Below are 240,767 nucleotides of genomic sequence, written 5' to 3'. Positions count from 1 at the left end.
GAATGCCACGAGTCCACAGTAATTAAATATTAACCAGCAAGTCAAACACCGTATTGATCTGTCATGGCTGTCAGGCAGTAGAATAAACTGCATCAAAGAGGGTATGCTGTGATAGCTCAAGGTGTTTCATTGAGCCTCATCATTCACTTTGCCAAATGGCCTCTCATTTCTGCTGATTTATTGATCCTCGTGCTGAATGTATTACACATTATGCACTCAGACGCAGACTTTATTTTGCAAGCACATGATGGGTCTACAAACATGTCTAGTACATGAATGGAGTAATACTACCTTTTAATATTTAATCCACAGTGTACATTAGGCTCAGATGGACGTAATGGGACATACTGTCACATGGTTTGCTGAAAAGTACGTGGAATAGCCCTTTTTAACCAAAGTGTCCTAATGCTAAATGATAATTATTTTCTTAATTTATCATGGCAACAACAAAGCATTCAAGTATGTAGTCAGTAAGAACAAACTCAAACACACTGTTAATATCTCAAGATTGCGAGTCAACAACACAGTATGACGCAGGTTTGCGAGTCCCGAGTGGCGAGAAAAGGGCGTGCAATCCTGAGGGGTGTATCAATACTGTCTTTTTGTTGAACATGAGCCGTTACCATCAGGATGGAGGTCGGAGGTACGGCTTGTGTTTACTTCCCTTTCACTTATTTCTTTTTATGGTTGGTGATGTTGTTTTGGAGCAATTTGTTGTTAAAAGCACGTCTCTTATTATCTTTTCTGTTGAATTTATCGGACGATTGCCAAAGACACAAAGGACATTTCAAGAAGGACATAAAATGAAAACAAAGGAAAAATGCAGCTAGAGAACTCAGGGCAAAGGAACAGAAATCTGTAAATGTATTTTTTTGTTTTTAACCTCCAACAATTGATCTCTCTGACATCTTGTGGTCAATAAACTGTGATCACCGATCAGGTATAACATCATGACCTAATATTGTGTAGGTCTCTCTTGTGCCTCCAAAACAATTATGACTCATCAGAGAATGGACATGGGTCTTCTGAGGGTGTCCTGGCAACAGGATGTTGTTAGAGGGGGCCATTCGCTACTGTGGGTTCAGGGGAGGGGCCTCTGTGGATCAGACTTGTTCCAGTGCGTCTCACAGATACTTGATCAGTTTGGGATCTAGTGAATTTGGAGGCCAGGTCAACACCTTATGCTGCTCTTCATGTTTTTTTCAGTTGTTCCTAAACCGTTTTTATGTGTGTATCTTTGTCAGGCTGCATCCTGCTGGGGATGGCTGCCGTCATTACTATGGGGTGGGGGTGACTGGTCTGGTCTAGGTGGGTGCTACATGTCTGAGTAACATTCACATGAATGCCAGGTCCAAAAGTTTCCCAGCAGAACATTGCATTGCCACAAGATGGTCAATGTTATTAGCTTCTTCTGCCAGTGGTTTTAATGTTGTGGCTGATCAGTGTATATATTTGATAAATTTTCAGGTGATACAGCTGCTTATTTACACATCCAGCAGCAACAAAGCCACATTATCATCATTTGGAGCTGTGCTGGACTTTGCATCTTGTCCCTGTACCAGTTTGGCTCTTTCTGCAAAGATGTGCATGTTAGATGAATTGATTGTGATACTAAGCTGAATTGACTGTAGGTTTAAATTTGAGGACGAATGCTCGCCTGTCTCTCAGCTGCGATCGGCTACGAACCCCCTTGATCCTCTGCAAGATAAAGCTGGTACAGCTAATGGTGAGATGGACGGATGATCTGTGTTTCTGCCCACCTGATGAAGTTAAGTCCAATAATCGCTCTCTTTCAGCTCCTGAGGGAAATATGTGGGTCTTATCTGTGAAATACCTGGCCTGCTGCGTAAAGTGTTTTTATTTTTCAGGTAATAATTCCTTACAGCTTTGCCGATATAAACACCACCATTTATTTCATTCACTGCTATTACAAAATCAGTCACAGCTGCTTGAAATAATGCTACCGTGGAGTCCAGCAGCGTGAGTGGTGGGCCGCATGATTCCTTCTTGTGCATGTGAGAGGGATTAACATGCACAGATGAACAGCTGGTGAGTGGACTTTAGCAAGATTTATTTCTGTTTCTTATGGAAAAATGTCCACATGCCCTGACTTTGCAATGCACACGCCGTGTTCTTCATTTGTGTTCGGCAACATTTCCTTACGCATCAGATAAAGTATGCTGAAAGCAGTGTTTTAAAAGTATCTGTCAATGACCAGGCAGCCTAAGAAGCTTGAACCAACTGCAAGCTGTAAAATACAAAGTGTAATGATATAAATATGGATTCAGCGGCTATTTGTAATTCAGAATAATGAAAACATCTGAAGGGCAGAGTGTTTGTGTGGGGTGAAATCATGAGAAACAGGCTAGAGTATACCTGCGAAAGATCAGGTGGCTGGAGGGTTCGTTAAATAATGCAGTTACCAGCTGAATCCTCATATTCCAGATGTCTCACAGGATAAAAAAGTTCAAACGTTCTCCTTTAGAGAAACTTGTAATAGATGCAGAGAGCTGTAATTTCATTTTAATGAGCACAATCTTCCTGTTTCTTTGTAAGGACGCCGTGCAATTTGCAAACAGCCATTTCCCACGTATAATGTTAGCGTAGCAAAACTGTATGATGGAAGAAGTCCAGAATAATATAACTGTGATTGTCCTGTCTAAATGTCTGCTTCTTAAAGGAGAGAGTGGGGGTGGGGGCGAGAGAGATAGAAAGCGGATGGCAGATACGGAAAAACAGAGTGACGGAAAATAAAATAGCAAAGCGGAGAACTGTCTGTGACGAGAACGTGGCCTGCTCATTAAAAATTAGAGCATTAGCGAGGTCGTACAACGCAGTAAGTGAGAGCGGAGGTGGGGAAGACACATGATGACAGAGCGACATCAGTTTTCATGTAGTGGATGTCGTACTCTGGCCATCCAGCCCCATCCCTTACGTAAGACACACGCTTGGCTGCGGGCGTAGCAAACAAGTTCCCCTGTCCCCATGCATTGAGCCTTCCACTTCGCTGGCTCTTAACCATGCAGCACACAACAGAAGCAGACAGTGAGCAATATTGAATTATTCAGGCACAGAGAACATTGCAGCAGCAGCGGTAACAGCAGCAGCAGCGGGAACAGGCCTGTGTGTTGTCTTTATTCTGGGAGAAAAGAGCAAAGAGATTTTCAGAAAGGGCGAAGGTGGTTATTCGTGCAAATTCGCTCGCTGTTGTTTGGTGTAAATGTTTGGTATGCATGTGCCAGTTACAGCTACTTTATATAAACCTGAAAATAATCCTTTTTTATATATTAAAAATCAATCAAATGACTTTGTTGTACGTGAAAGGAGTTGCTCATAGGGAATAGGCAGTGGACTGAGTCTTCAATGGTATTTAGTTCTCTGAAATATGTCTCCACTGTGTCTTGAATGATAAACTGTAAACCTCAGGGCAAAACAAATGTTTAAATTCAATATTTCCCCACTCTGCTCATCTTCTTTCTCTGGAAAGTACATTAAGTCCACCGAGCAGAGTGCAACCGTCAGTGAAATTATTAGATTAACACATGACAGTTTCAGCAAAACATTTGATTTTTCGGGAAAACGGCAGACATCTGTGTGACCAGGGTCAAATATACTATAAGGTAAAGCCTATTGCAAGCTGGAGTGCCAAAAATATGTGTTCAAAGGATATGTTTCTACTGCTCTTCTAATGTTTGCATAGTGAAAACCGTATAGCCATTTACAGATAGCATACGGAGAACTGAGGTCGCTGGTGGAGAACAAAATGGAGCAAAGAGATTTACATTAATAGGCGATCTGAAACATGACTTAAAATGAATTACAATGTTACACCATAACTTCTGCTTGCTAACATTTTACGTTTATCATATCAAATAATGCTGGGCTCAAGAGTTTCAGGCTGAATTACCCCAGAATTCAATCGCTAGAGAAATCCAGTCTGGACTTGGCTTGGTAACCAGGTTCATCATCATCATCATCATTCTAGCCTTTAAGGCTAATGTTAGCAAGCATGCTACTTTTGATATATATAGATATATATTAAAACTCACAGTTAAAATCTGACCTCCAGTTATTGTTGTTGTTGTTGTTGTTGTTGACATCCTATGCTGACCAACAATTTTCTCTTCCACACTTCTTCTTCTTCTTCTTCTTCTTCCTATTAATTGATTGACAGTTGAAAAACCAGTCTGCAGCTGTGTTACCGCCCCCTACAGCACTGGAGTCTAGATCAGTCGATTTCCAACTCCCTGATCTGGCCTATACTCTAAATAATACGCTGATCAGGCATAACATTATGACCACCTGCCTGATAATGTGAAGGTCTCCCTTGTGCCTCCAAAACAGTTCTGACTCATCAGAGAATGGACATGGGCCTTCTGAGGGTCTCAGTGTTATTTACTTCTCCTCTCAGTCAGTGGTTATAATGTTGTGGCTGATCGGTGCATACTGTAGTTTGCGATTAGCGAGTTTGGGTTTGCATATTCTTGCATATATTTGTTTCTGCTGTATGCAGGGGTTCAAGAAAGTGTATTCCACATTATACAACCAGTGTGTAGTATTCAGTGGTGTCGAGTGGTGAGACTGAATATTGCAAGCTACCGAATATTCAACATTCATTCATTCATTCATTCATTCATTCATCTTCTGTAACCGCTTGTCCTGTAAAAGGTTGCGGGCGGGCTGGAGCCTAACTCAGCTGTCATCGGGCGAGAGGCGGGGTACACCCTGGACAGGTCGCCAGTCTTTCGTACTCTGTTCAACATAAAAATGTAAAAGAACCTATGTAGCGTCAGAGCTTTGTACCCCTTAATTCCTACACAGGAATGCGTTATTGCATAAGTTTTTAAAATGTGATCTACTTTTTGCTTTATTTTTAAAGATTTCTTAAATGTGTGTGTGTGTGCGTGCACACACACACACATTTCCTGCTTCCACACTAACGCGCAAGAGCAAATCTCAGTCCGATGCACTTTATTAGCAGCCACGAGATTCACATCACCCACAGATCTCATGCTCGGGTCAAAAATATTTCCCCAAACGAGATAATGTGTCTTTCTTCCACCTCTGCTCAAAAATAGGAGACGGACAACGAGCTGTGAATTTCCTCACATGTTTGTATTCAGCAGTTCACAGTTGAACACAAGTATTTACTGTCTGCATTTAATTCTGGTCTTTAACCTCTACTATTTGTGCCGTGGATTTCTCAGTGTCTCCTGCCGTGGATAGGTTTGTGGGTTTCTAAGGACACGTTCAGATCTCCTTTGAAATCTGACAGGGTGTGAATTATAAAAAAGGGACATTTCTGCCTTTGAGGAATCTTGAATCTTCAAACCATCTAATGAGGACTGACAGTTTAGGTGGAGTTGTATTGTAAAGGGGACAAGCATGTACAGTATGTGATGGTTTTTATATCCGGAGAACACAGCAACAACTAGAATCTTCAATACAATCAATACAAGATAGCAAGATAGCATACAATCCCTAAACAGACACTACAAGACCTCAAAATGCTATGTTGTATTAAATTAAGAAGCAATGTGAATGGCCAGTTCACGGGGAAATATCACAACTATCCACAAAAGTCAAACAGCAATAAACAAAAAGGTCTTTGAGCTAAAGGTAGGGGGAGCGCCAGCGTGTATTTTAAAAGATGAAGCGTTCATAGACGTGACAAACTGGTCTGATATGAATTATTTCCTCTTCAGCTGATTTGACTCTCGGCTGCAGTGAGTGTCTTCATCATAATCATGTAACAGTAAACTGAGCGCCAGGTTTTTAGGTTGTTCTTTTTATGAACGTTTACTCAGCCCGAATGTTTGGTTTGCCTGATAACAATGTTTATAATGTACAAGCATTTCGGGGAAGATGTGTATTCACTTCTTTGCCAAATAAAGTCTTAAATAAATATGATGCTAAGCAACCGTCAGATGAGCTTAGCACCAAAGACTGTAAATGGGATAACTACTAATGTTCTGTGTGAAAAGAACATATTGTTTTATGACAGAAATGTGCTGCCTCATTAAAATCATTTCTATTGCCTGTTGGTGTCTTTATGGGAATTGTTTTGGCTACTTCTGTTTTACCAGATTAGTTAGGTTTTATTCTGTTTCAGTTCTGTGATCTTCATTTATAAGTTGTCCTATACAACATTTTGTCTATTCAACTACTGAATCCATCTATACATGGATAAATAGAAATAAATAAATAAATGAGTCACAGGTCAGTAGCATACCAACTAACATGACAGTTTAGAGATACATGCAGATTGACATGTATCTGTAAATCTGTAAAACCACTTTTGTCCCCACAAAAAAGCAATATAATATGTTTATTTATGAGTTTCATGAGAGCTACAAGCCAAATTTTGTTATGTTAGAACAAAGTCTCTTTTTCTTGCAGTTATGCTAAGCTAAGCTAACTGCCAGATAGCTGTGACTTTAAAGGCATCAGACACATTCAAGGAAGGTACTGCTCTCCTCATCTTAAAGCAAATAAAGAAGAAGAATAGGAGAAATAAAAAATAGTGCGTACATAATTAATGTGTGAAGTAATAGTTCAAATGTTTCAGACATGCTAACTGAGGGAAGAACAGCATGCTAACATGAGCACGTTAGCTCAGGCCAAAGAATCAACAAACAAAGATTGCAATGAGGTTGAGCCAAGTGTTAGATGTCAGGACCTTTCCTGGTGTTATTTTTTTCCCCCAACAAGCATTAATAATAGAAAAATAAACTTGTCCTTCTGTTTGATCCACTCAGCACTGTTGTTTTCTGATGACTATCACGGCAGCATGTGACTCTTGACATGTAGTTCATCACGGACTGCCGGGAAACGCCGTGCCAAGCAACTATGTGCTTGCTACCAAAGTGAAGCAAAAACAAGGCGTTGAAGACAACAGAGATGGCCACAATAGAACAATAAGGGATTTCCACTGTCCTCCTTCTAAGATGAGTCAGCCTTACAGCAAACACAACGCAGAGGATGTTTGTTGGCGGCGAGGATATGGACACTTGTTGTCCAGGAAGTCTCAAAGCTGAGCAATTAGAGGAGGATGTCTTTTTTTTTTTTTTTTTTTTTTTTTTTTAATGAGGATATCCTGTGCATACAATCCTGTCATGTGACCAATGTAACCACAACAACTTTGAAATCCTGTTCTTTAAAGATTAAATGGGGGAGATACTGGTCTTGTCATTCATCGCCCCACAAATGATTGATTGAATGAATCCAGCTCGGTGTTTGTCACTGTTCTCAGACTTTCACCTGGGACTTTCCCTTGAGGCTTTCACACGTGTGCTACAATTTCATTGGCCTATGAAGTCTTTAAAGCAATGTGCTTCATTATTTTTGTGTTCATCAGTGACACACAGTAATGGGACACAAAGTTTGCAAAACTACAGTGTAAAATAAACCCATTATAAGAAAAAACAAAAATCCTGCAAACCCAAGTTAGGTGTGGTTACAGAATTCTTATAATTAAAATGTACTTAAAGTATTACATGTAAAAGTATATAATTAAATATATATTATAATACTAGATTAGGATTGATTTTAATATTGATATTAATATGATATGGTTAATAATATGACTTTCTGCTCTTGCATAGAATTAGAATCCCTGCTGCAAAATCATTTTTTAATATAGCAGCTTGCAATGAATACCTTAAGTCTTTAATGAGCATTTATTGATTACAATCACTGGCCTAACTACACAAAATTAGTTCAATCATTCATTCATTCATCTTCTGTAACCGCTTGTTCCTGTTAAGGGTCGCAGGGTCTGCTGGAGCCTATCTCAGTTGTCATCAGGCGAGAGGCGGGGTACACCCTGGGCAGGTCGCCAGTCCATTACAGGGCTAACACAGAGAGACAGACAACCATTCACACTCACACTCACACCTACGGCCAATTTAGAATCACCAATTAACCTAATGAGCATGTCTTTGGATGGGGGGAGGAAGCCGGAGTACCCGGAGAGAACCCACGCTGACACAGGGAGAACATGCAAACTCCACACAGAAAGGCCCAGTCGGCCCAGCTCTAATATAAGAGATTTGAAAATTTGCTGCACATTCAGGTTAAAGTTGCCAGTAAATGTTACACATATTAGACACGATGCCTGCATTTCAACAGAGCAACACATTTTTTAAATTGCTGGGTCTTTCTTTAAGCCGTGGATTGTGCTCTGACTGCCTGTTTTTGATATTAGCCACACTTTGAAGGATAAAAAAGCTTCACAAGGCTTTGTGCTGCGGCTTTCCTCTCTCGGTTATTGAATCATTTTGGCTACACCGCTGCCCCTCCTGTCGACTGTCTTTTTGGTTCTGCTGCCTGCAGTTTGTATCTTCATCTTTGTAAGAGTCTTAAAGACCCATACTTGCAGAACACACGCAAGATGGTGAGTTGAGATTTTGCTTCTCACCTGAAGCAAAATAAGCATCACACACATCATCTGTTTATGGTTATACATCATTATCACTGCAGTAGTAGAGTGTGTAGATACAGTACTTACTGTATAAATGAATAGAAATGAAGTAGCGTGTCAACGAGATGTATGAGACTAACAAGTACCAATCAGAGCTACTCATAAGTAATAAGGTGCTCCATGCTCACTATGTGACTGTAGGCCTGCTGTTATTAAATATTCATTGGTCCAGGCTATGGATTGGCACACTTTGTTGTGTCACAAACACTGAGCAGGAAAACAAGCGCGGTTGCAGTTGGTTTCTCTTGTGTTCACCAGATGTTTTCTGTCTTTGTAGAGCACCTGTTTCTTAATAGAGCTCCCTGGGAATTCGCAATGCATCTTCACAGGACGCAAACCAGACTCGTTCACGTGCTGTCTCTGCAGATAAGCCATGTATTGCACATATATACTCACTGTGATGTGTAATGTGAGGGGAGAAGTTTATTTTCCGAAAATTCACTCGATCCCCCCCCTTTTTAACATTATCTGATACTACATTATTGTTTTTCATGTATTTTTTTGAATTTAACTTGTCTTGTCTTGTAAACTGAATATATTGTGACTTCATATTTATGTACCTTCTTTAAACACAGAATTATTTATTCTATTATTTTGGATTTCATTTGTATTTGCTGTTTGTATTCAGGATATTTTGCTATTGTTTTTGTATTTATTTTTGACACGACAACAGTTGACCTCACACCTTTTCTTTGTATTTGTTCAGTTATTAGACCTGACTCGACTTTTATACTGCAACAAGATCATTTTACATGTTTAGGTGGGAAAAGCACAGGTGTAAATAAAATAATGATGGCTGAATTCCATATATCTGTTCCAGTTTAAAGACCCACTATAGTGTTTGGAGTATCACTGTCACGCTACAGTGACTTAAGCTTGGCTCAGACTACAGGTGTTTTGGGCCGATTTAGCTCTAAACCTGAAAATCATCCAGATTAAAAAAGGTACTTTTGTACTTTAACAATATCCTGACCATTGACATGTATTAAAACATGGCATGTAGGGTTGACTCCTTCTCCAAAAAACTGTTCCTCATCCACACTTTATTCACTCATAAAATAGTTATTTTTTCTTTCAGGAAGTTCCATGAAGTTTTTCATCTTCTTTGCCAACTGCCGATCAAACCAGCAGACTGACATCAAGCTGTTGCACCACAGTCTTTTCTGTGCGAAAACAGTGCAGTGAGAGCTCCCTGATCTGGCACAATAACTTAAATAAAATCTAGAAGTGTGTTGCACTATTATTTTCAAAGATCAAGTAAGCTTTTACAACTCCTGACTGACCTCTGGCCTCTGACCTCTGCTAAAACTCTGGCCTGTGTCCTGGGTGAAAAAAATAGAAGGGAATAAATGAGTAAAGGAGATGTGAACCAAACCTATTTTTAAATGAATACTTTTCTTCCCCCATTTTTTTTTTTTGGTCAGTTTCTTTCATAATGTAGTCTTTGTTGTAACAGGGTTTTGCACGTCTGAGACATGTGTATCACTCCGCCTTGTATTTGGTCCACTATACTTATGTGCATTTAAAAGACGTCTGACTGTGACAGTCACAGAGCCTGCATTACAAAAGAAAGTAGACACAGTGTGACATTTAAATGCACTGCAACTTTAAAACTCTTCACAATGGCGATGTGCAATGGAATTGACTTCCATTAAAACAGCATAGATGTTCAGTAATCTGGTTTATTTATGGACTTGAGTGACACACTGGTAATTCTGAAAAGATATAGTTTGGTTTTTAAGATACAGTCGTTTGGTTTTACGTTTCATGTTTTTGTTCACGATTGTTTTTTTTTTTCTTAAGGTCCATAAATAAATCAGAACAAGACTTAAAAATCCTCTCTCTTTAGATAAAGTTAGGTTGAATTCACTCTGATCAATAAGTAATGCTTCGTGACCAGGGTCTATGTGTTTTTAGGTCTGTTGCTGCTCTCTGGTGGCCAAGGGAAGGAAAACACATATGTGCCTCCAAAACAAACAAAAAATGAAGCTTTTTAGAGAGCCAACCATTTCATTATGATTAATTATCATGGATGGAAAAAGCCCAGTACTCACAGTGCTCCTGGGGATCATACTGTTGCACATAAAATGGGTTTTTACTACTTCTTTTGGTCTTCATTTCTACATTTTTTACCTCCTGTTGTGAAGACTGCCCCACACATTTTCATCCATATTGTCTCCAGATGGAATCAGGGTCTCGTCATTTCTAATTTCGAGTCTGCTGGCTGCAAATTCAAGAACATAAAATCAGTGAAAACAAATTCTTCCTTGCTGGGTTTTGTCTTCTTAATTGTATGAAACAACTGCTTAGAAATAGATCGCAAACTTGCAAACATTCTGCGTTTAATGCAAGTACCGGCTGGTCAGAATTTACTGTGGTGGGGTTTTCTTCTCTTTGTGAGTCTTGTTTGTTTGACTGATAACTTCCCTTGAGTCTCATTTCCTGCTAACAACCACTGCTCTGCTTCATATCTTTGTTATCATGAGAGATAGCTCCGCCAAAGATCCCCTTACGTGAATTCTACCTCTGATGTGCTGTGTTTGTGTTTGTCAGCAGAAACTCATTTCAGTTTTACGATGGCCGCTATAACTTCAAGTCTGAGTTCTGACTTAACAGGCAGACCTCCGAGGGAATATTAATGACATTAAAATATACATATATAAAAAACTTCAAAGTTAATCATCTTCCAGGAGACAGTTTCACATTTCCCATGCCCACCAGAGGAGAGGACTTACTGGAGAGGTGGGAGGCCATGCGGGAGTGACGCATGGGTCTCTCCAGGCAGGGTGGGAAAGAAACTTGTGGGTATCCATTTAACCAGGCAGGTCAAGAGTCAGATGTCTGTGAGATTGTCCCCAAAATGTGCTATCAAGACTGGCCTAATTGTATGACGGATAAGCCAGACAGTTAAATAGCTGCACTAACCAGTATGTTCAAGTTAGCATACACTCATGTAGCTAAATGTAATGTTGCAGGATGTGTTCATAAAGTCAAATACTCAGAAAATTATGAGGAAGGGTTTTTTTCATCAGCTCAGTTTTTTTGGCGCAAAATCTATGTAAGTCAAGTAACAAAGCTGTGATGAAACTGGTACATAATTGTTGTGAGTGTCTTAGCTATAACAGTTTTACAAGGTGACAACGATGTGTTTATGACACGCCCTGCCATTGCGGCTTTTTTAACAGTTACACAAGCTGTAAAGGCAATATTCTCACCTAAACGTGTAAGCAGTACTTAAAAAAAAAAAAAAAGCATTACAAGTCCAGTATTCGCTCTTACTCAGCTCTGTTTTTGTTTTCTGCATCTGATAAATAATCAGTCAGTGTCTAAGTGCATCTGTCTGTCTGCTTTCTGGTGGTCTGGATGTGATGTGCAGGGTTTTTAGAGGTTTTTTGATGCAGAAAACAGCTGCCTGCTGTGGCTGAAACCAGTGAAAGTGAACTGTAACTCTAAAGCTGTGAAGGACCTCTAAACTGTTAATTAGAACTCAATGTATTTTTAATTATATAGTGCTTTTTTTACCTGTTGGTACCCGAAGTGCTTTACACACGTCTCACACATATCTACCCATTCGTTTGCAGACTTGTATCAAGCTCTTGTTCATGCAGCCGCCGCCGCAAAGTCGAGGGAAGCTTTTTCTGAGGGTGACATTTCCCTTATCATTTTAAACAAAGATATGATCATAGCTCCTTAAAAATAGATTTTAAAAAGTCAAAATATATGTTTGCTGCACACAAGTAAACACTCGCCACCGCTCACACATTATCAGTCAAGCTCGCTGCAGGACATCCCTGCCTCTATAATCGTTTTCTGAAAGCCCCGTCCACAGGGAGTATCTCAGCCGCTGACCCCTGACCTCCGCTATGGCTGTCTGAGCTTGTGTCTGACATGGGACCCCCACATATCTCCTGCTTTGACTGGGTGGTCGGTACAGTACTGACACGCCACCCTGTCCTGACAGGCCAGATACCGTGGGAATCCTCCCTGTGGTTGTTGCCAGTGAGAAACTAGCGCAGAACCACTGGGTGTTGAGCCCCGTCAGGTCTGAGCATAGCAGCAACTGAAACAGTACGAAAACACGTCCCCCTGCCAATCCCCCGTACTGAATAATACACTCAACATGGGCTCTGTTTCCTGCCAGTGATTTTTGTCTAAGACCTTGAACTAAACTTACCGTATTATCCTTAGCCCATTGTCTTTATGTGAAAAGCAGCACTTCATTGTGAAAGCCGCAGGAAAGTTCACATCAGGACAAATGTAGAGGTGTAAGAAATGTCTGCTTCACAGATAAGAAATTGATGGGTGTTGGAAAAGGACAAGACAAACTAAATATTACCATCAACTGTTCATATTACTTTTAGCTGTGTTTAATACAAACCAACAGAGTCAATCCTAACAGCTCACAGCATCTTCCAGTTCCTCTAAACCCTCTCACAGCCCTGGAGACAAGGTGTCCAGCTCTCCAACGTCAGCAATCTCTGGAGCTCTGCACCCCTGCTTTCTGTCTTCAGTGTTTTTTAAGAGGTCAAAGTTCAAATCTCTCGCTGGGACCGGTTTATCACTCAAGGGGTTGTGTGACCAGGGAAGAAGGGGAGGATGGAGGTTGGGGGGAGGGAAGCAGAGCTTGTTTCCAAGTGGTCACCACCAGAAGAGCTCCTAGCCAGAGCCAGTGGCCCTTGGGTGAGAGCACGGTGGAGAGGACATTGTATAAAAAGAGCCGAAGGACACGGCAGCTCTCACAGTTTTTCCAAACTCGGATTCGATACACGTGGATATTCACGAAAACCCGGAATAGTCTGCACCACTGACCTGCCACCAGAGAAGCCACCATGCCACTGCTAATGAATTACTGGATGTGCGTGGTTGCTCTAGCGCTGACGGTGACCACAGGCCACGCTCTGAGAAGGTAAAAACTATTTTCCTTTATCTAGACTTTGCTCAGTGAAACTGCAGCAGTAACTGGGTTTGCAGTAAAATTAGTAACACTAAACAACAAAATAAATAAGGACAGGAAAACAAACATGCTTTTTGGTTCATTATGAAAGCTAATGATTTCAGCATTGACTTAGCATGTGTTTCTGTTCATTTTTCTGGCTTGGGAATGAGAGAAAAGCAGCCTGCACTTTATTAAAGTCTCATTGTTAAACTGGGATGATGACCAGGCACGTATCAGACGTATAGCATGGAAGACACACTTCACAGACCTTTCTTCCGTCATCACGCCGTCTGTTCCTCTCGTCTGTTCTGTTTCCAGAATCGCCCTGAAGAAGATGCCGTCTATCAGAGAGACACTGCAGGAGATGGGGGTTTCTGCAGAGCAGGTGTTGACTGAGTTGACCCAGAAGAGTACAGACGACACCAACAACGGGACCGTTCCCACACCTCTAACCAACTATTTGGATGTGAGACACTTTTCCATATTTAAAAGACGATTTGTTTAACTTGAATGTGATTCATTGGGAAAGACTCTGGGAAAGACGTACAGGTTATAGGAATACTTCGGTATATTAAATTGGAAGCACCTGGTGATTTGCTGTTTCAGTTTGGCTGCGTAAAAAGACATTAGTCTTGAGGGTTAAAAGAGGCTTTCATGCAGTCATTTCTCTTGTGTTGAAACATCTTCTAGAGTGAAACAGCAAAATCAGTTGCATTTGAATAAAACCTTTTTATTCTTTGTGTGTGAGTCATACTCTCAAAGTCATATTTCATGGAGTCAAATTAGATTTGTGGACTATGGCTCACTGGAAAGGGTTTAAAACAACATCTGACATGTCTCATTGTTTATTCCCAACAGACTCAGTACTTTGGCGAAATCAGTGTCGGCTCTCCGGCTCAGATGTTCAACGTTGTGTTCGACACAGGCTCAGCCAACCTGTGGGTACCGTCCCAGAGCTGCTCACCTTTCTCCACCGCCTGCTGTAAGTAAAACGCGATGACAATGTATATTTTCACAACAGAAATGTATCACGTAACCATGTGAGAACAATGCGATAGTCATATGCTCGTGGTGACCACAACTTTGTTGTGATTTTCAGCTCGATGTGTAACTTGACTGACTCGCAGCATTACTCTTTTGTTTTCCTGCCTGTCACCAAACAGCTGGCAGACACAGTAGACCACTTTCATCATAGTATTTGAGGGCCAGAGAGTCGGCAGAGACCAAGAATGGAGCTAAAAGAAAGCATGTACTAAATCACCACAAAACAACTCCAAAAATAATAATAATAATAAATAAATAACATATGTGAATAAATAACAGTTTCCTCACAGGTTCACATTATTTTAAAAGAGAATAAATGTCTGAAATTCTGCTATTAGATTCTGCTGTTTTTTTACAGTTTGTTCATGGGCTTTTTTTAAGACTCAAATCCATTTTGAACTTTTAGTTACTCACAACAGGTATGACGCCTCCAAATCCCGGACCTACGTTGAAAATGGAACCGGATTTTCCATCCAATATGCATCTGGAAATGTCAGGGGATTTCTGAGCGAGGATGTGGTCGTGGTGAGTTCCAAGTCAGTGACCTTTAAACGCTCGACCTTAGTCTTCAGTGTCACTCTTTAAACTTTTGGCCTTGCTTTACTGCCGCAGGTCGGCGGTATTCCTGTGGTGCAAGTGTTTGCTGAAGCCACCTCTCTGTCCGCCATGCCCTTCATCTTCGCCAAGTTTGACGGGGTCCTGGGGATGGGTTACCCCAACGTGGCCATCGATGGCATCACTCCGGTGTTTGACCGCATCATGTCCCAGCATGTCCTCAGGGAAAAGGTGTTCTCTATCTACTACAGCAGGTGGGTGGAGGCGAATCAGCTCGCCTGCTCTGGCTTCAGTGCTGATTTGTGTGAAAACACCTACAAAAGAAAATGTGTAATTTAGATTCTTAAGATCAAAAATATAGATGACAGCAGTCATTAAAAAATAAAATCTCTTTAAAACGGTTACTGTTCGCTTAGATAGGTTAGTTTTTCTTTGTTTCTGGTCGACCTGAAGAAAAAAAAACACATTAGTGAGGAAAATCAAACATTAAAAAATATACAGAATTTGGATCTGGGTGACATAAGACCAGTGTTTCGTTAGGATACAGATCAAAAGTCTTTGAAATTTAATACGGTGAGTTGTAGCCAGAATAAACCACTTGAAAAAATATTTTCATGCTTTCCTTTCCTGTTTTCTTTTGAGAATTATGTATGAGAGGTCACAGAATCACACTTCAGGTGAAGGAAAATGCAATTCAGCAACAAATCAGAATCATCCTTTCACAGTTTCAGCAGCGAGAAGGAGAATAAACACAGCAGAAGTGGCTTTAGATGTGTTTTATTTTCTTCTCTGCAGGGACCCTAAACACTCCCCAGGAGGAGAGCTGGTCCTCGGGGGCACGGACCCCAACTACTACACCGGAAACTTTAATTATGTGGAGACCAAAGAGATGGGCAAATGGGAAGTCACAATGAAAGGGTAAGGTTTCTGCTTATATACAGTGTGTGTGGGTGTGTGTGCGTGTGTGTGTGCACTCACTCAGAAAAATGCATTTTCTTTTGTTTTCTACCTCTCCTTTCACACGTTCAGTGTCTCTGTGGGGACAGAGATGATGTTTTGTGCGGAGGGCTGCACAGCTGTGATCGACACAGGCTCCTCCTACATCACAGGCCCGGCCTCCTCTGTGTCTGAGCTGATGAGAACCATCGGAGCACAGCAGGATGAAAGTGGAGTAAGGTTTAACACACGCAACACTGTTTCCCACGAGCAAAGCATCCGCCTGTAAATACCCATTAACTGTCAACACCTATTACTTTGTGTTGTTCATCAGTACAAAGTCAACTGTGACACGGTGAAGACGTTGCCCAGTGTCACTTTCCACCTGGGTGGCCACGAGTACTCACTCACAGAGGAGGATTACATTTTATGGGTAAGAAGGATGCTGAACACTGAATCGTTTTGATATAAAAACTCCTGGCTAAATGCATTTATGCAGGTATTTCCATTTCATATTACCTTTAGATCCTTCTCTACTATATTTCGAATGGCAATGAGGTAACGTTTACCACACTAGACAGACAGATAGACAGACAGACAGATAGACAGATAGATAGATAGATAGATAGATAGGTATTTTATTTATCCTGAGGGAAATTCAGTGTCCAGTAGCTTCATCCCACACACACACAAAAAAGATATGGAATAATAATAAGTTATTGTAAATTAAAGGTCTTGAATACCAGCACACCATTAATCCTGTCTCGGGTAAAAGCTATGCATCCTGGGATTTACAGTACACAACCTCCCTATTTAAAAATAAAAATAAGAGAGATAAAGTCATAAGCTGTGGCACACTGATTTTACAAGACGATAACATCTTTACGCAAAATTAAGTTGAGAATATAAGTCATGAAGTTAAAAAAAAGGCAACACTGAAAGGGGACAGTATACATAAATAATAATTTTACTTGTGATAAATTCATTTTACTTACTTAAAGGGGAACTACAGTTTTTTACAACCTGGAACTTATTTCTGGCATGAAATACGATCGTTTACTCACCCACATAACTTTGGTGTAATTTGCAGTTGTTCTGGAGAGATTTAGATCTACATATATCCATATAGTGGGAGTGACTGGGGCACCGAAACGCAGCCTCTAAATAACACATGATCTGCCGTGAAACTCGTTCATTTCACCAATATTTTGTTATGGTACGCTAGTGCTAATTGCTGTTGAGTACGGAGTTACCTGTTATCATCATCCGGGTTCTGTAGATTGACCTACTAACCTCTGACCGGGTTGATGTCATCTTTGAGCGCTGCGCACACCCCGCGTGCACCCCACCCGATTTGTTTACCTGTAATTTGCTACGGCTAGTTTTTTGCAACATGGCTGATTATTTTTCCAATTCTGAGGTTGTGGAAGAACCATAGCAGTAGCAAATTACGGGTAAACAAGCTGACCGTCGCGTGTGCGTGCGGCGCTCAGAGATGACATTATTCAGGTCAGATAACAGGTAACTCAACGGGGAATAGCACTACCGTACGATAACAAAATATTGGTGAAATGAATTTCAGTTTTGCGGCAAATAATGTGTTATTTAGGGGCTGCGTTTCGGTGTCCCAGTCGCTCCCACTATATGTATATACGCAGATCTAATTATCTCCCGAATGACTACAAATTACACAAAAGTTATATGGGTGAGTAAACAATCGTGCTAGAAATAAGGTCCAGGTTGTAAAAAACAGTAATAATAACAGTAACAATTTTAATGGAGGACCTAAGAACTATTAGTTTAACATTCTGATGGTCCTAGATTTACATATTTGTTTTTTTCTCTATTATAGCAGCTTATGAAAATTATCAAATTGCTCTTTGTGGTTCCAGCAATCTCAGATCGAAGGGGATGTCTGCACCGTCACCTTCAGGGGCTTGGATGTGCCGCCCCCTGCAGGTCCCATCTGGATTCTGGGAGCCAACTTCATTGCCCGCTACTACACTGAGTTTGACCGTCAAAATAATCGGATAGGGTTTGCTACTGCGGTCTGACGGAAAGTTAATCACCAGCCACGTCGCTCTCTCTTTTTTTTTTCTCTCTCTCCTTTGCTGCTATCTCCCAATATTCCCATACCACATTTTAGTCCATTTCTCCCTTCAGTTAGAATCACTCACGATTAAAAGAAGAACCTTAAGCACAAAAGGGTGAAGGGGAATACGTATCAGTTGAGGACATTTCTTGCATTTCCGCTTTTCTGTCATATGATATTAGGCAGCAGTTGCACTGAACACTTTCTGAACATGTTTTTATTTATAAATTAGTTTCTGTGTGTGTGTGTGTGTGGCTCTGTTTATCACAGCAACAATGGAAACCCATGTCTGCACTGTTCTGACTTAACTAGAATAAAGTTGTTTACTGAGGTTTCAATTTGGTTCCGTCCTGTTTCCATTAATGACTGCATTGTTTCCTTCCAAGTCTGACGAATAATATTTGTGACTATGTGAGAGTCGACGCTGAGACTGAAACTGTGGCGGATTTAATCGGCCACACAAGACCAGCTTTTAGAGAGAAGAAAAAAAAAAAACTACGTCATTGTTCATTTTCTCACTGTGAACTAACTGTGTACATGTGCGTATAGGCGTCTCTGTTTTGGGGTAACAAGGTAAGACAACCGAATACACTTACCGAATGTGTGGAAGCCAAATGTGCTGCACAGTCTGATGGGAAAGCTTGTTTTCTTTAACTCAAGCTGTCTCTTACAGTAGGAGCTAGTGTCACGTAACTTACAGTTACAACACCAGTAGTTTTCCCCACAAAAATTCAAATTGTCTTGTGCAGCATGTGATACTTGCGAGGCTCATCAAAAAAAAAATTATACAAAACTCTTAACAGCAAACATGAGCCTTCGGTGCGATTTCAAGACTGACTCGACAAATTAGTCATTTCTGCTTACTTAGCATGCGGAGGACACATCAAGACAATAGGACAATAGGTGTGCACATTTATCAGATGCTCTTGTCAGATATTTTTGTTTCATTTTCTCTGCATTGGTCAGGAAGTCCTGTCACGCTGCTCCGAAAGTGACAGCGGGGGATGTCATGCTTCCTTGCTTTCATATCCATGAATTGTCCCCTCTGCATGTTTATCAGTCAACAGTGAGCAAAGAGGTGAGGGTGGATTTCTCTGTCCTGGAATTTGATCAACAGTTGAGCCGCTGCGAAAACATGTCTCTCAGTATGAGTCAACACAACTATTCAGGCTGGAAACTTGCCCTTACAACCACACACGCAAAACCCAAACAAACACAGACATTCCGTAACATATAAACGTATTCCTCAGAGTATTTCCCCTCTATAGCTTGAAGTGCATGCACACGATAGCTCTACAAGACCTCATTCTATCGTTGCAATGCTTGACGCTTTGCAGCAACAACTGGGCTTTATGGGGTTAAATTTATCTATATAGCTTTCATTGCACATTTGTAACACAACCGAAGACTCGTCTTTCTCATCTGTTAAGTGTGAAGAGTAGGTTTCCTCTCTGTGCTACTGCTGGCACATCTCTTAGTCAGCGGTTGAAGGTAGCTAGCCTGGTTTTGTTGAAAGACGACCTAGCGCTTCTGAGAAAACTGACACACCATAATGTGTTGCTGAAAAGTTAAAATTTGTAAAGTGCCACAGAGGGGTCTGTGCAGCGCCAGGTACCAGCTGCTTCACATTTAACTACCCCATGCAGGGAAAACGTATCCCATTTCATCTGTGATTAAGCAGCGGTGGAGTCACTCATGGTTAACTTCGTGGCAAAACATGGGATGGTCTGCTTCGTTTAAGACAACGAAGCTTTCCCTCATTTCAGATTTCAGCCATGGGAGCTTTTGTTTCAAAAGGGAGTAGCAGGAGAGAGCCTCTTAAATTCCAGAAATGTCAGCAGCCTGTTTAGCATTGTTGAGGGAGACACTATTTTTATTTTTTTTGCAATTACCCAACATCCCCTGTTGATTTATTCTGGACCTATTTGTGCTATGTAAAACTAAAGCTTTAAAGTTCTGTTCTAATACTGCAGATTTGTCAGTATGCTAATAACTAATTATACAGCACTGGGATAGAGCCTTTTTTTCTAACAGTGGTGCTTTTCATATCTCAAGGATAATAACTCTTAAGATAGGCAGCAAAAGCACATCATGTCGTTTATTCTATAATTATGCATTTTAGTGGTCTTGGAGAAACAGTGTTTACCGTAAGCCCACGCTGTGGAGTTGGAGAAATTACACCGAGAATGTTGGCGGGACAGAAATGAGCCTTGGTGAGGTACATGGACATGAAGAAAAGCAGTAAAGATGATGAGTGCCTGCACAGTAGTTACAATAAAACTCAACAGAGGACATTATGGTTGAAAAGGTTAACTACATGTTGAAGACAGTTCAAGTGACACTGATGTCGACTGTCAAAGGTTAAATGAAGTTGTACATGAAAGGACATGGCATTGTCAGTATAGTCTGATCTTTACATAGAGTTTCATGTAATATTTTTCAGTTTAAGTACCTACATTATTACACAAGCTTCCCCCTTTAAGTGTTTTATTGTCAGATTTTTTCTTAAAGGGGAATTGCTGTTTTTTACAACCTGGACCTTATTTCTGGCATAAAATACGATCGTTTACTCACCCATATAATTTTGGTGTCATTTGGAGTCGTTCGGACGATATTTAGATCCGCGTATATCCATATAGTGGGAGTGACTGGGGCACCGAAACACAGCCTCTAAATAACGCATTATCTGCCACGAAACTCGTTCATTTCACCAATATTTTGTTACGATACGCTAGTGCTATTCCCCGTTGAGTCCAGAGTTACCTGTTATCTATTCGCGGACGTGCAGTGGTTTGTTGTCCTTGGCCAGCTGTTCCTCTCTCTGCCTCCGCATCCTCCTTTCAACGAGCTCCTCAACCGTATACTCTGGCTCAAAACGGTAAGGACGTCCATCATAAACAAAGTCGTCGTCCACAACATCAGAATCGGAAAAATATTCAGCCATGTTGCAAAAAACTAGCAGTAGCAAATTACAGGTGAGTGCAGCATCCAAGTCAGAGGTTAGTGGGTCAGTCTACAGACCCCGGATGATGATAACAGGTAACTCTGTACTCAACGGGGAATAGCACTAGCGTATCATAACAAAATAACCCTAACCCTAACCCCCAGTCACTCCCACTATATGGATATACGCGGATCTAAATATCGTCCGAACGACTCCAAATGACACCAAAGTTATATGGGTGAGTAAACGATCGTATTTTATGCCAGAAATAAGGTCCAGGTTGTAAAAAACAGCAATTCTTCTTCAACTAACTGTGTCTATCTCACCTTTCTCAGTTCTTATTAGTTTTTAGCTACGTGCCTCTCCTGCACAAGGTTTTGTTCAGCTGCTTTATTTTCCTTTCATTCTTAAACGTAGGTGGTTGCACATAAACCATGAAAGGTGACAACGAAGACAATCATTTGATCGACTACTGTATATTTGCTTTCACAAGAACATCAGTCACTACACGTTTTGTATTCCTTGTGATCCTTGCGGTTGGTGTGTTGGCCCACTTATAATACACTGCCAGTTAAAGCAGGGAAGGAGAAATGATACTTCACACGATGGATTTTGTGTGCATTACTCCTTCTGAAACTCTGGTCCGTGATGGTATCCCTCTGCTGGTTGTGAGCACAGCTGCAGCTGCTCTGTCTGGCCATGTCAGGAGAGATCATTTTTGGAAATATGGTTATTGTTGGGACCATATCTTCGGCTGGTGCTTCAGTTCCACCTATAAACCCTTTTCAAAGAATTTGAACATTTTATCCTCTCAGCGGGGAGTGCACAGGTGCCTCAACTACAACTATTTTCCAGAGAGGGTTCTAGTTTGCTGTCATGGTTTGCTAGGATACTGAGGTGCTTCTATAACAGGTGTATACTATTACAGTAGCTGCAGTATGGTGCTTGAAAAGCACTCCCATCACTGCTCACACACAACCACTGCATGGTGTAAAAAATAGTAAAACAGGTTCAAATAGTAACATCTGGACATGCACTGAACCTCAGCGGTAGCCAATGTCCGTACAATAACAGTACACCCAGTCACAGGTTTGCAGCTTGACAAAGCGGCTACAGCTGTGCTCTCTCCAAGCAGCTGAACACTGCTGGAGATTAACCTTGTAAAATGAGTAATGAGCGATAGTTGCATGACATAAGGTGTCACATGATACTTCCTCTCATTACAGTAGTGTCTGCAAAGCATTTCCCTTAATTGGCAGTGTACTACTATGGTACTTAAGACACGGTCTGGGCTCATGGCAAATACCTCCCTTTGTGAATCTGAGAAACAACCTAAAGTTTTCCACTAAAACTTGCATCTTTGCTGCGGAAAAGCAACACAAGATCATTGTGAAATGAAATACATATTGTGCCCTTATTCTTATGGCTACAATGAATCACTAGGACTGTGAAGCATAGTGTGATATAATGCAAAAGATGTGGTTTGCAGTGACCTTTTGGGTGCTCTGTATAAAAATCAATCATGTGTTTAAACATCCCTAAATCTTTTAGAATATCTATAATACACTCCTCGACCAAAAAAAAGTCACTGGATTTAACTAAGCAAATAGGTACGAGCCTCCTATTGGATAATTACTGTATGGGCGATTATCTTTCAGCTGGCAACAAGTTATTTAACCCCAACTGATGCAATGAGCAGCTTCTCATTTCTTAAACAACCATGTTGAAAGACACATCTTGTAGTCGTGGAAAAGATGTTAGTCTGTTTGAGAAAGGTCAAATCATTGGCATGCCTCAAGTGGAGAAAACATCTAAGGAGATTGTAGAAACTACTGTGGTCGGAAAAAAAACCTGGTTGATCGTGATTGGCGATCACTTAAACGTTTGGTGAAATCAAATTGAAGAAAAACAACAGTAGAGCTCAGGGCTATGTTTAATAGTGAAAGGGAACTCAAGGGATTGGGACTGAACAGCTGTGTAGCCTTAAGAAAACCACTAGTCATTAAGGCTAACTGGAAAAAAAGGCTTCAGTTTGCCAGAGAGCATAAAGATTGGACTCTGGAGCAATGGAAGAAGGTCATGTGGCCTGATCAGTCCAGATTTATCCTGTTCCAGAGTGATAAGCCCATCAGGGTAAGAAGAGAGGCAGATGAAGTGGTGCACCCATCATGCCTAGTGTCTACTGTACAAGCCTGTGGGACAGTGCTATGATCTGGGGTTGCTGCAGTTGCTCAGGTCTAGGTTCAGCAACATTATGTGCCCAAAGAATGAGGTCAGCTGACTACCTGAATATACTGAATGACCAGGTTATTCCATCAATGGATTTTTTTCTTCCCTGGTGGGATGGGCATATTCCAAGATGACAATGCCATGATTCATGGGGCTCAAATTGTGAAAGAGTGGTTCAGGGAGCTTGAGACATCATTTTCACACATGGATTGGCCACCACAGAGTCCAGACCTTAACCCCATTAAGGATCTTTGGGATGTGCTGGAGAAGGCTTTGTGCAGTGGTCAGACTCTCCCATCATCAATACAAGATCTTGGTGAAAAATGAATGCAACACTGGATGGAAATAAATCTTGTGATATTGCAGAAGCTTATTGAAACAATGCAATCAAAGTAATCAACGTTTTTCTTTTGGTGGCGACTTTTTTTTTGGCCAGGCAGTGCATATAACTTGAATAGAAATTTACATGAATTTTTAATGCAGAATGTAAAAGTGCAGAAAGCAATTTAAATTCACTGTACATTAGCTCTGATTTTGTATATTATTTCTCATTCTGCAACATGTAGACAACACTGTAACGTTGTGAGCAGATGCACACATGAACTAGCTGATTGTTGATTCAAGAACAGGAGTTTATGATGTTAAGTGTTGAAATGTGTGAAGTGTGTGAGCACATCAATAACAGCTCATAAAAGCCGTTTATGTGAATGTGTGTCTCAGTCCCTTGGGTTAGGTTAGGTTCTTTCATAATGTGACGTCATTTGAAGAAAAAACAAAACAAAACAAAAAAAGTCCTCTAGGATCCCTCTAGCTGCATGCAACATACCTGAGTCTGACAACCTCCACAAAGCCCTTGATCATCCGTAGGATCTTCTCCACATGTTTTGATGAAACCTTATTTTCCTTGCTCAGATGGGTCCACTCAATCTGAGCCTTTCCGCTGATCAAATCTGTTGGTCTGCAGTGAGCGTTAAGTCAAGCTACTTTCATGATATAAAGTTTCAAAAACAGATGTTAGCATCAACTTCAGTCTAACAAAAACTGTTAGGTCCATTTATATACATATATATATATATAAATGGACCTAACAGTTTATATAACAATATATATGACAAATCATTCCACATGATAGCTTTCTCAGAGGCATTAGCTTAAATGTACAATCCCAGAGTGTCAATCAATCTACAACTGTGAAATCGAATGTGTCATTTTACATCGGCCGAGACGAAGAAGGTGTATCTTGTCAAACACAGAGAGGTGGGAGGTCTTTAAAAGGGCCGTCTGTCAGCTGAAACAGTTAGTCTCAGTTTGAACTCACTCTGCGGAGGAGGAGCACATCAGGCAGTGCTTTGAAGAACAGCGCCACATGACGAAGTGTCAAATTTACTTAACAGCAAATTCCTTTCTGTGGAGTGGAAGTGACTATATGAAAAGGATCTCTTTGCTTCAATGTGTGTGACAGAGGAGTCTGGTGTTTTCCATTGTCAAACACGTACCAGATGACCATCCTTGTGTCAACCCTGATTCAGAGCAAAGCTAAGGTAGGTGAGAACTTTTCTATATTTCGTGGATTAAAACCAATCCACCTCTTATACACTCAGGATAATGTAAGAATAGACGACAGGAGGCTCGTGATAGTCTGTATTTAAAGTTGGATGCTTGATTGTGAAGTTTGTTGACCCACATACAGATATCATGCAAAGCATGGAGAAATCATGTGATAGGTGACATTTGCATCATGTGCTCCTGGATCTGCCACATACCACTTACATCAATAGTTTTATTAGATTACATTTTATTAGATTATCTATGATCATCAGTCAATAAGTGAGTTTTCAATAAGTCATGCCTGAAAGTCTTTCTGCTCAGACGTAGCATCTTCCCTGCCTTTGAGAAGAACTCAAAGAAGAACTTCTGTGTTTCAAATTATTCCGATTAAGCTTTTAAATTTGCTTTAAAAGTAAAAGCTTTGATGGCAAAATTATTTTGGAGTTCATGTTATATATTCAGACATAAACAAGCGTTTAACTGCACAGTTTGGCGTTACACGAGTAACAAACGGCAAAATATGAAAAGAATACTTCTCATCTCTGCGGCTTTCAAAGAATTGTCTTTTGTGTCTTAATACATCTCAGAAGCCAACGGGGAATAAATAAATCATGTTTTATGGTTTCAAGACGGAGCTTCGCTTGCATCTCTCTGCACTGTTTACAGCGAAAGCTCCAACAAACTCAGGTCAAGTCAAGGGAATGATTAGCAAAAGAAATACCTTCCAGTGCAGACATTTTGCCCACAGTGTGAAGAACATATGCTGGTCACCATGTTTTATTCCTGAGTAAAAGGATGAAGCCCATCTGGAGCCAATTTTACTGTTACGATTGCCAAAAGGTGCTTGGTAGCAGGCATCATCAGCTACAGGAGGAGTCTATGCGCACATTGCTCTCACAGGCCAGGCTTCTGTGGTAGATGGCACTATTTGACCATAAACTTATCTAATATCAGGCCGAGTTCTTCTGAGGTCACACTTAGTAAAACATTCGTCACTGGTGGAGCCACAGCAATGAAGCGTTTTTGCCTGTTGCCCAAACTCTGCTCGAAGCTTGACACTGTCAAGATCCAAGCTGGGCTGTTAAATGCAGATAATCTGCGGGGGTGGGGGTTGGGGGGGGCGGTGGGGGGTTGCTACTTCAACACTCACGATCTTCTGCTCGACTTCCCATGCTCTAGTAGATTTTGGACGGAAAGGCAAGAATTGCTCAGACTCCTACTGTTAAAATGTTATGGCACTATTAAGTGGAAATTCCATTAAAGTTTGCTTTGAACTTGTTTTTTCTTGTAAAATAATTTATAAGAGTGCTCTTTTTTTTTTTTTTTAAAGAAAAGATTATCACGATTTGGGCGGGAGAACTCAGTCTGAGAGGCATTGCTATGAGGAGTGCATTAAATGCTGAAATGCTAAGGTCAAGGTGTCACAGTAGACCTGAATGTTGCCACGGCTGAGTTGGCTTTGGAGCGTACTCTTCATTTGACTGTTTTTGAGAGAAAGCTATGTGTATCTGAGTAATGTTTGAGTCAAGGAGCAGCTTTTTTGTTGGACTGGCACACTTTTCAGGTTGGCGTGATGATAATATATGGTTGTATCAGTTGCAGGTAAAGTGTCTGTGTGTGCTTATGTTCCTGAGCTTCCCTCTGACTATGGCGGAGGTCCCTGGTCCATGCAGACACTCCATCACTAGGGAGCACCTGCTAACTGTCAGGCAACTGGTATGTGTTGACGCAACGTTAGTTTAATCATCTTATGAGGCACGGACTGAAAGCTTCCTTGTTGGTTTCTGCAGATGGATAACCAGTTGAGAAGTGGCTGTTCAATAACGTACACATTCATAGAACGGAGAAGTTTGGTAAGGTAACCCTTGTTTTATGGGATTGTTTTCATCTGAAAATCTTCTAGTTATACTTTCCATTACCTTGTGTGTGCGTTTCAACTTTATTACCCTGTGATCTGATTTCCCACAGAGCAAATGTTGCTTTGTGAAAGCCGCTTTACCCTGGATCCTGGAGCTCCTCACCACCCACTTCAAATATAATCGGGGTTCAGTCAATGATGGCTATGTTCAGTCCTTGAGAGCGCTCATCCTCAACATCTATTCTCAGAAATGTGTGCCTCAGCTAAATGAAGAGATCGAGGTGAGTGTGTGTGTCTTCCAGGGGTGAACTTGCCGCTTCTTTCTCCGGGCTGACGGATTAAATACTCCATAATGTAAAATGGAATCAAAAAATGTGATGTGAGGAGTTGTCCAGCAGGAGGGGATAAATCTGCAGCAAAAAAGAATTTAAGGTATGTCTCCTGCTGCAGGATAAGCCAGAGAGTTTTGAGATGCTCTACAGAGGGTCTCCTTCGGAAGCACTACAGAGAGCTTCAGAGGTGTTGTCTGTTTACTGGGAGCTTGTGACCACGAGTGACACACCAGTTGACTGGAGGTGCCAGAATGAATACACAGAAAGCTTTAGCTCTACCACAGAGCTCTCCACAGAGTCACCCACAGAATATTTTACAGGTGGGAATCTCAATTTTTTGGAACGTTCTGTGATGAATTGTGCAGATGTCTGGAGCCACTGAGATCACGGATCATGTGTCCTTTTCTACAGACAGTTATGATAGGAACTCAGCGAAGGCCTCTCAAACAAGACCAGTTAGAGACCTGTACAAGCTTGGGTTCATCATTGCATCCATCAGCGGAGGACTGCTGCTCATACTGACTCTCTACTGTCTCATCACACACAAGGTACCAGGGCTTTTATTTTGTCAATTCCAAAATCACATGTGCCCTAATAAAGTTTGCTATGCATTCCAGTCATATTGCAATAAAGCAGGCTTTGGCAGCTTGGCTGGCAATGCTCACTGGAACACTCCCTCTTGCAGAAGTATCAGGCCTCCTTGCTGGTAAACAATGAGCACAACAAAACAAGATGGAGGCGCGCCTTACTGGCGCGTGCACCACGTCTATTTTGCAGCAGCGCATGCACAAATGTCTCCACAAGTAAATGAATGCATGCATGCCGTGCCCCCTGTTTGAGACTATTTGGCGCCAATGGTCATTATTTTAGATGATGCATTGTGTGATTTAAAACAGTGGTTTTCAGATGGATCATAATCCGCACAATCCACATAATTTAATATTTAAACTGTTCTCATTTATTCCACTGATTGGATACTGCAGCAACAGCCTTTTACGCCCCATTAAACTCACAAAACAGACAAACAGGTGTGAAATTAGCTTGAAAAAAACCAATAAAGTAGAGGCTCAGAAACGGGACCAGCTGCAGTTTATTCCTTTAAAAAAAAAAAAAAAAAAAAAAAACAACAAAAAAAAACAACAGGTCTCGAGAAAGCAATAATCTGCTAATAGGCATCCTAGCAACAGGACATCTGCTGGAAAGTAGAAGAAGGAGAAAGCATGTTCTTGAATTGCTTATCTTGTCATGATGTGGTTTTATTATGTCCCTCTAAAGTCTGGGATGACAGTAGACACACTGTTCTATGCTTGTGCTTATAGTGGCAAGTTTAATAAACTACATTTTGTTAACCCTTTAGGAGACATTTGTTTCGCATCTGACCTGGATATATGTTTTGAAGCATTGGGCTGTCACGGTCGGAGTCTGAGGCCAAGACCTTTGGCCGAGCATTGCATATATCTTTACATATGTCTGTGCAGTACTGCTGAGGCAGGAAATGCTTGTTCTGCATGTGTTTTGTTCCGGGACGGCACTACAGTGCCTGCAGAAACATGTGTGCTAAACATAGAAAGGCCGTTTAGTCATGAGGTAAATGTCAGAATCACATGAGAGGCAGAATATAGATTTGCAGTTGTCACACCACATCAGCACTGAAAGAGGCTTACATCAGCCTACAGTCACACTATAGCTGTAGAAATAATGACATACAAACGCCTCTATGCGTGTGCTTCAGTGGGATGCATCGTAGTATTGTGCAATGATTAGTTTACGGCTTGTTTTTCTTCCACTCACTGTTGCAATTAGCTATGTAAATGCACTCCCAGGACTGTGCGGTTCAGAAGCTGGCTTCTTAAAGGACTTCTGATTATCACCCAGGCAGATAGACATCAAAGTTTAAATATCACTATTGGGAAAATCTGAAACATATCCTGATTTGCTCGTCTTATTCACTGCAGAGAGCGCCACCTGGCTGTGCTTTAAACATCCGTTAGGAAGGATTTAGTAGGCTTCTGAATACTCCTCCCTCAACTGTGCCTTTTCCAAGCGTGTTGAAGAACTTATAATTGCTGTAACTTCAACGTAGAAGCGCAAAAGAACCTCTCTAGAGCCATTGTTTGGTGTGTCTGCCCTGTGTAGTCATTTTAGGCAAATGAAAACACAATGATTCACAGTTCATGGGTGATTATACATGAACGAAAACATCATCAGGGGTACCATATTCAATTTCCTCTAATAGATCCTGCTAAATTCTACACAGGCCTTTTAAATTCCCCAAGTACGGAGACCAGACAGCATCTGGGGCTGCCTTAACTTTTAGGAGGTAATAATTGTTTATAAACTTCTTTAGCTGATTTCATGCAGTGACAAAAAAGTAGTTTTTTTTTTTGTTAGTGCAGAGATCTTGACTTGTCAGAGAAGGGAAAGCACAGGTGTATTAATACAGTCTGCATTCTGTTTAGCGGGGGTCCTGGATTTGGGAATACTGGTTCAGTTTTACAGCTTACTGGGACACTTGACATTAGAACTGAGCCACAATAAAACACCTGCAAGACGAGTAAAATTTCTGTAAAAATTGCCACACAGAAGACTAGATGAGATGCTACATAGTTGGCAGTGAGTGCTCGTCAGCCTACCAGCCATGCTTGCGCCTGCAGCTTTTAATTGACCCTGCTCAATTTCCTTCCTGTCCTGTTGTTTTTGTGTCTCCAGTGTGTACAGATGATTGATGCTGTCATACCAACTGCCCCTAAAGCTCTAAACGCTGAACCCTCTCAGATTTTAATTACCTTCATCTGTGTGCTCACTGAGAATGCACGATCACAGATGGGCGACACTGGGAAACTCATGTTTCTGTGACTATTCTGTTTGAAGAGTGCACTCAGCAGTTGCCCTGTTTGCTTTTTTTGCCGCGACGCCCGGCTTAGCCGACATGATTAATTGCCATGCCACAATTCATTATATTTAAAGGTGTTTATGTATGTGTAATCATTTTTTAATGGCTGACTGAGCTGTGTAATTACAATATGTGCAAGAAGAAACCAAAGAAAGTCAAACATAGTGGCTCGTTTAGTGGAACTCAGCTTAAAGGCCGATGGTCAAATGATTTATATGTACTAGGTTGTAACAAGTTCAACCTTGTGAGAAAGCTCTCAACTTTTCTGCATGCTCTTTTGGGCTTCGTAAATAATACAGTGCTTTTCTACATTCAAACATGTAACTGACTGAAGCATGCCAAAGCCGAACAAATGATTTATTAAAAGACCATAAACCATCATGCTTTGTGTATTTTACATACGGTAGGTCAGAGTGCACTTAAACCAGGTTTAACTTCAAAAGGTCGTTTTATTTGCACTGGGGTACGCTTGAAAATGATTTGTGGCCCACCTTGGGCTACCATCCACCACTTGAGAATAGGATCCAGCGCAGCTTTGTCTATAAGGGTGAGAAAGAATAACGTAAACATCACATTCCCAAAGACTGTAAAGTGAGTCCGAAAATGTATCTTTTGTCAGAAGTGATCACCTGCTGTAAATTTGATAGATGGCTAGAAAAACTCTGCGGCCTACTCAGTCGAGGAGCATGAAGTTAGCTTGGATTCGCAGAAGTTAGAATGGACTCCAATAATGATAATAATAAAAGTGTTCTCGGCGGGGAACAAGAGAAATATTGAATCCCACATTTATTTATTTATTTATTTTTTGCATATAACCTTTGCAATCGTCCAATTATTCAGAACTCTGGCCTAGTTTTCTTATGTGATTTAGCTTCTTCATCATTGAAGAAAAATGATATGATATGTGTCCATCGGCCTTATTTCATAAAAACCCTCTCTTTCCAAAACAGAAAACTCACAACCCTCATGGCTCAAGATTACACACAAACTCACGGTGAGCACATTTCAGATAATGAAAACTTTAAGTGATGGACATTCCTGTCGTTTACTGAAGTTGTTCTAATGCATGCTTCTGTCATCTGGATTAAAGCAGAGACCCACAGGACATAGAGATGGAGCCACAGTAATGTGAGTATCCTTGTCTCAGAGTGCTACGGACGGTTGAACATCTGGAGCTGGCACAGATTCAGATGACCTTAGTCTCTAACAAACAGAAAAGAATAATTGCAGTGCTCATATATTTTTATATTCTCTCCTCAGGCAGTGAAGAGCGCATCACTGCAGCAGCAGACAGAGCACTTGTGAAGCTGTACATTTTACCCCACACAAACAAGTTTCCAGTATTAAGTGTGTATTGTATCATGCTCAGCTATTTAATCGGAAGCTTCGCCTTGACTGAGAACAGAGATGGACGTTATTTTGATGCTATGTATATTATGTTAATGCGTTATCTATTGCAGATACCTTTTCAAGTTCACTAAAAAAGTTTTATTTTTTATGTTGAATAATGTGTCTCCATTTGCTACCACTTAACCAACAGTTTGTAATGTTTTTTTTTCTTTGCCAAACATCTCCACAAGTTATTTATTATCTTCACTTTATTCAATCACTGTATTGATAATAAAAGTTAACCATCAATACCAAACGTAAATGCATAATGCTCTCCAGCTGTCCTGCTACCAGTGCATTCATAAAAACATTAAAAACACATCTGAAGAGCAGATAATGATCTCATTAAAGGATTTACACCGCTTAAAAGCCCACATCCCGTACGACACTTTATGTGAATTTCAAAATGGTCCAATCCTTGCCAAAATTGCCCTTCAAACTACTCTGGAAAGTTCCCTTCATTATGAGCCTACGCTGCTGATCAATACGGCCAATTTTTGAGAGTTATGACCAGAGATTTGTAAATCCAGTTTTATTGCAACACGAACTTTGGACAATGTTCTGTTGTGGGTCAAACACCCGGAGGTGTTGTTACTGGCAGAGGGGTGGAAAAACGATTCTGATAGATGCACACCAGCCGCCTCAGCAGCTTCAAAAGAAATATATTTGCTGCACAGGGCGTGACAGGATTCGGTGGGAATAACGTGCTACAGTTTAGTCATGTGCCTGCATGACAGTTATTCATTACTGCACGGTAGTGGCAAAGAAATAGGTTAACATGGTGAGAGAGGCTCTAGTGTGTTTTAGTCTAGTGTTTTTTGATAACAAATTGCCTAATGTCTGAGTCTGGGAAGGACTGAACCGTTCCCCATAAAGTGAAACATTTGTCTCAGAGAGGGCTGCATCAGTAAATCCTGTCAAAAGTTTCCCACATGTGATCTGTGTGCTGGCCCCTGTTTTTGAAGATCCAGTAGAGGAAGCACGGGAGGGAAAGTTGCAGCCCTACCCTCAGCCTCTGCAGAGCCATTTGCAAACTGCAATATAACATGATCTATAATACACTTAATTTCACAGGCTACCGCTTATCAATGTGCAAACCACTGTTGCACTGGCTCTAGTCCATTCTTTATCCCAAGACATTGCTCCATTACAAAACAAGGAAAGTATTTCCCTAATTCAATTTAGGGCCTTTCTGCAGAGGATTAAAGGCAGCTGTGGAAGATGAAAAGGCAAGTTGTCTTCAACAATAAATATATGGGAACTGCCTAAGACCAGTTAGAATTGTCAAAAGAGCTACCGCCCTGTTTCTCTTTCCCAACCTTTTTTTTTTTTTTTTTTAAACCTTCAAATTAGAGGAAACAGAACATGTTATTGTTCCTAAAATACATCACTGTCATCAATTATGGGGACAAATAACTCCGGAAACTGTGTTTTTTTCTCAAATGTAATAATGAGAACAAATTGGTGGATTCCTAGAAAAAAGATTTGGATTACACAGTGTGAAATGATCTGGTGCCTACCCTCGGACGTGCGGCACCACAGACACTAGCTTTGGAATTCTTAAAAAGCAGCGAAGTGGACAGTTTCAAAATGTTTATTTGATAAGAGTCGTTGCGGCCGTAGCTTTAAATAAGGAGGAAGCCTATTGGAAAAAATACACGTTTCATTAGTTGTAGACACAAACACTTAACATCATGCAACTTTAAATGCTGAATGCAGATTGAAAACATCATAAACTAGCAAAATCAGACTTTAAATGCACTGGTGAATGTTCACCATTGGTAAAACATTAAGAAGCGAAATTTCTTAAAAAGCACTAATTGCTGCTTGCAACTTGCTGTTTTATCACCTTGAGCCACAAGGTGGAAGCAAAGATCCAAACTGAGTCTCATACCAGTGATTGGCGATTTAACACAGACAATACTAGCCAGACACGACACAAGCCTTAATCATCGTCATCAGCTATAGTATTTTGCCAGAACACTGGAACTAATGTAAGTTTGTTAAAAGGACGTCCATCATCTGGTTATTCCTCATCGCTCTCTGTCATCCATATGCCGATCTGGATATGTGATTATACAACTGTGGTACTTCCCATTGACGAATACTGGAACTGTTTAATCACCGGAAGACTAATAGTAGATCTCATAACACTTAACAGTCTAAGCCGTGTGTTAATGTCGAGGGCAGTGAGCAATTTAGCGTAAACATAGTTAAACATGACAAAAACTGTTACAGATGGGGACACGTCAGGTGAGAGGGAACAAGAAGTTCTACACATCAATGAAGGCAACGCGCCGCAAACAGTAGGCGGCTTCGGCAGGAATGTCTTTGGCGCTGATCTTATTGGCATCCAAACGCAGCATTCTCAGTCTGGAGAAGTTTGTCATGTCGATTGTGCTGCAGAAACTGCTCAGGGAGAACTCTGAAAGAGGAGAGGGGAATAAGAAAACAAGTCCCACACTTTTATCTCACACTTTTATTTGACTGGACTTAGTCACAGCTTGTTTTTCTCAAATTTTTGGGGGCCGAAAAAAAATTCCATTGTGATGTTTCAGAAAGCTCACATGGTTAATGAGAAAGTGTTTCAAGATCATTTCAAAAACCTACACAGAGCCTTAATATCCTGTCTTAGCTGACATCTTGTGGTTGGAATTTTAATTTTGCTGCGAGAACAAAGCCCACCCCGAAGGTGTTCCTCTTTCACGTCAGCGTGAGCATTAAGTTTTAAGACGTTGATAGAGCAAATACAGCCACTCAACTGCAATAACAATGTAGTTATAAACAATATGGGTGAATAAGAACAAGGAATAATCACACACGCAACCGGAGTGGATTAAATCAATGGTGGACAGACATGTTGACCTCGCTCAAGTCCAAAAATCGAAGGAGAACATAAGGAAAATAAGGAAAATAAGTATCACTCCTTTGACAACCATATTTGTTCCTTCTTCATTTAAGCCCATGGATTAACTGAACTGCATGAAAAGGGCAGTTTAAAGGATCTATATTTGTGCCACAAAAGATTTGTGTGCGAGTTCATAACTGAGTGAGTTGTATAACAACACCAAAATTAAAACTACTTCTGAAATCCTACAACCTTCAGGAAAGATTGGAGATCGTATCTGCATGCCAGTGCCACACAGGTTTTATGCTTTGACTCTGAATACTCTACACACTGTTTTATCTTTTATGTTTCTTAAAAATGAAAATAAAAAAATGACTATAGTCACATTACTCTTCCCGATTTATTATAATTTTTTGTGTGATCCAAAACCTGTAGGAATGTTGATAAGTAACATGAGTAAAGACGAGTGTTCATACCTTTGATCTTGTTGGCCTGTAGGTAAAGGTTCTCCAGGTTCCTACTGACGACAGGGATCCTCTCCAGTTTATTGAAGGACAGGTCAAGCTCGACCAGGGTGCTGATATTGAAGACACTGGATGGAAGTCCTTTATCAGTCAGCTTGTTATGAGCCAACCGAACAAACTGCAGTTTGGGATACATGGTGAGAAAGCCTGCGGGCACACTCTCGATGTTATTAAACTCCAGGTAGAGCTGCTGAAGTCTTTCAGGGAGGTTTTCAGGGATTTTCCTCAGCTTGTTTTTCCTCATATCCAGCATGGTCAGAGACTTCAACCCCTTGAACACACCTCCAACGCCCTCTATGACATTTTCTTGGAGGTGAAGCGTAGCGAGGTCTGACATCCCCTCAAATGAGTTGGCGGGGATTTTTGAGACCTTGTTGTGACTAAGTCGCAAGTCTGTGAGAGATTTGGGCAAGTTAGGAGGCACTCGGGTAAGCTCATTGTGATCCAAGAAGAGCCGGTCCAGGTTCTTGAGCTTGCTGAAGACATTCTTGCCAATTTTGTCTGAGTTGAGCTGGTTGTGAAACAAGACGACCCACACCAAGTTGGTAGCATTGTCAAACACCCCATCCTGGATGCCTGTGATCTGGTTACGCTGCAGGTAGACATACTTTATATGTGAAGGGACGTAGGGAACATGCTGAAGGTTGCGGCTGTGACAGTACATAGCTGTGGGGTAGGCTGAGGGGCAGTCGCACTCCAGGGGACAGTCCATATCCTGAGCCTGCCAGCCAGCATGCTGCCGCCGTCCTCGCAGTTGGGACAACCACTGGAACTGGCTGTAGCGCTGACCAATGCTCAAATCCACAATTCCCAGTGTGAGGAGGAGCACCACTGTCTGCATGATCACTGTTGGAAGAGCTGAGAAAAAGATTGGTCAAAATTATGTTATTTAAACATGATATGAATTCAAATTTTATTCAACTCCCTTATTAGATTATCAGAAACTGATCATAGCTGAGGAAATGCATCTAACACTGAATGGCGCTGGCGTAGTAATTCAAGGCAGATCTCACTCTCTCTGCTCCACTTTTCAAATGTACTGTAGGTGTAGTATACCTACCGGTTGGTTGATCAGAGATGATGCCTCCTCCTTTGCTCACGTCGCCTGTGCGTATCTCAGACTGAGTGAAAGAAGTTGTTGGTATAGAGTAAATACCCCTTGCTCTCGGCAGCTGGAGCCCCAGCCACCCACTCTCATTAGAGCACATACATTTTTCCACTTGCACGTAAAACTTACACTACTACATACGTATCACCTCCAGCCATGTCAATATCAATCCCATCTGGGAGGCAGTATGGACATCTGCTTTTTAACAACCTTGTTTTCCCTCACTGTGTCATGCCTTATCATTAGCACAGCCACTTCAAGACCGGCTTGCTGTTTATTGTTGTGGTATGCCGGTTATGGGGAGGGGAAAGGGCTTATGCTATAGAAAATTTAATGAACCAGGCTAGACGCTGTAATTAGCACTTTTATTTGGGAGATTAAACAAGGCAACGTATTTATAATTATAATTATAAATTATTATTTACAGTGTGTCTCAACAAAGTATATAGCAAACCCTGTTATTTCTCCACAATCATTCGTCCTTGAACATTTTCTTTCTGTGCCTGCTTCAAGTACTACTTTTGTCAATTACAGTCTTCAGGCAGCGGAGAAAGTTAACATATGTTTGTGCTGGCGCCTGCAGACAGAAAAGCCCCATTATCATCCTGCAGATAGTTCTCAGAAAAAAGGCCTAGCCATTCATGTCCTCCTCTGGGGTGGAAAAATTGGACACAGAGTCTCAGGGATTACACTCCCCATTCCCCTGATCTTGAAAGTCAAAGAAAACGTGCGGATTTGCAACGGACTTTGTTCAGCGAGTAATAGACCTTAATCATCACACAATTACATCCCATGAGTGGTGAGAGAACCTGAGGATATACAGATGGGACTCTTTTGCACAAAAGACGTGGTACTTTTATCTGCAGTACAAACAAACTACTTAGAGTCTAATCCTAAAACCTTATATTTAACTATGTAAATACTAATGTCTTCCAAGTAATGTTACATTATGTTATGTCTAGCTACAGTATTTCTGTCATTCTGTTATTAATCCGCTGTCAACACTAATTATACATGAAAATGCTTCCTCACAAGCAGTAATTGCTGTCGGAAATTAAAATGGTCCAACCAAAACTTTGATGTTGTTTGTATCATTCAGTCATCATTACAAAATATCCAAAGCTCACTATGACCCACTTTATGTAACAGAGATTACTATCTTTGTATTTGCCAGGCCGCTTGTTTTTTTTCTACTCTTTATACTGCACATAGAACATTTAAATTAAAACAGGATGCAAAAACTGGGGACCTTATTTTGCAATTAGAGGATAATTCTTTATCCAAAACACTCTATGGGCATTGTTTATTCATGTACGCAACTTCAGCCAACAGTCCTTAATAAGTGACAGCACATACTGTAATAACACTGAGCTGTCCTTTGATGTTGCAAGCTGTACCATGAAGTAAAGCCGAAACTATTTTATTTGTCATGAATGGATTTCACTACTGACTACAAATGGGAGATGTTGTAATGAAAAGAGCATGCTAACTTAAAACAGATCTGCATATTTTCTGGATGGGGATTCTTCAACGAACGACATCGACTATACCTGCTCAGTGTTGTAGACCAAGTTAGCGTTACCACCATGGATTTCTGACGAGCTATTAAATGAAAACATTCATGTTTCCTGGATCACAGTGTCCTCTTGACACTTCCCTTTATGACAAGATAAATCAAAATGATTTAGCTATTAGCTCTTGAGTTTAAAACTAGCGAAGAATGCTGCGATATTAATGTGAGTACACTTTCATTTCTGACAGATTTAAGATGAGCCTTTAGTTAAAGTAAGTAAGATTTAAATAAATTCAAGTCTGCCTGCCAAGTCGCTGGGCTGACTTAGACGCCTACAGTCCCAGCACATCAAGACAAAGTTGTTTTTTTAATTCTATTTTTATTGGAACGCAAAACTTAAAAAAGAAAACTTCCAGTCTGAGGGAGAAAATCAACTTCTCCATCTCATTTACACCATATCTTTCATTGCTTTAACCAGGTCCTTGACATTAAGTACTTCTGTCTTTGGCCAGCGTCTAGTAATAGTGTTTTTACAGCCACATGACATTAATCTTAACATATTCAAGTCTTTGGCTCTCTACAGCTTGTGAGTTCAATGTTTATTTTCACAAAGTATAACACCTCAATCGGAAATGGACTTCCACCACACTTCCATTGTTCTCAATGTATTTTTATTTATTTATTTCCTACCAACAAGACTTTTTAGAGTTCTCAGTTATATCTCTTTAATTTTGTATACTAGTCAAGGGCTTTCTCTCCACATATGATTGAAGTATTCAGGTGAAGAAATACAAGAAATATGCCCTGATTACTCTTAAAGTACCACAACTAGAGCCTGTTACGTTCACTCCATTACTCTAATCTACTGAATCAGGTGTTTTCCTGAAACTTCACTACAGATGATGCTCCATAACACAACCGATAAGCGAAAGGAGACATCTCTGACAAAAAGGAAGTTGTTCGAACCCTGCAGTTCATAATCTAAAGGGAGCACCAAGAATTCAAAACATCTGTCCGACTTTTTTCATTGAGCCATTCATGTGGTTTCTATAAAGCAACTAATTTAATGTAAATCTCATCTGACGTTATAACATAACAAGGCTCTCTATGTGCTAGAAATACTTAGGAGCGACTCACTGAGCAGGTCAAGCAACACACAAAATGCGCAGAGACCATTAAGAGGTTTAATACAGAATAAAAGACATTGTCCACTGTACTTCTCGACACTGTTCTCTTGAGTTTTACTGCCACCTGCTTTTCTTTCCATGTCGTTCAGACAGCATGAGGAGTTCAGTAAGCTCCACAGTTTTGTACATCCAAGCAGTTATCACCCCTCCCGTAGGCACAGCAAGCACGATTATTGCTACACATGGCAAGAAAATTTTTTAAATGCTGCACTACCACAGTGTGGTAAGAAACTTCCTACTTTGTGGTAAGGAGAAATTCCTCTGTTACTGGATCAGGAAACATAACAAAAGCTGCGGCTTCTGGTAATGATCACTCAATAGATAAATATGAACGATGCTGGGAAAAAAAAAAAAAAACTCACAAAGCCCCCTGAGGCCAAAATATCTGTCTAGATGGATTTCAACACTGAGAGCAGGCTAGCAGTCAGACAGGCCGGCTCAATCTGTGACTTGACAATAAAGCAACTCCCTAAATACAACTATGTACATCAAAAATAATGAAAGCCTAGGTCTTTATGCTTAGAACACACACTACATGTTTGTTCTCTGTAGTGTGAGGGTGTATGAATAAGGCTTAAGAAACAAATAAATGCACTTTTACTATAAATGGGGGTTTGAAAAATAATTTGTAATGAAAGGGGATAAAAATAGCTGCAAACATGATGTAGCCACATGACAAAGTCCACCTGTCCCTGAAAGGCTCCTCTTTTACTAGATTTTATGAATGTGATTGTGTGTGTTATTGTATAAGATCGAATTATATGTAATGTCTTTATTTCACGAGCCTGGATGCTGTGCGGCCATGTGTTTAGTTTTCTTCCTCCTCTTCAAGAGCAGAGGATTAGTGGAGTCTTCAATAGTTTTGATTTTTATTTGATCATAGTCCACTCTCATCGTTTGCAGGGCATTTGTCATTTCCTCCTGACATAAACAACAACAAAAAAAACATTTACAAACTTATTGAAAAAAAACAATAAAGGTGAAAGCAGTCTACAAATTCAATTTTTAGTAAAAATACAAAGGAAACGTCTGGTTTCCTTCTTTTAAAGATATAAATAAGAGCTAGAAATCCATTCGTCCAACATCAAAACCGTTCCTGTTACTCACCTTTACCTTCTCCCAGACATCTTGTTCCTCGTGCAGCACGCGGCTGGTGTGAAGAGGCGTCAGCGGGACCTCCACTGACTGCTGCATTGGACGGAGAATGTGGGTAAGCGTTCACCAAATGTCATCTTTTCAAACCAGCAGGTGCTTGAACAAATTGAAACCCTGCAGGGGCACACTTACATTAATCCACGGATGGTTTATGAACTCATTGATGCTCATTCTCTGGGTGGGCTCGGTTTTGAGTAATTGACAGATCAGCTGTTTTGCTGCAACAGAAAACCTTCATCATTACAGGGGAACTTCCGTTTTTTACAACCTGGACCTTATTTCTGGCATAAAATACGATTACTCACCCATATAACTTGTGTCATTTGGAGTCCTTCGGAAGATATTTAGCTCCAGTGGAGCGCCGCGTATATCCATATAGTGGGAGTGACTGGGGCACCCAAACGCAGCCTCTAAACAACGCATTATCTGCCATTTCACCAATATTTTGTTATGATATGCTAGTGCTATTCGTTGAGTATATGTTGAGTCCGGAGTTACCTGTTATCATCATCCGGGGTCTGTAAATTGACCTACTAACCTCTGACCTGGATGATGTCATCTCTGAGCACCGCGTGCACCCCGTGTGGCTTGTTTACTTGTAATTTGCTACTGTTAGTTTTTTCTAACTTGGCTGAATATTTCACTGATTCTGAGGTTGTGGACGACGACTTCGTTTATGATGGACGTCCTCACCGTTTTGAGCCAGAGTATACAGATGAGGAGCTCGTTGAAAGGAGGATACGGAGGCAGAGAGAGGAACAGCTGGCCAAAGAACAACAAACCGCTGCACGTCCGCGAATAGATAACAGGTAACTCCGGACTCAACGGGGAATAGCACTAGCATATCATAACAAAATATTGGTGAAATGAACGAGTTTCGCGGCAGATAATGCGTAATTTAGAGGCTGTGTTTCGGTGCCCCACTCACTCCCATTATATTGATATACGCGGTGCTCCACTGGAGCTAAATATCTTCCGAAGGACTCCAAATAACACCAAAGTTATATCAGTGAGTAAATGATCGTACTTTATGCCAGAAATAAGGTCCAGGTTGTGAAAAACAGTAGTCCCCCTTTAAGCCATAGAGCAACAGAAATATTGTCAGTCTGATTTTAATTCCAATCCCAATCAAGTTGTAATATTAGACTATTATTACACATTTATTACAGATTACTATAATATTCTATACAATTGTTGGTATTATTATAATTACAATAACCGTATTACAGTTATAATATATAATTCATAGTATGTACATAATGACAGAATAGAAAGTACACTAAACAGCTGATTAGTTAGGTATGAGCAGTTTTCTTTCTTTCTTTCTTTCTTTCTTTCTTTCTTTCAGATACCCTCACACATATCATCACACATCCAGTATGTCTGCTTGTGTGATAGATAAACGAAAAAGTGATAGAAAACGTTTTAGAAGAATACAATTACTAGATTACTGTTTCTGTATATTACGTTGAAACTAAATGTTACCTATTCAGAATAAATCAGAATTGTGCACCGCTTAGGAACATGACCAGAGACGTATGGTGTGCATTTAAAACAAAGCGAAAACACCACTTACCTTCCTCAGACACGTCAGACCACTCTGGGTTGGGGAAATCATATTGTCCATTACAGATCCGCCTTTTCATTCCGGGAGATATGGCCAAGCCGTGATGGGAGAAAAAAGGAGGATATCCACAAAGTCTGGATGTGAGGAGAAGAGGGGGAAAAAACAACCCTGATGACGGATCCTGTCAACCGACAGAATCTTTAAGAGACGTGAAATCACTTAAAAAACAAAGACCGACTTACAGTATGTACATAATGACACCCAGAGACCACATGTCACAGGATCTGTCATACTTCTCTGGGCCGAGAACTTCTGGGGCTATCAGGTGGAGAAACATTGTTTTAAGATAAATAACTGAAAGTAAAAAAAGGTTATTAAAGTAGCACATTTTTCGGTTCCAGCGGGATGTAACCTCTTGCAACTGCGTCAATACACTTTCCACATGAAGAAAACCATCAAACCTTTTAAGAGAACTCCCCTCTAGACAAACACGCTGAGAATGACTTAAAATTGTGTTATTAACAAGGAATGTATTGACACTGTCAAACTGCAAACAAAGACTATGTCCTGTAAGAGACATTACTCTGTTAACAGTTTCTTCTGAAGTATGGCTAAATTCATGAAATTCATTTGCGACATTCTTCAGAACAATAATACATGTTCACAGCTGTGATGACACCACAGAGCCAGAGGATGTTTGGTTTAGAAATATGGGACCAGCCTGCAAACACTTAACACTGTATCCACTAATGCACTTCAACCCTGTGAGACAAAGCACTCGACAAAAAGAGCTAACCTAATTATTTTCAAGAGCACGTGTCCTGTGGTCTTACCAACATAATAGGGTGTAAAACATGGCGTAGCCAAAGAGTTTAAAGTGGTGACTTCTTTAGCAAAACCAAAATCAGTCAGCTTGAGGAGGGCGTCTGGTCTTTTAGAAGTGTACAGAAGATTCTCTGGCTGAAAGAGAAGGAAACACTAATCAACAAGCATCTGGAGAAGAATTCATATAGCTGTCGAGTACTTTGAAGATACTAATTTTCTAGTAGAGTTTTGCAAAAGTACTCTCAGCTGCTAAGGACAGAGAAAATATAGAGTGCTCAGTGACAAAGACAAAAAATAAATAAAAAAGCTTTTAAGGAAAAACTTCCACTCCACTCATCGAAACTATTTTTTGTTTGCCATTAGGGGCTATCCAATCGGTCTACGTCCGCAACCATTCACTGTTTGCTTACTCTACATATGTGAACAATTTAATGTCCATTACATACAGATGCCTGGAGGGCTTTATTTTCATAACTCTCTTATCTCTTGTTTTTTTCCTGACTGTACTACTTGACCTGAAGTACTGGCATTGTCAGTAAAACCAAAGAATAAGGGAATTACACGACTCCTACTTTTTATTGATTAATGATTTAATGTTTCTTTCCGCAATGTTTTCCACTGATGTAGGTTTTACTGAAAAACTGCAGCTTTCCATTTGCATTTTTTTTTCCCTCAGATACATAAGAAGAGGCATTCACCTTGATGTCTCTGTGGGCTATGTTGATGGAATGCAAGAAAAGTATGGCCTCTCCTATACTTTTCATGATGTCCGAGGCCTCTGAGGAACAAGGAAATGAAGTGAAAGAACATGGGTGTAATAGACTAGTACAGAAATATGCAGATGGAACAATAAATTCAGCAGCCCATTTTCAGATGGGTTTCCAAAATGTGTTTCTGACTGTGCTTACAGCCTGCTTTTTCCATTGACACTCCATAACCATTATGTGTTATTATATATAATTTGTTTACATCATCTGGGGTATTATCAGTCAGTGTTAAATATTCCAGGGTGTAATGAATGACGGAGACGTCATAGTTTGCTGTTCATAGACTGTATAAATATGGACAGGGGAACTGCTCCTCAAAAGTGAAGCCAAAGCAAGTAGAGCTCCCCCTGGTGACTGGCGGCAGTATAGGTCATAAGCTCCACCCCCTTCATGTTAGTGGGTGGGACATGCGCCAAACTAAAACACTAAAAAACACGTCAAATAATAGTTAATTAAATAATAATTTACAGTGTATTGTCCAACATCTCCTTGTAACTGGTGGAGACACAGCAGAGCATATTATTCATTAAACGAAAACGCTAGTGAGTCTGGCGGAAGTCACTGCTCCGCATGGTGGCTCCACTCTCGGACCGTACTGAGCGGACTCTGGCTCCAAAGTCGCAAGATGGCGTTGCACATATCCCCGGGAAAATAGCATCAGGTTGGCCAATGCAAGGGAGTGGCATTGTCCATATTTATACAGTCTATGGTGCTGTTAGAAGACATGTTGGCTAGCAGGGTCAAAGTACCCACTTTACTATCCTTCACGATAGTGTGAAAAAACTCAAACTGTGAGCATGGCATGGTGGAAAAAGCCCAATTATTGACTGGCTTCTTTATCCAAATAACATATGTTTGCTTGGCTGCACTGGAAGTTCCCAAATAGTGCCTTGTACTAAATCCACCAGTAACAGTAATATTAGAATCAAATAAAAAAATAAGAAATCTGAATGCTAACTGTAATTTTCTGCTTACCTCTTTCTGTAAAAGCGTGATTCCCTCTGTCTTGGATATGACTGAACAATTCACCTCCATCCATGCTGAAAACAAAAATGAACCTCAGTTCACAAAAGCTACAGGCCATTGTCAAAGCAAACATTTTGACGTGTAACAGGAGGGAATGCTCAGGTCTACCGCTATCAGTTATCCTTTCACTTAATGGCGTTCTGATTCACTGTCATGGCCTGCTGGCTCGCCGAATGGACCTGGGCCATTATTGATTCCAACCGTGACAAATCAAAATTTTGTGAAATCAGCTCTGTTAATCAATATCTACTACAGCTGGATAACCTTCTACACATGTCTGTTTAGTTGGCCGTCAGGGTAACTCAATCATGACATCTCATCGATAAGATCATAATCCAGCTTTGTAGCATATGAGGTGGTTGTAGATATTAGAGGTAGACGCCTGCATTATTATAATCCAGACAAAGCACTCTCCCTCTCTCTCTCTCTCTCTCTCACTCTCTGTCTGCTTTTTATTACTTTGTTCCCTGAAGTGTTCTGGAAACCACTATACTCACCTCAGTTGGTGTGCATTATCAGGCTCCATCAGCACAGAGAGCAATCAATTTAAGCCACAACTTCCATGAGCCATTCAAAGATGGCCGATATCCAGGGAAGGAAATCAGCTTTTGACAACATGCGCTATCTTTTTATTTTTTTATTTTTTAAGACCGCACATTCAGTATTGGCTAGAACTGTGTGTCCGTGCGTGTATCCAGAATGCAGAGCAACACACCACTCCATCACGATGAGGAGGCACTTCTTGCCCTGGTAGAGATTCTCATAAACATCTATAATGGGGACAATGTGGAGACAAGGTGACACCCTCCAGTGGAGCTCCACTTCCCGTCTGGCCTCGGGGCAGTCTTGCAGCATCTGAAACACGCACACAGCAGAGGAATGAACGGATAAGAAAGTACAACAGCATAGTTGCGGAAAGTTGCTGTGGATTCATATTCTGTTTGAATTTAGCTAAGTTCAGTACAAAGGGTAGACAATAAATGAAGAGAAGGATACTTGTAATATTGTAATATTTGATATAAAAGAGTTTGGACTCGTGCATTTTCCCAGAATTCCAAGTTTTGCCTCAGTTACAAAAAGGATGTAATTAGCTGACTTATGAAAAATAATCTGCAACTATTGTGATCATCGTATTTTTTGCAAAAATGCAAATCATTTGTTGGAGAATTTCTCCTCTGCCATACATGACAGTACACTTGGGTTTTGAGCAGCTGTTGGTTGGACAATAGTCAACATTTAAAGACATGTTAACTATTTTCTCATGTTTTATAGACAAAACTAATTAAGTAAGTTATCTGTAATTAGCTGCAACACTATTTGCTTGACAGCTCTGAGCATGTCTCTAACCCTGCAGGAGGTAATTAGGCTTGTCTGTTTTTTCTCTATTTGTGTCATGCAGCATCTAAACAAATGTCTTTACCTTTTAGGTGAATGTGAAATCTTGATATTGAGTTTATATACACATTTAATAGCCACAGTAATTTATTTTGAAATATTTGACACTCCGGTAATGCACAGCAAACGGTGACTCTATGGATGCATGCGTTATGTTAACATACTGCATTAAAGCTGCATTGCTGCACAGTTTAGCTTTTATTACATAAATCTCTCACTGCATCAAGGATGACAACTTAAAGCACTCCTTTTTTTCCCCAGAGTGTTGAAGTGTACTGTCTTTTCCCAAGACTGTACATATGTCAAGACGGTGCTTATTTATAGTCAAGTGGGGTTCAAGAGAGAGATTATCTGTGAGCTATTGCCGATCAAGGAGATCAAACACAGAAGGCAAGCTTTCACTGTCTCTAACTGTTCAACTGAAAGCACAACATTTGTCAACTTTAACTCCCTGTAAATTTGTCCAAATCTCTCTAGCAATGAATCGTACGTGCCGTGTGCATTTCCAAACTTTTAAATTCAGAAAAAATGTCTCTGCAAAATAAGCTTGAAGAAATGCATTGATCTACGAGTTTCCCCAATTTGTTTACCAATCCAAAGCACCTTCCCTAACTAAGGAAAGCTTAGAGTGACACCCTGTCCTGCTGTTCCCATTCAGATTTCATAATCCCTCAGTCATCTATGGCCTCTCGTATGAGGCTACTTTTAGACACAGGCATGTTCCCCTCTCGCTTTCAGGCTGGCAGCATTTGGATAGGACAAGTCAACACTCCTCTTTCAAAACAGACCTAAACACGGAGGCCCTCGACAATATATAATGAACAAACCGTGGCACTGAAATTAGACTCTGAGAAAGCCGAGTAAGAACGCAGCAATTACACGTTTCAAGAAGAAAACAAATCTATAACTCACTTCTGATACCAGCAGTGACCCCAGCTAGAACTCTGGCCTTGCTGAGCTCTTGCTCTAAATACTGCCTGTCACCACATATGCACCACTCAGTTCAGGTACTCTGTAGTTGGGTACATATCACACATGCCTTATGAGTGACTAATCAATCCCAAAGGAACCCAGTGAGGTAATGTATGCATTGAACTCTCCCTACTGACTTCGGAAGGGGCATGCGATATCCTGGGGAGTGGAAAGATACAGCAGTGTATGAGAAACAGATTTTCTGAAATAATAGATAGGATACAAGCGTCCCTCCTCAGAGCTCAGCTTGTTTGTTTGTTTCCAAACGGATGGATTTTAGTTGCTAAACTAGGCTGGACTAACACAAAATTTTTCTTGAGGCTTCGTCTCCTCACCCTGGAAAAGGTCATCTGTCAGTGTCAGGTGCTGCCTTTACGTCACGCTCTCACAGAACCCAGAAACAATTAGACCTATACCTTTCAAACAATGTCCCACAGAACTGTCCCAATCTGTCACAACAAGGATGTTCAAAAAGGTAAACATCAATCCACATTATTATTTTTAACTATACTATACAACGAGTGCAGAAATTGGAGACTAACGCAGTAATCACATACAGCTATCGCAGAACCATCAAATGCAGTTTTCTTCCACACTGAAACTGGTACATTGCGTTCAAGTGTCAAGAGTACACACACAAAAAACGAACTGACTGAATTTATTCATAAAGGGAACTGTTTCAAAATGTCTTTAAAAAAACATTTCTTTCATAAAAAATCCCTTCTCCTGGACCACTTGTCATAGTTATTTAATGTTAACTAATAAACAGGCTACAATAGGTGTTGTGTTGTCACAAACAAATACAAAATGGGACAGTTGTATTAATTTCTTCTTTTCTTTCTCTCTTTTTTTACTTTTAAAGTTATAAACAATCCAATCTGATAGTTACACATCAGGCTTTTGCTGTTCTTTGTAGCAGCTGGTGATAAATGTACAATGGTCATCACAATCAGCATGTTTACCTTCAGTGCATACTTTTCTCCACTCTCTCTGTGGAATATTTCCAGCACTCTGCCATTTATCCCCATGCCGAGCACCTGACTCGTTACACTGTAATCGTCTGTTATGACATTCCTTCTGATTTGAAGAGGCTTGTTTGGAGGTTTAACGAAAAGCTGTGGGAAACTAGCAGAGTTCAGATTAGACTGCTGCTGCTGCTGCTGCTGCTGTTGGGTCGGGAAAGCCGGCTGGTGCTGATTCGACATGTTTACTACCGGCAACAATTGAGAGATAACTGTCCACTGTTGCCGGAGACGTCTTCTCGCTGCAAGTAAACTATCTTAGCAAGTTAGCTCATGTTGTCCTTGAGTGATATTAGCCCACCGCTAGCCAGGAGACAGCCACAGCGCTCAGTCATGCAGCCCGACAAGCAGCTGTAGCAGACGTGTGACCGTCCACTGTCAACAGACAGCCAGGTAGTTGGACAACTTGGCCAACCGAGTCCAAACCGTGAAATGTCACGTAATGATTACAGGATTATCAGTCAGTGGATAAACAAATGACAAAAAACAAAACAAAAAAAAAACTTCAGGGCTGAAATGGTGGGCATTAGATCTGCATCTCCCATGGTCCCACAGAGGCGTAGCCTAGGGTAGGGATGGTAGAGGGGTCCACCACTGCCACCCTCACTGCCTCATGATCCTGAGTTCTTATTGGCTGATTACCACGGAAGAGGCGGGGCTGTCTATCAGCCCTCTCCGTGTGTCACTCATTTTGGTTTCACAAAGTTTATACACCCATCAGGCATAACATTATGACCACCTTCCTAATAGTTTGTAGGTCTCCCTTGTGCCTCCAAAACAGTTGTGACTCATCAGAGAATGGACATGGGCCTTCTGAGGGTGTCCTGTGGTGTCCGGCAACCCAATGTTAGCTCTGGCCTTTGGGTCCTATGGGTTGAGGGGAGGGGCCTCTGTGGATCAGGCTTGTTCCAGTGCATCCCACAGATACTTGATTAGTTTGGGATCTAGTGAATCTGGAGGCCAGGTGAAGAACCCTGTGCTGTTTTTTTCTGCCATCAAGGAGTGTCATTGCTATGGGGTGGGGGTGCCTGGGCTGGTCCAGGTGGGTGGTACATGTCTAAGAAACATCCACATGAATGCCAGGTTCAAAAGTTTCCCAGCAGAACATTGAATTGTCACAAGATATTTACTTCTCCTGTCAGTGGTTTTTAAGTTGTGGCTGATTAGTGAACTTCTGCAGTGGATCATTGCTAGCCTCACATGTCCAGATTCATTTTTTTTTATCAGAGTCTGAGTCTGGTAACTCACCATTAGAATTTCATTATGGGGCATGTTTCAACAGATATGCAGAAAAATGCACGCTTTGGAATAGACCTACAACCAATCAGAGTAACAATTAAGTGATGTATGCTTCCTGACAAATACGTAATCGCAACAGACACAATAGACAGTAGCCATTTTGTTGTAGTCTAATACAGCTTAATAGTGCTCAGATGATGCGTATCACTATGCCGCTGTTAGTGTGCTGTCCATCACTGCATAAAGCCGACCCATACGTTTTGATTTGCCCGACAGATCATCACCAGGCATAATGAATTCTGCTCACTGGCTTTCAGGCTGCATCTATACAGAGTCTGCTTTTGAAAGCATGCATGCTTGTGGGTTGGTGTGTCCGGATTGCTCTGTAATTATGCTGCAAAAACAGCTACTCAACTTGGAGTTGGAGCCAATAAATGCAACACTTTTCTTTTACTAAATCACTGAAACGTGTCTCAGTAGATGGCCTTTTCAACCATAATAACAACTGCCTGTTCATTGCCATGGCCGCTAATGTAAGCACTGTTGATTTGCCATACTTACACTAATCTATATTTACTCCTATTATGCTGTTTGATAAAGGTTGAGTTTTCTATGAGCTTCCCGGACAATGCATTGAGTATAATGTTAAAGACAAACAGGACCTGCAGCAATAACATGAGACACGACCTGAACCCAGCTGACTGCATGAAACATGGATCTAAACCCATGGGTCAGGTCTCAGGTGGACAGTAAGTAATACAGGAACACAAGACTCAGAGGCACCTCTGCTCAGCTCTCTTCAATAGCACCACTCATCATTGTATTCGACAGGGGATTATAAAAATATTAGTTTTTCAGTTTTTAATGGAGTGCAGGAAAACAGAGCAGCCTTAGGTCACCACTTGCTTGTTAGAAGTTGAAGGACCTACTTACGCATTTATTGGGTCAGTTCCCCTGGTGCAGAAAGTACACCTATTTCTACAGACAGGAACTTTTTCCGGTAAAACTGAAAGAGGGTAGCGACCCAATACGCCTAGTGAACCAGCCGCCATTGGTTGGGAGAAGATCTATAATGTATTAGAGGAAATAAACCTCTTACATTATAGAATTTTTGATGTGAAGTTTAGAGGGAAATCACAAATTTGTGAATATGCATGAAACTAGAAACTCTTCTATTATCATCCTAACTAACAAGTCAAATACTTCACACTTGCATTTAAGTACAATGGTTGAGTAAATGAACTTTCCACCACTGCTGAAAAATGAGGAACCAAATTATTGGGTCTAACTAACCAATCTCAAAGAATAGAGACAAACAGAAATCCAGCATGATCCTGAGGAAAATCAAGAGCTTCCCTTTTGTGCAACACACACAAGCTGCACTCTTTGTCAAAAAAGAAGATATATTACATTACCCATTTTAATATTTTCTCAAATGAGTGAAACAGCGCCTCTTCCTTCCGGCTGTCTCTTCTGCTTCCTGGACAAAAGACCTCAGTGACAGACGTAGTGGGAAATGTGGATGGGGGTAGGTGATTGCGGGTGGGGAGCGGGAGAGAGCCGGGTCTGTGAAATCAAGGACCTCTACAGTAGACCATGATTCTTTTAAAATGACACTACAGATTAATTAATCCACTATACTGTTAATATTGGCCCGTCCTTTGACTAGCAAAAAAATGCATTACAGCTAGTTAACTGGTTTAGTTTGAAGCTGTTTTATTAAACACTTGGTAATTGTTGTGGATTTTTAGGATGTTGACCTATAATTCTTATTCTGGATGATATGTTAAAAAAAAAAGAAAGAAAGAAAAGAAAAGAACAAAACATTTAAAGCATGTTTCTCATTCTTTATGCGGAACTAATGTTCTGTCGCTCTGCTGCGGTTCAGTTTCACGGGGGGCAAAAATATGTGACGGACCATTTTATCCAGCGAGGGACAGCTGATACATGTTCAACAACATTACACACATATAAGGCTACATACCTGGTTCCAGATTATTTGTATTAAGAAATGCCTTGTTGATGTGTTGAAGACAGAGGCTTTATCTGAGAGGCGGTTATGTTGAGTTGATCGCAGTAACGTCCGAGAAGATGTTTGCTAAACCGTTTCGTGTCAAATCTAACACCGCAATCAAAGGATCCGACAGGTGACTCACTGCTGCTGACACCTTAGCACAGAGTTTTACTTAATTTATTCGCTTCTGTGGCTGTTTTTTTATTTATTTAATTTTTAAATTAACAGAGCCTGGCGTAAACATATCAAGAGGCTGTCCAAATATTAGACCCCATCTGATATTGCTGGGACAAGTCAAAACTAGAGTAGTTCTTCTGTTCAAATAGCTTCAAGATACCAGCTGGCAATGTCAGTCAATGTTAAGCTAGGTTACTGTATTATGTTTCAGTCCGACTATTTGTTATTTAGATGAATGGCAACTGGTTATTGTTTTGCTGTGCCTGTTTAACTAATGTCAGCTGGAATGGCAGCTATCTCTAAAAAAAAATTCGCCTGTGTAAGATAATTTGTGCAAAGAATATCTGAAATCAAAGCTAAAACAACAAAGCAACTAGACTTGTTTGGGTTTAAGCCTTGATTTCAGATACACCATGGCCTGGATAACAGATTGCTGGTAAAACAAAATCCTGTTTTAGAATGCCACAAATATAAGTAAATAAAACGTACATTAAAAGGTGACTATATACACACACACGCAATTAAGAGATATATATATCTATATATATATATATGTCTATATATATTCATAATTAAACATTTTTAAAATCAATATTCTACATATGGTGCTGTACAATGTGTAATTTGTGTGTTGTTTTTGTCATTGTCTCCAGGAGAAAGCTCAAAGCTGACATCACTGCAGCCTTCCCTTCACTGTCTGCTGATGAGCTGTCGGAGCTGGTCCCCAACAAAGAGGAAATAAATGTGGTGAAGATTTATGCGCACAAGGGAGATGCTGTGACGGCTTACATTCTTCACAAAAATCCATTGTTCTTTGAACTGGAGAAACGCCTTTATCCTACAGGTAGTGAACCATGCAATGAAGTGAACTGACCGGGTGTCGGAGTTGCTCTTAAGTAACTTGTGCGTTGTCATATTTCTCAGTGTATGCACTTTGGCGTTACCCTGCTCTCTTACCAACATTCAGGACATGGTCTCCTGTGCTTCAGAAGTTGATGGGAGGGGCAGGTATGTTTTTATTTTTTTAAGATAAATCAGTCCTGTGCAGATTTATTAGTCTGTTTTAATTGAGATCGCACATGTTTAATGTCTTTCTCCACTCTGCGAAGATCTCATGTTGCCAGGTGTGGTGGTGCCTTCATGTGGCCTTCCTGATGTGAAACAAGGGGACTGCTGTGCTGTTACAGTTGTGAACAATAGGTATGTTATCATAAAAGAATTGGAAACATGTCCGCCACATTCTTCACAGACACTTGGTTGTTTGCAGAGCTCCTGTTGCAGTCGGCACAGCTGCGGTGTCCACTGCAGAGATGCGCGGTTTGGGTATGAAAGGGAGAGGAGTGTGTGTCCTCCACACATACATGGACTATCTCTGGTTAGTAAGTCTGCATTACTGGATTATTCTGGGAAAAGGATGCTTATGTTTATTTGCAATGGAGTATTTGCAGTCTTGACTAGTTAGATTAGAAGGTCTGAATTTGTTGAGAGTGCAGCTACAGCTGGCAGCTGATTAGCTTAACATTAGAAATAGGCTGACTTGGTTACCTTTTGAGCCAGGCTAGCTGTGTCCGCCAATTCCAGTTTCTGTGCTGACAATCACATGGTTACCAGGCAGATATGTTTTTGTTTGTTGTTGTTTATGAGTTGTGGTCTTGACAACTACTTTGCCTGTCAGTATTCAAACTCAGCCATCTAGTCAAGTTAATTTTTTTGTTTTTCATATCCTGTTTAGGGCATCTGGAGATAAGTCAAGCCCCCCTTCTTTACCCGAAGCAGAAGGTGAAGGACAAGGGCTGAATGAAGAGGAACATGGGGTCAATGAGAAAGAAGAAGAGGAGGAGGCTGAGATGTGTGCGGAGGAGCAACATAGTCCTAGCAAAACAGTCGCAGATCAAGCCTGTTCGGGTATTGAAGATATGAGTCTAGCTGAGCAGGAGGAGGAGAAGGGTGAAAAGGGTAATGAGAAAGAGGAGGAGAACCAGGATGACCAGAAAACACCACAAGGTATCAGGCTTAGTCACGTCTCCTGTCATATTTGTCTACATGTGTAAAAGGTTGTTGGAAAGTGGAAGAGTTAAGTCTACTACAGCTTCATAAGAACCATTATCTGTAAGTGATTTAGGCATTCATTAATAAATGGTTGCAGGGCAGGCTTGAGTGTGACCATATGGTTGGATTATGTTGACTCAGTTAGACATTTTATGATGTGATCAATTGGGATAAGAGGAAAGGAAGTGACCCAGGTCATATGCTGATTTCACAGAGATAATGGACGCTCTGCTGTTGCAGTGCTTTCTGCATGCGCTTAAGTGCAAGGTGAAGAAGTCAGAGCTCCCTCTGCTGACAAGTACATTTCTCCGCAACCACATGTTCTCATGCTGGTAAAGTATATTAATCGTTTTGGAAGTGCTAAGAGGGAATTGAATGTAGCACTGAATGCAGATTCTTGTATATTTCAGCCCAAGCGGAATGCAACTCGACATTAAGAAATCCAGCTATAAAAAGGTATATGTGTGTTTTAAAAACGAATAACATTATGCCCATATTAATAGAAAATATATAGCTTCTTCTGTATGCATGTTTTGTTTTCCTCAACAGCTGTCCAAGTTTCTGCAGACGATGCAGCAGCAGCATAATCTCGTGCGAGTGAAAGAACTCACCAAAGGTGTTGAGAGCATTGTGGAGGTGGACTGGAAAAATCCAGAGTGAGTGTCTCAATTTAAAGAAATTCTTGGTTGGGATTCAAACTCACAACCCGCCCACGTTCTGACTGACTATCCATGTGCTTTTCATTCGTGATAAACTTTATAGATTGCGCTACTTCAGAGCTCCACAAGAGACGGATCTTGAAGCAGCGCCATTGCAAGATGGAGGGGAAGGAGAAATTCCATTCCATCCTCCGGAAATCACAACCCTGTACTCTGTGACCGCTCGGCTCGAGCCTCTCTTTCTGGATGCAAACAAGAGGTGTGTGTGTGTGTGTGTGTGTGTGTGTATTTGTGCGTGTGTGTTTTCTTAACCCTGCCTTCTCAATCAGCCTCATGTTTGCATGGTTCAGACAGCAGGGGAACATAGCAGGGACGGTTGGAGCTTGTATTTACTTAGAGGAGACACTGAATCCCCAACAGCGCCATGAGAGCTGCACTATAACCAACCTCAACCTCTGACCTCCCAGTGAAGAGATAAAACAATATTCCCATGACACAAGTCAAACAGTTCGTAGTCTACAGCTGCGTCTGAAATCACTGCCTTTTCGCTGCACATGTAACGGACACTTGCTCATTTCCTCCATATTGAGCAGGAAAGTGAGATTTCTGACACTTGAGAGTTTTCAACAGCTTTGGTTTTGCATCCTCGTCATGTCCGGGTCACAAGTTTTATGACGGCAGATAATTGGTACAGATGATACTAATGGTGTCAGTGACGACTGTGATTCATTATAATGTTCTAGTAAGCCATGACAGAGCGTTAGTGTGCGTGTTACTTGATGATTTTCCTCTTGTGACATCAACATGACTTCTGTGGAAAAAAAAAAATACTTGTGGCAGGAATCTTGGGAATAAGTAACCTATAAATTTAACACTGGCATCGTACAGTGTCAAGACATGTTTTTCTGTTTTTTGTTTTGTACAAAAAGAGTGGATTTACACATTTCAAGTTGGAGTTAGACGTGTTTGTGGAAAACTCACACCAGACGTGTTATTATTCTGTCAAGCAGTGTTTGTTTAAATGTCGTAAAAATGTCATGTTCATGGTTTGGGCTGTTTTACATATATTTTCTGGCCTGGAACCAGTCTCGGGGTCTTGTGTATTTGGCCTGTCTAGGGACGGGCAGTGCAAACTGGCTCAGGTTATAAATTCTGTGGTATGTGGCATTAGTCCATGCTACTTTATAAACACTCAGTGGCCAGTTTATTAGCCACATCTTACCGGTATCACAGTCTAAAACAATTATGGAATATATCCATGAAAGGAAACTACAAACTACATCTTCCAAAAATCCTGAAGTTGATTCTACACATTCCTAAATCCATGTCAGGAAAAAACTGTACATTATATTTTTCATGAAGGTGTGAGTTTATTCCATTATTTAAAAAAATATATATCATAAATGATATTTCCACATTTTACCTTAATAATTTTCTCACGTGTGATTTCCTCTACAGGAAAGGAGCCACAATGCATCCTACTGAAGTAAGAAGTATTGTCACAGACTATGTCAAGAAGAATGAACTAGTGGATGAAAATAATAAGAAGTAAGATGCTTAGATTCTTTAGGGGTGTTATGTAGACCTACATAATTTAAGAATCTAAAGTACTGTCATTTCCTAATCAAATTCTGTTTGCATGCCAGCAGACATAAAGGATGTAAAACATCTGAAAGGCTCACAGAGGGGGTTTTGAGCTTCGTGCAGTGGTTAAAGGGCAGCCTTAATGGCAATTAAACCAACACAGAGCTGACACTAGGCCACGTAATGTCATTATAATGAGCTAAACGGTTTAAATGTGACTCTGAAACCGTGTTTATTTTTAGGTCATGAAAGTTGGTGCATCTTCTGATGTGACACAACTTGATAACTGGCAATGAGGCAAATTAAATAAACCCTGTGATTTAGCTGGTTCAGGCAAACGAGGCAGCATGTCCCCTGTTATTGACAGCTTCAGTGCTTTTCTCCCCTTCACCAGCTACGTGACCATTGACCCCACTCTATGTGACTGCTTACTGGAGAAATCCGAGTACCAGGAAGTAGAGTCTCTCAAGTGGGACGACCTCTTTAGCAGGTATTTATTTATTTTTCTTAAGGGACCATGTAGAATATTGAACATATCCATCATACCCTCGCCATATGTGAGGATAGTTTACAGTTGTACTAGATTTGTAAAATGTTATGCTAGTCTCCTCAGGCCTGCAAAGGACATTGTGTAAAGAACTGTAGGGACCATTAAGAGAAATTTCATTATTAAAATACTCCGTATCCAGTATACCACCGTTACAATTATTTTTAGTTCCTTTTACCCCACATAAAGGCCTCTTGCTCTTTGGATAGTTCATGGTTGATGTTTGGATGTTCTGGTGTTGCTTTTATTGCAAATATTAGTATATAGATATAAATCATTTGTCTTGTTTAAGACAATGTTTGCAGTAGTATTGGAAGTAGTTGTAAGTCCACCTAGCACAGTTAGGCCATTTATTTTTGTTAATTGAAACGTATTGTCCACTTTCAAGAAGATGTATAGTTATGCATTAAGGTAATACACTGCTTGTGCAAATAAACTACAGAGGTCGACTACAGAGGTCCCACATGGATACCACAAATTACTTAGCCAGTCTAGTTTAAAGAGACCCTTTTCTTCTCAGTATTGTAGTATTGACAGATTTATATTATAGAAATCGTTTTATTGTGCAGTTCCTCAGTCTTTTGACAAAAATGGGTTTGATGACACAATAATAAGTATTTAATTATTTGGTTTTTGTGATAGTTGAGTAAACAACTCGTTTTTCACAGGACATTGTCAAGAATGCAGGAGTGTTATCAAGTTGTGTTCCCTGGACAAGCACCTATAATGAAAAAGGGCCATATTGAGCCCATAGACATTACGGTGGCTTCTCGTGGCTCCAATAAGAAGGTGGGACTTTTTTCTACAATTCTTAATATCACCAGCTGTAGATAGGTTTGGCTATTTTAAAACTATAATTGGGATGGACAGGATGTTAAGCAGTTAAATGATCAGCAATGCTAGCAGGATAATATTTGCTGATTAGTTAAAGTGGATCGGAATGTCACTTCTGTAAGTATTTGATCTGAAATGACAAATAGCAATTGACCTTGTGATGACACAAGAGGAAAATGTAATCTTGGAGATTGTTTGTGACAGATTTCAGAGGACTGACAAAGTTTAATGATTCGTCCACTGGGATCCACAAATAGCTATACAGATTTTGGACAGCTGAATCACAGGCCAACATTGCCATCCCTGGAGTCCTGTCTCTTCATGGCTAAACTAACTGGAGTGGGGCATTTTACAGTTGAAGGTTAACCTTGGCAGTTCTCTCCATTTGTACAAGCTATGTAATGGAGACATTGTTTACATGTGATCTCAGACGTACCTTTGACATTTCTGTAGTTCAGTTCCTTGTCGTGTTTGCTTGTCTGACATTAAGCTAATATCTGCTTATGTGTCTCACTGGCTCATTTAGGGTTCTTACTTCTTAATTGCTTCCATGTTTTACTTGTAGGTGACTCTAATAAAGAACCTGGAAGTGTATGGTTTGGATCCCACAGTCGTGGCCACTGCTTTACAGCGTAGAGTCCAGGCCAGCTCTGTCTTACAGCCTATTCCTGGAGCCAAGGACAAAGTCCTTGTCCAGATCCAAGGCAACCAGATTCATCAAGTCAGCAATTTGCTTCTCGGTATAGAACTTAATAATGCCAGACACACCTTAAACATTTTCTCAACAGTTGATCTGCACTGCTTCTGCATAACTGAAGTCACATTGTCTTTTATTTATATTTCAGAACGTTACCAAATTCCTCATAAGTACATCCAAGGACTAGACAAACCGCCAAAAACTGGGAAGAAGAAGTAAAATTTCAGTCTGCTATACCGTCTGTTCATTGTATGTATAGAACTGGAAACGGATAACCATTCATGTAATAAAATGGAATCACTGTCTTATTCTGAAGGTTGATGAATGCTGTTATTACTGCCTTTGTTATTCTGCACTAGCTCCCAGAGGTATAGTAGGATAAAGTTTCAGAGCTGAACCAGACCTGTAGTTTTTAGCTGCAAGGTAATTGGTTTCCAGAAGCGCAAGAGAAAACAGTTCCCTTAGCTTCTGGCCATTAAAACATTTCAGTGAATGGTCTGGTCTTTAATGTGACTGAACAACTTCAATAAATGTTCCAACTGATTACAAAAAATAAAAAACAAAAGAAATCAGATTGACATACATCTAATTGAATGTTATACATTATATACATGTATACACACACACACACACACACTTATATAAATATCTGGGTCTATGCAGTATCTTAGCTGTTCCCAATTCTGCACTCTTCTGGACAGAGATCTCAGATGTTGTTCCTGGAATCATCTGGAAGTCCAACAGGATCATTGCTCGGCCATTCTCTGCTACCTTTGGAAGTGTCTCCTATTTTGACCTTGGCTCTTCCAGTCAATACTCTGCACAGATGTTCCTGTACACTATTCCAGCAACTTGGTTATGGTGTTCCAGTTATGCCTTGCCAGCTAGCATCTTACACCCTGGTGTTATGAGCTGCTTTTTTGTCAGGGGCATCTTTGCACAGCCTTCACCTTGGGTCACTCCTGGTGTGGTAGACCGTGGCTTCTATTGATCTTGGTCTTAGAGCCTGTTCCTGTGCTGCCATGATTAGTGCCTCTGTGCTGTCTTTCAGTCCAGCCTTTGATAGCCACTGGCAGGACTTCTGGACGTCAGCCACTTCTGTTATCTGCCAGTGGTGCATACTATGGAGAGGTTTGTCCTCCCCTGATAGTTCCTGATCTTTTGTCTCTTTCTCCTCTGGTTTCTGCTGCCCAGGGTAGTTGCTAAGCATTTCATGAGAGGGGGCGCATCTTTCTGATGAACTCCTAGAGATGTTTCATCCTGGATAATGCCTGGATGATGATGCTCACTAGGCCTCGTATAACCTCAGGGTGCTGGCTTTGTAATGAAACCTGCAGTGCATTATGAGGACCCGCCTTACTTTCTGTAGTTATTTGGTTATGGCTGCTTTCCTTTTGGCCTCTTCATGGTGTCCTTTTGCTTGCATAAATCCAAGGTACTTGTGTACTTGTTGTACATCTGGTATGTTGCCTTCTGGTAGAACAATCCTCTCTGTTCTGACAACCTTTCCTCTTCTTGTTACCATCGACAGGTTATTTAAGGCCTTTGTCATGCATTCATAGACAGCTGATGGTGGATTGATATTGACAATTTTTAGTGACGAGTGAGATGAGGAAAAATGTCGGGGCCTTTGTGGTCTGTGCTTTAACTGGTTGACTGGTGGGGTTACTGGCATACGGCAGTTTTTCACCTGAATTTGCACACGGAAGCTGCCATTTAAAAACACAGTGATAGCTTATGACGGAGAGGCATCAGTTAAGGATGAGGATTTGACCAACGACCCCACAGCATTTGAAATAAAGTCAGGGTGTTATACTATAAGTGTTGCCCCTCGTGCTGTTCTTAAAGCAGCCACTTTCAGGTTGTTAGTCATTGTTGTGAAATACTTGAAAGCCCAAATAAATGATTGTAAGAGAGTGCTTGAACCAGCACAAATGAGGTCATATGGTTTTTCTTACACTGGTGTTACAACCGTACTTCACAGCATAAAAAGGCCAGATATAAGAGTTTGAGTAAGAAAATAAATGAATTAAAAGTGAAGACTTATATATAAATAACACAAATAAGGAAAACAGGCCTGGGTGATAAAGATAATCAAATCAATGCACCACCCAAAGACAATTGCACTGCCGCTATTTTGTGCAGTGTTCCTCAGAATTCATATTCTGCTTTGGTGAAGGCACCACAACAAAGGAGTTTTTAGACTTTCTTCCAGCTCCTCGCCAGAATTACCATAAAACCTTGACTTAATTTGATTTTGGTTGTTTTTGTCTGTTTTTTCTTTCTGAAGTTATGAACTAAATTTTAACCAAGGCTGTGTGTAATTACACAGCATCAGTTTTGTTGAGGTAAGGCCTCTGCGGCGGCCAATCTCACGAGCCATCTCCAAATATGGCTTTTGAGTCATCATCATGTTTTTTTGTTTTTTTTTTTTGAGCATGCCATATTGGTAAAAGATGGAATTTGTGCCAGTCTGTTGAAGGCGGTCCACATTTATTCATAGTCCTTTACACCCGAGGGTGTAAATTCCACTGGGGAAACAGGATCAAGTCTCTGTCATTTATTCTAAATCATTTTAGTAGTAACCTACTCCCAACTGGATTTTCAGTTTCCATTTTTTTTTTGCCACAGTGAATATAGTAAGGATGCCAGTGGAATGTTAGCTGTCAGAAAGTATTTATAATCTGAATTGGTAACTATAAATGAGCTTGATTGGGGTTATTACATTGACAAATTGATCTTGTCGAGAAAAGCTACTTTTTGACTTGACTTTTGGAGCAAATACTAGCTGTGGATTTCCTTTCCATAGTACTACACAGCCCTCAACTCTATTTTTGTCTCTTGCTGCTGCTGCCGCCACCACATCTGGTACAGCTGCCACGAATCAACTTATTTAGAGGCATCACTCGCCACTACTTGTTGTTTTTTCCTCATAGTTTTTCCTTAACAGCTTTTTCTTTATTTTTTCAGATGCCAAGAAAAAAAAAACAGATTCCTTCTCACTGCCAGTAGTCAACTTAACAAAAATTATGTTCACTAAATCATTCACCTTCTTAAGTTCTGCCCCACGTAGAATATCCATGCACTTGTCTCGGTAAGCAAAGCACAGGTGTATTAGTGATGGCTAATGCCATAGTGTGAAATGTGAAATACTGCCATAATTAAGACACTTAATTATGGCAGTATTTCACTTCGCTTTCCCTACTGACGATGTAAAATGTGTGAATAGGGACCACTGTCCAAAGAACAAAATGTCGGAACGTTCTGTCAATTCACCAGCGGAACGACGTCTCGGAAATCCATATGAGCTACAGTATCGGACTCATGAATGAAAAAATTAGCTGAAAAGCTTGTTACCACTCAGACATTCACTGATGATGTACGCAGTGTTTTGGCCAGCAGCTGTTGTGTCTGTCAAAGGCGCCCGCCTCAGTTCAGCATGTCTGACGACATCTCTGACTGCCCACAGTTCTCCGGCTGTTCTTGAATTGACTGAATGTCCAGTTTTTCCGTCTTTCAAGCAGAGCAAAGAGTCTTCTCTTGATAAAAGCGTCAGTTCTCAAATAACGTTCTCATCACATTAGCTTCTGGTTCAATACATTAAAATGACTTTCAGTATTTAGAGAAAGTTGCTACTGGTAAACTAGATGTGCCACAATTAGACTACTATTATTTCATTCGGAAAAACTTTTTACACTACACAGGCTGAACATCAACACAGAGACGTTTATTTTTTTTCTTTCTTTCATATCCCATTTTCAGGTGGTAATTATAAGTGAACTTGTGACTCAGATTAAAAAAAGAAATCATTCATCACTTGTTTTTCAGTTCAGGCAATTTTCCTCCGTCTTGTACAATACACTAAAAGACGCCTTAAAAGGTTCATTCACGTTTTTGCCAATTTTACAGGGTTTTCATTAAAGTGCACCAGTGCTGCTAAAAATAAAAGTAAGCACTGAGCCTTTAATTTTGACTTGTAGGAGATATCTTTGTGTATTCACAGAGGTGCAGCTGGTCAACAGGCAAGGCAGACAACTGTTTTGCATCCCGGGCCAGTAGAGGCCCCATTAAAGGGCTGAAAACTATAAACCTCATCAGTTTGTTTTTAATGAGCATAGGAGACTTCCTTGAGTGTCCATCACCTGACACCGCTCTTGTGAGGGAAATTCTTAAATGTCCCTTATTATTTTAATATCGTATATGAAACCTAACATTCGCCTGATGACAGCTGGGATAGGCTCCAGCAGACCCCCGCGACCCTTAACAGGACTAAGCGGGTACAGAAGATGAATGAATGAATGAATGAATGAAACCTAACGTATGTGGATGCAACATTAGATTGTATGTAGGGTGGAAGCTTGTGGTATGGTCAGAAGCTCTGCCTTATGATAATCATGTGGTTGCAAGGTATGAATGGATATGTTGTGGTATGCTCCATTGTATAATATGTTGTGAAAATTAACATAAGGAACTCACTTTAAGGAGTTCATCCTGATGTGCATGACTCTTTAAAGTATTTAAGTGTGACAGAGGCGCCCATTTGAAGAAAAAAAAAAAAAGGATATCTCTGGGGGAGTGGAAAAAAAAGAATGAGGAGAAAATGAAAAAAAAAAAAAAAGACTGGAAAGAGGAGCAGATAATAGTGGGCACGCTGCTCTGCTAGCTAATTAACTTAAGTGATTCGCTTAGCTATGAGGTACATGACCACATCTGTTGCGGACTTTTTTTGCCTGGAGCTCTAATAGACTCTAACAATAGCCTGTGTGTATTAATACACTGCCTGGCCAAAAAAAAACAAAAAACGTCACACACTCTACTATTTCGTTGAACCGCCTTCAGCTTTGATTACAGCACACATTCACTGTGGCATTGTTTGATAAGCTTCTGCAATGTCACAAGATTTATTTCCATCCAGTGTTGCATTCATTTTTCACCAAGATCTTGTATTGATGATGGGAGAGTCTGACCACTGCGCAAAGCCTTCTCCAGCACATCCCAAAGACTCTCAATGGGGTTAAGGTCTGGACTCTGTGGTGGCCAATCCATGTGTGAAAATGATGTCTCAAGCTCCCTGAACCACTCTTTCACAGTCTGAGCCCCATGAATCCTGGCATTGTCATCTTATAATATGCCCGTGCCATCAGGGAAGAAAAAATCCATTGATGGAATAACCTGGTCATTCAGGATATTCAGGTAGTCAGCTGACCTCATTCTTTGGGCAACATAATGTTGCTGAACCTAGACCTGAAGCTACCCATTGCATCAGTTGGGGTTAAATAACTTGTTGCCAGCTGAGAGATAATCACCCATGTAGTAATTATCCAATAGGAGGCTTGTAAGTATTTGCTTAGTTAAATCCAGGTGCACCTTTTTGTTTGTTTTTTGGCCAGGCAGTGTATGTGTGATGGCAGCCAGATGGTTCCTTAATAAGAAACTTTTCCCTCATTGGCTTGAAGAGCTCATTTGGAATGCAGCTAGCTAGGGTTTGGTGATATATACAAGGCACAGATAATGAAATAATACCAAATAAAGATGGCCATTGTTAATTGCAATGTTGCAAAGTTGGTAAAAAAAAAAAAAGTTACATTTTATAATAACTGCACTGAAGCATTAGTAAACCATTAATAAATACTTAATTCATCATTTATAAACTAACACTCCTACATATTATACACATTAGTAAGCAGCTTATAAATGCATTCATAAATGCTTTATTCCTAACCATATCTATAACTGTTTAATAGTGGTGTTTTCATACTTTACTAAAGATCAGTTTTTCATTTATAAATTACATATTAAACTGGTTATTAAGGACTTAACAGGGCTTTATAAGATGATTTATAAAGTGTAAGTAAATGATTAATAAACTATTTAAATGTACATGTATATATCTTATTATTTACACATGTAGTAATTAGTTACTAAGTGTGTTAATAATACATTTTGTTTAACAAATAATTCACATTGTCTTTTTGTTATTGTTGATACTGTTTTTGTTCTGCCATATGCAGTTTATGGAAGAAAACCATCTTTGACTCATATTTTGAGTTCATGTAGACAGAAAAGGAAAATCACTAAACATACCGAAAAGAGGTACAGTGCAGTGTATTATATTTCACACACTTAGTAATTCAGAATATAATAAATATTCACCTGTACAAATTGTGGGTTAGAAAGATATGTGGTATATTGTCTATCTGTGGTACAAAATCAAACGGTAACAAAGCCTTATATATTAAAATCCCATTGTTTTATTTGTGTAAAACATTGTTATCTGATTATGTGTGTATCCAGATAAAACAGCTTTGTCATGATGGTCACCTGATCCATTTCAATCATACTTGCCGGGAGTGATAATGTCTTTCAGGACAGGGCTTCATGTTTGTTTGCTCTGGGTCTTGTAACCAAATGCAGGAAATTAATATTCTGACTTTTAAAGTCCAACGTCAAACACTGCAGATATGCGTCAGGATTGTTTACAAAGAGCCATTTATTTTCTGTGATAGAGAGCCAGAATGTGTAAAACATAGTAATAAAGTAAATTAAATAGTGTTTTATGGAGTCTTAGCGTAGTCTGCTGACAAAAACAAAGTCGTTAACTGGCTGCGTCTGCCATGAGAACATTTCCTCGTCTCTGACACCGGCGAGGCACACCTGTGCTAATTTTCTTGTAGACAACGAGAAAGACACAGCAGATTTTTTTCTTTCTATGGCTTTGTTTTCCAGTAGAATGTAACTTGTCTGACACAAGCCAAGAACTCCTGGCGAAACTTGGACTGCGTGCACACGTACAGGTACATGTTCGCTGCAGCGTTGCTCAGGTTCAGCATGGTGCCGGTGTCTGCTGCTATATTTACCCCGAGGTTATAATCGTTGCGGTCCAAAGTGTACATGTGAGTTGTGCGGACGACAATCTGAGTTATAGCACGGGTGACGGAGAGCAGCACGAAACTCATGGATACAGTCACCAAAAGAACCACCGACTTTCTCGTCCGGGAGCGAAGCAGGGGCCTGACTTTTTGAACCCTGGGAGTAAACTTTGTACCGATGTGAACCCGGTTGCTGAGAGAGATCAGGCGCAGGGTCAGCCCGTTAAGTGTGAGGATGATGAGGAAGGGGAGTATGTAAGCTTGCAGTGTTTGAAACCAAACCAAGGTGTGAATGAAATGACTCGGGGCCTCCTGTGTGTATATGCACATGGTTTGGTTGTTCTCATAGACTGAGACGTTAGACCAGTAGTACGGAATGGCAAACACATGACTGAAGATGAAGATGGCTATTATGGTGCATGCTGCGCATCTCGGGGTGCAGATTTTAGTTTTAATCTTCCAGGTGTGGATGGCGACAAAACGTTCCACTGTGAAGAGAACCACCAGCCACGTTGAGGCATTGTAGGCGCCGTAGTTAAAGACGTCTCTCAGCCTGCACCACGGCTCATGACTCCAAAATGGCTCCTGCTGGTGGTACTTAAAGGAAAGCTCAAGAACCACAATGAAGATCAGAACAAGGTTGTCAGCCACAGAGATGGCCATCAGATAGAAGGCGCTGGACCTGGAGAGCATGCAGTTCCTTCTCCAGATAATCAGGAAGGTGACAGTGTTGGCTGAGGAAAAGACTAGTGTCAGTGCTACACATTAGCCTCAAGGATAACACCACTTATCCAGCAAATCAACTTTTCTAGATGGAATTAAATCAGTATGATATCAGCCAAGAGCTCTAACTCTCATGTACTTACATGGGATACCCACAGCTGCAAGGGCAGGGTAGAAAACCTCTTGTAGTGTGACCATCCAATGTTTCGTTTGAGAGTTCATGTCCTCTCACGCCAAATATTGTCCCGGGAACTGCACTGCCTGAGCACATATTGCTCAGGCACGATACGGTCACTCCCACTTCATGTCGCTATCCAAATCATGACTGTGTGTCAACAGCCTGGCGTTATACTGGGTGTTGCTGATTAGAGGGAATTCACGATGGTGTGACAGCGTGGAAAAGCAGGAAAGCAGAGGCACAAATCAGCATGTGTTTTTATCTGAGCAGCACAGTTTTGAATTGAGCGAAATGGCATTGTCTTTAAAGGTGGAAGTAATTTTTTTCCAAGGATTGAGCTTATTTAAGTAAATCAAATGGATAGCACACGTGTGAATAAATCACATTTAATCACCAAGAGATAGATCTTTTTGACGTTTGGTGTCACCAGGTGCACAGCTCTTGGATAATTTGTGAAACTTGGTACTATGTTTTGCTCAGAATGAATCATAACCACTTTTCATCTGTCCTCTAATCTGGTCCAAGTCTGTCCAGTTCCTTATAAATACCTGGAAGCGTAATGAATTCCCTTCAGCTTCTGTTGTTTTTAATACTTATGAACAAATTGTACCATGCTAACCTGCTTTTTTTTTTTTTTTTTTTTCGATTTATTGGAATAAAGACATATCCAAGGGATAGATCATGACAAAGTGCAAGCACTTATTTCCATCATGGTCCCTAATGTTACAAGACAGGACATATATCCACATAAAACAAAACAATTAATTTTGCTTATCCAAGGTTGGTGAACATGGCAAGCATTTTATCCATTGCACTGTTGCCATACATAACATAACTGACATAGTGACCATTCACTTATATTCTGCTGGACACTGCTGGATTTTCCACAGCAACCCAAAGTTTCCCAAAGTACGAGCATTTATCTGTTGAGATTTAAAAATTTTTTTTTACCTCTTTACCCGTGCACAATGGCTTGACATAACTAACAAGTAAGAAATGAAAAATGACACAGAGACACAGAGCTTGCTTCCTTCGTGTTTGCACACATTGATCTGACATCTGATAAAAAAAACTGTTTGCAAATTTCACGGCCTAATCCCTTATTGGCAGGACAGTTAAAGAAAGAAGAAGAACTTAATCTATGATTACCCAAGGAAATGAAAGGCGGTGGAGGCCTGCTAGTTCCTGATGTTCACACAGAAAAAGCTAATTCCTAAAACTCAAGGATTTTAAGGAGAACAAATAATGAAGACAGTCATGCACATCCACTTGTTTGCTCAAACAGGGTTTGGCATCCCCCACCTAGACAGACTCTCTCTGTGAGCCATAATAACAGAAGTGGAATTAATATTAATAAAGGCTGATGTGAGCCTTTTTCTGTTCAGAGTTAGCCCATTCGTCACAGCAAAGCGTGGTTAAATTGCCAGATGACTCTTCTTTACCATGACAAGTCCCCCGAGGTCTTTCCCATTGCATTTCCACTAAGTTTCCATGGTCAAAGGTCTTGAGTACATATACTTGCATGACTCTCCCTGGCCTCTGACCAGACCTAGTATCTCAGTCTCTCCATAAAACACAATAAAGCCAACCAGGACTACTGCACTGTCAGTTCAAAAGGTAAAGATGACCTTGCTTCAAGTCCCAGGAGGGTCATTACCAAGGTCTATGGTTCACCCTGGAATGGTGCAGAATACAGCCATTTACTGACTTATGACACGCGTACAGTGTCGCTTACAAATACCCCTTTGAATGTTTGACATTTCTGCATAAAAATGACTCAAAACTTCAGCGGATTTTTACACAAATCCTGACAGTAGACAGAGAGAACCCAATCAAACAAAGACAACAAATATATCATGCTTTGGTATTTGTTTATCCAGGAAAATTACCCAATAATACATATCTGTGAGGTGAAAAATGAAGTGCACCTCTGGGAAGCAGCTAAAGGCCTCTCTCACTTTGACTAATGTTAATGATCATGAATCCACCATCAGGAGAACACTGAACAGTTTTCTGAACATCATGTGGACAAGCCAGAAGACTACTGGGACCAAAGTTGAATCATTTGCCTTAAATGAGAGGTCACATGTCTTAAAAGTGTTTAAGCGGCACAGTATTTATAACAGTATACTATTTATATGTATAATTTGATGTGCTAAATGCCCATTTAAAAATTTTCAAATACCCCAAACCTATTTTTATAGTGAAAATTGTGTGGTTCAGGCATTTGGTCATTCATACATGCCAGGATTATAACATACTGTATACTGTGACTTTTCAGAGAACATTAACTTATATTTTTTTTAACATCCTGGACAAACCTCAGTGGACCAACCTTCTTGTGGTTTGTTTCCTGGACAGAGGCAGCGAGCTATGCAAACATGAGACATTCCTTGTCTTCCAGCTTCCTCTTTCTCCCTCTCTGATCATTGTGCATGTAAATAAAGCACGCAGTGTTTAACTCATGTGTATGATTATTGTGTTAGACCACGCTGCGGTTATTAAACCAGGCGCAGCGGCTTGGAAATGTCTGGGAACCTACTGTTATTTTAAACGTCTTAACAGGGCACAATTCAATCACCACCCCAGCGTGGTGTCAAACAGCAGAAACAGAACAGATCTGTAATTGTGTACAGCTTCATTAAAAGGCAGTATGTGTGCGCCGAATGAGTAAGAGAAAAGCCGAAATATTTACAGCAGTGCAGCAAAGGGCTGACTCCGGGCAAAATGAAAATATAGCAAACTGTATAGCGCGCCGTGCAAAATTAAAAGGGCAATTCACTGCCAGCTTAAGTAACATGTGGGTAACCCTTTGGTTATGTTCATCATTTCAGATGACATCCACATAATATAGTAACTCAGTTCTGCACACCATTTGACCTAGACACTGATTAATGGAACCCTTAAGACTGAATTTGATTGAGGAACTTTAAATGCGTTTGTTCACGCATGATTGGATCTCATGATTTAACGCCTCCAAGTAATTTTCTCAATGACTGTTTATTTGTTTGTTTTTTATTCGTTTTATTTATTTATTTTATTTTTTTGTCTCACTCCCAAATAACTAATTTGACCTTTTGTGCTTTAAAATCATGGCGAGTATGTCTATGCAAGACAGTTCATAGCCTGGATGAGCCTATAACACTGGATTTAAATGGCAGTTGTGAGACTCCATCTGTGTTTGTGTCAAGTCTAGAGGCCAAGAGCCATGCTGTTATTAATGGATGTGGATGAGGGGCCCAATCTGGAAAGTTTTGTCCACATGTTCATAATTCCCAGTGGCTGGCCTGGAGTTAATCAAGCAGGTTCAACAAAGTAATAAGCATCTTCAATAAAGTAAATCTAGCATCTTTACAGCTTAAGTTATGGTAAACCCTCTTAAGCTTTTTCCACTCATTTTCCTGCTTATCTCTCACACAACCTCCGTGGTCGGGCCAAACGCCAAAAGGACGCTATTGGACAGTTAATACCTGAGAGATAGAAGAATGAAATAACCCGAGATATGTGGTCAGAATGAAAATGCGAATGAGGCAGAGTGATTACCATGGCCCAAGTCCATGTGTAAGCGTAAACTGTGTTGTTTGTTGCTTCGGTGTCTGTTTCAACCCAAAAAGGATTTACCATGTCTTTCACAATCTGACTATAGCTCAGTGTATAAACCAAAAAACTGCATATTTACAAAGACAAACAGTAACGCCAAGTCCAAGTGACATAGCCTAGCTGTAAGACTTTCTGAATCCGGTGTCCCATGATGAAAAACCCAAACAGATATTTTGATCTTTAAAGATCTGCAACAGCTCTGGAATACTAGCTGACACTGGGAAATAACCTCCAATACTTTTCCATTCAGTGAACTGATGCCTTTGCCATCTGGAGCCAGAAAACCTTTTCAGAGTCTGACTGGGCAGAAAAGTCACAAGATGTGTAGAGCTGCATACAGTAATTCAGCATACAGCGGTTAAGGGCAGTACAAGGAATGCAGACACTATTGAGGAAAAGGAACCCTTTGTTCAAGCTCCAGATGCCCCATCTGCTGTGATGCTGAAGAGACTCTGACTGAGATAAAAATGAAATGTGTTCAGATGTCTTGTGACTAATGGAATGCAGGAAGCATTAATGCATTGTCTTTTAAGCGAAATGAGACCAATACATCATGTGCACCGTATTAATTTTGTTCCCAACAAGTTCCGGCGCTGGGATGATAGTGCTAAATCAAAAACAACTTGTCAGGAGCAAGTCAAAATTGCACAGTTTTACCACTGCTCATGTCTGTTAACATGGAGCTGCCACACCGCAGACAGTGCAGGTTAAACCCAGTGAAAAAAACAAAGCCACAATTTATCCTTTTTACACCCCTGGTTTTGCACAAATTGAGCACAAACTTGTGACGGTGGTATTTAGTAAGGTTTAGAAGTGTCAGGAAAGAATTTCCTCTGCTTTTAAATGCTATCCCTGGCGCATTCAACAAACTGCCCTCCAAACTAAGTGATGTATTGAAGCTTTCCGTTGGTGTGCATTGTTTCACAGCGGAGGCATGTGTTTGACTGAATAGGAAAAAATTTATGAAATAAAAGGATGAAAGAATAGAAAGAAAGAAAAACACCTTCAGACACGTGTGCTGGTTGCTGTGTCAGACATGACACCGTGTTGCCATGGAAACCGGGGCTCTGTGAGCTGCTCTCCACACATTAATAGGACTCATCTGGAGAGGATTTCATGTCTCTGGTTGCATGGAGGGTCATCTAATGATTCACACGTAGTGTCTTCTTCCCATAGCAATCTGGCTCTACTTAACTCAGCGTGCAGCAGGGGTCCCTGCTCCTCCCTGCAGCCACCCACTGAGAAGGTATCTGAGTTTACTGATGCAGCGCCAACAACACTGCACAAAAATATGATTGTGATTACTGCGTGGTGCCGAGGTTACATAAGGCCGTAAGCCAGTTGTTAGGAAAGATGTTTTTAAATATTTATGAAATCTGTATTTGGCACTCGCCGGCCTGTTGAGTAAATGTTGGTGTTTGTGGTGTAATTTTGCTGTGGTGTTTTATCTGTGTTTCACCTTTCATGTAACAATATAGCCCAGCATCGACTAGCAGTTCTCAAGGCACACAGACCTCCCCTAGTTACATATAAATCAAGAGACTTTAAAATGATCTGCACTGTGTCACATATAAACCCTTTGGTTGTGTTCTAGTCCCACTGTTTTGCCAAAAACTATAAATAAAACCAGTAGAGTTGTATTTTAAGTTTTCATTTGCAACAATGGAATATTTTAATGTTTTTTTAGTCGTTTTGTTTTTAAATAGTGTTATGTGATTCCACTTGGATCAGTTTCAGTTTAGATAACGGACTTGCAGATTGCATAACAAATGTGTTGCGATGCTTTTTTTTGTGTGCTTACGTCAGGATCACTGGGCTTGTCATGGCTGGACCAACTTACAGCTGAGAGGATGAGAAGACTGAAGTGATTTGGATGCAGTTATAGAAAATATTAATCTGGCAACATGTTTTTCTTTACAGCATTATAATGACAATGCGCTGTGTGTCCACAAAAACAAAAACATAATACCAGTAAAGCTTTGTTCTTAACATCTGTATTATTTCACCTCCATGCTAATGAAATTGTGCCCTCCAGTCATCAACGGCCACATCCATGCGACTTGGAATTCAAATGTGGACCCCCAGATGGGGGATGTCTTGAGGGAAATACAGTAAAGAACCCCAAGGCAGATGTCAAAGAAGACAGAAAAGAAGCTAATCCCCGCTTTGAAAATAACACGAGAACTACGAGGTAGCGTATAGTGCAACACTGAAGACACAAAACTGATGTAAATGTTGACAGGCTGACATAAATTATCTCGTCAACTAATCAGACAGGGAACTAGTTGACACACAGTCTGTGTCGCCATCTGTTGGTCTTCAGTCTTCACAGCAACCACTATTCAAATCACGAAATCAGCAATAAAACCTATTACGTTACATCTAACGAGGCCTGCAGAGTGCAATGGAATCTGGGGGTCTAAGATTGCCTCTTAAAACAATAATGTGTTGGATTCAGTCAGAGGAATTACTGCTGGAAACATTTGAGGCCGTGTTGTTTATTGCAGAGTTTAGGGTGATTTACTCCTACTTCTAACTGAAATGCATAAATAAAACCAGATTTGCCTAAGTCCAGTTGGATTTGGGATGAGAGCAGCCTCATGAATATATGTGTGCAGTTCAATAATGGGAATGTAGAGGAAAATAATCTAAACAAAGTTAAGATGTATGCAACAAAAGACAAGTGAAAGAAGCAGTCGTATTTGCTTTATTCTGGTCTTTTAATATGTCTCTAAGCAAGAAAGATTATTTTTTATATTTTTTATTATTCCTTTGAGGTGGTATCTGTTCCTGTACAAACATCTAAAAGGAAGCCGTATGTCATGCCTTTCAAAGTGTGAACAGACAAGACACATGACATGAGGTCATGTGGACGAAGCCAGTGGATTTCTGCTTTCTCGCCAAGAGTTAAATGGTTGTTTCAGTGTGTGTTCGTGTGTTCTTTTCTCTGTAAATGTCTGTATGTTCAGCGTCACGCCGTATCTTCTTAGTTTTGAGTGAACTCATGAGTTTGCGGCTGCCAGCCCCTGATCCCTCAGACAAGCGACAACACGTCATCAATCTGAGAGGATTTCAGAAAGGATTACAACATTTGACTTTTTTTTCCCCCCTGGCCAAAACTGCTTAACCACTTTGATTTGAGAAAAAAAATAAATGAATAAATAAATAGTGACGAAAGCAGATCAATTCGGGATATATTTGGGGTCTGATTATGTTCTTGTGGGATTGATGCGGCTGAATCGCGGACAGATGAAAGATTACTTTAGGACAGAGATGCATCACAGAGACACGCTGTGCAAAGAACACAATGTTAGCGCTCTGCACTTATGGAAGGGTTAAAATAAAAACATACAGACAAATCAAATGTGCACTGCATTTACTGCGTCACAGTTGAACATTTATTATTAAGAGATCTATTCTGAACAACATGACATTGTGCAGTGATGTGATTTTATGGAGAACGTGGATAACACATCTTTTTTTGTTTTGCACTACACAGGAAATCCACACACAAAACAAAGTGTATTGCATTTAAAACCTTCTGTGTTTTAAATTTGTGAGACTGTGGACCAAAGGAAATATTTCTTTGTATTCTTTTACCTCTAAGGTATAAGGTAGAGGCCTGGAAGTGTTTGAATTTAACTGATTTTAAAGGTAATTCCAACTCAGAAATTTCGACTGCCTTATGATGAGCAAGACAAAAAAAAATGTCATGTAACATGTCTGCACCCATGTGGTGCTTCCCAACATGTGAGTGGACTTATAGATCTCTTCCAGATGTTGCCTGTTGACCGTCTTGTAGCAGCTGCTCCTTGCCATGCAACTCCCACTTTGAAGAGCTTATGCTGAATCTCGACAGGCTTATCTTGTCTCAGTATCCGTGTTTGTTTTTAAGTAAAACGTTTTTGGACAAGGGATGATGTCCAGCTAATTTGCAGACCCGGGCCTTTGTCCACATTCAGTAATAAATCGTAACTAGGCAATGTGTTCACATTCTTTTGGAGACAAACGAGATTAAATTTGTTATGCGCAGATCGTCTCATTGGTTCTTTTTTTAAGGCCACAAAACACAATACTGTGTGTCGCCTTATTAGAGTTCTCTCATCATTTTTGATAAAGTAATATACTCAGATATTTACACCATATTCTTCTCAAGCTCAGTATCTGCAAATACATTTTATCCGCATACACGCATTTCAGTGGCCTGCTGTGTTTCATCTGGGTTTACTAAAAGTCTTTTAAAGGGACCGTGTGTTTTATCTGTTTTTTTTACAACCCATTTTGTCCTTATATGTGAAATCCATACTGTTCAATGCAGTTTTTATTGAACCCCTTCAACCAAATCAAGTAGAATCCCAAAGGCAAAGATCAAACTGAGGTCATTCAGTGGTAATACATAAAGCCTGAAGCCGCAGAGAATGGAATAAGACATCCAGTGGCTGACCAGTCCATTTATCATGTCGGAAAATGTCTACAGTTGGACGATTCAGTTCACCTGTTCACGATAAATTTGCCCGGAGTTTTTCTTCCTCGCGTTAAACTGACACACCAGGTGAGATGGGAGACATTCAGTGTCTGCCTGATAATCTCCTCCCCTCCTGTAAACAATTCATCAACTGGGACTCTGTGATTCCTCTCCGTCCCTCGGCCATTCTTCTGCTTAGATGTCTTCTCAAAAGCTGTCTTCACTTATTAACTTTTATTGAAGAGTCTCGAGGCAGAGGAGAAGAATGTGTGGCAGTCGTAGAGGGAGGCAGCGTGTTCACTGCATTTGGTAAAATGAGTACATCATGAAAATGTCAACACTTTGCAATTGTAGAACAATTTGTAGTCAGTATTTCTAGGAGTTTTATTCGTTTATTTCAAACATGGAGAAAATTTGATTGACTGACAATGAAACTTAAAGTTTGTAGGTAAAAAGAGTCCGTCATACTGTGGCTCAACTGATCTTTGCGTCTTTAATCTTTCTGGCATAGCCAGGTTCCTGTAAGGCTAAGGTTAGGCCAAGGGTAAGCACACAAGAAAACAACTGGTTATAATGTGTCAGGGGTCAGCATCAGGGCAGACACAAGTCCACAAGGAAATGTCAACAAAACCCCATCCCGCAGCTTTCACCATTCCCATAGTGTTATGTTAAGGCACAGCAGGGATCCGGGTCGTATTGCAGACTCACTCCCGAAAGGCCTGGAAAGGCAGCGCAGCCAAAAGAGATAGCCGACTCCTTCTCTAAGGATCTTCTTGTAGCTGTGTCGATGCAGGGTCGGGGGCGGGTGGTTGAATTGATAGTGATGTCAAACAGATGTTTCGGAAGGAAGGCCCAGAGAACATTTCTGCCTTTAAGTGCATCTTAACATGTATCTTATAAAACAGGAAATCTAAAATACAAGGAAGGGGTGTTTTTCAAATTTCCTGTCCGCTGGGGACTGGATTTAGCTCCCACCTTACGGTCAGTTTGAAAGTGAGAATAAAGTAATTCAAGTCATGGCACACCAGCTAGCATTCAGTTAATGGTCTAATTGACCAAAAGGGTAATATCAGGAGTTAAAACTCACATATTATAAAGCTGGAGACCAAAGACTGTCCTCTGACTTATTTTCAAACAGCAAAAAATTAAAATCTTCGACCGCATAATTACTATATTTTGCCTTTTTGTGGCTGAGTAAAGTAAAGTAGCCTTTATTTACAGTGTTCAGGGCGACACGGCTGCATCTTTTTTTTTTAAAAAAACATGAAGCGTAAAGGATGTGTTGAGCTTCTGTTCGGCAAAACCTTTTCTGTCTCTCTTTAGTCGGCTGCACTTATTGGTTTACCTCAAACCAGCAAAACATGTAAATGAGCTTCATTGGCCGTGGGCTGCCTTACAAGGTGTCCAGTGAGCAGTTCAGGAATATGGTGCTTCGCTCAAGGGGCACTTCAGGCATTGATGTAGAGGTGATTTGAATCAGTGACCCTGCAGTGCCAAGTCCATTTGTCCAACCGGTAGTCCACAGCTGTCCCTACCTATTAAAAAAAGGTGGCAGAGAGCTGACCTTGCATACAACACAATGATCTTCCACCTGAACCCTGGACCCTCGGGTTAAAAGTCTAATTCTCCATCCATCCAGGCACTTCCTCTGCTAGCTATTGTTGGAGGTGTGAAAAAGGTTGATCGTCATCTCGGTGTTCAGCAGGAGTCGAGCACAATACTAAGAGCAGCAGGCACTGTGCTTGATCAGGACAAAAAGTGGATTTCTGCCCAGCACTACATGGCCTTAATCTGCAGGATTAGGACATCATAAAGTTCACTCCGGTGTGTTTGTGTCTGTGTAAATGCCCGTGTGGTTGTGTGTTTTCTTTGTTGAAAACTTGCGTGAGCATTACGTGTGCTTGCATCATTTTGTATACCAACATACAGTAGGTGTGGGTGAGTTTGTGAACTCTAGTATCTAAAGCCACAAGTGCAGCAGCAGCAGTAGTCAGGGAGCGAGAGAGGTAGGGAGGGAGGGAGGGAGGGAGGTGCCCATGGGTTAAGAGCTAAAGCCGCTTGGCCCAGATGAAGATGGCTCTCAGGCTCTCTGCCAATCAAAGCAGAGCCAACAGCCCACTCTCGCTGACAGGGTGCAGGAACGGCGAGTTAGGCTACATGCACACTTGATGTATGGGCTCTCCACACTGCAATGCAATGCAGGGAAATGCATGGAGCGTGAAATATTATAAAGTGAGATCAGCACTCAAAACTGCATTTACTTAAACCTTCTATAACCAATGAACAATGGATTCAATAACAAAGTGAGAATGAAAGCGGCCAAACCCTTAAAAATTATCACTCTGCAGTCTGACCTCTGCTCCGTGGAGTCTTTTCTTCTCATTGTTCATTCTCACAACTCTCGTCAGATCAATTTCAGCCACAGCGGGCAGCTCTTAAAACACAGCGTAGACCACAGAAAGACAGACAGACAGACACAGCTGAAGAGCCTGATGTACCGAAAACAGAACAGAACAGAATATCTATGTTGGTCCACCGGGCTCAATAGGAGTGTTTCATTGCCAACTCTGGTTGACAGCTCCTCTATTCAGTGCACTAGTGCTGGGAGCAGTTGGGTCAGAAGTGTGCTTTGTTGTACCAGTAATCACACCCAGGAGTGATGTCTTGAGTACACCTATACATCAAAGCGGCCATATTTCATCCAGAGCAGGCTCTCATCACCATGCCCTTTCTCAGAGAAACAATCTTCCCTGCTGCATAAATAGCAGGAGTGTAAACACTTAAAACAAACCAGTTTGACACCAAAGAGTTGCTGTCCAACAATAAATCAAAAAGAAGCATCCCAGCTGTGTCTTTGGCTGGGGTGGGACTGTGTTTTTGCACTAATCAGACGTCTCCTTGCCTCAAGATTATGATGGTGAACAACTAAAAAGGACACACATTACTCACTTTTCAATGCTTTCTACTTTTGAATTCGATTCCAATCATCTCTCTACATTCCTGATAACCCTCTGACAGAAGCTCTTAGCTCTGCTGGGATTTCTCCAATTATAGAGTTGTTGATCATGGTTCCCAGTATTGACATACACTCACTTGACACAGGTACACTAGTGAAAACAAATGCATTCTAATATAATAGTCCTGCACTAAATCTTAGCTTCTTGAAGGTTATAATGTTGACCTTATGTTGAAACAGCATCAGTAGGCGGCGCTGCTCTCCGTTGTTGTATAGCATCTTTTTATGAGTATATTCTCTCCCAAGTGTTCACCTTTGCACTGTCTCTCATTTTTGCACCGTTTGCACTGTTCGTACAGTTTGCACTGCTTTGTATTGTCTGCATAAGCTTGCACACATGCACTTTATGCTCAGTCCCTTGTATTGTACATAGTTCTATGTCTTCATGTAGCTCCATGGTCTTGGAGGAACGTCCTATCAGCTCACTGTGATCGGAATGTAGTTTGTGGAGCTGTAAAATGGCACTGAATTAAACACCAGCCTGTCCCACTGACCAGAACGGGGCAGTCACAACAATAGAGACATAAATTAACAGCTCTCAGTTATTTTAAGCAAATTCTGAAAACCATAACCTTCATGAAGCTCTGATTTAGTGCAGAATGCTTTCATTTTTACTGGTGTACTTAATGAATTGGCAAGTGAGTGTATATGATATATCTGTGTCAATGACCGCGGTTGCGTGGAATCATCTCTGATGATTGAATCTGATACTCAGGTGGCTTAGACAAGCTAAACCTATACCATATTAGCTTCACCAGGTTGAAGCAACTTCACAAGTTGATCTTGGCTCTTTTCAGCACAAATGTAGAAAGGGCCCCTGTAATTCAACAAAAGGACTTCAGAAGAATCGAACAGTTTACACCGATCAGGCATAACATTATGCTAATATTGTGTAGGTCTCCCTTGTGCCTCCAAAACAGTTCTGACTTATCAGAGAATGGACATGGGTCTTCTGAGGGTGTCATGTGGTATCTGGCAACAGCATGTTGTTAGTGGGGGCCTTTGGGTCCTATGGGTTGAGGGGAGGGGACCTCTGTGGATCATCCCACTGACACTTGATCAGTTTGGGATCTAGTGAATTTGGAGGCCAGGTCAACACCTTGTGCTGTTCTTCATGTTTTTTGAGTTGTTCCTAAACTGTTTTTGTGTGTGTGTCTGTGTCAGGCTGCATCCTGTTGGGGATGGCTGCTGCCATCAAGGAGTGTCATTACTATGGGGTGGGGTTGCCTGGTCCGGTCTAGGTGGGTGATACATGTCTAAGTAACATCCGTGCAAATTCACACAACATTATATAACTGGTTGACTGCTCTTACAAGATATGTTATGTCATGTAATGTTTCAAATAACAGAATAACAAATAAGGTAGCTACTCAATTAATGCAGTGACTGTCAGGTATATAAAGGTTTCCTCCTCTTCTTCTTCTTTTTTTGTAGGTAAATACATTTGTCATACCGTAAACCCAGATGTCACAAAGCTTCCTTTAAAGACACACGCAACATGTTTCCTCATTATTTTTATAAACGCTCTCCCTCACATTTGTTAATCTTTCCCTGCATCAGGATTCATTTCTCTGCATTTACCTTCATGTCACGACAAATATTGTTTTCTTTTGTGGCATTTACAGTGGAGTTGATTGTTTAAAATACCAGAAAAAGGCCTGAGTGAGCATGAGGATAATGTCCGTCTGAACATCTGTCAAAACACAGAGATCCTCTAACAAGAGATGGGCACACAGTTCAGTGTGACATAATGTCAAGCATACAAATACTAAGGGTTTTGGGGGAAGAATCCATTAAATGTCAGTTGTGTTTTTGGGCATTGTGTCTTTATCACCAGCCAGGTGGTGGGGATTAGTGGTAAAACACAAACCAGCAGTTTGTTAATTATGTCTTGCCAGTCCTCTCCCTTTTTCGTCCCATCGACAAGCTCCCATTTTTCTTTATTCTGTCTTCTTTTTTTCCTCAGTCTAAATCTAAGCTATGTGATGCTGTGTCCTTCACAAACTGCAATTTGGAGCTGGTGCTCGGAGCCCTTTCAGTGACCTCCAGCGGGCGATAATTGCTAATCATTAAAGCCTCATTCGGGGTAAGACAGGTTAGTAAAACACTAAGATTTGTAAAGCTGACATGAACATTGCCATAGAGGAATGCAAGTTACTTAGTGCAATGTTTTTCATTTAGACAGCTTTAAGCGTAACGTAGAGAATAGTGCCCTCCTCTCAGGGGCACCAGGAGAGGTCAGCTAGTGCGTATGGTAACAGTGAAAGGCTCACATTTTAGGTTTATACAGAGTTACACAAGTGCAGCCTGCAGCTCTCCCACAGATAATGGGCCATGACCACGCAGGCGAATATAAAAGAGAGATGCAGCGCAGGGGGAATATAACAAAAGAAGGATGAATACACGGTAATGAAATGGAGTCTCATCTTAGGGTCTGAAAAGAACATCAAAGGAGATGCTTAATCTCAGGAGGCAGTACTTTGTCATCTGACGTGCATCCCCTCTGTCTCTCAATCCCTCTCCATCCATCCCTCTCTCATGATGAGATGGATGATGATGATGACCAATGCGTGAGGGAGAGAAAGAGGGAGGGAGGGAGGGAGGGAGGAAGAGAGGGATAATACCTTCTGAATACATGATGAATGTAGTCATCAGGCTTAAACTGACTGGGGGGCGAGTGGCGCGCAGAGTGGCGCGCAGAGACCGAGAGCGTGCATGTGAGTGACACCGAGCTCCATCACTGACTCTCCCCTGCAGCCGCTCTCAGTCTCTCTATCCTCCTTCCCGAAGAGAGACGGAGGGAATCACGCAACAGACAAGTGAATAAAAGACTACTGCTTTTTTTTTTTTTTTTTTTTACAAACTGAGAAACCAGGGGAAAGAGGCAGTGAGACACAGGAGGAAAGGGCATCTTCTCTGAGCCAACTCAGAGCACTCTTTTTTTTAATTTATTTTATTGTCAGCATCAAGATCAAGAGCCTCAGTGCTCGGTGCGCACAGCCGGAGGAGGAGAGGGGATGCTGAACAACATGACGGATTGCGAGGAGGGAGAGGGGGGACCCAACAGCCAGGGTGAGTGATTAAACCTGCGACAGGCTGATGAGAGAGGAGTGTGTGTCAGAGCGTGGGCAGCATGTGGACCAGGGGGCGTCAGTTTGTGCCTGTGTGCCGGCGTCAGCGTGGGTGCTGAAAGGGAGCGCACACGTGTCTGTGGGGGAAAGTTAGAGGAACAAGATTATGTCGGTTTAGGGACGTGGAGATGAGAATCAGAGGGCCGACTCGCTTTCTTGTTTTTGATGTATGTTGCACAAAGACTGATGGGATGCAGATATGTTTAGAAAAAGAAAAAGTGCTGTTCTTGAGTCAAGGATCCTCCTACTCTCTAACACCTTCACTCACACATTGCACCTCCCGGGGTTACATATGTAGACCTCCATCTGTTCAACCGGTTCAGACAGTCTCCTCATTTGCTGTTATCAGAAGATAAGCATTAAACATTTCGGTATGGACCTGACCATTGCAGGTCCGTCTGTGCCTGTAGGTTCATGCAAAAAGGTTGTACAAAAAGGTTTCCCGCAGACTGAGTGCATCCCCTGGCGCAGCGTCTGTGAAAACCCACTTTTCATTCTCAAAGTCTTTCATGTCTCTCCCATCAAGAACATCTAGCCAAGGGGAGATATCTGCCTTTCATAACGGTATGAGTGTACAGCTGAGGGTTTGCGTGTCTGAGCGCCATCAGACATGCAAGCAAACATGTCCTGATGGCACCTTTCCATAGACACTTGTGTGATGTTCAGAGCAACTCTTTTCAAGCAGGGGAAATCTGCCACTGATGAATTCATTCCCACTAACATAAACTAACAAGAAAATAAACAATAAGTTGCTGATGGTGTTTTAGGAGTTTGGACTACAGTGTATGTCACCGTGTGTCTATTCCCGTCCATCACTACTGCACAGCTTAATTCCCTGTGAATGTGTGCGTTCTGTCGTCAGTAGTTTTATATGTGTAAGAGAGAAGGACTCCCACTGGACTGGATCAGTTAGAGAATCAACAGGTGCAGAAAAGTCGAAAAGAAACGCTTCTCTGCCGCTGAAGGACTTTATTCACTTTGTCTGATCAGCTGGCTCGACATTCCCCTCGAGGCCTGTTGTTTGAAAGGACTGCAGCAGAAAATTAAATTACAAGGACAGAAAATTCAGTCTACACCAAGCCTTCTCCGTGTTCTCGGAGCTGTTAATCTGCTTGAATAACTGCTTAGAGACTTACACCTCTATGAATCCTGTACGTAATTACTATTATGTGTGTGTATACATATTAGCGTATATACCAGTGGGAGGGTTTAGTCGTGATGACATTCTGGTCTTTGTGTTTCCATGAGTAAAATCTCAGTACAGGGCTGTAATAACAGTACAGAGCTACATCTTCTCAAGCACTGGAGATATGGAGCAACGCTGTGAGGAAAATCAGCTTCTCCAGTCATTTATTCATCAAAAATATATGTTCTGTGGAAAAAAGTGGCTTCAGAAGCGAGTACTGCATCCTTCGATGGAAATGCAACTGTCTCTATCGGCTTATTGAAAGCCAAATGCTCTGCACTTACTCGCTCTTCTACCTTAGCAATAGTCAAAGCAGTGGTTCTCATTTACCAATTCACGTGGATTGGTAGAGACTCACACAGAGGGCGACTTCGGGTTCAGTGCCTTACCCATGGACACGTCGGCCGACCTTCAGTTTCAGACCACTTTTCTTCTGTGTAAAATTTCTTGCACACGCTGCCAGTTTCAGTTCCTTCCATAATTTTCGACAGCACGTTAAGGCACTTTCTTTCTCGACATGTCATCCCATCACCTGACATTTCATCTTTTTTTAGCCACGCGTTATGTGCTTTTTATTATTCTTGTCCTGTTGTTAGCTTCAGCATTTGGCCAAATGCACTCAAATTATGTTCAAGCGCTCTTTGATACGGTGCAGACTTCATGGTTTATTGGCTTGATGTTTGCTTTGTTTTTTCCTGACATGCCTCCCGTACAGGTCGGATTTGTGGAGTCTCTTTCTGATTATAGATGGATGCACTTTTACACACTTTAACAGTTTTCTGATTTACCTTGAAAAACTCTTGCTCTTGGGCTGAAGCTACTCAGCGGTCAGTCCTGAAGGCTTGAAATCTAAACCACTTGATTTCTGATGATTTTCCGTAAATGTTTTACTTTGAATGGAGATTGCTTTAAATCCCTTCACTCCCTCAAGAGCCTCTAATGGCTGGCACCTTGTAATTTTATAGATTTGATAAATGAAGGGGTGTTCTTACTGTTTCCATTAGTTTGATTATTCATTCATCTTCATTCATCTCCTGTAACTGCTTGTCCTGTGAAGGGCCGTCGGGGGGCTGGAGCCTATCTCAGCCGTCATCGGGCGAGAGGTGGGGTACACCCTGGACAGGTCCCCAGTCTAGTTTATTTAAATTATAGAAATGATGGGGAAAAAAGTCAAATTTATGTGTCATTAGTTTGTCACCATTATTTGATTTAATTAAAGGGGAATTACCGTTTTTTACAACCTGGACCTTATTTCTGGCATAAAATATGATCGTTTACTCACCCATATAACTTTGGTGTCATTTGTAGTCGTTCGGAAGATATTTAGAGCCGCGTATATCCATATAGTGGGAGTGACTGGGGCATCGCAACGCAGCTTCTAAATTACGCATTATCTGCCACGAAACTCATTCATTTCACAATCTACAGACCCCGGATGATGATAACAGGTAACTCCGGACTCAACGGGGAATAGCACTAGCGTATCATAACAAAATATTGGTGGAATTAATGAGTTTCGCGGCAGATAATGCATAATTTAGAGGCTGCATGGCGGTGCCCCAGTCACTCCCACTATATGGATATACGCGGCGCTCCACTGGATCTAAATATCGTCCGAACGACTCCAAATGACACCAAAGTTATATGGGTGAGTAAACGATCATATTTTATGCCAGAAATAAGGTCCAGGTTGTAAAAAACGGTAATTCCCCTTTAATAAGAAACAAAATGAGGTACAAATTTTTCGATAAACTCCATAACATCTCTACCTAAGACCTGACTTACTCACATAATTCCACGAGACAGATACTCTGTGTGTGCTATGAACTTTACCTCTGTTGCATGCATTTGACCCTGCAACAGAGGGCCACTGACCTTTTGCTTTGTAAAGGTCATTCTGTAAGCAGCACCGTCACGCCACAGGGGTGCATAATGAGGTGGCATTTTGGGTGCAAGTGCGGGCACGCTGCAGTGGAGATCAGAACAAGAGCGCATTAACGACCGTCCAAGCCGTGATCACACCTGGACAGAAATACCATCTCATTACAGCTCTGCCGGTTTTAACAAGATGAAGACAAGATGACGGATTGGTGAGATCCCCCGGAGGCTACGCGCTCACCACTGGCAATCAGAATGGAAGAGGTTCAATCAATAAGAGGAAATGTGATCTGAATGGGGGCATTTGTCATAGATGGTGTAATCCTGGTTCAGCTTTGCTTTTAAGACGTTAAAGTACATGTTGTATTCAATGAGCCTATACAACATGTCTACATCCTTTTACCTCTGTCTGTAAATAATATAAACATACTTGATTATAATATAGAATTGTATTTGAAAGAATTCCTACTGGCTGTATTAGGGCTAGGGTTACTGATGTTTTAACGTGCATGCAGCGTTTTAGTGCTTGAAGTGGAGTTTATCTTAACTGAAAGATCAAATGTGACATTATGACAATAACCATTAATCGGAAATTTAAAACAGTTCAGGCCACTAATATCTGATCATTTTATTTATAACGTACGGTTACAGGGCAACGGCAAGCCGTCAAACCAATGAAACCTGCAGTGAAGTACTGCAAGTGTCCAAAACAACTGTCATCGTTCAGCGGTGTTTTCGTCTGCCACCAAACTGCTGCCACCAAAAAAATGTTCATAACCTCTGGAGCAGCTGGTGCAGGAGATAAACAAAGGTCACTCCAATGTCAAAAACTTTGTCTGCAAATTTTTTAAAAGAGTGTTATGACACTGCGTATGAGTATTGCGGAGTCAGAGGCTAGGATTTTACAATAAAACCGGAGCTGGAGCTAGCAAAACAAGTAGCTATTTTGTTCTCCTTATTGTTACATTTGTTTTGAGACAAACACTGTTTTATCTTTTATTAAAACGAAGTGACATGAGACCTTTTGTAGATCACACAGCTGAATATTCAGATCTTGACATGTGCGTGTTTTAGACGTGTGGATACACTCATATCTGTTTTAAAGGTGTGTCTAAACAGGTGATAGCAGGACTACAGATGCTGCTAGTAGTCAGTGTCCTTGTTGTTTTGGTCGGTCGATACGAGCTCTGGGGGCAGATGGTCCAGAATCACCCTCTTGGGGCTTTTTAGACTGAGAGATTAAACCTTGGTTAAAGGTACATGCACACAGACACACCGTACAGTTACAGTATGTACACACATCACTTTACATGAAGGGAACATACTTTTGGCCGTGCTAATTATCTGGAGACAGCCCGCGCCTGGAGAAATGTTTCAGTTTATAAGGAGCGTTTGGTTCATTTATCTAACCCTATCCCTGTTCACATGTGTTCAATAAACAAGTCTCTACAGACATAACGGTTCATCTACGAACCAGGAGAATGTCTTTGGCATTGGAGTTCAGTGTAGCGCTCTATACCAAAATTCACATCTACACATTGAGTAACAACCAAACAAACTGACCCAAATTGGTGGCACGACACGTGAAATCAAAATAATGTCAAGTCTTTTTTGCTTGTGTGGCTTTAAAAAGCCTCAATAAATTCAGACATAAAAAGTCACGTCATCAACAAAGTGTGTGACGTTCGTCGCATGTGAAACACGAATGTCTGCACAAAACCTGGTTGTTGCAATGACTTTTAAGCACATGAACAAAAATCAAGATCAGTGCAAATTAAAAATGTGAGTCTTTATGATTTTCTTTCAAGTGAATTATCTGAGAACCCTTAAAGGGGAACTACTGTTTTGTACAACATGGACCTTATTTCTAACATAAAATACGATCGTTGACTCACCAATATAACTTTTGTGTCATTATGAGCAAATCACATAAAAGTTATATGTGTGAGTCAACGATCGTATTTTATGCTAGAAATAAGGTCCATGTTGTAAAAAACAGTAGTTTCCCTTTAATATTTCTCGCCCTCTGCTTTTGAAACAATAGCCTCACAGTAAAGGGGTTGCTTTGAACGGTTACTCACATTAATCACGTCTAGCAGGACTGATTTAACTTAATTGCTTCTCTGTCAACAAATTCCCTCCTCCTGTCGCTCAGGTGAATGATTAACACCAAATACAACAAAGCTCTCAACTCTGATTTTGGTCCTGTATCTGCACTAAGACTGGCTTTGACGACATCAAATGACATTTGCATTTAAACCTTCATTCGCATACAGACGGATGTTTTTGAAGTCTGTCGAGCTCAGCGGAGGCTCACGGCTGCATGACGTGTGATGTGTGCCTACTGTCTGCAATCCCTTCACTTCTTTCAGTGCTCTCTTACTGTATGAGGAAAAGCCACACCAGTGTCAATCCGTGTTTGCCCTCGCTGTCGATCGTTTCTTTTCTTATGCTGTAATTCTTCATCCAAATGTCTTTTTTGTCTGGAGTCCAGATAGAAAAGACATTTGGCATTCAGATTCTGGGAGTATCAGAAACTTTCATCTAGTGTGCATCCATTGCTACAGTCGCTCACCTCTTCAGCTCTCACCAACCAATCGCTGCAGGCATAAAATGTAAAATGCATTGCTGGCAGTACGCTGGCACAGAAATGCTATCATGGACAACACATGTGAAACTCCAGTATGGTGCAAAATTCAGATATTTAGCCTGATTACCTTAATTAGCAATGTGCAGCTTTAATTGTACTTGTACTTGTATTTTCTCTCTTACAATAAATTAGACAACGTGACATGTTTTTAAAGCTCAGCTACTGACTGAGCTTTAAAGACTGGAAAAAGCACAAACCGTTGGCCAGGTTCTGCCCTAATTAACAAAATCCCCCTCACCCATCTCCAGTCCTAACCATCTGCCACGTTATGTTGTTTGTTTTATCCATACAAAAAGCAAAACATATATAGGTATGTAGGTTTAATACCAGATAAAATGTTTTAGCTATCAATCTTTAAAGATGAGCAACTAAGCACGATTCCCCCAAATGTTGAACGATTCCATCAAAGTTAGTCTTACACACACACACTCTGCACCCTTCGCCCTCGCTGACAGAACCGCAGCCCACTGAGAAGGACTTAATCTGCTTGCCAGCTGTTGTCAGCTCATCCACTGGTGTTTGAATCTGAATCAATTTGTCTGATTGCCCATAGGTTAATGCAGAGCGCTATAATTTAAATGGATGCACAGCCAATGCAGATAACACCTCACAGTCTGTGACAAGGTCATAGCTGCAAATTATTGAAGGACAGAAAAATAGACAAATGCATTTGCTTTACTCTATTGATGCATTTTTATTACTTCTGCTTTAACATCAGAAGTAGTAACTTCATTATTATTATTGCAAAAAATAACATGAAATAACCAGGAATCAAGCAAACTGTAGTTATGTAAAACTTGGACACGTCAAGGGCCGAGGTTCAAGGTTCAACTTCTTCATTTGTAGCTAGGTTGTTGTGGACATGAGCAGCCATGTAATTGTACATGAGGTATTATCTCATTGCAGAGTAGCACTGCGTTATGTAAAGCTGCCCTCTTAATGCCATGTAAAAGGATTTTAATGTTGCCGCTTCCCTGTAATTTCACTGATGTGTTCTCAGCTGATTTACAGCTTTAATAAACGGCCTAAGAGCAGAAAACACACCAACTGTTGGACTGTTGTGTCTGACAGCACTGTTGAAACCGATGGAAGCGTAGTTGAGGCGCCTCTGAAGAGTGAGAAAGGGGAATAAAACATGCCAACGGTTTATGACATTTAATATACATAAAGACTGAGAAGGTCAGAATGGTGAAGTTGGGTTTAAGTCTTGATACCTTCTGCATGATTATATAGACTGATCAAGATCAGTGTCGCTTAATGTACGTATGTAGTCAACTTTGGTTCCGAATAAAATCATCTACATCACATTTACTGGACAAATCTCTTGCAAAGACCTACTATGGGTGATGAAACATCTATAGTAGGTTGTTGCGCGTTGTAACATCGATGTATAATTTCATACTGAATGGAAACCTTACATAACGTACCTTTGTGTTTTCACTTTATGCAATTTTCATCATTTCTGAAAGGTAAGGGTTAGAGAGAATCAAACTGTCGTGTATAGCTGGCCTCTCCTGAATCATCCTGATCAGCTCTACACTTCATTCATTTCAGATTACCATGTTGTTTCGAAAATATTTGTGAATTTTAACGCACAAATGAGATCAAGATAAAAAACGAGAAGTTCCTTCTGTTGTCATTGCACTTTACGCTTTGGAATTTGGATTCTGGCATTGTTAAGCTTGGACACGCCCTGGTTAACATGTGGTCTTATGTTTCATACTTGGAAGAGGAACAGAAACATATGTAACAGGGAACAGTTTTGTTGGTTAATGGACTGTTTTAGAATATGATGTATGTGAGGACAGATGCAACCAGATGTGATTGGCCAACACCAGCTGACACTGAGCTACTCCTGCCTCTTCCACCACTCTCAGCCGCTTTCCTACTTTTCTGAGTCAGGGGTGAAGTCAGGTTTTAAAGAGTTCATAAGAAAGGTGAATGAACGGACAGAAAACTTGACAACCTGCATTACTGATTTTATGGGCACGTGGAGACTATAGTTAATTATGCTATATTAATAAATGTACATAGCCGCTAGTCAATATCGACTGCTTGTGGATGATATGAGTTTTGCCTCTGATGCTGAATGTTTGAATCCTCAGTCTAGATGAATATTGTCTGGCCCAGATGTATTAGTCAAACTAATTATTAGCTTAACTATTCTGGAAAACTCATGCAGCTACTCTTATGCTCGTCTGTTCTGTCACACCTACAGTAAGGCAGTCTGACGTGACTCACTGAAGTTTTGATTGCTGCGCTAACACCATGATTGCACAGCAGGGGCTGACGCTGTGAAGCAGAGCAGCTGATCTGGAGAAGGAGCAGAGGGAATAGTGACAGAGCTACGCTCTAATCCTCCCACTGAGCTACAACATCTCTCCCACCAAGTCATCTTAGATTGGAGATTATGAAATACAGCGTGGCCTAATCCTTTCTCCATCATCACTTTCCGTCCTGTGGTTGCTCACAGCATTCCAATCACAAGTTTTTTGTCACATAAACTTTCTCAGTACACGCGATTAATTGATAAAAAATAAGTGTGGTAGTCATAATTTTCGAGTTTAAGAAAAAGGTACCTGCTTTTATGTCTGACATGCGTCTAGGTGGCATCAACAATTGTTAAAAACAATAACTATTGTGATTACTACTGTGATTTAGCAATAAAATAAAACTAAAAAGGTTTATTGAGTATAATTTAAAAAACAAGAAAATATAATAAGGTGCAACTTTACACTGATGACCTTTCACTGTATACATCTAACCCAACAGAATCTATATCGAAGCAAATGGCAGTTCTAGATAATTTCGGGCTATAAAATAAATTACTCAAGGAGTTTGCTGTTAAATGGTACAATTTCATCATTCATTTGGAAAAACTCAAATCCGAGGATGAAAGAAGTCTATTTAGAGGTTCCTAAAGAGGCGGCTGGGCTTGCCTAATCTTATTTATTACTATTGAGCTGCTTATATTGAGAGAACCCGGTGGTTAAAGCCTCCCTTAGAATATGGTCACAGTTTAGGAGACATTTTGGACTGAAACAGATTAGTGTTTTAGTGTTTAGTATTTTTCCAGTAGTCTATAATCTTTTCTTTTCAGCATCTGTCTCAAATAACGCATTGCCAACTCTGGCACTGAAACAGACAGGTATTCTTCAGTGACCTCTTCGTGAATGGCACGTTTCCACGGTTTGAGACATTTTCAGCTGACCATGATATACCCAGATCCCATCTCTTCAGATACTTTCAGATACGTAGCTTCGCAAGGAAAACAACAAAGGTCAGCTGGATAATATCTGAGGGTAGAGCTTTCAGAAGAGGCCTGGCAAGACGGTTTAAGTGTCCGAGATGGTTGTCCCGAGTACTATTGCTTGTGTTCTGTATTGGTTTGTGTCTTCTGTTCCCTGGACAATAAGCTGAAAACACAAAAATTGTACAAATAAAACAAATAACTTAATAAAGAACATGAGAAAGAATCAGCAATAACAAAGCGCGGAAACATGACCCCCTCCCCTCTTTTAATGTGGTAAAAATCCTTCTCATTACCCTTCGTACACCCTGGAGTGCTGTTGGCTGTGGATGAATCACTTGATGTTACCTTGTTGAGGAGAATAAAGTGAAGCTGCATGTACGGATGAGTCATCAGAAAGACTTTTTTCTGATTCAGACTTTGCTTTCTGCAGCAAGTAAGCAGAGGGAACATTTATAATTGGAGCTTTAGAGAGAGATGTGCGGGGGTTGTTTTTCTACCTGCCCGTACATCATGTTCTCATCTTTCACTTCTCAGGGCTGCTGTGTAAAAGTTGCACGTTGGCTTTCTGTGCGTTCATCTCATAAGTAGAGTGATATCCAGCAAATTAAGCATCCAGTTTTTTTCCAGTTTTTTTTACCATTACAAACTTGCTGAGACCTGAAAAGCATTTGAACCAAGAACAAAATTAACATTATAATTTACATTGTCCATTTAAAGAACTAAACAACACAAAGTAAACATCATTAAATCCCGCCTTTGACAGTAACCTGTTTTGACAAAACACTTCTCATAAACAGTGAAAGTCAATGCAAGACAAGAATAGTTTTTAGCCAGCTTCTGGGCACGCAGTTCAGAGACCAGGTGAAAACTACAGCTGTTGTCTTCCTATCCTGAGTCTGTGCCTCAGCTTTGTCACCAGCTAAAGCCCAGAGGTAGAAGCATTAATCTGCCAAGAGGCCTAAATTGGAAGCAAAAAAACCCAAAACAAACCAAAGTTATAAACAAACCATAAAACTGTGAGACTGACAGACAGTGGTGGTTTTGTGTAAATGTCTGGGAACGAGCTATGTTTATATGCTGCAGCAATTGGCGTGACATTCCCATTCCACGGTGGGAAAGTGGTGGTCAAAGTGATGGACGTGTGTACAAACAATTTGTGCCCAAAGCGCACAATTATTTCTTTTTTTTCCAAACATCAAGATTCCCATAACCAGAACTGAGTAGTTTTTGTTTCCTGAACTTTAAATCTGTATAAAGGAGGAATAACGCAAGGATTTGTTTTCCGGTCAATTCAGACTGCATTATCCTGAAATCTTGCAGCGTTTGAGGCTTCACCTCTGGTTACAACATTCGACATTTTGAGAAATCTGAACACTGGATTTCTTGATTTGAGATAATGAGAAGATTTATGCCCACTGTCTTATGAAGCTTAGGCGAAAGTTCAACAAGGAAGATCTGTCCCCTCACGATCTGTTTCCCTCTGGTGAATGTGGGCTGTCACTCTGTTTCCTTATTCTTTCCATTCTCTCACGCTGTCAAGACCAGTCCATCCTCGACTGGCGAGTCACTACTTCCATCCAATAAACTATTTTCCTGTCCTCTCCCAGCCACTAATTTCCTTTAAAGTCACTGTCATTCTGGTCACTCCATTAGCAGGCTGTCCATTGCTCCTCCTCCTCCTCCCCATCTCCATGGTCATCCTATGGGTCTTCATCAGAGGTCTCCTTCAGACACTTGCCAACTTCTTCATTTCCTCCACCACCACCACCAGCGTCTATACTCTATTCTACGGACTATCCTGTCCGTCTCAGATTAAGTTCTCTGATACCATCACTCTTGTAGTCTAACTGCCAAACTATTACCCTGCACATTCATGTTTCCTCACCTCTCCTTATTGAACTATGGATAGGTTCAACAGGAAGCTAATGCCAGCCACAGCTACGAAACAGCTGCAGCCAGGAGACGTTTAGTTCTTCAACCAGATTAAAGACATGAGATGTCATTCAGTGACCTTTATTCAGAGGAGCTGGTGGTTAATTTTGTTCTCTTTGGAACAAGCCAGGCCAGACGTCCCCCCCCACCCCCCCTTTCCTACTCTTCGTGGTAAGCTACACACCAAGCTGATGGTCGACTTCTTGCTAGGTTTGGTGTGCTCAGGCGCCTGTGGCTCTCCAGCGGTTTGCAGCTCCTTCCTAGCCTCCCAGCTAATAGCAGCTCTTCCATATGAAGAGGTATTTCTTTTCAACGTATTTATACTGAACGCATAAATTCATTTCCCAAATCCTATGTGTCTGAAACTCAGCACCGAATCAAGCGTGTGGAGCAATCCGGTTATGAAAGGGTTAAAATGACATCATCTAAGACATATAATGATATTACCTGCACATACACAGTATATGTGGGTACATGCATCATATTAAACTCAAGAGCATGCTCTCATTAGCTGTTCAGTTATACAGGGAGCACTCATTTACACCAGTAGCCAAGTGCTCTTGGGAAAACACTGTTGTATGTGTGGGAGCAGCAGATGTGTAAATTGATTTCAGATGTAACAATTTTTGTTTTATTGATCTGGAAAGGCTCCATCTGGTTTTCAATTATCACCTTTTTTAGTGAAATCATGAAAAGATCTGTTGACAAGTTGGCAGAAGTTAAAGCGCGTATGTTTATATGCCTAGGGACTGGTGAAGTGTTGTTAGTGGAGTTATGTTCAGCTGTGTGCATCTACAGTCTTAAAGCACACAACACGGTGTTGTCTTTGCCATCCATCCTGATTCAACAATGCTGTTCCTATGTTTGAACCTGGGATGTTACCAGCATGTCACTGCCCCTTTCCTTTCACTCTCTCTCTAAGCCGAAAGTATGTAGGTTTTTTTTGGTGGTGGTGACACCAGAAAAAAAACAATACTGTCAATGGCCTGTTGTCTACATTTATGCAGCACAATAAGTTCATAGTTTACATTTCACAATGACAATAACTACAGGCGTTCATTTTCACATGTGCAGGTGCATTTCAAACTCCAAAATAGCAAAATGGGAAAAGATGCCACACATGAGGCGCAGACAGATTCCTGGTTCGCGCCGTTTGTGGTTTCCTCTCCTCAGTCTACTGTCACGACGGTCTTTGTAGGATATTTATTAGGACTGAGTGAGATTTGGTGTTGGGTCAGTCTGACTGTTTGTTTGTCTTTCACTGGGGGATTTTTAACTGTTGGTTTAAGACACTTTAAGCACGCATTAATCCTGCACATAGAAGCCAGTCTGTGAAGACGTACTGACTAACAAAAAGCCACAGCGAAAACCCCAGGAGAAGGCGGAGCTGCTGGAACCTCCCAGACACAGAAAGGGAACTAGACGGCAGCTAGCCAGTGGCTGCCCAGGGCACACAGTTCTAGGTTGCTTCCTATGCACAACTACAAATCTGCACCTTATGGTGCCGGTAGAAGTAAGGTCAACGGATCACCAAAGTTACTGAGGTTCATCCTCTGGTAACCATTAATATCTGTATAAATACAGTTATTGCTATTTTTCAGACCAAAGTAGACCGATAGCTGACACTCCTACGAACTAATGACCCCTAGAGGAGGTGTTGTCTGGAAGCTGTGTTTAATAAAGTAATGCTTTTACAGAGAGATAGGACAAAAACAAGCTAACCACTTATCTTATCACTGATGACTTGGTTAAACAGTTTCCCAGAGGTTTTCTCACTTCAGTGAATTTTAACCTCCTAAGAAGAGGAATAGTTATTTTTCTTTTAACACATAGTTAAAGTTTAGGAATGAGGTATCTCTCTGTCCTGGCTGTGTGAAGGTCACTATAAAACACCATGCAGACATTAATATTAGACAATAAACCGCTGGAAAAAACTAACAGATATCTGATACAAAATATAAATTCAAGTTGTAATTTTCTGATCAGACTTAAGTACAGTAACAGTTTTAGTCTGGGCTTAAGTACAGAGCCGATGTTGCATAATTCAGTCTCTAAATATTCTGTCTTCATTCGTGGTTTGATGTGAAGTTTTAGATTTGATCCATTATTGGTCAGAAAGCGTCATATTTCAGCGTTACCTCTGCTGACTAGTTTCCATGAGCGAAAGACAGCCAGGCAGTGACGGTGAAAGAGAGTGTCAGTGAGGAGATAGATTCAAATTAAACAAATGATTTCATGGAATTAGCTTTAATTCCTCGGTTACAGCAGGCGAGGAGGAAATGAATGAGGTACGTGTGAGGTTGATGTAATTATGAGTTTGCTGTGCAGCTGATTGGTTCAGTTCTCTCACATGCAGAAGTTAATTTCTGCCTTCGTCTGTGGCCTCCAGCAGCTGCTGGATAATCCCCCTGAGCTTGCGTCCCATTAAGCTTTTAAAAGCCGGTATAAACTGTTCATTTTTTAATAGCCATGTCACATCAAGGGTACAAATCTGCACCAACCACTGCCTTTCATCCGCACGCTGCGGTCAAGTCACGGCCGTAGCTCTGCCTGCTGCAGATCCAATGCAGACACGGTCAGCTCTTCTTCTGCAGCGATGTCATCAGTCTGAGCTGATCACTTGTGAGCAGTAAGTCTGTAGAGAGAGAGTAAAACACGAATGCAGACAGAAGGATTATCCATTCTCTTTTAAAGCGCCTGAACATATGTTACCAACTTGCCTGCAAATCTGCTTTGTTTTCAAAGAAAACTAAAAGAAGGAGAGGCCTTTGAGGCCTTTTTTCTGTCATTTAGCTTTTCTTGTGTGTGCATGTGTTTTGGATATATTGCTAACTCATCACTGCAGTTAATTCCCTTCAAATTAAAAGTAGAACCTCAGTTAATGATCTCTGTAAGACCCTTCTCCTGGAGAACTCATGCACTCACTCATTCATTCATCTTCTGTAAACGGTTGTCCTGTGAAAGGTTGCAGGGGGCTGGAGCCTATCCCAGCTGTCATCGGGCGAGAGGAGGGGTACACCCTGGACAGGTCGCCAGTCTATCGCAGCCCTGGAGAACTGACTATGCTAAATCATAAATGTGGGGGCACAACCAACGCCGTGGCTGGAGGCCACTTCCTTTTCTCAGGATCTTTAATCTTTGGTTGACTTAAAATTTCTCTTTGTGAATGGACCTTGTGAACACCTGGGACTTCAGAGTGCGTGCCTCCTGATGATTGTTTAGCATTTACATCATGGTGAAAGACCTTAAATTGAGCACGAGTCCAGGTTTACTTGCACATGTAATTTGATATTTTGCTCAAGGTTCTTTGTTCTCTCTCCTCAACATTACTTAAATGTAGGGCTATGCGTGTTTTCCAGCGTCAAATGTAGCTGCTCCTCACAGAGACATTCTCAGAGAGAGAGAGAATGAGAATGACAGACTGTCAGACGGTTGTTGTGACTAGCAGCAGCCACATGTGAAAAAGTGATAAATATGCCAGTTTCATTCATGTTTTTGTGAACCTTTTTGAATAGATTCTTCACTGTTTTCCTAACGTCTAGGCATCCAGTAATATTCACTAATGCATTGTTATTCTGTATGGGCTTTTAAGCAGGTTCAGATTTGAATAATAAACCATAAGTAACATAGGCAGATATTTACACTTTGGTTAAGATCAAGAAAAATATTAGTTTTATATAAACAGAATTTCCAGGAAGCAAAGCCACATTCTTTTAGGACATGCTGCACTTTGCTGTTATTTCTTTTTTTATATATCCCGCACCTTTGAGTGCAAATTAACCTCCCCATCCAGCGCACTGGTTGACCTGACCTGAACTCAGCTGAACTCAAATAAATTCAAAAGGCATGACATTAACCATTAACCTCTTTTAGAGAATACCTTTGTAGATTTATATCATGTGTCAAATAATTATATATCCGACATTTTCACTGGCAACAGTCTATTCTTCCACCGTAAACTGATTGAGACTGAGGCAGTAATAAGACTTGACAGATATGAGTCAAATGTGGCAGCTCAAATCTGACGTGACCTGCAAAGTCCTCATATGTGACACTGCTTCTCATTTTCACAGTCACATATCAAAGCATCCTACCCTACTGTACTTTATTTTTGATAACTTCATTGTTAAAGTGAGATGTTTTTCGCTCTGTGTGGATACATTTCTTCTGGATGCTGTAGTGGAAGCTCATAGAAGTGACTACAGTTTAATCCTAATTGCCGTTTACGACTCTATAAACCTCTTCTACCTGCTTCAGTTTCCAGGAATTAATCTATCTAGGTCACTTTTGACACTCTTTAACCTCTTAGCCAATGATTCTTCTGTTCTGTGAAATCAAGGGGAATATGTCTGTGCAGCTTTATTGGGCACATGATCACAAGATATCAAGACAATGAAGCTAGTCAGGAACTTGGACTGTTTGTACCTCTGATTGTTTTCAGTATGTTTTATGATGCCCCAGAGTATATGGAGCAATGAAGTTGCTCCATATACTCTGCGGCATAAAAGGTATCTAGAGTCTTAACCTTCACTTACCTTTTCCCTCCACCTTTGAACCAGACTCCACTTTGGTTTATAAGAATTGATATTGCAAATTTACAGCACTTGGCCAGACTAGGTAGTTTAATATGCCACAGACAAACAGACGGACGGACAAGAATCAAACTTTGGCAATTACTTTTTTCTTGGAGTTATGCAACGTTACAACTTTATTCTACTTATCAGCTCAAACCAAAATCTACAGACAAGACCAAGACCGAAACAAGTTTTCACAGCCCTCAGGCACCAGACAAGCCGACTCTTTCTTAGGATGACTTCTACATGAAATGTGGTCAGCAGTTTAGTCCTGCACTACGTTGCTTTTAAGTGTATAACAAAAGAAATTATTGTAGAAATTATTGCTAATTTGAAAATGACTAAAAAAACTTTGCACTGGCCTTTAAGCCAATGAGGCTCCTAGTGATGAATAATGGTGTGTGTCATCAGCATAAATGTGACGCCTGATCTTCACCTATTATTACCTGTAGTGAAACAGCTTTTGACTCCGGAAAGAAATATGGAAATTTTCTTTTTGGCTGAGAAATACAACCTTATGTCAGAAAATGTGGTCATTCATCTTCCATGTCAACTTTTACACATAAATCCATATCTTTAAGCACTGATGAAACCTGCAGAATGAGCAATAAAAGGTTTGATAAAGCTGAGCCAAGTGGCAATCGTCCAGGCCAAAAAAGGAAGTCCTTGAATAGCAGCCTGAGGTTTTCTTCAAAAGAGAGTTAAAAATTCCTAACTTTACGACTGTTTACCTCCTGGTGCAGTAAAATGGGATAAAAAGGGAATCATTTGTTTATACTGTGTGCTTTGTGTGTTCACGAATTCACGGATGGGATAAATGCAGAGACCAAATTCCTTGTATACACAAGTATACTTGGCCGAGAGACCTTAATCTTTAATCTTAATCTAATCTATAACTCACCTCTTTAAATCGTTTAAATGGCTAAGTTATGTACAATTATGTGTGTATCCACTTTGAGCGACAGGTGGGTGCCATCACAGGTCGCTAACGGTCTGCCTAGACGTCACCCGGCTGCCTCAGCTCCACTGACGATCGACATCTTTGCCCATTTTTGGATTAGCCGGGCATTAGGTGGATTCAGGCTTTACCATGGCAACAGCCAGAGCCGCCCACACTGAGCTTCAAAACTGCTCCTCAGAAATCCTATTTGTGACATCACAGACAGTTTGTCCATCTATGTATGCAGTCCATGAGCTGAGCCCTCACAGGGAGAGGAGATCCTTCCCCTTCGGGGGGGTCGGGAGGATCTCTGAAGAGTTGCAGCATCCTACCTGTGCAGGATTACCGTGCAGACAGACAGCAAAACCCCTCAAAAATATTTAATCCTAATATACTGTCCGGACATCTGTTATAGAGTGGATTTCTGTGTACAGTATGTACATCCTCAGACATAAGAGGCATTATTTCAGGGCGCATTAAGCGGCTTTGTGTTTTTCATTTCAACAGAAAACAAGAGTAGAGTCATTCTCTGAGGAAGCTAAATCCTCACATACTCACGGTGACAATGTTGACATGCTAACGTTCAGCGGGTATAAGGTTCACCGCCTTCACCTTCTCAGAGTAACATACTGAGACTTCTTAAAGAGGGATTCATTATTTGAAGTACTGGATTAAAGTTTTGCAAGAATTAAAATGATAAAATGCAGCAATGTGATACTAAAAAGAGTCTTATACAGTGAGAAAATTGGAACACTGGCATTTTGTTATTGTACGGTGCAACATGTCTCATGAATTCCCATTGCTCACTGACAGATGATAAAGGTTTATGTGAGCAGTTAATGTTTCATGAATCATTAGTTAGTAATTAACTCATAGTTACTTCATGCAGCAGCTGATATCTAGGAGGAGGAGGAGGGGGAGGGGGAGGGTTTCAGATAGATGCATTTCATCAGCCTGTTTGGAAGTTTACAGAAATATGGTGGTCTTTAATGAACTACTGGTCAAATGCAAAGGTCCACCTGTTCCTACAGGATATCAAATTACATGAAAAACACACAGCCAACATAAAGACACGCACTGGCTTCATGAATGATGGTTTTAATAACCTCGTCTGTCACCGTGATGGATCAGAAGGTCAATTCAAATGAGACCTGTGTTCGAGGGCTTGGTTCCTCTCCGAGGTCATGTGCTGATTGCGGTGATTGATGTGGTTTCTAATCTCAAGGTAGAAAGACACAAGTGAGCACTGCCTGTTGGCCGACGTGCTAGTTTCTCACATGAGTGACTACATGTTTTAGAGCTTCTCACTGAGGACGATCAGGGAGACATACAGAAGTCAGGCTGTGAAGTGTTTTGTCTGCTTCCTACTGCCGCGCAGTCAGAGATGAGACGTGATGACACATTTTGAGTTGCACACATCTGTACACATATGCATGAGAACCACCACAAAATACGCCTGACGCACACTCGCACAAAGGCATTTAGTGAAACATTTGTAAAGCTGATTTCGCTCTAAGCCACAGGCAAAAATGAGCTTTAAATGCAGATTTAAAAATTGTGGTGGATTACAGAACAGTCAGGTGGTTGGGAATAAAAGACCTGGATTTAACATTCAGGGCATCAGGAAAAGAGCATCTTCCCCTGCAACAGAGTTTACATTGGGCCAGATGTGACATGCCGTGTTCAGGTGTTTTCGATGTGTTGCTCTCAGATACTTAAAGGACACTGGCAAAATCTCAACGGCAACATAAAACGGAGATGTTCTCTAATCCAGTTTGACAGGCTATGTGTCTTTTGGAGAGCAGTCCAACGTTCAAAGGATTATGTGCTGTGTGAGAGCAGTTTGGCTGGGATTCAACTCTCCTCTTCGCTTTAAGGATTGGTTTATAATACTGGCGGGCAATTGGAAGTTACTTGACTGTGTTGCCTTGAGCAGCCAGAAGACACTCTGCAGCAGGTGGCTCTTTTCATGACTAAAACAGGCTTTTTGAAATCCATTATATCCCAAGCTATGAGGAGAAACGTGTTAAATGTCCTCATTTTTCTACAGGAAACATGGTTTTCTTCTAATTTAAGAGGAAGGAGGCAGAGAAAAGTGCTTGGAATGGTTTCTGACGAATGATAGACTATTAAAGGTAAAAAAAAAAAAAAAAAGAGGAGGACTACATTATGGCAATTAAACTCTTTCTTTCATTAGTAATTTGTTATTGCTTCTAAAGGTACAGACAAATCAAATATCGATATCAAAGAACAACCATCTTCTAAGGCCAACTGTCAACTTGCCTCATGCCACTTTGTTGGCACCAAAAATTTGCGATTGAACACACCACAAAGACCAGCCATGTGGCAATACACGATCTGCACCCGCGTTAAAGGAAATAACTGCAAAGAGCTGCGAACTGCTGTACAGGTTCTGATCTTTCCTGGTTTATTCTGATCAGCCACCATGGGTACTTATTTAGTTAAAGCTGCTCTTATCAGCATTTTTATTTTCACTATGGGTCAAGTCACCAATTGTGGCCAAATCACAGAGAATGATCTTCCAACATCGCAGTTCCTCTCAGCTCTTCAAAAGCTTCTAGCCCCTTTCGGTTCATTGTTACAGTCAGCAAGGTTTGCTGCTTAGGTTTAGTCTCACGTACGACCTTGGAAAGGTGGAAAGCAGAAGTGTATAAAGTACTTGAAAAAAATAACTAAGTAAAAGTAGAAATACCATAACTGAAAATGACTTTGGTAAAAGTTAAAGTCACCCATAACAAAATCACTTGAGTAAAGTCCTAAAGTAGCTCACATTAAATGTACTTAAGTATCAAAAGTATCTTGTGAAAAAATATACTCAAGAATCATAAGTACAAGTACAAGTAAAGTACAAAGTATTTTTATAGTACGCATAAAAAGAAGCAAAACAACCATAAATGGTTCTCCCCTTGTTCTCTTTATATTTCACTTTCAGGTGAATGAAATAGATGTGGTATGATAAAACAAAAACAAAAAAACACTTGTAGAGTGAGTGAATCAAGTGTCTTGTGTCTGCCTGAGAACAAAATAAAGCGTCTGTTTGCCTAAGAACACAAAAAAGTGCCTCCTATCTCCTAGTCACGGGTGACTGTCGTCTTCTACCGAAGGCGATGCTGTCAGTGTGGTAACGTCTTCCGTGTCTTCCTCATCAGCGTTAACTGCGGAGGTAGCCATGTTGATGTCCGCCGCCCCGCGCATCCCGCCCTTACCTCTAAACCTCGTGAGAGTATACCGTACGTTATTCTTCTCGTCCTCTCGGACACGCCCATTCCAGATAATCCTTCGATGATTAATTATATTTCTATTTTAATTTGTAACGAGTAACGAGGTGACAAACGTCACAGTAACAGAGTAAAAGTATATTTTTTAACTTTCAAATGTAGTAGAGTAAAAGTAAAAGTCCTGATTAAAAAAAAACTCAAGTAAAGTACAGCTCCTCAAAAAAACTACTTAAGTAATGTAACGAAGTACATCTACTTCGTTACTATACACCTCTGGTGGAAAGGTGCATATAGCAGCACTGTGGTGCGACATTCTCAGCCCTGAATCTTTTAACTTATTTTAATTGAGTCTTTTACCTGTTTAGCTAAGTCTGCACAGATCTCAGAGAGAAACTCAATTTCACAGTTGTATGTTTGTCAAAATGACAATCAAGCTTGATGTGTCTATCATGCATACGCCGAGCAATAATGTTATACTTGTCTGGTACCATAAATCCCACTTGTATTTTTTTCTTTAAACACAAAGGACTACATTATGGGAAAAATCAACAGTAACATATGTTTCTGACTTTGCTTGATGCCAATATTGGAAACCCGAACAAAAGAAATCTCAGCGAGGGTCACCTGATACATGCATGAGGTGTATATTTGTACAAACATGCACCCGGCTGAATTATGCGGTGACGTTCTACTCTTCTGAGCCACAAACCACAACGAAAGCAAAATACTAGTAGTATCTGTTCATTGTAAGACATTGCTACGGAAATGTGACCTGATGGTAACCCTGCCCATTTGTGGAGAAGCCTCCCAGTGGGATTAACAGGGCATTCCTGCTGCAAGCACTTTGCTCTACTGTGAAACATACAACAGACTCTAAATGCACTGGATGCAAAGACTGCAACGTTTATTTTAATTACTTTACTGTGCCATAACTGTGAACAATGAAGTGACTCTTTAGTTTTCGTCTATTGTTGCCCGAGGAGCCGGAGGAAAGTCTCTCCTGGGACTCACATGGCTGAGCTACAAAATAACTCTATACATCAGCCTTGATTCTATGTGGCAGACAGCATGGCTGCTCAGGGATCAGGCACCAATCATTCAAATCCTGGGCCTCAAAGAAATGTACATCGGCAAAAGCACTCCCTCCATTTGTCCAGGCAGTGGGGCAGGAATATATGCCGTGCTATGTGTGTGTTGGGCACTTGACAAGTAAAAAAATATGTACGAATGAGATCATTTTAAACAGTACTGCAGGAATGTAACCTGCATGTAACACATGAGTATAAATAAGGTGTACGTGCTTCCTTTCAAACTTGTGGTATTTTTATGTGGTCGTCATCAATAAACATAGTTTTCAGTTGACTTATCTGCTGATAAGGTCGATGGGGTGGACTCTGCAAAGGTCAGGTTCACAATTTTCTAAGCTCCTGTAGGCCGCCGCCTGGTTATTAAGAAATGTCCTTCTTGCTTGCATCGGAACTGATGAAAGACAGAATCCAGTTCTCCTTCCAAATTTATCGCCAGCCAATGTGAAGCTTCGACCCTTTGAGTTTTTGTAGATAAATCGAGTGTAACATCCACGATAATTAACTACAGAGGGGGCATTTGTACAGAAAATCTTACCACTCCCCCTGCCTAATCTTCATAATAGCTTTAGTTGAATATTATAATGTATTTTTGCACAGATTGAGGACACCTGTCTCAGGCCACATGTGAGCACATCCAACATAAAAACAACAGATCCACACTGGTGCTTCTTAAATGAGTTGACTTTTATGCTGCTTCTTGGTGTTTCTGCGTTTCAGGTGATGGGAACCCCAAAGAGAGCAGTCCTTTCATCAACAGCAGCGCAGCCAGTGATGCAGAAAAGAGCCAGCAGTATGACGGCAAGAACATGGCTCTGTTTGAGGTGGGAACACTCCTTCATGATGTGAAAGTAGTCCTTAATGGTGTTCTAAGGTCAAAAATGTTAAAGCTGAGTTGAAGGTAGTTGTGTACTACCAGTAGATTTCCAGGTCTAATATAAAGTAATGTCTCTGTGTTTGTGCTGCAGGAGGAGATGGACACCAGTCCAATGGTTTCCTCTCTGCTCAGCACTCTGGCCAACTACTCCAACTTGCCGACTGGCAGCAAAGAGCACGAAGAGGCAGAGAATAACGAGGAGGGTGGGGCACGCCCGTCTAAAAAACCAGTCAAGGTCAGAGCAGCTTTATTTACTACAGAGAGCAGACGAAGAGAAATATGAAACTGACATCTCTGACATCTCAGAGAGGAAAGCCACATGTATTCTTAAATAGTTAGGTTTGGAAGCTGGAAGCTAAAGGCCACATGAACCATCACTGGCATAACTACTGCTTCCTATTATGAGCACACAGGCATACATACTTGTTTACATGTGAATCAATGGGTTATTAACCAAAAAATTAGTTTCAAAAATGGAACATTTGTGTAATTAGTGCACATTACATGTCACTGCAAAACAGACCCGACAGAACAATTATTTCTTAGAAGCAGAGCAACAGTTTTGTTGTTATTGTTTTTTAAACACAATTGTCTCCCTTTTCTTTCATTTGGCTCATCATTTATTGGCCCTCACCTGGACCTGAGTCAGTTATCCTGCATTTGTTTAGTGTTAGTGTTTTAATCTCATTATAAATGGTGGTTTTCATATACTAATTAAACATAATACCTTTTTCTCTTTTCATTTATATGGGAAAGATTGAATTTCATAGCAAACTGTTATAATAAAAGATAGAAAATACATTTCTCACATAGCTATATTAAAAGGCTCTATCTAACGAAAGTCCAGATTTTGTGATTTAAACACAGAACAGATTTTAGGAAACAAAGACTGAACAAGAACGTGCTCACTGACAGACTATCAGCCTGACAAACTACTGATGTGAAAACATGAGATATATGGAAAACTAAAACACAAATCTTCACACTTTGTTTTGTGGTCTTTCTTTTATTGTTATTATGTCTCAGGCTCCTCAACTGGGCACTCTGATGGGAGTGTACTTGCCTTGTATCCAGAACATTTTTGGGGTTATCCTCTTCCTGCGGATGACGTGGATGGTGGGGATTGGAGGCGTCTTCGGCTCCTTCATCATCGTCTTCATGTGTTGTTCTACAGTGAGTAAAACTGCAGCTGCAGTGTTTGTCCACAACATCTCGCTCTCTGCAACTAACATGAGCACTAATATGTAACAGGATGCATATGCATGCATGTAGTGCTCTTTCCGCAGATGCTGTAGGTGGTATAGTAAATCCAGGCGTAAGGCATTCTGATAGTAAACACACTAAAACCACATTTTCCCTTTGCACTTTGTCCTTTTGCCGCTCAGTTATGATCCTTTCTTTTTTATGTTATGAATTATTACAAACAGAAAAAGCTCACATGTACACCTTTAAATCCCTAAGAAAGAACACAGGACTATGTACAATCACAGCTATTATAAAACCTTAGAAAATACACTCTTTCTTAACAGCGGCCCTAGGACCATCCGGCTCCCCGATACAGACATGCTGATTCGGTTGTTGATGCTGATAGCTCTCAGTTTTGAGTAAATCCTGCTGAAATCCTGTTTGGACCCCAACACAGTCTGAATTTTTATTAGCCGCTTCAAATTTGAAAACTGCATGTGGGAGCAGTTCCAGATGTTCCATATGGGTTTGGTAGATCACAGTAGTAATAGTAGTAGTCTCTCTCTCTCTCTCTCTCTCTCTCTATATATATATATATATATATATATATATATATATACACATATATATATATGATTAGAGAGAGACAAGTAGAAGAAAACTAGAAGAAAAAAGTAAGTCAGTACTCTTTTAAGAAGACTATACTCACTGTTTTCCTGTTAAGTACAAATCAAATTCATTTTACCTTAATTTTACCAAAATAGTCTTTCGAGATTTTGTTAAGTGTGTCACGGTCACTCTTTATGGACAATCTATCTAAGTAGTGGGAAGAAGGCAAAAAAGATCATGGTAGTATTTCATAAGCTTACTTCATACTTATAAACAGAAGGTGTTTTATTTGTTTAAAAACACACAATACATTTTATTTATTTTTTGTAATAAATTTAATTTTAAAATAATTTGATTTTAGACTGCATTTCAAGTGAGGAGCCAACTTGCCCGGACAAGACATACTGCTTCCATTGTAGACTTGTTTGTTGATGCTGAAAGCTCACGGGTTTGAGTAAATCCTGCTGAAATCCTGCTCTGACCCAGCAGAGTCTGAACTCTTATTGGCCCGTTTACAAAAGATGTTATTGCTTCATAACAAGCAAAAACGGCTTGTGGGAGCAATTCCTGATGTTCCACCTTGTCTAGTTTATCTTTTTAAGTGGAATGCCTTCAACAGAGCCCATTATATTTATAGAGAGAGGCGTAAAAGCACCGTAATGCTAAATGCTCCTATATTTCCAATACTACATATTATCAGTCAGTTTTCAGGGAGAGTGTGATTAGGTTTTACTAGTCACACTCTATAATTTAACATTAATTATTTTACCATTTTTCAATATCAAGGCTTTGTATAAGTGAGTGCTGGTCACGTTCAATAGACACATGTCATACTTGCAGATTAAGATGGCAAAGGTCTTATTTTAGCCTCATTACTATGACGCCACAGCTGATCTATTTCCTCTGTTCATTCTCATTCAGAATCCCTGGCATGATTGAAAAATAGTTCACTACACTGTAGGGCTGTAGCAGGCTCATTTTCCTCAGATAGCATGCAGAGACCGTATCATTTTATATATCTACAGTGCTTCTAGTCAGTAAACGTAATGAGTTTCTTTCCATCTCAGGTTACATCAGGCAGTTTCACTGAAGTGATAGCATTTGCCTGATTGTCCCTTTGAAAAACAAGTCAACATGACCAGATGAGTTAGACTCTTGTGCCGCTGGATGTTTTTCTCCTCGCACATTCTCGGTTCATCGAGGCCTCGCTGTCAGCCATACTTAATTTGTCTTGCCCACCTGCTGCTTTCAGAGGCCTGTAACCCTCCTCCGTTGTCTGATTTTTTGTTTTTCAGACCATGCTCACAGCCATCTCCATGAGTGCCATCGCAACGAATGGTGTCGTACCAGGTGAGCAGATATCTGAGGGCATGTATTGATGTGTGTTTGACGGGGCAGTGCTCTGAGTCTTCTGTGTGTCTGTCACTCACAGCCGGAGGTTCGTATTACATGATCTCTCGCTCCCTGGGGCCTGAGTTCGGTGGCGCTGTCGGGATCTGCTTCTACCTGGGCACCACTTTCGCAGGTGCCATGTACATTCTTGGGTGTATTGAAATTCTGCTGGTAAGGACATTTAATTATTAAATATACTCATATTGTCTTTCTAGGCCCTCTTTACCTAACAAGGCACACATGTATGCATTCCATTCAGGTGTTTCAGTTCAGTTTCTGAGTTTCTTGCTGCTACTAAAGCACATTAAATATGGATTTAACAGGTGACACCCGTGATCTTCCTGCTAAAGCATGTTGTAATATCTACTGTGAAACAGATCTCATTGGGTCACATCTTGTCCTGCCTTTAACAGCATACTAATAGATTATCTAATAATATGACAATATAAGATGATTCATATTTTCTCTTTTCTTCATTATTTTACAGATTTTATAATAACTTTTAAATATAATTTTTATTCCCATCTACAGCAGAAAAGCATTTTGTCCACACTTCAGACTGGCTTGTTCCGCACAGAAACTGGCGCAATTAAATGTGATATTCCACAAACAAAGTCAAATTAGTTAAAATCAAATCAGTCAAACTGTGGTCAAAAATGAAATCCCTTGGGTCGACCTTGTCTGGGAAACTTCAATGTTTGTATGTAACACTGAAGATAATTTAACAACAGTTTTGGTCAGAAAAACATCCCTGTACAATGATGATGATGGTGTTTGCCTGTATAATCATGTGTCACCATGAGCTCCATTAGAGAGCAGACACATCCAGAAGGCAATATGAGAAAAAAATAATCATACTTTTGTCACTATGTCACCACGTCCTGCCATTAAAATAAGAAATCTTGCCGTTATGTTGAATAACTGTATGTCATTACAGAAAACTATTTATAAGAAGGTCTGTCACTGCAAAAATAGAGAATTTAAATGAGCTTAGAGAATGAAGGTCTTACTTCTTCTTGGCGTAAGTGTGCAGTATTTAACTTTCTCGCATATTATCTTTTCTCTTCCCACTCTTGTAGATTTATATTGTTCCTCAGGCAGCCATCTTTAAGATCGAGGGCCTGGAGGGGCCGGAGGCTGAGGAAGCTCTGCTCAACAACATGCGGGTGTACGGCACCATCGTGCTGAGCTTCATGGCGCTGGTGGTGTTTGTGGGAGTCAGATACGTCAACAAGCTGGCGCTGGTCTTCCTGGCCTGCGTCATCCTCTCCATTGTGGCTGTATATGGCGGGGTCATCAAGACCGCCATCGATCCCCCTGTCTTTCCGTAAGTGGTTCTTTGGTTCACTGTTAGTTGATGTCAAATGCTAGCGCATAACAATGATGCCTTAGCTGATTCCTTGCAGCGTGTGTCTCCTGGGAAACCGAACTCTTATGTCGAAGGCATATGACGTGTGCGCAAAGGTCATCGAAATAGACAACGAGACCATCACCACCAAACTGTGGAGGAGCTTCTGCGATTCTGAGTCGCTCAATGCTACTTGTGATGAATACTTCAATAATAACAACGTCACAGAGATACAGGGCATCCCAGGAGTCACTAGTGGCATCCTGGCAGGTAAATGGACCCCCTAAGAGTCTTTCCATCCACAGTCCCACGCTGACTGAAGACTAATTCCTGTCATTTCCGCCCTGCATTGATCTCCCTCTCAGAGAACCTGTTTGGTAACTATCTGGAAAAAGGGATGATCCTGGAGAAGCGGGGACTTGCATCGGAGGCGGATCCAGACAGTACCACAACCGGCTCCAACCGCTACGTCCAGGCTGACATCACCAGCTTCTTCACCCTGCTGGTGGGGATATACTTCCCGTCTGTCACAGGTCAGCTCCAGACACTTAGATACTTAGAACTGAAGACACAAGGTGGTGTCTTATAAATGTATAACTTTATTTCTTTTTTAAATGTCTCAGAACATTACAACTTATACCACACGTTGGGCTATAACCCTTGCCTTACCTACAACTTGATATAACAAACATAGATTTATCCCTTCAGGTCAACTGGGCATTTCACTATATTCTGACTCAATGTTCTGGTTCAATGTCACCACTTAAATCAGTGTAATGCACACGATGCAGCTGTTTTCACTTAAAATGCTTTAAAAACGGACTGTACGTGACCTGCACTGGCTCTGAGTCTGTGTTGCATTAAGGGAGAACTTGATGTTCCTTTGGGGAGTGACAAGCTCAGAGCACTGTGTTACGCCCCTCTGCACCTCCACTGGCTGCGCAAGTGTCTTTGGCTTGTGCTTGATTACCTTAACCAGACATATCTGAGAAGACCGACTAAAGGGCCTTGTTGTAGAGGCCTAGGAGGAAGACTTTTCAGCTGCAGAAGCTCACTATGTCTGACCTGTTGCCTTTTTGTGTATTTTTGTAACTCCGTCATGTGTCTCCACTTTATGTTGCGCCTCTCGAGTCGGGTCATAACAACTGGCACCAGCGCTGCACATATGTTCTATTCACATAATAATCTTTTTCATATGAGTTCTTGGACTCAATGCAGAGCAATTACTGTACTCCCAGTTTGCATCAAGCTGTCTCTATTCAAATAATTATGTGTGAGTGGAGACCTTCACTACTGTGATACTGGTAATATGGAGCCAGTGCACAGAGGAGGGGCAAAGAGGGATAAATACTGTCTTCCCATGCAGGTGTAAAACTCCAAATCTTGTTTCTCTCACAGGTATCATGGCTGGCTCCAACCGCTCTGGAGACCTGCGCGATGCTCAGAAGTCCATCCCCATCGGCACCATTGCAGCCATCACTACCACATCCACTGTGTGTATCCTTCATTGAGCCAAGATCAATTTAAAAAAAAAAAAAAGATCCTTCAGTGCTGATTCATTAAACCTTTGTTGTTATATTTGTGTCAAATAGTCTCAACAATGTATTCGTTAACAGTTTTTATTTCAGACATGTCCTGTGTGGTGCTTTTTGGTGCTTGCATAGAAGGAGTAGTCCTAAGAGACAAGTAAGTCTAATTAGTTAAATTATACCAATTCACAAAACGATGGCTATGACTGTAATAATTTTACTGGTTGCTTATTTCTTACCCTCTCCAAATCCAAAGTAGTGAAAACATCATCAGTGAATTATAAATCCAAACTATTTCCTGGAAATACAACCTTCCAGGTTTAGTTCTGCCTGCTATTTACATCTGAACAGGGCTATGATAAACCTCTCCTTTCAGATTCTTTGTACTCACGTTGTGTTACTGTACACTGATCGGCCACAACATTAAAACCACTGACAAGAGAAGTGAATAACACTGACCATCTTTTGACAATTCAGTATTCTGCTGGGAAACATGTGGACCTGGCATTCAGTGTGGACTTTACATAGACATGTACCATCCACCTAGGCCAGACCAGGCACCCCCACCCCATAGCAATGACACTGGGATGCATTGGAACAAGCCTGATCCACAAAGGCCCCTCCCCTCAACCCATAAAACCCAAAGGCCCCCACTAACATCAGTTACCAGACAAGTCGCAACTGTTTTGGAGGCACAAGGGAGACCTACACAATATTAGGCAGGCAGGAAGGAATTTTTGATCTTTGAGAAAAGATGTCAAAAGAAGATCTTTTGCATTTCCTCGTGATTTGAAGCTTAATCACAAATGCTTGGGGAGTAATTGTTAATAAAAATGCTGATCACAAGGTTTCCATCACAGTGAATAGAAGGGCATGCAATAAATCACGGTGTAGTCTACAGGGTGCAAAACAGAAGGAACGAACCACAACTCAAAAAACCCTCAGACTGGGAAAATGGTGGGAACACAGCAATGTGAACAGACAAACTGACAATGAGATCACTCAGACTAAATGTACAAGAAGGGGAAGGGTACCAACACACCCGTGAAAACAATCAAACAGTCACAAGGAGGGCGATAACACGAAGGGATTGATGAAACTAACTGAAAGACATCGAGGGAACAGATTACACCTATTATATGAATTTAGCGAGAGAGCAAGGGTATTCAGTGTTTTGAGGGAGTTCTGTTCAGTACAAAACCAGCATAAACAAGTACTCCATTCAGTGAGGAGTGCTGCCATCCATGTTGGCGATTTAGTCCAGTCTGTTTCTTAAAACTTCCTGCCACACTGAGCACCTCCAGAACATCATTACAGCTTAGATTTCTCTCTTCCCCTGTCTCTATAGGTTCGGCGAAGGGGTCAATGGTAACTTGGTGATTGGTACGCTGGCATGGCCGTCTCCGTGGGTCATAGTGTTTGGCTCCTTCTTCTCCACCTGCGGAGCTGGACTACAGAGTCTGACGGGAGCCCCACGTCTCCTGCAGGCCATCTCCAGGGACGGCATCATCCCTTTTCTTAGAGTGAGTACACACATACAACAGCGTTCAAATGCTTCATGTATACAAGCGTATATGTTCATTTTTTTTGCTCTATGCTGCATTAGCAGACATTATTATTAAATGATTAAAATGCCATCTTTAATCTATATTGTACCTATGTAATATTTTTGTACTGTTGCAGGTGTTTGGCCATGGCAAAGCCAATGGAGAGCCCACCTGGGCGCTCTTACTCACAGCTTGCATCTGTGAGATTGGCATCATCATTGCCTCCCTGGATGCAGTTGCACCCATCCTTTCCATGTAAGGGCAGTAGTGTATGCTCTCCGTTGTCTTCGTCTTGTTTCTCTCTCTCTTCATCGTTCCTTCTTTCTTTAGGTTCTTCTTGATGTGCTACATGTTCGTCAACCTCGCCTGCGCCCTGCAGACTTTGCTGAGGACGCCAAACTGGAGGCCGCGCTTTAAATTCTACCACTGGTGAGTTTGTAGGTCCGCGTTAAAAAATGTCCCTCCTTTTAAACAAGCAAAAGCTAAATATATGTTGCATCTAGTTCAGCAGAATGTACCGTGTGTGTAGATATTTCCTTCTTTATAAAATTCGTTCTAATCTGAATAGCATCATCTTTTCCTCTTCAGGGGTCGCCACAGCGAATCATCTGCTTCCATCTCACCCTGTCCTCTATATCCTCTTCTCTCACACGTCCTCCTTCACTACATCCATTCTAACCACAGCATCCTTTGACCAGTATATTCCATTATATATACCAGTACGATCTGAATAGCAGATTAGAAACATATTACCCCCACCTTTAGATCATTTGTCAGCATGAAAGCTTTGGCAGGAATGTGGTGAACAACACAGCACATTCATGCACTCAGGATTGCATATGCACACAGAAATCTGTGTGAATCTGAATTGCCATGGGAACCTGACGTGCTTGTCTGTGTTCCACGATGAAATTTGCAGCATCAAATAAAATAAAAAACTTCCCTTTTACAACCTGAGCTCATTCCTGTATTTCAATCTGCTCCCCCACAGGGCTCTGTCGTTCCTAGGTATGAGCCTGTGCCTGGCGCTCATGTTCATCTGCTCTTGGTATTACGCCATAGTTGCCATGGGCATCGCCACCTGCATCTACAAATACATTGAGTTCTGCGGGTAAGAAATCAAGACAAGACTTTTATTTCAGCATCCAACGGCGCAGAGCTTTTTAAGACAGCAAAGGAGGGGTCTTGTTTTTATTCAACATAAGGCTCCTTTGTCAATAGTCACATAATCACATAGATGGGGTAGATGCGTCATGTGGTAACCAATAAATATTCTGTGAGACAGAGCTGAGAAGGAGTGGGGAGATGGGATACGTGGCATCTCGCTCAGTGCTGCACGCTTTGCCCTGATGAGGCTGGAGGAGGGCCCGCCGCACACCAAGAACTGGAGGTCAGTTTAGTCCATGTTGACACTTTAAGATGCTTGTTTTGAGTTTCCTGTGGATTTCTCTCTGATATGTTTCACCCCCTGCTGCTTTGTTTGTTGTTTTGTCAGGCCTCAGGTCCTGGTTCTGGTGAGTGTGGATGATGAGCAGAACGTGGAGCAGCCTCGTTTGCTCTCTCTGACCAATCAGCTGAAAGCGGGGAAGGGTCTGACCATCGTCGGCACCTCTGTTCAAGGAACCTTCCTGGACAACTATACTGAGGCCCAGAGAGCAGATCAGGTCCTATGCTGCATATCACACACACAAAAACAACAGTTTAATATTACTCTTCTCTTGCTGCTTCACAACACACATTACCAGTTATATGATCCCCACTTTTCGTAACAGTGGCCTCTCTCTCTGTGTCTCTGCAGTCTTTGCGTAAGTTGATGGAGACAGAAAAGGTGAAGGGTTTCTCTCAGGTCGTCATCTCCTCCAACCTCAGAGACGGGACCTCCCACCTGATCCAGGTTGGAGGGCTCGGAGGTCTGAAGCACAACACTGTGATGGTCAGCTGGCCCCGTAATTGGAAACATCCCGAGTACCACCAGCAGTTTAGGAACTTCATTGGTGAGTCCACTGGTGGAATAAAAGACATCTTAGATGTTTGTTAGTGAGTGGCGTCTCCACTTTCATTTCACATCTGACAGCTTTTGTTTTGTTTCTTCATTTCCACCTGATAGCAGATAAAAATAATTGAGTTAACTGATGTATTAACTGAATGACTAAGTGAAGAATTTAGATTCAACCCTGAGATTCTTTGGCCTTTACTGTGCTCACAAGAGGAGTCACATATAACCTTCATTCCTTTACAACCTTGGAAGTGTTTGCTGAAGTTTTCATAAATGCCACAGGCCATGGAAACAAAGTCTTTCTTTGGCAATATGAAAAATTAATCATATTGCTAATACATCATGGCTTTACAGCTTTTTATTTGAACATACAATATGTTTTATGAAAACTGAATGTCCCCCATTGATGGTTTGTTACTATAGGAAGCCCTATGAAGTTCTCCCTTTACACTGTGAGATTTGATCTGTCCAAGAGCGATGTAGTCAAATAAAAAACTGATCTGGTGACTAAGCCGGCAGCAAAATTCAGCCAAAGACAGAAATTTAAGGCCAAGTTATTGCAGTGCAGCAGTGACCAACGTCTAGGGTGCTTCAGAAACCCTGACAAGTGTGGCCACTTCGAATACGACACAAGTATGCACACAAGTTTGAGTGTGGATGACATGCACCTTGCTGTCATATACTGTACTTTCTCCCATTTACATCCAGTTATATCATAGAGTCACTGATATCATATAGTCTGACACAGACTGCAACCAAGAGTAAATCAACAGTAAAGACAGAAATGTTTATTTTACTTTCAAGGAGTGAATTTTGCTTTAAGCATCAGCCTCAGTAGCCCAGTATGGATCAAGTTCCACGCTGTCTGCTGTCGTTCATAGGTATATTTAGCTAAATCTCTGTCTAAAGGGATGAGCAGAACAAATTCGCCTACATTTTATTCTTTCCTTTTACAGAGGTGGTTAGAGAGACAACCATAGCCAGCCTGGCCTTGCTGGTTCCTAAGAATATCTCCAGCTATCCATCCAATGGAGAGCGCTTCACCGAAGGTCACATAGATGTCTGGTGGATTGTCCACGATGGAGGCATGCTGATGCTTCTGCCCTTCCTGCTGCGCCAGCATAAGGTGGGAAGCAAGACACAGAGTAGTCTTTACACCTGAGGAGGTTTAGTATGAGTGGAGATCACAAGCACAAGTTAAGAGGGACATGTCTTAACGACACTGGGATAGGCGCAATAAGCTTTAGCTTCTGCCTATTCCATTTCAGACTTGATGTTTATTTATGTCTTTATCTGTTAAATGTTTAAATGTCTGAATAAAAAAAAAAAACGACTGAAAAAAAAAAACGACGACGGCACATCACTAACGTCAGTATCTGCGAACATTCCTGTAGGTGTGGAGGAAGTGCAAGATGCGTATTTTCACCGTTGCTCAGATGGATGACAACAGCATCCAGATGAAGAAAGACCTCATCACCTTCCTCTATCACCTGCGTATTGATGCTGAGGTGGAAGTGGTGGAGATGGTGAGAGATTTGTCTGTCACATAATCTGAGTCACAAGCATCCTGCGAAGAGAGGATTAGTTCCTCTGAAGCGAAAAAATGAAAATTGTTTTCTTTTCAGAGAAAGTCAATTGTTTACCCACAGATGAAACTTTTCTCCAAATAACTGTATGATGCTGTTTAAACTCATGGCATCCTTATTACACATGGATTTGTGTTCTCTTTTTTAAGCATGACGGGGACATATCGGCATACACCTATGAAAAGACCCTGATAATGGAGCAGCGATCACAGATCCTCAAACAGATGCATCTGACCAAGAACGAGATGGAGAGAGAGGTAAACCAGAAATGTCTATGTTATATGCATAACTGGGACGGGGAAAGAAGTGAAATCGTAATCTTCATGGACAACTAGGGAACATGACACTCATTTGGACATTTTCATTATCACTCTGTGCACTTTGAATATCTGCTCTGAGGCAGGAAATTGGTTTATAATAATAATAATACGGTGTCTGTCTGGGCTTGTACTCGCTGGATTTTGACTGAAGGAAGACTCCATAGGGAAATTAGAAATTTAAGGTTATTTTTTTGGTCGTCATTACAGATCCAGAGCATTACAGATTCATCCCGTGGGTCCATCCGGCGTAAAAACCCTTCTGCCTTGAGGCCCCAGCACAGTGGTGAGGAGGCGCCAGCCAGCGTGGCTGAAAAGCCAGAAGAAGAGGTAATGCTAGGTTACAGCCCCTATGGGAGAAAAAGACTTGATCATTTATAGCTCTTCTGTCCTTACCTCCATCACTCCTGATCTGTGTGTGTTCTCCGGCTTCTGTTTTGAAAGGTTTTATTCTTTTCAGTCTTTGCTGAGGGGTTACAAACTGGCCACTGCCACAGCGTTACTGACAGGTCACTCTCTTCTCTCTTTTTACCTGTCACGTCACGGTGTCCTTCTCTCAGTCTGTGGCTGTCTCCAACCCGAAACAGGTACAGCTGATCCACGCTAAGAATGCCTCCTCGCCAACCAGCCCCACAAGCCCCATGTCCCCCTCTGCGCCTGCAGGGGGCGCTGCCACCTCCACTGATAGGAAGGGCACAGACAAGGGGAAGACCTTTTTAGCAGCGACCCCAGAGGCGGGCAAAGATCACTTCAACATGAAGCCGTGAGTGAACCCGTCGTCTCCATACAGTCAATACGCTGCACAGGAAGCAGACATGACACACAGCATAGACACAAGGACGTGGGCCAGTTGTAAATATTTGTCCACATCGACCCATGTTCAAGGATTTAAAGAGAAACAGGTTGTTCCCGCAAACGTGACAAATAAAACTTTGAACTTAAAGACAGTAGAATGGACAGAATATTTGTCTACCAAATGCCTCTCTTTCTTCTTCTTGTAAAGTATAAGAAGAGAGGTAGTGATAATGTGAAAATGCAATGCTTAATAAAGAGGGGAGAAAAAATAACTTCCGTAACTTTTCAATGTGCTCAGTCAAAACTGAACAAAGACAGACTCTGCTAACTGAATTGTAGCTAAATTGAATTGTAGACAAATTCATATACTGTAAATGTCACTACATTTCGAAAGCTATGCACACTGTTGAGCTATTCAATTACATCCAAACATTTTATTTAAATACTTCTCAGAACTAAACCTCACCCATCTCTTCCATGTGGACATATACTTATCTGACACTAAAGGAACCAGGAAACCACCAATAAATGCAGCCTCCTGTGTCAGTTTAACTCTTCACACTCATTATTATTATTTCCTTCCAAATATGCGGCAGGGAATGGGAGCACTTGTAAGTATGATCATTTCCTACCAAGACAGTTAGCAGCGTGAGCTGAGTCGTTAAAAGACTGATTTGTGAATCGAACCCACTGTGACCTATAATGTTTCTGTCTTCAGGAACCAGACTGATCTGAGGCGCATGCACACAGCGATGCGGCTCAATGAGGTCATCATGAAGAAGTCCAAGGAGGCAAAACTTGTCCTGCTCAACATGCCGGGACCACCAAAGAACCGCGTGGGCGAGGAGAACTGTATCCTATACATCTCACACACTGTTTGTTCTCCAGATATCTTTGAGATTTAGTTCAATTCTTAGTGTACTATAAATATAATGAGTCAGAGCTTCTACAGCTGGTCTGCTCTAAAAACCCATATCAGTCTGCAGTTGTAAGATATATGTAGTGAAGGACAGTAATGTAATAAAGTAAGGAAGTAAATAATTGATTTGACTAAAAGATGATGACTCTGGGTGCGTTGACTTCCTCCTATAATTCAAAAACATGCATGCTAGGTTGACTGGTTGTTCGTAGGTGTGCATGTGTGTGTGAATGATTGTCTCTTTGTGTTAACCCTGTGATTGACTCTCTAACTGTCCAGGGTGTACGCCATCTCTCTTCCAATATTAGCTGGGATAAACTCCATCCCCTGCAACCCGCTACAGGATTAAGCAGCTATAAAGAGATAGAATATATAGAAAGATATATGGATTGATTAATTCGAAATTTGTAGTAAATCTTTTTTTTTGATCAAATTTTTATTTTACTTTCATTCAAACACCAAACAAATAATGATGTACAGGCACTGAACATACCGTTAAAAAACATGAACCAAAAACTCAATTTAAATTTAAAAAATTTAAATTTAAAAAAGTGGCAGACCAGTCCAGAACCTAAAACCACTGCTCTGCAGCGTGAAGACATATCACTTTCTTGTGCCAATAAGAAACGAACTGCATAACAACTACAATCCTTCACTGTAAATGTCTCTCAGATATGGAGTTCCTCGAGGTGCTCACTGAAGGCCTCAATCGGGTCCTCCTGGTGCGTGGAGGTGGTCGCGAGGTCATCACCATCTACTCCTGAAGAGCCTTTAGGGTCCTTTATCTGCACCTACATGAACTCTCCTCCCTGTCCTTGGTTCCAGAAATTAAAAAGAAAAAAAACAGGAAAACACCGGCCCCGTCAGCTGCCACCACACAATGTACTCAAACGCCGGTGTTTTCAGGTGACCAGCTGTTACCTTTTAACCTCTAAAGTACACACAACCTTACAGTCACCTCTTTGTTGTTGGCTGATTGCAGCAGTTGAATTTATGGGCAGCTTAACAGTCTGAATAACAGAAAAAAAACGTATTCAAGCTTTTCAGTCATTTCCTTTTCTGATTTGTCAAGTCAACTTTCTGCTTTTGTTCCTACTACCCATGAAACAGAAATGTTATTTATCACTTTTCTCATTTTCTGTTATTTATTATTGATGTTATTGATGTATTTATTCATCTAATCATGTCTGTCTTTGTCTGTTTTTGCTTTTCATAGTATGTTTGGAAGTGCTCAATTAATGATACTGGAGTGCTGTTAATAATACATTGTGAGAAAATGTTGGTTAAGGGCCTGTAAGCTGTACATGCTGCATCACAAAGCCTTTGAGCTTAAAAATTATAACAATTCACTAATCAGTTGATATTTATTGCTCTTTACGTACCCATGTGTTCCTGCATGCCTAGAGAGCTCAGCCAGTGTCCTGTGCTAGATATCGTTGCTCGTTGATGAAGGTGCTTTGGGATCTTGTTGATTTAATTTTGAAATATTTGGAGACAATTCATAAAAATTATCAAGCTGAATCAGAATTTAATATTTTATTTGTATCAGTTCTGAAAATACTGAACCTTAAGGGTTTCTTACAAACAAAACGTGCCATTATATAAATGTAATGTAAGATTAAAACAGATTTCTACTGTATAGTATGCAAGAGACAGTTAGTAGATGCAATGATTTTATTTATGTCATTCTTCTGATTTGAAAATATCATCCTATAATATACTGTATACATCAACAATATGAACCAGCAAACTAAGTTATATTATATTTTGCAACACAAGAGGGAAACGAAACTAAGATATTTTATATTTTTATTGTTATGATGTGAAAAACATATTCAAAATGTCATTATCTGAATAATCTGAAATACAGAAAGTAAAGAAATAGTTTGCATTTTGGGAAATACACTTCTTTGTTTTTTTTGTCATGGTTTACACTGTAGAAGCCTGTATGCTGTATGTAGCTGTTGCTAGGAGACGGTTAGATTAGCTTGGCACAGAGGATAGAAACATGAGAAATTGCTAGCCTAGTACTGTCTAAACATAATTCAGTTCCTCTATCAGTCCGTTTAAAGCCAGTTATCTCACACATTACGTCTTGTGTGTCTAATCCATACAAGAACACCATTTTAAAACTGCAACTAGCATATTTACAAGGCGTTTATGAGCTCAGTTCTTTATTAGGAGCAACAGCTTTCAGGCAACTGTTGTTGACAAGGAAACAGTCTTGCAAATAACTCTCTAACATGGTTAAACAAACTAGATTTACTGTGTCATTATGTGAACTTTAGTAGCAGGTGTATTTTGCCACTAGCTGTTTCCCCATGTTTATCCTAAGCTACGCTATAGATTAGCTTAGCCATTAGCTGTGTATACCAAGCTGTACATAGTTACAACGCCGACACAGGAGTTGTAGTAATCTTCTCATCTTTCTCTTGGCAAGAAAACAAAAAGAATACTTCCCAAAATGTGTAAAACTATGACTGTAAAATGTTTTATTTGAATATTTGTTGACAGTAGCTATGTAATGTTGTTAAGGCCAATGAGTAAATCTCAAATGATACGCTTCAAATTGAAATTATCTAAGCGTTAAATGACATGATCCAGTCTGTCAAATGTTTAGTTCGTGTGTGTGTGTGAGAGAGAGTGCATGTACAATTGATTTTTAGCTTCTGTTTGTGTATCGTTTTGTAATGTTTGAACATGTACATGTCATAGACTTAGACACGTCTTTGTCATAAGGATAAAAGTAGTGTAGGGTTTCTTGCTCCAGAACATGCATAGTTAGTAATTCAAACAAATCATTTAATAGGCCATTCATAGTTTTGTCAGTTCAAACATGTACATAGACAGTAGTTTGATTTGTTTTCTCCCCTTGGCCTGTATTTCATTTAGAAATGTATGCAGCAGGAAAATTCTTTGCTATCTTGTAGTACTTCTAAGTATTTTAATCTCATCCTGATTTATTGTACACATGATGTTTCTGATGCTGGAGCATATACAACTCACTTCCTCAAAGACACAAAGATTTATTGTGCCCTTAATCTGAAAAGTGTGGGTGCATAACGTCAGCAACAACGAAAACTGAATTTGCTTTTGATCCATAAGACAAATGGTGTCAGTTTGCAGGTGAATATTATTGGAAACTCATTCATTTGCATAAATTTAGATTTGCAATTCTCAACTCCCTCAGTGAGAGTGTGTATGCCATATGTTTGTGTGTGAACCTGACACTTGTTTGAGAGAGGACAGTGTATACTGAATAGTGAGATGGGACATTTGTAAATAGATCTGTGATTTTAGGCTTAGAGATAATAATGTCACGTGTGTCAATACAGATTTTATAAATATAAAATAATTAGAGGTTTGTATTGTCTTCTAAAATGCTAAATGTTCTATTATATGCAATTGTGTACAAGTAATGGTTTAAAGAAACCATTTTATATGTCCGGAAAAAATGCAATAAATCATTTTAATACAACAACTGAAATACTTGTCATATTTTCTAATGTGTGTTTTGGGGTTGTGTCTCTGCAAATGCCATCCCATCAGGCCATATATCTCAGTATCACTGACCTCAGTTTTCATTTAGTCACACAGATTTGGCCACACTTGAACTGGAAAGGTATCATAAATATAAAATTGGACAAAGCTGTCGCTACATGAGCCAAGACATATGCAGCATATTTTGCTTTTTAACAATGCTGCAGTGTTTAATAGCATACAGACTGCATCAGCCAGATATGTGAGTATTCATATGGGTCTGAAGTTAAAGGGAACAATAAAATCTGCAGCTGCGTAGTGTGTCATACTTAGACACAGTGGTGTTTTCACTTTAATGCTAACATGAGAATGCTAATGTTTGCCAGGAGTATCATCATAGTTTTCAACAAGGGGAAAGAAAGCTTTCTTTTTAGTTGTTTTGCAGAGGGCAATTAAATATAGAAACCTTGTATCCAACGTTAAATCTATTTTTTTTTTTTACAATTTATTTCCATTTGTTTTACCTTATTTTAGACCTGAAGAAGTTTATTGAATGAGTGGTGAAATGTATTCAAGGGACAAATGTCCAACTGCCCATGTTTTAACTTTGTGTTTTTTGGATATTCCTGGTCCTGGATTACTAAGAACCTTCACAAACAAACCTTTTCTGAGCTTTCATGACAATATAAGGCTGCTGTCTTGGCCAGGTCTCCCTTAAAAGACAGATTCTTAAATCAAGTGGGACTTGCTGGGTCAATAATGAAAAAATGTCCAATGCTAACATTTACAAATTAGCACTAAATACAGAATAAAGCGTAGAGAGTAAAGAGCATTATGCTTTGACCTGAAGAGGTCATCAGAGGAAAAGCTAGAGGATCATCCGAAGTGATTACGATTCATCCTGGGATAAACGTGAATGACTGTACAAAATGTCATGATGATAAAGCAAACAGCTGATTGTACAAATACCAATGTCAACCACATGGGGCTACAGGAAACATCTGAGGATCACCAAAGTCAGTGGGCTTCTCCCTCTATGGATCATGAACAAAATCAGGAAGTCTTGTGGCCAGGTGAGCTCATGCTAAATGAGGCTTAGAAGGAATTAGGATAGCCCAGAAGTTGACAAAGGTATTGCACCGTCATTCCTGAAAGTGTCTCTCGAGGTAAGGTGATTTTGTAAACAAATGCACAGTTATTGAGCTGAGCGTTAGCTCAGTAATGCTCAGCTCACAATCCTTTACTACATTAGCTGATAGTTGATCTACATGCCAGCTCATATCAACTGCCACCTCAGCTGAGTCCTCCATTGGCAAATCTCATTCAGGACGCCTTTTTTTAAGCTGCTTTAGCCCGCCTACAATTGCTGCTTGCTCTGCAAACAGCTTTGCAAACCACCTCCATCCCAGCTCTTCTTTTTCATGCTTTGGCTGAGGCTCCCCCTGCCCTATAGGGTTGCCACATATGCTTGAAGGTCAGTGAGATCCCAGAACAGAACCGTACTAACAAAAGAAAATACTTACTGCAAAAAGAAAGAAAGTATTGAATAAAGTGGTCCTGACTGGAAAACAGTTGTCTGTGTCTATAACTCTCCACAGAGTAAAAGGGTCAAGACACATTCTTTCTAGCCTGGCACCGGCACAGAGAGATGTACATGTGGAAGCACTGTGACCCAAGTGACTTTAATTCATAAACAGGCAACAGCCTCTGAATGAACTCTATATATAGATAGAAGGAAAATTCTTCCAAAAGTGTGGCCAAAAATTAATAAAAACAGCACAAATGCGTTTTTTTAATATACTGGACTTTGGATAGGAGCAAATCTTTTGCCAAATAATATGAGTTGAGAACGCATTTACAGTGATGAAATTAACTGCTCAGTATACAAATATCTGGGCTGTTTTTCCTTTGAAAGTGGATGTGCACACAGATATGTCATATAATAAAACCTTGACATGCACCACATGACACAATAAATGAAGAACTTGGAAGCTGTTCTCAAATAAAACTGATTTAACAAGACCAGGCCGTCCTGTTAAAATTTGCTTGAAATCATTTTATTGAACTGGTTCAAGCTGTAGGAGAACTTTCAGCATTCAACAGCTGGGGAAAAAAGTTGCATAATAGTTTCCTGTTCTCACCTTAATGACAAAGTGATTGATCGGGACAATATCCGCTGAACCGCACTGATTGTGAAATGCCATTGAAGGATTGAAGGGCAAGATTACTTTTAACAGTCCTGATTGTTTATCTCAGAGGCCTGTTTGGAGATCACAAAATGTTCTTTCACAAAATATTCTTTGATGCGAAGGTTAATTTTTTATTTATTTATTTTTTTCAGACCACCCTCCAAGTATAAGTGGAGGGTGGAACTAAAAATAGGAGCCCCAACTAAATGTCCAGTAGTTATCTATTAGGTGTGCGTGCAAGCATGGTAAGCCTTTAAAGCAGCCACTGTTGTAATTTTATTGAACCCATATGTCGCTATAACACTAGATGTTAGTTCTAAATATATTGCATTTGTCATTATGGATGTCTTTTGTAGTCCTCTGTGAGTGGAGCTTTTTCACCTTTAACACTTCAGAGCTGGTGCATGTCTTATTGCAGTGACCAAAGTCCACACAGCTGGGGAAAACTGCTGTGTTTGTCTGAGAGTGAGCAGGCTTGATCAGTGTCTCTGACCTGTCTTATCTAAACAGAGATAATCCAGGCTACAAAAGAAATGACGGTCATTTGCTCAGAAGAGCTGGCAGGATGAAGACACCACCGACCAGCCTGCGAGTGAGGTTGCCTGTGTTTGTGTTTGTCGCAGAGGTGATTTTTGTCATCCTCTATGCTGCCTTTGTCACCTACGATGAACACGCCGATGCCAGATTTCAGACCAACCAGACGGACCCCATGCACAATGCGATGTACAGGGACTACCCATTCTTTACAGACATACAGGTCATGATATTCCTTGGCTTTGGGTGCCTGCTTGCATTCTTCAGATTCTATGGCTTTGGAGGGATGATTTTCAACTTCCTCACTGCTACTTTTGCCATCCAGTGGGCGATTCTGGTGCAGGGGTACTTCCAGTTCAGCCATGACGGTAAGATCCACCTCGGAGTGATCAACCTCATAAATGCAGAGTTTGCCTGTGCTGTGGTGCTGATATCTTTCGGGGCCGTGCTGGGGAAGACCAGTCCGTTGCAGCTGCTGGTCATGGCTCTGCTGGAGGTGCCGGCGTTTTCAGTCACAGAATGGGCCGTGCTGAAGTATCTGAAGATCAACGATGCAGGAGGCTCCATTCTCATTCATATCTTTGCCTGTTATTTTGGACTGGGTGTCACTTTTATGCTGTACAGGCCTCGCCTAAATGAAGGTCATGCAAAGGAGAGCACCAGTTACCAGTCTGACATGCTGTCTGTGGTGGGGACCTTGTTTCTCTGGGTGTTCTGGCCTTCCTTCAACTCGGCATTGACCTTGAAAGGTGATGACCAGCACAGGGCCATCCTCCACACCTTCATCGGCCTCAGTGCCTCCACACTCACAGCCTTTGCTCTCTCTGCGATGCTGAACAAAAACGGGAAGCTCACCATGGCTGATGTTCAGAACGTGACCCTGGCAGGAGGTGTGACGGTTGGGGCATCTGTGGATATGATGATATCGCCTGCAGCTGCTTATGCTCTGGGTATGATGGGCTGTATTGCATGCATGCTGGGCTACAAGTACTTGACTCCTTTCTTGGCACGCCGCTTCAGGATCCAGGATCAGTGCGGGATACATAACTTGCATGGTTTAACGGGACTTATATCCTGCACTGCAGGGATATGTGCCATTTTGATGGCTAGTGAGGATGTTTACGGCCCCAGTTTGTATGAGATCTTTACCCACAGAGCTCCAGTGGAAGGGGACCCTAAACTGCAAGAGCTCCAGATGTTGATCCCTGGTTTACAGCCAGGTTTAGGGAGGACTGCCCGGGAACAGGCTCTCTTCCAGGTCGCAGCTGTGTTCTCCACAATAGGACTGTCAGCGCTGGGAGGCATCCTCACAGGCTTTGTCTTGAGGATGCCATCCCTCGCATCACCGTCAGATGATTTCTGTTTTGATGATGAACCATTTTTTGAGGTTCCTCCGGACTATGATGCACCACTTAAACTAAATAACACAATCACAACTGAGGACTCTGCTGCCTGACATACAACAGACAAATACTGTCAACTCTGTATATCGGAAATAGTGGAGAAACAAATGTAAATAAACTTTTATTATTCTTTGTAAGTGATGGAATTAACCTTGATATTATCCAACATTGTCTAATACAGCTGGTAATAGTGTTATTTATTGCCCAAAATGCAAACAACAAAGAATGTTCGTATTTGCAATGTGAAATAAACTCATTTTAAGCTTTTATATTTTTTTTGTGTGTGTCTATAATTCATGCTCTGCAGAGAAAGAGGTCAGCTGCAGCTTCTGAGTTTAAATATTAAAATCTAAGCAGAGGTTTCTTTAGATATGTAGTCTTGATTTCAAGGATTTCTTCAGAAACAAGCATGAAGGTTAACAAATGATAGGAAGGGTCAAATAAAAGACAGAGCAGCAGCAAACAAAATGCAGTAACACTAAATGAAATATAAAATGGACTTAAAGTAAATGCATGTGATAAGGTCTAAGTAACATCCACACCAATGCCAGGTCCAAAAGTTTCCCAGCAGTTTCCCAGTATTGTCACAAGATGGTCAGTGTACTTCTCCTGTCAGTCGTCATAATGTTGTGGCTGAGCAGTGTACATCATGACACACTTCAAGCAATCTGCGATTGATGATCTAAGCCTGTTATGTAGCGGGCTTTCTTAAATACAGTCGGCTTTTGCATTTTAACGGTACAATTTCAACCAAAACTTTATTTCAACTGATGTGACAAAACATAAAAATGTACAAATGAAAAGGCAGAGCACACAGTGGATCCCGCATTACAAAAAAATCCCCAATACGAGTTCATTGGAACAACACTAAGACAAGCCGAACATATGGGTAGTCTCAATTATGTCATGTGTGAAATGAAGGTGGAAGTCCTGACTGTGCCCCAGATCACTGACGACAGACTGCAGTTTGTTTGGGGGACGCACTGCCTCTTCCTTGCCTTCTCCACTCGCCTCATCTGCCAGATGTTCGGCATCAGCCTACATGCTGTGTGTTGTTCTCACTGTCTGAAAATAATGAGATAAAGATGTTTCAGAAAAGTAAGTGCTTTGGTATGAATGTGAATCCTTAGAAGAAGGTTTAACCTTTGATGTAAATGACATAAGTCCATCTAAACAATGTTATTTCATTAAGCCTCCATTTAAGGCTTTTGGCAACACAAAACACATCAGCCAATTTAGAGTATTTGTTGAATGTAATAAAAGAAAGAAGAGGAAATAAGACATGAAGACATGCCAGGAGCTTTTAAGAGTCTTAGACATGGACGTAATTACAACTGAGGCTTGGCCTTGAGCCAACAGATGATGCTTCTAAGTTCGTATCCAGGCAAATCTTCACAACATCCACACAAACCTCACTTTTACACATTTAATTTTGGCAGCGCCTGCTCACTTCACACTTTCCTTCACCTACACTCTCCGACACCGAGACCCACAAAACTACATAGTTTTCTGTCAATGACTCAGACTCATCACACTCACCTCACGTTGAATCACCTGTCATATGTTGCCCACTGAATGATGACATCCAGGTGGCTTATGCATTTATTATACGGCAAAACACTGGGCTAACTTGGGCTCCAGTCTACCCTGAAGGACTATGGTATCAGTCACTTCATCACAAAGCTGCTCCTGCCATCTCTTGGCGAAAGCGAGTATTGTCTGACAACTACTTAAGCTCAGATAGCTACTGTATTGTAAGTGATTTTTCCTCGTGGAGTATGGTTTTGTTGAAGGGAAATGCCACTCGGTTTGTTCTGTCTGATTATGAAAACGACATTTGATCAACTAAATCCATTCTTTGTTGCAGATTTGTTGTCAACACAATGAGGGACTGAAATCTTCCAATACTGTTGTTGCTTTATGGAGAGATTTTATACATTATAATGTAACTGCGTGCACTGTGAAAATATTTTTTATGCTTTATGATGTGGGCTTATTTGCATAAATGTGAAGGGATTTTATAACTGACATATATAATTGTATGACATTGCCTTATTACTAATAATATTCATTACAACGACAGTCTGTTACCCCGGTGTATATGTGTAGCCTCCTCTATAACAAGGGGAATACTTTCTGCAACTGCAAAGCACCCAGAAAGTTGTTTAGTAAATATTAGCTGCATCCTCACCCATTTGATATGTGCCAGTATTTAACTGAGCTGTTCACCGGTTTCAAGGACTTTCTTTATAACCTGTTGTTACTGGTAAGGTGATGGATGGTGTGGATGGTGTACATGTTAATTTGTTTTACTGCCACTTTTAAATTATATATTTTTATATTCACTGTAATATTTCAATATTTAGATTCATTAAATTAAATTAGTTTTATAAATCGAAATCCAATGTTTCAGGTTGGTTTTATCCACTAGATGGCGCCAGTGTACAACCACCACTCACTTGGGGGGAGGAGGACAAGGAGGACAAAAAGGAAAGGGCCTGAATGACTTTTTTAACTAATCTGCAATAGTAAAGTAAAGTGCAATAACAGTGTATGTACAGTCATGTACAGTCACAATATTTATTTCTCTATTTATGCAACAACCATGCATGTACAGTCAATATTTATTTTTGTATTACTATTTTTATTATTCTTCACTGGGTGTATTGGTATTCTGGGCTTTTTATACTGTCTCGTACATGTATGTCTGAAAGTGCTGGTTGCGATGGAGATGTCAATTTCCCTGCAGGAACCTCCCAAAGGGATCAATAAAGTCGTCTATCTATCTATCTATCTATCTTGTTTCTTGATTGTTGGCGTTACAGTGGCTATAAAAAGTCTATATACACTCAAAACAGCAGTTTTTTTGTAATGTAAAAACCCCCACATATCATTAAAACTTTTTAGTCTTTTATAATAAATTGTTTGCTATCGGAATGAAGCTGTCACCGCCTAATATCATATCTGTTTTTGATAGATCAGTGTTGTTGTTAAATATGTCTGCGGCCATGATGTGAACCTGTGCGGACCAAAGCACTTGAACATGTGGTTATTAATGTGCCACCTTGTCTCCAGTAGGCGGCAGTAGCGCGACGCCAAATGTCACCGCAGCCGTAAAACCTCAAAGGAGAGGAAGAGGAAGACGAAGAAGAAGGAAGGAGACCGTTTTGATACCAGGCCACGACCTGCTATGCATAGTTGCTAATAGTTGAAAAAAAAGGTTACATAACTTCGAAAATCGTGATCTCATCTTCGCTTTGTGTGATCTTCAAGGCGAGGGGCGTCGAGAGGAATCTCTTCGGCTGCACATTTCCCGTGATATTTTGACTTTGGCACCCCATTTCATCATTTTCAAACGGTAACGTCAATATTTGCTAATTAAGCTAGCTCGCTGTCGCGGAAACGCCGTCCGTTGGCCATTTTGGCACTCCGCTGAGAAGCGCCTGTTTTCCCCCCGAAAACATTACGCGGACGTGTGTTCGTATTTCGAAGTAATTTGGCTCTAGCTCGATTATCTTGCATATTTACGTGGTCGCTGAATTGTATTTTTATCATTTTAGGCAGCTTCAATTCATTTATACGAGCCCTTGAGATAACCTAACATTGAAACGACGGAGATGTAGCTTTTCAATGTGGCTAGTTAGCATTAGCTTCGTGTCAGGATAAACGCGTGCTTTATGCTTCGTGTTGTTTCCAGTGTTGCTCTTTGAGCTCAGCTGAAGCGGGTACTCTAAGATTGGTATATTTTAATGGATTAAATTCATGTTTAGTGTGATATTGAGGCAAATCGCAAGGAGTTGCTGCAAACTTTATGAAAAACTGGTCCGTGCCTTTGCCACATTGGCTTATATTTTTAGCCTCTACGTAGCTTGTTTCTGTTTATCGCGCACCCGTGAAAGTAATCCTTGTTTTATCTGTGTTTTGTTTTTGTTTCTTGCAGGATCGATATGGCTGACGATTTTGACGTTGAGGCCATGCTGGAGGCTCCATACAGAAAGGTGGGTTGAAAGTTTAAGAGCTGAGGCCTGTTCACTGTTATGATTTACTCCTTTATTTAGTCCTTTATATTTGCTACTGTGACAAAGTTTACTTGAATGTTGTGTGGTGTGATTGAGTATTTAAAACGCAATACAGAATTATAAATAAATCCACATCTATCTCTCTTTATAGACTTCCCTAATGATATCTCACCTCTACTCCCATGAATTCATCTTTGATTCCACTGTGAACTGTGAAAAAAAGGAAGGTAGTTATTGCGCATATACTGATGTACTGTGGTTCACTTTAGGACTAAAAGAGACTCAACTTAGAACAGCCAATCCCTATTCGGTTGCAACAAGGTGAATGCCAATGGTTGATAAGCCCATCTTTACCTGTCCAGCAAATGAGGCAGTATTCAGACTTACAATCTGCATGTTCTGGCTGTTTCTGAATATGCAGCTCATTTTATAACCACATTTAAATAGTTTGTCCTGCCGTGGAAAGATATGTCCTGTAGTGCATGATTTCAGCAAGAGTGTATTTTTGTTTTTGTCGTTCTTTAAAAAAAAAAAAAAAAAAAAATCAGTAGCTCCAATCATAATGTATAAATTTGTGCTTGTAAGTATGGTTTCCTCAGATGATTAATGGATATTTGTGTTTATCAAACTGTAACGGTCTAAATGCAACAAATTTCTTGTAAACGCAGGAATTGCTTTCGCAGCACTTTATTGTTCTGACACTTCAGCCATGTCACGGTCTTTACGGTGAAACACAGGTGAAAAGCTTCTTTTGCTCGTAAATTTGAATACTGCCTCTTTGCCATAGTCAACTGTAATGTGAATCAGCATCTTGATTTATTTTTTTTATTTTTTTTTATTGCATGCTACACAACACCACAGATTTTAGTGTATTACCAGAATTTTGTAAAATAGATACTTCTATCTACCATCATTGTATTATGAAATGAGTACTTTCAAAAGGTTGTAAGTATTACTCAATAATGCAGACTAAAGATTATGGTAGTGTAACACGTGGAATTGAATTAATCATTTTATTTATTTATTTTCTTGGGCGTCAATATTACTAAGAAGTGTGAATCCCTGTTTGCTTCAGGGCAAGATGTGTGACAGAGGTGGCATCGAGCTCTTACAGTCCAAGAACGAAAGTGGGTGAAGATCACTGGACTGACACCAACCACAAAGGATCTCTTTTAGTGGCCATGGGCCATATGAGGTCACATGATTAGGCACAAATAGTGGCATTGGTACGACCTTTTAGAAGGGGGAATGGTGGAGATGACCTGACTGTTATCAAAGCTTCCTGAACTCAGCTAATATGTTGGACACTACTCTCCCTTAACTTTGCTTTGTTGCATTAAGTACTAAGCAGCCTTGTAAAGAAAAGAAATGGGAAGCTATTGGGGTAGTGGAAGGACACTGTCCAGCCATGACAGTAGGAAGTTTGTATTATTATTAATTGAATATATTCTGCATTTTCTCTTGTCCCACCCCATCCCCTTTACCTTGACGACTTGAAATGTTTCATCTACGTCCTCATGATGTTCTTCTATCAACCTTGCTTAGGATGAGAACAAGTCCTCTCATGCAAATGGACACGATGACCAGGGCAAGAAGTAAGTTTTGAACCTTTGTTACACCGTCCTTTGGTTTAAAACTTTACTATAAGTAGTGTTTGTAATTTATTTCAGAAAAAGGAGGAGTCGAAGCAAGAGCCGGAGCCCTGGCTCTAGGAAGAGAAGAAGCAGGAGTAAAGACAAAAAGAAGGGCAAGAAGAGGAGCAAGAGCAGAGAAAGAAAACGCAGCCGCAGCAGAGAGCGCCATCGTAGCCGCTCTCGGAGCAAGGATCGATCTGGGCGGTACAGAGCACGCAAGAGCCCCGTGTAAGTCACCTTTTAAACTTGATTATGTATTCCCAGTCAGAACTGTATTATGTACATCTGTACTGTTTAATGCAGTCCTGTTCGACAGCCTGGTCATAACATCAGTCAGTTCTATACTTTAGAGGTCGTTTCTTTTTTTCCCCTCCCACATGCTTTCAGACATAAACTGAACTTCATTTAAAGTATTTATCTATTTGTATTTCAGCCGGAAACGCTCTAAAAGTCGAAGCCCTTTCAAAAAAGAAAAGAGTCCCATTAGGTGAGTATATTGCCTGTGTTTGTTAAAACGACTCCAAATTTAATGTTCGTGGTGTTTTAACTTTTAACTTCTGCCTAGTTTAGGTTTTAACTTTTTTTTTTTCCCTCATTCTTTTTTTTTTTTTTAAGGCAACCAATTGACAATCTAACACCAGAGGAGAGGGATGCCCGCACAGTTTTTTGTATGCAGCTTGCTGCAAGAATCAGAGCTCGAGACCTGGAAGATTTCTTCTCGGCTGTCGGAAAGGTCTGTAAATTTGTCAAGATAAACTTAAATAATCCAGATTCTGAAGAAATGACTTCTGATGTTGAGACCGTTTCTCTCCATAGGTCAGAGATGTGAGAATGATCTCGGACAGAAACTCCAGGAGATCGAAGGGGATTGCTTACATCGAGTTTGTGGAGGCTTCTTCTGTACCGCTGGCTATTGGTCTGACTGGACAGAGGCTTTTAGGAGTGCCCATCATCGTCCAGGCCTCTCAGGTCAGTGTGGTAACTTTATCTAAATATAGTGCAGCTGGACTGTTTCTGCTCAACGTGACTGAACATATTAATAGACAGAAGCCAGGCTTCAGTATTGGTGGACTGTGCTCCGAACATTTAACAGACCTTTTGAAGCATTTATTATCTAATAAAATGTTTGGAAATATCAAATAAATAAATATATAAAAAAAACAGAAATGCAATTACTTAAAGGTCAAATTGCCTTGAGTTGGGACAATTGACGACCTTGTTTATTGTAGCTCATAATAATTTTGATGTGCTCAGTGTAATTACAGTATAATGTGTTTATGGAATTCCAGGCAGAGAAAAATAGAGCTGCAGCTGCTGCCAATAATCTCCAGAAGGGCAGTTCTGGTCCGATGCGGCTGTATGTGGGTTCCCTTCACTTCAATATTACCGAAGAAATGCTTCGAGGAATCTTTGAGCCTTTTGGAAAGGTCAGGAACAAGTTTCTCTAGTAAATTACATTTGTAATTATATAGATTAATTTAATAATCATCTGTGCTCTTGTCCTTTGTTTCCAAAGATTGAAGGAATTCAGCTTATGATGGACAGCGAGACTGGTCGATCCAAAGGATATGGCTTCATATCGGTATGTGAAGCACTTATATTTAACTGGTCGGTGATTTTGTGTTTGTCTGCTGAATTCATTCTCAGATCTTGCTTTCTAAAGTTTGCAGATGCAGAATGTGCAAAAAAGGCACTGGAGCAGCTGAACGGTTTTGAGTTGGCCGGGCGTCCGATGAAGGTGGGGCATGTCACAGAGCGCTCGGACTCGTCGACAGCCAGCTCGTTCCTGGATAATGATGAACTCGAGAGGACTGGAATCGACCTGGGCACCACCGGACGTCTGCAGCTGATGGCTCGGCTAGCAGAAGGTTTGTTGCATTATTTCTATTTCTCAGTGTAAAAAAATCATAAATGTACCACACATTATTTGGTTTTTCAAATACAGTATGAATTTTGTTCTCATTACCACTGAAGGTGTCAGTTGCAATACTTCACAACCAATCTCACTGATAGAGTCTCTTGATTCTGACTAGACAAACGCAGACATCACATGGCTGCAAATATCACGCTCTCAGCTGTATAAACATTTATTTTAATGGGAAAGTTTTTGAAAGAGTTTGTTTGAATGTTTCCCCCTATTTTTAACTATTGGGACACAGAAAGTAAATATCTCTTTCCCATCACAGGAACTGGTCTGAAGATCCCTCCTGCTGCTCAGCAGGCTCTACAGATGACTGGCTCCATACCCTTTGGGAACATCGCTGCTCCAGCAGGTGAGTCTAGACGACAGAAAACGGTTTTCATTTTCCTTGGAACATAAACATGACAAATTGTTGTTCTTCTCGTTTCAGCTGTTCCGGCTCCAGCTCCGACCCAAGCTTTGAACCTCCCATCACAACCACTGGCCACACACTGCCTCCAGCTGTCCAACCTGTTCAACCCACAAGCGTAAGGAAGATTTTCCAGTTTGTCTAAAAACACAACTCACATGTAAATTGATTTCCTGTTCCAACAAGGAACTAAAGTTCATTAGATGGAGGCCAAAATCTGAACAGTGGATTGCTAAGAAATCATTTCACCAAGTTCAGGAATATTACTGGATTTCGACCCTCACTATTACAATATTCTTCTAAGGGAGGCCACTGTAAACATGTCGGTATTGTTTAAAGATGTAATTTTTAATTTGAGAATTTTTTGTTTTTTTTTGAAGGAGTTCTTGTTCCTCAAGTCACTGGATTCCTAATTTTGACTATTTTTTTTCCCCCCCAGAGAAAATGATCCCAGCTGGGCCACAGAAATCCAGGACGATGTGATTGACGAGTGCAACAAACATGGAGGGATCGTTCACATTTATGTTGACAAGAACTCTGCTCAAGTAAGTTCAGACTTCACATGATTGTTAGAAAACTGGATTCTTAGTTACATGTTCACGAAGGTTTTATAATCTCTTCTGTCCTTTCTTGCTTAAACAGGGTAACGTGTATGTGAAGTGTCCCTCAATACCAGCAGCGATGGCAACTGTAAATGCACTTCATGGACGCTGGTTTGCAGGTATGTAATGTGGTGCTCCTGTGATTTGTCTTCATTATAACTTCATTCATGAAATTGTTTCATCAGACGAAATCTGTCTGTGCAGGTTGTGACATCTCTTTTTTTCTATCCCTCAGGCAAAATGATAACAGCTGCCTACGTTCCCTTACCGACCTACCACAACCTTTTCCCCGATTCAGTAACGGCAAAGCAGCTTCTAATGCCGGCACGTCGATAGTCTGAGACATGCTGCTTCTGAAAGTCAGTGTAAATACATTTGTTTGCATTCATGGAAATGTCATTGAAACAGACACATTGAAGTTAGTTGGCTGTGTGTAATAAAAGTGGCCTCAAGTTCACGTTGACCATTGAAAATTAGGATTTTTTTCTTTAGTTGCTTTTCAAGTTTTTTGTGGGTTTGTGTTGTAAACTACCACGAGAAGTAATCTGCAGGTATCTATTGGTCTGTATGTTTTTTTAAATATTCCTGTCTTATCTGCTTGTTTAAATCAGTTTTAGATTTAAAAAGAATTTCCAAGAGTTACAAAACCGCATTGGGGTTAATGGGCCTTAAATGCCAAAAGTATATCAATGTCAACAATAATCCTTTGTAACTTTATACAGCCATAATTTCATTTTTTGTATGAAGGCTCCCAATAAACTTGGCAAAATTTGACAATTTCATTTTGTTTTTGTTCCCAGTTTTAAGATGCCTGTGATTAAAGTCTTAATTACACCATCAGACCCCATGTTTCTCTATTGCTATTTTAATACTTGGTATAAGCTGAATATACATTGAAGTGGACTAAATGTCACTTTGGAAAATGAAGCATCCATACAGAAGTCTGGAAGGTTACCAGACTTGTAAGGTGGACTTTGGTCAGAAAATTAACAAATGCTTTTTTTTCCTTAAGAGATAAAACTGACATTTTATACTTGGACAAAAATATAAGACCAGATTTGAGACAATCAGTCCCTTACAATACATGTCCTGTGAATGAGTTACAGGTGCTCTAAAAAAAAAAATCATCCACTTAACACTTAGCTGAGACCTATTCCAGCCTGATGAGAATTTACTTCCATACTGGTGGGTATTTTGTCCAACAGAATAAATTCATGCCTTACAGAAGGGATACTGTGAGAAGAACACATGAATCAATTTAGCAAAATCCTTTCAGATTTACAGCGTGATTTGTTTACTTAAGATTTAGCATTTTAACCGACATTACTGGGGGGGGCGTTTACCCACCTCCTGCTTGTTGTTTATGACCTGCACTGCTCTTTAACAGATGTGGGACAGTTAATCGTTAAACCAAAAAGTAGACAATCTTGCTAAACTGAAAAAATTAAAGTATAAACCCAGCTGTTGTGTTCCTGCAACACAAGGAAACCTGCTTGGGCACTGGCAAAAATTGCATTATGAGAGAAAGTCCTGAGATCAATATTTGGTCTCGTTAATTGAACAATGGCACTAAAGATCAGCCCTGCTGTTTCTCAGTCCATACCCTCCAGCGTCCAGTCAGGTGATGAGACATCTACTAAAGGTGTGAACTACAATTTTAAACCCTCAAGAATAGTCTGCATTTACGTTTGAGCTTCACAAAATGACACAAGGCAGGTTTAATGCATATATTGGAAAACTTTATATTCTAACAAAAGGTACTGCATCAACAAAATAGCTTTAACTTCTTAAATCTTTTTTTTTTTTTTTAATCCACACAACTTTTTTTCTGAAAATATACTTTTTTCCCTCCTCCAGAAAGTTGTTGACATCTGGGGGAAAAAACAACAGCACGGTTAAGTGACTTGTGTTAATATGGGATCAGGGAGCCTCGCACAGGGCTGTGTTCAGTTTCCTAACAGAGTGCTAAAAATACCCTTCACCTAAAATCAATAGCAACTGAACTTTGTACAATCAAATCCTAACCCTATAAAAATGTTTTTGATGAAACTTGGGCTTGCTGTGAGGATCTGTCCGCGGCTTAAAAGCATCTGTTGTTGCTGACCTGAAAGAGCTCTTCACTTCTTAGGAGAACATTCCTTTGCCTGGTGAGCCTGCAGGACAGCGATCGCCTCGTCCACCTGACCAACAGAGTCATTATCTCTAAAATGCCAAAATTATCCATGATCATAAGGTCACATTCAGCTTGCTCATCAACTCTTGTGCATGAAATGGGACCAAATAATTTACTAAAAGCACAACACAAGATAGATTGCAAACAAGTCTCTGTTGTCTCAGTAATTGCAGACATACTGGTGGACACTTTGACGATTACAGAGACCCATTTATAGACCTTTCGACCACTCAATACACTTCAGTGTATGTACAATCAGTGACAAACTTCATCCTCCAGGTTCTTGTGTTTTGATTAAATACATTCTATGAATTAGACTACTACACAGCTCATAGCAAAGTGAGCATGAACGTACCTTGGAGTGCAGAGACTCGGGCGACTCCAGCATGTGCAGCAGATCCGAGTTGTCGATCTCCAGCAGCATCCCGGTGATTTTTCCAGCCAGGTGAGGGTGGAGTTCATGAATGAGCGGGTACAGTCGTTCTCCTGTGTGTCACAGGAGAGTGACAACTAGTGTACACAATCTGCATAAAATAAGGGGGGGGAAAAAAATGCCAGAACGGAGCAATGCCACACCGAGAAGCTGTTTCTGATCCATGAGTGGAGTTGCGGCCAGCATGGAGGCGGTGAGCATCTCTGAGCCTTGAATGTGTGCTGGTGGTGGTGGTGGAGGTTCCATCACAGGAGCAGGAACAGCCTGAACACATCAAGCAATGACAGTAAAAATGCTCTCTTGAATATATTTATATTTTAAAACTACATACACCGATGAGGCATAACATCATGACCACCTTCCTAATATTGTGTAGGTCTCAAAACAGTTGTGACTCATCAAAGAATGAACATGGGCCTTCTGAGGGTGTCCTGTGGTGTCTGGCAACATAATGTTGTTAGTGGGGGCATTTGGGTCCTATGGGTTGAGGGGAGGGGCCTCTGTAGATCAGCCTTGTTCCAGTGCATCCCACAGATACTTGATCAGTTTGAGATCTAATGAATTTGGAGGCCAGGTCAACACCTTGTGCTGTTTTTCAAGGTTTTTTTTTGAGTCGTTTCTAAACCGTTTTTGTGTGTGTGTGTGAGGCTGCATCCTGCTGGGGATGGCTGCTGCCATCAAGGAGTGTCATTACTATGGGGTGGGGGTGTCTGGTCTGGTCTAGGTGGGTGCTACATGTCTATGTAACATCCACATGAATGCCAGGTCCAAAAGTTTCCCAGCAGAACACTGTATTGTCACAAAATGGTCAATATTATGAACTTCACCTGTCAGTGGTTTTAATATTGTGGCTGATCGGTGTATATGCAAAAGCATTTAAAACATATTGCTTACACCCATTTGATTTTCAGCTTGAATTTTTTCCAAATCCTGCACAGTGAGCTAAAGCAATAAAAAGGCACCGCCTGATGTTGGCATGACATAATGCCCCATTTGGTTTTACACTAAGAAACACTTCTGCCCCGTCCACATCTGAAATGATTTCTTTTTGGTCCCGTGCGTGTCAATCAGTTGAGAACAGTACCTGTAGTCTAATCATGGCTGCAGGTACAGTGATGACCTGCTGAGGGTTCCTCACTGCAGATGAATACTTGTACTGGTTGCTTCTGGCCACACCAATCATGTCAGTGCGCCCTCCTACAGTCTGGGTCCCAATGTTATCTAAAGACAGACGTCACATGTCAGACACTTCCATTCAGACTGATGCCACATGTTTTAGACGGACAGTCCGTCCTGCTGTCGTGGGTTAGTACTTGTCTTTTGTGTGGAGGCTATGATGCGTGGAGCCTGGGTGGAAGCCTGTCTGACCGTAGTAATGGATCCACGTCGGGGAACAGGGCCACCGACAAACTGGGTTGGGTAGGGGCCTAAAAACACAGAGGGAGCAGCTTTTATAAAACACACACTATGTACACTGATCAGCCATAACATTATGACCACCTGGTTCCTCTTTTGTCCTTAAACAGCCCTGACCCATCGAGGCATGGACTCCACTACACTCTGCAGGTCTGGCACCAAGACTCTAGCATCAGATACATTACGTTCTGCAAGTTGCAAGATTTGTTCTGCACATCCCCCAGATGCTTGACTGGACTGAGATCTGGGGAATTATGAGGCCAACACCTCACTGTTGTGGTCCTCGACACATTACAGAACTATGGCAGGCTGTGGCATTATCCGGCATTCACATGAACAGAAAGGACTAGGACAAGTTTATACAAATGATCCACTCACCCTGTGGTCTTGGTGCTTGTCCTGTCCAACGAGGGACTGGTCTCATGTTGCCGACAGCACTGGGGTTGTAGTAGGAGCGAGTGGGAGGCTGCAAGAAGATTAAACATTAGTTTATACGCCATAACATCCAACTGCACATTCACCACTGAATCCTTTTGAATATTCGTCCACGTGTGCTGATAGTATGCAAATCTTTGCAGTGGAGTGATTGCATACAAAGTCAATGGATGTTGCAGGCAGATGCAAATCGACAGGCAGGTGTAAGGCTGGGAATAAAAACAGTGGATGGTTTAGGAGTCAGTTTCATAACTGTACAGATATGAGAGGAAGTAGGAAACAGGATGGACAGAATCAACAGAGCTGGAGTATGTGTTGAGCTGAACAGACAGACAGACATGACTGTCTTTGAGAGGACACTGAATGAATTGGCTGCCTCCCTATTCTAAGCAAATGCCCAACACAATCCTAACCTAAACCCTAATTGTAATACTATAGCGCCAATCCCAAAGATTGTCATTTAAATAAATATCAGCAATTCCCAAAGGTCAAATGTGTTAACACAATGGTGACTGATTGTCTATTGATGGAAGTATTGCAGTAGTCATTTGCTATGACTACTTCAAAATAACAATGTGTGTGTGTCAATGAACTTGACACAAGGAGTGACTACAGTGAGCTGTTAGATGAAGAGCTGCAGGCAACAGGCTGCACATCTCCAACTTTAGATCACAGTTGCTCAGAGAATGAAAACTTCCAATTATGGTCCGACCAGCAGAATTCTGTGAGCTGTAGTATTAAACCAATACCGCCAAAAACTACAGGCTTCACCATATCAACCAGGACTGAAATGTTAAAAGAAATTGTCAATTAACTCCCAAACAGCCCTTTGAACGAGTGTGAGTGGCTTAAATGCGACTGAGGATCTCAAACTGGTCACTCCAAGTGGTGCCAACATTCACAACAGTTGGTAGAGTTTGTAACAATAAGCTGTAAAAGTTGAGCGTTCTGGTCACCATTCAAGTGTCCATACCTGCGGGACAGTCATGTAGTATCCAGACTGCTGGTATGACTCGATTGGAGGGGCCATGGTTCTCAGAGTAGCCAGTCTCTGCATGTACTTATTAGTAAGAATGGCCTTACGCTCCTCCCTCCGCTGAGCCAGGGCCACATACAGCGGCTTGGTTGCAACGATCCTCCCGTTCATTTCAGTCACCGCTTTTGTTGCTTCCTCAGGAGAAGAAAAACAGACGAAGCCAAAGCCTTTGCTTTGGGATCCGTCAGTCATCACCTACAGGGAACAAACGACAACATACACTTTGCTCAAAACTGCTTCAAAAGGCCCAGACGTCATCATTGCCTATGTTTTAATGACGTTTAATGGAAACTGGTATAACATTAATACGATAGAAGACCAGAAACATCAAAAATGGCAGCCACCTCAACTGGAGCATTTTTCTGTCTGAGTGAAATAAATACAACTTTCTGCACATTTGCACTATGTAAGCTAAACATCAGACAACACACTGAGTTTTCTTAAACACAGCGGTAGTAAAAACAAGTTATTTAAACAAGTGAAAAGACGAATGAGCTTGAATCAATGTGGGCAGTGCTGCTGAAAACACAGATCTATCCCGATATGTCTTGGTCATCTTTTTGTCTGATGAATGAATTCAAGGTTGTCAATGATGTTGGGAAACAGCAGTTTTCTTCTTCCGTTATATTTCAAGAATTTAAAGCTCCACAGGGAACAGAACCACATCGTGCATGACCATACCTTTGCACTGGTGATGGTTCCATAAGGCGCAAACTCCTTCCGAAGTCTCTCATCATCTATGGTATCGTCCAAGTTCTTCACATACAAATTCACCCCCTATAGAACCAGAAAGAGCAAGAAATCCTACGTTCATGCTTCCCACCAGCTCAGTGTCTCTGATGAGCATCTCAGCATAAACGTTCACATTTCCAGCAGTTTTTCCAACATCTAAAACAATCTGCTCAGAGTCGAGTTAACTGCAGAAAACACCCAAAACAAAGCTGCCATCATTTTATAGTAAGTTCTAGGTAAAATTATACATGCAAGTCATCTGTCAAGCATGTATGATCCAGCCCTTAAATTGGAGGGATGCATCCAGCTGTTTTAGGCTGGAGAGCTGGATCTGGATAGGATGGATGGAGAGGCAAACCAATCAGCTGAAGGTAAACACATGAGTCCACAGAATGTCATCACACAGTGTTTTCTTGTTGAAACAGACCCCATCCTGACCATTATTTCCAATTAATGTAACACCACCAGCCAATAGCATGTTTCTAATAATCAGTCAGCACAAGGACAGTCAAACACTCAAAATAAACTTTTCTGTTCAACATCTGATCCTGATGTGGTTTTTCCTCCAATGCCAATATAGCTTTCTGCATCTATATTCACACAAGAACTTCAGTGTTGGACTCTTAATATCCATTCGGTAGTTCAACAGGAGGGATACTGGGGCGAATACTAAACACCCACACAAGTTTTTAAAGTAAATTTTGAAGAGAATAGATTTCAGAGACATGCAAGTGCCTCTACTTTCAGGACTTTATGATTGTGGTCTGCAGTCAAGTCGTTGTCAGTCTTGTTTGATAAGATACCTCATAACTAACTAAATAAAACACATCTATAAACAACCGAGGTATGGCCTGCCTTCATTGTGAACTCTATTGAACCATTTATTTTTTTTACCAAACATTTAAACAGCTCTAAGAAAATAGGTAAATGGAAGATGATTGACCGTGACTGTCATTCATTTTCTTCATATGCAAGGCAGCGGCACCTGATAGCGCTGGATGCGGTCCTGCTTGATCTGGTCAAACTTGCGCTTCAGCTCTCCCTGGCGCTCTAGACGCTTCTGAGCCCGCCCTACATAGATGATTTTGCCATTGATGTCCTTTCCATTCATTTCATCAACAGCCTGGGAAAACAAGAGTGAGGATGTTACTCCTACAGGAGACGGTAATGAGAATGATGAAGTAATGATAATCCTATCCTATCATTAATGTCACGTTTTTGATGTTTTGAAAACTGTCCTCAATGATTTTTAATATTAAAACAAACACTCAGCTCTAAGCTGCTTATAACTTCTTTTTGCAGTTTATTTTTTCACCATTTTATCATTAAAAGTCATGCAGTGATTCTGCATTATGATCCACTCCTGGTCCCCAAAAAACTGAACTGAAATTAGAACCTGAACTACAAGGTGAGGGAATATTTGAGTTGCACTCATCCGACTCCAGTGAGATGCTAAGTCTACAGCATGTATCTACACTGCCTAAAATATTTAATGAACCCTTCAAGTGGCAATCTTGAGGATTTTAATTTAAATAAATGTCTGTGAAGTAACCAATGCCGAATGAGGTTACGTAACATTTCCCAGCTCTGCATATTCACACTAAAAGCACATAACGGTAAATCAAAAATGCATCTATAAAAAGAAGACTGGTTATTTTTTCGGCGAGTTTTGACAGCGGATTATTTTGAAATACTGCAGGAGTAACAGAACAAGAAGCAGCAGCCACAGAGAGGTGTTAGCTGAAAAGCTGCAGGTGACAGACTGCACACTTCCAACTTCTCAGCAAGGTGTCAACTCCTTTCAACTGTGCGCTGTTCTTAGGCCTCGTCCACACGTACGAAAACGATCTTTTCCCTCTCCGTTTTCCCTGGCATCGTTTCAAGAATATCTGCGTCCACACGGATCCGTTTCAACACGACCGAAAACGCTACTTCATATTCCAGGCCCATAGGTGGCGCTGTTTCAGTTTCAGAAATTCACCAAAAACGGAGAGGAAGAGGCGGAACATGCGCATAAAGCTTGAGCGCTGTTTACAAATCGGCTTTAGAAGAAACCAAACTCAAGGAGAAATGATATTTTGCCCTGGTAACCCTAATAGGCTCAATATCTTCTCCAGCAGGAACACGAGCATGTAGTCCGCCATTGTTGTTGATGTTGTTATGAGACGTCTCGCGGGATATAAGAGGTGGAAGGCTGTTCGAGGGGTGTGGCGATGACATCATCGAAACGCCCGTATGCGTTTTTCGCCGTTTTCGCCGTCCACACGAAAACGCAAGAGCTGCGTTTGCGAATTTTTCCACCCTGGGACCAGGTTTCAGAAAAGTGCGTTTTAGGGCAATGCGTTTACAGGATTCGTGTGGACGATCGGCAAAAACGATGCAAAACATCTGCATTTAGACCAAAAAGCGTCTCCGTGTGGACGGGCCCTTAAACTCATGCCGTGTACAGCTTAAAACCAGATCATCGTTGCTCACAGAATGAGAGAGAAAAAAAAAAAAACATTTACTGACTGACTTCATTATTAACTTGTCAGTCTTGTCTTAAAGCCAGCACAATGGACCGTGACAACTTGACACAAACTACCTTCTGAGCTTCTTCATGGTGAGCGTAGTTCACAAAGCCAAATCCTCTGGAACGACCTCTCTCGTCCTTCATCACCCGCACACTGAGAGTCCTCCCTGAGAGCACAAGCCACTCCATTATATGCAAGGCGGCTGTCAAACAAACTGACTGCTGAGCCAATAAATTCATAAAGAAATGTTGACTGAACAGGAGCAATGAAAACTATTCCAAACACAAATTTCTTACCAAACACAGAAAACACTTCCTTGAGCTTCTCATCGGTGTAGTCCTCACCAAAGTTTTTGATGTAGACGTTGGTAAACTTCATGGCTTTGCAGCCAAACTCTACCTCTCTTTCTTTGCGAGACTTAAAGTGTCCAACAAAGCTGTAGTCAGAAAATGAACAATTGAAAGGATAAAAGAAAGGAAGCCTATGTAGAAAATTGTCTTTGGTTTTACCACACAGTATCAAAAACAGAGAATTGATGTGGACAGATATCAAGAACACAAACATTAAAACCTGCACTGTATGGACTTGATAGTTTTCAGCAGCCTGTTTATGTCCCTCACACTGTAACACACACAAAGACATGAAACCTACATACAGATCCTACTTATCCACTGACCTAGGCAAGAAGAACTGACATTTTTTTCCCAGGAAACGAGCCTTTGAGTTGGCAATGCCATATACCAACTGTGTTCCTGTCTTTCTATTGAGCAAAAAAAATAAAATAAAAAAAGCACATGGAAAAAGTTATCTACAGAAAGTATTCTATAGTATTTCTTCTCTAAAGCCATGAGCATTCATTAACACTTAACACAATAAATACAGTTAAATTCAGAAGTTTACATTCGCCTTAGCCAGTTCATCACAATTCCTGACATTTAATCCCAGTAAATATTCCCTGTCTATCCGTCCATCAATAAGGATCACTCTTATCTTAAGAATGGAACATATATTGTGCCACTAAAAAGGTATTTGCACCCCTCAGACTTTTCTACATTTCCACACAAAAATGCGGAACTATAAGTTGATTTCATTTCAAGGCCAAATCTGTTCAGAAGTGTGCTTGAAGCAAACGGTTCATGTGAGGAATCGACCAACATCACAGAACTGAAGCGGTTCTGTACTGAGGAATGAGCTAAAATCCCTCTGAGCCGCTGTAGACGACTGTTCAGAAGTTGCCAGAAACGTTTAGTTGCTGTCATTGCTGCACGGATGCACACAGATACTGAAAACAAGGGTTCACTTACTTTTGCACCTAAACAGATAGGTACAAATGGTTAATTTACCTGAATAAACAAAACACAAAAGCATAACATTTCTGTTTGACTGGCATCTCTTTATCTGCTTTGGGGACTTGTGTGAATGTTTGCTGATGTTTTGTATGCCAAAATTCCCCACTGGATTGAGGTCAGGGTTGCGGTGGCAACTCCAATACCTCAACTTTGTTGTCCTTAAGCCATTTTGCCAGAAATTTGGTTGGGGTTATTGTCCAGTTGGAAGACTCATTTACGACCAAATTTCCAGTCTGATGTCTTGAGATGTTGCTTCAATATATCCACATAATGTTTCCTCGTCATGACGCCATCTATTTTGTGAAGTACAGCAAAGCACCCAGACAACATCGTGCTGCCAACCCCTGTGCTTCATGGTTGGGATGGTGTTTGGTTTGCAAGCCTTCCCGCTTTTTTTCCTCCAGACATAACGATGGTCATCAGACCAGAATAGACCAGAGACAGTCTGGCATTTTTATGGCAGTTTTGGAGCTGGGGCACTTTCCGTGCTGAGCAGTCTTTCTGGTTATGTCAATATACAACTCGTTTTACTGTGGATACAGATATGTTGTACCTGTTTCCTCCAGTGTCTTCACAAGGTCCTTTGCTGTTGTTCTAGGAATGATTTATACTTTCTGTACCAAAGTATGTTCATCTCTAGGAGACAAAATGTGTCTCATTCATGAGCAAAAGCCTTGCAGAGGTCATTGGCTGAATTCTTTTGAGTTTGAACGCAGGCCTTGAAAAACATCCACCTCCAACTGAATTGGCTCCAATGATTAGGCATTCAGAACCTTCTAAAGCTAGGACGCAATATTATTAAGTCAACCGAGTGTATAGAAACATCTGACCTGAGTTAAAATGAATAACCTATCACTAAAGGATTGTTGTTGAAAGTCCTAACTGACTTGCCAAAACTATAGTTTAACATGAAGTCTGAGGAGAAGTAATACTTCAACCTGAATGTATGTAAACTTCTGATTTCAACTGTACATCCTCCTCTACCCTTCCACTCAGCTTATAGAGTGTTTTTGCCATTGCAGTCAAATTAAAGCATTAGGTTCACTCACACTTTCCTGTCATTCAGCAACATCCCGTTCATGGTAACGATGGCTCGGTTTGCCGCCTCCTGAGTCTCAAAGTGAACAAAGCCGTATCCTTTGGATCCTTTCTCATCACAAACGACCTGCAAAGACAAAAGGCTTTAAATCATGCAAAACATACAGCTTTTGCTACATTAGTAACCATCCGCCTGACACTCTGTGAAATGATAACTTAATACAAAGCGGTGGTCACTTACCTTGCAGGACAAAATATTGCCAAAGGCTGAGAAGGTATCATACAGCGCCTTGTTGTCAACGGACTCATCCATGTTCTTGATAAAGATGTTGCCCACACCAGACTTCCTGAGCCCGGGGTCACGCTGAGACCACATTATTCGAATTGGTCGACCCTTGAGGATGTCATAGTTCATTGTATCCAGGGCACACTCCGCTATGAAATGAAAAAAAAAAAAAAAAGAAGAAAGCAATCAGATTACTTCAAAAAGATGTAGAAATAATTATTATTATTGTAACCACGGCCATTATTTACCTCAAGTGCAGACAAATAACTGGGCATCATTTAAAGCAGGCCTGTATTAGAAAGAGGCCTTTAATACCAATACTTTAATTCCCTCGGTTACATTTATTCATATTATGGTTCGCTGTTATTTGCACGCAATAAATAGTAACTCTTTGTCAATACAAATTCAACTCTGTGACCATTCAAATTAAAAACCCATTAGTTGAAACTTAGTGTAGTGGAGATGAGAGAAGACGAAAATGAATAGTAGTGAAACGACATATATTAGAGAAAGAACCAAAATGAAACGTGTGTTTGTTCTTCTTTCTTATGTGTTCTTATTATGAGTAAACGCTGCAGCTTGTCCACCCTTGTCGTACTTGTGTAAACCATGTCTCAGGCCCTTATTGAATTTTAAGTGACTACCAGTTTGTATGCGTTAAAACATGGTATTGCTATGTTTTTATTAGTTTATTAGTTAACAGGCACCACAGCTCCTTAGTGGTTTTAACTTCAACGTTATATGTGCACATCTGCAATAAGTGCTTGTTTGTCAGTAATGAGTTTAAAAAGGACAGGCTACTTAAAGGATCATTTCTGAAACAGGAAGATTCTGGGTAAATATTTTATAGCTTTATTAGATTTGTTTTCTGGTCCTTTTGCAATTCTATTGACAGGCTATCAACTTTAAATTTATTCCATATTTCATAGTCTGGTCTCTAATTTGCTTACAAGTCTTGTTTCTATAATTCTGGTATTAGTGTGTGCTCTAGTGTGGTTAATCTGGAGTATTCCAGCAGATTTTACAACATCTGCCAAGCAGCAACGACCCTCAGATAACAACGAATGTGCCGTTTTGGCGCCACAGTAACATTCAGAGTTGTATGGAGTTCAAGTGGAAACAAAGTGGGTACTGTACCATCAGCTGGTTGCTGGAAGTTTATGTAGGCATATCCTAGAGATCTGCGGGTAATGATGTCTCTGCACACACGGATTGACATGATGGGTCCAGCAGGAGAAAACTTCTGATAAAGCATGGCCTCTGTAACGTCAGGGTGCAAGTCCCCGACATACAGGGAAGCCAGAGGATACGCTGGTCCACTGCTGTTCATCTTGGGCAACTGCTTGATCAAGAAAAGCAGTTATGAGTATTGCGTTGTGTTTTTGTTCATTTTCTCAAGTGCTGATTTGACTCTTATGGTCAGAAATATACCAAAATAACTACCATTGTCAGTTCATCCGCAACTCATCTCTCTCTCTTTTTAAAAAAGAAAAAATAGATCACTTATGAGATGTTTTGCTACTCAAAATGAATGGCAGCGTTTTGGGTGACAGACAGTCTATCCTAAACAGATACACACAAATCTCTTAATATTACTGCAATACAATTTCAACAGTACGGCAAACTACTTCTGCTCTGAAACGCCTTCCTTTATTGCATGACTCTTGTATTAGAGTGTACACTGATCAGCCACAACATTAAAACCACTGGCAGGAGAAGTAAATAACATTGACCATCTTGTGACAATTCAATGTTCTCCTGGGAATCTTTGGACCTGGCATTTGTGTGGCTATTACTTAGACATGTATCACCCACCTAGACCAGACCAGGAACCCCCACCCCATAGCAATGACACTCCTTGATGGCAGCAGCCATCCCCAGCAGGGTGTAGCCTGACACAGGCACACACACACACAAACGATTTAGGAACAACTCAAAAAAACGTGAAAAACCGCACAAGATGTTGACCTGTCCATATTCCCTAGATCCCAAACTGATCGAGTATCTGTGGGATGCACCAGACACCACAGGACACCCTCAGAAGGCCCATGTCCATTCTATGATGAGTCACAACTATTCTGGAGGCACAAAGGAGACCTACACAATATTAGGCAGGTAGTCATAATGCTATGCCTGATCGGTGTATGTGTCTCTTCTTAAAAATCTGTTTTCTGAGGCTAAGACTGCAGGATAAGCTAAGCATTAAAAGTTCATATAATAAATAAAATGTATAAAAGTTTATATTAAAAAAAAGTCCAAAATGCTTATAGCAAAGGCAGACTAAATAACAAAAACACCTCTCTGAGTAATAACATGACCCAAAACGGCTACACATTTGAATCAAAACCTCTCTAAAAACACAAGAAATTAACATTAAATGCACACCACACTGCAGGGATCTAATGTTAATTTTACATTTTCGCTGCCAACTTAGTGTCTGCATGAATGAGCGGGATCTTTATTCAAAAATACAACACGTCCTACAATCCTACATGCATGACAAAACAAAATGCAACACATTTTTATCATCTGCTTCCCAATTATGACACAGCTTGGGTAAAACTAGGAAAATATGTTTGGTTCCAAAAATATCCAATGACTTGTTGCCAAAACACTATCAGGTTAGCTAATTAGCTAAATTTGCCTTCTTTTTTTTTATGCGCTTAAAACCAAAATTCAGCTCATCTTTGCTACAGGTGAAAGAACTAAATTCGAGGTGCGGGAATCGTTCAAGTTGACTGGGGAAAAAAAACAACAACTTACGTTTATAGCGAGGACTTGGTGATTTTTCAGTGCAGCCGCTAGTTGTGAGCACGTTTTCCACATGGGCGGGAGGTTGTTTTGATTTAATTATCACCGTGGAACACCTGCACCGCCGCTCCTCCGCGCAACATCATCTCAATTATGATGCGAGGGATTACACGGACGTCACCCTCCGCGATAAAAACTAGTCCCCCAATATCAAAGGCTAAATTACAATTCATCTTGGCTATTATAATAAAACTGGAGCAAGACGTAACGTTTATAAATCAATTACTTAAAATATAGAGTGATTTTATGCTAAAACACTCCTCGAGAGCAGAAATGAAGACGTAATTTGCCCGTTATCTTAAACGAAACTTTATTTCACTGAATGGTCTTTGACACTTTTCCTATTTCTTACATGTATAGTGAAACTAGAATGGTTTTAAGATACATAAACACAAAGCTAGAATTACACCAACCATTGTTTATCTCCACTTCGTCACTGCTTTTTATAGCTACTCTAAATTTTCACAACCACGTGTGTGCACTGGGTAATAGACTGTTACAGAAGCAAATTTTTAGCCATAAGACTTGTCAGTAAAAACAAAGCAAGTAGATACCTGATATACAGACAGGCTTCGTTCCACATTCACTAACTGCATTTTCATCAAGCATAATAATAAACTGACATGATTTTTTTTTTTTTTTTTTTTTCAAACAGAAAAGTTATTTCAATTCATTGGAGCATTGTCAGAGTAAACAGACCGTCAGCTATAATGTGGAATGGTGTCTTCAACTACAATAATGTGGAATGTAGTGGTGATACATGGTATTGTGACACTGAGCTTCTTTCCAACGTGATGAAATGGGTTTCTCCACCTTCAAAACACACCTGACATTTCGAGGCGATCATTCTCACCGGCTATGTTTAACAGCAGAGTGACGCAATGTGGGTTTTAAAAATAAAATAAAATAAAAACCATTTAGCAGTTTTTGTGTGGTCTAACTCGTTCTCTGAGATTTCAAACAACAAGCAGATGCTGCCACCTATATAAAAAAATAAAATAAAAAGGCTGCAAGAGAAAGCCAGGCACGAAAACTTTTTTGGGGGGATAAAACAACCGCTTTAAGAGGAATATTTTGCAAGCAGGGTTGATACAGTGTGGTAAGACATTTTCAATTAACATCAATAAAAGGTTACTTTAGGTTTTACATACAGATGATAGTCAATCTTGCAAAATACATGAAACCACATTTACGCACATAAAATTTTCCATTGTACTGAGATCAAGCAGCACAGTGAGTAAAACTACAATGACAATCCATACTTCAAAAACAAAAAGGAGCACTGCCTTTTCCAAAAGCCTAATAATGTGGAATGTCAAATGTTTGAAGAAATCTAACATGACAATTTAAGGGGTCCCTTAAAACTGTGAATTTGTGAACATGATCAAGGAGCATTACACCAAGATGTCAGTGTCACAATACAGCCTGCCTCCTTTCTGTATGAGCCCACAGCAGAATTGCAGTTATTGGAACATGTGTGTGTGTCTGGACGTTTCAAACACAGAACTGTTTTGGGGTTGTGAAGCAAATGGAGCGCCTACCGTCACAGTGTTTGGTGGAAATCAACTGCCAGTTTAATTACCATACAATAAAACCAGTAATATCATGAGGAATCACAAATAAGAAAAGTAACAAAAGAGGGATGAAAAATGCACAACAAACTAGCTGGGACAAGGGAATTTGGAAGGACGATTAAAATTCACAACACCCCCCTCCCCCCCAGACCATACGCACAATCTTTCACAACCATTCGCACTTGCTCACGCACTACATACAAACCTACACACAAAGCCGACAAAAACAACAGCAACATGGACTCACTAATCAATACAACATGTTTCCACAAAGTGACTGAATCTGCTAACAACTGAAAATTACCCTGTCACCTCACAGTGAACTGAGAGGGGTAAACTAGTTGGTCAGGAGCAATTCAGGCTGCTTGTCATACAGAAGTGGGAGGGGCTGATGGAGTGGAGGGGGATGTATATAAGCTGTCTGTGTTTAAGATAAGAGTGTAGGTGGATTAACAGTGCAATTCCATTAGTTTTCCCCGTCTCCGGTCTCTCCCTCATCTGCCTGGCTTTCTGATGTCCACAGCTGGGAAGAGAGACAGAAAAAAAAACATTACAACTTCCTGCGAAGAATCAATCAGGACCAGGAGTCCAAACACTGTGCATCTTAATACTCACAGTCAGGTTGTCCCTTAGTAGTTGCATGATCAGGGTGCTGTCTTTGTAAGAATCCTCGTTCAAAGTGTCAAGTTCAGCGATGGCTTCATCAAATGCCTGGAGAAAAAAAAAAACAACACTCAACTTATTTAAAGTTGAACAATCTCACAGTATCCTTTTAACACTGTTACGTTGAGATGAAGATTAAACAGATTAAACTGTATTTTCTATATTTGTGATGACTGTTTGTTTCCGTTCGTACCGTCTTAGCCAGGCTGCAGGCCTTGTCCGGGTTGTTGAGGATTTCATAATAGAAGACTGAGAAGTTGAGAGCCAGGCCAAGCCTGATGGGGTGTGTTGGCTGCATCTCCCCCTTGCTAATGTCGAAAGCTTGTTGATACGCCTGCTGGGAATTCTCCACTGTATCTGTTTGGGGACAAGAAGGTAAAAAAAAATTAAAAAATCATTCACTATTTTAAAATTAATTATTAATTTTTGGCCACTTGGGGGCAGTGCCTCTACCCACAAAGACATGCAGCTTATCGCCTAAATTAAAAAGTAAAATGTGTCTGAAAACTGTTGCCTATTATTAACTCCACAGAAACTTAAAAAAAAAAACTAGCAACCCAGTAATTGTAAGACTGGAATTCTCTCTCCTTTTAGTTCAGTTTTAGTCCCAAAAAGACCTGAGGGAAAATAACCAGTGGTTTGGATGCCACGCTCCAATGTGTTCTCTTACTAAATGTTTGCCTGACATTTGGTTTAGTGCAAGTAGTCTGTAAATCAGTTTTTAAGTTTGTTTTTGCTAACAAAGAAAAAACAGAATCTGCCTACTGCTGCTGCTGGAAAGAAAAAGAATGGAAGAGGTGTGTATGATGTAGTCTTGGTGTCCTCCCCTCCAGTGATTTTAAGAACAGTTTTAATGTAAATTGTGTTCTCACTTACCCTTCTTAGTATCCCCAGATGCAACCTCAGACAGGTATCTATAATAGTCGCCTTTCATTTTCAGATAGAACACCTTGCTTTCAGCAGAAGTCGCATTGGCAATGAGAAAGTTGTCCAGTAGCCCCTGAAAACAATAATAACTTTTTCAGTCTTTTGATAACCTTTGCATATCACACACAAGCACCACCTTCAAAATGTTACAAATGACTTTTTTAAGCTCCAGAAAAAATGGGAAACTCTTACGAGCACATCATGGCAGATTTCCTGCAGCTCAGATTCTATCTTCTCCCGGTATTCACGTGCCATCTGCTGTTTTTTATCGTTACCCTCGGTCTTCTGCTCAATGCTGGAGATAACACGCCAGGATGAGCGGCGTGCTCCTACCACGTTCTTGTAGGCAACGGAGAGAAGGTTGCGCTCCTCATTTGACAGCTCCCCACCTTGCTCCGTCACCGACTTCATGGCTGCGGCCATGTCATCGTAGCGCTCAGCCTGCTCAGCAAGCTTGGCCTTCTGTACCAGGTCGCTCTTATCCATTTTCTAGACTGAGAAAAAGAATATACAGTATTACACATGGTATTGCACATGGTTATGTTTAGGTGATCAATAGACAATGAAGAATGTTTTATTACTTATCACATTATCCATTCACCAGATATTTATATCTGCTTTGAATGCATATAAAGTGAATTGACTTTACCAGACATGTTCTTTTAAACAAGTCAACTTCTGCATTCAATGGAAAGTGAGGATAAGCTTTGTGAACTGGGCCCCTTGGCAAGTGGGTCAACCACACACATCACTTGCTAAGGCTAACTGCTAGCTAGCGCTCTCCAGCCCGTCTCCTCCTATTAGCGCCAGACCAATATTGTCAGAATAGGCTGGATCCAGCTCGTCGACGGCCTTAACTTCCCCCATTTTGAGACATTTAGACGTGCGCAAGTGTTTTAACGGATCGTTTACCGTTACTTCAGCCGACACTTGCTACAGCAGCCGAAGCCTTCCCGGGTCAGGTTTTAATGCCCTCCCACAATGTTGCTAGGAAAGCTAGCGGACTGATACACTTGCTAACCGATGTCAAGATTAGCTTGTTCAGTGCGAATTAACCGATTCAAAATCAGCTTTGTTTCCACCTACATTTGAAATTTAACTAGATTAAGTAGCGTTAAGGGTGCAAATCTGCCGTATTCGTAATAAGGCAAAGCGAGTGGAGTGGCCACCAGTTAGCGGACTAGCTACCGTCGACCAATTTCCCATTGCTATCTAACGGTAACGCTAGGCCAGCGAAAGCGACGACCGACTTTGATTTAAAAAAAATAAATAAAAACACGGTTGTGGCGTTGGTAATCAATAATTGTCATTTTAATGCAATCCCCATAAAACAAAATCTTGTATTGCAGAGTATTAATTTTGCGTTTAATTCATTTTCAACAGCTGTACATCGGCCCGCCCAGGCTGCCGAGCCTGTCAGAACAAAGTGTCATGGAATCCGACCGTCAGTTAGCTCGCTGGCTAAGCGCTAATGCTAACTGACTAGTAGCTAATGCTAACCAGCGAGCTAAGCTAGCCTTTCACCAACCTAGCTAGCTGGGTCCGTTATGATGGCTTCTCAACAGGATTCATCCGGACACGATAAAACAGCCATTCTAGCACTGAGATACGAACGAAAACCTAGTATTTATGTGATAATCATACGCGTGAGGTTATTACACTTACAATATTGGTGACTTTTAATCCTTCTTTTTTTCTCTCTCTGGACGATTCAGTCTCCGTCCTCCGTCTCGCTCAGCGTATCGTTCAGGGCAGTACCACTTCCGCTACATTGGCACTTCTGTTTCCTCTTTTTGCACCACACATCTGCCTTACGTAATGCAACCTCTGCTCACAAGCAAACGATAATTATTACAGCCCAATTTAAAATATCGTTTCTCAAAAATATGCTCACTTTATGCGCTTACGACATATTTCCACAGTCTAACACGTTTAATGTGGTTTTACGACGACGTTCACAATATGCCGTTTTATGCGGATCGAGGTGGTTACATTTGATTATTTTTTAATTCATACTTAATCAGTTACTGTATATTTACATGTCTGCTATTTCTCGTCTGGCACTATAGTGGGTTAAACTGTGACTTCCGGTTTTGAATGAACACTGCACAGACATTTTTTGAAAGACATTTAAATTAAAGCTGCCTTAACCATTTCAACATGTTACATAACTACACAAAATTATCGATAAAACAGGAGACTCATATTTGGCCATAATTGTGTAAGTACATTTTATCAGGTTATCTTCTGCATATGACAGCTACTTTTGCTTTCTATCTTGCACAGCAAGGTCAAAGGTCAAGGTCAATATTTTGCTCAAGGACTTCTACAGTTCAAAGATGTTTGTCAGAACCTGGTGGAGCGGGTTCAATAAATCTGCCTGCAGCAAAAGCGATAAGCGAAAAACAAAAGAATTGCAAAAAAAAAATGCCTGAAAGCATATTACAATGAATCAGACAAAGTATACCTTTATTTTTGCATTAATCGTATAAAATGGCTGAAAATTGTGAAATAGTTTCTAGACCTTACTACAATTTCTAAATTTTCTGATAGTGTGGCTGTACATGGGTATTTTTTGTAGCTATAGTACCAGTTTCTGTATTACATCTTTGTAGAGAAGCATACTTTTTTTGAAGTGTGAACACTTCACATATGCTTCAACCCCTGAAGTAGAGAAGTACATGTATTCAGATATGTACTATATGTGAAAATATTAGAAACCAAACCATATTGTCTTATGGATCATTTTCAATCATCCAGCGCACTAAATGGAGTAAAGGGAATCTGCTACCCTTATTTCCAAAGCAAGCTGCCAGAACTAATCAGTGACAAACTCATTAAAGCTCCAAGTTTACCAGGACTGTGACCCTGTTCAGGTATTAACATGTGTCCAGAGTGATCCAACAGCAAGTGGCCTGCTCTAAGTGCAGGTGTACACCCATACACCCAATATTCATTGAGAATGCATTTGAGGTCCGGCCACAAATTTGGAGGTGGTGTGACAAATCCTGCTCACAGGTCTCGCACTCTAAACCCAGATTTTCAGATAAACTAACAGCAGATAAGTTAAAAATTGTCAAACTGAACAGTAAAGATTCAGGAGAGGTAACACTGGTCATAATACTTTTTTTTTTTTTGGTTGATGACTGCCTTTAAAACAGCAAAACCACCCTCCAAAATGTCTGTCCTTCAAAAAAATAAAAGTTTTCTCTTTCCACTTCAGTGCCGTCTCTTAAACTCCCATCAATAACTGAAAGTCAGCACCGTCATATTTTTCCAGTAATAACATTCTTTTGTCAGCGAAGTTACCATTGAATATCAGATTTCTAAAATAGTACAATTGCTCTAGAATAGTTTCAATCATGACTTTAACCCACCAACACTTTTCTAGTCATTTGTTGGACAAACCACATTATAAAGTGCCTCGAAGACCATTTAATGTGACACAAATCCACAGCACGGATTGAGTTAAAGCTCATTTCCTTCTCTTACTCAGCAGTACATTGGCAGCTTAATAAAAACTGGATGGAAAATTTTTCTGCTCACATGTACCTCAGATCCCAGCCGAGCAGACAGCTCTCTCTTCTCTCACCAGCCACAGAGACACCATGATGCAATTAAGGATTTTAATTTTCACATCTGTTATGCTCCCATGGATACTGTGTTCTGCTCCGAAGAACGAATACATGGAAGCGAGAAAAGTTAGGGTAAGAATATCTTTGTTGGGGTTTAAACACTGTCTCAATGTGTGGCTGGATGGATTATATGCATTATCGTCTGAGTTGAGAGAAAAAGAAAGATAGATAAAAATGTCTTCTTTTTGTAGAGAAATACAAATGTGATGCCAACAACGCCCACAAAAGCTGACGGTAAGATTTATTTAACAGATAGTTTTCAACAACTGTTTCAAAGCTGATTATGCAACACTTGCTGAAGCATTCCTTCACATTTTTTTTTTGTGAATGTAGCTAAAGCCCGTATTATGTAATAAAAAGGTCTGATCAAGTGTCCTCCTCTCAACTTTGTGTAGTGTTTTAAGCTCCTGTCACTTTGCTGGGACAAGGACAAACTGTGTTTTTAAAAACAATTGTGTCTCTTCAGAGTTGCCAACATGCCTACTGTGCGTCTGCCTGAGCGGATCTGTTTACTGCGAGGAGGTGTCCCCCGACTTGTCAGCCGTCCCATCGCTGCCGAAGGAAACGGCATATCTCTACGCACGTTTCAACAAAATCAAAAAGATAAGAAACCAAGACTTTGCAGAGACGGGTAAAGCAAAGACATCATAGTATCTGAACTGTTCTGCTCTTCTGAGAATTTCTTCTTCAGGCTCTCTCCAACAGTATTTTATTATTATTATTATTATTTATTTTCCAGATACTTTGCGAAGAATCGACCTAACTGGGAATCTCATCGCCGAGATAGAAGATGGAGCTTTTTCAAAACTTTCCAATCTGGAGGAGCTCAGTCTTGCAGAGAACAGGCTGACTAAACTTCCAATGCTGCCCAACAAGCTGGTTTCTTTCAATGCCAACTTTAACAAGCTTAAAACCCAGGGTGTAAAGTCCACTGCTTTTAGAGTAAGCTGACTCATCAGTCCTCGTGGTAAATGCTGCATGGTGCATGTGTCTCAGGATTCAAATAGTGATATTGCTTGTTGCAGAAACTCACGAGACTGGCATACCTTTACCTCGCAAACAACGAACTGACGGCAGTGCCCCAACTTCCAGAGTCTCTACAGGTTGTGCACCTGCAGGTAAGTTCATCTATAATTCACTACAGTTAATACGATGGAAGCAATCAGATTTTTTTTATGTCTGCAAATTATGTTACTACACAATGGGCCAATGTTGTTTTCTTGGATGGATCTCCTGCAGAACAACAGGATTTCAAAAATAACAGATGAGACGTTCTGCAAAGGGAACACCAGCCACTACATCCGGACCAACATGGGTGAGGTGAGGCTGGATGGGAACCCCGTCAGGCTGTCGGAGTACCCTGACAGCTTCATCTGTCTGGAGACTCTCCCTTTTGGCTGGTACAACTGAACTACTGGCCGAGGCAGATTTGGTTAGTTTTCTGTTAACTGATTGAGTGCACAGCAAAATAATAACACATAAAGCAGATTAACGTTCTTAAGCAACATTTTTATATAATCAATACATCTACCTTCACAGTTAAAACCCTTAACAACATAGGCAGTAGTCATATAATCATATTACAGGAAGATCTCATGTTGTTTGTTTCTTAACAACAATATCTGCCTCTATGTAACACATCTGTGCAAAAACCTCTAAACTGTTTATAAATACAAATATGTTTTTGTCATTTCTTTTATTATAATACGGCTGAGATGGTGCTTTGCAATATTTTTCCTTTATATAACGCATCAACACAAACTCCCTGACAAATCAATAACAAGACTATGGCATGGATTTTATGAATAAAATGAAACTTTTGTTGTGATCATTTTAAGCCTTGATCTCATATAAGTTGTGTTATCACTGCTGCGTTGCTGATGCTTCTTTGCCCGAAGACGATTTAAATAATAAAACCTGCATGCTGGAAGTGACTTCTCCATTTTCCCTCTGGAGTTCTTCATAGTGTTCATAATTGAGATACAGTTTTCGTAACCCAGTAAGGGGGTGAGAGTCCAACGGCGAGTCCTCAGACGACACATAGTGTCCACATTAAACTCGACCCTCTGTCACTTGGCTGCTGGCTCATTTAGAACTATCAAACCATCTGCGATCTTCTGCTGATACTCCCGTTCTGATCGCTTTCTTCGGTAGACATCATCTGGAAAGACAAAATATTCAAGAGACTAAAATGTGGTTCCCCTTAGAGCTGCAGTGGTAAAATGAAAAAAGGACATATGGCGGACTACTGAAAATACATTCTGGATGGTTGATGCTTGCCAGGAAAAGCACAGACGTTACAACATTAATGAAAAACCATTACTAGTGGCTCTGATGAATTCAAGTGGCCATGACAGTGTGAAAATGAGAAAGCATGCACAACAGATGTTTTCCTCAGATGATTTCGCGTGTTGGCTCGCTGTAGCAGGGAAAATGTGATTTACTAACGTTACTAACAACTGCTGCGACACTGATGGAACTGAACTGCTGTTAACGAAGTGTGCTACAACTAGTCAAAATGTCAAAAAAAATCTATTATTTATCCTGGACTTATCCTGCTTGCAAATCAGAAAAAGATTAAGTGTTTTTGCAGCTACAACAGATGAAATGTAAGAAGGGAACGATTGCCAAGCTAGGGAATGAAACAATGAATGAGAGGCTGTTCACTGCAGTGAAAAACATTTCTCTGTATTCCCAAATGGTTGCACAATATTACAGGATAAAATGTGCTGGGTGGATTTTTTTCTCCTTTTTTGACACGGGGACTTTGAGTCCCTTTAGCTCTCCTGAAACAGCACACTTGAGCACATCTGGAATAACGGGGAACGGGTTGGATGACAGTAAAAAAAAAAAAAACACACAAGGGTCCCTTTTTCTTTTCAGACTTTTGAAGGAGCTGTTCTCTCCAAGTTTCCAGCTGCAGACATATCAATAACAACAAAGTGACAGAAACTGCTTCTGGAACATTTAGTCAAGTGCTGCATTTAGCCTAAGAGTAGAGTCTTTTAATGCTGCGTTATAGTACTTCTACACCTATGTAGATTCAAGAATTAACAGTAACTTTAAAGAACTACATACAAACTGTTTAAAATAAGCTCTGCCTCAGTCTTATTAATGGAAATCCTGCTTCAGCGTTCATCACTCAAAATTTATTATAACACAAGATGTGTGGGAAGAAAAAAATTGGTCACTTTAACGTTCGGTAAATATAAATCAGCCTTATTACACAAGTATATTCGTATGTATTCACATTTGACCCGTCTATTTGTACATACATGGAGCTGTTAGCAGCCACACAAGGCTCATTTGACATTAATATTATTTTATTGTCATAAATTTATACTAAATATTTCATATTAATAAAAATATCAACAGATACTAAATTACAGATCAAATAACAGTAACAGTAAATAAATAATCATAAAGCTCAAAATGAAAAGTGGTAATTTTAGATAATGAGGGCTTTTACTTTTAATATTTTAAGTGCATACTGCCATGAACGTACTAAATCAAAAATATAATGAATATGTTATCATGATGTAAACTGTATGTTGTCTAGACCAGAAGTTAATAATAGAAATTCTCACTAATGATTTGATTGTTAGAAACAGTATCAGCTGCTTGTAGTTTATTTAGAGTGATATTTTAAAATCACTATATATATATATAATTCAATTAAAATTACATATTGAGTTCTGTTAGTATAGTGACAGATGAGAAGCATGTGTTCACAGGCTGCTTGTACGTGTCCTGATGACAGTAGTAACAACAGAGCTAACAGGCTAACAGTGCCCACCATGCTAGCTTAATGAGACCGTAACTTAAAACGTTTTATTGAAGAAGCGCTCAAATAGTTGGTTTACACTCACAGAAAGTCTCGGGTCCTATCCTCACGTTGATCATGATCCACTCCATGACTCCCCCGATGCAAAAAAAGATGGGAAGGAACCTGTACGACCCGAAACGGCGTTTCCCCGGGACGATTCTCAGCAAATCTTTGACGATTTTACTGCTGTTAAAGAACATGGCTAACGAGCATACAAAGGCGTCTACAACACCGCGGGGAAAGTCTTCAGGTAAGTTACCAAAAGTAGTAGCTCGTATGGACCTTCAACATGTCCTCTGTGCATGTTATGAGACCTGAGAGGGTGCGCTCGTTTTGTGACATGGCCTAAACCAAACGGGCGGAGTTAATAGAAATCCAAAGACAAACCGGAGGAAGCGTGTCGTTTGTAAGGAAAAACGAGCGCACCCCGGAAGTGTCGTACCATCCGGTTGTGTTGAAATAAACGTGAATAAAAACAGCTAATTTCTTACTTAAAAGTAATAAAACGTTGATTGCATTTAAAAAAGAATTTTAAATAATATTTTATTTAAAAATGGTATTTTAGAATAATTTAATATATGATATATAATATTTCCACGGCATGCTGTGTGTTTCTTTAATGTTCCAGACGGATATTGAAAAGTATAAATTTAACTGAATCTGTTTCAAATTTTGGACAGATGTTGATAAGGTCTGTATTTTCTGTGTAAAATAAGACAGATATAAAAGTAACAAAGATGGCCCTTAAAAAATTGTTCACACTTTGGGAAAATACATACCATAGTCAATGAATTACCTGTTAGCAATCAGAAGGGTTGGTAATGAGTGAATTTTTGATTTCCAGAAATAACACATTATTTGGCTTCTTTGAGGCAGCACGTGCTAATAAAACACCTCAGTCCACAATAATTGTTGGAGACATGGAGATGGATTTCTTTTAAGCAGATAGCTGAGACGTATTTTATGTACGCCAGGGACTCAAGCCAAACATATAACGCGTGCTTTCACATCCTGTAAACAAGAATATACCTCACTGAATCAATTTCAACGAATGTTGGATACTGTAAACAATAATAACTTCTGTATATCCACATCTTTATTTTTGCAGTTGATAAAAATGGCGCTTTTGTACGCCTGAATTAAAAGTTCTGTTTATGCTTATGGTTGTTTACTCTTACTCTTTCATGGTCATTTTGACATAATTTTCCAGCCCCCTTTCTATTGAGATTCAATAGTCTATAAATATAGGTCACTGGATGGAAATCAAATAAAGCCATAGGGTTGCACTGTGGTTATGTGACAGGTTATGTGACAGTGTGGTCTAGCATATTTTACAATGTTATTTATAAAATGTGATCCCACGCCCAATGAATGATATAAAAAAAAAGTGCAACGGCATTTATAAGAAATTCATTTCAGAATGTATTTTTCAACAACTGTACCTAATGTTAAAAACATATTCTTCCAATAAATCATTGCTACATATGAGTTAATATGTCTTTCCAGTTGCTTTAACATTTGTAGTGAACCTGTACGGAGCTTTGATGAAGAAAAGTTGATCCACCATCCAAGCGGTGTTCACAAATATCCGAGTTAGAATGAAAAGTTCAACCATGAAGCAAAAGTAATGAAATCAAATGCACAGATGGTTTATTTTGGCTGCGATGACCAAACACATCACTGTCGATATGAACTCTAAACTGTAACAGTACTGTCAGCAGATACATACAATATACATACACAAGACGTTCAGACACATGCAACAGCTACAGAGGGGCTTCGGAAATAGTACCATACAAGGGGGACAATAGAGAGCCAAGGGACTAATCTTCTACTGTAAACTTACCAGAAAGCTATTTGACTAAAGAGAATTTTAAGTTATTATTATAAAAAGAAAACTCCTGAAAATTTGGAGTCCAAAAAAAAAGTTCTTTGTACAGTGTCTCATATCCAAAATGAAACTGAATGTTTAAGCAAGATAGCTTTTACAATCTCTTCTCTTTGACTTTTTCCTACAAACTGTGGCTGAAATTTATATTGATGCATTTTAATATTAAGATCAGATACATCTTGACAATCAGTTTATTACTGACTTCTTAGCCACACTTAGTCTCAATTACTCCCATAAAAATGCTTTAACATCCACTTTAGCATCATCGTGGTAATACAGGGTCCCTAAGTAAATGAAATCATGATCTTCTGTCCTTTCTGTTTCATAAGAAATGCTGTCATTAATTTGTAGACATTACAGTCAAAGAGTGTTCCTCTTTTAAGAAGAGCCAAATATGTAGTGGTAGCACAGATAAGAGGTGAATAAATCATGAATTCACATTATCATTGTTTTTTTGCTGTCTGGACTTTGAGATTTGTGCACTTTACCACAAAAAATAATTATATTAATAGTGACACATTGATAAAACAGAGGTCAGCTTTGTTCTTTGTGTAACATGAAGACAAGTCCAACAGTAAGGATGCAACTCAGTCTTCAACTTTATGAGCTGGTCTGCAGAAAGTCCAGTGATGCTCCACAGTGTTCTCGTTTGCACGCTCACTCATGTGATGCACACGCGTGTTCCTTATGGTGAAGCCTTGTTTCATTATGTAGTCCATGAGGTGAACCCTTAGAGACACCTCTTGGTGATAGTCACATGGTCCGAAGGTGAACGACACCTGGCAATCTCTGGTGTCCATCATGTGTTTGTTCCACTTGGTGAAGTTGTTGGAAATGCCTTCTAGGAGGGCGTGAACTTTTGTAGTTATGGTCAGCTGCGTGATGATGACAGCGACCGGGTTTGAGTATTTTGACAGTTTTCGAGTGCTGGAGAGCTCCACGACCTGCTCGAAGATATCCGGAGGGTACAGCGGCTTTGGGTCGTTAAGGCACTGGATCAAAGGTTCGATCTGGTAGAAGTCTGCCTCTTTCCTCAGGAGGTCTGTCTCCGTGAAGTCCAGGGGAAGCGTAAGCTCAGACGTTCTCAGGAAGTTCAGGATGTACCGGAAAAGCGTTCCATCGCGGTCAATGAAATAATTCCCTTGCGAATCGCGAGTTGTGGGGAAGTCTCCCCGAAACATGGCGCCCAGCATGGAGTCTGGATAACGCTGCAGGGTGGATAAACTGGTGGTGTACAGGTGGCCTCCCACGTTCAAGGTAACAGGAGTACTCACCTAGGGCAAAAAGGAGAACTTGTAAACTTTAGTTATGGTAAGTTAACATTTGCATACTGTTGGCATCCGGCATTGCTCTTACTATAGTCTGATTTCTAAGCAACACTCACCCTATGGCCCCAGTCTCCATTATCCATTTGTAGACGAATGCACACTTGGTCAGAACCAAATTACAGAGGGAACAGATGAGGATCGTGTCACTTTAATTTCACCTGTAGAAAACAAACAGACAAAAAACAGTCATGACCTGTAACAAAGTTTTATAGGACAGACACTGTAGGCTCAGTCAAATCAAATGTTTGTTCGTACAGATGAGAGGTTGCAGCCCCTCGATATGCACATTGTGTTACACGAATATATTCTTCCTTGGAGCTAATTTACTTGAACAGGTAATGCGAGTTAGATTATTTGGAACTCTAGACTGGATTTGTTCAAATCAGTCACCTGTAGATGTTAGGGATGTTTTATGCATATTACCATATCTCCATCTACAGGTGGGGTTCACACCTTAAATCTAAGTATAAATGAACATCAATATTTCAGTGAAAACCACCAAACCTGTCTTTATTTTTGGTTTGGATTTGGATTTGCATTAGCGTCCAAAAAGTAGCTGCCAGTCACTCAAGATGAAAACAACAATATAAAACCACATACTGTCAATTAAACAAGAAAGGGCAAGGCAATCCCAATACAGAGATCAGAAAATAAATGAAATGGAAAGACGTTTACAATTTAAACAAAACCAAAATCGTCACAAGTGACAATTCAGGGCACCCTTTTTTGCTCAATAGAGGGGAGCAACTCAATCCAATTCAAAACCTTGATCGGGCTTCTGGCTTAAGGCTGGACTCTCTCAAGTCTCACTGGTGTTTAGTTCATCCTGTGACTGAGTGAATCAGTCAAGATATTCAAATGTCTACCACATGTTGCTCAATTTGACCTCCTCACAGTGACGAGCAACTGTTTGCAAAGAATAAATGCTTAGCGTCACACTGTGCCACAATGGACAGAAACCGTTTCTGTTACTGTCAAAATAAAGTTCTATCAGCTGCACGTTTAGTGTCGTTAGTTAGCACTTGAATTGCTGTGTATGGCAATGTATGATATTTTCCCACAATCCAAACATAAAGTTAAATGTTAGTCAGTCTGGCTTGTTCTTTGAATTTGAAGCACTCTTGTTAGAGTTCAACTGGAATGAAACCATCAGGATATGTTTCCAGCACATGTGGACATACCCATGAAGTATGATGATGACTGAATTTATATCCCTTCATGCCCAGAGACACATTTCTTTTGTTGATCGATATCTTGGATATTAGATATCAAAAAGCTTTGAGCTTAGTCCAGTAATGAGATGACAACTATTATTTGTCAATTGGACCAATGGTTTAGGATGTAAAAAATGTGTTTATGAAAATATTCCAAATGGCAGAAATCAACTATACTGGACTTGTACGATCCAAGAGGCTTTCTGCAGAGCACGATGAGCTAGACTTGCGTGCTAATTTTTTAAGATAATCAGACTCACTGTGTGAAGGGTGCAGCCTTTACACAATTACATTTTGGGGTCTTAATGTGAGTGCCACCATCTGGCCATTTACAATCGCATTCTTGGTAAAAAACCTTTGCACACCATTTCCAGTTAGTGTGCCAAGTTTCATTTCTCTAACACGTTCCAGCTAACAGGAATTTGAGCCTCGACAGAAGACAGAAATTAACACTGACCCAGATGAAAAAAAACTGTTGAGGGTTAAAACTAAAAAAAAGGATCAAAAACTGCTTCCCTTAAGAAGAAGCATATATCTGCGTTCATGAAATTCCTTCCATTTTAGAGACATTTTGTAAGGACACCAACAGCACCAACGTGCACTTACTGCCTATTGCACTTCTGGTTAGATGCTAAACTGCATTCCGTTGCTCTGTACCTGTACATGTGTAATGACAATAAAGTTGAATCTAATCTACTCTAATCTAATCTAATCTAATCTGATGCTTGATAAGAACAGTTATGGATAATCTGTGGACAGGATCAAATGACAGATGACTAAGGCTCACATGTACTGCAACAATTACAAAACTCAACAATTACAAAACTCCAAATGACACTTTCGGTGAATAACAGATGACAAGATGTCCGTGATAATCCTTTATATTTACATTTCATGCATACATTAGCCCTTAGGAGAACAATGAAGAACCAATTTGGTGGCTTTGGTCTATGTACTTCAAGGTTAGTCCAGGTGTGACAGAGCAACTGACCAGACGAGGTCAATCATAACAGAAGAAGGAGCTCTTTATTAAATCTGCAATGGCCTTTCTAATAGTGGAAGTAGTCCAATAATAATGGGAGATAGATCAGATTAAGTGAGGAGACTATCTAATTTAATAACCATTAATTTGGTTTTAGGGACCTTATTTCCCCATCTATAGACAAAATGAGTGCAATTAGTTTCCTCAGTGTTTTATACAAATCTGTTCATTTCCCCTTTAGGATGATAACACAGGCTACTAGGTGGCATTGCTTTGTCAGCTGCTGTTTCCAGTTTCAATGCTGAACTGCATATCTCGTGTTTCTTCCGTGTGCAACTCTCCGTAAACACAATGCACCAAACTGAAACCTGGCGCTGATCACCATAAACCGGTTTTAATTCAAATTTTTAGCTGTTTTGCGACACTTTTACTGCAGCGGCGGATGCGACTGAAGTCAATAAACAGTAAATGTCTGTTCTACAGCTAATATCCAGAGCAGCCACTCAGCCACAGTACATTTGTCCTACATTTGCTGCCATGACAGTTCAGAAAGATAACGAGCAGATGTCTCAAGTGAATTTTAAAGTTGTGCGTTAAACCCAACTTGGTTACACTGCGTTACGTAGCGTTAAATCCAATAAAAGTGTTAGTGCTAGCATTGCTAATAGCTAGTCGCTAACTAGCATGCTAACGCAGCTAGCAGCCCGTGAACCATAACGTTAACTGAAACAGGATGTTAACACCGGGACCTTAAATGAACTACGGGTCAGTTAAATAGACGCTAAAACGAAGCCTTACCGGCTCTCTTCAAGGCCTACTCGTGTTTGTTGACCTGTAACAGGGCCCCGTGGTCGGTATTTAACGGTGCAGCCGGAGACTCATTGATGTTTGCCGCTGGTCGCACCGGGCAGCTGTGCTCGGCTCCGGGCTGCAGCAAAACTGCGCACAGAGGGAGGGTGAAGGAGGGGAGGAGGTCCTGCTGCAAGCACACACACACACCTCTGCATGAACACGTCCACACATACAGATAAACGCACGGGGCCTTTTTATTATTAGTTTACAGTTTACATTGCAAATGGGATTCTAAAAAAAAAAGCTGGCACACTCCTGCCTACTGGCTTAAGGAACATCTGTCTACATAAGCATGTCATGTATAAGGGACGTGTGAAGCATTAGGGACACATGGAGATGCTTAGAAGTCTTTAGTTCAGGAAGATTTCTTTGCGCCGCTCTTGGCATTTTGCTGCAAGATGATGAACTCCAGGATGAGTTTGGCTGTCCGGCTCGGCCTCTCCATCACCACAGAGTGACCGCACTTCTCCAGCAGATCCACTTTGCATCCGGGCAACACCTCTGCAATGACGGTGGCTCCAGAGACATCCACCACCTGCACAAATACGGGACATTTGAAGTTTCTTTATCCAGACATTAACTTAACCAGAAACCACTGCCTGCAAGTTTGAACACAGCCGTATGACTCTTAGGATTAGTGTAGAAGCAAAAGCTGCCAGGTATTCACTTGTGTGTTTACAAAGGCTTTGCTGAGTCATTATACTATAGTTACCTGGTCTTGTTTGCCCCATATCACTTGTAAAGGTGCAGTGATTAGATGCAAGTGCTCCTGTAAGGCATATCTTGACTTCTCACCTACAATCTCCATAAATACTAATAAAGAAAGAAGGAAATTAAGAGTTTTATTGTTTGTTTTTTAACATGGACTATAATGTGCTTTTATGTGCTATAATGTTTTCGAACAAAGTGAACTAACCTTCTTGGTAAAATGTGTTGTGAGGTTCCCGGACATCGACCAATCCTTGGAGAATCTAAACAACGAAAACTTGATTCATGATCTTCACTCAACGTGAGCAAATTACAAAGAAAATAAGAGAAAAGAAATTCATATTTCAAGTGTGGACCTGACCTGCTGAGGAATTTTAAAGCGAACATGGGAACACAGTCTGAACATGTCCTCCATCTCTTCGGGTGTAGTGGGGATCAGAGGGATATTAAGTGTGTAATTGCTGTGCTCCAGGTCCTGCAGATGATTGTCAAATTTCGTCTCAGACGGATGTCTTATGCCTGCAGGACAGAACCAGTGTTTTCTGGTGAAAAACTGATGGTGGGTGATGCTTGGATACATTTTGCTTGGAACAAAACTGCAAGTTAGAAAAGCATGGATTAAATAAATAAAGGCGTGTGTTATCACAGCCAGAAAAACCTTTATTCACTGTTTCTGACATTTTAGATTATAGGCATGAAACAGATTCTTGCTTGTATAAGGGAACTACTGAATGATAAAGCTGGGGGACAAATCAGATCCTGACTTTTAGCTCCTCTGACTGTTCATTAGATTTTTCCCAGTTAAAAACTATAAACAGAACCAAGTAGGCTACATGTTTTTACAGTTGTGTCAACTTTTTTATCCTGATTAGGAAGTAGCCAAACATGGAACATATATTTTATTCATTTCTGTATTTTATGCATGTGTTTAAAAGGAAACTGATATTCCATTACAGTTTGTTTGACATGGATTACACCCTAACCTCTAAACCTAACCTTCACTAGGGTCAGGATTTCTTTCACACCTCCAAAAATGAATCTTTACTTGGTATTTTGCCTGCCAAGAAACATGAACTCAAACATTAACATTAATGCTGCTTACAATACTGAGCAGAAAAGCGAATGTGGCTAAACCAGATTAAAGCTATGACACTAAATCTAATGCCACCTCATGTTTTCACGTCATGTTATGGAGAGACTGCCGGATAGAATTTGATTCTTTTCACAGTTTGTGCATTTTCTCCGATTTTATTTTCTTATAGCTTTACTATTTTACAAAGAAGCTGCCGCTCTCATTCTGAGCTAAAAATAATAAAACTCATTGTAAAACTGAGTGGATTCTTCTCCTACACTAATGCATTATGGGAAATATTTGGTCCAACACATTAAGAGCTTGAACAATATATCAGCTTCTGCTGCTTAGATTTTTGTTAATTTGTATACATTTTTTTTAAAAAAAACCTTACACAATCAGTTTGTAGCACAGCTTTTCTGTTTATGAGTCAAGATAAAACACTTTGACTTCAGAGTGGGTTATTAGAGATTTGCAGAAATCTTGATGCTCCCTCAAGAACCACAGAAAACTAAATCATTTCTGAGCCCGACCTCTCTTTGGACGCAAACCGTGCACATATCACTTGAGAGGATTTATTGTTTTTTTAATCTCCAGAAGCACCTAACCACCAGTTGTCCAAACCTAACCCTTGCTCTGGAAAGGGTTAGGTTTGCCAGAGCTGGCGCAGAACTGTGACGCAAGAGCTGAAGCTGAATCAGATGAATCTATCATGGGGAGAGGCCCAACATGCTGCCAAGGACTGAATGCAGTGGAGAGAGCTCGCTGAAGCATCCATCTTCACCTTAAAACCGACTTGACTTTAGGCTCCATGAGGACATTTAGTCCCCACAGTGTGACTGTGGAAACTGACTGATGTGACCACAACATACGCTCATGCAAATAAACACACACGCAGTGACTCACCGTCTGGACAGATGAGAGTCATGCTGCAGATTTCTGAAGGATAGCAGGCTGCGTAAACCCCGGCTACGTTTCCTCCCATGGCCGTTCCAACGAGATGGAACGGTTTCCTGTTTAACCGGACGGTTTCCACAAACTGAGAAAAAGAGGGACACAAACAGGCGTCAGAGACAAGGAAACTGCACCCATATATTTTAAAGCTGTGTCTTCAGCGTACCTGATGGATCCTTCTGACTTGGCCCTGAATGGAATAATCCTCTGTGTTGGTGCGTGTTGTTCCCTCATGGCCAGGCATGTCCACACACACAATGTGCAGATGTTTTGGCAGATACTAGAGTGATAGTAGAGTAAAAGTCCAGCTTAATGCCTCTAACATGTGGAATCAATGGAAACCTCTAAAAGATGGAAAAACCTTCTTCTTACTTAACAAGTGATTGTGAAATCCTATTTAAAAATGTAATTCTAAGAGTCCACAAATACCAGTAGTAGTGTGAAATGATGAATGTCCTTCTCTTGGATCACGTGACTAATAGAATGTAATATGATTAGACTGTATATTACTGTAAACACTATATAATATAATACATTTTCATCTTGACTTTATATTTACACTTCAAACTTAAGAAAGAAGTTGAATGCAGTTGAAGTTTCTCTGAAATGTTTGAATATTTGTTAAAAAAGGCTTTGTTCTCTAGCATTAATTACATTTACTTATTGAAGTACCTTTATTTTCTGTAGGTTTTTTTTCTTTGTCACTGTTTCATAGAAATTGACAAGTTTGACATTCTGAAATCAGCTGGGTGTCATCTCTGTGAGTCTAATTTTACCCCAACCTTGACAACAGTGAGCCACGTGTCTTTGTGAGCAGAGAAGCCGTGCAGCATTAAGATGGAAGGTCTCATCCCAGGCTTTCCTCTGTAGGAGAAACAGAAGCGATAACCACCGCAGTCTGCGTAGCGCACCTGCAGGCCCAGAGTCCTCCTCCAGTACCTAAAGACACACAGAGACCTGACTGCACTGAAATTATAATGGCCGTTGTTTATATTGGGGTCATTGGTCACTGTGACTGCAGCCTTTCTAAATCAGAAGCGACAAAGTTGTTGCTTCTCGTAAATACAAAGAAAACAAAGGCACAGCAAAGAAACATAAAGACTCATATACAAATAAAACAGAAAACTACTGTTTTCATTGTAACCACAATGGGAAACTGGTTAATCCTATTAATTTATAGCAGTTTTAAAATGCACAAATGATGCTATCCTGCTCAACATGGCTCCAGATCAGACTCACACCAAATATTGAGCGGATCTTTACATTTTAAGGACGTTTTTTTTTTTTTTTTTAAATATGATATAAGATCCATATGAATCTGGTGGATAAAGAACAAATCTATTTTTTCCAATCTGAAGAAAGTGGCAGTCATAAAAAAACAAGCAGTCTTTTGGCTTTGAGTGTTGACCAACATGTGTAGAATAAGATTATTTATCCAAACCTTAACCTACATAATGGTTGCTGTCACCTCTTGGTGATTTATTCTCAAATATTTGTAGTAGGGTTATTATTTCCACCACATTAGCTATTAAAGTACAGGATGATGGAGAGCATGTGACAGCAATCTAACTTACCAGTAATAAACTTTAATGAGTGCGGAGGGCCAGAGAAGGAAGGACGCCAGAAAGGCCAGGATGGGAATAGCCAGCGTTCCCCCGGCAATGATAAACAGGTTCACCACATCGAGATCAGCCGCCATGCCTCGACTAAAAATACATGAAAACACAGTGATTACACATCTGGGGGAAGGACACGTTCATTATGCCACATGATAAATAAAACTTTTGTGGAAAGAGAAGCATGCAGAAGAGCAGCTGACAAACGGAACAATGCATTTTAAATATAGTAAAAGCTTACTTTTCAGATTATTTTCCCCCCTTCTTGTTTCTTCTATCAGAGACAGACACAGACGGCCACTGGTCCAACTTTGATTTCTGTTGTTTCAGAGCATGCAGGCACTACAACGCTTATGTGTGATGTGTAGAAGGTGTAACCGTCAACGCATATGTTTCTTAAATTTGAAATAAAACTCTGTCCTCGTGTATGTGGAGGGCAGTTAGTCCTGTCAGATTGTGTTTGCTCTGGATAAACTCATTGATTATTGCTCATCATTGGGGAAAACCGGGCCACTACATTATTCGGTCAATCTTTTAAAGTGAACGTACAAGCCAGACTGTGCCTGTGGCTGACCAAGGGCAGTATAAAATAAAAAACAATAATACTTTAAACGGCGGCAATAAAGAGGCTGGATTTAGCAAGTGACACTTGCAATTACAGATATGTAAAGGATTAATATCGTGCCATATATACAGCCCACCTGCCAACAAGCTGAACCAGATTCATCCACACCCACCAGAAACTTTATAAGAATAATCATTGCCCTGATCATACTTAAAATCACTCATGACATGATATAAAGATAAAAATACCAAATTTTATACCGTATTTCTGTATCCGAGCTGCAGCTATTAGCCTGCTAACTGAGCAGTACATTATTCTTTTAGGTGTTTTTTTTTTAAGCATCAATGTCAAACATCTGATGTTTCCACGTCTGAAAATGATTTCATAACTGAGAACAACTCAAAGAACTTATCCATCTTGAATAATATGTCATTTTAGGCCATTTGTCGGACAAAGCAAGACATTTGATGACATCTGAATAGATCTGTCTTTTCTTCAATTGAAGACAGTTCAGAGATATGAATATCAACATAAAAGTGTGAAAAATAACTCCTTTCTTAGGGGAAATGTGTACTACTACTAATTGTAATTCCCAACTTAAAATACATGGTAAAAATTTTAAATTCATGCCATTTAAAAGAGGGAGATTACCGTCTAGACCTCTCCATCAGTCACTGCTGGAGGCATTTTCTGCTTTCACATTTAATCTGAACAACTTTCACACACACCACACAGCCAGGGGCCGAAACTTACCACTGGGTGTCATGATAGAGACACACCGTGGAGTGTTCACTACAGTGATCAAGGAACATTTGACCTGTTTTGCAGAGACCACTGGGTGTCATGACATCCACAGACTTTGAGGAGTCATCACCTCTGATGAAGCTGTGGACTACAGATTTGACTCGGGCCTTTTTCACCAGAAGGAGTTCCCTCGAATTTGGGGGAAGAAACGGAGCTGGTGAACCCATAGAGTCTGGAACATACTGCCCTCCTGAGGTCATACTGGCTCAATAGATCCCCGGGTGCTGTGTGACGTTTGCTATTTAAACCAGTGTCTATAGCAGTGTTTTTGCATGTGCTTGCCTATTAATCTGATACATACAGCTATGTATACATACAAATGCATCATGGTATCATCGTCTCTGTCATATCTACCAGCAAAAACATTAAGAATTCACCTGAATTGAAACTGAAAGGAAATGCAGAATGCTCCCTCGATTTAGGGCATTTAAATAATAAAATATCACTTTAATATTTGGCAAACTGTGCTTTGATTCGGGGAAATGACTGCTCACTCTTTGTACACACAAACTGTATAGATATGTAAATAAAAGCAGTAGGAAGCATAGGATCAGACAGTGAACACACCTTCTAATCTAATGTGGTGTCTTTCTGCTGCATCTCCGGTCCACTACAGCTGACCTACATACAAACTAGAGCAGAACAAATGGATGCAGCAACTGTGCCGAGAGGCTGGACTTGCGTGGGAATGATTCTCATATTTGGGGTTATATAGCACGGAGGGGCTGTCCTCAATCTGCACACGTGTCCCAGTCTATTCCCCAGGTTGTCTGAGCCAGGGCATCACATTAGCTGCATCATCCAGTCATCACATTTTATTTTGAGATGGATCCTTGACACGGCAAATCTGTCAGAACAGAAATGACACAAAATGTGGATCAGGCGGATGGAGGAGTCATCCACACGGGGTCTGTGACGTCCCCTGGAGTGGCAACTTTCTAGATATTGTGAAATTTGAGATTTGGCAACAGACTTCTCATCCTATTGAGAAATGCGACGCTTCCTCCTTAACAGAGCAGCCCATCAACCTGCAATGACTGCACAAGGACACTTCAGCACCACATGCTGCACACGCACCTGGGATTGAACAGCTAACCCTCTGGCTAATGGACAACCCGGTTTACCTAGTGATCTCCATTACATCAGCTGATTAAACTGTGCTTGTGTGATGTTGTGACACACTTACAACCAATAAGAGAGATATTCCAGGAAGCGGAGGCATCTGCCCTTTAGACCCTTCTCAAACCTGTGCTGTTTAGCCTTAGCCTGCAGCAGTTTACTTGCAAGGCGAACATAACGTATTCACTTACTAGCTGCATTATTATGAACTAAGCAGCTCTAATATATATTTTCAGATTTTTACCATTTACCGTTTGTTCTTTATACTTTCGTTTTTAGACACTTTTATTTAAGTACTTGTGCCTTCAGCATTGCTATCTGAGCCATTTGCAACAGAATTTTATTCATGTGCGCACCTGTGTTGTGTATTTTGAATGACAACAAAGATCTATCCATCCATCCATCCATGTGGATGAGTGAAATCCACAGCTGCTAGCCACTAGCCGCAGGTTGAATCATGGTCTACCTGGACTAGCATCAGAGAATGTTAATAACTTCACAGTTGGGCAGACTGACCTTCATCTGTACCTTCACTTCTTTCTGTATGAGCCGAAGGTCCTTGTGTGGCTTTGATCGGCACATTTTGCTTTGAAAAGAAATCCATGGAAAATTAAACTATTCATCTCCGGAACAAACCAACTACAGGTTTGAAGACACTCTTAGTCCAAATGGATGAAGCTCTAGAGTAATAGCACCTTAATAAAAGTCGTTCTTTAGGCTCCCAGTGCCTCCTAAACCTATCTGTGTAGCAGGTTTTGTGTTGTAGACTTAACAGCCTCAGCCTCAGCCTCAGCGTGGTGACCTGACAGAACTGAGGAGCAGCTTCAGCGACAGACTGCCTCACCCTCGATGCGTGAAGGAAAGATACAGAAGGTCTTTCCTTCCTGCTGCCATTAGTCTCCACAACAGACATTCTTAATATGTGCAATATTACTACACCACAAGGTGTAAAAGCTGGTCTGACAATTCATCTGTACAATTTTTTCATCCTATTCTATTTCATTATTTGTCTTCTATACACTCCTCTTTTTACTCTTGATATTTCTTCTTATTCAAGCTCAGAGAAAATCCTGATAACATGGCCACGAGATTATCATGTTTACTGTCAAACTCCAGAAAACAGAAGAGGTGATGAGAAAGCTAATTTTTAGCTATAACCCCCCCCCCCCCCCCCCATTGCATTTAACATTTTAACCAATAAGTGACATTGCTCGTAGCTGAAGAGTTGTATACCTATGCAAACTATATGGAATGAAAAAGTCATATCTCACCCCTTGCGAAGACTACAACATGATTCATGTTCCCAGAATATATCCAAACCTCTAATGCTCTGAAAGAACTACGTATGCTTCCTTCTGTTTACAATAAACAGCTCAGTCCATTCAAACCTACGACCATAAAAAGTGTTTAGTATACAAAACTTCCTTTGATTACTATGATGATGATTTCACAGTAAGGCACCACACTGTGACATCCGAGGGGGCAACAATGACCTCCAGTTTGACAGAACACACAAGTCAAACTGCGGGTCTTTGCCCGCACAGTAAAAGTGTCCCATTGTTTAGCTGCTCTCTCTCCCTATGTATTAACGTCGGCCAGCGTGTTTACCTCACAGAACATTTCTCAGAAGAAAACACCACAGGCTTCCTGCTGTCTGCATCGAGCAGCTTCTTTAAATGTCACGTGCAACACAGGAGCACGACTGGAAGGGGCGGGCAACACAGCAGATAAGACTCCTTAATGTCACAGGTTGCTGGAGGGCAGGAGTAAAAATATTCAGCAAAACACATTTTCCTTACCTCAACATTCAAACACTGTACGCACGAGAAGAAATTATCTCACACAGACTGTATACACTCATTGTTCATCTGCAGCGTGGCTCAGAAAAAACTAACCCGTAGCAGCCGGAGGTCGGAGTTCATGTTCACACAGCTCGGTCAGTTAACTGAAGTGAATATAAGGTGCAATAATCTTTAATTCAGGTCACTCTCACATGTTAGAACAGTTATTCATAAACATTAAGCTGAAAAATACATAGCTTTTATATTTACTTCCAGGGAATTTAGCAAAATCATAAGTACACCAAAGTAATATGCATGTATATATTTAATAATGACCCTTTGATTTTCCACAAACTCACAGGATGCATGCAAACATTTAACCAAAATTAAGCTGAATGGATTTAGCAGCGGGTTCATTTCCAAGTTCAGATTAAAGTAAATTACAAAAAAAAAAAAAAAAAAATGTCCCTCCTACACTGATGTCTTGCAGTGGCTACTGGTATGAGGAGACACAATACACTTAAAAACAATGCAAGAACTTATTATTTTGTGTTATGTTTTGATGAACACAGACTTCCCTTTGGTATGCAAGAGAGAAACCGTTTATCTTGTTAAGGAGATAGAGCTGCAGTGAAAGTGGTTAGTAGCTGGTACAGAAACAAAACAGATATATACATTCACTTGCCAGTTCATCAAGCACCCCAGCAAAAACGAATGCATCCTGATGTAACAGTCTTGGCTTCATGAAGGTTATTCTTTTCAGTAACTGTGTTTTCATTTTGGAGGCTGGGGTATGTAGTATTACTCAATTGTATTACTCTTATTTTGACAACCTGGTTTTAGTCAGGCTAAATAACAGAAACGGCTTTGAGTTTAATTTCAAAAGCATCACAAACTGCATCCTCCAAAAGAACTGAAAACGGCCATGAAGGGGGATTTAGTGTTTAGTGAGCTTTTACATTAGAATGCATTTGTTTTCATTAGTGTACCTAATGAACTGGCAAGTGAGTGTATTCCATCATCACGACTTTAAAATGAAAATCAGAAGTCAAACACACAGAATATTTGCAAACTTTAGTTCTCAATAAAGAAACTGTGGCTCTGAAGGTGAGCTAAAGGCGCGGTTCTGCTTAATGATGCTCTGTTGAAAACAAACAAAAGAAAATCCTGTTCAAGCTCAACTTTATCAAATACCTTCACCAGACTCCTCACATGCCTCAGACTTCCAACTTTACTCACACTGTTCCAACATGTACTGACGTACCGTTACCCACGTATGGCCTTCATCATGCACTCCATTAGGGGCCGTGTTATTGTGACGTTATTTATTATTTTGACAGTTACATATATGTGCTACAGTTAGACAAGTTCAAGTGATCCACCTAAAATATCACATAGATACTTAGAATTAGTCAAGTGTGTGGAGTATTTCTTTTTTACATTCATTAATGGAAAATCCTAGAAGTTCAAATGGTAAACAAAATACGACTCCACTAGGTTTCCTTCAAATAACAGACTTACAAACTTGTTGATTTGCACACAAAACTGACATTCTTTTATTAACGTGTCTGCCATCTAAAATAGAGCATCTTAAAAATTAAACAGAGTTAAATATGAGCCCTCCTGATTAATAGTGCAGATATGATGAGGAGGGCAAGTCTGGACATCTGACGACAAATATAGGTTCAACTTGTGTGTGTTTGAATGAGTTGCCTTCAGGTCCTGAAGAGCGCAGCAGCGGTCACAGCTGTTAGAGCCACGGCGACCACAGGCCCCCAGATCATCCACGGTTTCTGAAAGAAGTGGCAACACAGAAAGGGAAACTTGAGCATCGCCGCACGGAACCACCCATCCAAGGATTGCAGAGGTTTTGACAGAGGGAGCTTGCAAGTGAGATCAAGGCAGTGCACAGAGAAGTTACAAACAGCTCTTTTAGATAAAGATAAGCATCATCCAAGCCAACTGAAAGCAACTGTTAAGCATCTTAAGCCATCCAAACAGGACAAACAGATGTCAGATGTTGGAGCTGTATGATTAGAGGGGTTAGATTTCTGAGACGACAAGTTTTGGAGTTTACCCTGAAGGAAGGCATTCTGCGGGGGATGAGGAAAACCAAATAAAGTCATGCAATGATTGAAAAGACACAGATGAGAATGGAAGGTGCAGGCTGACTTGACGGGAGTAATGTGTACCTTACTACCACAATGCGCCGAAGCACCAAAACAGCAAAGCCAGGATAAGGCCGATGACTATGGCTTGAACGGGCAGCAATAGGGAAGTCTACAGAAGGGAAGGGATATTATAGTAATCAACCGCAACGGGACAAACTTTGGCTGGGCGTAGCTTTATTAATACAACCCTTAGTCAGTTATTTTTTTGTCTGTAATTTGTGTTTTTAAAAATCTGAAAGTCACACACGGCTATCACTGTCTAATGGTGCGTTCACACATACGGACAACAAAGTAGTTGGCCTCTAATGAGTACACATGTTTGTTTCATTATTACAGAATAGCATAGTCAGCAGAGTTTATTCAACATTATGTTACTTGTTTAAAGTGTTTTAATACCACAATGATGCCCAAACGCTCTGATTAGCATTTAAACTTATTATCGGAGCCGGCAGTGGTCACAGTGTCGTACAGCCTTCCTTTCTTTCCTCTGTTGTGTCGCTGAGTGCTTTTCGAGTCAGTTGAGCTCAGCAATGACGCACAGAGACAAAACCAGATTTCCTACACAATAAATGGCAGCTGTCTCTAGCCCAGGTTTTTAAATCCGTATATGTGAACAGCAAATTAAAAAAAAAATTAAAAAAAATTGTGGATGAGTAGAAGGGAGCAGGTGTGCAGAGACAAAAATATTGTGAACCTCACAAAAGATTCATCTTTTGTGACTGGAGATATTTCACAAAATAAACACGTTCAGTATAATGTCATTGCAAATCTGCAAGCAAAGTCCATGCTACCAAAACAGCTCAAGACGTTTTCCCCTTATAAAAATTAAAGATATGTTTATCATAGTATAATGCATCATTTCTCAGAGTCGTGCGATTATGTGTGTTAAGAGATTTACGTGTAAAATAGTGTTTACTTTCTGTCAAGTGCTTGATAGATGAGCACTCACCTTTGTTCCTTTCTCCTGTAATTCCTTCATGCTGGCTTTGCACTCCTCGAGTTCATCTGTAACCGCCTGTTTTTCCTGCTCAGTCTTCTCGTATTTTTCCTTTAGGTCCGACAGCTCTGTCTTAGCCTCCTCACACTGCACGAAGCAGATTTATAACATTTAAATTCAACAAAATACACGCCTCTACACCCTTCTAACACACACAGTGCCACTGCATGACTTGCTAGTTTTGCAGATTGGAGCACTTATGAGATTGTATCCATTTCTCACAGGCTCTGTCCTGTTTACAGGATACCCCAGTCTCTTCAGCACTGATGAGTTTTCTATTTATTTAGCTAATCAGGGCACTCTGTGTACACTTCCATTCAGTGACTGAATGAGCAGTGCCACATTGGGACGTTTGGTTCAGGATGACTTCATCCCTGTTGAATAGAGGCCTCCTGTGTGAGTATCACAGCACTGGATGACCCCTGTCCAGCCTGCTAAACCTGACTGGGAATACACAGTAGTATCGCAGCACTGCCAGCAGACAGGAATCTATGGGATGTTTGAAACTGGGGGAAGCTTTCCATTTTACAAGACTGTGATTTCATTTAGGTAGCTCCGTGTAGCTCTCTTCAACATTCAGCTGTGGCGGCTGTGACTTTGTACTGGCCTTGATGACTACAACACCGTCTCTAAATAGAAAATCAGTTCTAAGTGGACCCAGATTCACAGTGATGCACGGCTGGTCCAGTTTTCAAGCACTATTCTAACATAGGATATTCAGTCCATCGCCATGTGTTAAGCACAAAGTCTCTGATGTCTACAACAAATAAAACAAAACACTCGGACAGTATCTCTCTACAGTCATCTGACACTTGTAAACATGTCCTGAATGCCCACTATTTATAGGTTAAACGTATTATGAAGTCTGAACTGATGGTAAGCAAGGCTAGACTACAATATCAAATCATGTTTACAGGGAAATAAATTAATAATGCACAATACAGCAGCCCATGTCCCGTGGGAAGCAGCCTGCAGATGGTAAACACAAAGCCTAATGCTTCAGGTGCCTCTGAGAGGAAATATCAATCTAAATGGGCTCAGAATAGCCAGAATAAAAAAGTATAGCCTGGTGGTCTGACATTCAAATAAAAGCCATTTACAGAGTGCAAATACTAGGGAAAAGGTTTAAATTTACTCTTGCTCTAGTAGCAGACAGAGCAATCCTGCTGAATGTGTAATCATTAACTCTTGGTTAAATGGTCCACATGTAGAGGTGCAGCTTGACAATGAAAACAGACCAATATTACTACATCTGAATATCCAAGACATGTCCGAATTCTGTGTGAAACACAAAATAAACTTCACCCTGCTTTAAAAACAGAGAGAATGTAATTTGTGGTATTTTTTAACGTCAATTTGCTTCAAGCTTAATATACTTAAACCTTCCCTTAGTAGCTTGTCTTGCTTTCCTGCATGACATGAAAAATGAAAATGATCATTTCATTAAATGGTTCTGTTTTTAATAAAAGTAGGATTTCACTTGCTTTCCAAAGAGCCCTTCTCCCCCTTGCTGAGAGCGCATGTTGGAAACTTCATAAATACTGTAACAGCTTGTCAACACTAGCACTGTAAAGCAGCCAGGTCAACAGCACACTGGCTACACCTCCAGCGTCTACACTGGATCTGTTCTACCACAGATCTGCATTCAGAGCTCTTATGGCTTAGCTCGAAGATCCATCCGTCACGTACATGCATAAGTGGAGGAAAATAGACTTGAAGCCTAAAACAACTGTGGGCAAAGCAAAACTGTAACAAGAGCAGATATGCAGCAGAATTGAAAAATATGAGAAAAAGCAGAGAGAACTGTTCAGGTTTGAGGTAGAATATTGTTCAGCATGACTCATTCTGACTCCTTGTGTCCCGTCAGGCTGATGTCTAGTCCTGATAGCATACCTCTCTCTGCAGAGCCTTGCTGTGGCTGTCTGCCTCCTCCAGTTGGGTTTGCAGCTTGGTGCTATCCTCCTTGTGCTGAAGCTGCAGGGCCACCAGCTTCTTCTCCAACTCCTGCTGGGATCGCTCAAGGGCACCGAGACTGTTATTCAGCTCAGAGTTCTGGGCACGCAAACTGCCAGAAACAAAGCAACACCGAGTTCAATAGGTAAAAGATGACTAAAAGAAACAAGTGTGTGTGTGGAATACTGTGCAGCAAAACACATTGGGGCTGAGTCAAGCAAATGAGGCAGAGGGAGCACAAAGGTGGGGGCGAGGCTCTTGGTAATGTAGATCAGTGCACTGACCTGGCAAGGTCCTTCTCCAGCTGCTGCTGTTTCTGCAGCGCTGCCTCTTTCTCAGTGCGCAGTGCTCCACACTCATTCTGCAGGTTGCTCTTCTCTTTCTGGTGGGCCTTGAGGAGTTCCTCCTTCTCAGCCCTGAGGGAAGCACATTCACTTTGCAGACTGCCCCTTTCCCTCTGGTGGTTATTCACAATGTCCTGTTTCTCAGATCGCAGGACAGAACATTCCTTCTGGAGACCAATATACTCTGCCTGCATGGACTGCAACTCAGTGGCTGCGAAAGAGAAGGTTTTATGTAATTGTGTTTTATTTGAGCAGATGTTCTGTATTTAATTTGCTCACGGATAGAGTTCATATCACAACAAAACATGTTTCTAAAAATAATTTCTAATAACAACACATATGCAGCCACTGAGACTGAGGATTTGATTACGAGTGACAATAATTTTAAGGTTTTAATTTTAACTGTCTACCCTGCTAGATTTGTTCAGTGTGGCTACATCACAATCTAATCCTCAGTTATAAAGGTAATATTGTTTTTCATTTGTAAATATTAAGAAATACAGACAGCGCCTGCCCAGCTCAAGAATATGTGAGAATTGTTTTTAAAAGCAAACATCCTTCTATTTATGTAGGACAAATAAATACTCCTATTATGACAGTTATTGCATCAGATTATCCACTATCTAATACATTGCAGCATGTAGCACCTTGTATTTCTGCTGTCTTCTGCCACTGCTTGCTCTGCTGCTGAAGATCACGCTGCAGACTGTCAATCTCGCTCTTGTATTTGTTGGCGGTCTGACGCCATTTATCCACATCATTCGAGGCGGTTGCCAGGTTAGACTGGACAGCAGCAACATCGCGGTCCCGCTCAGCAGTGGCTGCCTCGAGGGCACGTTTCAGCGACTTCACCTCATCACGTGCACTCTGTAGCTCGTCGCGTGAACTGGAGGAGACATCTATCTGCTCTCTGAGGACGCCCATCTCATCCTGGAGCTGCCGCAGCTGGCCTGTCCAAGCCATGGTTAGCGTTAACATTAGCAGGGATACCATTTTTATTAAGACAAATTTAGCCATGCCATTCAGAAACAAAGACACAGACCTCGTTAATCCACAAACACACAGACCTACCTTGAAGAAGTTTGATCTGTCTTGCAGATTCATCAGCTTGTTTTTTACGGCCATTCTTCTCCTCCTCCAGGATACCTACAAAACATAATCCACCATTCATTTGGAGTTGGCTGCGTTTGCGGATTGTATGAAATGGAGTAGACAATGTATGTCAAACATTCAAGGTTTTCCATGTTACCTTGTAGCTCCATGCATCTATGTTTCTCCGTGTTAGCTTGCTCCTGGGCATCTCGTAGTTCATCTTTCAAGTGCTGAATCATTTTTTCTGAGTCGCCAGAGGACCCCATGTTTGACCTGGTCAAGTCATCTAATACAGAAACACAGAACAAAATGTTGATCTCGGTAAGAAAACCCATTCTCTTAACATGTACATCTAGTTGTAAGGGCACAGCTTCTTAGCCTCCAGCAAAGGTCAACCGACTGCACACACAGTCACTAGAAAGTAGTATTCAAATCATGATACAGTAATGATGGCAATTCAGGCGGCTGCCATAAAATACGAGGATAACAAAAAGTAATTTAGCCATTTTTATTCTGCTACAGTCCCAAATATTTAACCAGGGTGACTAGATGATTTCCCAAGATATTAAAATGGGTCTATTACATAAACTAATTGCTAACCCATATATAGACACAACTGCATTTTCTGTCCAAACTGTCCATTACATCAGCCTCATACGAGTCCCTGGAACATCTACGTTGCTTATTAACAGTAACAGTTGTTGTTAGAAGTAAACTGGACACACAAAGGGAATAGACTTGCCAGTGTTGTCAAGGATCTGTTGTGTTTCCCAGAGGTGGAAACAAGCGCCACAAATACTTGTGCTTTGCAAATACCCAATGAATATCATGATCCTCTAATCTAGTTCGGCTAGGAAAAGAGATGACCTCATCTCAGATGGTGCATTTGGCAGAGGCCAAAACAAGAGTCTGGACAGGTCAGGCATGTGCACCATAAATGGTCACACCACAGGACTTGGACTGCCTTGAAATGCTGCATTTATAGTGAAAACTGTGATGTCATGGTGTCTAGCGCTCAGGGTTACATGAGCCCAAATATACACACACTCGTGTTTTGTTAGCAACGCTATCAGACGCTATATCTCCCTAAAATTAACGGGTATGAAACAAAGGCTGGAAACTGGTGACACCCTCTGACACAAGCACATGACCACCCTGCTGTGTGCCAGATAAAGAATGGGGGGGCAGTGCTCTGTCCAGTGTGTGGTTTTCCTTCTCGTATGCATATGCATGACTGAGAGCCAGAATGCGAGTGGGCTCCCTGTAAGTATGTCGTCTGTCTCCAGTTTGTGGGAACGATGAATGTCCTCTGAAGAAAGCAGGAGGGACAAAGAGTATTCCAGCTGAGTGCAACATGTTATCTTTAGACACGTTTGATATTCTGCGTCCGCATCACAGAATGACACCTGACAAAGTAGTAACGGGATTAGTCTATGTTTAAAATTATCTCACAGACGAGTTGGGGATATTGAGCATCACAGTGCCTCAAGTGATGAGAGAAAAAATGTAGGAGAAAGTCTTTTTATAGCTCAAGTGCTGAAGGCTAGAGCCATCATGGTCCATCTTCCCTCGCCGCCCGTTTCCTTCCAAAATGAATGTGACAGCTTTCTTTAACCAAAATCAGAGGATTAGCGGCGCTCCCACTGAACGTCTACGGTCTTTAAAACTGCTGATCACACCACCAGAGGTGATATAAATTTACAGCTACAAAATGTTCTGAATGTGGCCGAATGGGAGAAATCACTGAGACACTGTTGTTGTGAGGACACTGTTTGCTTTGTGTTCCCTATATACTGTGCAGTGTAGCATTACAAATTCATTCATCATGCAAAATTGATTCACTCGCAAACATGCGTGCACATTTTGTCATGAACGTCTCTGTTGATTTTTTTAAGTTCTATGCACTGTATGATTGAGTCATCCACTACTTTCTATTTTAATCTGTCACCCTGAATGTCAGCGCTAACGTACATCGGTCAGCTGATGTGCCCTCTGTGCAAAGAGACTCCATCTTCTAATAAGCTGTTAACACAAGAGGAATCAGTCTCTAAAACAAGGTCATCTATATCCCACTGAGCTCTGAAATCAAGCAGCTGTCCTTATAGGTCCAGACACTCATTTAAAGAGTGACTCATGCTTTGTTGCTCTTTTTACATTGACAGCTAGCGAGATGTGCCCAGTCATCTCAGGAGCAAAACAATGCCAAGTCATTCACTTAGATTATGCCTGTTGTTTTAAAGGAAACAATAGAGCTAGGTTACCTTTAATGAGGGATACGTTATTCAGGGGATCATTCAGCTCTTTTTGATCCATTTGTTTATCTGTGGAAAAAAATAAGTAAATGTCATGTAAATATATAAATACAGTTGTAAATGAATAATCCATCTTGATATATTTTAATAAATATCTCAATTTAACTGATTAAGATTATGGTTCTTGTTATTTTTTAGAGATTTTTTAAAAGGTAAACACAAAACTGCATGTTCATCTACCACTTTTAGAAGAGGCAGCTTTTCAGAGCTGCCAAGAGATTTCCTTAAAGAAATAGGTCACAGAAAACAATACTGAACGTTAAGAATAAAACTTATATTAAAAAAATTACCTTAGGTGGTCCAGGAGCTAGTGTGCTGTATGTGTTGAGGCTACAGCAGTCCCTGACATGAACAACTCTTCTCCAACTATCAGATTTTTTCAGACACGAAATGGAGCAGTCCAACCTGTGAAGGGGGGGGACCCTGATGGGATGACAGACACCGTGTACCAGACTTCTCTACTTCTGCAAGACTGAAGCCAGTGGTGACAAACAAGTGACTGATGTAAACTGACAAACACATAAACTGTGATGAATTACTGCATTAAAGGGGAGTCAGATGAACGTGTCAAAAAGCCTGACCCCCCTATTTTGTGGCTGAAGTTCCCAGACCCTCCACACTGGGTCATGTATCCGAGTAGGGCATCTCGGAAGCTGCAGCTGCATACTGACACAGAGGGGTTTTGTTCAGGGTGCCGAGCTGCTCTCTGGCTGGTTGGTACTGATGTAAAGATCTACAGGATGACACTGAATTGGGACAGCCAGTAAGAGTGCGTGTGCTGTGTATGTGCTGCATCCGCATCCTCTCTTATTTTCCTCGGCGAGCCACTTGTTAAGCACTTGAAATCTATTCAGTGCTGGCCTTTGGGGTTGGATCTTCACGTCATCCTGAAAGCTGAAGTTGTGCTGCAACTCTTGAGGGAATTAAATGTGTGTACTGGACTACAGAAGAACGTTGTTAGCAGTGTATGTTGCAATGCAAGGGGAGGCTTATTTAGATGCTTTATCATTATTATTCTTAATATCTTTTCATTTAGTTTGAAGCTTGACCTTGGCAGCAGGATGGTTGCAAAGGCCAACTTGGCCCACATATATATCAGCTCATCTACTTATCTAAGGCTGTGAAATGCTATAGCACCAATGATACTATAATTTCTTATCAATAAAAAGTTCAATCATGCAAGTATGAATAGCTTGTGTGCCAAAAGTCTTTTCCAGATAAGAGCATGCCTAAAGATAACATACAGAAAGAACTTGAAAGTAGAATTAATACGGCAAAATACACATCTCAGTCAGTGTTGTGACTCTCGCCAAGCAGGTTGTAAAAAAAAAAAAAAATAAATGAATTACAAGAAATACTGCCCAGACCACTGCCAACAAGCATATTTATAGCAGAAACTAAGATCGCCCTTACTAATGGAAACAACTACAAATTGCAATTGCTAATTTTGGCAGCAAGGACTTACAAATAAGGGATTTTAAGACAAAAAGAGTGAAGTATACACTCACATGCCAATTCAGGAGGTACACTAGTGAAAATTAATGCATTCTTACAGAACAGTCCTGCACTAAAGCTTAGCTTCGTGAAGGTTATGGTATTTAACATTTGTTTAAAATAAGTGAGAGCTGCTGATTCAACAGTGTTTTCATTTTGGGGGCTGTAGCTTGTAGTATTGATGAATTGTATTATACCAACACATGTTTCTATTTAGACAACCCCCTTTTTCATTAGTGGCATAGGGTAAATGTTTAATTATATTCCGTTTAACAGCCAACATCCACATCTGAAAAACTAAGAGATCTTTATCAAACATGCATGTTTAATTTAGTTGGCTAGGTTGTTAAGCTACTTGCTTTTATTACCTGTTATTACTTTTAAATTCAGCATTTAAATTGGCAAAGAAAAAAATAATAATTAAAAATTAACACGGCTAGGCTACTGACGGCAATTTGCGTTGAAGGCTAACTTAGCATAAGCTAATCACACGATGATAGATGCTAATGGTTAATTGCTAATTGTAGGTAGCTAGCCGTCCGTTGGTGTTCGCTAACGTCAACTGCCGTTGGCGTTGACTGCCCAACACACAGCCTTACTTTAAATTCACAACTACGCTGAATGTGCAGCCTCAGAGAAAACAATATTGTGTGCATACCATAAGTGAAATACCTCACTGAAATTGTACTGCGGCAAAGGCCAGCCTCCTCACCGGGAACACGGTCACGGCCAATGGTTTCACACGTGAAAGGACAGGCCACCGAGACTGTGACATTTTATGGTGCTTTAATTTTGAAATCCGGCATCAGACTATCTCGGTATTTATTTACTTATTTATTTATTTATTGAGGCGTCATCCTGAGGAGATGCAAACAGGGAGTTTCCCTTCAATTAAATATTTTAGTTAAACGTAATTGACTCATTTGAAACAGATCACATTTATACAAGAGTGATCTAATTTTTATTATATTTCATTAGTAATTTAATAGGTGATAATTATTCCTTCTTGTTTTAAGACATTTCCATTATATTTGTATTAATTCATCATTTACTGACTTACAGAGCGAATAGCTTACTGTGAAATAACTATACACCGGACATCGCTTTTAACTTGAAGGTCTACTCCGGTCTATTCTTGCATGTCGTAATACTTAAAATAAACGCGCACGGGGAAACAAAGTTGGTGCCCGCTTTACCGTATTTGAATAGTGGTGGGCGTTTCAATTTCAGCTTGTTACGTGTCAAGTAAAAGCTGCACACAGTTTACTCAGGAGTTAACCAGAAGTGATGCTTTCTAAGAGTACTGCTACGGGGAGGCGGAGTACAAAGCATCACTGCTAAGTTTTATGTTCTCTAATTTCTAGCCACCAGATGTCCGACCAGTGATTTATTTATTTTAGTCCAGATTTGGCTTATTTGCTACTGTTTTCTGTTCCTCGATGTCTTCTTCTCTCTACGACTGGTTTTGGAGTGACAGATTTTGGCTTCCCGAAAATGTCTCATGGGCGGACTTGGAGCATCCACCACCTGGTGTGGAATATCCCCGACTCCGGCACATATTGTATGCTTTCCCTCTGGCCGTGGGAGTTTTTCTCCTGAGGCAGCTTTTTGAGAGGTAACTCCGACCCTTGCTCGTTGTTTATTTTAGTGTAGCGTTAGTTTCCTCTTCATTTCTGTGCCTGGTCTGAATGAGTCGGCAGCTGTGGGCTTCGGGCTGATGTGGCAACTGTGGTTCATAAAGAAAAATGAAACAAAATGGGAAGTGCAACTAAACAAGTCACACTACTTACAGCAAATTTAACGCAATGAGGCCTTTTTTATGGTCACAAACTTCTGGAAACTAAAGGAAACAAACCCGGCTGTGTTTTTTTTTTTTTTTTTTTTTTTTTAATTAATTTTTTTTATAGCATCACATTAGATCTTTGCACGTGTCTTTTCATTCAGATGATTATAGTTCATCCATTTGTACTGAGGCAATATAAGATCTAAAAATACAAGAACTCACTCTTGTTGGGTTTTCTGTTGCCTCTTATTTGACAGTGTTAACATTCTTTTGAGGTGAGGGCACACCAAGATTGACTGCTTGGGGCAGTTGTTTGCCCTGCATTGCAATGGTAGTCTTGTAGAAGTTTTCACGGGGAAAAAACTGCTTTAAATCCGTATGCGATCGATGGGATGTTTTGCAGCCTTGTTAAGATGCTTTTCAAACTTCTTTTTACAGCAAAGCTCAGTCTTTTTTTTTTTTTAACTAAGTCAAATCACTACAGCCCTTTGTCACATTGTGAAACCATTCCGCATAAGTGGGATGTTGTTGGGTTGACATGTAATGAATGGCTCAGAGTCTCTGCATAAACACTGGTCAGCTAAACCAGATAATCCTGTGACACACATTAGAATTTGGTTGGATGTGTCCCTCCCCTACGCTCACATGACAGGTCATCACGCTGTGTTTAGGCGAGGTGCTACATTCCCCAGGATTCCTTCTTTCTAACGCTAGCCTGTGTCTCCCCTATAGCCTCTATTGTGCTCTCTTTCACTCCCTCTTAAACCAACACACTTCCATGTCAAACATAACAAACTGTGAAAGCCAAACAGGTCACTCAAGTGAGGGAAACCCTTGGGGGAAAAAAAACAAAACATTGCCAACTGTTTCTAGAGAATTTTAACTTTTCTCCTGACTTCCTCCTCGTCTGAATGTCTTTTTTAATACCACACCATCTCTGTGTCCCCACCCTCTCTTTTTTATCCCCACTCTCTGTGTGTATACAGGCTAGTGGCCAAGCCCTGTGCCCACATACTTCAGATTCAGGCGGGAGTGCCACGGCGAGCTCAGCCCAACGCTGTCCTGGAGAGGCTGTATCAGTCCAAAGCGGTACATAAAGCCTGTGTTTGTTCCGTAGTCCACTACATGTTCCTATATACACTGCAGCACTGATGTTATTGCATTGGAATACAAGACCACAGGCATAATGATATGTTCAGTAAATACCACATATTGCATGACACGGCATGCCGATTACAGTTTTCACTTAAGGAACAGAGACATGGAAAAAAATAAGTAATTTATTGTCCTCCCCAGTGTCCAGACTCGAGGCAACTGGATGGACTTTCAAAGCAGCTGGACTGGGATGTGAGAAAAATACAGAGATGGTTTCGGATCCGACGGAACCAAGACAGGCCCAGTACACAGAGAAAGTTCTGTGAGAGCATGTAGGTCGATACAGTGGTTCCTACCATGCTCCTGTGTAGTGTACAACCAGTCTGCTCTGTCTGTGGGTCCTCCACCGTGATCCATGCAGAAATATGTAAATAACCATCGCATGGATGGATGTGACATTTTGCACAAACATCCAGGCAGGGTCCCCAGAGGATAAATCCCATTGACTTTGGTGATCTTGTGCCTTTTCTTCTGGTGCCAGAAGCAGGTCACAGTTTTCACTGATCATGTCAGTATATCATGATGATGAACGATGAATCCAAATGGCATCAATGATCCTCTGACTCTGGATTAGATTGTCAATAAATTTGGTACAGACATCCCCTTTGGATGAGTTGGTATCACTTAAGTGATGACTTTCATGTAGTTTAATCATCAAGTCCAAATTCATGTGTGGCCAGTACTTTGGCCAATGACAAAAATGACTAGTCTTACTAGTGTTTTTTTAGGGAATGCCTGCATGCTAATGTGGTAAATGTTACAGAGCTGTTATCCTGGCTGTAGACTCTTAACATCAAGAAGAGATATTTTTTCTGTTTTCCCAATTAATGCATTTCTTTCCCTTCAGGTGGAGATTCACATTTTACCTGGCGATCTTTATCTATGCCATTCGCTATCTGTGGGTGGTAAGTAGAACTAGCATGCTACAACTAGCATGCTTCTGTACAACGTATACTGGTTGACCGAAGTGTCTCATAGTTTTAATTTTCACATTGTCTGTCGTTGCTAATTCAGTCATGTGCACACTTCTATCTGTTTCTGCTAGTCACCTTGGATGTGGGACACCAGGCATTGTTGGTACAACTACCCTTTTCAGGTTAACATTGTTTAATTAACTGCTAAGCATCATACCCAGCTGCACACTTATCAGCTCTGCTTCATAATATTGGTACATCAGTAGGCTACATATACATATTTGTCAAAGGTGTGTCTGTTTCCCTCCTTCCCAAAAGCCTCAGACTCCTGGACAGTACAACCACTATGTGGCTGAGCTGGCTTTCTATTGGTCTCTGATGTTTTCCCAGTTCACCGACATAAAACGCAAGGTGAGTCAACAGCGGCTTAAGTGACACTTTTGAGGTGCCTCTCATATACTTCCTGGCCTTTGTACCAGAGCCATTTTGCCATTTTTTTTTTTTTTATCTTTTATTTGTTTTTTGATGGTCTGTTCCATATCATATTACTTGCTGTCGCAGAATGTGTGAATTATCTTTAGAATCTGTGATCTGACAAAGCAGCTTAGAGGATAAAAGTTACAGTGACACATATGCATAGTTACCTAATGTCAAATACATCTCACAGAACAAGTTTTTCTGTTGTGTTTGAACAAGCAAACGTTTGATCCTCTTTGAAGTAGTCTCTACTGATAAAGTTGCTGAACCAGAAGAGGAAATTTTGACTACGCAATGGAAGAACACTTGAGTTCCTCTTATTGAACAATATTTTGGTGGATTTGTTGGGCTGCTTGGGATCATGAGCCTGCTGAAAAGTCAAATTTAGATTTGATCAGGTTCTATTAAAGCACTCATTGATATCACTCAGAAGCCGTAGCTGAATCAGCGAGCGTAAGCTGCACATCCTCCGAAACAACCCCAAACCCCATTGTCTTATCATCACTGGCAAACTGTGGTTTTGATCTAAGGTTCTTTTTCAATGCTAAAACTCTTACAGACACTTACAGACACGTTGACACAAACAGTTTCAAGAGGTAAATGCAGATGATGTGATGAAAGTCTGGAATCCTTGGAGACTTCTCTTTGCATCTGACGGTCTGAACTTGGGCTGAATCTGCTGGGTTGGTCAGTTCAGGACAAATAGACCGTTGTAGGTGGTTTTCTTACTGTGGAATGATTTAATGGGGGATTGTTTTCAAAGCCCTTTCTGTATACATCCACAACTTATTATTCTGAAGGCATCGATACCACTGCATGCCTCTATAATAAAGAGAACACCAGGGTGTACATATCGTAGGTTTAATAAACCGGTCGGGTTCCTCTGACACTCCTAAGAAGGGATGTCACTGGCACCTAATCTGACAGCTCTGGTTTTAATTTTATGGATATGAGGTGTAACGAATTTGGATTTTGGATAGATTTTTTATTTAATTCAGATTATGCAAATAGCTACAAAACTGCAACGTACTTTTCACACAACTGTTCAAAGACACAAAGCATCTTCATGTCCTAGCCAGTTATTAGAGCAGTCTTTCAGGTGTTTCAAACAACAGCCTTGATCAATGTGGAAAGACCTGTTGCTTGTCATTGTTCATTTGGCCGCAGGTGATTTGCTTGTAAACTGACAGCGCACCTAACTCAAGCATCCCATTTACCACTTTTTTTCTCTTTCTCTCTCACTCTCTTGTCATCGTCGCTCTCCGTTTCCCCTGATGACAGGATTTTGTCATCATGCTCGTGCACCACCTGGCCACCATTGTCCTGATCACCTTCTCCTACGCCAACAACATGCTCAGAGCCGGCTCTATGGTCATGTGCTTGCACGATGCGTCTGACATCTTCCTTGAGGTGAACTTAGTTCTTTTGCCTGTTACGTGAAAACTCGTTTTAACTGGCGTCATTATTCAAAATGTAGGCAAACTCGGCTGGGAACATATGATCACAGAAATGACTCATCTACTTGTACAGCTTGTCCTACTTGTACTACTACAAATCGCAGCACTGAGGTTTTGGTTTGACATTTTATTATCGTGAATCATTGATACCTTTTTTTCTCTTTTGTTTTACTCTCCAAAGGCAGCCAAGCTGGCCAACTATGCCAAATACCAGAGGCTATGTGACGGCCTGTTTGTGGTGTTCAGCATAATCTTTTTCGTCACTCGGCTTGTTTTCTTCCCCTTCTGGTGAGACAAATGATTACTTAATCGCTCTACTCTTGCCAGCTAGAAGCCATTTATAAACTTTATTAGGCATGTAGTAAGCTTTTTATGCGTGTGCTCGTTGTAGGATCATCAACAGCGTCCTGTTTGAGAGCTGGGAGATTGCTGGGCCGTATCAGTCCTGGTGGCTGTTCAATGGGTTGCTGCTGGTGCTGCAGACTCTTCACATCATCTGGTTCTACCTCATCAGTCGCATTGCTGTCAAAGCCGTCTTCAAGGGAAAGGTTAGTCTGTTGTGTGCAGTTGCTTGCTAGCGATGTGGCTGTGGGGAAGACGGTATCTGTTGTTTGGTCAGTTGGTCTGCCACTTTGGTCAAGATGGAAATATCTCTGGGCACCCTGACAACCTAATGATAAAGACACATAGTACTTAACTGCAACGTCTGTGATCAGAGTCCAGCTGGGGTCATGCCTCTCCCTGCTCCTCCTCCTTCAGGAAGTGTTCGCTCCCGCACACACATCTGACATTTATATTGTACGTTATTCATTGACTCCTTTTATGTCTCACTTTGCTCCTGCTAAACTCTGCACCGGACACTTCGTGCAACATTGGACTCAGTTCAAACTGTTACGTGCCTTGGTCTTTATATTTATATTATACTTTCTTTTATCTCAGTTGTTTTTATTTCCAGTTTAATGTTTAACTTGTTGCACCAAGGTCTTAGAGCGACACAGTTTCAATCCTTTGTATGTGCTGCACATATGGGCAGAATTGACAATGCTTATGCAGTCAGTAAGACACACTACTAGAAAAAGACTGAAATAAAATAAAAACTGAATTATCTCGACAAATGTTATACCTAGAGGATCTAGAGGATCAAGCCTAATGACATCAGTGATCCCTTGACTTTTCATGGCGTTAATACAGCCTGAAATTAATCCACACATGTTACACCAAAGGCAAAACTGTGTAAACATTTGTGATCTCTCCTCTAGAACCATGTTCAGGCTAAAATCTCAATCATTCGTCGTAACTTGTCTAGAAAATACTTGCGTGCTAACACGCTACCCTGACATTGGGACCATAAAAAATACAGGTATGACCTGCTGATCTGCTCCATGGGACAATTAGCTTCTCATGCAAGCAGTTTTGAGATTTAGTGCTTCCATATCGTTCAGACAGGTGGAGAGATAATGTTCAGGTGTTTATTTTACTACATGCACTTTGTCTATTAGAAATAATTAACTGGGCCTCACTTGCAGGACTTAATAAAGCCTACAAGCGCAAACATGTTTTTTCAGCTGGAAGTCTCCACTTCGGTACAACTTACACCAACCTCTGTCTATATTCTGAAAATTTTTACAAAAGCGGTTTGTTCACATGTCCTTCATAGCCTTAATTATATCACATTTAGTTTCTAAAAACACAGGGAAATAGATTTTTCTTGCTGCTCACAGTAGTTTCCGATTTAAGGAGTGGTACAGAGAATATTCAAAATTCTTTCCTTTAAAAATCTTTGATTAACGTATGTCAACTAAATCAAACAAGGATTTTAAGCTTGGCTTTATCTAATTTTCAGATTTTGATTCTAGAAATGTTTGCACACTTTTAATCAGACAATATGTTTACTGCTTGTAATGCAACCTTAGTTCTCCCTTTAACATTAGCATGTTAGCATTGTCATCGTTTGCACGTTAGTCCACTTAACAGCAGCAAATGTTTAAATTACGATAGCATTATAATAGGCGGTGAAACTGATGACCGTCTTTGTGTTTTACTTTACAGGTGTCGAAAGATGACCGCAGTGACATAGAGAGCAGCTCAGACGAGGAGGTTCATTCCAGTAGCAGTAAAAACCCCAGTCAGAGCCTAAAACCAAAGGACGGCAGTCGCACCGCGAGCCTTAACGGAGATACTCATGAACACTGAGTGGCAAGAGGAGATATTTACCTCCAGTGGCTTTAATTCTGAAAAGACTTTCTTTTTTTCCACTCAGATTTCCTGAGGTTCAAATGGAGACACGGATACAGGAGAACTCCCTGTGTGGCAATCAGACTTAGCTATGTCTTACTGAGTTGGGTTTACAAGTGTGAAGTTTACACCTGCTGTTTGCTTACAGGAGCAGACCCAAAAAAATGTGTGTGGTCCGTCTGCTCCTCGTTCTGCTTGTGTGTGTGTGTGTGTGTGTGTGTGTATGTGTGTGTGTGATTGTGTGTGGGTGTGTGTGTTCTTAAAGTTAGCAGCAAATGCATCACTGCCTACACTGCTACTGCATATTCTTGAAAATAGATTTTCCTAGTAAAAACATCTAACTAAAAAATGGGTAATACATCTTACTACTGTAAAATAAATCACTGCATCTGTCTTACTGAATACCCTGCTATTGTAAGCTTAGAATTCAGGATACCAAATGTGCCTATTTAATATGACAAAGATTTCTTAATAAAACATCATTGATCCCACTGATGACCTTTATATAGGAGTTTTATTATGCAATGAATGGTGAACGTGGAACGAGTTGGGCTTCAGCAGATGATTGTTACAAATTAAAATGTCATAAACCAAGATAAACAACTGAAATTGGATTGATCAAGTTGCTTGTCTGATGAAGAATTTTCATTTTTAAATCTGTTTTTAATTAATAATAATAATACTTTATCAGTGCAGCATGTGATCCCACAGCACACAGTGGACCAGTCGGCCTTCCTCAGTAATTTATTTTATCACACTCGTCCAACATGTCGAAAACGTCCTCGCTGAAGTCGTTGTACCTCAGGCTGGAAGATTTGGAGACAAAAGTAGTAGTTAGGCGCTTTCTTGTGAATGAAAACTTTATGTTAAAAATAGTTTCTAATTACCTAAACCCTGAACTGTGCTTACTTCATGTTCTGCATGTTTGCACTGTCTTTCATGACTTGGACAAGAGCTGGGACGGAAGCATCAGTCAGAGTGTTGTTGCTCAGCTCAAGGCTCTTCAGAGTCTTGCTGGCTCTCACGGCAGCACACAAGTCTTCCACACAGGCGTCCGTCAAACCGGTCATTTCAACGCTACGACAGAACAAACGGATTAAAATGTAGTGCACTGTAAAGTGATGATAGTAAAGAAATGGTATGAGGAGAATGCTTTCGTCAACTCACTCCAGTTCCTCCAACCGGCAGTTTGGATGTACAACTGCATCCCAAAGATGTTTAACCCCGTGGTCTCCTACTTTATTTATACCTACAGTCAGGGACTTCAGTTGACAAGTTGCACTTTTCAGCAGCGAGCCCAGCTCCTTGAACACCGGCAGAGTCAGCTCGCATCGTTTCAAGCTGCAGGGTGGAGCAGAATACACACCAATGTTCTTATCTGAATTTCACTAAATATTTGAGAAAGGCGGTACTATATCACTGAAAAGTCTTAAAGCAGGTTTATCTACTGGAGTTTTTCTACAGGGCAGCTAGGTCGACTCAGGGCTTGGCAGAGCAGAAGTGCCCCCTCCTGGCCCAGTTCATTCACTGACAGATCCAGCTCTGACAGGGAGCAGTGCTCTGACACCAAGGCTTGCTTCAGATGAGAACAGCATCCACCTGTTAGGTCACTATCAAAGAATCTGAAAGATAAACAGCATGGATGATCACAGGAATGAAAGGAATGGCGCTTGTGGCTGTTGACAGTAGTTTTATCATTTTGAAACACACTTACCCGAGGCTCTGCAGTTTACAGAGTGGGTGTTGCAGGGATTTGCACAAAGCCTCCACTCCGCTGTCACCAATCATGTTGTACGCCAGGTTTACTTTTCTCAGCTGTGATTGACCAGAAGACAAAGCTGCTGATAAAGCCTCCATGGACGCTGCAGTCAGGTCACATCGTTCAGTCCTTTCAACAAAACGAAATCAGATTAATTTTCAAACCTTACGGTCAATGACTTACACATAAATATTGAAAATACAAAAGTTCAGATATGAAAGCGTACTATTTCAGTACATACAGGAGCTCGTGTAGTTTACAGTGAGGACTATGCAGGGCTTTGCACACTTTCACAAAGCCCTGATCCCCGATCTGATTCGCCCCCATTTGTAACACGCGCAGATGAGAGGTCTCTGAGGACAGCACAGATGCCAGGTCTTCACAGCCTGCCTCCGTCAGTCTGCATGACCACAGGCTGAAATCAAAAACAAAACATCAAGAATAAAACTACGATTCCTGCTTTTAGTCTTTGATAAAAGTCCGTTAAAGCAAACATTACTTCAAGTTGTGAAGTTTGGAGTCTTTGAGTCCAGAGAAGATAATCTTTAACTTTTCATCATCAAGGTGGGAATGAGCGAGGTGCAGGTCAGAGGTGATGCCTCTGCTGAGAGCTGAAGCCAGATGAGGGACAGCCTCTGTACTCAAGGTGCTGTCTGTCAATCTGGGGGACACAACAGAGCGATGTCACACACGATGACAAGCTGAACACATGAAGTGAATGAAAGTTAATCTTTTTTTTTTATTTGGCTTACCTTATGTTGTGTGACAGACGCATGGCTGGAGCCAGGGCTGCTGCCTGCTCCGCTGTCAAATTTCTCGTGCGGTACAGATTCAGTGTCTCCAACTCGCCGAGGCACGTGACAACATAATTGAGCGCTACACTCTCCTGGAGGCTCAGATCGCCATAGCTGATGCCTAATCGATCTGATGGATTGATGATTTCTTTCACCAAACTCTCACTTTGAGCTTGAAGAAGCAGGTGGAAACATCTGTGGTGCTTGTCTTTGTAGGATCCCTGAAGCGTCGCCTCTGAGCTGCTTTTAAACCAGCTCTTAAAACAGTTGATCTGCTCAGAGTTGAACTCCCCCAGCACGATCTCCAGGGGTCTGCGCTGAACTGGCTCTGAAAGCCCGGACAAGAACACATCTATGAACTTTGCACCGCCTTCCAGCATCTTCTCCACGCAGCCAAATGTCGACTTTTCCAAAAAGAAAGACACGGCAGAGACAAACTCCTGCATCAGCTTGGAGTGGAAGGAGAAGACACATGAGTCTGAATCCAGTTCACCAGCTACTCGCAGGAAAACACCAGCTGCTGTAAGAAATGGCTGAAAACCAAAGGAATTCATTTGCTCCTTGGTGCAGGTCGGTTGTTGTTCGTGAGAACAATGAGAGGCCATCCTGCCTAAGGCCAACACCAGGTCTTTGTTGCGGGCCTCGTTCAGCGACAGTGTCTGAAGCAGGCGGGCCAGGATGTCTACAAACAGCTGGGATAAAGTTTCAGGAAGTTTTTCTCCAGAATCAATCAGAGACTTGTAAATAGAACAAACTGTCCAACAAAATCTTGGAGCAGTACAGAAATCATAAAAGCCTAGAGTCCTCTCCATGTGTGTTAGAGCTTTTTCGGCAGCGGCAGGGTCAGTAAAAAAGCTGTTTAAGTAGGCCTCTCTTTGAGGCTTCAGAAAACCCAACACTTCAACCACGGTACCACTAAGAAACTTCAGACATCCTGTTGGCCTGGTTGCCACCACAAAGGCAGCTCCTTTCATCAGTGATCCGTGAAACAGACTGGCCACTAAGCAGGACACTGTGGCTGCCTGGCTCGGGTCAGAGGTGAAGGTGTGAACAGAGGGGTCCAGGCTGTGTTTGTACTCATCCAGGCCATCAAAAATAAACAACACATCCTCAGGTTTCTGCAGAACCAGAGGTGTGTGCCCAAGAGGGATACGACTGCGTTGGATTAAAGTCTCCAAAGACAGCGCACCTTCAAGAGAATTTATCTCCGTAAACTGGAAGTGGAAAACATGCGAGAACCTTTGAAGGTGTTCTCCTTTTGCCCAGTCCACAACCAGCTTCTGTAGAGCAGTGGTTTTACCTGATCCTTCTGGGCCTACGAGCGTAACGGCTCTGTTGTCACCTGACAGAGAGGCGTGGATGGTGTGATCAACTGAGGGAAAGGTGTCACCTGCAGAGGAGAGCGGGGGTATGTACTTATTGCTGCTTATCACACTAGCAGGCAGCTCTCCACCAAAAAGAGTAGCCACTCCCCTTGATTTCAGGATGTGAGTCAGCACAGCAGCTTTGTCCATCGCGTTAATCTCTGAGGACACAGAGGTAATAACACACAATTAAAATAATTTATTCCAGAGTGGCAGGGCAGGAAGTCTGTCATGCCTGTGTGCAATAGAGCAACGGTGTAACAACCTGTACTTTACAACTTCAACAAGTGTTTATCCACATATTTATGATATGGTACAATGCACGCGGCACATTTCAAAACACCCATAGTTACCTTGGATGCAGTCTTGTTGGAAGATAAAGCAAGAAAAACGTATCTTTAGAGAGCAGACAGATGTTCTGTTTAAAAAACGTTACACCTACAGTGGGAATGCTGCAGAAGTGATGCACATACCAGCCACAGCACCAATAAAACCACCCACTCAAACCAGGAAGTGCACTGCGGTATTTTAATCCCTGAACTTTGTCTTACAGACGACAGGGCCGCTATGCTTGTAAAGCAAACTCAAAAGGAGAAGGGTATCCATGGTAAATTTTGGGAATAGTAAGGAAAAAACTGAATTGCTTACGTTAATTTAAAAATAATGCCCTTCCACTATTATTAACCTTTTTATTTAGTTAGGAAAACATCATATTCAGTCCAGATGGTCTAAATTGAGTCTATAGCGCACATAACAAAAAAAAGAAAGAAAAGCATGTCACTAATTTTATTCTTACTTTGATACTTTTATTTTATTTCGTTTAATCTTACTTAATCTTAAACTCACTATTTCTCACTATTATTGTTATTCTATGTGATGCTTTAAACTGATATGTCTGATTATTTTGTAAAGCATGATCTAAATAAAGTGACCCACACAAAAAATTTAAAAAGTAATGAAAAACAGATAAATAAAATCAGTTAAAATAGTAGATCTCATTACCAAATTGGAATGTGAAAAAGATTTTAAATTACATTAGATTAGATTTCATATACACAAAGCAAGGTTCCCTGGATCGCTCCCAAACCAAAACAATTGTTTGATAGAATTTAATATGTACATAGATAGATGCTTTGAATAAACTGAATGAATCCCACACCACTTTTCAGGTATTAGCATACAGGAAGCACATGTCACTTAACGCCTTTGTAAAATTGCTCCTCGGAGCCTGGAGTCCTTCACAGCTGGTCTGTGTTGCTAAGAGCTGAGGCTGCTGTTGACAAATCCATTTCCTACCGTTTAAAGTGAGCTGTAGTTTCAGTAGTTGAGCAATGGACAGCAGCAGTGCACTTTTTTTTTTTTTCCAGAGCTCTGCGAGATCTACTTTTAACTGTATATCAAAGCATTCCTCATCTCAGATTGTGAGAAAACTGTGTTGATCATAAGTATATTTAAAGGCACATGTATTTCAATTTCTGTTCCAACCTTGAAGCCACGCTCTCTCAACTTCTGTCCCTTTGTGTGCAGTGCCTACTGTCGCCATTCGGCCAGTTGGGACACACCCCATTCGACCACAGTGCTTGGTTAGCTGTCAGTGACTGTTGTAGACATTTGTCTTCATGCTTCTGAATATAGACCAATCAATGTCAAGCTATGTTCCATGGAGTAGGCTACTGCTCATCCGACCCTTTGGGTAATTTCGGTCTGGCTGATCTCAAAGGCTTTCATATGAATTTACTGCACCTAAAATTAAATGAGATCTACTGCAACAGATGATCGTGAGGAGTCAGTTTATTTTTCATTAATACTAGAATAATAGGCTTACGTCTTAAGATGTCGAACTGATAAGTGGCAGCCATCTAGTGGCTAGTGGCATTGCAATTGTAATCTTTCCGGTGCAATGTGACAACATGTGGTTATCTTAGCCGTCACTGCAACAATTGCCACCAGTGTTTAGGACATAAGTGTGCATTTATTTTAAAAGTTGGACTCTTTCTTCAGTGTATATGTGGTTTTCACATCACTCGTGTGCATATTGAACCCCCATTATGTTCCAATATGTTTATGTTGGCTCAGAGTCATCGTCTTAAATATAAAAGGTAAGCACAAAGAAACCCTTCCTGTTAAGTTCATATTACTGGTTCAATAGTTGCAGATTTATAAATTGCAGTTGTCTCTGACTCTCTGCGAGAGAAATTCTGTGTCAGCTGACCAGCTAATGTTGCACCCACAGAATCCTGCTACCTGCAAGCAGTGTAAAAATCACCAGTAAAACACAGGGACGGAAACACACCAGCCGGATGCAATGATTATCATATTTTCTCTGAACCTTTATTTGAAGTTTGCAGCAACTTTTGATTATTTTCCAAGAAAAAAAAACAACACAGAATATTGTGTTGCTGAGTCCGATATGTATTTTAAGTTAGCAATGAATGTGATACAAGCAGTAGAGGTATACACAAACAACACACAGACTGTATGTGGCTCATTGGTGCAGTAAGCTTATAGTGGGATACAAGGAGATTAATACAGCAGCTCAGAGCACTGCGGCGTGTTTCTGCTTTAGCTGTATGTCATGTCATGGGTCTCTACGGTCTTGATGAGGACTGGGCCTGATCTTCGCTGCTGGACGTTGATAGCCGGAGCGGCGATCGCTGGAAAGAGGACGGTAAACAAACAGGGTGTTATTATATTTGTGAAGGAGCTGATAAGGATGTCATCTCCACTTGTAAAAAATATAGCACTTACATCTGGTGGGCACTGAATGGATGCTGAAAACAGATCCCTGTCCAAGTCTGCAAGAAAGCAGGGAATACACAGTAAGCGCAGATGTGGTAGTAAATGGGTGTTAAAGACATCTGTTATTCTGTTATAAGTGTTTTATGTTTGGGGCTGGGGGCCTCACAGAGAGGCTGGCATTTGCCAAACAGCTTGCCCTCATCCTCACTTTTGTCTTGTAAAACCAGAAGGGCCCCATTTCTGAGAAAGCACAAGTCTGTTTGTTTTTGTATATACATAGAATGAGCTCACTGAGTCCCCCTTGTGGCTGCTGGATGAAAAACACAAACTCTATAACTGCATTTATCCCCAGCTGTCATACACCAGGGCACAGTGAGGTGAAAATAAAAGCCACACAAAGCTGAGATCTATTTTTAGTTGTGTGGTTTTTTTTGTTTGTTTTTTTTACGCATGATTAATTAAATAACTCTGTGGTTGTGGAATTAGAAAGCAGTGGGCTCAAGGCCATGCTGCTCCCTGTGTGATACATTCAAATCTCTATTCAAACTCTCAGTGGTTGATTTGCATGGTGGGGAATGCAAAGACCACAATGATTCTAACTAATTTAAAAAAGTGGAGAACTCATCAGAGTCTTAACCTTGAATTCACGATCCTCACAAGGCAAAATATATGCATTTGGAATCAGTAAATCGTCACCGCTTGGATCCGTCAATACGGCTCACCTGTCCTCCTCTCCCTCCAGCAGTTTCCTGTAGGTGGAGATCTCTATGTCCAGGGCCAGCTTGACATTCATGAGCTCCTGGTACTCCCTGAGCTGCCGGGCCATGTCATGCTTGGCTCTCTGCAGAGCCAGCTCCAGGTCCTTGATGCGGGTCCTCGCATCATTCACGGCCTGTTCCCCGCGCTTCTCCACCTCGCCTACCTGGCTCTCAAGGTTGGTACGCTGAAAAAAAAGAAAGAAGGCCCATTTAAATCTGAGCTTATTGACGATCTTTGTCAGTTTTTAAACGTGGCTCCTAATAATAATGAAGCCAAAATACCTTATAGCTATTAGGCAATCAGACTGGTTCTTAATTATTAGGGGTAATGGGACTGGCTCCAGGACAAACAGAACAAAACTTTAAGACTGGGTGCACAGTTGGTTTATCTTGCTTTTAGTTTCCTTCCCCTGAAGGTGAAATAGTTTTGCTGATGTAGCCTAAGGAGGAGTATTAGACTTTGTCATTGTGTTCCTTTGCAGCAGATACTTTATTGATTTGTGGCACTAATAAGCAAATAAATAGGATCAAACAGCGAGTCCAGTGGCCTTTAACCCTCAACATATTAAGCGATCCATGGACCTTGCACTCACCTGTGTCACTGCGTTATCGATCTCCAGCTGTATGCGGCTGATCAGACGTTTGAGCTCAGCTATTTCCCCCTTGGTGTTCTGCAGCTCACTGCCGTACTGGTTGGCCTCAGCACTCATCTGGTCAAACTGGTTCCGGGAGAAATAAACCCATCAGGTCTGACAAGGTTGCTTCCTGACAAAATTCTGGGCTATCTTAGTGTGTTTATGAGCTGCAGTGTATTCTTGACCCCTTGCAGATTTCTAGTTTTGAACTGCAACATGCACATTTTCATGTTGGACCCAGGGCGGATGCATTCAAGCCTTTACCTTCGTCTTGTACCAGCTTTCGGCTTCTTCGCGGCTGCGGGCAGCAATGCACTCATACTGACTCCTGACATCAGCCACAACCTGGTCCATGTTCAGACCACGGGAGTTGTCCATCTCCACCACCACGGAGGTGTCCTTGATGCTCTCCTTAACTTCATGCAGCTCCTTTTATAAAACACACAACGATCAAGGGCATGAGAAAAAAAACCCAAACTCACGCATATTGTCTTTGACGTAATGTGAAGATTTCTGGTGAATGGTTACGTACCGCATTATACAAAGCCACTAGGAAGCGGTATTCATCAGTGAGAACAGTCACCTTGTCGTCCAGCTCCACCTTTGACAGATATCCTGCATCCACATCCTGGAGGTTAAAACAGAAATTCATCATTACAACTGTGCAGTTTTGCAGCAATTAAAATAACTGGAAAATCAAGTCAAAACTTAAACTGGTTTTATGAGTTGTTGTTTGTTTACTTAAAAGTAAAGCCACCTACAGTGACTGCTTACTGTACCTTTTTGACCACAACAAAATCATTCTCTGCATCAGTCCTCCTGTTGATCTCATGCTCATACCTGAAACACCCACAGATACCATGTTACTCATTCCCACCTTATCAGCGAGCGCTTAATCGTATCTGGAATCAAACGTGACAGCGGTTTGCGGTCTATTCGCAAGTTGTCTTACTTTGTCTTGTAGTCATCCACATGTTTGTGCATGACACCGTTCTCCATCTCAAGTTTCTGTTTGTCATTATTGAGATGCTCCAGCTGCCTTTGAAGGTTGGCGATGTGGGACTTGAACATGGGCTCGATGTCCGAGGGGCCCGAGGTCTGCTGCTGCAGCAGCTTCCACTTGGTTTCCAGCATTTTGTTTTCCTGTTCCAGGAGTCTTACCTGGGACACAAGTCACACATATTTTACAGAGTTTGAAATACATAAAGTACACAATAATGCCAAAACATTATAGCTTGGATTGACGTTTAAAAATTATTGTAATCTGACACAGAGAGAGAGTTTAGGGAAATGTCCTCTTACCTTATCAATGAACGTGGCAAAGCGGTTGTTCAGACCCTTGATCTGTTCTTTCTCCTGGGTGCGTACAACTTGGACGGCGGGGTCAATGTCTACGTTGACCGGGGTCAGCAGGCTCTCGTTGATGGTCACAGCCGCGATATGTCCCCCCGAGTTAGCCGTGCTGATTTTGGGGATGGCGTAGGTCCCCATGGACCTGCTGCTGAAGCTTCCCGAGGACGTGAAGAGTCCTTGACGGCTGTTTCTCTTGCTCCTCAGACTCATGTTGGTGGTGTGTGGAGGCTTCACAGCTGGACGTCGTGGCGAGTTCAGGTGGTGGAGGAGCACTGTGGTGCCTGTTTTTATCTTTTTGGCTGCTTTATACAGCAGGACTGGGCGTGGTGAGATTGCAAAGTTTTGTGAATGCGGGTGAACCAGTCCGACACATGCCACCTCTTCTCCCACCTACCCCCTCTGCACTGATGCTTTGTTCGTCCCGTTGCACTGGAATTCATTCTTGCTTCACGGTTTTGGGCGAGTTGCTTTAATCTGTCTTTTGGAGATAAGAACAACAATGAAAGCATTTATCAGTACTATGATACAGAAAGTCATCAAGACACAAAATCTATTGCATGTTTTGAATCTTTTGCAAATTTCGGATCGGTGAAGGCTGAATTTTTAAACACAGGGTGAGAAGGCGGTAATTATCAAGTGAGTATTTAGTGACTTTAACTGTAGTTCCACTCGCAAAAATTGACCCGACAATAGTATTCTCCACACTACAAGTAAAAATGTGCCCAGGCTGAAGTGTGTCACCCTCGGCTTAAATGGAATTAACCGCCGTTAATAACAGCCAGCTGTAAACAAGCAAAACTAAAAACTGGTCTGTCCTCTCGGTGTTAAGCGTTCTTTTTAAACTCTCCCTCTGTCTCCCTTGTGAGACTAATTATCCAATCATCTGCTTCCCTTAAAATAACATTGTAATAGGTTTCTCGCTGGGCATGGGCTGTGCCACCAGAACCACAGTACAGTGTCAGAGGTACCCGTGTGTGCGTCTTTACTGGCACCTCTCTCTCGTCAAACATGAGGATCGCTTCGTTCAACGCTCAGAGGTTTGGATTAACAAAAGTCTCGTATCAAGATGTCCTGTCGACGCTGGTAAAGGTAAAGCACCTGCGGCATAATGGAGGCACAGAAAAGCATTAGGCAGTGATTACCCTTTGCTCCAAGTGAATGTTTTACACCATTAAATACAAGAGTCTGTTTGGAAAGCAGCCAGGTGAAGGATTATATTCTGTTTTCCTTTATTATTTCAGCCGCCTTTGAGTTACCGTCACAAGAGCAGAAGAATAAAAAACACACCCTTTCTCTCTTCTAAACTTTGCACTAAAATCTTTTGTCTTCTGTAGATCGTGTCTCGATACGACATCATAGTTATTCTTGAGGTGGTGGACGTGACTGGAGAGTCTGTCATGGTGCTGCTGGAAGAACTGAACAGGCGAGTTTGCGTTTTCAATCCCTGAAGGAATCAAAGAACTGTCACTGCATTTCACCTTTTCTCACTTTCACTGCCCTGCTTATCTCAGGGTCAACACAATCCACCACTACGCTCTGCAGCTGAGTCCGCGCCTGGGACGAAAAAGATACAAGGAACAGTTTCTGTTTCTCTACAGGTAAGGTTGAATCACAGCACCAGACTGTGCTATGGTTTTAATGTAACCCATCAAATGGCTTTTCACGTCTCTATCTAAATGGAAGGGATGATGTGGTCGACCTGATCGACTGCTATCAGTACGAAGACAACCAGGTGAACGACGTGGACGCTTTTGAAAGGGAGCCATACATTCTCTACTTCAAACCTCGCAACACAGGTCAGTCTCTGTGCTCAACTAAAGCTTAAGGAGTGGCAGGCTGTTCTGTGCATCGGTGTGTGTGCGTGTTGATTTTAGTCTTTAGTCTGGGACATCTGTGGTATGTCTGAGTCATGTCTACATCTTACCACATTTGTTTTCTCCAAGGTAGTGAGTCCGATGTAATCTGACATGCAAGGGAGATAGCAGACTTATCAAGTCCCATCATCCAATGTGTGAATTCACACGTGTTTTAAGTCAGGGCACGATGATGGATGATCATCCGAGCGGTGCATTCGTAGTTTACAGCTCCGTTTTTCTTGCAGTGCTGAAGGATATAGTGCTAATCCCAGTGCGAACAGGACCGTGGAACACAGAGAAAGAGCTGGATGAGCTGTACGATGTCTCCCAGGTGGTCAAAGACAAATGGAAGACCGATGTGAGTCGCGTCATCACGGGTCCATGATATGCACGAACAAATGAACTTCTGTTTTCATATTAAAGGAATCACAGCATTCACATAACCTTCACATTAAGGTTCAACAAGCCGTAACATGGCCAGATGTAAAATGATGGATTTTTTTTTCCCCTACATCCTGATCAATTAATTCAGCACTCAAATGGTTGTTTATCCTCTAGAATATAATGATCCTAGGGGACTTCAGGGCAGACGGTGCGTATGTCACCGATAAGGAAATGAAGGAGATCCGTATTCGGAGCAACAAGGATTTCCACTGGTTGATTGGCGATGATGTGGACACCACCTCAAAGACAACGAACGATCACACCTACGACAGGCACGTGGTCATTAGCAACAATCTGTGGCGGGAACGTTTCTCTGAGGAAGAAGACGTACAGGTCATCATATGAAGTCTAATTAATGTAATCTCCCACAGGATTGTTGTGTACGGTGATGACATGCTGGCAGCCATCGTGCCAAACTCAGCCAAACCATTCAATTTCCACAAAGAGTTCGCTCTGACAGAGGAGATGGTGAGATGCCTCTCTGCACACTTGCATGGTCTGTTCACTGTCCTGCTTTGAGGGAACGTTCCTCATTCAGAACTCTGCGCCCTCCCGCAGGCCCTGAGAGTGAGTGATCGCTACCCCGTGGAAGTTGAGTTATGCAGCGCACCTCCCTTCTGGATGACAACGAGCAACCAAATATGTACAGTTGTACATACCGAGCAAGGTTCAGTTAAAAGAGCTGCCACAGGTAAAGCTTTAAACTGTAATTACTTGTCACTGACAGATACTGACCGAAGGGTTCGACTTGTACTCTGGGCTTAAAAGTATGTTTTATATGTTGCCTCTGAAAAACAGGTGAGCAAATATTCTTGGAATTCGGGAGTGTCTTTTACAGATGAATTTAAAGCCTTTAATTATCTCAAGCCCCGATTGTTGTTTCAAGATGTTGTGATCAATCAAAGCTACCTTTGTGGGGATGAAACCTGAGTTTGTATTAGAAGGTGTAAAGTTTGGTTCAGTTAATTTTTCATCAAAAGACTAAAAGTAATGATATAATGATCAAGTTAACAAGTCTTATTCTAAACCAAATCCGTGTTAGTCCGCACGCAAAGCATAAACGCATTAACTGCATGTGGCTTAAAACTCATCTTGACTTGTCAGAGCAACCAATCCATAAGGTCAAACCCGCAACAAAGATTCTAGGGTGAACCAGTTTCAGTCATTTGGCACTTTTGTCAAAAGCAACTTAGATTTTGAAATTAAAGCATAATCAGTTCGCTATAATAACGCACTAGTAAATAACCAGTAATAACCAGTAAATGAAAACGGGAATTTGAATATTCAGCCATTAAATGAACAATTTCAGGATTCATTTACATGAAAAATGTGAGGTATTATTTTCATACTTCTTTCATAAGTCTCGTAATTTAACCCCCTTTAGACAATGTCTACCACTGATAGAAAGGTGTTGAATCGTTGTGGAAAACCTCCATAAAATCAGACTAACTGTACGTCCATGATTGCCCCAGTGCATCCTGGGATGGCAAATGGTAAATGGCCTTGCTTTTATATAGCGCTTTTCTACCTATTGCTTTACAGTCACAGACACGTCTACCCATTCGCTCACACAAGCACTCACACATTCACACACAAGTGCCACGCTCTGGGAGCAACTGGGGGTTCAGCGTGTTGCTCAAGGACACTTCGGCATATGGCACATTTGAACCGCTAACCCTCTGGTTCGTGGACAACCCGCTCTACCTACTGAGCCACAGCCGCCCCTTAAGTGACATCCATATAAGTGCTAATCATGGTTTCAGTTCAAAATAAGATAACAGCAACCAGAATTAACATATCAAGCTTTCTAACTGCTTTCAATGAACCAAATAAAAGCAATAGTGCAGGACTTTTACATATAAATGAACACCTGTTACACTAGTTCTTGATAAACCAGTTTATCCAAGGCCGATTAAGCTAATTAGTGCTTGGTAGATCTCTTGTCTTTTTGCAGCAGGTATAAATTCTTTATCTGTTACCAGACATGCACCTCTCTCACGGCGATGTTAAAATTTGATTGGTTTGAAGTATATTTTCTTGTTCGCGTCCCTCTGTGAACAAGCACAGAAATGTCTCCCTCCTGACCTCCTACACATCCGCTCGTCTCTTTCTTATGTTGAAGTACACCGATCAGGCATAACATTACAACCACTGACAGGAGAAGTGTATAACATTGATCATCTCGTAACAATTCAATGTTCTGCTGGGAAACTTTTGGACCTGGCATTCGTGTGGATGTTACTTAGACCTGTACCACCCACCTAGACCAGACCAGGCACCCCCACCCCATAGCAATGACACTCCTTGATGGCAGCAGTCATCCCCAGCAGGATGCAGCCTGACACAGACACACACACAAAAACGCTTTAGGAGCAACTCAAAAAAACATGAAAAACAGCCTCGAATGTGTTGACCTGACCTCCAAATTCGCTAGATCCCAAACTGATCAAGTATCTAGGGATAACACTGGAACAAGCCTGGTCCACAGAGGCCCCTCCCCTCAACCCATATGACCCAAAGACCCCCACTAACAACATCCCGTTGCCAGACACCACAGGACACCCTCAGAAGGACCATGTCCATTCTCTGATGAGTCACAACTGTTTTGGAGGCACAAGGGAGACCTACACAATATTAGGAAGGTGGTCATAATATAATATATATGTTATGCCTGATTAGTGTAATTTTAGTAAAAGTAGCTGGTCGTCATGTATTAGCTCCAACCCCAACATGAGTCACGAAATTCCAGCCGGCACTGATTGAAATACAAAGAGAAATTCAACACAGCTGACTATTCTCCCACTAGTGCTTTACTAGTGTAGATACAGAACGATCCTTACACACCGGTGCACAACTGCAGGTATAAACCAAGGTGTAGACTGTCTTACACATGTTGACTCTGTTTGTGCAGTTACTCTAACTGCCAAAAGGGGGAGACAAAATATCCATACTGCAGCTTTAACTAATTCACAACAAACCAAACCACAGTTAGTCTGCATCAGTTCTGCCACATTTTAAGAAAAAGAATATTAACCCTCAAGATTTCTCTGCGAAAAAAAAACATTCTATACTTATGTGCATTTCAAACTAAAATATGGAGGTAGGCCTATTCATCTATTGTATGATGTATGCTTGTAATTTTCACCCTAGAAGCCAAATTATTTACATTTTAGTGACAGCTTCTGCAGACCACTAGCCTCAATATCTTTTAAGTCACTAGAATCATGTGTTCTTGTGTGTTTCTCTACTCACAGAAAGTTTGGAGGCTGAGGTGCTGAATCTGCAGAAAGGAAACCTCCTGCTGGAGAGAGAAAAACTTCAGCTTCAGATCTGCTTGTTAAAGCATCGGATTACACAACATATGACTCACTAAAATGTTTGTTGTTGTTGTTTTCATGACAATGTGTATGGTTTAGAAATTATATGGGAAAATAAATAAATAGTTTCGTACAATTATATCGCTCGGGACTGTCATATCTTGCCTACACGCCATTAAAATCAAGTAGCGTTGTGTCTTTAAAAGCCGTGTGTCTTTTTCTTGTTCCTGCGACAAAAGGAAGTGTTTTTATCAAGCCACGGGCAAAAAATAAGCTTCTGAGAGCTGGACACGCTGATTACATTGAAATTATTCATTTAAATAACTGCGAATAAAGCCATTTTTATTTGGTTTTATAGGCGTAAATTGCATTTCAAGACATGCGCAAACACAATGACCCGAGCGACGTTCACGTTACCGAAGGGAGCTCGGATATTTAAGCACCCAGAGCTGTTTACGCACCCTGTAACTGATTCACATTACGTGCCCGTGCTTTTAACTGTCAACAAACTGAAATTATAATCATTCTACTGTGATTCATTGAAGTAAAATGTAGCATTATACATTATTATTGCAGCAGAATACTACACCCATTCCGTCCGGTGGTTGTAGAGTGGAGTTGTCAGTTTTCCGTCATTTTGTACATGAAGTGAAGTGGAAGCTCCTTGGTCACATGACCGCTGGAGCTCCTCGATCAAAACACCGAGCTGCTTGACAACAACTGTTCGGGAAGGTGTGTCAGCCTGCAAACTTTCTCCGCATCCACCGATCAGACCCTGAATTTACACCAAACCATCGCTCCCCTGTCCGGCAGACAGGCCGTCTCAATGCATATCAGAGGACTGAAAACACCGAGGCGATCATGGACGTGCACGATTTGTTTAGTAGTTGCAGAAAGGGCGACATTTGTAGAGTCAGGTAACCAACGGCTCTGTTTACGTTTTTTGTGGTGTTGCTGCCTTCCCCTGTCTGCTAAAAAAATGAACATATTTGGCTTTATATTTGTTTCAGTTAGCTTTCAGAACAGTAGCCATAACAGTCTTGCAGCTGAACCCTGTTCAAACAAGCAGGAGTTACACACACACACACGGCGTTGCTAACATTAGCTTTGATGACCCAGCTTGAAACTTTAGCTAACGTTTGTGGGTCAGCTGCTCAGTTTCCAGATGTAATGGAGGTGCTAGCTGTCAGCTGAGCTCAGAGGTGCTCATCGGGGGTGTCTGTGTGGAGAATTGCCTGCTGCACAGACTTCCTCTGCTTTGGGGCAGGCTCACACTGCTAATAGTCAAGCTCAGTGTTGTAGCCCAGTCTTTATTAATTAAGGCTCCATGCAAATAAAAACAGTACTTCCGCATTTGTTTTTCAAACGAGCAGGAACTAATATAAAACAATAAACTGAAAAGTTGCATCATCAGTTATGTGAATAATATGCATCTTTTTCATCTTTCACATATGATTTACTCGTTTGACTTCATTAGGCTCTTTTCTTTTCTTTCTAAGATACCTTGTTGAACAAAGAGATGTGGACCTCAATGTAAGAGACAAATGGGACAGCACCCCTTTGTGAGTACAGTGCAGGCTGGCTGTCTAATTCACTGGATAACACATCATCATCATCATCGTCTTAACTACTTGACGTGTAAACACTTTGTTCTGCAGGTATTATGCGTGCCTTTGTGGCCATGAGGAGTTGGTCCAGTACCTGTTGGCTAGTGGTAAGGCTGGATTTTTGCTGGTTCACGAATGCCCTGAAATGTTCAGCTGTGTCACCCTACTCATTGCTTGACTTACAGGTGCCAAGTGTGAAGCCAACACGTTTGACGGTGAGCGATGTATGTACGGCTCCCTGAATGACTCCGTTCGACGCATGCTCAAAGATTATAAGTGCGTCAGCGTCCGTGCCATGCAGCGGGAGGATTTTAACTACTTCCTGCACATGTGAGGGCAGAGGTCCACAGCTTTTTCCAAAACAGGAAAAAAAAATGAGCCGCAAAAGCACAGTATAGTGCCTTCGTCTGATCCAGACATTTCTGTTTTTTGTTTTTTTCTTTAGGCTGCTAGAGCAGGGCCAGCACAGTGACGTCAAGTTCCTGGTTCATGGACAAACATTCCAGGCCCACCGATGTGTTCTCAGCGCACGCTCAGAGTACTTCACGGAAATGTTTAAGACCAAGTGGAACGGCAAGAACCTGATCACCCTCAAACACCCTTTGGTAAATGTTGCCTGGCTTGTTGCATGTCCAAAAGACAGGAAGAAACAGTCATATTTATTTGTATCAATATGAATAAAAGTTGTTTTAATTTCAGATCAACCCTGCCGCCTTTGGAGTCATCCTGCAATATATCTATACAGGTGGGTGTGGATTCAAGCCATAGACTGTTTAAATATGGACAATGTGTCGCCACTTCCTTACATTGGTGCTATTCTTCCGGCGATAAGGGCGGCGCCATCTTGCAACTTTGGAGCCAGAGTCTGCGCAGTACAGTCCGAGAGTGGAGCCACGCAGACCCGCGATATCAATGACCCAACCACACTTCTACCAGACTCACTCGTGTTTTTTTGTTTAATTAATACTACACTCTGCTCTACCTCCACCAGTTACAAGGAAATGTTGGATTATACACTGTACTTATATTTAATACAACTCTCACGGACCCACTGGACCGCTTTACAGAGCGGTTGGCATGGCAACTGGTAGTCGCCATTATGTCACATCCTGTTTCTATAGCATCGAAACGAAAAGTTATTTAAAATACTGACACTTGCATCAGTATTATATTAACTACCTAAAATGACAAACAATCCTTGAAAAAATAAAAATTATTTGATGTGTATGTTAGTGTTGTAGTTTAGAGTTGCCCAAGTCCCATCCACTAACATGGAGGGGGTGGAGCTTATGACCTATACTACAGCCAGTCACCAGGGGGAGCTCTACTTGCTTTGGCTTCACTTTTGAGGAGCACGTTATGCCGTCCATCTTTATACAGTCTATAATTCAAGCACGCAAGCATTCAGGCTTCTGCACTGTTCGGATTACAGTTTTAAGACAATTTTGCTGGGATATTCTTTCCACACTGTTAATGTTAATGTTGAAGCAGTGCAGGCATAAAGGTTGGAGAAGCGAGCTTGTGCCCTGAAGGTTCATGGTTTAAGCATCATCATCTTTGAGGAAGAAAGAAAAAGAAAAACACATTTGTTAGCTTTCAGTAACACACAATGTGTTTTTATGAGGAAGAATTGAATGTAAATGTGTTTTTTTTTTTGGTTTACAAGGAAACTTCAGTGGGTCTCTATTATTGGGGAATACTAGCCAGACATTTTTTTCCAGAAATAGACTAAAATAAAACATTTACTGGAATAAAGATATTTAACTCCGACCAAGGAAAAATTGAATGCAGTAATGTAAGATTTGACAATAAGAACACCACTGGGCCCATGCTGGTCTTCTGTTTTTCTAGTCCTGTGTTTAAAAATAACCCTCTTATTTAATTTCTCAATGCTGCAGGTCGAATGGATATTGATATAAGTCTTCTGGAGGATAGCAGACTACTTGCTAAACAGTGCAAAATGGCAGATCTCATAGAGGAGCTGGAGAATAAATGCAAACAGGTGTATGAATTTGGTACGTGAAGGCTCTTGGTTTACATTTACACTGTTTAAACTTGCGCTGTATTATATTACCTTCATAACATGCACAGCTTTATAAACTTTTTCAAATCTCGTGCTAATCTTTATCTGAAGCTTTGATTGCATTTCTTTCTGTACATGGGTGATCAGATTCTTTTTATTTTCTGTCTCCTAATAATGAAGTATCAAACAAGCCAGGAATCTGTGTGAAAGTTCTCAGCCTGGAGCCTCACAGCTGTCAACTTCGGGAGGAGATGGCTCAGTTAGCAGACTGTGCTATTCCCACTGAACTAAGAGTAAGAACTAGATAAACAGCAGTAAACATTAGAATTTGAATACGCTGCAGCTGCTATCATACCAGTTCTGTTCATTGTTGTGTTGATCATCCCCAGGTTGGATTCGGTGAGCTTCCCTTTAACAGCGTCGACCACTTCCCTACTTATCCTGACATCTGCTTCAGAGTCGATGGCTATAATTTCTCCTGTCATAAGGTGGGAACTACAAACCCACACAGACTTCCTCAGTCACACACAGACCCTCACACCCTGCTGTGAATCTGACACTCAGATGGATGTCAGGTATTCATTACGTGTGTGTGTGTGTGTGTGTGTGTGTGTGTGTGTGTGTGTTCTCCAGGCGTTTTTCTGTGGACGTAGTGATTATTTTAAAGCCTTACTGAAGGACCACTTCAGCGAGGGAGAGCAGCTGCAGTCCCAGCCCAGCATCCCAGTGATTACCTTACACAACATCTCCCATGAAATCTTCATCCACGTCATGTATTACATCTACACCGATGACACAGAGGTTTGTGCACAGTTTCTCTGTGATTACTTGGCGGAACTGTGTGTCAAGGATACAAACTACCAGGAATAGACGAATGTGTGCCTCTGGTTTATTCCTTGGGAGCTTGTGAAAAATAAGCTGCAAGTTAAGCCTGCAGTTTAACAATGGCAGTTTTGGCCACAAATTCAAATAAATGCTAAATTTGCTCTGATTATGTAAAACAAGGTTGCCACGTCAACTTCGGTGATGATACTGCAGGTCTTATTTTTACAGCAGGTTTAAAATGACCAATAACATGTGTCGTCACCTACCTTTGCATCCTCGGCCTGTGTTACATCCTACATATTTGAATTATATTTGTTTCTCTAATCCTTGTCTAGCCAGTGATTGCAAACACAGAGAAATTGCTTAGTAAATTAATGTTGCCGTGCTGATCTGGTGAAAGAGTTTCTGAACTCTCACTTTTGATTTCTCACCACGAGGTCAGAGTTACTTCGATTACACATATGGAAAACTTGAAACCTTGATACACACTAAAATGGCAGCATCAGAGGCGTATTGCGTTGTCATCCAGCTCATAATAAAACAATGATCAACACTTGTCCATTGTTCATCACTTTTGTTTGACCCCTAACTGCTTCCTCTTTGCGTCCAGCTGATGACGGAGAACGTGTTCGATGTGCTGTGTGTGGCTGACATGTATCTCCTGCCGGGGCTGAAGCGTCTGTGTGGGAAGACGCTCGGCAAGACTATATGCGAGGACAACGTTCTATACATGTGGAAGACGGCCAAGCTTTTCCGTCTGTCTCGGCTGGAGGATCAGTGCACAAAGTTCATGGCCAAGATCATTGAGCAGGTGGGTCTCTCACGCTACTGTAAGCTTTATTGTGGCTGGACAACAGGAGAATGTCTAGGATATCGTTATGTTTATTCCTTAGGTAGAATCAGTACATTAATAGGTCTGTGACTTTTCCTGAAAATTTGCAATTTAGGAAATACACTGCCTGCCCAAAAAAAAAAGTCCCCACCAAAATAACTAATATTTAGTTGGACCGCCTTTAGCTTTGATTACAGCACGCATTCACTGTGGCATTGTTCTGATAAGCTTCTGCAATGTCACAAGATTTATTTCCATCCAGTGTTGCATTCATTTTTCACCAAGATCTTGTATTGATGATGGGAGAGTCTAAACACTGCACAAAGCCTTCTCCAGCACATCCCAAAGATTCTCAATGGGGTTAAGGTCTGGACTCTGTGGTGGACAATCCATGTGTGAAAATGATGTCTCATGCTCCCTGAACCACTCTTTCGCAATCTGAGACCCATGAATCCTGGCATTGTCATCTTGGAATATGCCCGTGCCATCAGAGAAGAAAAACCCCATTGATGTAATAACCTGGTCATTCAGTATATTCAGGTAGTCAGCTGACCTCATTCTTTGGACACATAATGTTGCTGAACCTAGACCTAAGCAACTGCAGCAACCCCAGATCATAGCACTGCCCCCACAGGCTTGTACAGTAGGCACTAGGCATGATGGGTGCATCACTTCATCTGCCTCTCTTCTTACCCTGATGTGCCCATCACTCTGGAACGGGGTAAATCTGGACTCATCAGACCACATGACCTTCTTCCATTGCTCCAGAGTCCAATCTTTATGCTCCCTGGCAAATTGAAGCCTTTCTTTTCTGGTCAGCCTCACTGATTAGTGGTTTTCTTAAGGCTACACAGCTGTTCAGTCCCAATCCCTTGAGTTCCCTTCGCATTGTGCGTGGGGAGATGCTCTTTCACTGTTAAACATAGCCCGGAGTTCTACTGTTGATTTTCTGCAATTTGAATTCACCAAACGTTTAAGTTATTGCTGATCACGATCAAACAGGATTGTTTTCCGACCACATTTCTCCCTCAAAGATGATGGTTCCCCACTATCCTTCCAGTTTTGAATAATGCGCTGGACAGTTCTTAACCCAATTTTAGTAGTTCTTTCCACGACCACGGGATGTGTACATGGTTGTTTAAGAAATGAGCAGCTATTCATTGCATCAGTTGGGGTTAAATAACTTGTTGCCAGCTGAAAGATTATCGTCCATGCAGTATTTATTCAATAGGAGGCTCGTACCTATTTGCTTAGTTAAATCCAGGTGGTGACTTTTTTTTGGCCAGGCAGTGTATACGTATGTGTTTTATTGTCAGCGGTAGATGAGAAGAATGAAAGTCTTGTGCCTGTACACGGAACATAAAACTAGAGCCTGCAGTGTATTATATTAGTTTGCATAAAATAATGTGAGAAGGAAAATAGTTCCAGTGTGCAGCTCTGTGTAAAAGCACAATTAGTCATCCCTCCATTTTGGTTTTTACACTAACAAGATGTTATGTATTAATTGATAATTCAAAAAATAGGTCCACAAACTTTGCATTTCTTGAAGATGTTCACCACTCATTCACCAAGTGGCTTCTTCTGTTATAAATGACAGATCGAGAGTTTAGTTTTTTATTTGTTAGCGGTGCACACATGAGACTCTATGACTAGGGTCTGTTTACAATAACTGAGCAGTCCACGTACACCTGAAGGACAAGCGACACATTTTTGAGGACAAGAATTTTCTAGCCAGAGATGAGAGATGGTTTGAAAGAGGAGTAAAAGAAGCCATCTATGAAAAACTGGAAAACCCTTGTCTAGACGAGGGAGGCGGTCTGAAGCATCAATTATCAGCCACGGTTGAACGACCTTGGATTTTTTAAAGTCGACTAATATGTGGTGAAAACCGAGTGGATGTAGAGTAGTCGATGAAGTCACACATAAAAGTAGATAGTTAGGAAATCTATATTTTTGACCTGAATACATACTACAGTGTATCACACAAAAGAAGCTATTGAGGCTTTTCTGCAAGGTAATTGAAGCTTGAACACAAAACTGTCGGCCGTAGCCCACGTCAGCACCGTAAACACTGTTAGTCTGATACTTGTAATTAAAAAAAAATAACTCTACAACCACAGCGACCTCAACCAACAGAACTGAAGATAAACACATGCGCTTATCAATACTGTGCGCTTCAGATATGTATACCCTATATAAATCGGCACCATCAATAGCATTTTATAGTACTTCACAGCGTGTTGTAAGATAATATAATGTAGCTGGGATAAAAAAAAAAGCGGTATATCTCAGAAGCCTCTTTCCGTGTATAGCAGCTAAAGGTCTGATAATTTTAAACAATGAAATTCACCATCAAAATGTTGAAGTAGTCGGTGCAACCCCTACTTACAACGCAATCTTAATGTCTGCCACAAAATTATTTGCATCCCCTTTCACACCTTGAGTCTGGAGTTTCTGGACATGAATTGGTTGTTACGGTTAAGTGAAGGAAATAACATATTCCTTTGAACATATTCCTCAATTGCAGGTGAGTATTGGGTTGTTAACAGAACCGTAGTCTTGCGACTTTCAGGTGGGCATCACCCACAGATGTTCCTGTTACAAACTCCCCACCTGTCATTCAGAAGCAACTTCTAGGATGGATGAAGGATGCATGGTGCATTATCAACAAAACTCAACATCCCTGTTGATCTTGTTTTAGCTTTTATTGGATGTGCTTTCATTGTTTCTATGTGGAGTCTCTTGCCAAATAGTGCACTAGTCTGTAAAGATTTGTTTTTCATATTGTGTCTTAACTCTATCACCATTTATATCGTATCAAATTTACAAAAGACAGCATGAACAGCCTACTGAAATAGTAAAAAACATAAGGAAACACAGGAAAATAAGAACCCTGTCACAAATAGCAGTATATCAAAGAAAGTAACTGAAACTGATCCATTAGTGATGATCATCATTGCCGCTATATTAAAAGTCTCAGTACAGATCGGCCTCTGAAGCCATATTACAGTAGTTTGTGCTACAGAGCTTGTTGGATGAATTTGCTTGTATATCTGTCTAACTCGTCTGCCACAGCTGGTGGAGCAGCCCGAGTTTGCGGAGATGATCAAAGAGGACGCTGCATCATTGGAGGAGCGGCAGGAGACGGATTCCGTGCCCCTGGTGGATGAAATCCGCTACCACATCACCAGCAACGTGCAGACATACAGCGCAATCGAGGAGGCCAATCAGAAACTGGAGGCCCTGGAGGAGCTGCTCTCCAGCATTAACATTGACTGCTGAGGGAATTTGGAGGCTTGTGGTGCGGATGGTGTAGATTGGTTTTTAAGGGGACATAACAAACATCTGTAGTGAGGGGGAAAAGAAAAACATACAAATGTATATGTTTGTAGTTTTTATTTTATTTACAGTATATTGCACAGAGTATATATTTAAAAGTTTTGGTTCTGAAGTTATAGGGGCATATTCAGAGACTGCTGGTAATGTTCAAAGTTTCTTTCTTCATATCAAATGTGAGGAAAGGTAATTGGTATATCATGTGAATCTGTTCTGAAAGAAGAATTGTGCATTATTTCTTGTGTATATTTACATCAGAATACCCTTGCATTGCACATGCATGACCTTATTTTAGCTCGTAGTTTAAACTTTAAACTGGCTGGTTATATAGCTCTTTAATAATGTAGTTTGGCCCCGACAAAGTTAATATATTTTATGTCAGTCCCTATGAAATTTAATTTTATGCTGACAAAGAGCTGAGTCTATGTTCTGACACTCTCACACAGGGAAAGTACGGATAAAAAGAGGTTTGTGTTCCCCTTCTTTATCATGAAAATATTCGTCTTGTGTCTTATTTTGAGGTTGCATAGAATATAGTTGTTGTTGTTTTTTTCTCGCAGTAAGGATATTGCAGAACCGTCTGCAGCTTTCATTTTCTATTTGGTTGCTGTAGTTCACCTCATCGTTTGAACATGTGTAATTCCTGCTTCAATACTTACACTTAACCTTTTCTTTTTTCACAACACCTCTTGCCTATTGTATGTACTATCGTGAAAAATGTATAAATAACTGCTCTTAATTTTACCAAATAAACATGGTATTGCAAGCATGAGCAGTGTTTTATTCAGCATATTAATCATTTTGAAGCATTGTGGCTTCATAAAAGTGAATTGAATTTACTTAAACAATCATAACACTATTTATGCATTAACCCCATCATTTAGCACTACATAAACATAATAAAACACACTAATGTAATCATGGGCAGATGTGCTAATGTAAAATATTTGTCAGCAATTGATAAATCCCATATTATGCTAATTTTAAGTAACTGCTATAGTCTGTTTGTTAGCATGCTAACATCGAAAATAATACCTGCTATCATGTGTTAGCATACGATGTTAGCATTTAGCTCAAATTGCCTCTGGTAGAATTAATGTAAACTTTTAATCTCGTTTTTTGTTAGTTAAACCAATATTCTACTTTATATAATGTAGCTATAAGGAGGTGTGATGGTTTCCTGTACCATATTCAGCATTTTTATTAATTTATTGAATACAACAACATAAATAAGGCCTGTAGTGTTGGAGTCAGATGAACAAGTTAAGGAAGACACCTAAAGATGGCGCCATTTGACAGTTTAACACCAAACTGGGTCTGTGGCTGTGAGTTTTTTGTTTCACCAGAGATTGGTTGTCTCTCAAACCTTTTTCGTGTGAGAAACAAAGAATTCCTTCATCCATGTCTCTGAACTCCTGGGAACCGTTCCTGAATAGAGACATTTTTCACATTACTCATCAATCACATGTTCACAATGGTGTCGAGATGTGCAGACAGTAACGAAGTGAGGCTACATGGCTACATGTTAGCTGTAATTTAGATGTGTGTACATGTTTGTAATTGCCGTCCCTGTGGACTCAGTCCATTTCAATTCAAAGAGTCAAAGACAAATCTGTGCGTCACCCTAATGGAGCCCTGAGGTTGTCTACAGTGGGTGAGCTCACATCCCAGCAGGGAGGACACTGAGGAGCAGAGCTGCTGTTAGGACACATTAAAGTGCAGTTCAACCCAAACACAAAGGCCATCCTTTAGAAAGCAAAAGTTTTGGCTTCCAGCCCGGCATCTTGAAGGCTTTCATGCCGAAAAAAGACAAGAATAAACAATACAATTAGTTATTACCCCAGTGAGCTTCTTTTGGACATGTTTTAGGGTTGTTGCTAAGCAACTCTGGTGTTAATCTTTGGTGGGAAAGTCCAGTTTATTACGACCTACCAAAGACAAATGGGTATTTAGACAATGTACAAGAATAACTTATATTTCTCAACATATATTATTCACTTCCCTGGAGACTTTACAAGTCAAAGCGCCTCTTTAGTTCCCATTCAGCTCCCCCACCACCCGTATATGCCTACAGGTCAGAGCAGGACAGAGTGAAGCCTGAAAATAGTGGACTTGGATCTAGTTGAAAGCAAGACTTTGACATTAACTGGCAGTATATCTTAACAAATACTGGACAGAGGGAGATGAAATTTTGCACAGGCATGCATTGTTCAAGAGGATGACGATTAATTATGTTGTTGATTTACATCCAGAGCCACCAGCTGCTTGAAATATTTGGCTTTTATAGAAAAACTGAATCTATAGGTTGCCATGTGATTTGGTGAGATATCCGTGGAAGATGAATGACTTTTCATTTAGAGCCACCAGCATTACAAGTGTCTCATTTATCCTATAAATGAAATATTGCTGTGGATTGGCTCCCAGACTTTCAGGCATTTATGTACAGAGAATGAATCCAAATTGACAGATTAGATTTTTCCTTTAGTGCCACCATGAGCTTGACATTTGTAGTTTTAAAACTGAAATGTTTTGACTGCTATTGGATAAATTAGGATCCAATTGGTTGCTTTAAGATCAGATACCTTCTAGATGAATAAAACTGCCATTATCCTCTGCTACCTTGTGTTTTGTGCAAATTAGCAAATGTTAGCTCGCTATTCCACTTAACCACCACTGAGCTCAAAGCACAGCTATCACCGACTACTCTCAATCTGTTTTCCTCTACCTGGATTGCACAACACTTTTGTTTCCATGACTCACAATCAGATCTTGTGGTCACCTCCACTGCAACAACACTCCCGGTTGAGCAGTTAATTAGATCCTCCCTTTGTCCTTTGTGATGATATCTCCTTCGATAGTTTACAAGTGAAGGCCTGTTTAAGGTTTAACTCAACCATGACCGTTCTCAGCCTCGTGAATGAATTGATCTTATTTAGAAGAATCACTTGAAACATGCCCACGCGACGCCACATAATCAAATGTTAACGTGACCTTTCGCCGTTTATTGTTTGATATGGCACACATGAACATTTAAAATAATCACTTCCTTTCCAAACTGGCTCCAACATAAGACTTGTGCTAACACAGTTGTTGGGAGTTGTGACTCATATTTCTGTCATGTGTCTAGTGCAGCTCCTAAAAGAAAAAACTCTTTATGTTCTCGAGTCATGCCACTGTGTGACTCACCGAGACTTCACCGTGACATCTGCAGCGATCTGCAAGGACAGAACTCAACCGAGGAAATGGAGAAACAACCATCTCCTCATCCACTTATGAATAAAAGTTTTCAATTTGCACTTACTGGTCAGGTCATTAGAAGCAGATTTGATTACAATAACATCATGGCAGCCCATCTTCTTGACAGTACTCCACAGTTCTGGGAATGTCATCTATCTTGTGCTGGCTGTCTAATTATCAAATGTCCCTTCAGGTGCAAAATGGATGACGTGCACAGGACGTGCAGAGCTGTGTCATTCACACCATCTGTCCGCATGTCTTTCCAACATGCTCATCTCGATGTTACTCTATATGTGGCACGCATGTAGGATTTACTGCATACTGGAACAGATGGAGAAGGCCGCAGGTGGCCGGACATAAAGTTGATAACATGAGCAAATAAGTTGTGTGGTGACTTTTTTATTATTTTCCATTTTATGCAACTTTATACCTATATTACACTACTTTACCTCTGATGTAATTTTTTACAGTGCACTTCGTTCCATGTATTTCGCTAAGTACTAATTGCTTCACAGCAGTGGTGAGAGGAAATGTCTTTTCTCTATGTAAAAATAATAATAAATACTCTAGTGTGATAATACTCTATTACAAATAAAGGTGCATTCAAAATATTGAGAACAAAGCAAATCTAATCTACTCTGAGTCCATGTGAGTGTCCTATTATTACCTTTCATATCATTTCATCAATATTATTATAGCTGTATTAACGTCGACTAACTGACTAAAATGGGGTTGTCAAAATAATAGAAACATGTGTCGGTACAACACATTGCAATAGTTCTTCAAGCCACAGCCTCTAAAATGAAAACACACCTGAATCAATGGCTCTCTCGGTAATTTTAAACAAATGCACATTTGCGACCTTGAGTACAGATATGGCCTCCCAGGTGACAGAAGACATAACTCACTGCTGCTGTCACTGCCAATATCCTAATTTGCTATTAGTTAGAGATTACCACCTTAGAGAGGGACAGAGAGAGAAAGAGAGAGGGACAGAGGGAGAGGGAGAGAGGTAAGCCCATAATTAGCCAGACACTGACCTGAAAAGCTTTGTCTCTCTTACATCTTCACTCCATCTTAAACCCCATTTTTAAATTTATAAGTCTATAACAAAATCATTAACAAAAACATTAAAGAACATTGCGTGATCCTGACACACTCAGCAGTATATATATATATATATATGCATTATTTTCTGTCTATGTGCTATATGTTCAGGCCTAGTTTGGCACTGCAGGAAGCTGCATTTACATTTCATTAGACATTAGACTTAGGACTACTGCCAATGTAGAATAGTCCCCGCCAGCCATTATGTAAGAAATGGCAGCGTAAAGACTACATACACACCAAACTGAACGACAAGTTCCCGCCAAGAAGATCTCTTTATGGGATTGTCTTGACATGAGAGGGCTTCAGCGGCCGGCCGCTCTCCCCCTCGTTTTCACAGCCATGCCCTGCAAATGCCGGGCTGAGGATGCCTATAAAGTCTCAAAAACACTGATTGCAGCTCAAGCTTATCAACCAGGAATTCTGTTTATCTCCCTGCTCTGCGTGAAGGCTCCGGTTGGAAGTGTGACAGTCAGATGCTTACACTTAACATAGCCACGGTAATATGGGATTAAGCCTTACGTGCTCCCTTGAAGCATTAGCAGCCAGGGCACAGACAAGCAAAGGAGCAGTGGTCGCATTAGTCAGCTTTGTCGAAGACAGTGGACGCTCTGAGAGTAAATTTATCTAGTAATAACGCATTCTGTGTATCTGCAAAGCTCGGTGTAGGTTCAGTTGCAGGTCACATAAATGCTCACTTAATCCTTTCTTGTATCTATGTTTTGTTTGTGTATAGTACAATATAATGCTTCACCTGAGGTGAGTCACAAGGTTGCTAGTAGAGAACACGGCCAACTCTGCTGAGAGACACCAACAGCGTCTGCATGTGAGATAGGATTTACTCGCACCATGTGACTGTTCTGCCCTTAGAGAGACCTCTAACAAAAGACAAGCTAAATCTATCCGGGACAACAACCTCTGCCCTCAAACTAGTCAAATGTAAACAGTCGGGCAGACTACTGTGGCTACCTGCACCAAGGTTGGTACGAGAATGACAGAGCATGAGTTTGTAATACACACACATGTTGTAGCGTTACTGCAATGCATGTCAGGTACTATATGCTAACCAGCTAACATGCTTTCCACACAACAGCAGCACAGAAGTTATGCCTTATCTGTGTCATTAACATTAGCATCCTATCTCACACAAAAGATAACGACCGAGACAAGCTGAAACAAAATAAAAATAAACGTATTCTCAGCTTAGTGGTAGATGGCATTTATATCAAACATAAATGGCACAAATAGACAAATTTTAGTTTTCAGAACTGAAGAATGAGCACATTTTATTTATTTATTTATTTATTTATTTTTAACACCTAAAACTAGGTGGAATTTGATGCAATTGACTTTTACCTTTTGAGAGCAAAGTTTTCTATTTCTTTGATAATTATTAAAAGCGGATTTCGATATTTCACTTCTGTTGTAAAGGTGACTTTATCATAATGCCTCGAATGTTTTCTCTGTAAGCATTTTCAGCTCGACAAAGCTCTCCTGTCACCCTGTGTGTGTTCGGCTACTTTAGATTCAAGGTTGGTTTTTGTCACAGTTACAGACAGTGAGCGCCCAAACTTGCATTTTGTTTTTCTCCCCAGTCACTTTCCTGTTTCCTCACCATTTCACCCTCACCAGAAGGCAGTTGTTCTGTTGACAGAGCTTTTTGTTCACGATAGGGTGAAACAACCACTGAAACTCAGGGGGACGGGGTGGCTTTGAAACACACTTTATTTTCTTTACAGGGCTCACACGAGATGTTGCCTCTGAAAGGCTGACGAGGAAACGCGCACGTTAAAGCGGGTGCAGCATGAAATTAAGACTGGTCTATGCTGAAATTTGATCTGAGTGATTTAAAAAAAAGAAAAAAAAAAGATTGCGCAATGAATTTCTTTGCTTCATAGCCTCTAACAAAAACACATATTCACTTCCCGTTTTTGAGACACCAAAGTTTCCACAATACGGTGACCATAATACCACAGTTAAACTTGATCTTTAAAGACTATTCTTTTATTGTTCATACAAATGCCTCCCCGTTAATACTACACGTTTTATCTGTAATATACACACCGTGTTTGTGTTTAGTGGGCACCATCCTGGTACAGCCAGATAAGAGCTTTACCTCCGATACATGACATACAAACACGTGGCTGTGCCATCTGTTTGGCATTGATTCTCCAGATTAAGACTGCACTACGGGGAACTCTATGCATCAATTTGTTTGGCTGCACTGGGTGAGATGCAGCTTATGTTATGGTAAAACTGTGCTTTCATAATATGGAATAGAGATTAAAAATATTTCAGTGGTTAATTTTACAACTTTACTATTCACAGCTAGCCAGCTATCTTATTTAAGAAGCAGTATTGAGAGAAAATTGAGCATTGTTCACAATTTTTGCCTGAAATTAGTAAAGGATTACAAAATAGTCGGAAGTGATCTTTTTGTCAATCAACTAATTATGTAACTGTGCAGCCCAGTCATTTCTGCTGTGTGTTAAACAACAAATAAGAGCAACATTTGAGTTGTCACGTACCTAAACCTCACTCACTAATTAGAACATTTATTCATTTATTTCTACACAAGATAAAGAGTTGACACCATGCTAGCAGCTTTGGGGGCTTTAATACAAATGCTAAGGTACACTGATGTGTAATCTTTAGCATGTTAGCATGATAACATTTGTTGATTATCACTAAACACAAGTGTTTTTTCGAAATTTTTGACATGATAACACCTTGACATTATGACAAAAGTCACAAAGTGAGTCACCGAACTGATTTGTCTTTTCACAGCAGACATGTCATTGCTGGAAAAGCACCAGTGTAAATGGTGACATGTTGCTCCATTCCCAGAGATGTACCCGTTTCACTTTCTGATATTGCTGTTGACACACCACACAATATCCTTTATGGAACCCAGCTATTTGTCACACCTGTGCCTTTCCAGCTATTGCATGTCAAAATGGCTGCTGTGGAATGATATGATTATCCTGTAGGGGAACATGAATGAGTGTTCCAAATTTCATGTCAAGTACCTATTGGAACTTATGGTAGCGCTTCAGCAAAAGTCCATGGGTTTCATCTTCAAAGGGAAGATGAACATCTCTACCAAATATCATCCAGCAGTGGACCATACAAGCCAGCAGCATTTACTTGGTTCATGTAGACCGTAGGTTTAATCGTCATATCTCATAATGCGATGACTGTAGGTTTGTTAGGGTTTCTCAGTCGGACACGGCCTCTAAATGTGTTTTGCCTGGGATCTTGGGACAAGGGATTGTAACATCTAATCCTGTGTATTAACGAATGCAGCACAGTTTGCAATAAGAAAGATGGATTCTCTCACGATTCCGATGTGGTCACACTGTCACGCAGCAATCCATCTTGCCCAGCTTCAAGCTAAACATTTGTGAGCTCATTTCCTGGGCTGCAGATTCAGTGTCCTGTGAGAAACCGCTGTCAGTATTGACGTGTTTGAGGTACGACGACAGTCGCTCCATAAGGTACGCATCACACATCAAAGAACTACCACCAACAAAGGCTGATTGTCATGTCGGGGACAAACACACTTGAACACACCGCAGAGACTACAGCCATGGTCACCTGGCACACACAGTACATTGTGCATCTCCATGAAAGGAAATAACTCTTCTTACCAGCAGGTGCCAGTAGTTTGTATTCAGCAATTAAAAGTACTATTAGCTGAGAAGCTAGGAAGAACTGCAGTCTCCTGAATCATGATGACTGGTTGGTCTTAGCTGATCAGCCAGAGTGATCTCTCTAACCATCTCATTCGGCCACAGTTCAACATGATAAATGAAAAATCACACATAGAAGTCAGACTAGTGCAAACTATGTGGACACACCGTATCACTATAGGCGCTCATTGGCAGGTTGACTCTGGCAAACACCAGACCACCGACTTGGTGTCTCACATACTTTTCATACTTTTCAGAGTGACTTTTCATCCACACGAGGACGGCTAGAATCATCTACCGACGTGGTGGCTACCAGACAGTAGAAAATGGCCTTACAGTCTATGGTAGCTACATAACTAGCTACACTGTTTGCTTTGGCTTTCAGTGCTTCTCAGACTGCGACCGTTGACTTTATCTAAACAACTGCATTTTCTGTTATGGAGCTCTAGTGATCTAGCATTTTCCAAACGTCCAAAAGTCACAACACTACCACCTGCCAACAGGATTTTTTTACAGCTTAATTTTTAACAATGGGTTATTAGGGGTCTGATAAGCACTAATAAAGAATTTATCGTGCAAAGTCCCAGCATATTAAGACTCATCATTAGAAAGCAGTATCTAAATCATACACACCATGTTTGCCATGTTTACAGCTGTTCTGGTGTTTTACAGTTGATTATTCCCCCACACACACCTTAAACACAAATATTAACTGCCTGCAATTTGCATATTATTGTTAGCTTTTGCACAACAAGTTATGTAAAAGCCGGTTATTATCAGTCTGTGAGTGAGTCACCAACGTGAGTGAGGAACAAGTGAAGGGAGACTGTCCCTTTAAGAAGTAGTTGCATGGAGAAGCCGGTGATTTTCCACTCAAACCAAACTGATATTAAACGCGCACCAGCTCATAAACAATGCTCTCACACAAACACAAAAACATCCCACTTAACTGACATATTCAGCGTTACACAACAAGGAACAACAGACTGCTTTGTAAAAGTAACAAGACAGGTAATCTGATATTTTTATTTTATATGTAATTGGTCAATAACTTATATATAATAATAATGATTTAATGCGAGATAATATTGTGATGGACAAACTACACACTCCACACATAAGTCATGTATTTTTAACTCTTGATATTTTGATGTTGACAGTATGTTGATTCATTTCTCAAGACACGATTTGTTTTCCTCAATTTTGTCATGAGGCTGGTTCCTTATTTCCATGATGCTTCCGCTAAAAAAAAAAAGAAAAAAAAAAAGTCAGCCCATGGTTTAACCCTGCGTTAAACACAGCTTGAGTAAATAATGTGTTGCTTATGAAAAAAAAAAATCGCTCTGGCCTTTGCACCCGGTTTCTCTGTTTATACCTGATAAGAAAGCGTTCCTCATTTCTGTTTGATCATTTTGGGAGGGCTGCCTGATGCGTTCAGGCGCGCCCGGACTTCTCAGTGACGAAGCGATGTTGGAGAAAAATGTTTATTGTCTCTCGCGACAGGTGACAGGTGTACTTTGAAGTCATCCACCAAACGAATTGATGGCTAAATGTTTGGTTTGCACCTTATAGGAGACTGCTGAAGTAGGAGGCCTAATAAACTAAGACGTTTACTAGCTTATATCATATACTTAGTGGCTCATACTTAACCTACTTCTTCCGTCTTGTCCTGTCGGGTGTATGATTGATTGGCGTGTCCTTTAATAACCCTCAATCCGCCCTCTCAGCAAGAAAAGACTTGAGGGGTCGCTGTACCTCTTTTGGCTGCAGGTGCTGAAAATAAAATTTCCAAACTGGGGACATGCTGGGGTCTTTGAGGGTTTTAATGAGGATCATCTGCAAAAATGAGTAGTGATTCATGTGTAGTCACAACAATCTTGCATATTATTGATTCTGAAAAGGTGACATTCATAGATAATTGCAACATGAATAAATTTCCTCAATGCAAAAAATAAATAAATAAAAATAACGATTCATTGTATGTAAGCGTTTCGACCTTTACGTTGAGTGTAGTTATTCTGCTAAACACTGTACTGCGATTTCCTTTAGTCGTGTAATTCTTCCTTTCAAATCCACAAACCTGACTGTTGCATCCATTTCAAAGCAAAAACTCGAAACAAAATCATAGAAGTGAAAGGTGCAAGAAAACCAAAACTTACGATGGTTTCAGAAAAACTCTTTGAAGGTGGAAGACTGAATTCTGTGTTTGCAAAGTTAACATTTTACCCTCATAGATTTTGTGAGCTTTCCGAAAAAAACAAACTCTTACGAGCTTTGGAGCGGCTTTCTGTCTGTTACAAACATCTCCCTTCAAAATACAAATCCTCTGGTCTCTCAAATTATTAGTCAAAGGTTGCACAACCAGCATAGTGTGCAGTACACTCACCAAAACATGTTGGAACAAAGACGTGAATAAGGTGGGTATATGTGTGTGCAGCATTTAAAATGACAGCGTGTCATCGACTGATCCTTGTCCCCAATTCTACTGTGTAAATCCTGCAGAGGAATTTATCAGATTTAATTAACTGTTGCATGCCAGCCTTTGTCCAGGCATTGTGAGCTCAGTGAGCAGTGAATGGTATCTAAACAGGCTGTGGACAAGCTTAGGGGACACATTACCTTATTAGGCATTGTTATAAGCTGATACTGTACTCGCTTACATTTCCCAGATAACAAAACTCGTGTCATGAAGGGATGGAGGATGGTGCTGAAGAATGTCCTGCATGGTGGAAATGATCTCGCCATACTTTTAACTATACAGAGTTTTTAATTTCCACACATAGATGCACATAGAAGTGGTGAGCTGATGTTACAAGGGGCTTATCATGAAACTGAGCTTCACATTTCGATGCTGTTCGAGTGACTAAAACCAAAACTCAATGCAGCCTTCACTTCCCCCATTTGTGTTAGATCATAAATCAAGACCAACCCCCTGTAAAGGAGCAGCTCAGCTTTCCCCTCCTCTGAAATGTCCTCTGTGTCTCCAACATGAATAAGAAGTATGTGCGTGTGCTGCTTCTGTGACACACACACTCACCCCCCCCCCACCACCACCACTTGGCTGTGTGCGAGTGTTTGTGGGCAGGGAGTAGTGGAAATTTACAGTCTCCCACGTTGGTACCTGAGTTGTCTGTCACAGGGAGGCTGCGTCCAATCTCCACTTTGGATTTAATTGTCTTTAGCCAGGGGGCGGGCCCTGCCGTCAGCTTCACTTCTTGTGACCAGTGTCGGCATAAAGGCATTCAGTACAGAGGAATGGTGACAGCTGAGCAAGAGGAACACTATACATAGTCGCAGCCATGAAGGAAATGTAAGTTTTCTCATTTGCTTTGCTAGACTGGAAACTTGACTTCACCGGGTATGCATGCTCCTTTTCTCTCTGAACGGGCTGAAAAGGAATCCAATCAAAAGCAGGGGAGTGCTTTGTATACTGCCTCTTTGTTTGTTAAAAGCTTTAACTGTTTTTTGTTGTTGTATTTTACCATTCATATTGACAAGAAGCAGAAAAGCAATGTCCCGTGACTTCCTCTTTTCTTTCTTTCTCAAAAAAACAAAACAAAACAAAAACAAGAAAAAGCTTAAAGAATTTCATGTAATGTTTGCCCATTTTAAATCCCAAGGGCAGTTCGTGTTAAGTGTCTTATCACTAACACCACGCAGGCAGGTGAAACCCGCACGCCGAGCGGACGAGGGTTAGAAGAGGGGAGAGGGATATATAGAGAGAGGGAAACGGGATGAGGAACAGTGCGGGCAAGGACTGATCCAGTTATGTAAGCCGGTTTGAGAATGGAAAGCGCTTCAACTTGACTCGTCATGCATAACGGGATGAGAAAGAAAAAAATCTAGGGAATGATGGGACACGGTGTGCACACAGAGTTAATTAAGTGAGGAGATATATATGGTAATTCCCAGTAAGACAGAGAGAGAGAGAGAGAGCGAGAGAGAGAGACAGAGGGAGAGAGAGAGAGAGAGAGAGAGAGAGAGAGAGAGAGAGAGAGAGCGCTCAGGGAATCTTCCTCTTAATGTGGTTGCTGGTAAATGTGTCAAAGTTCTTATTATCACTGTTGTGAGGTGCTATTCCAAGTAATCATAAATCCTTCCCAGTTGTTGGTGTTGTTGTTTATTTGTGATAGCTCAGTAGCTGTTCTTAAATTCTTCTCAACAACAGATTCACTGAACCCAGATGAATTCTTTGGAGAGTTGACTCTGTACACCATGTTCTTTTGTCTGAACTTCCACTAACAGCGCAGGCTCAATTAATTTCGTGGCTTGAAAGGGTTAAGAGCAAGTATTTGACGTCGCTCTGCTGAATCCTTCTTTGAAAGAAGAAGACAATCCTCAGCTCAGCGCTATCAACCATTAATCTTACGTCTCACAATTAATTACAGCTCTCTCATTGTCGCTCTTTTGTTCTTTCATACATGCATGCTGGGATCTTAAATTAAACTCAGTCCTGGCATCACTTACACAGTTATTCCTGTCCTATTAGGGTTACTTTTCTCCTCTCTGGCTCATGGGGAAATTGGATGCCTCGGTGCGTAATAACAAATCCTGTCTTTCTTGGAAAGGCGGTTTACAGTGTAAACACTCAAGTAAACCTAAGCTGTTGTAGCTTCCTGAGAACACCTCAGGAATGTAGAGCCCTATCTTCCTCTCTATACTTGGATCATGGTAGCATAAGTTAAAGCACCTCAACAACTGTCTGTCAGGTTCATTCGGGGTCCCAATGGCATGTGTCGTTCCCAGCCGCCCCCTTCCTTTACCTCCGGTGACAATGTGCCCCCCTCGGAGCAGAAGATCCACCCTGAGACACAGAGTAAAGCTGGAACATGGGGAACAACATGTACGACTGATTTAAATGATGTGAATGAGCCACATTGGGATTTGGATGCCGTTCTAGCTCAACAATTTGACATAAAACACTGAAGATTTTATCTTAAAGCCAAAATATTCTGATGTCTTCACTGACTGAATTACTGAAATTTATAACATATTATTATATTTCTTTTTCCAGAAGGCCTCTGACATTCAGGTGTTTCACTTTCTCATTCACTTCTGCTCTCTGTTTCAAATCAGATCCTTTTCTTTAGTCTGAACGACCTCCATGCATCAGTTGCTCAGATTAGGAAGATTAACAGCATTGTACTGTTTATCATGTGCTCACACAGCAAGCTGTAACGCAATCAGGGGACAGCATTATCTCCCTAATGCTCCTCCCTATCTGCACGTTATCCCTCTCACCTCTGTCTGTCTCCTTTTTCATTTTCGCCATCCACAGCATGGCACAAAAGGAGAAGCTCCAATGCTTAAAGGACTTTCACAAGGACACCTTGAAACCATCGCCAGGGAAGAGCCCAGGCACGCGGCCTGAAGATGAGGCTGAAGGCAAGGTTCCTCAGAGGGAGAAGTGGGCCAGTAAGCTCGACTTTGTCCTGTCTGTGGCCGGAGGCTTTGTCGGATTAGGAAACGTCTGGCGCTTCCCTTACCTTTGTTATAAAAACGGTGGAGGTAGGTTGAGGATACACGTCACGTGCTGGGAGTGCTACGTTCAAAAACACCAGCACGAACGTGTCTCATTTTGAACTGATTCCTTTACTTCCAGGTGCGTTTCTTATCCCTTACTTCATCTTCCTGTTTGGGGGTGGCCTGCCTGTCTTCTTCTTGGAGGTCGCGCTGGGCCAGTACACCTCCGAGGGAGGGATCACCTGCTGGGCTAAGCTGTGCCCCATCTTCACTGGTCAGTCCTAGCATGCACATCTTCACCCTGAGAAAACCGAACAGAGGTTCTGCATCACAGCACAAATCTTCCCCGACAAGGCCATTTAATATTTAACGCTGAGTAAAAGCTTCATTTGTCTGAACAAGATGCCCGGCCTGATTTTGTTGCTGTGTCAGTCCAGTGTTCATCATTTTGTTCTGTTGGGTTAATTGGACCGGTCTCACCTCATTAGTCTGGTTTGTGTTGCGTAAACGACATTCCACAGCAAAGCAGGAGATAAAAACTGAAAGGAGTGAAGACGGGGGGAACGTGCAGAACGTGGGATATTTGATGCACATTCGTGTAAATACACAAATGCGAGCACTGCACTCTTAAAAGCTCAAAACACAAAGTCCTCCTTGGATTTCAGATTTGGTTTATATGATGGATGGATTTCTTGAGTTCTTGGTTGCCATGGAAACTGAGTCTGGGGAAAGAAAATAAGTTCCCTAGCAGTGGGTCCTGTTACATGCAGGAGATCGGCATTAAAAGATCATTTTTGAGTTTATGTAATATTATAAATAATGCATTTTATTTATTTATTTATTTTTCACGACGAGCTACTGATACTCTAAGACGCTCTTGGGCCTCTTTAATGTCCAGCCCTCTGCCTCTTGAGTGACAGCTGCGGACAACCAGGAAGGCACCGCACCCTCCGCAGCTGCTGTGACACCCTTACTCATGTTCACACGAGGGACGTCACATGAAAAGAGAGGAAACTGTGCGGTACCGGATCTCTGGCAGCTGCCAGAGGTCTCCGCCACTCCAAAGAACGCTGAAGCTGCTGTCTGTCCATCTGCTGCAGCGTCTGGCAAAGCAGAGAAAGTCTAGAAATGGCTGCTGGAACCGGCCTATTGCTAATCGGCTCATTGTTTCGGACTCCTTTACTTGTTTTTGTTTTTTTTACGCGATCAATGACTTTACTCAGCTTGCGCCAGCGTGTGGTCGACACACACACACACACACACAAACACACACACACACACACACACACCTGTCACAGTAATGACTTATCTATCAGTTTGCATTTAGAATGTGGGAATGAGGAGGTGGGGGCGACAGAGATGATGAGGTTAAAAATACTCTGTAGCGGTGGAAAGGGAACCGGGGATTTCTGAGTCTGGGTTCGTGGCAAAGTCATCTAAAAATAACACTAAGGACATTATAAATGTATATAATCGAGTAAAGCTTTGGACCTTTCCATCCATTTTAACTCCTTTTGTCTGTGACAGCCCGATGTTTATATTAAAAGAAAAAAACGGTTGCTATAATCAGGCCACAGCAGGCGGCACCAAAAAACTACTAGCTCAGACTCACAGTGGAGCTAACAAGCAAGTCAATTATCTCATTAGCTGGTGGAGACCAAAAACAGAACTAAAAGGAGATTGAATAACGGACTCCGAAACATGACTGGATTACCAAGTTGCTCAGTATATGTGTAAATAGACCTACGTGCTAATAAGTTTGACTTCTAAACTTCGTTCGCAGCTTGTTTTGATGCAGCCAAGTTGTCAAAGCTACATCAACAACAACAACAAAAAAGTCTCAATGTTAGAGTCACATGAAATTTACAATATCTTGACTTTATGTTAAAATCTGCCACCCTCTTGTTTTTTTTGTTTTTTTTTTGTTTCTCCAGGTATTGGCTACGCCTCTATCGTAATCGTATCTCTACTGAACATCTACTACATCGTGATCTTGGCCTGGGGACTCTACTACCTGTTTCAGTGCTTTCAGCCGGAGCTCCCGTGGGCCAAATGCAACCAGCCCTGGAACACAGAGCACTGTATAGAGGACACAGTCCGCAAGAACAAGACCCTCTGGCTGGCAGCCAACATTACAAACTTTACCTCCCCCGTAACTGAGTTCTGGGAGTGAGTATTCTTTGACTGCATGCCTGACCGACACACACACACACACACACACACACACACACACACACACACGGATATACTAAAGTAACACTGCCTCTTTATCTCGCTTGCGTAAATGTGTTTGAACAAGCACCATTCCTGCGAAAGGTACGGTTTGCTTTTATGCAGCAGCAGCTCTAGAGCACTGTATTATAAACTTTATTTAGACAGAAATTTTCAAAAACTGAATGTAGCTCAAAGACTCATTAATTTTAAGACACTGTTTGAATCCAAAGTCAAATCATGGCACTAACATAGTCCGATGTTTTAGCAGTATTATTCTCTTAAAGAGAAGCAGAAGGGCACACAAAGGCCAAGTCATGTGCCTGTTTTATTTTATCTATTATCTGTTTTATTAGTCTCTCGTGATCTCGAGTTGCCACATAACCCACGTGCTTGTGTGTGTTCAAAAATCTAAACGATGAAATCTATTTCAAGTCCCACAAACTGCTGACCTCTTATGTTCCCCGATCTCCTCCGCAGACACAACGTCCTGAGCATCTCCTCCGGGATTGAGGACCCAGGGCCCCTCAAGTGGGACTTGGCCTTGTGTCTCCTGGCAGTGTGGGTTATCTGCTTCTTCTGTATCTGGAAGGGAGTCAAGTCCACTGGGAAAGTGAGTGCTGAGACATAGACACATCCTGTGCTTAATGTGTTGTCTGGATGCTGTTGGGCTTTTGGATTTTACCCCGACCGGCCAGTGATAAAACACTGTCGCTCAGAGAAAACCCACCTGCTTGGAAACAAGGTTGATATAGTGGATTTAGAGACACAAGCCTCCGCGTTGTCTTGGAACTTACTTCTTGGCCAGACACACTGTCAGCTGTACACACTCGACTGACGATCCTTAGTTCCGTCGTTGTTCCTGCTAGCAGGACAGAAAGTGGGCCGTGGCCAACACGCACAGCTCTTTGAAGCAAATGATTAACTTTATTAAGAGCTATTAGAGGGTTCATTTACCTGTTTAATGCAAGGTTCATTGTTGTGACAAGTGTGCCTTAAATCCAACACAAACACAGGAAGTAAAAGTATGTATGCTGTGAACCTGTGGGTGTTTTGGCTAACAATTCCTTTTTTTCCGATCAGGTGGTGTACATAACAGCAACTTTCCCTTTTGTGATGCTGATCGTGCTGCTGGTACGTGGCGTGACCCTGCCTGGGGCGTCTGAAGGGATTAAATTTTACCTTTACCCCAACCTAACCCGCCTACAGGATCCAGAGGTAGGATCAAAAACCCTGTCACCGTGTCGCAGCTTGTATCTTTTTTTTTGTTTCCACATGTTAAAGGAATAGTCAGATGGTGAGATCAATACAACGCTCATACCTGAACTTTACACATGAAACTACAGGAAGCCACCGCTACTGTAAGCTACGCTTGGCTAACTTTAAGCTGTGCAACCAGTTTTAAGTAGTAGCAGTATCATCAGAAAACTACAAATTAATATGTCTAACAAAGGACATAATGTCCATGAGAAAGAAACGATTGCAACATAGCTCCAGGTGCAAAAGTCTAATAGTGATAATGCATGACTGCTTGTACGATTATGTGATGGTCTACAGAGATTTATAACATGTTTCGTCACAGTTTTTTAAGGCTTTGCCGTCCCCAATCTTTCCATTGCAGTTCACTTTTAGAGTAAATATGGAATTTGCATTCATTTTGTGACCAGTTCATGCTTCCTTATGCCAATATTGCTTTATTAATAAGTTCATCGTCATCACCTCAAGAGATGATGAATGCTAATGTTGTGCTCACCGCTTCTTTCCGCTGCCCCTGACTTCGTCTCCTCAGGTGTGGATTGACGCTGGAACCCAGATCTTCTTCTCCTACGCCATTTGCCTGGGCGCCATGACGTCGCTGGGGAGCTACAACAAATACAGATACAACTGCTACAGGTGAGCCGCATTTCCGCTGGGGCGGGTGGGGCGGCGGGACTGTAGTAGTGACAGCAACTCGTGTCAGAGACGGTTGCGTGAAAAGAAAATGGGAACTTCGGTTCCGCCTGTGATCATTAACAACCTCCATGACATATGTGTGACATAGGGACTGTTTGCTGCTGGGAGGCCTCAACAGCGGTACCAGTTTTGTGTCTGGCTTCGCAATATTTTCCGTCCTGGGCTTCATGGCACAAGAACAAGGGGTGGACATTGCCGATGTGGCAGAGTCAGGTACGAGGGTTCAAGGTGATGGCAGCAGTGTTGGTGGGCGCTGCTGTCAAAAAAAAAAAAGGAGGAAAAAAAGAGACAATTGGAAACTTAAATTTTATAAGTAAATTACCTTAGTCCCAGAAGCTATGATGCTGCAATGTAGAGGAATCGGCAGTTGCACACTCCTTGAATAAAAGCCTCAAAGAGACAGACTTATTTCATTGGGAAACATATTCCACGTTTTATGGGGACAGATTACATCGCATTGGTCAAGTGCTGTGTTTTTAGGGACACAGTGAACTGCGCTACGATGTACTGAGCCATTATCATTGCTACAGGTGTCCCACATTCAACCTGCTCCGGTCATTTAATAGCTTTACATCTTTCTGACCAGGGGACATTCCTAAGAAGATTGGCACTGCACTTTACTGTACGCACACCCTCGGGTGATATTTCTGACCTGCAGCACTGCCCCGTAGGCCCAGTCCTGTTAACAAGCCGTGGATTTTCTGAGGCGGACGCCACCGCTGCTGTTCCTCTCTTCCTTTATTTTTCTATGTGGACTTTGAAGGAGATGCGGCTTCCTTTGGCATGCTCGCTCTGTGCAGTTAAAATTAAACTCTCTGCCATCTTGAATGTAATCACACAAACTCAAACTACACTTGTACGACCATGGCAGTAATTCTGAGATGGCATGTTAGCTTGTAAATACATATTCCATCATATATATGAAAAACTAAATTCACAAGTTGTCACTTTTAAGAGAAATGACCTGCAGATTTTTGCTCAGCTGTTGAATTGAGGCACCATGTGTTATGTGATTGCTGTGTCTCATGCTCTTATTGAACTATATCCTGTTGACCCGGTTCACGGCTTTGCTAAAATCCATGTCTGTTTTGTTTAGATTAGGTTAGATTAGATTCAGCTTTATTGGCATTGTACACAGTAAGTACCAAAATGCAGTGTTGCAGAAAGTAATTACATATGCAGACCTATGAAGATGAAACCAATGATGCTGTGAAGGAAATAGGAAGCATGCAACTGTTATATGTGCTGATAAAACAACACGTAAATTGTTAAGCAGCTATCATATGTGTAGTATGAACAGAACCTAGTCATAGTATGACCAGTCTACGCTTGATTATGTTACTGAAAGTAGAAATAGTAGTTATGTAATATGTACAGTGTAAAAGATAGTTTGCACAGTAGTATAAATTGTTTGTCCTGCAAGTAAACACACACAGGACATCTTTAAGGAGAGTATTTCTTCTCTGACAGCCGCCCTTGTTGGCACATTAGAATTATAATTTCTCTAGCTCAGTGCTAGCTCAGTATGTGCATTATTATTTACAGTCCCCTTTGCACAGTGTCGTCCAACTTGAAATCAGATAGAAATGTTAATTCGGTCCTCTGCCCCTTCTCCCCGTCCCCATTCTGTTCTCCTTCCAGGTCCCGGCTTGGCCTTCATCGCCTACCCTAAAGCTGTGTCCATGATGCCGCTGCCAACCCTGTGGGCCATCCTCTTCTTTATCATGCTGCTGCTCCTGGGTCTCGACAGCCAGGTCGGTGTATTTCGCTGCAGTGCCAAGCCAAGCAATACACAGAATAGCTGTTCAGAGTAGTGCCCATTAATTTCAGAAAGACACCTCCCCGGCCCCGAGGGGTTTGTTGGCTCCTGCCAGTCCCAATGTGTAAAACACATTTGGTGTCTCTCTGATCCATATCTGACGTCTCCAAGGTATCGGATAACCAGCGGACAAGAAAAGCCCCGTGTGCCCACAAAGGTGCTTTACTGCCACACTCAGCTGCACTGTGTGAGGATTAAAGCCTCTTTAATGCCCTGTAATACTACAAAATGGCTTTTTAGAAGCTGGCAGATGTTTGCCACACATTCAGTAAGTAAAACTCAATATAATAGCTTCCATGCAAGCCATCTAGCTTTGATACGAGGCAGAGCTTTGATTAAGACAAGATAATCTAAGTAGACAAAACACAAGTGTGCGCCCGAGGGATTCTCCGGCTATATCGCATTTCCTGCCTCCAAGTGTAATTCTACCCCTGTGCTAACTCAGTCCTGCACATGGCCAGCTACTCATCTCAGCCAAAAGCGAGTGCAGGTCAATGCTCTAAATTTGAGCACATGTAAATACTAATGCGAGTGCAGCTATTTCCATGAGAGAAATGTTGTCCGTGCGTGTATGTGTGTGTGTGTGTGGGGGGGCATAATGTGACTATAAAATTCATGCAAATTTGTAATCCTGAATGCTATATATTGTTAACATCGCTCACACATGCACATGCAGTACGTGCCAATGTTATGTAAGAGCTTTTTGTTTGTTATTGTGCAATGAAATATCGTACTCTTCTTGCATAAAGACACTGTACTTTGACAAACAGGAGCACATTTTTTAATTTTGTTATGACATTATGCAGCTTGAGACAAAGTGGAGACATGGGGAAGCAAGACGAGTCATGCAGACAAGCAGACGGAGACAGTGATTCATTGTTATTTTGCTTCTGTTGTGTCTTGGTAGCAACAAACCAGTGTTGCAAAGAGGAGCCTAGTTTAAATTCTCATTACTGCCCAACAAAGACAGCTCTTATTCTCTAATCACTGGTTTACGCAGGCATAACAAGAGCTGCTTGCAGAGAGAGAGAGAGACATAGATTTTTCTATTCCTTTGAGAACCTAATAGTTGCTTTTGTCCCCCACAGTTTGTTGAAGTGGAAGGACAGATCACGTCTATTGTGGATCTGTACCCGTCCCTCCTCAGGAAGGGTTACCGGCGAGAGATCTTCATAGCAGTGATGTGCTTCATGAGTTATCTCCTGGGACTCGCCATGGTAACGAAAGTAAGTTCAACAAGAGTCTCTTCATCGAGCCTCTGTCTGCGCTCCTTACTTCTGCTGCGTATCCTGTTTAGAAAAGGAAAAGAGACTCGCTGAGACTCGCTGATGTTTGAGACTGCATTCGCCTCAGCATCAGAGATAACGCCGCAGATTTTCCACTGCCTGTCTGCAGCTGCATTGTTACAACCAAATATGGCTTCCTACCACATTCACCACTCACATCCTGCGTGTCTGAATGGAACAATTTGGAATGCTGTTTTCCGTTTAGTAGTTAACCGTTCTTCAATGACGTCTCGGCACCTGTTGAACTCTGTTTCTATTGGTGGTGTGCCAGCATTCTTGCGTCCAGTTTTCAACTTCCCCCGCCCACCCTGCTTTAATGCCCCCTTGTATCTTTTGACTTTCTCTCCTAATAGAGATAATCAATGCAACTCTCTGTATTTCTTTTCCAGGGCGGCATGTATGTGTTTCAACTCTTTGACTACTATGCAGCCAGCGGTGTGTGCCTTTTGTGGGTTGCATTCTTTGAATGCATTGCTGTAGCCTGGGTTTATGGTAAGTCTGCATGTGACAGGTTTCTGTTGTCTGTATCATTTTTCAAAGTAATGATCATCCAGAAGAGAGGGTTAAAGAGGCGGCTCCAATGATCTCTATGGTAGTAAACAAAAGTGTCCTTGTGGGTTTTTTTTTTTACAAGTCAGTAGTAAATAAGTTTGACTGCAGGGGGGTGTTGAGGTTAAGGGGAGAATGTGATTGGCCATCCAGAGTTGCCTCCCACCAGATTATAACATTATTAATGAAGAAAGAACATTTAGAGAAAAGAGAAAAACTTTAAATGGAATGAGAGTGGCTCTGCATCGCCCCTGCTAATGCTGCTGTGGTTGAAGCACACAGAATATCTTCTCAGTGACTTTTTTGTTGGTGGACAATGGAGGCTCTGTGTCTTAAATCAGTGCTTCCCAACTTGTGGGTTGGGATCCTTCAAAGGGTCGAACCCTGTTAACAATCGAGGTGCGAAGTGGAGGCTTCTGGTCTGAGAAGTGTATTATACTCCAGTCTGTTTTCCCATTTTAAGATTTTCTTAATGTTAGATGATAATTTTACGCTGAAATCCAGAACTTTTGAATGAGAGACGTCCAATTCCAGAGGTCCAAATACAAAAACTCTCATGAGCATTGACTGCCGTTTGACTGGGGAAGAGGACAAACTGTTAATATTAAAACAGATAAGGGATCATCGCCTTTTGACTTAAATTCTAATTACCCATATCAACCCATGACTAGGTGTTTAGTGTATTTGTTTACTTGACAGAGGCTGCTAATCTTTAAAAGATTACAAGCTCAAAGGTGCGCAACAGCAATCAATGACTAAATGAAAATATATGCTTCCATTTGAGACAAACAACACAGATAAGGGCTCATAAACCTGCTGATTTCTGCAGGTTGATATAAAGGTCATTCTGCAATAACACATGCACAATAGAAACCAATGATATCTCCCGTATAATTTTCATCATATTGACTGAAACATATGTATACATAGATAGATATAGATATGTGTATAGATACATATTTACTGACTTTATTCTCTTTATGTTGGACAGGTGTTGATAATTTCTATGACGCAGTTGAGGACATGATTGGCTACAGACCAAACCCATGGATGAAATGGAGCTGGTCCATAATCACTCCTGTCCTCTGCATGGTGAGAGATCATTTTCATTTTATTGTGTCGGAAAGTTTGGCGATGCTGTCGTCAATGACGTGTTGATAGTTGAACTGTCACGGTCATGGGGCACACACTAAATTCAGCATGCGTTTGTTTTCTAGGGCTGCTTTGTCTTCTCCCTGGTAAAGTACAAGCCCTTGACCTATAACAAGGTGTATGAGTATCCTGACTGGGCCATCGGCCTTGGCTGGGTTTTGGCTCTGTCCTCCATGATCTGCATCCCCATGGTGATGGTCATCAAGATCTTGCAGTCTGAGGGACCTCTGATTGAGGTGAGCTGGCATGGATGAAGATTGATACCATTCTCGCGTCTTAAATACCACACGTCTAAATTCTCACTACCATAAATATGAAACCAAAGCCAGGAGTGGGTTAGCTTAGCCTAGCGTGAATACTGCAGACAGAAGGAAAACGCTATCCTGGCTTTGTCAAAAGGCAAGTAGTGCATTTATAGTTTACTCACAGCTTTACGTGATCTGAACAACGTAAAATGTGTAAAATGAAAACATATTTCAGAGAGAAACTGAAATAGAAATCTAAAGACTACTCAGATAGCGGCGTTTGTTTGACTCAGATGTGCAGTTTTATTAAGGCCCTTGACTGACAGCACTGACTGAGGGTGAGTTTGGTTGCCAGGACTCCACAGGTCGACCTTATATAGCCCACATTTGGCCTTGAATGACAGCAGGGTGAGTTTGGCTCATGGCATTTGGGCCACTCCATTATGAGCATTAATGCAAACATAGCTTCTGGTCATTCAGTTACACAATTGTCCCTCAACTGTCCCCTAAGTCTTCCACCATCTCTGTTCACAACACAAACACACTATAAGTAACTGTAAATTGCTAATGTTGGTAAACATTCACTTAGATTCACACTCTAGAGAAAAATCCTCAGCCCAACGTTATTGCAAATAAAAACATTAAAAAAAAAAACTTTACCTCTTCATTCTGGAAAGTGTTCATTATAGCTTATTTTCAAATCCACAGTCAGTGTGTTCAGTTATTTAACTTAACTATAATAGCTCCTAGAGGCTTATTGCGGTCAACTAGTACAATGTATGCTAGCAGATTACCATGATAGCAACTTAGCTTGCTAGTGGATGCTCTAGCTAGGCTGCAGTCATTGGTTACCAGGCTAATTGTCTTAGCTAGCTGTAGCTCCGTGTTTAATGTGCAGACATAATCCACTCATCTAGCTTTTTTGCAAAAAAATAGTCTAAGCATATTTCCCAAAATCATAAATGATTCCTTTACTACAGAGAGCCTTGTGTTTCTACTTCATCATCTCTCACATGGTTTGAATTGTTGCACGCGTACTGGTACTGATGTGAACTCGTGTAACTGTCACTTTTTGCCTTAAACCACCTCGGTTTGGGATGATCATTAGTCTAATGTCTCATCTCCTTCCCTCAGAGGATCAAAGCAGTGGCAGCCCCGGCAAAGACAGGCGTGAGCTCTCGCCCGAAAGAGTACAACGTGAAGGGCAGCGAGCTGACACAGCCCCTGGACCCAAACGGGAACAATGGCTTGATCAAGCCCACCCACACCATTGTAGAAACAACGATGTGAGCGCTCTCTGTGAGAGGAATAAGACTGATGTGCTTTCTGTGTTATTATCATATTTGCTAACTTTGATAATGGTAGGTTTACATTGTCCAATATATTCACAATAGAGATACCCTGGTTTGATTTCTATGAAGAGAGTTATATATTATTGTTGTAATTTTTTTTCTCTTGTAATTTTTTTTTCTTTCTTTTTTTTACTATATTGATATTGTTGATGTTACAATTGTCGCTGTAGCTGGCACTGATCTCAGTTTAGGCAGTATTGTGAGATAGAACATGTTCAATGTTTACTACCCCCTCTGTTGATTCCGGAGAGATGAGGAATTTGCTTTGTTTTGGTGTAATAGAAGACAAGAGGAAATTCTCACTTCTTCTCATAAATTTAGTGCTCTAAATGAGCAATTGATCGTGAAATAAGCTAGAAAATGTCCAAACACCCTGACGCGATCGTGGCAGTCTTGTGGCCGCCAGCAAATTTCTGTAATATCTTATTTTTTTTAATCCCACAATGAAAATGAATGTACAACCGCAAGCGGCGGAAGCAAGCCACCCACATCTCTCAGAGAACATATAGATAACATGTTAAGTGGCAACATGCACTGTGTAGAGTTGATCTTGCTTGACGTCCTTTAAGTTACAAGTTAAACAAGGCCTTGGCCAAATACTGTGAGAAATGCGTTTTTACAAAGATCCATCCAGAAGACTGCTGAGAAAACTAAGAAAGAAAAAGTGAGGAGAAAAGGGAAGTGGCATTTTTAGAGTATTTGTACACAGCCTGTGTGACTACTATAGTCAGTCCCAGTGCATTTATTGAAACCTCTCTTTGCACTTTATATGTCATTTCACCTTTATTGTAGTATTTGTTATTATCGTTGCAAAGTACTGCAGTTACATTTGCAACACATTTCAGGAGGAAATATTTTTAGCTGACTAACGTTTTGATATTGTAAACTTTGAAATACAGCATCTAGTTGTTTCATTGCTGAGACAATGACAAAATAGAGTAGAAATCAGACATCAAATCTTCGGATTAATTATTACTATTAGTGGGAATTGTGAGAACATCACTTAATATGAGTTTTCTTTTCTAAACATCCTGACGGCTCTCTCTCCATTGTGCTCATTGCAGTAGCAGGCGTATTCTGCAGAACTACCACTGGACTCTAGTTCGTAATGTTCGGTTATATTTGTATTGTAGAATTTGAATTGTTTGTAAATCACATATGCCTTTTTGTAACAATTTTATACTGTACATCATCTGAACACCGTCACTGAACTATTATTTTAAAGAAAGCTCACCAATGTGTTTTCTAGAAAAAAGGAAAAAAAATAAAGATATTCGTGAGCCCGGATTACAATTTTTCACTGTGCAATATTCAAAGAAGCAGCAGTGTTCGCTCTGCTCATTCAAAATTATGAAGGAAAAAAGAAAAAGAAAAAAAACTTGCATAGTTGAATACAAAATCTGAAGAAATTTGTTGCAGGAGCTTTCTTCATGAGAAAATAATTTGTGCAACTTGGAAATTTCAAATGTACCAAAGTATTTTTGTCTCACAGTTATCCCCTTTGGAGATGCATATTGCATCATTTCTATATAGATTAAATAAACATCTTTTCTCTTCGGATTCATTCGTGTGATGCATTTCTTCTCCTAATATGAACGTCTCTAAAAGGTTATACACCATACTTTATACTGAGGTCTGTAGTGTAGGCTTTATTCACAGTGGCTATAATATATTTTTAAGTAGTTTTTTAATGTTCATAATCTTCTGTCATAGAACATAATAGAAATACATAAAGAACGTTTTAGCTGGGCTGTTGTATTGGATTGCACAGATGTATCTAATAAAATGGGCACTGTGTGTGCTCATCAACATTTATAGGGCGATATGCATGAGTCATTTTTTTTTCTCCATTCATGAGTCTGATGTTTATTGCTTTCTACTAGAGCCTAAATGATGGAAGTTGGAAGAAAATAGCCAGTGCAGTGGACTGGAGTTTAACCTACTAAACAGAGGCACTACTGTAAACAACAAAATGACTGAGAAGTCCATCCTGATTCAAAGATTTTTATCTGTCCACTCCAAATCTGCATCATTTCTGTGTCCCACTGTTGGTGAAAACTACTCATTACAAAACTACAACTAGTATTCATTAGGTTCTGCAGAATGTCGCTGCCGTTAACACCATTTTCCCCAAACTTCCCAGTCCTGTATTCATAGATTTCAACACCTTTTATTTAAACATGATCATTTCATATCACATGCAGGCTACACAGCGATGACACTTGTTAGGTATAGCCATAGACTACATAAATAATATGTAAACAGTCTATGGGTACAGCACTAGATAGCGTGTGCTCCTTGACTCTGGTTTAGAGAAAGTTATTGCATGTTGCTTGGACCTGAACTGTGCTGAGACATTCGACCTTCATCAGCGTTTGTCTGTTTTCAATTTGGAGATTTTTGCTATTGTCCAAAACACAATACCACTTGATTGGACTCCTGAAATAGCAATCTATATTTATTCAAATGTTCCTCACTGAAGGCCAGCAGTGTCACCCTGACTCCCGCTTCTCCCCCACTCCCCGTGATGGCTCATTGACACCTGTCCTAAAATTTTCCGGGCTGTCTGTCCCACCATCAATCTAAATCACCCCGCCAGCAGGTGGGAGTTGCATTCACACCTCACTGTCAAAGATGGGATTGGCTCATTTGGACATGCCTCTGGTGTTACCACTGTCCATCCAAAACACTCAAAGCACTGAATCCCTAAAGACTTTAATTTAGGTCACCTGCATGACTGAATCAAGTGCCTGAGTGCAGCAGAATGTAAGGCCTCCGTGTGCTTCATGGAAATGGGGCGGTGCTTTGTGAAACCACTTTTGCAGAGAGTAATTTCTGTGACTAGTCAAGTGAGAGTCTCATACTTATACTCATACTCATGTTGAATTTAATAAAGTTAAGAGGTTAGATGCTCTTTCACTGAACACATTTTTGATTACGTTAATACAGAAAGTGAACTCTCTGTATTCTGCTGTAAATTGTGGATTGTAGTGAAACAGCGCTGAAAAGCCTAAGAAAACAAAATGCAAGTATCAAATCGCAGTTTCTTTGTGGGTTTTAAGTGGAGGTAACTTGTCTGGGCTTGCTGCTGTTATAACAATAACTAACCAGTTCAAAAGAAAAGAAGATCAACAGCCTACGCTACATGAAGGAGCTCTAGGCAAAAGAAGAAGAAGAAGCCTGTTCAAACCATTGACTACATAGTCTGTAGCACAGGGCTTTGCAACAATAGTTGTAGCATGAAGTCTGTACAACCAGAGAATGGCAAATCAAACAAGAAAACGCCTCCATAGACTGTTAAAATGTATATATTTATTATATCTGAGGATCTGATAATGATAAATGACAAAGTATGTATCCCATGCCAGCCATAACTCATACATAGCCACTTCCCCCACTCTCTGATTCAGCCTCCGGTCTGAACGTGGCATTAGCATAAATGTAGCATATAGCATGTAAAAAACGCTAAAATTGCAGATAATGATTATGGCTGTTAAAAGTGGTGCTACTCTATAAGAACAGCCTCACGGTTAGCTAAGCATATTAGCATTGACATACAATGTCAATGCATATTTTATGCCAATATGCTCATAAAACCACAGTTGACCACTTGATGAAACAAGAAGAAGAGTCAGTGGATTGCCAGCCAGTGGACTTTGTAATCTTAAAAGTCTAAAAAAAAAAAAATCGTTTGCAGCGGAAATTTTGCATTACTTATGAAACACTTTCTAGGTCAGATTAGCCTTTGTGCAGAGAGCCAATGTAAACAACACAAACCAGACAAACTGTCTCATAACTTTATTCTCATAAAAAGAAATGCATTTCTTACTTGATAATAAATTAAATAACAAAAATAAAATAATATCCAATAAATATTTCAAGTTCTTTTGAACGGATTCCCGATATTCAGGGAGGATGAAGAAATAAAATTAAAATGCACAGCCACATTCAGTATCACAGCTTACATGAAGATACTACACTGTATGTGCATGATTTATAAATAAAAATAGAGCACTGCATACCATGATGGATTTTACAGGAAGTGATGGAATCATGTAAAACCTTAAAAATAGGCCTTTGTATACAACATGACATTTAATAGATGACATGAGTATGAACTCAATAGGTCACTGTCCCAAGGATGAATCAGTCTCGAAGGCTGCTCTAAACGAGACAGTGCAACTGTCTCACGTGTTCACTTCAGTCAGCATGTAAAATTAAACAAATGTTATTTTCCAGAGAGTTGGATCAGCTTTATAAAAACATTATGTCATGATAAAAAATGAGAACTCTCACAAAGATCCTGTTGAAACAAAAAGACTACTCCAGTACTTTTTTGATTGGACTGAAGAGCCACTCGCTGAGGATAACCTTTATGCATGCTTACCATGCTTAAACAAGAAAAAAACTGAACTGTGACGCAAAATCATTCATCACAGATAATTGAAAGGCCTTTAATCCTGCGCTTCGGGAAAACAACGTGATTCACTTAAAGCACGAGTGACAGAACACAAGCAAACCCCATAAGTCATTCTGATGCGACGCCACATGTGAAGTCTTCTACAGTGAAAGTGAAAATGTGAAAGTGAGATATAATCCCCTAGAAGATCATGTGAGATATGTGTCGTGTCCCTAAAACCTTAGACAAAATGTGAAACTGAAAACAACATTCAATATAGGAGCAAATAAAAAAAAAAGCAAAAGCACTGAGCTTCTGCAACCATTCATCCGCCTTAAAACAGAAAGGGTGAAGTGTCTTTACAAGCATTCGTGGTATTAAAATATAAAGGGGCTATAAAATGCAGTTCATGATATTTGGCAAGTATCTGAGAGCATTCTGTCTATTTGGGGGCACTGTCCTTTCTCTAGGGCAGGCAGCGTGGAGGAGAAACTGGAAACGAGGGCAGTGAGCCAAGTTGTGGCTTAAATAACTCAAATAGGTGCAATGTGCCTTGAACCTAGAGTCCACCGACACCCTGTATGCC

General features: G+C 40.9%; 22 protein-coding genes across 30 annotated transcripts; 11 read left to right on the top strand and 11 right to left on the bottom strand.

The window, feature by feature from the left end:
* Nucleotides 1-13,181: 13,181 nt before the first annotated feature.
* On the top strand, nt 13,182-18,007 carry ren (renin; the record flags this gene model as incomplete). The annotated part of the gene is made up of 9 exons (XM_084554236.1): nt 13,182-13,388; nt 13,737-13,884; nt 14,277-14,400; nt 14,869-14,987; nt 15,075-15,271; nt 15,813-15,935; nt 16,047-16,188; nt 16,288-16,386; nt 17,846-18,007. The coding sequence occupies exons 1-9, from the start codon at nt 13,312-13,314 to the stop codon at nt 18,005-18,007; spliced, it is 1,191 nt and encodes a 396-aa protein (XP_084410362.1). The 5' UTR covers nt 13,182-13,311.
* Nucleotides 18,008-24,328: 6,321 nt separating this feature from the next.
* On the top strand, nt 24,329-32,462 carry csf1b (colony stimulating factor 1b (macrophage)). 2 transcript variants are annotated; one of them, XM_084554193.1, is made up of 9 exons: nt 24,329-24,759; nt 26,363-26,482; nt 26,557-26,619; nt 26,735-26,905; nt 27,075-27,276; nt 27,368-27,504; nt 30,800-30,843; nt 30,943-30,977; nt 31,110-32,462. In XM_084554193.1, exons 1-8 carry the CDS (start codon nt 24,718-24,720, stop codon nt 30,974-30,976), a joined length of 813 nt encoding a protein of 270 aa, XP_084410319.1. In that variant the 5' UTR covers nt 24,329-24,717; the 3' UTR covers nt 30,977; nt 31,110-32,462. The 2 variants fall into 2 exon arrangements, with proteins under 2 accessions (XP_084410319.1, XP_084410318.1); XM_084554192.1 differs by having other exon boundaries at nt 30,940-30,977.
* A 269-nt stretch (nt 32,463-32,731) lies between these two features.
* Nucleotides 32,732-36,704, bottom strand: fmodb (fibromodulin b). The gene is given in 4 exon segments (XM_084552896.1): nt 32,732-33,663; nt 34,563-35,468; nt 35,671-35,769; nt 35,772-36,704. Coding segments are annotated over 4 exon segments (1,194 nt in total). The 5' UTR covers nt 35,809-36,704; the 3' UTR covers nt 32,732-33,511.
* Nucleotides 36,705-36,917: 213 nt separating this feature from the next.
* On the bottom strand, nt 36,918-47,343 carry LOC311494665 (MAP kinase-activated protein kinase 2-like). Its single transcript, XM_084553836.1, has 10 exons — nt 47,088-47,343; nt 44,474-44,613; nt 43,708-43,772; nt 42,664-42,743; nt 41,974-42,100; nt 41,383-41,458; nt 41,150-41,274; nt 39,706-39,791; nt 39,526-39,606; nt 36,918-39,339 (listed from the first exon to the last, which is right to left on the bottom strand). The coding sequence occupies exons 1-10, from the start codon at nt 47,328-47,330 to the stop codon at nt 39,196-39,198; spliced, it is 1,167 nt and encodes a 388-aa protein (XP_084409962.1). The 5' UTR covers nt 47,331-47,343; the 3' UTR covers nt 36,918-39,195.
* A 2,959-nt stretch (nt 47,344-50,302) lies between these two features.
* eif2d (eukaryotic translation initiation factor 2D) lies at nt 50,303-57,778 on the top strand. The gene is made up of 15 exons (XM_084553377.1): nt 50,303-50,533; nt 51,231-51,421; nt 51,502-51,585; nt 51,687-51,777; nt 51,845-51,952; nt 52,310-52,581; nt 52,841-52,958; nt 53,037-53,082; nt 53,176-53,282; nt 53,389-53,544; nt 54,744-54,833; nt 55,264-55,359; nt 56,085-56,205; nt 56,816-56,990; nt 57,096-57,778. The coding sequence occupies exons 1-15, from the start codon at nt 50,478-50,480 to the stop codon at nt 57,164-57,166; spliced, it is 1,782 nt and encodes a 593-aa protein (XP_084409503.1). The 5' UTR covers nt 50,303-50,477; the 3' UTR covers nt 57,167-57,778.
* A 5,876-nt stretch (nt 57,779-63,654) lies between these two features.
* Nucleotides 63,655-65,199, bottom strand: LOC311493805 (putative G-protein coupled receptor 139; the record flags this gene model as incomplete). Its single annotated transcript, XM_084552589.1, has 2 exons — nt 64,683-65,199; nt 63,655-64,550 (listed from the first exon to the last, which is right to left on the bottom strand). Exons 1-2 carry the CDS (start codon nt 64,759-64,761, stop codon nt 63,655-63,657), a joined length of 975 nt encoding a protein of 324 aa, XP_084408715.1. The 5' UTR covers nt 64,762-65,199.
* A 13,616-nt stretch (nt 65,200-78,815) lies between these two features.
* slc12a5b (solute carrier family 12 member 5b) lies at nt 78,816-114,815 on the top strand (the record flags this gene model as incomplete). Of its 2 annotated transcripts, none has more annotated exons than XM_084554189.1 (26): nt 78,816-78,870; nt 100,387-100,490; nt 100,635-100,778; nt 101,570-101,716; nt 103,633-103,687; nt 103,770-103,900; nt 104,809-105,056; nt 105,136-105,347; nt 105,443-105,610; nt 106,476-106,574; nt 106,706-106,763; nt 107,955-108,129; nt 108,290-108,408; nt 108,484-108,582; nt 109,145-109,264; nt 109,439-109,543; nt 109,649-109,817; nt 109,952-110,147; nt 111,106-111,275; nt 111,544-111,675; nt 111,885-111,992; nt 112,263-112,382; nt 112,640-112,815; nt 113,444-113,458; nt 113,566-113,699; nt 114,439-114,815. In XM_084554189.1, the coding sequence occupies 26 exons, from the start codon at nt 78,816-78,818 to the stop codon at nt 114,528-114,530; spliced, it is 3,351 nt and encodes a 1,116-aa protein (XP_084410315.1). In that variant the 3' UTR covers nt 114,531-114,815. The 2 variants fall into 2 exon arrangements, with proteins under 2 accessions (XP_084410315.1, XP_084410314.1); XM_084554188.1 differs by having other exon boundaries at nt 112,613-112,815.
* A 5,185-nt stretch (nt 114,816-120,000) lies between these two features.
* Nucleotides 120,001-121,668, top strand: LOC311494915 (ammonium transporter Rh type B-like; the record flags this gene model as incomplete). The annotated part of the gene is made up of 1 exon (XM_084554190.1): nt 120,001-121,668. The coding sequence occupies one exon, from the start codon at nt 120,001-120,003 to the stop codon at nt 121,423-121,425; it is 1,425 nt and encodes a 474-aa protein (XP_084410316.1). The 3' UTR covers nt 121,426-121,668.
* A 2,806-nt stretch (nt 121,669-124,474) lies between these two features.
* Nucleotides 124,475-130,797, top strand: LOC311494527 (RNA-binding protein 39-like). Of its 3 annotated transcripts, XM_084553611.1 has the most exons (17): nt 124,475-124,730; nt 125,313-125,370; nt 125,543-125,712; nt 126,467-126,518; nt 126,937-126,986; nt 127,062-127,253; nt 127,459-127,512; nt 127,641-127,758; nt 127,842-127,994; nt 128,315-128,452; nt 128,542-128,607; nt 128,689-128,893; nt 129,212-129,298; nt 129,377-129,473; nt 129,795-129,900; nt 129,998-130,076; nt 130,193-130,797. In XM_084553611.1, the coding sequence occupies exons 2-17, from the start codon at nt 125,320-125,322 to the stop codon at nt 130,291-130,293; spliced, it is 1,719 nt and encodes a 572-aa protein (XP_084409737.1). In that variant the 5' UTR covers nt 124,475-124,730; nt 125,313-125,319; the 3' UTR covers nt 130,294-130,797. The 3 variants fall into 3 exon arrangements, with proteins under 3 accessions (XP_084409737.1, XP_084409738.1, XP_084409739.1); XM_084553613.1 differs by lacking the exons at nt 125,543-125,712; nt 126,467-126,518 and having other exon boundaries at nt 124,489-124,730; XM_084553612.1 differs by lacking the exons at nt 125,543-125,712; nt 126,467-126,518 and having other exon boundaries at nt 128,542-128,893.
* Nucleotides 130,798-131,685: 888 nt separating this feature from the next.
* pabpc1l (poly(A) binding protein, cytoplasmic 1-like) lies at nt 131,686-144,162 on the bottom strand. 2 transcript variants are annotated; one of them, XM_084553834.1, is made up of 17 exons: nt 144,132-144,162; nt 142,506-142,707; nt 141,324-141,517; nt 141,094-141,209; nt 139,372-139,455; nt 138,992-139,131; nt 138,767-138,861; nt 137,168-137,305; nt 136,132-136,227; nt 135,388-135,645; nt 134,358-134,445; nt 133,877-133,990; nt 133,648-133,784; nt 132,707-132,827; nt 132,486-132,616; nt 132,062-132,137; nt 131,686-131,828 (listed from the first exon to the last, which is right to left on the bottom strand). In XM_084553834.1, the coding sequence occupies exons 2-16, from the start codon at nt 142,696-142,698 to the stop codon at nt 132,075-132,077; spliced, it is 1,968 nt and encodes a 655-aa protein (XP_084409960.1). In that variant the 5' UTR covers nt 142,699-142,707; nt 144,132-144,162; the 3' UTR covers nt 131,686-131,828; nt 132,062-132,074. The 2 variants fall into 2 exon arrangements, with proteins under 2 accessions (XP_084409960.1, XP_084409961.1); XM_084553835.1 differs by lacking the exon at nt 139,372-139,455 and having other exon boundaries at nt 144,132-144,159.
* Nucleotides 144,163-144,453: 291 nt separating this feature from the next.
* Nucleotides 144,454-149,122, bottom strand: LOC311494425 (14-3-3 protein beta/alpha-1). Its single transcript, XM_084553471.1, has 6 exons — nt 149,009-149,122; nt 147,536-147,837; nt 147,293-147,416; nt 146,610-146,773; nt 146,369-146,464; nt 144,454-146,276 (listed from the first exon to the last, which is right to left on the bottom strand). The coding sequence occupies exons 2-6, from the start codon at nt 147,827-147,829 to the stop codon at nt 146,220-146,222; spliced, it is 735 nt and encodes a 244-aa protein (XP_084409597.1). The 5' UTR covers nt 147,830-147,837; nt 149,009-149,122; the 3' UTR covers nt 144,454-146,219.
* A 1,330-nt stretch (nt 149,123-150,452) lies between these two features.
* Nucleotides 150,453-152,413, top strand: ognb (osteoglycin, paralog b). The gene is made up of 6 exons (XM_084553470.1): nt 150,453-151,050; nt 151,170-151,212; nt 151,445-151,609; nt 151,718-151,920; nt 152,004-152,096; nt 152,218-152,413. Exons 1-6 carry the CDS (start codon nt 150,952-150,954, stop codon nt 152,386-152,388), a joined length of 774 nt encoding a protein of 257 aa, XP_084409596.1. The 5' UTR covers nt 150,453-150,951; the 3' UTR covers nt 152,389-152,413.
* A 19-nt stretch (nt 152,414-152,432) lies between these two features.
* uqcc5 (ubiquinol-cytochrome c reductase complex assembly factor 5) lies at nt 152,433-155,095 on the bottom strand. The gene is made up of 2 exons (XM_084553472.1): nt 154,848-155,095; nt 152,433-153,139 (listed from the first exon to the last, which is right to left on the bottom strand). The coding sequence occupies exons 1-2, from the start codon at nt 155,002-155,004 to the stop codon at nt 153,048-153,050; spliced, it is 249 nt and encodes an 82-aa protein (XP_084409598.1). The 5' UTR covers nt 155,005-155,095; the 3' UTR covers nt 152,433-153,047.
* A 1,334-nt stretch (nt 155,096-156,429) lies between these two features.
* kctd6b (potassium channel tetramerization domain containing 6b) lies at nt 156,430-161,163 on the bottom strand. Its single transcript, XM_084553287.1, has 3 exons — nt 161,018-161,163; nt 158,080-158,181; nt 156,430-157,969 (listed from the first exon to the last, which is right to left on the bottom strand). Exons 2-3 carry the CDS (start codon nt 158,104-158,106, stop codon nt 157,283-157,285), a joined length of 714 nt encoding a protein of 237 aa, XP_084409413.1. The 5' UTR covers nt 158,107-158,181; nt 161,018-161,163; the 3' UTR covers nt 156,430-157,282.
* Nucleotides 161,164-161,347: 184 nt separating this feature from the next.
* abhd6b (abhydrolase domain containing 6, acylglycerol lipase b) lies at nt 161,348-166,555 on the bottom strand. The gene is made up of 8 exons (XM_084553286.1): nt 165,380-166,555; nt 164,588-164,744; nt 163,972-164,085; nt 163,758-163,890; nt 162,141-162,298; nt 161,988-162,042; nt 161,784-161,884; nt 161,348-161,606 (listed from the first exon to the last, which is right to left on the bottom strand). Exons 1-8 carry the CDS (start codon nt 165,502-165,504, stop codon nt 161,427-161,429), a joined length of 1,023 nt encoding a protein of 340 aa, XP_084409412.1. The 5' UTR covers nt 165,505-166,555; the 3' UTR covers nt 161,348-161,426.
* Nucleotides 166,556-169,762: 3,207 nt separating this feature from the next.
* Nucleotides 169,763-180,813, bottom strand: slmapb (sarcolemma associated protein b). Of its 3 annotated transcripts, none has more exons than XM_084553608.1 (10): nt 180,726-180,813; nt 178,850-178,982; nt 178,509-178,568; nt 176,405-176,533; nt 176,227-176,301; nt 175,803-176,105; nt 175,096-175,366; nt 174,752-174,923; nt 172,811-172,945; nt 169,763-171,483 (listed from the first exon to the last, which is right to left on the bottom strand). In XM_084553608.1, the coding sequence occupies exons 3-10, from the start codon at nt 178,558-178,560 to the stop codon at nt 171,406-171,408; spliced, it is 1,215 nt and encodes a 404-aa protein (XP_084409734.1). In that variant the 5' UTR covers nt 178,561-178,568; nt 178,850-178,982; nt 180,726-180,813; the 3' UTR covers nt 169,763-171,405. The 3 variants fall into 3 exon arrangements, with proteins under 3 accessions (XP_084409734.1, XP_084409736.1, XP_084409735.1); XM_084553610.1 differs by having other exon boundaries at nt 178,850-178,964; nt 180,726-180,778; XM_084553609.1 differs by having other exon boundaries at nt 178,850-178,964; nt 180,712-180,729.
* A 403-nt stretch (nt 180,814-181,216) lies between these two features.
* Nucleotides 181,217-188,808, top strand: LOC311494084 (ceramide synthase 5-like). Its single transcript, XM_084552944.1, has 10 exons — nt 181,217-181,668; nt 182,823-182,925; nt 183,133-183,263; nt 183,839-183,896; nt 184,037-184,087; nt 184,224-184,316; nt 185,664-185,792; nt 186,021-186,127; nt 186,231-186,387; nt 187,889-188,808. Exons 1-10 carry the CDS (start codon nt 181,493-181,495, stop codon nt 188,030-188,032), a joined length of 1,149 nt encoding a protein of 382 aa, XP_084409070.1. The 5' UTR covers nt 181,217-181,492; the 3' UTR covers nt 188,033-188,808.
* Nucleotides 188,746-192,526, bottom strand: LOC311494083 (NACHT, LRR and PYD domains-containing protein 3). The gene is made up of 9 exons (XM_084552943.1): nt 192,345-192,526; nt 190,586-192,152; nt 190,333-190,494; nt 190,075-190,248; nt 189,789-189,962; nt 189,523-189,696; nt 189,242-189,415; nt 188,984-189,151; nt 188,746-188,880 (listed from the first exon to the last, which is right to left on the bottom strand). The coding sequence occupies exons 2-9, from the start codon at nt 192,139-192,141 to the stop codon at nt 188,811-188,813; spliced, it is 2,652 nt and encodes an 883-aa protein (XP_084409069.1). The 5' UTR covers nt 192,142-192,152; nt 192,345-192,526; the 3' UTR covers nt 188,746-188,810.
* Nucleotides 192,527-194,300: 1,774 nt separating this feature from the next.
* Nucleotides 194,301-197,875, bottom strand: LOC311494005 (keratin, type II cytoskeletal 8-like). Its single transcript, XM_084552837.1, has 9 exons — nt 197,426-197,875; nt 197,076-197,284; nt 196,903-196,963; nt 196,656-196,751; nt 196,388-196,552; nt 196,082-196,207; nt 195,453-195,673; nt 194,740-194,786; nt 194,301-194,645 (listed from the first exon to the last, which is right to left on the bottom strand). Exons 1-9 carry the CDS (start codon nt 197,684-197,686, stop codon nt 194,554-194,556), a joined length of 1,278 nt encoding a protein of 425 aa, XP_084408963.1. The 5' UTR covers nt 197,687-197,875; the 3' UTR covers nt 194,301-194,553.
* Nucleotides 197,876-197,981: 106 nt separating this feature from the next.
* On the top strand, nt 197,982-203,229 carry LOC311494006 (deoxyribonuclease-1-like). The gene is made up of 9 exons (XM_084552838.1): nt 197,982-198,565; nt 198,811-198,899; nt 198,988-199,074; nt 199,160-199,272; nt 199,578-199,690; nt 199,891-200,048; nt 200,148-200,244; nt 200,335-200,467; nt 203,031-203,229. The coding sequence occupies exons 1-9, from the start codon at nt 198,485-198,487 to the stop codon at nt 203,147-203,149; spliced, it is 990 nt and encodes a 329-aa protein (XP_084408964.1). The 5' UTR covers nt 197,982-198,484; the 3' UTR covers nt 203,150-203,229.
* Nucleotides 203,230-203,712: 483 nt separating this feature from the next.
* Nucleotides 203,713-212,485, top strand: abtb1 (ankyrin repeat and BTB (POZ) domain containing 1). Its single transcript, XM_084554369.1, has 12 exons — nt 203,713-204,010; nt 204,593-204,655; nt 204,752-204,807; nt 204,886-205,030; nt 205,146-205,305; nt 205,400-205,445; nt 206,599-206,715; nt 206,904-207,016; nt 207,113-207,211; nt 207,357-207,524; nt 208,159-208,359; nt 211,456-212,485. Exons 1-12 carry the CDS (start codon nt 203,955-203,957, stop codon nt 211,660-211,662), a joined length of 1,431 nt encoding a protein of 476 aa, XP_084410495.1. The 5' UTR covers nt 203,713-203,954; the 3' UTR covers nt 211,663-212,485.
* An 8,136-nt stretch (nt 212,486-220,621) lies between these two features.
* On the top strand, nt 220,622-237,597 carry slc6a6b (solute carrier family 6 member 6b). 2 transcript variants are annotated; one of them, XM_084553735.1, is made up of 15 exons: nt 220,633-220,763; nt 222,422-223,062; nt 225,031-225,260; nt 225,355-225,489; nt 227,150-227,384; nt 227,907-228,039; nt 228,510-228,644; nt 229,216-229,319; nt 229,468-229,592; nt 231,021-231,133; nt 232,287-232,424; nt 232,874-232,976; nt 234,025-234,125; nt 234,251-234,421; nt 235,565-237,597. In XM_084553735.1, the coding sequence occupies exons 2-15, from the start codon at nt 223,052-223,054 to the stop codon at nt 235,718-235,720; spliced, it is 1,890 nt and encodes a 629-aa protein (XP_084409861.1). In that variant the 5' UTR covers nt 220,633-220,763; nt 222,422-223,051; the 3' UTR covers nt 235,721-237,597. The 2 variants fall into 2 exon arrangements, with proteins under 2 accessions (XP_084409862.1, XP_084409861.1); XM_084553736.1 differs by lacking the exon at nt 222,422-223,062 and having other exon boundaries at nt 220,622-220,763.
* The last annotated feature ends 3,170 nt before the right edge of the window (nt 237,598-240,767 follow it).

Source organism: Chelon labrosus (assembly GCF_963514085.1).
Source record: "Chelon labrosus genome assembly, chromosome: 10".
NCBI classification, from domain to species: domain Eukaryota; kingdom Metazoa; phylum Chordata; class Actinopteri; order Mugiliformes; family Mugilidae; genus Chelon; species Chelon labrosus.
This window is presented reverse-complemented; position numbering and strand designations above follow the sequence as displayed.

What these genes read in the sequence shown, in the direction of transcription:
- LOC311494006 (XM_084552838.1), top strand. Translation starts at nt 198,485, where the DNA reads ATGAGGATCGCTTCGTTCAACGCTCAGAGGTTTGGATTAACAAAAGTC. An exon ending in TCGCTCTGACAGAGGAGATG is followed by an intron (nt 200,245 to 200,334) that starts GTGAGATGCCTC and finishes GCCCTCCCGCAG; the next exon opens with GCCCTGAGAGTGAGTGATCG. An exon ending in AGTTAAAAGAGCTGCCACAG is followed by an intron (nt 200,468 to 203,030) that starts GTAAAGCTTTAA and finishes CTCTACTCACAG; the next exon opens with AAAGTTTGGAGGCTGAGGTG.
- ognb (XM_084553470.1), top strand. Translation starts at nt 150,952, where the DNA reads ATGATGCAATTAAGGATTTTAATTTTCACATCTGTTATGCTCCCATGG. An exon ending in AACGCCCACAAAAGCTGACG is followed by an intron (nt 151,213 to 151,444) that starts GTAAGATTTATT and finishes GTGTCTCTTCAG; the next exon opens with AGTTGCCAACATGCCTACTG. An exon ending in CCAAGACTTTGCAGAGACGG is followed by an intron (nt 151,610 to 151,717) that starts GTAAAGCAAAGA and finishes TTTATTTTCCAG; the next exon opens with ATACTTTGCGAAGAATCGAC.
- LOC311494425 (XM_084553471.1), bottom strand. Translation starts at nt 147,829, where the DNA reads ATGGATAAGAGCGACCTGGTACAGAAGGCCAAGCTTGCTGAGCAGGCT. An exon ending in AAATCTGCCATGATGTGCTC is followed by an intron (nt 147,417 to 147,535) that starts GTAAGAGTTTCC and finishes TATTGTTTTCAG; the next exon opens with GGGCTACTGGACAACTTTCT. An exon ending in TACTAAGGGACAACCTGACT is followed by an intron (nt 146,277 to 146,368) that starts GTGAGTATTAAG and finishes CTCTCTTCCCAG; the next exon opens with CTGTGGACATCAGAAAGCCA.
- abtb1 (XM_084554369.1), top strand. Translation starts at nt 203,955, where the DNA reads ATGGACGTGCACGATTTGTTTAGTAGTTGCAGAAAGGGCGACATTTGT. An exon ending in AAATGGGACAGCACCCCTTT is followed by an intron (nt 204,656 to 204,751) that starts GTGAGTACAGTG and finishes TTTGTTCTGCAG; the next exon opens with GTATTATGCGTGCCTTTGTG. An exon ending in TTTAACTACTTCCTGCACAT is followed by an intron (nt 205,031 to 205,145) that starts GTGAGGGCAGAG and finishes TTTTTTCTTTAG; the next exon opens with GCTGCTAGAGCAGGGCCAGC.
- LOC311494005 (XM_084552837.1), bottom strand. Translation starts at nt 197,686, where the DNA reads ATGAGTCTGAGGAGCAAGAGAAACAGCCGTCAAGGACTCTTCACGTCC. An exon ending in GTGGATGACTACAAGACAAA is followed by an intron (nt 196,964 to 197,075) that starts GTAAGACAACTT and finishes TGGGTGTTTCAG; the next exon opens with GTATGAGCATGAGATCAACA. An exon ending in TAGTGGCTTTGTATAATGCG is followed by an intron (nt 196,553 to 196,655) that starts GTACGTAACCAT and finishes GTTTTATAAAAG; the next exon opens with GAGCTGCATGAAGTTAAGGA.
- kctd6b (XM_084553287.1), bottom strand. Translation starts at nt 158,106, where the DNA reads ATGGATAATGGAGACTGGGGCCATAGG. An exon ending in ATGGAGACTGGGGCCATAGG is followed by an intron (nt 157,970 to 158,079) that starts GTGAGTGTTGCT and finishes TTTTTGCCCTAG; the next exon opens with GTGAGTACTCCTGTTACCTT.
- slmapb (XM_084553608.1), bottom strand. Translation starts at nt 178,560, where the DNA reads ATGGATCAAAAAGAGCTGAATGATCCCCTGAATAACGTATCCCTCATT. An exon ending in CTGGAGAAGGACCTTGCCAG is followed by an intron (nt 174,924 to 175,095) that starts GTCAGTGCACTG and finishes TGTTTCTGGCAG; the next exon opens with TTTGCGTGCCCAGAACTCTG. An exon ending in TACAGGAGAAAGGAACAAAG is followed by an intron (nt 171,484 to 172,810) that starts GTGAGTGCTCAT and finishes CACTTCTTTCAG; the next exon opens with AAACCGTGGATGATCTGGGG.
- slc6a6b (XM_084553735.1), top strand. An exon ending in CCCGCCTACAGGATCCAGAG is followed by an intron (nt 228,645 to 229,215) that starts GTAGGATCAAAA and finishes TCGTCTCCTCAG; the next exon opens with GTGTGGATTGACGCTGGAAC. An exon ending in GACTCGCCATGGTAACGAAA is followed by an intron (nt 232,425 to 232,873) that starts GTAAGTTCAACA and finishes TTTCTTTTCCAG; the next exon opens with GGCGGCATGTATGTGTTTCA.
- LOC311494665 (XM_084553836.1), bottom strand. Translation starts at nt 47,330, where the DNA reads ATGTCGAATCAGCACCAGCCGGCTTTCCCGACCCAACAGCAGCAGCAG. An exon ending in GAGAAAAGTATGCACTGAAG is followed by an intron (nt 44,614 to 47,087) that starts GTAAACATGCTG and finishes TGCGTGTTTCAG; the next exon opens with ATGCTGCAAGACTGCCCCGA. An exon ending in TAAACCATCCGTGGATTAAT is followed by an intron (nt 39,607 to 39,705) that starts GTAAGTGTGCCC and finishes CGTCCAATGCAG; the next exon opens with CAGTCAGTGGAGGTCCCGCT.
- csf1b (XM_084554192.1), top strand. Translation starts at nt 24,718, where the DNA reads ATGACCATCCTTGTGTCAACCCTGATTCAGAGCAAAGCTAAG. An exon ending in TCATAGAACGGAGAAGTTTG is followed by an intron (nt 26,620 to 26,734) that starts GTAAGGTAACCC and finishes GATTTCCCACAG; the next exon opens with AGCAAATGTTGCTTTGTGAA. An exon ending in AGATTACACACAAACTCACG is followed by an intron (nt 30,844 to 30,939) that starts GTGAGCACATTT and finishes TCTGGATTAAAG; the next exon opens with CAGAGACCCACAGGACATAG.
- LOC311494527 (XM_084553611.1), top strand. Translation starts at nt 125,320, where the DNA reads ATGGCTGACGATTTTGACGTTGAGGCCATGCTGGAGGCTCCATACAGA. An exon ending in AAAGAAAAGAGTCCCATTAG is followed by an intron (nt 127,513 to 127,640) that starts GTGAGTATATTG and finishes TTTTTTTTTAAG; the next exon opens with GCAACCAATTGACAATCTAA. An exon ending in AAGGATATGGCTTCATATCG is followed by an intron (nt 128,608 to 128,688) that starts GTATGTGAAGCA and finishes TGCTTTCTAAAG; the next exon opens with TTTGCAGATGCAGAATGTGC.
- eif2d (XM_084553377.1), top strand. Translation starts at nt 50,478, where the DNA reads ATGTTTGCTAAACCGTTTCGTGTCAAATCTAACACCGCAATCAAAGGA. An exon ending in GAAGTTGATGGGAGGGGCAG is followed by an intron (nt 51,586 to 51,686) that starts GTATGTTTTTAT and finishes CACTCTGCGAAG; the next exon opens with ATCTCATGTTGCCAGGTGTG. An exon ending in TGACCAGAAAACACCACAAG is followed by an intron (nt 52,582 to 52,840) that starts GTATCAGGCTTA and finishes CTGATTTCACAG; the next exon opens with AGATAATGGACGCTCTGCTG.
- pabpc1l (XM_084553834.1), bottom strand. Translation starts at nt 142,698, where the DNA reads ATGAACAGCAGTGGACCAGCGTATCCTCTGGCTTCCCTGTATGTCGGG. An exon ending in ACTACATGACTGTCCCGCAG is followed by an intron (nt 134,446 to 135,387) that starts GTATGGACACTT and finishes ATCTTCTTGCAG; the next exon opens with CCTCCCACTCGCTCCTACTA. An exon ending in ACAAGCACCAAGACCACAGG is followed by an intron (nt 133,991 to 134,357) that starts GTGAGTGGATCA and finishes CTGTGTTTTTAG; the next exon opens with GCCCCTACCCAACCCAGTTT.
- LOC311494084 (XM_084552944.1), top strand. Translation starts at nt 181,493, where the DNA reads ATGTCTTCTTCTCTCTACGACTGGTTTTGGAGTGACAGATTTTGGCTT. An exon ending in TCACCGACATAAAACGCAAG is followed by an intron (nt 184,317 to 185,663) that starts GTGAGTCAACAG and finishes CCCTGATGACAG; the next exon opens with GATTTTGTCATCATGCTCGT. An exon ending in CTTGTTTTCTTCCCCTTCTG is followed by an intron (nt 186,128 to 186,230) that starts GTGAGACAAATG and finishes TGCTCGTTGTAG; the next exon opens with GATCATCAACAGCGTCCTGT.
- LOC311494083 (XM_084552943.1), bottom strand. Translation starts at nt 192,141, where the DNA reads ATGGACAAAGCTGCTGTGCTGACTCACATCCTGAAATCAAGGGGAGTG. An exon ending in CGTCTGTCACACAACATAAG is followed by an intron (nt 190,495 to 190,585) that starts GTAAGCCAAATA and finishes TGTGTCCCCCAG; the next exon opens with ATTGACAGACAGCACCTTGA. An exon ending in TGTAAACTGCAGAGCCTCGG is followed by an intron (nt 189,697 to 189,788) that starts GTAAGTGTGTTT and finishes TTTATCTTTCAG; the next exon opens with ATTCTTTGATAGTGACCTAA.
- uqcc5 (XM_084553472.1), bottom strand. Translation starts at nt 155,004, where the DNA reads ATGTTCTTTAACAGCAGTAAAATCGTCAAAGATTTGCTGAGAATCGTC. An exon ending in GATAGGACCCGAGACTTTCT is followed by an intron (nt 153,140 to 154,847) that starts GTGAGTGTAAAC and finishes TTGTCTTTCCAG; the next exon opens with ATGATGTCTACCGAAGAAAG.
- abhd6b (XM_084553286.1), bottom strand. Translation starts at nt 165,504, where the DNA reads ATGGCGGCTGATCTCGATGTGGTGAACCTGTTTATCATTGCCGGGGGA. An exon ending in CTCATTAAAGTTTATTACTG is followed by an intron (nt 164,745 to 165,379) that starts GTAAGTTAGATT and finishes GTGTGTCTTTAG; the next exon opens with GTACTGGAGGAGGACTCTGG. An exon ending in GCTTTAAAATTCCTCAGCAG is followed by an intron (nt 162,043 to 162,140) that starts GTCAGGTCCACA and finishes TTCGTTGTTTAG; the next exon opens with ATTCTCCAAGGATTGGTCGA.